This window comes from Lonchura striata, chromosome 26 (assembly GCF_050655825.1).
Source record: "Lonchura striata isolate lonStrDom1 chromosome 26, ASM5065582v1, whole genome shotgun sequence".
Lineage (NCBI taxonomy): Eukaryota > Metazoa > Chordata > Aves > Passeriformes > Estrildidae > Lonchura > Lonchura striata.
This window is the reverse complement of record NC_140728.1, coordinates 6,695,207-6,957,933: the sequence shown is the minus strand read 5'-3', so window position 1 is coordinate 6,957,933 and position 262,727 is coordinate 6,695,207. Positions and strand designations below refer to the sequence as shown.

The window sequence follows — 262,727 nt, the reverse complement described above, 5'->3', positions numbered from 1 at the left end:
CTCTGAGGACATCCGACCCCAAACCCTGCCCAGACCACGTCCAGGACCAGCCTTTTCTCTTGTCACATTTTGGGAGAACGCGTTTGCCCACGGGCCTCCGTTTCAGCACAGAATTTAGGGCAGCATTTGCTGCCCCGCTGTTTCTTGGGGACCTGCCACTGTCAGAAGTTTGGGGGAGGTGGGGTAAAAGCACACGGATGGCTTCTGAAAGCACACAAATGGCTTTTGAAGAACACGCTCTCCTTCCTGGAGCGATCTTCTTGGCAAAGACAAAAGCTGTTTCCTAAAGGTTCAGCGCTACACCCACGGCCCCCGGACACTCTTTAGGAAAAGGTGTTTTCTTCATTCATGAATCTTGCTGTAGTAGTGCAGCCACCGCCTTTCCACAGCGCTCAGCAGGGCTGAGTCACAGCGAAACTGCACCGTCAAGATCTCTGACGGGCCAGAGGAAACGCAGGTAAACACAGCACAGAATCGCCCTGCGCACGCCAGAGTTTCCTCTGCGGAACGGGCACGGCTGCCTGACGCTGCTGCCAGCCCCAAAACACAGCCCAGGCTTCCACAGCGGGCTGGAGGGAATTGAACCAGAGCCAGAGCGCGCTCAGCATGTCAGCTGTGACTTCATGGAGAGCCAGGGTGGCTCGAAACCAGAGAAGTTTGGAAACGAGCGCTCAGCTGCTGGGCAGGATGGGAGGAGGCTCCCAACGCCGTGGGGCTGCTCCATCTCCTGTTGCTGCCTAGGCTGGATGTTAGGGGAAAGTTTTTTACAGAAAGAGTGATAAAGTTCTGGAATGGTCTGCCCCGAGGGGTGGTGGAGTCCCCATCCCTGGGTGTGTTTAAAAAAACTGGATGTGGCTCTGGGTGCCAGGGTTGAGTTGAGGTGTTGGGGCTGGGTTGGACTCAATTATTTTAAAGGTTTATTCCAACTTGGTGATTCTCTTCTCTTCTCTTCTCTTCTCTTCTCTTCTCTTCTCTTCTCTTCTCTTCTCTTCTCTTCTCTTCTCTTCTCTTCTCTTCTCTTCTCTTCTCTTCTCTTCTCTTCTCTTCTCTTCTCTTCTCCTGTTCAAAACCCCTCTGCCACGTACCCCATAAAAACACCAGCTCCTAAACCCACAGCTGAGGCTGAGCAGCCCTTCAGCTGCAGGGGAGAGCCTGGGGCTGCATCCTTCCCAAAGGGATTGGGATTAGCTCCAGGATTTGGGGATCCAGGAGCACATAAACCAACCTCGCACATCAGCTTCCATGCCCTGGTGAAGCCTCAGCAGCCATCCAGGTCTTGGCACTGCAGATTTATTGATCCCTGGCAGGTTCAAATTAATGCAAAAGAAGCAAAAATATGTGTGGGATCCTAGGGAAAGGTGGGATTTTGCCTGTGGGAACTGAGATGAAGACTAATTTTGTCCAAGCTTTCAGCCCTTCTCCTTTCAGATGGATTCTGCTGACAGTCAAGGAGAAAATCCCCATGGCTGATTTAGAGCAGAGGAACAAAAATGGGTCACCAAAAACATGACCCAGGCCATGAGTCAGCTGCACTGATGTCCCTGCAATGATTCCCCAGGAGCAGCTTCCCCATCACCTCTGCAAGAGGCAACCCCAACAGAAAAAAGGAAAACAAATCACAAAATCCCACACTTCCCCTGCCTCAGACTCTCCAGTGGCTGATGTTTCCTCCCTTTGCTCTTACACACGTGCATGCCAACCATTCCTCTGTCCTGCTCCTAAAATAAACTGGAAGAACTCACAGTATGCAGGAACAAACAATACTTTGCATTTTTCCAGCAATAAATGCCCCTCTCAGAGGTTCACAAATTCAACTTCAAAGAAGATCAGTGTGATGAAGGAGATGAGAATTTAAGGGATTTGTTCCCTAATGGAGGAATGCTTTCCTACTGGGAAGAATGAGCTCTTGTGAAATAACATGAGGGATTTCAAAGAAAATCCCCTGATTTCAGAAAAGCCAAATTTATCTTCGCTCTCACTTTCTTGGATACCAAATTCCTGAATAAATAAGTGAAATCTTTATCCCAAGGAAGCAGGGGGCGTGGGCTAAAATAGATACAGAAAGAGAGGAGAAAAGAGAGGGAAACGGAAAATGGGGACACGTCACAGGAATTGTCTGTGGCTCTGAAGGGACAATTTTATCACAGCTGGGACAATAAGTCCCAGCTAAGACAGGACATTCTGCTGCTTGGATGGGGCTGCTGTCCATTTCTAGGAAACAAAAAAAGATTTAAAAGCCTGGGAAATGAATTTTTATGACCCGCTCATGCACTTTAACACCAGGCATCAAAGCAGTGGCACAAATCCTGATCGTGCCCTGGAGGATCCACAAGGGACCAGAGCAGGGCTGGGATCCTCCCCTGGGATCCACTTGGCATCCAGCTGATATCTGGGAGCACAAACTGAGCTTGCTGAGCAGTGAAAATTCACATTGGCTTCAGCTGACATGTGTGCTAACTGAAAAACAAAACAAAACAAAACAAAACAAAACAAAAAAAAACACCCAATGAATTAAAAATGAAGATTTCAGGTGATGATGTGTATTTGCAGATTAGAATGCCAAAGGAAGAGACAGAATTTGTACAGTTCATGAAAAGGAATTCTGCTGAGTGATGCTCTCTGCAGGTTTGATACTGAGATTTAAAAGTAGCAACACCTTTTTTTTCCCCCTAACAATACAACACTGATCCAAAAATAAAAAATGGAACTGTGAGAGTAAATTAACATCACGCAGGACCTTGGCTTCTTTGTGTGTCTCTGCAGCTTTCCTCCTCAGCCACAGCTAAATTTACAAGAAACAAGCAATGTAAAAAAAAAAAAAAAATGCAGAGTCTAAGCACAAAAAAATTGATGGGGTGTGAGGAGAGGACAGGAAACCCAAGTTGACGGGAAACCCAAGTGACATTTGGGCTTAATACTGACTTAAAACCCCAATATTGCTCGTCAGGAAATGGGGAGAGGAAATGGAGTGATGTATAAATTAGGGGCTCCATCAAGGTGAAAGCTGCAGATCTGCCTGGCGGCCTCCGGTGGGATCCAGCCCAGAGCTGCAGCAGAGGGGAGCAGCCCTGCCCAGGCATGAGGACCACGGGCACAGCCGTGCCCATCCTGCTGCTGCTGCTGGGCATCGTGCCCACCCGTGCCCAGCCCTCCTGCCTGCACTTCCCCGAGCTCCTGCCCGCCAAGCTCAAAGAGCTGCGGCTCAAGTTTGAGGAAATTAAGGATTATTTTGTAAGTATGGTCATTTTGCCTTTCTGGTTTTTTACCTTTCTGGCGAGGCTCCGGGATCTGGAGGAGGGGGAAGAGTTTCCTCCCAGCAGAAATGATTTGGCTGCGTTGTGTTAAGGGCAGCTCGGTTTCGTTGCTCGCCGAGAGGAAATCTGCCAGGCTTTTCTTCCTAGTTTTTTCATTAACAATGAGCTCGAGGTTTCATAAGGAACCTCTGCAAACCTCTCTAGCCAAGCTTCCCCCAAAATATTGCAAACCAAGTTAATCACTGAATTAATAGGAAGGAAATAATTTTTTTCTTCGGGGCAACCAGGTCCAACCCTGCTGAAGTCGGTGCCAGGTGAAAAGGGAAATCTTTTGCTGCAGATTTTTTTTTTCTTTGAAAGAGCCACAAAACCTGCACAAGGTGTTTTATCAGGGGAGGAGCACAACACCTGCACTGGTGCCCATGCAAGGTCCCTGCTCTGCATCTCAGGAGCTTCAGGGCTGCTGAGCACACAGCACACGATGCCCTCAGAGCATCTGCTGTGGCTGACAGAGGTGCTTGGTCACAGCCCCGTTGCTGTTTTAGTCCATAGCAATGTGTTTTAGCAATAAAACAATATAATTCTCCAGATCAAATCTCAAGCTTTAGCTTGAGAAATCTCATGGCTGGTGTTTGTCATCAAACAAACACAGGCAAGATTTTAGATGTTCAGCTGGCTGTGAATCTCCCAGATAATGCTGGGGAGGAATATTTTTAACCTCTCAGGACAGCTTTTAAGGCTTTAATGCTTTGGGTGGTGCCAGCCCACCCCACTGCAGCCGGAGGCACAGGGCACCAGGAGAACAAACCCCTTCTCCCCATGAACAGGAGGCTCCCAGGGGTGACCAGAGCAGGGGGATTGAGTTCTCCTGCCCTGGCAGAGGCTGGGCTGGCTCCCAGGGGTGACCAGAGCAGGGGGATTGAGCTCTCCTGCCCTGGCAGACCCCGGGCTGGCTCCCAGGGGTGACCAGAGCAGGGGGACTGAGCCCTCCTGCCCTGGCAGACCCCAGGCTGGCTCCCAGGGGTGACCAGAGCAGGGGGACTGAGCTCTCCTGCCCTGGCAGACCCCGGGCTGGCTCCCAGGGGTGACCAGAGCAGGGGGATTGAGCTCTCCTGCCCTGGCAGACCCCAGGCTGGCTCCCAGGGGTGACCAGAGCAGGGGGACTGAGCTCTCCTGCCCTGGCAGACCCCGGGCTGGCTCCCAGGGGCTGCCAGGGCTCTGGCACCTCTCTGGAGAGCTTTGCTGTGTGCAGAGGCACCCTCAGAGGCACCGCAGTGCAGCTGAGCAGAGAGAGCGGCTCCAGCTCAGCCCCAGCAGTTTCACATTGACAAATTCGATGGCACCAAAGGCTGTGATTTCGTTTTCTTGCTGGCCCAACCGAACAGTCCTTGTGCTGCCAGGCTGAGGAGCAGTGACCCCTCTGCCTGGTGGCACCGTGCTCTGCTCACACGTGCAGCGGGTGCCCTCTGCCTCTGCTGCAGGGAGACCCTAAATGCAAAAAGGGAAGGATCACTTGTCAGGGCAAATGGGGAGACTTGACTGCGTGCCTGCAAAAGCTCATTTTTCAATTCCATCCTCCCCCAGCAATCCAAAGATGATGACCTCAGCATCCAGCTGCTCAGCTCTGACCTCCTGGAGGAAATCAAGGTAAAAATCTCATTCTCTTGCGAGCTCCTCCTCCTTCCCCATCCTTGGGCAGGCGTTTCATAAGAAGGGGGAAGCCGGCTGGAAACGGGGGCGTGTGCTGCTGTCACGCCAGGCTGCCCGTGCCACCCTGCAGGGACACGTGTGGCTGTGGCGGGGCTGGCACGAGGTTGCCCCGTGGCCAGCGTGGCTCCCAGCCCAGCTGTGGTCTGGCCAGTCCCACCCCCGTGCTGGTGGCCATCCCCAAGCAGGCTTCCCTGCGGGGACGCTGGACTCCAGGATGGTTTGGGTGGATGGAGATGAGAGATCTCTGAAGGCTGCTCTTAGAATTTATGGATTATTAGAGAGGGTGGAAGTCACCAGATGAGACCCGTGGCAGACCCTAGGGCATGGGGGAAGGGAGAGGCAAGGGGTAGAGGGAGATAAGAGAGGATGCCAAGAGGGAGAGGATGCTCCAGGAGAGGGGGGAAGTTCCAAGAGAGCGAAGGTTCCCAGAGAGTGGGAATTCCAAGAGAACAGAAATTCCAAGAGAGCATCTGGCTCCTCAGGGACCCCTTATCAGGGGGTTCAAGGTGGGCTGGAACAAGATTTAGGCCAATGGGGTCACTGGTACTTGGGCCAGTGGGGTCAGAGACTCCTGATGCTTCAGGGGAGGTTACAAATGTGGGATGAACCGTACATTTTGGGGGTGAGATTGAACATTCCATTTAACCTTTGGGCATATCTGTAGGTAAGGGCATTGTCCAACCAGAAGGGGGGATTGTCTTCATCCTGGCTGTACTATTGTTTTCTACTTGTTCAGTAACTAAGGTTTGGTATCTCAAAACTTCTTACCACCTCAATCTCTGTATTTCCTAAATCTTTTGCCAGGCAATCATATTTATATGAGGCTTTCTTGTTTCATCTTCCCCACCACCTCCCCCTCCTGTCCCCCAGGGCAGGATCGGCTGCCAGTCAGTGTCGGAGATGATGGGGTTCTACATGGAGAAGGTGCTGCCCAGCGCCATCAGGACCAGCACTGAGCACCAGCACAGCATGGGCGACCTGGGCAACCTCCTGCTGAGCCTGAGAGCCATGATGAGGCGCTGTGTGAGTGGCGCTCCCAGCACGGGGACGCTGCCCCGGAGCAGGGCAGGCCCGGCGGTGGGATGGGGTGGAGGAGCGGGGTCCTGGCAGGCAGGGTTTGGGGTGCGGGGATCCGGGGTGGGGTTAGTGCTGGCAGCAGCTCAGGGATGGAGGTGCAGGAGTGCTCGGTGCAGCCAGCCCTGGCTGGACAGACAAAGGGCGGGCAGGAGGAGATCTGTCCCTTACCTGGATGCTGGAGCTGCTGAAATCACACCTGGAGTGGCCATGAGCCCACCAGTGGGGCCAGGGGAACAAACCCTGTCCCACACATGGAGCTGCTGTCCCCAGGGACTGGCAGCAGGGACACAGGGCTGGGGACAGGCTGGGAGCTCTGGTCCCTTCTGCAAACCAGCTGGAATTGCTGCGGGCACACGGGGAAGGTGGGGAGCAGCAGTGACAAGGGACAGGAGGAGGGGACAGCCACCACCAGAGCCCTGGGGAGGACCCCCGGGGCTGAGGCCGTGCTGGTGTCCCTTTGCAGCACAGATTCTTCACCTGTGAGGAGAGGAGCAGGAGCATGGAGCACATCAAGGAGACCTTCAGCAGGGTAAGGACCAGGGTTGGGCAGGGAGGAACCTGGGCAGGGCAGGGAGCTCAGAGGGGACAGCAGAGCACAAAAATCTCCTTAATCACACAAATTCTTGCAGCAGAGAAAGGCAGAGAGGGATGATTGAAGGGTGGGAATTCTGAAATTCCCAGGGCATTGGGCTGAGGAATCCAGAGAGGGATGGTTGAAGGTGGGAATTCTGAAATTCCCAAGGGATTGGGCTGAGGAATCCAGAGAGGGATGGTTGAAGGTGGGAATTCTGAAATTCCCAAGGGATTGGGCTGAGGAATCCAGAGAGGGATGGTTGAAGGTGGGAATTCTGAAATTCCCAAGGGATTGGGCTGAGGAATCCAGAGAGGGATGATTGAAGGTGGGAATTCCGGAATTCCCAGGGGATTGGGCAGAGGAGCTGGAGGTGTCCATGGGAGGAGGATTTGTGCAGGCACTGTGCATCACATTCAATGATGTGACAGCCACTAAACACACCTGGCTTTCCCCTGCAGATGGACAAGAACGGAATCTACAAGGCCATGGGAGAGTTTGATATCTTCATCAACTACATCGAAAAATATTTAACAATGAGGAGAAAGAACTGAGAGCAGCCCTGAGTCTGCATTTTCCACACCAAATCCTCTGTTAAAAATCACTCTGGGCTGCAAGAGCTCAAATTACATTATCTCAAGGTTCAGGTTAAGAGTTACAATAACTTCCAGCTTAATATTGTATTTAAGAGCTGATTTTTTTAAGAGATGAATTTATTATTTATTATTTCTAATACCTCAGTGTTGATGTTTACAATATGTTTTGAAGGAAGGAGTGATGAGCTTGTAAATTACTATTTATTGTTTAATATTTTAATATTGTTTATCACAGTGCTATTTTATTCATAGCTTCAAAACGTCCAAAGCAGTGTTTTTCTTGAGGGCAGACAATAATCTGAGTTTATCCCAAGTGATTTAGGAGCAAGGCCAGCTCTGAGCTCAACAAAATTTAATTTTAGGCAAATGACCCTCTCCTCATATCTAAATTTATTTATGCAATCAGGTGGTTTTATATCTAGGAGGAGAAAAAACCACAGCAACAGTTTGGCTGACTCCCCTTTAGACTTCAGCCTGTAGATTAAATTTTAAAAATTAATAATAGGAACAAAATGTTTGGTTCTAATAGAACTTGGCTTAAATATCGCTCAGTATCTGCCTTCCAGAGCTGCAGGGTCGGCCACCCTGCACTTTCTAAAGTTAACCTTAGTATTTTCCAGTCTCTGGTTGGGTTTTACTCACTGTTTTACTGCTGTTCATTTTCTTTTAGAAGTTAGAGGATGTTTAATTAACCACCATTTTAAGGTGGCTCGGGTAATTTGCATTCAAATCCGTGGGGCTGCTCCCAGCACTGCCAAGGGTGGGATTGGATTTTTAATCCCCACGAGCAGTGGGAGCAGCTTCAAAAAGCCTCCAAAAGTGGCTGATTTTAGGGCTCAGCTTCCTCCTCACCCCGGTGGACCCCGAGCCAGAGGAAAATGCCACAACCCCAAGAGAGGCTTTTACTTCTAATATTTAGAAGTTTAAGGGCCCCCAGCTGATGAAACACTGCCGGTTTGGTGTTTGCTGTGCAAGTCCCAGCTGAGGAAATGTTATTTATGCCGGATTTATTCTTTGTGGACATTTCTGGTGGCAGCAGGGGATTCCTGCTGGCAGCCTGCCCACACGGGAATTGGATATTCCAGAGCAGGGCAGGAATGCTGCTCCATGGGTCGCTCCTCCTGCTGAAAGCTCGGGCTCAAGGGCAGCCAAAGACTGTAAAACTTAAATTAAGCCTCTTACAAAGCACATTAATCTCCCACTGAGCCAATTCTGAGCTTGTTTTCCCCTCCAAACACCTTCGATGCTGTGGGAGAAACAAGGACAGCCCTGGAGGCAAGGACAACATCAGCACAGCTTCTGTCACGGGGTGAACTTTCACTTATTTATCTGAAATGATATGACAAGAAATCCTTTATTTTTGCTAATAAAGAGTCCCTAATGAATGCAGCCTCTGTCGTGTTCTCGCGGGCTGGTAGCAGGGCTGTAAATCAGCTCCAGCCGGGGATGCTGTGCCCGGAGTCCCCGGGCTGGGAGAGAGCCCAGCGGGCACCGAGCCAGCTGGGAGGGACCCCCAGGGACACCTCGCTGTGTTAACGACCAGGGAAGTGAAAAAACCTGAGGTCATCACGTTTAAAAATTGTCAGAATCCAGAGCTTCCCCCTGGCTGCCCTGGGACCCTGGCAGGGGTCAGGAACCTCCTGGACAGAGCCCCCAGAGACACTGGCTGTGATCTCTGCCCATGGAAAAGAGTTTTCAATCTTACAGGATCAATTACCAGCTCTGAGTGTTTGATATAAGCCATAATTAAGTGTGGCACGGGTGCAAAAGTAAAATTTTAGGATTCTAGATGAGGGGTCCAAAGGGGACAAGATGGAGGAAATTGGGTGTGCCTTGTCCTTTTTCTCCTTCTTCATGCCCTCCATGTCTCACTGTGGTGTTGGCATTTTTCTGTTGGTTCAGGCTGGGGACACACTGTCCAACGTAGGTGACAGATATTGGCACGTTCTTGTAAATGCAGCCCAGGGAGTTTCTGGTATTTAATGTTTGTCACATCCCACTGAGGGCAGAGCCCCACACGCTGCCCTGCAGGACAGAGCTGGGCAGGGCAGCAGAACATGTGAGAGATAAACAGAATAAACAACCTGGAAACCAGCACAGACCAATTATGGCTTCTGCTTTGGCAGGGGGCTGACAGACAGAGACTTTTACAATCTCAGAGTCATCCATGCCACAGATTCTGACAAAAAGCAAATTTCTCACCGAGCACCTGGCGTTGATCCCTCAGAGCAGGGGAGGAGCAGAGGCACGAACCGTGCACACCGTGTGCTCCAGCAGCATTTTCTCATTGCTGGAGCTCTGCCCACAGCAGGGCCAGGATGCACTGCTTAAAAAATATCAGGGAGAGCAGCCCAAAGGGCAGCCTGGAGAGCTGGCAGACCCAGGGCACCATCACAAGTCATCCAGGTGACCCAATTCCAGCCAGAATCCCAGCACCAGCATCACCCAGTGTCCCTGCTGGGTGTGGGCAGCACCTCTGCAGGTCCCTCAGGTCCCAGCATCAACTAAACTCAAAATATCAATATTTGGGGGAAAAAACCCACCACAACCCAAAACGTGGATGAAAAATTAAACTCTACAATTCTAATAAAGGTTTGTAGGGCATGGGTGTGTTTATTCACAGCACTGTGGACCCATATAGGGACTTATTGCCTTTTAATGGGCATGTGTACCTCTGAGAACACCTGATCCTTTTTTATTACCCTTACTAATTTCCTTATGCATCGAATTTCACAATAGGTTAATGCATATTCATTCTGTTGATTTTACATTGCACTTACAGCTAGTTACACTTGTACTCGGTTTTTGTCAGAAAATAAGAAAGAACTCTGGGGCTACTCTGCTCTGTCTGTTTTAATGTCTGAGGAGTCTTTCTTATCTCTTATATTTTAGTGTGAAAATTTGCATTCATTTTTCTTAGCTGGGGTAGTTTTGCTAGGGCTGCAGTCACCAGACTAAACAGCACATTTAGCAAACCCAAAGGAGCACATTTCACCTAAATCTAAATAGATTCCTACCCTGTTGAATTTTCACTCTGCTCAAACCCCCAGCCTTTGCTCCTCCTGCCTCCCCAGAAGCTGCTGCGAGCCCTGGCAGGGCTCAGCCCCCGGTGCTGAGGTAGTTCCTGCCAATCTCAGTGGCAGTCTGGGTGTTACAGTAAGAGCACGAAGCCGTGGCCGAGATCAAAGGTGGTGGTTTCTGGTTTTGTTATCCCACAGAAGTTGGGTTTCCTTGCTGGGTATCCTCCCCCTGAGAGCGCTGCCTGCTCAGCAGCCCCAGTCCTGAGAACCAAAATCTCCTCCAGACCTCGGCTGCTCCTGCTCTGCCCCAGGGCTGAGCTTCCCCCCAGCCCAAATTCTGCATCTCCACCTGGGGTTGACTCTTCTGCGCTTTTGTTTTTCTCTCTTTACAAACTTCCTTCATCATCTGCTGTTGGCCAACATGAGGAGGGCAAATCCCAGCTGAACACCAGGGTGGAAGTGTCTCCTGAGCACAGTAGGACAGACAGACAGACAGACAGACACCTCCTGTCATGTGCTGGGACAGAGGAACCAAACCTCACCGGCCTCTTTCTTGGGGCAGGAAAAAAATCTGTCTCTTGTCACGAGGAAGATGAGCACACCTCCTCCGTGACCCTTCAGCCTCCCAGGGTGCCACAAAGACCAGGGACAAGCCTTGAGGTGATAGGAGGGACCTTAAGCACAAAAGGGGTAAGATTAAAACAACTCTGCTGTAACTTCATTTGATGCAGAAGCTTTCAGAACTTTCCTCATTTTGTTTTGGTTGCAGTTAACACTTGTTATTTAACTCGAACTGGCTGCACCACTCAGGCCCACGCAGCTCCTGCCTCTCTGTGTCCTAGATTTCAGCAGCATGTGACTGAAATTGGGGCTTTTGCCGTGAAAGAGGCCAGGGGGAGCAATAAAAACAGGGCTGAGAACCCCAGCTGGGCACGAGATCACAGAGGACACAGCCCCGACTTTGCAGAGCTGGCAAATCCTTCGCTCAGGCGGTGAGAGGCTGAGTAATCACCAGAGCTGGGGATTGCTGAAGATGCCACAGCTGCAGTGATGCTCACCTCCAGGACAGCATCACCTCCAGGACAGCATCACCTCCAGGATAGCATCACCTCCAGGACAGCATCACCTCCAGGATAGCATCACCTCCAGGACAGCATCACCTCCAGGACAGCATCACCTCCAGGATAGCATCACCTCCAGGACAGCATCACCTCCAGGACAGCATCACCTCCAGGATAGCATCACCTCCAGGACAGCATCACCTCCAGGATAGCATCACCTCCAGGACCAGCATCACCTCCAGGACCAGCATCACCTCCACCCCAGGGCCAGCAGCCCTCAGGGCCAGGATCCCAGTGCAGGGCTCTGCAGCCCCCCAGCAGCTCCAGGGCCATGGAGAGGAGCAGCTGGAGCTGAGCAGCCCCAGGACTGCACCCAGAGCTGCCCAGGGGCTGCACCCCCAGTTCCCCATCACCGAAACCCCCGGGCTACCCCAGCAGCAGTGGGGGTTCATCCCAGCAGGAGCATCCCGAGGAGGAAAGGGATCCAGCCTGCCACACCAAGCTGGCAGAAGCCTGGCTGTCACAGGGACATTTCTCTCCCTCTCAGGATTTTCATAGAGGTGCACAGAGAAATGAAAGAGAAAACAATTTCTTTTTCTGCTCCTTGTTTTTCCCATGTGGAATGTGTTTGGAAAATTGTTTACCTGGGGTGAGTGGTGGGTTGGATTCTGGTGAGGATTGTTTGAGCCTGGTGGCAAATCCAATCCAATCCAATCCAATCCAATCCAATCCAATCCAATCCAATCCAATCCAATCCAACCCAATCCAATCCAATCCAATCCAATCCAATCCAATCCAACCCAATCCAGGCAGGCTGGGAGAGAAGCTCCACAGCAGCTGGCACTGCTCACTGTCCCTCTGTGCTGAATTCCTGTGTCCTCTGGGGCTCTGCAGAGGTCTCAGATCCAGCACTGAACCCCAGGGAAGCTCCTGATCACAGAGTGGATCGGGTTGGAAGGGATTTTATTGATCACATTGTTCCCACCTCATGCCATGGATTGGGACACCTTCCACTACCCCAGACTGTTCCAGGCCACATCCAACCTGGCCTTGAATGTCTCCAGGGATAGGGCAGCCACCACCTCTCCCAGCAGCCTATTTCAGTGCTTTACCACCTTCCTTTTAAAATTTTCTCCCTTATATCTAATCTAAATCTACCCTATTTTAATTAAAAACCATTCTCCCCTGCCATGTCACAACAAGCTCCTCTGAGGTGTTCTGAGGTTGGATATTAGGGAAAAAAAATTCACTGAAAGAATAATAAAATACTGGAATTGTCTTCCCAGGGAGGCGGTGGAATCACCATCTCTGGATGTGTTTAAAAAAAGACTGGACTTGGCACTTGGTGCTATGGTCTGGTTGTGGTGTTGGGGCATGGGTTGGACTTGATGATCTTAGAGGTCTCTTCCAACCTCATTATTCTGGGATTCTGGGATTCTGGGATTCTGGGATTCTGGGATTCTGGGATTCTGTTCATCCCCACCTCGATTAAAAGCCCCCTTTAGGTGCCCAGAGCCCAGGCAGCAGCAGCAGCAGTGACAAGGTGAGGGCACAGAGCTGGCACCCTGTGCCATTCCCGAGTGCCATCCCAGCCAGCAGCACGCTCATTAATTAATATGGCATTAATTAACATTGATGTGGGACATTGGCACTCCTGGCGCTGTTGGGTGGTGGTGCAGAGCGAGGAAGGGAGTGGAACTGCTCCCCATCCCTGCCAGACCTTCAGGTGCTTCAGTCAGAGACTTCTCGGGGCTTTCCAATGGAAAAGGAGCTGGAGGTTCCAGCCACGGTGCAGGGAGAACACCTCAGCTGCTCAGAGGTGGAAACTCAGAGGTTTAACACCAGCAGTTCTCATTTTCTGCCTTGTGACCTGCTGCCTTTGGCCTCTTGACAGGGTCTCTCCACCATTTCATCACACCCTGAAGCAACCAAACCATCTCCTTTGCTCCCGAGCTGGACTACAAAGTTCCTTTCCTGGCAGCAGCACCAAATTTACTTTTTTCTCAGCTGAAATTTGGTTTCCTGACTCTTTTGCAATGCTGAGCCCAGCTGCTGTGACTGGCACATCTCACACAGCCTCTCCACAACCTGCTGGGGCTGATTTTCAGAGCAGCTTTCTTTGCCTTTCCTGGTTGGAAAAGGCACTGCAAAAGCCCAGAGCAGGATTCGTGTGGGCCTGTTACACTCTGATGGTGCAATTTCGGAAGAGAACCTCACACTGAGCAAAAATCACATCTTCTTCTGCTCTCACAGCCAGATTTCCATCACCACCTGTCCTTTTCCAGCCAGCCCTCAGCAGGATCCCTGCAGCCCCAGGGCTGAGCGAGCTGATGCCAGTGGATCTTTCAGAAATCCAACATTTTCTGAGCATTAAGCAATTTAGCCGTGTGCAGGCCAAGCCTCGCACCAGGAAATCCTGACATTCCCCTGATGTGCCTGGTCTGATCCTCAGAAAAATACAACCATCAGATGATTTTGCACAGAATTTTCTGCCTTTTTGAGTTGTCCAGGGCATTCCTAGGGTCCAAACCAACCCAACGCAGAAAGGCAACCAAGCCGAAGTCTCCTTGGCCAACAGGAGGAGGCTGCAGAATTTTTTTTTTTTTTCACCGAATTTTTGCCTTTTTGAGTTGTCCAGCTTACAAGAGGCATTTACAGGGTCCAAACCAACCCAGGGCAGAAAGGCAACAAGCCAAAGCCTCCTTGGCCAACAGGAGGAGGCTGCAGAGCAGTTCTGCAAGTCCTGAGAGCCCAGGCATGGAGAAACAACCACTCTCAGTGGAAAATTAGGGCAAGAAAGAATAAATAATTCCCATCATCACCAAACAAAGGGCATCAGTGAAACAGCAACCAGCTGAGGGCTCCTGGGAGCCCTTGCACAACGCTCCTTCCTCCTGCACATCCACATGAGCCTCAGGACATTTTGTCCTCCTGGGGCTGTCCAGAGTTGACCAAGACCATGGGAGCACAGCAAACCACGGCTGGAGGAAGGGGCTTCACCCCCATCCTTGCAAGAGCAGCAGACACTTCTTGAGTTGACAGATAAGAGCAGAGATCTTCGTGATTCATCCCTCCCCAGTGATCGACCTGGAGCCCAGCCAGATTTTTGATCAAAATCATTTCAAAAGCAAGAAAAATATTTTTTAAATTTATTTTTTTTTTCCTTAACAGGAAGCTTGCTGCTAAAAATAAAGCAGGTGGGGTGAGGAGAGAGGGGTTATTTTTCTACTAGCTACTAAAAATTTCAAATGTTGCACTGAATCTTTCACAAATTCCTTTGGAGTCAGCAGGTCACGGGTCCCCCCAGGTTTCCATGCTCTGCTCCCACAGCAGCTGCCTCCTGCAAATAATTGTGGCCACCACCTCCCACAGGTCCCAGCACCTCAATCCAAGGTTTTACATCCTGGGTTGTTTTTCCCAGAGGTGATGGAACCCCAGAATGATTCTGGAAGGGACCTTGAATCTCATCTCCTCCCAGCTGAGATGTGGGAATCCATCTCAGCTTCCCCAGCACAAAACTGGATTCCTTCCTGCTGCTTCTCCCATCCTTACCTGATCCCACAGAGCCCCCAGAATTCCAGCACCTCTCCTCTGCCCTCTCCGCTGCTCTCCAGCCAATTTATTTACAGCAGATCTGCCCCAAAATTTGGGTTTCAAATCGAAAAGCACCAAAACACCGTGGGAGTGAGCCCGTTCTCACCCCCACCCACGCTGCCCCAGCGATTCCTTTTAGTCCCAGCAGCTTCACAGAAAACAGCCCCGGGTTTCACCCACCCAGGCACTGAAAGCAGTGACAGAGACAGAGCCTGGGGGCCAAAACCCCTCCAGAGGGACAATCCTGCTGGGGAGGGACAGTGGAGGGGGTGACACCATGGACAGCCTTCTTCTCCAGGGGTTGGGATGTTCAGGAAAGCCTGGGGAGCTTCAGGACCACCTTGGGAAGGTTCAGGACCACCTTGGGAAGGTTCAGAACCACCTTGGGAAGGTTCAGAACCACCTTGGGAAGGTTCAGGGCCACCTTGGGAAGGTTCAGAGGCAACATTGGAAGGTTCAGGGACACCCTGGGAAGGTTCAGGACCACCTTGGGAAGGTTCAGAACCACCTTGGGAAGGTTCAGGGTCACCCTGGGAAGGTTCAGAGCCATCTTGGGAAGGTTCAGGACCACCCAGGGAAGGTTCAGGACCACCCTGGGAAGGTTCAGGACCACCTTGGGAAGGTTCAGAACCACCTTGGGAAGGTTCAGGACCACCTTGGGAAGGTTCAGAACCACCTTGGGAAGGTTCAGGGTCACCCTGGGAAGGTTCAGAGCCATCTTGGGAAGGTTCAGGGTCACCCTGGGGAGCTTCAGGGCCACACTGAGAAGCTTCAGGGCCACCCAGGGAAGGTTCAGGGCCAGCTTGGGAAGGAGAGGAGAGGGAGAGGGCACCTGGGCATGGCAGTGGCAGTCCTGTGTGCCACAGCATCACCCACAGCACCATCCACAGCATCCACAGCACCCCACAGCATCATCCACAGCATCCCACAACATTCTACAACACCCCACAGCATCCACAGCATCATCCAGAGCATGCAATCATCCACAGCATCATCCCACAGCACCATCCACATCAGCCCACAGCACCCCACAGCACCCCACAGCACCCCACATCATCTGGAGCACCCACAGCACCCCACACCATCACATCACCCACAGCCCCAGGCCAGGGGGTCACCCGTGCTGGGAAGGGAAGTCCCTGTGCAGGCCCCAGAGCTCGAGCAGCTGTCCCCAGGGATGTTGTGTCCCCAGGAACCTCCAGCGGAGCTCAGCCTTTCCGCTGGAAAAAAGAGCAATTCTAGGACACGGGGAGAGCACTGGGGGGGTTCTTCACAGCCACACAAGCAACAGGAGAGACTGGGTGACTCTTTAAGTGTCTTTAATCCAAAGGACTGAAGAGGAGACTAGGAAGATTAGTATAAGCCAACAGACAAAAATAATTAAAAAAATTAAAAAAAAAAAAAGGGGGGAGGATAAAAACCAGTTTTCAAAACAAATTAAAATTCCATACAGTGTCTAAAAAGATCACCTAAAAACTAAACATCGCCTTAAAAAATTGTTTTTCCCCATTCAAACACATTTAACGAAGTGAAACATCGTGACAAATAATAATAATAATAATAATTATTATAACAATCCATGGACTAAAGACTTCAGAGCAGCTGCAGGAGCCACACTGGGGGGACGGCAGCACCCCCAGCCCCGGCCAGGGAGGGTCAGTGCTGCCATCCTGGCTCAAGCTGTGCCACCCCCTGTCCCCAGGGACATCCCTGCAGAGTGGGGGACACATCCCTGCAGACTGGGGGACACATCCCTGCAGACTGGGGGACACATCCCCGCAGAGTGGGGGACACATCCCCGCAGAGTGGGGGACACATCCCCGCAGAGTGGGGGACACATCCCCGCAGAGTGGGGGGACAGGCCAGCCCCAGCCCCCCTGAGCTCAGAGCTGTGCTCCAGGCCACGCAGGGAGAGCAGAGCAGCTGCAGGCCCACGGACAGACACACACCCCACACGGACAGACAGACAGCACTGCCAGGCAGGCCCCCAGCGAGGGCTGGGCGCTGCTTTTTGCCTCCTGGGCTCGATTTGGTGGCCACAGGGACCCCCCACCCCAGGGCAGCAGGACAGGGGGGAGGGCAGCTCTCCTTCCCTGGAGCCCAGCATCCACACAGGGAACACGCTGTCTGGGTTTCAGCTCTACAGTAGTTTTTAAAAAATATTTATATGTTATATACCCTAAAAAGGTCACCACAGGAGATTCCATGTCTTTGGAAGGAAGGAGGAGGAAAAGGGAAAAAAAAAATATATATATATAAATCAAAACCGTTTCACAAAAGAAAAATAAAAATCCAATTATTGGCGGCGTTCACCTAGAGGACAAAAAAATCCCTGGCTGCAGGTGTGGATCTGAGAGGGGATCTCAGCACCTGCTCCAGAAAGGCCAGAAACACAGGTGAGTAGCTAAAAATAACTAGTCTGGTATAAATGTCTGAATTTCCATGCGCTCGATAGAACAGTCTGTTTCTTTTTGTCTTTTTTTTTCCTTAAAAAATATATATATATATGTATATATATATAGTTATTGCTTTCTGGGGGGCCGGCGGGCGGGGCCCTCAGTGGGGCAGCGCGGCGGGCTCGGGGGCGTTGGCTTTCTTCCTCCTCTTCATCAGCAGAGGGTTGGAGGAATCCTCGATTTTCTTGATCTTGATTTGTTCATAGTCCACTCGCATGGTGGCCAGGGCACTGGTCATCTCCTCCTGCGGGCAGGGGGCACAGAGCCATCAGCCAAGTCCCCCCAGGGTCCCCAGAGCAGCTGGGAATGAACTGCAGCAGGGCCTGAGTGTGCCACTGCCAAACCTGCCAGCTCGCTCCCAAGCCCCAGCACGCCCACCACTGAACTGGAATTACAGAATTGTTCAAGCTGGAAAAGCTCTCCCCAAGGTGATTGAGGCCAACCACGCTGTGCCCTGGGATGGGGTTCCCAGAGCAGCTGTGGCTGCCCCATCCCCGGCAGTGCTGGAGCAGCTTGGGACACTGGCAGGTGTCCCTGCCCTGGCATTTGAGGTCCCTTCCAAGCCAAACCATTCTGTGATTCCATGGTTAACCCAACACAGCCACCCCACACCCCACCATGTCCCCAAGTGCCACACCTATGCAGGTTTTGAACACTCCCAGGGACAGTGAACGAGCCTGGTCTGCAGTACCACAGCAGAGGACACTCCCCAGGTGACAGAGGGGACAGAGCTTTGCAGGCAGGGACAGAGAGAGGTTTTACCTTCACATCCTCCCACAGGTCCTTCTCCTCCTTCAGCACACGGCTGGTGTGCAGCGGGGTCTGGGGCACCTGCATGGATTGCTGCCAGGAGGGGGGAGGAGCATGAGCTGGGAGCCACAGGCATCCACGCCATCCCATGCCATCCCATGCCATGCCACTCCATAGATCCCACCCATTCCATGGATGACATCCCATCCCATCTCATAGACCCCATCTCATCCTATCCCATCCCATGCTATGGATCCCATCCCATACATCCCATCGCATACATCCCATGTATTCCATCCCATCCCATCCCATGGACCCCATCCTATCTCATCCCATCCCATCCCATCCCATGGATTCTATCCCATCTGATCCCATCCCATGGATCCCATCCCATCCCATGAATCCATCCCATCCCATCCTATGCCATGGATCCCATCCCATCCCATCCCATCCATCCCATGGATCCCATCCTATGCCATGGATCCCATCCCATCAATCCCATCCCATGTCATCCCATTATCCTATCCCATGCCATGGATCCCACCCCATCCCATCCCATGATCCCATTATCATACCCCATTATTCTATCCCATTATATCATTATCCCATCACATCCCCCGATCCCTGATCCCCTGATGCCCTGATCCCAGCCCCTGATCCCCTGATGCCCTGATCCTCTGATCCCCTGATCCTCTGATGCCCTGATCCTCTGATCCCAGCCCCTGATCCCCTGATCTCCGATCCCCTGATCCCTGATCCCATCCCCTGATCCCCGATCTCCGATCCCCCGATCTCCGATCCCCTGATCCCCGATCCCCGATCCCCGATCCCCGATGCCAGCCCAGCTCACCATGATCCAGGGGTGGTTCATGAACTCCGTTATGGTCATGCGCTGGGTCGGGTCTGTCTTCAGCAGGTTTCGGATCAGCTGCTTCACTGCCGGGGTTGGGGCAGCCTCAGGGGCCAGCAGCTCCAGGGGGGCTCTGCTGAGCCCCACCCCAGCCCCAAAACCCCACGGTGCCCTCCTGAGTGCATTCCTGTGCCCTCCTGTGTGCCATCCTCTGTTCCCTCCTGTGCCCTCCTGAGTGCATTCCTGTGCCCTCCTGTGCCTTCCTGTGCCCTCCTGAGTGCATTCCTGTGCCCTCCTGTTCCCTCCTGAGTGCATTCCTGTGCCTTCCTGTGCCCTCCTGGTGCCATCCTCTGTTCCCTCCCCTGTGCCATCCTCTGTGCCCTTTTCTGTGACATCCTCTGTGTCCTCCTGTGCCATCCTCTGTGCCCTCCTGTTCCCCCCTGAGTACCCCTCTCTGTGCCCTCCTGAGTTCCCTCCTCTGTGCCATCCTCTGTTCCCCCTGCATTCCCTCCTCTGTGCCCTCCTCTGTTCCCCCTGCATTCCCTCCTCTGTGCCATCCTCTGTGCCATCCTCTGTTCCCCCTGCGTTCCCTCCTCTGTGCCCTCCTCTGTGCCATCCTCTGTTCCCCCTGCGTTCCCTCCTCTGTGCCCTCCTCTGTGCCATCCTCTGTTCCCCCTGCATTCCCTCCTCTGTGCCATCCTCTGTTCCCCCTGCGTTCCCTCCTCTGTGCCCTCCTGTGCCGCACTCCCAGCCCTGCACAAACCCTCCAGCTGAGGTGCAGATGCTGGGAGGTGACCCCTGGCACTGCCAGGCTCTGCCAGCCCTCACCAGGAGAGCCCAGCCTGGGCACGGGCACCACGGGCACCAGGTTTACCTTCCTCCGACACCTCGGACCACTCGGGGTTGGGGAACTCGTACTGGCCCATGCGGATTCGCTTCTTCATGCCCGGAGAGATGGCCAGGCCGTGGTTGGAGTAGAAGGGGGGGTACCCGCACAGCCTGCACCAGGAGGGGGACAGAGTCAATGTGCCACCCCAAAAACCTCCCCAGGAGCTCCCAGAGGGCACAAGGCAGTGCCAGGAGCAGGAGGAGCCCGGCAGGAGGAGCCCTGAGGTTCCCTGAGGAACCCTCAGACTTACAGAATATACATGATGACACCGAGGGACCACATGTCACAGGACTTGTCGTACTTCTCTGGGCCCAGCACTTCTGGGGCTGGTAAAAACAGAAAGAAAAACAGAAAGAAAATCCTAAATCTGAGTGTCAGCATTGGTGAGAGGGCTCTGACACCCTATGCGTCAGAATCTGAGGTATTGATGATCCCGAGATTGTAGAAAGTCTCTGTCAGCCCCCTGCCAAAGCAGAAGCCATCATTGGTCTGTGCTGGTTTCCAGGTTGTTTATTCTGTTTATCTCTCACATGTTCTGCTGCCCTGCCCAGCTCTGTCCTGCAGGGCAGCGTGTGGGGCTCTGCCCTCAGTGGGATGTGACAAACATTCAATACCAGAAACTCCCTGGGCTGCATTTACAAGAACGTGCCAATATCTGTCACCTACGTTGGACAGTGTGTCCCCAGCCTGAACCAACAGAAAAATGCCAACACCACAGTGAGACATGGAGGGCATGAAGAAGGAGAAAAAGGACAAGGCACACCCAATTTCCTCCAGCTTGTCCCCTTTGGACCCCTCATCTAGAATCCTAAAATTTCACTTTTGCACCCGTGCCACACTTAATTATTACTCATATCAAACACTCAGAGCTGGTAATTCATGCTGTAAGATTGAAAACTCTTTTCCATGGGCAGAGATCACAGCCAGTGTCTCTGGGGGCTCTGTCCAGGGGGGTTCCTGACCCCTGCCAAGGTCCCAGACCTGCTAGGGCAGCCAGAGCAAAGCTCTGCATTCCCACACCTATGGAAGCACCAAGAGGCACCTGCAGCTCCCACCGGGGACTGTGGGAAGAGCTGCCTGCAGTTGCCCTGAGTTTTAGAAGTGTTACATTTTCTTTTACAGTTATTTTGAAAGTTTTAAAGTTATTTTAAAAGTTTTCTATGCCTTCTGATATTTACATATTTCTACTGGTGTTCTCAAGCACTGCTCATGTAAATAATGATTGTTTTGCATTGTTCTTTGTAGAAAGAGAGAACTGATGGACTGTTGGTTTGACCAGTGTGGTTGGAGAGGTGGGAATTTCATCCTCCAACCCACTGCCACTTTTGGAATTCTATCTATTACAAAGTCAGAAATAAAATCAGCTCTTTTTCTCTTTTGAACTTACCAAACTTCCATGTACTCATTTCATGTCCAATAGCAGCCCCCAGCTCCCTGCTGCAGCTCAGCACTCCAGGCTGGCTGCAGAGGTGATGAGCTGCACGGGGCACCCCCAAACCCCCCCAGCTCTGCCCCCCAACCCTCCAAACTCCCCAGCTCTGCTCCCCAACACTCTAAACCCCCCAGCTCTGCTCCCCAACCCTCCAAACCCCCCAGCTCTGCTCCCCAACCCTCCAAACCCCCCAGCTCTGCTCCCCAACCCTCCAAACCCCCCAGCTCTGCCCTCCAACACTCCAAACTCCCCAGCTCTGCTCCCCAACACTCTAAACCCCCCAGCTCTGCTCCCCAACCCTCCAAACCCCCCAGCTCTGCCCTCCAACCCTCCAAACCCCCCACCTCTGCCCCCCAACCCTCCAAACCCCCCAGCTCTGCTCCCCAACCCTTGAAAACCCCCAGCTCTGCCCCCCAACCCTCCAAACCCCCCAGCTCTGCTCCCCAACCCTTGAAACCCCCCAGCTCTGCTCCCCAACCCTTGAAACCCCCCAGCTCTGCCCCCCAACCCTCCAAACCCCCCAGCTCTGCCCTCCAACCCTCCAAACCCCCCAGCTCTGCTCCCCGACCCTTGAAACCCCCCAGCTCTGCCCCCCAACCCTCCAAACACCCCAGCTCTGCCCCCCAACCCTCCAAACCCCCCAGCTCTGCCCTCCAACCCTCCAAACCCCCCAGCTCTGCCCCCAACCCTCCAAACCCCCCAGCTCTGCTCCCAACCCTCCAAACCCCCCAGCTCTGCCCTCCAACCCTCCAAACCCCCCAGCTCTGCCCCCCAACCCTCCAAACCCCCCAGCCCAGCCCCCCAGGCACTCACCCACGTAGTAGGGCGTGTAGCACGGCGTGGCCAGGGAGTTGTGCGTGGTGGTCTCCTTGGCGAAGCCGAAGTCGGTGAGTTTGAGCACAGCGTTGGGCCTTTTGGAGGTGTACAGGAGGTTCTCCGGCTGGGAACACGCAGGGGCAGGGAGTGAGCAGCAGGGCTGGGCCAGCCTGGCCCTGGCACTGCCAAGGAGGGCTCAGCACCACCAGGGGAGGACTCAGCACCGCCAGGGGAGGGCTCAGGGCGGTACCTTCACATCCCGGTGCGCGATGTTGATCGAGTGCAGGTACTGGATGGCTTCCCCAATGCTCTTCATGATCTCCGAGGCCTCTGAAGCAGCAAAGAAATCACCAGAAGCCTTCAGAAGCAAGTTAAAAAGGGCACTTCTCCCTGGGGGACTCTACAGACCGAGAGTCAAAGAGCCTGGCTGAGGTCAAAGGGCTTTTCTCTGCTGGGAGTTCCCCTTTCCATGGGGTCTCTGCCACTGCCCATCCCTGGTAAGGAGCCTGCAACTCCCAGAAACTCCAGGGGAAGGCATGGGGCAGTCCAGCCCCCAACCCTAATACCAAGGAGGGGCTTGCACCCCCAAGGTGCAAACTTGGGTGTTCAGGACACCAAGCAGCAAGGAATCGAGCTGGGAAAGGTTTCCCTTTAGGATGGGAAGTCAAGGGGGCAAGGGGCTCAGATTTTGGGTTGTGTAGCTGCTTTTCCCGGCCAGAGGAGTAGAGGGAATGAGATTAATGAGATCTATGGACTTAATTTTTGGAGAGAGGTGGGTGTTTCTGACCGGAGTGGGATGGACAGAATGTGGGAGCAGCTGAGAAAATACCCCCTAAGCCTATTCCACGTGAACATGGAAAGCAGGGCCCCTTGCACCCACATCCCTCATTCCCCGGGTGCAGAGCTCTGCTGGGGATTCAGAGGAGTCACTGAGGGGGTGGACTGGCCTGAAAGCCCAGCAGGGCGTGGGCTCCGTACCCCGTTCAGTGAAGGCCTGGTCTCCCCTGTCCTGAATGCGGCTGAAGAGCTCCCCGCCGTCCAAGCTGGAAGAGAAGCAGCTGCTGTCACACCTCCCACTGCCAGCACCAAACCCTGCTGCTGAGCAGGGAACAATCCCTGTCACAGTGAGCTCGTGGGCACTCTGTGCCCCATTCCTGGGACCCTGTGACTCTGATCTGATAACCCTGGACCCTCCTTCCTGCCCCAACGGGGCTGGGGGAGAGCCAGGGAAGCCCACCCTGTCCAAAGTCTCTACAGACCCCTGACATTTCCTGTTTGTCCTCCTTTGCTCTCCCCTTGGACACCACTAAAGAGAGCTGAACCAACATATCTGGGGTAAGAGCCTCTTTTGGCAATCTTTGCCATCTCCTGATATTCCTCCCCTCAAAGCCTCAGACCTCTGGGCTAGCCTGATAATTTAGGGAGCTGGGTGGGGGGGAATGTCAAATCCCCTTCTTGGGTCGGTGCTTCCTGGGGCGTTTCCTTCCCAAAACCAGCAGGGCAGAGGCTCTGTGCTGGCAGAGGCGCAGGCAGGCGTGGTCACCCCAGCAGCCCACAGAAACACATTTACAGTAAAGGCAGCAAATGTGGCTTGAAGTCGGTGAGAGCACTCCCAGCACATGTGGCCTCCTTTTGCTCACGAGCCAACTGCCTCAGCAGCACCACGACCCAGCACAGGAGTGCTGAGCAAAGCTCAGGGCACGGCTGAGACATCAGCAGTGTCACAACGGGCTCCCCAAGCTGGGACACAGAGGCTGCACCCCACTGCAGCACAGCCAGGTCCCATGGGAGGTGCTGGAGAACCATTGGTGGGGTTCCCTCCCCAAGTACTCCCCAGGCTCCCTGTGGTTTTACCCCAGGGAAAACACAGCTCCCACAGAGATCAGGACTGAGGTATGGGGGAATTCTCCATGAGAGCAGGGATAATGACACTTCCTGCCCCTGCCTTATCTGCCTAAAACAGGAACAGTTTGGCTTTCCCAGTGCTGATAGCATCTCCTTGACATGCAATGACATCTGCAGTAGCAATAGCCTGCAGCCCTCGGGGCCCTCTGCTGCACAGAGCCTGGGAGGAGGGATCCAGAGCCTGGGAGGAGGGATCCAGAGCCTGCCAGGAGGGATCCAGAGCCTGTCAGGAGGGATCCAGAGCCTGTCAGGAGGGATCCAGAGCCTGTCAGGAGGGATCCAGAGCCTGTCAGGAGGAATCCAGAGCCTGCTCCTGCTGGAAGTCAAATCCTGCCTGGTGATGGTTGTTACCCCCAGAGCATCCCTCGGTCACACAGACAGTCCTGGGGACTCTCCTACCCCTCAGCCATTCTTGCTTTCCCCACTGCCACTCCTTCCCCATCCCTGGCTGCCCAGAGTGCCAGGGTGGGTCTCAGGTGCCTGCTTCCCCACAAGACCTGCTCTGGGGGCTGCTGTGCCACGTGCCCTGGCACCACTCCTGCACCCGCTGCCCCCCCGGGCGATCTACCAGCTTGCCAGAGGAGAGGTTTTGGCAAGGAAGCGGCATCAAATCACAGCTGCGGTTGGGATGTGGTTTCAATACTTTCCCCTTCATCCCTCCTCCTCGTCCCCAGCTTCATACCAAGCTCCTACCCAAACCAGAGCTGCTCAGCTGCTGCTGCAGCGGTGCCAGGGCAGCACCAGCGGTGCCAGCTCGGCTTGCCCCACCGCAGGCTGCCAGGAACCCGCTGCCTACCCCGGCTTTTGCTGGCCAAAGGCAGTTTGGTTATGACCCACCAGTGAGAACCACAGGCCCCGAGCCGAGCTGTTTCAGGATGACTCAGAGCCAGCAGCCCTCGCTGTCCCCGTCCCTCCAACGCCAGCCGTGCCGCTCCTCTGCCCGGGCTGCCAACCCTGCAGCTCACGCTGCGTCCCCCCGGTGTCCCCAGGGCTGGAAGGTGCCCACCCCGCTCCTGGCAGCGCCCCAGCCCCTGCAGTGCCCCCGGCCGGGCGCTCACCACTCCATGACGATGAGCAGACACTTCCTCCCCTGGTAGAGGTTCTCGTAGACGTCCATGATGCGCACGATGTGCGCGCACTGCGACGCTCGCCAGTGCAGCTCCACTTCCCTGCGGGCCTTGGGGCAGTCCTGCAGCATCTGCGGGAGAAAGGACACCCCGTCAGCCCCGAGACACCCCGGGAACCGGGCCGTGACCCCCGGCTGGCACCGTGGCCAGCGGAGGGGACGCGGGGCGAGGGCCGGGTGCTGCCTGCGGGCGCAGTGAGCGCTCTGACAATGCCTCCATCCCCATCTAGTGGGAACACTGAGAAGCCGTTTGCCCTCGGCTTGCCCTCCCTCCCGAGGTTCATAAAAGCTTATTCGGGCTGCCTGCCACCTCCCAGTGCCCCACCAGCAAGATCTACTGCATTTATGAGCCATTCTGCACGCTGATACCTCCACTGCTGCACCCCTGGGTGCCACCGAGCATCCTCATTCTCACCTTTGCTTTGCTGTCCCCCATCATTTCCCATCCATCAGCCTGCTGCTCCCTGACCACAAAAACTCCCTCACCACAAATTCAGAGCCTGTGCCTGGGGAGGGGGCAAAGCAAACATCCAGATGTTCCCTAAATTACAGCTCTTTAATGAGCCCCCTGCCCTTCCCAAAGACAACTCAGAGTTCCCAGGTGCAGGAAGGAGTTGCTTGTCTGCCATAGACAATTAGTTATGATGTTTGTCAGGATAAACAAGCAGCCTTAATTATTGTGCTCCTAAATATAGAACAACAAACGTGTCTATCTTGAGCACAGTTCATTTTCCTTCCTGTCTCCAGCAGCTTTGGGGCCGGGCTGGGCCTCTGGAGCAGCAGTGAGCAGGGGAATGTGGAAGCACACCCCCACCCTGCAGGAAACAGCAGGTTTGGCCATTTCACCGAGATTTAGACAGAAAAGCCCTTCTGACCCCTCTGAGCTCTCCCCAGCACGCTCCAGGAGCAGAGGAGCATCAGCCCTGGGATGTTTGCAGGACCCAGGGTGGTTCTTGGCGCAGTGGGGATCTCACAGGAACAAGGATTAACTCCCAAAATCCACACAGCGCCCGTTTCCAGATGCAGCACTCGGTGATGGTGCCACCCTGGCAGAGTAACCCTGGAGATCTGCATTCCTGCCCAGGGATGGATCTGCCATCCTTCGGGAAAGGCACAGACAGGATGTGCCCTGCAGCACCCACCCGAAACACACAGCACCCACCCAAACACACAGCACCCACCCGAAACACACAGCACCCATCTGAAACACAAAGCACCCACCTGAAACACACAGCACCCAACCCAAACACACAGCACCCACCCCAAACACACAGCACCCACCTGAAACACACAGCACCCACCCAAACACACAGCACCCACCTGAAACACACAACACCCACCCCAAACACACAGCACCCACCCAAACACACAGCACCCACCTGAAACACACAGCACCCAACCCAAACACACAGCACCCACCCCAAACACACAGCACCCACCCCAAACACACAGCACCCACCCAAAACACACAGCACCCACCCCAAACACACAGCACCCACCCGAAACACACAGCACCCATCTGAAACACACAGCACCCACCTGAAACACACAGCACCCACCCGAATCACACAGCACCCACCTGAAACACACAGCACCCAACCCAAACACACAGCACCCACCCAAACACACAGCACCCACCTGAAACACACAGCACCCACCCCAAACACACAGCACCCACCCCAAACACACAGCACCCACTTGAAACACACAGCACCCACCCCAAACACACAGCACCCACCCAAAACACCATCCCCAGCTCTGGTCACACCTCCCCAGCTCTCCTGCCTCCCCAGGCAGAGGAAACCTGTGGGAACTGTGGGAGGCTGCTGGCACCAAACCTGCAGAAGCTCTGCAAGGACCAAAGTGGCCAAAGCCAACCTTTGCACAACTCCTGGACATCGCTCACACGCTCAGGGCAAAAGGAAGGCAGGGCAGGAGGTTGGACAGCCCCTCCTTGCTCCTCCATTGCTTAATTACCCTAAAAACTGCACCCTGCAGAAGCCAAAACCATAAGCAAGAGTAACAGCAGCCCCCCGAGGAGCCAGGCAGAGGGGACTGGAGAAAAGCCTGGCTATTTGCAGCCCCACTCTGAAGAGCCTGGCGTGGGGAGCCAGGAAGCTGAAGAGAAAAGAGAAAAACAAAACAATTTGTAATTATGCGCCGGGAAAATGGACCAGCAGGAAGCAGCTAGTTAACATCATTCTGCACAAGACAAACAGCAGAGGTACAGCAAAATACATCCCATTTTTAGAGGTCACTCCAAGTGCTTTTATAGGAGATTAATTGGATTTCTAATGAAGTAGAAGGCAGCAGCTTCCATTACCTGCACCGGCAGGGCCCTGACGTTTGTTTTTGTACCCAGACAAGCTCCGGGAGCAAAGAGCTGCCCCGGTGCTCTCGGAACACCCAGCTATGATCCAGCTGCTCCCTCTGCTCCCCTGCTGGCTTTGCATGGACAGGTGATGGAGAGGCTTAGAGAGGAGCAGATTAGTCCTCATTAAGGCAATGATTTGGTTAATTTAGGAAATGTTCCCATGAGGGGGGAGCTGAAGGCCAGATGCACTTCCCGCTGCTGCTGCAGGAAGGACATGAAAAGTGTATTTGACTCTTATGACCTGCCACTGTCAGGTTGTAAGAATATTTCCTCTATGATTTTAATGAACTCTCAGTATATTTTATGATATTAAGAAAGCTGATGGGCCAAGAAACGCTTACAATGTATTGTAATTAGGGAACAGTCAACTTCTGATTGTGATGGCGTGAATTGTAACACTGCATTGTCTCACCCTTCACATGAGACTGAAAATGGAATAAAAGTTGTTTAAAACACCTCTCAGTTGCCCCATCTTTGGGTCAGGAAAATATCATAATCCAACAGGCAAGCCATGGCAGCCCCAGCAGCACCCCAAAACTCAGCACAGGCACCTCCCTGTGCCCTGGGACACCGGGAACGTGCCAAGCATGACCCAGCGGTGGGGCAGGAGCAGCACTGCCTCCAGTCTGTCCTCTTCAGGGGAGAGCCAGCAGCTCCCACAGCTGCCAAGCTTCCCTGCCACTCCCCAGCCAGCACTGAAACCTGGGGTGGGTGACATCCTGGCACCCCACATCCATTCTGGGGGTGTGACAATGCTGCCCAGGCGCTCACTCAGCTCCGCTGCCCCGGCAGCCTCAGGCTGCGGCAGCGTTCGGATTTCTTGGCTCCCAACAAGGAGGCTGGGATGGGAAAATCACCTCGTGTTTCCCCTGAGGTTCAGCAAGGATGAATGCCCCTGTGCCACCCGGGATGATTTTGCAAGCCAGTAATCTGGAACACAAGCAGAGTTAACCCTTCGATGGCAGCAGCCGGGACGAGCTGCTGAGCTCCCGACAGTTGCTCTCAGTTCAGCTTGTCCAGCTCTTAGCTCCAGCTCCCCTTCCAAAGAAGGGAGACCAAACTCTTCATTATTTCAGGCAGAAAACGCTGCAGTTCCTGCCTGCTCCTGCTGGAGAGGAGGGCTGGGGCTGAGCAGGGCAGTAATCAGATCCCTGTGTTACACAAGTGTCCCCGGGCAGGGCACAAGGGCAGCGCTGCGAGGAAGCTCTGCCACCACCTCGGAGCAAATCCGGGCAGGAGTCACACGGGAGGAGCTGCAGCCCTTTCCCATGACGGCTGTTGGGTGCTGCAGGTGTCCAGGTTTGCAGCCTCTGCACATCTCCAGACATCAGCTCATCACCACAGAGCACCCCAGTGTCCCTTCAGCATCACGGGGGACAGGGCAGCTGTGCCAGCCCAGAGCTCTGCCCCATCCCATCTCTGATCCCCACTGGGGCACCTCCCTGCAGGAAAGGAGGGAGAACAGGGAAAGAGCCACTCCACCCTGCTGGCAATTAGGGAGGAAATTCAGCTTTCAGCCGTATTCCAGCTCCCCTTCCAGCAGGCTGGCACCTCTGAGATTTGGGCAGTGTTTGCTGCCATCCTGTGCCTTGGCTTAGCCCAGCTCCCCCAGGAGCTTTCCATGCTGCGAGAGAAATGAGTTCTGTGTTCCTCTAAGCACCCTCATTAGCTTCATTAGAGCCCTCGAGCCCAGGGCTCCCACACTGCTGCCATCAGAGGATGGCACAGCCCAGCAAAGGCTCCTCACAAGCTCCAGCAGCACCTCTGGGCTTTTCCCCACCTTGGAAAGACAAACCCTGGAAGCAGCTCCTGAAAACAAAAACAGCTCATCAGGGCTTCTGCAGGAGAACAGCACCTCTCTGAGCAAACCCAAACCCAAACCCAAACCCAATCCCAAACCCAGGCTCCAGCCTGGCCCTGCAGGCACCAGAAATGAGCTTCAGCTCCAGGGAAGAGCTCAGCACCACATGGAGCTGAATTTCCCCTCCCATCCCCTCAGGACAAGCACAGCACAGGTGGGTGGGCATGAGGAAGGGAGGAAGGAAGGAAGGAAGGAAGGAAAGCTCTGGAGCAAAGCAGGGGGCTGGAGCTGCCCACGCTCACGTTCCCTCTCCCAGCGTGTCCTCAGGCAGCACTGATTCAGTCTCGCCGCCTCCTCCTGGGATGATGTTCCATGAGTCACGACAGGTTGGAAAAGGAAGCTCCCTCCTCCCCTGGCACGGCAGGAGGTCGATGAGGACACTGTCCCACTGTTCCTCCTGTCCCACTGTCCCTCCTGGCTGTGCTGCTGCCCCTCGGAGAGCCAAGCACACTCAGATGGGCAAGACAACCCTGTCCAAGAGGAAAAATTCACCTGCCATGGGCAATTTCCATGGAAAGTGAGGATGAGGCTCACACCGGGGTGTTGAGCTGTCCATTTTCCAGGGCTGCCCCATGCTCACCTCAGGCTCTCCAGCTGCTCCAGCAGGCAGGGTGGTTTTATTTCCGTGTGTATTTTGAGCCCACCCAATTCTCCTTAGCTCCCAGCAGAACAGCACAGGCCATGCAGCACCCACCCCTCCAACAGGGTGCTGTACCCAGGCCCCAAACCACCCCCAGGAGCTCCGCTCAGGACCTGTCTGCACCACAGGGGTTAAAATAAACTCTTCTTGAATTGCTATAAGAATAAACCTACAGCGAAGAGAGGCAGGCTGTCATCCCCCAAATTATCAGCAGGGAAGCAAAGCAGAGCTTCCCCCTGCCTGGATCACACACGCAGGCTTTGGATTCCCCTGACCCGGCTAGCACAGGGCAAGGAGCATTTTTTCCTAATAAAGCAAAAGGGTTTCTCTTCAAAGGATTTTCCTCTTCTAATCTTCCCCTGCAAACTCGCTGCCAACTGGCGTCAGCTGCTTTACACATTTCTAGGGCCAGTGCTGGAAGATTTGCACAGGCTGTTCCCACCTCTCCTTGCATTGAACTGAGCCTGTAATGCCAGAATATTTGGGGAGCCCACAGGTAATGAGCCCAAAGACCCCCAGTCCCTGCCAGACATGGCTGGGAGGGAGAGGGCAGCAGAAGGACGTGGAAGCAGCAAAGCTTAGTTCCGCTTTTGGTGCTTATGAGCTACAAAAGAGAAATAAAATCACGAGTCCCAGAGCCCCTGAGAGGAATTGTGTTACCAAACAGAGGGAAATTCATGGTTGAACCACAAGGCAGTAACAATTAAAGGTGCAGCTCAGGAAGCCTCCCCCACATCATCGTGGCTCTTACATAAATCTTTACATTAACCCCATCCCCGCTGCTCTACACCCACCACAACCTGCCCTGCTGCCCTGGTGACGGGACTTTCCCAAGCTGGGGTTCATTTCTGCTCTGCCCACACCCAGAGAGCCACAGACAAGAGTTTGAAGCCCTAACAGAAGAGGCGAAAGCCTCATCCTCACGTTCGTTTTGCCCGGGGAAAGCCAGGGAGCAGAGGTGACGTGCCCGGAGGAGGAGCCGCGCCTGGGTCCGGCAGCATCGTGCCCGCAGCGTGCCCGGTCCTGCCGGCCCAGCACGGCTTGGAGGGCTGGCTCTGCTCCCTGGCAGAGGTGGCTTCATCCAAGGTGGTTTGCAAGGCAGGACAGCAGCGGGCATCAGCTGCAAGGCAGGACAGCAGCGGGCATCAGCTGCAGCCCTGCAGTGCCACCACAGCCGGGTGGCACTGAGGCTCCGAGCCACGCGAGCACCATCGGCTCCATCCTCCACGTCCTCCTGCCTCGAGGAGAAGGGAAAGGCTGGAGAAAGGATCCCAGGCAGAGAGGATTGTTTAGATTAGACAGAGCAAGGCAGGAGAGGCAAGCGAGGCCGAGCAAACGCGAGCTGACACACACGCACACGCTCGGGCTGCTCGGCCGCATTCTCCCGGCCTGAATGATCGCAGCGCCCCGAGGAACACCCGAGCTCTGGAGAGCCTCCCGAGCTCACAGCCCGAGCCAGCCAGGCATGGAGAGGCTGCGAGGGCCAGGGGAGAGCTGAGAGCCCTGGCAGGAGCAGCACGGAGGAAGGCAGATGTCGCAGAGGAAGGCAGATGCCGCAGCGGCGGTGTCGCAACGTGGCGGAGGATGGAGATGGGGTGAAGGAGAGGCAGCTCTTACACGGGGCTTTCACAAGAGGCCTGGCTCGCCCGCCGGTGTTGCACAAGCCCCGGGTCCCCTGTGCTCCCCTGCTCGTGGGGGTCCCTGCCCGGTGGGCGATGCTCAGACCCCCCACCCCACAGCCCCCCCTGCCCGGGGCATCTGCTGAGCATTTCTGTCCCCCTGCGACAGATGCAGCAGCCATTCAGCCTTTTCAGGAGGCAACAAAAGCCTCTCGAGGCACACAAAGGCGAGGAGCAGAAGAGAGGCCTGGGTTTAAATAAGAGCCACCTGCCAGGGGCCCGTGTCCCCCGTGCTGCAGAGCCCATTTCCCAGCAGCAGAAACGTTCTCGGCACATCCCGGAGATCAAGTGTCCAAGCGGGTACCCAGGAGCAGCACCCTGGATGATGAGGGGAGGGTCCCAGCGTGGCGGAGGCTTTGGGGATGAGGCTGCAGGGAGGAGGTGGAGGTGGGTGGGAAGGGGCTGTAAAACTCACAGGAAAAAGTCAGAGCAGGTAAATGGCAACAAGGCAGCAGCACAAAGCATCCCTGCTGACTCACACCCAGCAACAGGCTGGGGCTGGTGTTTAAAGGAGACAAATAAAGAGTGTTGGCTTCATTTATCCGAGAAAAACAAAATTAGGAGCCTATTCAGTCCCATGTTTTTGTTTTAGGGACCTCCTCTTCCTTCCAGCCCTCAGCAGCAGCCAATGCTGGGTTTGGCTGACTCACCCCATGCTCATCTCTCCAGGAGGCTCCGGGTGAGGAGCAGGAGCAGCCCAGGCACGAGCCACGGTCACCAGGTCCCGTGTCCTGCTGTGCCACATCTGGCTGGAGTGACAGAGCCACCACGCTGCCAGGACTCCCCGTGAATCCCACAGGGACAAACAGGGTCACACTGCCAAAATGCTCTGACCCAGCCCATCCCATCCCTGTCTAGAGACATCCAAGATGTCACTGCCCACCAGGAGCCACCCCAGCACTGGGCTTGAGCAGGGAAGGGACCCATTGCCTTGGGGCCAGAAGAAGCCACAGCCCAGCTCTGAATGGAGCCATTCTGGGCAGGGATGCTCAGATGCTCTCTTCAAACCAAACCCCTGATCCCACACACCTCTTCTGCCTCTGCTGGGACCCTGCATCCACGAGAAAGGGAAATACGGAGCCATGGGAAGGGCAGAGATCTTCCCAGCCACACACATCTTCACTTTCCACCTCTCTGCAGAGCTGAGGGCCGGGCTCAGCTCCTCCTTCCCACCCCTCTCCTTGCCAGATTTGCTGTCGGAGCTGACAAGGGAAGGGAAAAGCACACATGTGCTTTTATGATAGGAAGTGGTTGATATTTGCAGGTGTGATTAATACCGAAGTAAACACTGACGTAAACCATTAACTCAGGGCTGACCTATGGCCTTTGTGCTTCCCTCCCACAGGCAGAGATTGAAAAAGCCCCTTATGACCAGCACTGCACGGTGCTGCCTCCAACAGCCCTGCACCCACAGCCAGGGGCTTCCCCTCAGCATCAGAGCACCCAGAGCATCTCTTTGGGTGCTGGCTCCACCAGCCTGCCACCAACCCTGGGGACAGCCCTGCCTGACCTTCCCGCCCCCTCTGACCCCAGGGACAGCCCTGGATGCCCCACACCTACATCCCAGAACTGCTTTTATTTTTGGACGTGTCCACCCATTCCCCGAACATTTCAGCTGGAAGTGATTTTGGGGAGAGGCCCAGACCCACGCCTGCAGCAGAGCAGCCGTGAGGCCCTGCCAGAAGAAACCCCACAACACTCACAGCTTCCCAGCAGCTCCTGGGCTTGAGCTCTGCCCAAAAATGAAATTTCTCAGGGCTCAGCCCATGGGCAGGACAGAAGAGGCTGCCACACCCTCCCCCCCAGCACAGGGATCCTGCCTGTGGCCCTTCCACACAGATCTTAGTGCAGCATAAATAAATGCTGTATAATATAATAAATACATGTATATTTAAAGCAAGGAAAAAAAAAACCAAACTGAAACGCAAAGCTGCATCAAGGCCAGTCCCTCCTGAAGTGCCACTCGCCCCTGGCACTGGGAGCAGGGTGGCCTGGGGATGTGTTTCCTCCAGCAGTGCCAAGCCTGAGGAGGGTTCCATTTACGCACCCCAAAGCTCGGTGACGACAGCCCCGTTTTGCATCATCCCATCTTCCCCAGCTGTTTGTTTAACACAGTTTCACCCTGCCACGGGCTCTGTCAACACCAGGGCGGAGATAAGCGCAGCTGGTGCAGCCCAGCTCGGCGGGGATGGCCGGGCTGACCCCTGGGGCCAGCACCACCTTGGCAGCACCGAGCAGTGCCAGGGGGGCTGGAGCCAAGGCAGGCACGGTGCCACAGCAGCCCGAGTGCTGGGAGCAGGAAAAGGCCAGGCAGGAGCAGCTCAGGGGTTTCATAACCAGGTTCTGTCTGCGCAGGTGCTCAGAGAGGCAGGGGCCCCACGGCCCCAAACAGCCCTCCTCCTCCTCCTCTTCCTCCTCCTCCTCTTCTTCCTCCTCTTCTTCCTCCTCCTCTTCTTTCTCCTCCTCTTCCTCCTCCTCCTCTCCTTCTTCTTCCTCTTCCTCCTCCTCCTCTTCTTCCTCCTCCTCTTCCTTCTCCTCTTCCTCTTCCATGGCACAGCAGACACAAACCCCCGTCACCCCCAGCTCCAATGGCCAGGGCAGGGACAGCCACGTGTGTGAGGGGTGGCAATGAAGGGGCAGAGAGACGAGAGGGGACTGCACCCCGCTGGGTGACCCTGAGCTGCTCAGGGACACACGTCCCCCACCAGCCTCTCCTCTGCCAGCTCCCCAGACAGCCCCAAAGCTCTCAGTGCAGCTCCAGGCTGTCCCTGCCCCACAGGCCTCTCTCCTCGTCCTTCTCCCAGCACGCTGAGGCTGCACAAGCCCAGCACCCAGCAGCACAAGAGATGGTGGAAACCCCCGTCTGCCACGAGCCCACGTGGGTGAGGAGCCAAGCAACACCCCAGACTCGAGACCCAGCACTACCTAAGGCTGTGCACTTCCACTTTACCTAGAGCAGCCAGGATTTTAGGGGAAATCCTGTGCTCTGAAGTGATGCAGTGAAAACCTGAGAGCCTCCTGCCAACCCAGGAGCCAAGCAAGGCACTCCTCCTCCAGCAGCCACCCCGAGACTCCTTCAGCCAGCAGGAAAACACAGTTGTGTTTCTATTTTTAAAAAAAGCCCTTCTCTGCATCCTGCTGGCACCACATTAAAGCTCTCAGGACATGGTGGCTATTCTCAGCTCCCTGCAGGCTTTTGGCAGCCCCAGGAGCCTCCACAGCACCTGTTGGCAGCAGCAGCCGTGTGGCCCCGGAGCTGGGGAGGTTTGGTGGAGCTGGGACAGAGCCCAGCAATGTCTCAGTCAGCACCATCACCTCCAAACACCTCGGCCAACAAGTGTGCAAAACTCACCACCAAGTGCCTGGGTACACAAACTTCCAAAATACTTGAGGGGAAATTTCTCCCCTGTTGGTGTTACCAAGGCTGGGCTCAAGATAGAGCAAGGAGTCACTGAATCATGGAGTGGTTTGGGTTAAAAAGAGCCCTAAAGAACATCTCATTTCAACTCCTGCCATGGGCAGGAACACCTTCCACCCAACCAGGCTGCTCAGAGCCCCATCAGACCTGAGCCAGGTTTGTACTCTTACATCTTTTCAATATACATGTAGAAAACTCACAGGAAAGAGTCACTGACCCTCCCATGGATGCTCAGTACCCCACTGCTTGATGGTGTTTTCCAGCAGGCTCCTTGATTTCCTACCAAAATCCCACAGGCACCGAGTGGTTTGGACTCATTTTGCCTGCTAGATTAGAACGGGGATGGGATAAAAGGATAAACGCACGGATATTTAAACAAACCAACAGAAAAATCTCCTCCTGCAGCTACTGCTGCTCCCTTGGCAAACAGCCTGGTCTCCTTGGGCATTCCCATAGCCAGCTTTTAAAAAGAAAAAAAGAAACCTCTGCCCTCAGCCAGCCTTACACACACGCTCACCCCAGGGCAACGTTACCCGGGACCCCGGCTGTGGGGTGAGCAGGGGGCAGCTGCTCCCTCCGGGTCAGCCGGGGGCTCCTGGGCCCTGCTTTGTATGAATTTCAGCTTTTTCAATCCCACTTATTCACCAGAAGAGCTCAGGGCCGGGGGAAGCCAAAGAGCAGACAGGGCAGCCTTTGTGTGGCTCTGCAGCCCCCACGGGAGCCTTGCAGCAGAGCCTGGGGCACTGCGGGGAGCACAGAGCCCGGAGCAGCACCTCGAGGGAGCAGAGCCTCATTTCCTGAGAAAACCAAGCCCTGAAGAGCCCCCACCTCTCACACAGGGCAAGGTTTAAAAAATAAACCAAGCCTGGATGTGGCACTGGGTGCCAGGGTTTAGCTGAACTGGTGGGGCTGGGTTGGACTTGATCCTGAAGGTCCCTTCCAACCTGGTGATTCTGTGAATTCTGTGGATTCTTTTTCCAGGGCTGCTGGGGTTTGTGTTCGAGGTGGGTACAAGACCCAGATGTCCAGTGATGGTCAGCAGTCCAGCCACTAAAACCCTGCAAGCATCAGCACCCAGGCCAACCCTGCTGCAGTGACATTGGCCTGGTTGTTTCAGGGCAATCTTTGAGGAGAAGGAAACACAAAAGGAATGTTTTGGTTAAAGCCAGATGTGCCTGACCTGCTAAGAACACACTGCCCTTACTGCCAGAGCCTGGCAAAACTGAGCAAACAGGATGCCCTGAGCTTCCTAAACCCTCTCCTTGCTCTCATTAGCTGGACCCACAGGGCCATGCCTGACCTGCAGCCCCTCCAGGCGGGGCCCAGAAGTGGGAATATCACCCCAAAGCACTGCACTGAGGCACACAAACATCATCTTCCACAGCCCCCCAAGACTGTGGCAGAGGCAGAACCTCAAAGCTGCTCCACAGCTCCCAGGTAAAAGCAGCTCTGGCTCCCTCCCTGTGGGAATCCAGGGCATCCCTCTGGCTGCCCTGGGACCCTGGCAGGGGTCAGGAACACCCTGGACAGAGCCCCCAGAGACACTGGCTGTGATCTCTGGCCATGGAAAAGAGTTTTCAATCTCACAGGATGAATGACAAACTCTGAGTGTTTGATATAAGTAATAATTAAGTGTGGCACGGGTGCAAAAGTAAAATTTTAGGATTCTAGATGAGGGGGTCCAAAGGGGACAAGATGGAGGAAATTGGGTGTGCCTTGTCCTTTTTCTCCTTCTTCATGCCCTCCATGTCTCATTGTGGTGTTGGCATTTTTCTGTTGGTTCAGGCTGGGGACACACTGTCCAACGTAGGTGACAGATATTGGCACGTTCTTGTAAATCCAGCCCAGGGAGTTTCTGGTATTTAATGTTTGTCACATCCCACTGAGGGCAGAGCCCCACACGCTGCCCTGCAGGACAGAGCTGGGCAGGGCAGCAGAACATGTGAGAGATCAACAGAATAAACAACCTGGAAACCAGCACAGACCAATTATGGCTTCTGCTTTGGCAGGGGGCTGACAGACAGAGACTTTTACAATCTCAGAATCATCAATAGCGCAGATTCTGACACCTCCCAGCCTGAACTGCTGCTCAGTGGTATCCAACCCATTTTAATCCATTCAGAACCTCCTCATCATCTTCCTCACCCAGCTTTCATCAGCCCAGCATCACAGGGCTGGCTGTCTCCTCCAGCAGCTGGGGAATGGGACCACCAGGACACCTCCAAAAACTCCCAGGGACCTGGAGCTGAATCCCACCACCCAGGGAACATCTCATGTATATCCTGGCAGAGTTGCTCTTTACAGCAACTCTTCCTTACCACAGGAGATTGGGAGTCTGAACTCCGAGGTGGCATTAGCAGGGTGGGAGGGGATGGAGGTGTCAGTGTGCTGCTCCACCAGAACTGCACAGCCCCTCACACCAGGAGCAGGGCAACTCCTCATGGGAAACACGGAGGCCAAAAGGCTTCCCAAGCCTCTTCCAAGCTCCCGGGCCAGCAAGGGGAAGATGTTCTCTCCAGGAGCCTGGGCAGGCGCCCAGCAAGGGCTGCAACACCTCCGGGCTCCCCAAAACAGCCCTGTCCCCGTGCCAGCACTGCCCTGCCAGAGGCACGGGAGGTAGGCAGCCGAAAAAGCCAAATTCACAGCTCTGATGACTCCCAGGAGATAACCTGAGTTTAAACTTCCTGGCAAGCCGGCCCTTCCCAGCACCCCAGAGCCTCTTGCGCAAGATCCGCCCGCCCAGGGCTCCTCCAGCAGATCTGCCCAGCACTGCCAGGCTGGGAAATGGCCCAAGAGGAAGAGAGAGCCACCCCAGAGCCCCAGGGGGAGGCTGCTACAGCTGACAGGGACCCTTCAGCCCAGCTCTGGAGTCACATGGAGTCCCAGAGCCATGGTGACACCTCAGTGACAGCCACAGCGGCCTGGTCACTAAAACAAGCGAGAATAGAACAAGTTTGAGTTGTTCCTACAGGTGACAGGGACCCTTCAGCCCAGCTCTGGAGTCACATGGAGTCCCAGAGCCATGGTGACACCTCAGTGACAGCCACAGCGGTCTGGTCACTAAAACAAGTGAGAATAGAACAAGTTTGAGCCGTTCCTAGAGGTGACAGTGGTCATTCAGCCCAGCTCTGGAGTCACATGGAGTCCCAGAGCCATGGTGACACCTCAGCGACAGCAACAGTGGCCTGGTCACTAAAAAAGTGGCAATAGAACAAGCTTGAGCTGTTCCTACAGGTGACAGTGGTCATTCAGCCCGGTTCTAGGAGTCACATGGAGTCCCAAAGCCATGGTGACACCTCAGCGACAGCCACAGTGGCCTGGTCACTAAAACATGTGGCAATAGAACAAGTTTGAGCTGTTTCTACACTGAGCTGAGAGATGCCATAAGGCTCCTTGCTGCTGGAACTGAAAACCATCCCTGCTACCACACACCTCCTCTGCGCTTCGTTTTATTTACTGCTTCTGTTAGACTAAGCTGAGCATAACACGCATACTTTCAGGTTTGTTTGGACCTGATTGCATCTGCTTTTCCCCCAGCCTAGTGGAGATACCCAGGATTCCAGCCCCATTCCCCTGGAGCTGCCGCTACTGGAACTGCAGCCTGAAGGAGACCCGCAGCCAAATTTCCACAGCAGCCCCGGCTGGTGCTCCAGCCACATTTCCCTGAAAACACACACTTGGCAGGACATGCAAGGAGCCTTTGGAGAGGCTGCCCCAGCTCGGTGCAGCGCAGCAGAGGACAGCGGGCAGGGAGAGCGGCTGCTGCAGCCCTGGAAGCTCAGAAGATGCTCCCAGGCCAGGAGAAAGGGGAGCACAGAGTCCAAGGCTGCTGTGACACAGGTTTAGCCCGACCCAGAGTGTGAGGCACACAACGACCCCAAACCTGCCTGACCCCCATCTTCTGGGGCCAGCAGAGCTGGAAAGGTTAAGCTCAAAACGAGCACCCACCTGCAGCCAAGGGCACAAAGCAGCAAATTTAATTATGGTGACAAAGGAAATTAATCCATGCCTCTGCCGATGTCCAGTCTATAGGCCAAACCAGATAAGGACACCAAGAGCAGAGCAGCAAAGCCCCAGCCTGGCTGGGCGCCCCAGGAACATTCAGATCTGGGTTTGCAGTTTGGACTTTATCTCTGCTTTGGGCTACAGCTCGCAGGGCAGCCGGGCACAGAACCACGTGCGGCCCTGACGCCTGTGCCTGAATAATCTCATTACGTGTGACAGCAAAGGCTGTGCCAGCTGCACAACTCCCGAGCCAGAGCGCTCACCTGCCCTCCCCACTGGCACAGGGCACGCGGGCACAGCACCAAGGGAAAGCCTTTACCCACAAGGAGATGCCACCATCCTCCTCGGCAGCACCAGAGTGAAGATGGAGCCACAGGGGAGCTCCCAGAGTAGATCCCGTGTCCCCCCGCCAGTGACGCTTTTCCACGTGACATTTTTGTGGCTCACAGCACCTCCAGCAGAACTTTTTGTTTCAGGTCATCTCAGGTCCAGCAGCACTCAGGGTCTGGAGCCATTAGTCCCCTCCCCAGGCCACAAAGGAGCAGCGACTTAATGCAACCATTAAACCTGCCAGCCACTGCAATCCCACCTCAAACTGGTGGGATCTTAAAAGGCTGAAATCTTTGAAATCACTCAGCCACGGGCTACAGAGGAAGAACAGTTTAAAAGGCTGTTAAAGCTCTCTGCATTCAGACCTGCTCTTGCTCCAGCCCCCTCACTCTGCTCCCCATCCATCCCCTTTGGGGAAGCAGCCACAGAGCTGAGAGCCCTCCCTAAAATGAGCCCCCAAGCTGAAAGACGAGGATATTTTCAGACAGCAAGAGTCACGAAATGGTTTGGCTGGAAGGGACCTTGAGGGTCATCTCCTTGCAACCCCCCCGCCGTGGGCAGGGACACCTTCCACCAGACCTGGCTGGTTTTTTCATCTGGCAGCGATGAGGATGGGACCCAATTTCAGTGGGACACAGACCTCAGGGACATGTTAAATTCAGCACTGTCACCCTCAGATATGACCACGATGCTGATTCAGTGCGACTGCCTGGGCTCCAAACTGGTTTTTTGGGGAGTGGTCAGACCAAGCTGCATTCCCATGCCAGCCTCTGGAGCTGGCGAAGGGATCACCCTGATCCTTCTTGAAACTCTCCCTCCTCCAAAATCAGCCTGCAAGATCAGCCAGGTCCTGAAGACCCTCTTCCAGCTGCTGCCTCACCTCTGCAGCCCACAGAGGAGCTGAACAGCCTGGGGTAGGCATGGGGCTACCTGGGACACCTGGCACAAGCCAGAGCCCTGGAGCAAGCCTGGGGTGGGTTTGGGGCTACCTGGGACACCTGGAACAAGCCAGAGCCCTGGAGCTGGCCCATGCCAGGCTGTGGCAGCCACCCTGGCCCCGCAGCCAGCCCATCAGGGTGCAGGGGAGGCAGCAGGGGAGGCAGCAGGGGAGGCAGCACGTTATTCTTGGAAACCAGGAGGTGAGGTCATGCTGCCTGAATGCTGCAACTTGAGGCCAGACGAGCGGGGCCAGTTGTGCTTGGAGAGGAGCCTGACTTCTGCAGCAAGGGCCGTCTGCAGGTCGGGAGGCTGCCTGTGCTCCGAGCAGGAGAGGGTTTCTGAAGGAAGGAGGGCTCTTCCCGCTCAGTTTCTCAGACCACAGCAAAACCACAGCAAAAGGATGGGTTTGAAAAGAGCCAAGCCCTCGGAGCACCCTGGTGTGGGGCACAGGAGCCCAGCAGGAAGGCTGAGAAGGTGGCAGATCATAAACCTGGAGTGATGCTGCTGCAGTGCCACAGATCAGCCCAAGGGCCACTTCTGAGCCGGCCGCTCCTCCAGATGCCACCCATGTCCCAGCACCACCCCGCAACCCAGCAAGAGTTCTTCCATCTCATCAGGTACCACAGCACATCCCAGAGCTGTCTGCGAGAAGTCACCAACTTGATCCTTCAGGCTTCCTCAGCAGGAATCTACTGGGAGCCTTCATCACCTGTGCCCACCCATCGTGCTCCAAACGTGCCAGGAGACCTGGCTCTCAGGCTGACAGCTTCAGTTACTGCTTCAGTTACTATTTACACGTTGTTTTGGTTGTTTCACAGCATGTGTCTGGCAAAGCCCAGCCTCTGCCCTGCATCACTCCCTACCCGAGGCACAGCCATCACCTCCGCAGCCCCAGGAACCAGCACTGCCCTGCAACGAGGCTTTCCTGCTGTGTGTGTGCAAGTGATGGCACAGGCAGCACTAATCTTGCCAAAAGCCAGCAGGGCTCGGTGTGAATGGCAAAATCATGGCTTTACCTGGTGGTATTTGGCTATTAAATCACACATCCAGGGGCTGATTTCATCCTGCGTGCCACAGGCAGCTCAGCTCCTCAGCCCGGGGCCGCCTGTGACGTTCAGTAAATCACTGCACCTCAGTTCCCCGCCCCTGAAAACATGGGAAACGTCTTTTGCAAGACCCATGGCTGATGGCATTAGATCATTATGGAGAGGAAGAGCCCCACCACTTCCTGAGCACATACCAAAGAGAAAACCCCTGCTCCCGGGCCTTATCAGCCCATCACAGTCGTAGCTCTGACTGCTCAGAACATGTGAAGTGTTCAACAGAGATTATGGCAAATCCTAAATGGTTTAAACAAACTCAAACCCCAAGTCAGTAGACTCCTTTGGTCAATGAGATAATAAACCACAGCTTTGGAAAAGTCCCGGTGATGTCACTGCAGTTTCCACAGCTTTTCAACCACATCTTGCACAGAAGGCCACAGTGAAGACATTTCTGATTATATAAAATACATGGCAGAGCTAATTTAAAAAAACATCTCTCCACTGAGAGAGGGACAGAAGAACAGCAGACACAGCAAGCTGCTTCTCATGAGCACGAACCCAGGATCTCCATTTACTCCCTCACCTGAGGGATGTTTTTCCAGATGGATTTTTGGAGGGACGCAGCATTTGCTCTCAAATGGAGCTGCAGGACATGGGGTGCTTTGGCTGCATGAACTCATCCACAGAGCTGCTCAGCCATCAGCTCTGAGCTGCCTGCCCTAATTCCACACCAGGCACCTTCCCAGAACAGCAAACCACAAGCACCATCCTCCTTCCTCCCTCTCCATCAGGGGAACCATCACTCAGGGGTTATCAGATGAGGCCAAGAGCGAGACTGAGAGTTTCACAAACACGCCCCAAAGCACCAAGGATGCTCCAAAAACAGGAGCAGCCTCCACGGCCCTGAGCTCTTCCAGCCCTTTCAAAGCTCAGCAGTCCAGGTAAGGATCTCCTGCTTTGAAGCTGAAGTCAGCAGCGAAGTCTGTTCAGTTATTTTAAAGGAAACCTGTTCCACAAAGAGCTCCATCACGCAATGCATACAACAGAGAAAAACTCATCACCTGTAACACCAGTCCCCACTCTCCAGCCTGGCTTAGCTGCCATTTCCTTGTGGAATTAAGGCAGCCAGCCCAAAGATTAGTCTTAAAAGTGGAATTTGCAGCAGGCAAAGAGCCCTTGCTCCCAGCCCCACCACTGCAGCCTGACCACAGCCAACCCTGCCAAGTCAGGCCAGCAGTGACCTACATACAGCAGCCTCCACAGAAATTACAAGGCTAATTTTGCCTAATAATAAATCACACCAAGGCACAAGCAAGAACGGGGTAAGGAACCGGGCGTTTCAGCTCCATCCATCACCTCTCCCTTGGCTTTCTGCTCCCACCCTGCAGCAGCTCATCCTGCCTAAAACAGGGTCAGGTCACGGGTGGCTGGGACCATCCGTGGCTGCTTCACACCAGGTAATTCAGGCATGCCACACTTCAGGTACCAAAAGAATACAATAAAATTGGGGGTGGGAAACTGAAAGATGAGTAAGAATCTATAAGAAAAGTAGAGGAATTTCTTTTTTTCACTCAGGTACTACACAGCAAGCAGAACTACCATCCATTAACTCTCACACAGCATAATTTTATTTAATGATGTGTCTCTGCCATGGACTATTGCTCTGGAACGAGAAGAAAATTTCCCTTAATGTTTTCACTGCTGCTAGAACACTTTCCCCAAGCTCAAACTCTCCTGGAACTGAAAAGTTCTCTTCAGCAAAGTGACTCTCAGCAAAACCCTCACCAAAACCATCCTTTGATTTGGGAGGAAGAGCTTTAACAACGCAACAGTTGCTCGTGACCCAAGAGGAAGCACAACATGACCAGAAGACACCATTCACATCAGGGAGGGACACAACTGCACCTCATCCTCCAGTGGAGGATTGAATTGTTATACAAGATTTTGGAACAGCAAACCTAACGAATGACACTCCAAATGGAAAGGTTCACTGCACAACCAAAGCAGGCAGCAGACAGATTTCAGCTGTGGCTCCTGGCGATGGGCCATCAGGATTCTTTTAAGCATCATCTGAAACATGACAACTCGATGCAATCACTTCTGTGGATCCTGCTTTAGGTCATCTTTCCACTCTGCTGCAGCCCATGAGTAATTTGGACCCAAATACCTCTCCACAGGTCTCTAGCAGAGACGTCAGCCCGGCTGTGTACCCGAGGAGGGAATGAAGTCAGCACACATCATGTCTAGGGCAGTCACCCACACCAACTTTGGGCTCTGCAGCTCTGCCCAAATGTCCCAAAGGAGTAAGCCAAGCCTGGAGCTCACACTCATGAGGACAGGACGAGAACCCACGGGCTCGTCCCAGAGCCCAAACTCCCAGCGTAGCAGCCTGGAAGGTGCTGGAGGGAATCACTTACAGTAGCAGCTGTGCTGCTCTTTGAGAAGCCAGGGACACGTCCAACCACTCAGCTGAACTTGTCCCTCCCCGTCAGGGACGCCAGGAGAGGCCAGGACAGGGGACAGGCAAGACAATCCCTTTTCCTAAAAGAGATTCAGTGTCGAATATTCCTCACCCTGCAAGAGCCACACAGACACTGCGTGTCACCCTCCCACATCCCAGTCCTGCACTCCAGGAGGTTTTCAACACGCCAAGGGACCCGTGTGACAGGTGACACAAACCCTGACCCCTCGCTGTGGCACGGGCAGCGTGGCAGCACCAGTCCTGTGCCCCAAGCACGGCGGGCAGAGGAACCTCCGGCCTCAGCCTCCTCCTCCTCCTCCATCCTTCCTCTTTCAGGGCTGCGAGAGAGAAGTGCTGGGATCTGTGCTTTAAATACGTGACTCAACTTCGGAGGCGAGGAGGAGCCCGTCTGTCAAAACAGAAGAGGATTTCGCTAATTTTCAACCCAATGAGATGACAACACAATGTCACCCCGGAGTACAACGCGGCGCAGCTCACGAGCCATGTCTTCTGAAGGAAAAGCCAAACTTCCATCACCTAACTGACCCCACTTCCTTACCCACAGACATTCAGCACCGTACCCTGCCCACCCCACCACCTCAGCAGCACAACTTGTACCCCCAAAGCCCCACGTTCATCCCCTCACTCGGGTCAGGAACCCCAGACACCAACACACGGGCAACTCTAAACACAAAAGAAGTGGGGTTACAGGTTTAGGAGGGAGTTCCAGCTCTAGGTGGGAGTTATGGGTTTAGGTGGGGTGTTTTTAGACTTCCCAGCTCTCGGGGTAACGCCAAGGATTGAACAGCTCATGTGTGGGCGCAAATTGCACGGATGTTGGAGAACACGGCGCTCCCGCCGAGCAGCCAGCCTTGCTCCCGCGTCACCTGGCGTGTCAGGAACCATGCAAACTTCCCGAGCCTGGCTGGCAGGGAGACACGCTCCCCTCTTTGCTCAAAAACCTCCTTTGAAAACAAGGAGAAGGGCCGCATCACCTAGAGCGTGTGCTCAAACACACCTCGTAGCCACTGTTTATCTACGCCTGTCAAAGAGAAGCAAGTTAGGGACAAGGGCTAACACCGCACCGCTGAAATATTCCCGGTGGGAAGCGGGGGAGGACTGTCGCTCGGTGTTAAGAGCCGGGAGGGGACATGGAAGGGGACAGCGAGCAGTTGCACAACACACACCACGGAGGAAACCCCACGGTCCGCGCTGCCCCCCACGCTCGGGGATGCATTCCAAGCTGAGCATCCCCCGCGGGGATCCCAGCCAGGCCGCTCCCCTCCACTCCTGCCTCCCCCCAGCCCCCCTCGGGCTACGAAGATGTCATTTCGCTCCGTTTCCCACTACAAAGCTGCAAAGCCGCGTCTCGCTGCCCGTAACGGGGGGGAAAGACGAGATTAAAGCGCGGCCGGAGGGGCGGGCGGCAGCTCCTTGTCCGGCCGGCCCCGCTGCCGCCCCGGCCCCGCCGGGACCGCGTTCCCCCGGCAGCGGAGCCCTTCCACCGCTGCCGCCGCCGCTCCGGCCCCTCCCGGCCGAGCGCCCGCGCGGTCCCCGCGTCCCCCCGGCCCCCGGCGCGGGGTCCCCGCGCACCTTGAGCGCGAACTTCTCGCCGCTCTTCTTGCTGAAGATCTCCAAAACTTTCCCGTTGATGCCGAGCCCCAGCACTTGCGTGGTGACCTTGTAGTCGTCCGTGATGGCATTCTTCCGGATCTGCAGGCCGCCCTTCCCCGGGAACGGCGGCGGCCCGTGCGGGGGAGCGGCGGGCGGCGGCGGCGGCGGCGGCTGCGGCGGCGGCGGGCTGGGGAAGCCGGCGGGCGGCGGCGGCGCCCCGGAGAGCATGGCGGGCACCGGGCGGGCTCCGGGCGGGCTCGGGGCGGGCTCCGGGGAGGCTCCGGGAAGGCGGGAGGGCGGCGGAGCCCCGCAGGCCGCGCGGGATGGGCCGGGGGTGCGGGGGGTGAAGCAGCAGCGCCGCCGCCGCCGCCCCCCGCCGGTGCGCCCCGGCCCCGACAAGAGCGATGGCTCCGGTGCGCCGGGGCTCCTCCTCCTCCTCCCTCCTCCTCCTCGTCCTCCTCCTCCCGCCGGCCCGGCTCTGATGTCAGCGCCCCGGCCGCCGGGGGAGGGACGGGGCGGGGCGGCCCCGGGGCTGAGCCTGCGCCCGCCGGACCGGCTCCGCCGCTGCCCGAGGGGCGACGGTACCGGAGACCCCCGGGCCCGCCACCGCCGGTGTCCCCGGTCCGCTGCAGCCCCGGCGGGATGGCAACAGGTCGCGGTGTTCCCAGTGACAACGGGAAAGGCTGCGGGCAAAAGCGTGGAGCGACCGGACAGGGGGGAATGGGCTCGGGTTCAAAGAGAGAAGGTTTAGGCTGGATGCTAAGGAAAAAATCTTCCCTGTCAGGGTGAGGAAACCCTGGCACAGATGCCCAGATAAACTGTGGATGCACCATTCCTGGAAGCGTCCCAGGCCAGGCTGGAGTAACCGGGGACAGTGGAAGGTGTCCCTGCCCATGGCAGGGGTGGATTGAGATGATCTTCCACATCCCCTCCAACCCGAAGCATTCTGTGATACTGCACGATTGAGCCAGTGACAGCGTCCCACCCACGCCTGGCGTCTCCTGGCTGCCCCGAGAGCATCCTGAGGTGGCAAAGGGCTGCTCCGAGCACGGCTGGCTGCTCTCATCCTGCCCGAGCACGCTGCCCCAGCCCTCATCCACCATCTCTCGTCTACAAGTGCTTCCCAGCAGACAGGAGGTGTAACCAGCACCAGAGAGCGGCAGGGGATGGGAAGCAAGTCCAGAAACAGTAAAGCCTGTCCTAATGTTAACAAATTAACTCCTATGTCTGTGTTCATCCCAGAATCCAACAAAGATGAGGCTAAAAGAGAAGAGATCCACACTGAGGTGCAACCTGCCCTTGAACATCCACTAAAATCCTGCAATCATTCCTTCTGCTAGAGTGCCACAGGAAATCAAGTTATTTCATTTAGGGATGTAAAAGGCACTCTTATGATCCCTGTTTTCTAAGTAAAGAATGTGTTTTTTGACATCCATCCCTCTTACCCAGCTGTCCCACAAAAGGGAGGGAGTGTGCCCTGGAGAAGGGATGAAGGAACATCATGGTACACAGGACCTACACCACGTCCTCCACAAGCAGCTGCTAACACAAGAAAGAATCCTAAAAAGGTCCTAAAAGGTCCAAAAAAGGGACAGGACAGTGAAAGGAAGAACAGATAAGGGCACACTGTGGCCTCTGTGTGTGCCTACACAAAGGCAAACCACCCCGCAGCAGGAGCCATCTGCTCCACCTCTGCCACCTCAGCACCTTCTGAGATCAATAAAATCCTCTCAGGTTTTTTAATCAAGCCAATAAAACGGCTCCTAGTTTTCCAGAGGCAGTTCTTACCCCGTGGCTGATCAATAGCTGGGTGAAGCAGCGGATCCAGCTAATCAAAGTTTATGTCATTAGCAGCAAGAGACTGAGCTGAGCGTCTGTCAGGAGGTGGCAGTGACAGTCACCAGATGGGAGAGTGAGTAAACCTACACCGGCGCTGGCAGCTTTATAAATAAAACTCTTGTCGAGCTCCCCGTGCCTCTCACTGAGTCCTGAGTTTCCCTGAGAAACCTGGAGAGCAGCAGAGGCCTTTCCCTGCTCCTGGCTAAGCGTTGGCTGCGAGATTTCCCACTTGGAAAAGGGATTCATTCAGCATCTCCCAGAATCTGCTCCTGCACCCTTCACCCCAGCTAACAAGGGGTTTTGGGGGTGGGAATTAAATCCATCAGGCCCTGTAAGCACAGATCAAAGCTGCTTCAAAGCTGCTGCTCTGTGGGGTTTTCCCAGCTTCGGCGTCCCCTTGCTTGGGCTCGTCTCAGCACGTCTGGGGAAAGGAGCCTTTTAAGCCAAGTTTTTCTCCACAGAGGAATTTGGTCAAAGGAAAATGACTGACCCATTTCGTTGCTCCGTTTCCTTTAGTTTCATTCATATTTGCTTTGTAACCCGAGCCTTCAGCTATTTCAAAGATAAACACCAGTCCAGAGGAGGCACAGTTTGGGAGCCTCGGGTCCCGGGTTTCCCATGGAATCCTCCTTGGTTACTCACCCCAGGCGAGGGCCGGGCTGGTTCCTCCTCACAGCCTGGGCCCCCTGGAGCTGGGACAGCAGAGCCCCCCTGCAGGCTTGGGGGGGGTCAGGAAACCACATCAATTAATCATAAAATCATTGCAAGGTTTGGGTTGGAGGGGACTTTAAAGCTCATCCAGTCCCACCCCTGCCATGGCAGGGACAGCTTCCACTATCCCAGATGGCTCCAGCCTGGCCTGGGACACCCTCAGGGATGGGGCAGCCACAGCTGCTCTGTGCCAGGGCCTCCCCAGCCTCACAGGGAACAATTTCTTCCCAATACCCGATCTAAACAGCGCACCTTTTAATTTAAAACCATTCCCCCTTGTCCTGTCACCAAGCCTCTTCAGCACCTTTTAATTTACTTTGATTTCTAAGGTACTGATGCCTGCAGGGAGTTTGTCCTTGCTATGTTTTAAGTCGTGCTTGTTGATAAACTGAAGCTTTCTCCTATAAAATTCATGTCATGGGGACAGATGTTTCTCTCCATCACTGCACCTTTCACAAGGTAATTGCAATGACAATCTTCTGCTGGAGCCAGTGGGAAGCAATGAGCCCTTCGGTGTGAATTTTTTAAGAAATAAAGAATTTATTAAAGAAATAACTGTGGAGAAGAAAGGAAGAGAAGGCCCAGTGTGATAAATATAAATATTTGATTTGCAGTTCTGTAAACTGCAACAGTTCAGCAAACCTGAGCAGTGGAACCTCGGTGAGGCAGAATGAGAGAGATTCCCCAAAAATGCTCCAGTCTATGCTAGAGGGGGGCCAGGTCCGTGTCGGGGGTCCCGGGGGTCCGTGCCCGGCTCGGAGCCGATCGCCACCCGCCGCCACGAGGTGGCCCCCGGGCCCCGCTGCGATGGGCAGGGTCTGCGCCTTTATTGATGCTCGGCTCTTTATTTAAAAGATCAGCCGGGCAGGGGGCTCGACACGGAGCTCGCCCCCGCTGTTGGAGCTTTTTCCCGGTAGCCGAAGGGGGAGAAGGCTGCAGAGTCTGTCCCTGGAGTCTCCGTGGCACACTGGTAGCCGGAGGTGTGCAGTCTGTAGCTGAATTCCCAATCTCCAGACCATCCTCTCTCCTTTCCTCCTGGCACTCTGGTAGCCGCAGGGTGAGGGGATGTGCAGAGCCTGCTGCCGAGTCCAGCAGCATCTATCCCTCTCCTGCCCTCCTGGTAACACCAGGAAGAGTTTGTGTTCCTTTGTTCCTGCTTCCCACAGCCCAGTGCAGTCCCCTGCAGGCTCTGGTGACAGGTCAGACACAGAGCAGGGATGTGGTTCCCTTTTCCCAACCAGCACACCCATCCAGCCCCCTCCACTGTGCCCATCTTTTCCATTTAGGGGTGTTTTCAATCCCAAAACCCCCTCCCATGATTCCACTGGATTATTTTGCATCCCGATCCTAGTGTGGGTGGGGTTGTAGGTGATTCCCAGGAGCAATTAGCTAATTAAAATTTCAATGTCAGTACTTAGTTCGAGCCAAGTGTCCCAGCCAGGCTGTTTTGTTCATAACACCAGGAAGAGTTGTTCCTTTGTTCCTGCTTCCCACAGTCCAGTCTGGTCCTCTGCAGGCTCTGCTGACAGGTCAGACACAGAGCAGGGATGTGGTTCCCTTTTCCCCAACCTGCACACCCATCCAGCCCCCTCCACTGTGCCCAGCCTTCCATTTAGGGGTGTTTTCATCCCCAAAACCCCCTCCCACGATTCCACTGGTCTCCCTATTTTGCATCCCAGTCCTAGAATGGTACTGGAGGCTCCGGGGTGCCCGGCCCCGCTCAGGGTGTGACCCTGATGTGCCACCTCTGCCCTGGCTCAAAGGGACCCGGCCTGGTTCACCCCTCAGCACGCATTCCCCAGGGAGCTGGTCAGAGGAGGGTTAGGCTGAACTTTTGGAACCCTCTGAATATCTGAAAGTTCTTCCTCCGGAGGGTGGTGGGGGTCACATCCACCCCCTGCCCTTCCCACACGCCCCACAGCTTTAACAGCAGAGGAAGAACCACCATATGGGGTCCAGCATGGGAACAACACCAGATTTTGATCCCTTTTTATCAAAAAAAAAAAAAAAAAAAAAAAACCACCCAAGCAAACCAACTCAAAATAAAAAACAAACCCTCTTTGAGCACCAAACCCAGCAGCGGTGACCTCCAATCCTCAGCCAGGAGAAGAATCATCCAGGTGAGACTAGAAACTGATTTTTCCCTGCTTCCACTCCCGTTTCCTCTAGGGAACAATCACTGGCTGGCAGCGGGCTCAGCCTTGACGTGACAGAAGTGGCTGATCCATGAACGTGCTCTCCATGGCAAGTAATAAACCAGATTGTTATTTGATTTTAGCAGAGTTACCAGGAAAAAGTAGACCACGAAGATGAGGGTAATGATCATTAAGGCTCTGTGCATGCTGTTCTTCTCCTTGGGTGGATGTGTGGGAGCAGGATGCCAGTGAAAACTATCCCACCTAAAAAATGATAATTCCTTTAAATAATCTTTTTAGGAGAGTTGGAAAGATGCTGTTAATCACCATTACAACTATCAGTGCCACTCGTAAAACAACAGAAGGACTGAAATAAGGATGGGAGGTAGCACTGGAAGTTGCACCGAGGTTTTTCCCAGTGTTCCTGGAACCCCAGCTCAGCTCCCGGCAGCTGCTCTGCTCCCCCAGGAAGTGGCTGCATCCCAGTGCCTGGAAGTGATCCTCGTGCATGGCTTGCAAATCTATTTATAAAGCACTGTGGGATCCTTCAGGATGAAAAGAGCTATTCTAACTCGCGTTTATGTCCCAAAAATGCAACCACAGACTTTCTCATGCTGTGTGGGAGTCCAGGGCTTCCCTCTGGCTGCCCTGGGAGCCTGGCAGGGGTCAGGAACCCCCTGGACAGAGCCCCAGAGACACTGGCTGTGATCTCTGCCCATGGAAAAGAGTTTTCAATCTTACAGGATCAATTACCAGCTCTGAGGGTTTGATACGAGTAATAATTAAGTGTGGCACGGGTGCAAAAGTAAAATTTTAGGATTCTAGATCAGGGTCCAAAGGGGACAAGAGGGAGGAAATTTGGTGTGCCTTGTCCTTTTTCTCCTTCTTCATGCCCTCCATGTCTCACTGTGGTGTTGGCATTTTTCTGTTGGTTCAGGCTGGGGACACACTGTCCAACGGAGGTGACAGATATTGGCACGTTCTTGTAAATGCAGCCCAGGGAGTTTCTGGTATTTAATGTTTGTCACATCCCACTGAGGGCAGAGCCCCACACGCTGCCCTGCAGGACAGAGCTGGGCAGGGCAGCAGAACATGTGAGAGATCAACAGAATAAACAACCTGGAAACCAGCACAGACCAATGATGGCTTCTGCTTTGGCAGGGGGCTGACAGACAGAGACTTTTACAATCTCAGAATCATCAATACCTCAGATTCTGACAACGCTGCTCCACTCAGGACCAGTCTGAGAAATGGCATTTTTATGGAGACTCTCTCTCTCCCAGCCGTGGGGGCTGGCTGGCAGCACCAGCTCCTTGCCAGGGATATTTGCCACGGGCACCAGCCTTCAGCAGCAGCAGGAGATGGAGCGATGCCCCTTGGCACACGGTGGGCAGAGGCAGCAGCTCCAGGGCTGGGATCCCGTCGGGGATTATCACCCGCGGGCTCCAGCGTTGCTGACATTCCCGGGCGGGACGGGACCCTTCCCGCTGGGCATTCCCGAGCTGACACACCGAGCCCATGATTGCGAGACATGTCAGGAAATCCTGCCCGGGATTAGAGCCTCTGCCTGCCGGGCATGAGGATTTTCCTGCCCCTTTCCCAGCCAGCTGGGTGCCAGGCACAGGGGCACGGTCCCTGCACTCAACAGGGGGACAAACCAGCGTGTCCACCTCAGGCAGTGACCCCCCATCCAGGGAGGCTTTAGCACAAGGCAGGAGAACACTAAAAGCACACAAAATCCCCCAGAACTGACCCTGTCAGAACTCAAAACATCCCTCAGACATTTTTGGAGGTTCCGGGCCCAGCTCAGAAGCATTTGAGACCCTGGCACAGCTGGAAACAGCTGTGATTTTGGGTTTGAGCCATGGAATCATTTACCAACCTTGAAGGTGGAACAAGAAGTCACAAAAGTTTAGATATTAGAGTAGAAGTAGTCACAAAGTAGAGGGAAGAATTTTTGAGTGCTCTACAGGGGGCTCTTGGTTTTGTACATGGGGGTCAGAGGGTTTAAGATGGATTTGGGATCTGGGCCTGCCCTGTCCTCCCTCTTTCTCCTTCCTCACCTCCATGTTCTTGGTGATGTTGGCACTCACAGATTGGTTTAGAGTAGAAAAGCACCATTTAATATAGGTAATAGGCATTGGGAAAAACTGTAACCATGTAACACGTAATGTACCATATAAAAGATAGAAAATCACCATTTAATATAGGTAATAGGCATTGGGGAAAACTGTAACCATGTCACACGTAATGTACCATATAAAAGACAGCAGCAGCCCTGGGCAGGAGAGAAGAAGCAGTCGGGGTCAGAGAGGATGTCAGGGTGTGTGTGTGCCTCTGCCTGAGCTGTGAGCAATCCACAGCAGCTCCAGGAGAAAATCTTTTAGATAACTTGCAATAAACTGCCTTGAGACCCAACAACAGAGACTGCTGAGCCTTTCTTGGGAAGCTCGGCTTGGAGGAGAGACATTTCCACCACATAGAGCCACCTCCGACCTAGGGGTGAGCTCTGGCATGACCCCTTACTCTGCTTTTCCCAACAGAAAGATTTTTCCACCTGGAAACTGGGACCTGATTCATTGCCCAGCAGATGATGCCAAATGTACTTCCCCAAGTCACAGTCACAAAAACCACCACGCACAAGTACAGAAATGTACAGGCCCTGAGATAATCAGCCTTTAAAGGGATGGAGTCGATCTGACAGGTGAAAGTATAGACCTCGCACCAGGAAAAACCCAAGGCACAGCTTGGGGCAAAGGTTTTAGGCCAGCACTGCTGTCCCTGGATGGCAGGTTGTCGGAATCTGAGGTATTGATGATTCTGAGATTGTAAAAGTCTCTGTCTGTCAGCCCCCTGCCAAAGCAGAAGCCATCATTGGTCTGTGCTGGTTTCCAGGTTGTTTATTCTGTTGATCTCTCACATGTTCTGCTGCCCTGCCCAGCTCTGTCCTGCAGGGCAGCGTGTGGGGCTCTGCCCTCAGTGGGATGTGACAAACATTAAATACCAGAAACTCCCTGGGCTGCATTTACAAGAACGTGCCAATATCTGTCACCTACGTTGGACAGTGTGTCCCCAGCCTGAACCAACAGAAAAATGCCAACACCACAGTGAGACATGGAGGGCATGAAGAAGGAGAAAAAGGACAAGGCACACCAAATTTCCTCCATCTTGTCCCCTTTGGACCCCTTATCTAGAATCCTAAAATTTTACTTTTGCACCCATGCCACACTTAATTATGACTTATATCAAACACTCATAGCTGGTAATTGATCCTGTAAGATTGAAAACTCTTTTCCATGGCCAGAGATCACAGCCAGTGTCTCTGGGGGCTCTGTCCAGGGGGTTCCTGACCCCTCCAGGGTCCCAGGGCAGCCACAGGGATGCCCTGGATTCCCAGAGCAGGTCACCCCCTGCTGCAGAGGGGTGACAAGGTAAGACCCTGGAGCAGGAGGAGGCTCTTCCCACCAGCTGAACCCAGTCTGGCACAGCCCCATGAGCCCTGCATGTGCCTCCTGTCCGTGCCACCTCCCAGAACCCTCCCATCTGCTGGCACCCACACAGAACCCAGATCCCCCTGCTCTGCTGGCAGAGGAGGCATTTGTGCCACAAGATTATGGAGATCAGCCCCATCAGCATCATCGGCTCCTGGGCTGGCCCTAATCCAGAGGGACACATGCAGCCCCTGCTGCTGCTGCTGCCCTGCCTGTCCCCAAGGACCTGCGGCGGCTGGGGGACACGACTGTCATCTGTGTCCCCGTGTCAGGGTGGGCACCGGGCGCCAGCAGGGACCCACAGACCCTCCCAGCCCAGCCCAGCCCCTGCAGTGGGCTGGGCACAGGGAGGCAGGGGTTGGGGACAGTCCGAGGGGTGGCAGTGACCCCACCCCAGCAGTGCAGCCCTGGTGAGGGGTTGGGGACAATCCCAGGCTGGGGACAATCCCAGTTTGGGGATAATCCCAGTTTGGGGACAATCCAAGGGTGGCAGTGACCCCACCAGTACAGCCCTGGCTGAGGTGCTGGGGACAATTGGGGTTTGGGGACAATTTGGGCTTGGGGACAATCCCAGGGGTGGCAGTGACCCCACCCCAGCAGCACAGCCCTGGGAAACCCAGTTTGGGGACAATCCCAGTTTGGAGACAATCCCAGTTTGGGGACAATCTGAGGGTGACAGTGACCAGCACAGCCCTGGGTGAGGGGTTGGGGACAGTCCCGGTTTGGGGACAATCCCAGTTTGGGGACAACCCCAGTTTGGGGACAACCCCAGTTTGGGGACAATCCCAGGCTGGGGACAATCCCAGTTTGGGGACAGCCCCAGTTTGGGGACAGTCCCGGTTTGAGGACAATCCGAGGGCGGCGGTGACCCCACCCCAGAAGTGCAGCCCTGGGTCAGGATTTGGGGACAATCCCAGTTTGGAGACAATCCCAGTTTGGGGACAATCTGAGGGTGACAGTGACCAGCACAGCCCTAGGTGAGGGGTTGGGGACAATCCCAATTTGGGGACAATCCCAGTTTGGGGACAACCCCAGTTTGGCGACAATCCCAGGTCGGGGACAATCCAAAGGTGGCAGTACCCCACCCCAACAGCGCAGCCCTGGGTTGGGATTTGGGGACAATCGCAGGCTGGGGACAATCCCAGTTTGGGGACAACCCCAGTTTGGGGACAGTCCCGGTTTGGGGACAGTCCTGGTTTGGGGACAATCGGAGGTTGGGGACAATCCCCGTTTGGGGACAATCGCAGGTCGGGGACAGTCCCAATTTGGGGACAGTCCCAGTTTGAGGACAGTCCCGGGCTGGGGACAATCGGAGGTTGGGGACAATCCTGGCTTGGGGACAGTCCCTGTTTGGGGACAATTGCAGGTCGGGGACAGTCTCGGTTTGGGGACAGGTGGAGGTCGGGAAGAATCCCGGTTTGGGGACAATCACAGGTCGGGGAGAATCCCAGGTTGGGGACAGTCCCAGTTTGGGGACAATCGGAGGTTGGGGACAATCCCGGTTTGGGGACAATCACAGGTCGGGGAGAATCCCAGGTTGGGGACAGTCCCAGTTTGGGGACAATCGCAGGCTGGGGACAGTCCCGGTTTGGGGACAATCGCAGGCTGGGGACAGTCCCGGTTTGGGGACAATCGGAGGTTGGGAACAATCGGAGGTTGGGGACAATCCCGGTTTGGGGACAATCGCAGGCTGGGGACAGTCCCGGCTTGGGGACAGTCGCGGGGCTGGCTGTGCAGCGGCTGGCAGGGCTCTGCGGTGGAATCCCTGGGGCCGAAAGCGGCCGGAGCCGCCGCGGCTGCCGGGGCCGCGCTGCACGGCCCGAGCTGGCATGTGGGGCGGCCAGAAATAAACCTGTTTGTTAGCAACCACAACACAGCAACGGCAGGAGGTGAGCCGGGACTCTCTTTTTGGGGTGTTTGGTTTGGGTTTTTGTTGTTGTTGTTGTTGTTGTTGTTGGTTGGTTGGTTTGTTGTTGTTGTTTGTTTGTTTTTTTCTTTTTTTTTTTTGTGTGTGTGTGTGTGTTGGTTTTTTTTTGGGGGGTGGGGTGGGAAGTCTTTGTTGTAAAGTGTTTTTTGTTTGGTTGGGAGCTCCCCGGAGCATCCACAGGATGCAGGTGGCAGCAGGATGGTTCCCTGGAGGTCTGGGGCTCCCAGCAGCATCCTCGCTGCCCTTTCAGGTGTGGGTCTCAGATTCAGTCAAAGAAAGAAACTGAGAGTTTCTCGCCAGGCAAAAAGCCTGGGAAAGAATGTAAATAATTCTTTATCTCTCTTGTTGTTCACATTGTTTATAGTTAAGTTCTATCACTGTGCATCAAGCACTGTACACCAACGGAATAAGTTGTTTTCACTTCAGGACAAATGGAGTTGGCCCTCACAAAGCTCTGTATAAAGAGCGGTGTATTTTGAATAATTCAGAGTTTTACTCTCAGCAGCCTTCTGAGTCAAGTCTCTTCATTCCCGTCCTGCCTCGACAGCGACATTCAGGTACCACAGGCTTTGGGATGCTGGGGTGCATGGAGAATGCTGGGTCCAGCACAAAGCAGGGCCAACAGGATGCAGGCACAGGCTGGAACCAGGTGTATCCCAATATTTGGGAGACACCACTGTGTTCTAGTCCCTTTCCAGCTGTTATTGCACCTTGTGGACAGGGGAATGGAGTCAGGGGTGATTTGGGCTGCTTCAGATGGACCCTGAGGAGCCAGGACCCACAGACCCCTGGAGCAGCACGATGCAGGAGGACAGAGCAAGCTCCAAGGTCAGCAGACAGAAAACAGGGAAGATGGCCTGGCTGAAGTGCCCAATGTATAAAATATCCTTCCTGCAAGCACAGGATCAAGCACAAGGTCACCCCGTGGCTGGGACAGAGCCGTGACAAAGCTCCCACCTCCCACACCCGCCAGCCCTGCTGCTGGTGGCACTTAATCCCCTGGCAGTGCCATGTGGGAAGAGCTCTGCAAATGGCATCAGGGAGGTTGGAGACAGGGAAAGGAGTGAAATTGGGCCCACCAAAAGCTGTGTTTGTTGTGGCCTCGTGGGAAGGTGAAACATCTTTCTGTAACGTTGCCAGAAAGGGCTGTGGAACGAGACCAGAACCTGGGAAAGCAGCTCATAAAGGCCAATTTCTCCACCTGGTGTAACTAGACCCAGCAGTGTAGGTGATGCATGAAGCTCTGGGTTTAGCTTAATAGGGGGGAAAAAAATCATCAAAGACTATTTAGAAAGGTTTGTGTCACTCTGATGCCTTTCCCATCACATGGGGATGTGTCAAAGGACCACGCTTAGTCCTGCCAGGGCTGAAGAGGGGCCTGGAAATGCTTATAGCAAAGCATGTGATCCATTAGACAGGGGAAAAGAAGAAGAAAATCCAGCTTGGAGATTCTGGCTCTCTCTTGCCTCTCCTGTCACCGAATTTCTCCTCCTGGAAGCAGAGTCAGTGCCCCTGATGAGGAGTGACATGGCCAGGGAGGCGAAACGCTGCGGCCGGGCCATGTCACCAGGGCCCCATCAGCTCAGCCCCACGCAGCTGGCACTGCTAAAACCTCCTGAATCAGCACCAGCTGGCTGGAAAATGAAAGCTGGGCTGTTTGCTCCACTCCTGCACCTCCCAAAATAACCAGCAGCTTCCCTCTCCTCGCCCTCTCCGACCACACACCCCCAGCTCCCCCAGCTGGCACTGCCAGCGTGTCCAGCCTCCTGCTCCTGTGCCCCACCAGCCACCACGTTAAAGTGGCATTTTTGAAGATCACCAGGCTGCAAATGTCTGAGAAGTGTTGGAGAGCACAGCTCCCCCCTCCCAGTGCCCTGGCTCCCGTGGGGAGGTGGTGAGGTGCTGTGGGGCACGTCCAGCAAGGAGGAAAATCAGCTCAAACCACCCTCATTGTTTCCACTTTTATCTCGTCCAAAGAACAAACAGAGCATGAAAAGGTGGGCAGCACATTTCTCCAGGCTCCTCCAGAAGTCTGAGGAGCTGCAGGAGCTGCTCAGCTCCCGCCTCTTTCTGTCCTGGGTCAGGCAGGACTCGACAGCATCCAAACCATGGAGAGGCTGAGCTCCACATGGGAGAACAACAACGAAGGGAATTGATCCATGGGGGATCTGCAGCTCTTGTCTCAGAGTCAGCCTCAGACAAAAAAAAAAATCATCCCTCTCTGCTTGCTTGCCTGCATTTATTCGTGCTCGTGGCTTTGGGAGCAGAGGAGCTCCGGTGTAAATTACTTGCACGACCTTTCCTGTTTGATGACTTTACAGCTGGCTGCTCACACCTCACATATAATTCCATTTATGCCATCCATCATTAGCACCTGCTGGAGAGCCTGGCAGCTCCTGTGGCTGCTGCTGCTGTCACCGGGGGCTGTGGCAGTGGCAGGACACAGGACGGGGTCACAGGGAGGTGGCACTGCCCTGCCCAGGCCATGGCCACGGACCTCGGGCATTCTTGGTCAGACCTGGCACAGGATTGAGTTAAATCCTTCTTTTGTCTCCTCACTTTCCACCACTTTGAACTCCGAGACTGCTGCTGAGTGTGGCAGGGTGGAAATCATTTTCCCAATTCTTTTCCCTGCCCTACGAGATCATCCTCCCGTGGGTGCCCACCACAAAGCCCTTGAAGGCCACGGCAGCTGAACTCCGCTCTGCCAGCAGCTTCTTGGTTGCGGCTTCTTGCATTTCCACGTCCTCAGCAGCTGCCTCACGGCCAAAAAACCACCCAGGGCAAGACCTGGCTGGGTCATTTCTCATCTGGAGAGCCCCTCGCTCACATCCCCCCTACCCAACACACTGCAGGTGATGTGTCCCCACAATTAAAACGCAATAAATTCCTATTAAATCCAGCGTGGTTTGTGGCACCGCTCCGTACCTCCAGGAGTCCCTAATCAGGTGTGTGCTTTATTGCTCTCAATCCCTTCTCGGCTATGCTTAATTACACTTAATTATTGTCATCCCGCTCTCTTTCTTCCAACCTCCAACCCACTAGCCCAGCAAAGCAATCCTGGGCGATACTGCTGTGCTTGTAGAGCCGAATTCCAGAGCTCCAAGGAAGGAATGCAAACCCTTACATGGCTCTGCTCCTCTGCCAGCGGCTGGGGCTGCCTCTGCCTCGGCTTTGGAAAGCTCCTCTCAGCCTCTAAGAATGGACAGACTTAATTCGGGCAGCTATTCCATCCCCGCAGACAAAGGAAACAAGCCGGAGCACACTTAAGGAGCAATTATTTAAATCCCCCTGTCTGCGAGAGGCGGGGGAAAGATGCTGGTGCCAAAAATCCCCTCTCCCTGCGGCTCCCGACAGCCGCATCCCAAACCCTCCTGCCACTCCTTATAAGTTCAGCTTTCCCCTGATGTCTGTGTCTGCATCTGCACCCAGGAAATCGCATTTATCATTCTCTATAAACACCCGAGACAGAGGGATGGGACCACAGGAAAAAAAAACGGTCAAGAAATACGTGTTCATTCCTGGGTTTTACACCCAAAATCCAAGCGAAGAGAGGGAAATGTTCCCCTCAGAGGGAAAGGCGTTTGGCTGCCCCAAAAAGTGTTTGCAAAGCTCATTAAGAGTAATTTGACAAGGGGAGAGGAAAGAAACCCCGAGCTGCCACCACTCGCCCCTCACCTGTGCCACGAGGAGCTGAGCTTACAAAACCCATCAGACAAATCATCCCAGCACCAGCACTCCGAGCCGGCTCGCTGATGTTTAAAGGAAATATAATTAGGGCCAGAATTCTCCTCTTTGGTTCACACAGCCCCTGCCATGGCAGGGACACCTTCCACTGTCCCAGGTGGCTCCAAGCCTGGCCTTGGGCACTTCCAGGGATCCAGGGGCAGCCACAGCTGGGCCAGGGACTCCCCATCCTCAGTGAAGAATTTTTCCCTAATATCCAATCTAACCCTTCTCCCTTCCACTTTGAAGCTCTTCCCTCCTGTCCTATCACTATAACAATTAATAATTAATAATTATTGGAATACACCACGGGAGTAACAAACTCCAGGCTCCCCATCATGAGGGGCTGGGAACACAAACCCTGTGAGGAACCCCTGAGGGAGCTGGGGGTGCTCAGCCTGGAGAAAAGGAGACTCAGGGGTGACCTTGTCACTCTGCACAGCTCCTGAAAGGTGCCTGTGCCCAGCTGGGGCTGGGCTCTTTTTTTTCAAATTCAAAAATGAATTTGTAGAGAATCGGGCATTTACAGCACGGTGTGGCTAGAGCTGATAGGCCAAGAAGCACTTACAATGTATTGAATTAGGAAATAGTTGGCTTCTGATTGTGATGTGTGAATTATAACATCTGTATTGTCTCACCTTTCACATGAGACTGAAAATGGAATAAAAGTTTTTAAAACACCTCTCAGCTGCCGCATCTCTGGGTCAGGAAAGGACTGAATCCAACAATAAAGTTCTGGAATGTTCTGCCCGGGGAGGTGGTGCAGTCCCCATCCCTGGGTGTGTTTAACAAAGCCTGGCTGTGGCTCTGGGTGCCAGGGTGGAGTTGAGGGGCTGGGGCTGGGCTGACTCAGTGATCTCTCAGGTCTCTCCCAAGCTGGTGATTCTGTGAATTCTGTGAATTCTGTGAATTCTGTGAATCCTCGTGCAGATTCAGGTTTTTACCAACATCCCTCAGCACAATTTTGCCAGGCAGAAAGACACAGGCTCAGCTTTGGTGTTGGACTCCCCAGCCCTCCACTGGCACCAAACATTATTTCCCCTCACAGCTGCTGGAGCAGCTCAGACAGCAGAATCTGGGAGACAATCCCTTATCATGTTACATCAACAAGCATTACAGAAGGGCAGATAAGCTTATTGTTTTAATCTGAGGTGCTGTGCTTGAGAAAATGTCACTCAGAGAGTGTCTCATGGACTCACAGCAGGCTGAACACAGAGCTACACATTTATATACATATGCCACAAAGACATCTAAATCTCTGCATATATTTTTTTTTTACTGTTTTCAGCTTGCAAACTTTTAAACAATCAGATATTTGTTGTTCACCCGCATTAAAACTAGGTAAACAATTCACTGTGCTGTCTGCACACTCTGTGTGTGTAACACACATGGTTTAATCACCCAGGTTGTAGCTGGAGACTTTTTATTGGAGCATGATTTCATCTTCAAACCATCCCAATATCCACTTGTGTACAGTAAGTTGCCCATTTATAGGTTTCTAATAAAAGCAAATCTTCCCTAAGTGGCTATTACTGGATTTCTCCTTTCAGCCTGGGGATAAGCAGGATTCTGGGCTTTAAAAAGCTCTCCAGAGGGCTGAATAAGAAAGTGACAACTGAAGAATGTCATGGCAAAACTCTGGCGTGTTCTAATTACAGCACTGTTAACGAGGGGAACATTTGTCAGAGCAGAGCTTCATCACGTTTAGCACAGACACAGAAACCTCCCACTCACACAGTGACAATTTTCTCTCCTCTCCAGGCAGATGCCACAGGAGGTGATGTCTGCCAGCACAAGGTAAGTTCCACCATCTGGAAATATAATTATTACTTTTTCTTTTTAATCAAGGACTTCAAAGACTTTGCACACTCGATTGCTAAAGAAAATGGTGCATTTATTTTAAAAATGATCCAAAGTACAACTTCAAGAAATCTGCTCATTACATTTAGATACATAGTTTGAGGCTGACTGATTTCCAGAATGTTCCTCCACACTTACATCCACATGCACCTCCAGTATTTTCCACATTCCCCACCCTGTCACACCTCATCACAATATTCATAATAAAAAGGCAAACCTGCAGATTCTGAGCACGCTGACATTTAGCTGGAACATCTGCAATGTGTAAGAAGCCCTGAACAGGAACGTGCCTGCAGCCAGGCAGATGGAGGCTGGAAAAACCCTGAGTGCTGCATGTGGGAGCTCTGGGACAGCACAGGCTGCCCAACCCTGCCAACCCCTCTGATTTGGAATAAAAAAAATCCAGAAAAATGTTCTGGAACCACAGATTTCTCCTGGTACAGAGAGAGTTACAGAGCTGGAGGCATCGGTGGTGTTTTGGAACATGAGAGCTCTCTAATGAGATGTAGGAGGTGCATTTATTTCCACAAACTGCTGTTAAATTAATAAAAAAATTAAAATCAAGTGGTGTCTGTGGTTTTCAGGCTCTGCACAACTTCCTGACAGGAGGGGACAGCCGGGGGGATTTGGGATCTCATCCCAGGGAACAGGGACAGGAGGAGAGGGAACGGCCTCAGGCTGTGCTGGGGAGGCTCAGGTTGGACAGCAGCAGGAATTTCCTCATGGGAAGGGTTGGAAGGGGCTGCCAGGGGGGTTTGGAGTGCCCATCCCTGGGGTTTGGAGTGCCCATCCCTGGGGTTTGGAGTGCCCATCCCTGGGGTTTGGAGTGCCCATCCCTGGAGGTGTCCCATGACTGGACACTGGTCTGGGTGACAAGGTGGGGATCAGGCACAGGTTGGAATTGCTGATCCTGGAGGGCTTTTCCAGCCTCACCATTCCAGGATCCTGTGAAGCACCAAATATAAAATCCCACTGCCCAACAGCCAAAGCTGCCAGGTGCCCACAGCTCAGAGCTTTCAGCACGTGCAGCAGCCCCAGGATTTTTCATTAAAGTCTCTGAGCAGGGTTTGTTTCCAGTCTCAGCTGCTGCTGCACCCAAGTCCCACAGATCTTTCCATATTATTTCAGCTCTCCACTTCCACAAGAGAATTAAACTTTGGCAGGCAGGGGATTTGTAGCGTTTCAGCAGAGATCTCTGGGTGCAGCATCAGCCTTTTGCTTGTGTGCCTGGGATTAGCAAGACATTGCTGAGATCATCATATATACATTTCACAGCCAGGACAGCTTTTGGTATTAAACAAGTAAAAACCCAGGAGAGCTGCAGCCTGCAGCCCTTTAGAAGGGACCCTGTGTTTGTTTGAGAGGTAGTTCTGAAGATGATCATCATTGCCAAAAAGTTCTGCAACTGCTTAAAAAGTTTTCAACTGCACAAAAACCCTAAGAGGTAAAAAAAAAATTCTAAGCAATCACTCACTTTTCCACAAACATTGTATTAAATCTGTGTCATTAATCTGCTGTGAATTCTTGGTCACTGGTCAACCAGGATTGCCATTCCAGCAGGCTGGGAGGATAAAAAACACCAGTGAGGAGTGTCTGTGCTACCCAGAAAATCTCTAGATTTAGGTTTGGGTCTTTCAGATGTGCTGCTCATGCACTGTCATTGATTTATATAAAAATATTGCTGAGCCAAGGAGCTGGAACTGCAGGCAATGAACAGTTGTTATTTGCACCTCTCACAGGGCAGTAAAACACTCTAAGGAGCATTTTACAACAAGTGTGGGTGACTTTTAGAAATGCAGAAATGCCTGATTTGCTGCAAACACAAGAGATTTGCATGTGTTCCGAGGAGAATACGACTGAGGTGCCAGAGCTGGCAGCTCAACAAAGCAAAGCTGCCTCAAAAATAAAAACTGCTCTTTATCCATTCACTGTTAATTTTAGGCTACTTCCAACATCCTCAGCAGTAGCACAGCTGATGATGTGATGGTTTCTGGTGATTTCAGAGCTCACCAGGGTCTGGCTTTCCCAAAAACAAGCGTGACTTTGAGGTTTGGCCATATCTGGCGAGCACAGCCAGCGAGGCCATGACCGCCCCTGATAAATGACAGTGACACAGCCCAGGGTCCCCACGCGGGGCTTGGACAACTCCTGCTCCAATTCCCAGGGAACTCAACCACTCCAGGGGCTGCAGGGATGATTCCTCAGAGGATATTTATTGCCTCACCTGGAGGGCTCTCCCATTTTGGGAATTCTGCATCAAACAATTCACCAAAAGCAAATGTTTTATGAAGAAATTGGGGATTAGTGATTGGAAACAAGACCCCAATATTCTCAGCTGTGTTTCCTGGGTTAGGAAGAAATTTCCAGCCCAGTAAATATTTGCTGAGGCTGCTTTTCCTTCTCACCCAAATTCGCAATTCACTTAACTACATATTTGATTTTCAAATATGGCAGTACCAAGTAAGTAAAAGCAAGTCTTAAACAAACACCTCGTGCAGTCAGGACAGTCAGGGCATGCTGAACACATTTTCTAGATGAAAAGCCATGGGTTTGCCAGTTAATTGGTTTATCTGCAGCTTCACAGCCCCAGCCTTAAGCAAAATTACTCACTGTGCACCAAAGGTTGCCACAGGGGGAGTTCCCTCACAGTCATTTCTTCCCACAAGTCACAGAATTATCAGCATTATTCTACACTTTTCGTAGACAAAATGGTTTTGAACACCTGCTGTGTGTTCCTGAGCCCTGCTTGTGAGCTCCCAGCACACCACCACTGCTCCTTCTGCCAGGCTCCAGCACATCATCACCTTATCTTCTCTATAAAATCCTTTTCTATGCATCATTCCTACCAAGCTATTGCTCCTGAAAGGTTCCTTTCTGCTCTCTCACCTGGTGTGCTTTGTTAAAAAGAAATGTAAAGGGCAGAAGATTTCTGGCTTCAGAAAACGTGCCAGATCTCTTAGAGATTGGAAATCAGTGGTATCTTCTGCTGCTTCCCTCCAGAATCCACTTTCCTGGTTCTTCATTTCAATAAAACTTCACTCAGCCTAGCAGAATAAAACCTACCAGCCCTGTGTTGTTGTAAGTGACCCATGGCAGCCCATCCATGCTGGATAAGGGACAGAATGTTATTTTATTATCATTACTAAGCTCACTGAATTGACACAAAACAAAACAACTCAGAAAAGCTCCACACACGAGAATCTGGAAACCTCAGCTTGAAGTCTTTTGGAGCTTTGTCTGAGTCTCTTTGAGGTTTTCTGCAGACCCAGTGCTATAATGACCCCGAGGGGCCAGAGCAGCTCCATCTCCTCAGGGGAAGGGTCTCCTCATCTTTAAAATCACCCTGGTGACTCCTCTGTTTACATATTGAGTCTCCTTCCTTTAGCATTCAAAACCTGCTGCAGAGAAAGTCCTCACATTTAAAACCTTCCGTTCATAAAAGCTCCAAATTGCATTTAAAGTCCTGTTCAGGCACCTGGCAAGGGATCAGATGGTTTTGGAGATGGACTCAGGCCATGAGGCTGCAAGAAGGAACAACCCCAACAAGCTGTGCTGTGGCTGTGACAGCTCACACCACCCTGGCATGTTCTGGGAAGATAAAGGAAGAGGAAATACAAGCTCAAGGAGTTCAAAAATGAGAACATGTAGGCACCCAAAGGCCTGAAGGAAGGCAATTAGAAACAAAGCAGCTCTTCCCAGAAAATATTTCCATTTGGATCCGCCAGTTCTTGCACCTTATCAGTCTTTCCTGGTTATGTTTCCAGAGATTTTGTTGAGATTTCAGAGCACACTCCCAATTATTAATGTGTGTTTCCCCCCCTCCCTCATTTTCCAGTCACAGCCCTTAGCCTGAAAAAGTTCTACTTGTCTGACAGGGGTGGCATGTTTGCATTTTTATTAAAAGAGCTTCATGTAATTCAACTGAATTCACTCTACACAAAGAGATAATTTTTTGCAATTACCAGAATCTCAAACATGGATATAAACCAGCTCTTGAAGTTCAACATTTTTGTTTTAGAAACACAGAAAAAACAAAGACACACATCTGGCAGAACTGATGATGGAAATCCGAGCTCCAAAGAAACAGATAATTTAATCATTACCTGAACAAACTGGCTCACACTTGTGATGGACCAGGCCTGATCCCAAATTCCCCTACAAGCTTTCCATAGATTTTTAGGGGGAAATAGCAAGTGTTACAGAAATTAGTAGCTTCATTTACACATATCCTGTGTTTCATGGCATTTCTATGCTGCTTTGAAATCTTACCATCTGAGTATTTTCTTTTCCAATAACAAATTCCTTTGGTGTCTACATCCCATCACAGTTTTTAATATCCAGGATAGTTAAGGGAAAAGCAATGCAGAGGAATAAAATTCTTCAAACTTAAGCAATTTGCAAGTAAGTTCCTAATGCATTACGTTAATGCATTTGTGCTTTTGACAAGAGATTTAAAAACTTTCCCCTGGAACAGAAAGAATTCAGCTAGAGATAACAGAAAACACAGAGTTTAAATCAAGTTCCTTTCCTGCCTTAAGCAAAAGAACCTGTTGAACCATGATAAATGGTTTGATTTCTAAATGAGAGTTTTTAAACAGCACATCAGCCAAACTGTCTCTGTACTCCCCAGCTGAGCTGAACCCTCAGCAGTGGAATATGCACCAGGTGTGAGTGAAGTAACTGGATAAAATCAGCCCTTTAATGTGCACGTGTGTGACTGATCTTCCAATATTCCAGGCTGAGCCCCTACCAAAAAGTAAATCCATTAAAACCCCCTGCATTTAATTTCCTCCCACAGCATGAGCAGACAGCTAACACACACAGGGTGTATCCTGGGAACCCACCACTGCCCACTCCCCACTAGCTGACCAGTTTGGGGAGCACAGTACACAGAGGGATGTTGCCACTGGGCTCAGTGGCCAGACTGGCCCTCAGCTTGTTGGGAACTGCAGCCACGGGAGGCAATTTGTTAGCAATTCCTTGGAAGGAACCTGAATAGCTGGAGATCCTCCTGCTGGAGCTTTTCTCCAAGCCGGCCGCTTTGGACACCCGTTTGCAGATCCAGGGGTGCCGCAGGGCCTGGCTGGGAATCATTCGTGTGGAAGGATCCCAGCTGAGGCAGTTCTTCAGGAAACCAGTGAACAAGGGGTCGTCACAGCCCTTCAGAGCTGTCACCCAGTCCTTGTTCCCCGGGGCACCCCGGAGCTTGCCCCGGCGCGAGCGGCTCCCGCTCAGGGTCACCTTCCCGTCCGGCTGCGTCACCACCGTGCAGTAACGCGGGTGACCCTTGGAGTTGATGAAGTTCTTGGCTCGCTTGGATTGTTCCAAAAGCTTCTGAGGTGGCATTCCAAGAAGTTCCATGATACAGGCCAGTTGGTCTGCCTCGTCCTCTCCAGGAAAAAGGGGGTAGCCAGTCAAAAGCTCCACCAGAATACAGCCAAAACTCCACATGTCTATGGGCATCCCATAGCGGCTGCCCAGGATCACCTCTGGCGCCCGATAAAACCGGGACTGGATGTAGGTGTAGACTCTTTGGTGCTCAAAACAGCTGGACCCAAAATCTATAACCTTGATTCCACTCCTCCCTTGCTGTTTTAGGAGGATATTTTCTGGCTTCAAGTCACAGTGGATGATTTTGTTTCTATAAAGGGCATCCAAACATTGCAGGATGGAGTGAGCGAACTTCCGAACCAGCTGGAGGCTGAAGCCCTGGAACTTATTCCTTTTAATCAGCTCATACAGGTTCATACTCAAGAGTTCAAAGGTCATGCAGATGTGGTTCCGAAAGGTGAAGCTTTCCAGCATGTGGATCACATTCATGCTGTCTGTTTTATCCTGCTTCTTCAGGTGCTCCAGGATCCTGATCTCCTCGGCAGCTTGCCGGTGGAACCTCTTCTCATTGCGAACCATCTTTAAGGCCAGGTGTTGGTGGAGTTTGTGATCGTAGACTTTAGCAACTTGTCCAAAACTGCCCTTGCCAATGATTTTGAGCACCTCATACCTGTAAGCCAGGTGGTCGTGGGGCACGTGGATGTAGCTGCCTTGGTCGTCGTCGTAGCCGCTGTTGTTGGGGCCGCCGACCACCCCCTGCCTCTTTTTGGCAGATGGCCCCACAAAGTAAATCTCAGAGAAACTAAAGATCTCCTGCTGCTCGTAAGCTGACAGCAGATGTTTGAACTGTTTGACAGCTTCCTCTGGAGCTTGGGAGATGGCTTTATGTGATTTCAAGGAGCTTCCACTGCCTCTAGCACCCAGGCTCTCTAGGGTTTTCTCTTTTGTCAGGGAAGGGAGAGATCTTTCTGGAGTAAGGCCTGCAGACTGGAGAGTGCTGCTCCTTCTGTTGCCAGAATCCTCAAATAACTGCTCCACTTTGACCTGATTTCCAGCCAGAGGGTGATCCTTCATTATAAGTTTGTTGATAGAAACCTACGAGGGAAAAAGAAGCTTAGTTTATCTTTTAAAGCACAGGTTAAAAATAAAATCACTACCAACAGAAAATCAGTAACACGGATGAGTTTGGCATTTATTAGGAACAAATATAAAATGCTGAGCTAAATTAAGTTACAAGCATGGTTATAGAAGGGTACACAAAGAGAAAGCAACTCCCTGAAACAGCACATGTGCTTTTAAATCCAGAAGGGGAAACCCTAGACAGCCAAAGACTCAAACAACCACAAAATACCTAACTCCAGCCTGTGAAGGGCCAGGGAACAGCTATGTTTAGCTTCAAACGTGGGTGCAGCAGCACAACCATCAACAGATGCAACTTGCACCTGTCTGCAGCACGGAAAGGAACGTGGATGTGCAGAGAAGTGGCAGGAAGATTGCCCAGCCAGGCTGCCAAAGGAAGACAAAGCAACACCAGCAGGTGACATATGGCTGGTGTGAGGCAGCTGCACAAGGAACAGAAGGAGGACAGGGCAAAGCAAGGTAAACCATCCTGCAGAAAAAATTAACTGTGGTTTTAATTTCAAGGGGAAAACATCATCAAATTATCCGCACCTCTCTTTGATATCATGGTGGAATTATAAATATCCTGAGCTGGAAGGGACCCACAAAAATCATCAAGTCCAACTCCTGGCCCTGCACAGGACACCCCAAAATCCCTCCCAGTCCCTGAGAGCTGTTCTGGAGCTCTGGCAGCCCTGGGGCTGTGCCCATGCCCTGGGCAGCCTGTTCTGTGCCCACCACCCTCTCGGGGAAGAACTTTTATCCAACCTAAGCCCCTCTGACACAGCTCCAGCCATTCCCTTGGACCCTGGCACTGCCACAGAGGGAAGAGAGAGCTGCACAACTCTCTTAACACAGACTTGAATAACCAGGAACAACTCCCACTCCAACTCAGCTGAGAGCAGTCTGCAAGCACTCCCTCTTACCACCATGTGCTAAAATATTTACATCTGAAACAAACCCCGACAAGGTGAGAAAAACACTGTGAAGTTTTCCAGGCTTGTCATTTTTACTATTTAGTAAATGCTGAACGCCCCGGAGGTCAGTTCCCCACCAACACAGCAGTTTTTCCTTTTCCTGCTTGCTGGCACTCCTTGCTGAGAGGCAGCACAGAGGTGTTGTCCCATCCCAGGCAGAACTGAAGAAGCCCTGACTGAAGCAGCAACATCTGTTTTCCATTTTGTCCTTTAATCTAAAAATAAAGATCTCAGACACATGCCAAACCAAATCCCTGAAAACCAAAATAACTACACAGGAATCAAACAAAAAAAATATATATAAATAAATCTGCTGCCCCAGGGCAATAAAACCAAATTCCTTTTTAGTTACATCCAGTCCAACATCTCAGCAGGGTCAGCAAATAAGGGAAGTGAATGTTCTCCCCAAAGCCAACTACACACAGCTTATAAAAGACTCTGCTTGTTGGTGCTGCCCTGAAACGTCAGTTCTTGCTCACAAGCCCCAAAAAAAAGGCATTTCCCTTCAGAAGCCAGTTCTTATCAACATGGAGAGATCCTACCAAGCTCTACTCCTCCTATCAACCCCAAAACGCAGCGTACTGGGAAGGACACGCCTAGCCAGAGTCTGAAATAAAAACAACAGAGCCCAGCCCTGGTAACTGGGAATAAACGCCTTTTTTTTGGAGCCTGGCTGAACCTCTGAGATAAGAATGACATTTTTTCAGAGCTGCCTCAAAGACTCTTCAGTCCAGCAGACCCAAACAGAAAGTTTACAAATAAACAGAAGAATATAAACACAGAATTAGGGTCACACTTGTTCAAATATTCTCTACCCAAGAGCAGTAGCAGCTCTGCTTGTGCTGCTGTTTGTTCATAGCAAACATTTTGTCCCTCTGAATCCCTAAATAAACCAGCAATTCATGATTCCATTTATCCTGGAATGATTTCTTAATGAAGGAATTACGGCTTTGGATTTCAAACCTGACTCAACGGTAGTAAGGTCTCAATTTTCATTCTTAGAGGACTCCCAAAATCAGTTGCCACATGATGGTGAGACACAAATATAGCTCCATCTTCACTTGAACTCAGAAGAGCTGCACTCAGATGACTCCTGGGTAACACCAGCTTTCTTTTAACAGCTTTATTTCACAAATCCCAGCCTCCACAGTGTTTTGGTTTTACTGCTGAAGCGCAGGCAAGAAATGAGGCTGACAACACCAGTGGCACCCCGTTGAAAAGTCTCCCTGACAAAACTTCATTTTCATTGACAAGGAAACAGTTACTGCAAATTCTTACACAAACTGGTTTGAAGAGATGCTCTGAACACTGAATTAAACAGATTGAATTCAGCCCATGTGTTCTCAAAGCAGACAGACTCTGTTCTCCTTCAGGCTCAGATGAAGGAATGGGCAGCTGCAGTCACCAAGACTCCTCAATTCTCATGTAACATTACATAATAATAAAACATCTTCCAAAAAAACCCTAAAACTCCAGGTATTTTCCCATTAAAACTCAGCACCACCATTTTCAGCCTCAGCTCCTGTTTGCCTGATACCATTGAAGTTGGATTTTATTGACACATCACCACGCAAACTGGGCATGCTGTAAATCCTTAATCTTGCCCTAAGAAGTTAACAGGCTTCAAGAAAAAAAAAAAACAAACAAAAAAAAACCACAGATGAAGACAAGTCAAACAAAATATTCATATATTCACGGGTTTATATTTGTATTTCACTGGATAGTTCCACTCTACTGACTTGCATTCAGCTATGAACAAATGAAGTCACACTACAGCTTAAAACACTGCAGCTGCAAACAAAAAAACCCAACCTAACACTCTTCAATTCTTCTGCTCAACAAAACTCCAAATTCCTTCTGTTCCCCCTCAACATTTCCAAAAAGGGAAAAAAAACAGACTCTGAGTTTGCACAGACTGAATCTGTTACAACAAAATCCCACAAGGTGATGATTTTCAAATGCATCTTAGGGCAATGTCTATTTTCGCTTTTTAGAAAGTGAGAGGTGTTTTTTTTAAGCTTAAGCTCCTTCCCTTCTGTCAGAACTCAACAAGAGCCAGAACACATTTAAAACCCGTCTAAAGGACAGATCAGTGTACAAAAGTACAGCTGAACATGAGCACTACTGAACCAATTAAAGGGAAAAAAAATCTCCCAACTGCACATCTGCTGAGGGAACAGAGCCATGATGAAAGAGTCCAGCAACACCTTCAGGTCCTAAGGACTATTTTGGTAGCAAAAGAAGTGACAGATAATGCCCCAAGTTTTCAGAGCAGAAAGATACTTTTGTGAGATGTTTGGCAGCCACACAGACTCACACTGCTCCTTCTGCTGCTCCTACATACTTACCTGTCAGAATTTTCATCAGGGAAACTAAAATGGAAACGTGCAGGAGGAGGCAGAGCAAAGCATGTGTAGATTGACTTATCAGAGTACAAGGTGACATGGCAGAACGCTTCAACCCTTTGTAAAGTATTTTTTTTTTATTAAAACACAAGCTGAGGGCAGCAAGATGAGACTCCTGAGGCTGCCAGCAAGTTCTGCACTGAACGCAGCACATCATTTTCGTGCTCAGAACAAACAATTATGTTAAGAAGCCACTACAAAGCTGCAAAATCCCACTTTTAAAATCTATTCTCTGTAGGGAGATATCAGACTCCTGCACAGTTCTCACTCCCACACAGCACAACGTGAAGACACAGATCACTTTAAAATACTCACATGAGGTCTCGAAAGGGAAGGAAGTCCCGAAGGGCTCCGTTCTTCATTTGTAGGCTCTGGGTATCTACACTCATCTATCCTCATATAGGAGTCGTATAATCCATCTGCAATCCTGGCTGGAATGGTCCCACACACAAACCAGTTATTCACAACAACTCACACTGAGAGAGACAGAGCCAAAAGCTTAAATGCACATTTTAGTCTGTAAAATCATTGACTCTCCTTCATTCATTAAACGATCTTTGGAATTTAACTGAATTTTCAAACCGCAGGACTGCAATGCTTCTGGGAAATCTTAATTCGAGATACTTTTAATTTAGAGGTTCCTTTTTGTTAATCAACTTCTGCACTGCAAAAAAATACATCCCTAAGAATCATTCACCACATTCTCCTCGCTTCCCCTTTATCAGGATAATCCCAAACGAGCAGAAAACGAGCAAACACTTAAACCCTTGATAGGACTAGCCTTTAAAGCAGGTTATCCCTTAAAAATGAGATGCGGGAATTACAGCTGCAACAGCGTGGGGATAAAAAAGAAAAGGCGGCGTCTCTCGCTGTCGGCTGCTCAAGAACTTCAAATCGCGACGCCTGTCGCGACAGACCCGACGGACGGCTGGGACCACGGGGGGGCTCCGACCCAAACCGCATCCCCCCTTCTCCCTCCAGCCCCGCGGGACCCCCGGCCGCCACCTCCTCCTGCTCACCGGCTGCGAGAGGCCCGTCCGGCTTCCTGCCGAGCAGCATCGTGGCGGGGGGGCCCCGGCGCGGGCCCCATTCCCGGCGGGTGCCGCTGCCCAGCGCGGCCGCTCGGCCCCGGCCCGGCCCGGCCGTTGCCCCGGGAACGGCCCCCGCCCGCCGCCCGCCCGCCCGCGCCTGCGCAGCGCCGCCGGGGCGGGATCGCGCCCGGGGCCGCGGAGCTCCGCGCTCGCCCCGCTGCTCCCCTCGGCGGAGCCCGCCCCGCGGGGTCCCCTCATCAGGGGGTGCGGAGCTGCCCCGCTGCTCCCCTCGGCCGAGCCCGCCCCGCGGGGTCCCCTCATCAGGGGGTGCGGAGCTCCGCGCTCGCCCCGCTGCTCCCCTCAGCCGAGCCCGCCCCGCGGGGTCCCCTCATCAGGGGGTGCGGAGCTCCGCGCTCGCCCCGCTGCTCCCCTCAGCCAAACCCGGCCCGCGGGGTCCCCTCCTCAGGGGGTGCGGAGCTGCCCCGCTTCTCCCCTCAGCCAAACCCGCCCCGCGGGGTCCCCTCATCAGGGGGTGCGGAGCTGCCCCGCTGCTCCCCTCGGCGGAGCCCGCCCCGCGGGGTCCCCTCATCAGGGGGTGCGGAGCTGCCCCGCTGCTCCCCTCAGCCAAACCCGCCCTACAGGACCCCGCACCCGGGGCTGTGGAGCTCCAGGGCTCCCCCCGCTTCTCCCCTCAGCCGAGCCCGCCCCGCGGGGTCCCCTCATCAGGGGGTGCGGAGCTCCGGGCTCACCCCGCTTCTCCCCTCAGCCGAGCCCGCCCCGCGGGGTCCCCTCATCAGGGGGTGCGGAGCTGCCCCGCTGCTCCCCTCAGCCAAACCCGCCCCGCGGGGTCCTCTCATCAGGGGGTGCGGAGCTGCCCCGCTGCTCCCCTCAGCCAAACCCGCCCTACAGGACCCCGCACCCGGGGCTGTGGAGCTCCGCGCTCGCCCCGCTGCTCTCCTCAGCCGAGCCCGCCCTGCGGGACTCCGCACATCGCGGAGTGCTCGGCCTGGGGGAGAGGAGGCCGCCAGGGCGGGATCGCGCCTGGGGCTGCGGAGCCTCGGTTCTCCCCTCTTCCAAACCCGCCCCGTGGGTTCCCCTCATCAGGGGGTTGGGAGATCCAGCGCTCCCCCGCTTCTCCCCTCAGCCAAACCCGCCCTACGAGACCCCCGCACCCGGGGCTGCGGAGCTCCAACGCTCCCCCCGCTTCTCCCCTGAGCCGAACCCGCCCCGCGGGCCCCCGCACACCGCCGAGTGCTCGGCATGCAGGAAAGGAGGCTCCCCACACCGAGCTGTGGAAGGAGCGCTGAGCAGTAACGTGGTTGCGGAGAGATGGATGGAGGCAAAACGCTGAGTGCTGCATGAGGGAGGCTCTGGGACAGCACAGGCTGCCCGACCCTGCCAGCCGCTCTGCAGGAATTGATTCGGTGTAAAAAGTCCAGGACAACGTTCGGCTCCCCACGAGCAGCCATGGATTTCACCTGGTACAGAGGGAGTTACAGAGCTGGAGGCATCCGTGGTGTTTCGGAACATGAGACCTCTCTAATGAGATGTAGGAGGTGCATTTATTTCCACAAACTGCTGATAAATAAAAATAAATAAAATATAAAAAATAAATAAAAATATATTAAAAAAAAAGTGGTGTCTGTGATCTTCAGGCTCTGTACAACTCTCTGACAGGAGGGGACAGCCGGGGGGATTTGGGATCTCATCCCAGGGAACAGGGACAGGAGGAGAGGGAACGGCCTCAGGCTGTGCTGGGGAGGCTCAGGTTGGACATCAGCAGGAATTTCCTCATGGGAAGGGTTGGAAGGGGCTGCCAGGGGGGTTTGGAGTGCCCATCCCTGGAGGTGGCACTGTGTGCTCAGGGTGGGGATCGGACACAGATTGGACATGATGATCCTGGAGGGATTTTTTAATCTCCATAACTGTGATCCTGGGAAGGCTGCAATTACTACAGTACTTCTGTAATACTCCTACCAATTCCACACTGCTCAATCTCCAGCTAGAAATCGATCAGGAACACTCAAGCAAATGTACAAATCTCAGCAATAATGCCCAGCTGCCAGGGCACGTTAACCAAAAAACAGCTGAGAAGTTTAAGCAGAAAAGAAACCCCACATTTCTGAGAACCCCTCGTGTGGAGGAGCCCAGGGGTGCCGTGGGAGGACCCCAGAGCCTGGCGAGGAGCCCAAAACTCCCTCAGGAATCTGGTGTTTGGGAGGCTGGGACCCCCTCATAGAACTGGGGCAGGGGAGACTGAGACCCCCTCAAGGAGCTGGGGCAGGGGTCTCCAATGCAGGCAAGGGGGACAGGGACCCCCTCAAGGAGTCAGGGCAGGGGAGACCGAGACCCCCCCCCAAGGAGCTGGGGTGGGGAGATGGAGACTGCCTCAAGGAGTTGGGGCAGGGGAGACCGAGACCCCCCCCCAAGGAGCTGGGGTGGGGAGATGGAGACTGCCTCAAGGAGCTGGGGTGGGGAGACCGAGACCCCCTCAAAGAGCTGGGGTGGGAGTCTCCACCTCGGGCAAGGGGGACAGAGACCCCCCTCAAGGAGTCGGGGCAGGGGAGACCGAGACGCCCTCAAGGAGTGAGATGGGGCAGGGAGACAGCACTGGGCGGCAGGGACCCCCTCAAGGAGCCAGGGCTGGGGAGAATAAGATCCCCTCAAGGAGCTGGCGTGGGGAGACTGAGACCCCCACAAGGAGCTGGGGCAGGGGACCAGGACCCTCTCAAGGAGTTAGGGTGGGGAGATGGAGACCTCCTCAAGGAGCTGGGGTGGGGGGACTGAGATCCCCTCAAAGAGCTGGAGCGGGGGTCTCCAACGCAGGCAAGGGGGACAGGGACCCCCTCAAGGAGTCAGGGCAGGGGAGACCAGGACCCCTCAGGAAGCCAGCATTGAGGGGCAGGGACCTCCCTCAAGGAACCAGGGCAGGGGAGACCGAGACCCCCACAAGAAGCTGGGGTGGGGGACCAGGACCTCCTCAAGGAGCTGGGGTGGGGAGACCGAGATCCCCTCAAAGTGCTGGGGCAGGGGTCTGCAACTCGGGCAAGGGGGACCGGGACTCCCTCAAGGAGTCGGGGCAGGGAGACCAGGACCCCCACAAGGAACTGGGGTGGGGGACCAGGACCTCCTCAAGGAGCTGGGGCAGGATGATGGAGACCCCCTGAAGGAGCTGGGGCGGGGATCTCCAACGCAGGCATGGGGGACAGAGATCCCCTCAAGGAGTCAGGGCAGGGGAGACCGGGACCCCTCAGGAAGCCAGCATTGAGGGGCAGGGACCCCCCTCAAGGAACCGGGGCAGGGGAGACCGAGACCCGCACAAGGAGCCGGGGCAGGGGGACCGGTGCCCCTGAGGGAGCTGGGGCGGGGGTCCCCAGCGCGGGCGAGGGGGCCGGGAGCGCTGCGGGCGGCGGGGCGGGGGTCGCGGCGGCTCGGCGCGGCCGGGCGCCGTTTCCAGCCGGACGGGTTACGGGCGCGGACGGCGCCATGGCGGCCGCGGCGGGCTGAGGGACGACGCGGGCCCGCCATGTTCGCCAGGGCGTTCCGCGTGAGGGCCAACTCAGGCATCAAGGGCTCGGACCGGTGAGTGCCGCGCCGGGACCCGCGGGGAGCCCCGCCGGGAGCCCCGCCGGGCCGGGGGGACGCGCGGGGCTCGGCCCCGGGGCCGCGGCGGCGGCCGGCGGTGCCCCCTCAGCAGCTGCTTTCACCCCCTGCTTGTGATGCGCTCCCGAGCACGGAGTGTGCGTTTCGCTGGAAGGTGCTGCCGTGATCAAGCCAAGGTTCATTGAAATGTTATGCCGAGGCCTGGATGAGGCCTTCTGTGCTTATTTATAGCAGCGTTCAGTGTCTAAAGGGGCTGTAAGGGAGCTGAACAGGGGTTTAGGATAAGGACGTGGAGTGACAGGATTAGGGGGAATTGCTTTAAACTGCAGGAGGGTAGGTTTATATTTGATATTAGGAAGAAATTGTTCCCGGTGAGGGTGGGGAGGTGCTGGCACAGGGTGCCCAGAGCAGCTGTGGCTGCCCCTGGATCCCTGGAAGTGTCCAAGGCCAGGCTGGATGGGGCTTGGAAGGTGTCCCTGCCATGGCAGGGGTGGGACTGGATCGAATTTAAAGTCTCTTTTAACCCAAACCATCTGCAATTCTCTAATTCTTTATGTTCCTGAGCAGCAGTGCTGGGCTGACCTCCTGATTGTTCAGGTTCACTGGACAGTGCTGTGAATAACCACCAACCCCCCTGTGCTGGTCACTGGGGTTTAAATTTCAATTAAAACTGGGGGACAGGGAAATCTGGCTGTCCCCTGCTCCAGCTGTGGATGACAGGCTGGGCAGAGCAAGTGTGGCACTCCCAGGTTGAAATCACAGCACAAAACAGAGGCACAGGCAGCAAACAGAAGCTGAAAGCAGATGTTTAGAGCAGATAGGAGCAGAGCAAGTATATTTGGCCTTTTTGTGATATTCTTACATCATTTGTAAACCCATACACAAATACTTCAAATTATCTCCTGTGAAAAGGTGGGAATCTCAGGAACAGCTGGCAAAACAGAATAGCAGATGTAGGAATTAATTTGAGGGATGGCCTAGACAGCTTTGTTACCCATTTGGGATTTTGTCATTGCAGGAGGAAGCTACGAAGTGATGTGGCAGCAGCTTTTCCCACCCTGAGCACTGAACAACTGGCTGAGTTGGTTCCAAACAAGGAAGAGCTCAATGTCATCAAAATATACTCTCACAAAGGGGAGGCCATCACTGTTTACATGAACCACAGGAACCCAATACTGTTTGAAGCTGAGAAAATCCTGTATCCAACAGGTAAGGGAAAGGGAGTGGAATAATCCTCCCTCTTTGCTTACCTTCCCAATTAATTATTGTGGCATTGCTTTGATGTCACATTTCTTTATTATCCAATTAAGTGTTTTATTATCTAATTAAGTTTAATCTCCTTGATTATCCAATGAGAGTTTATTCTTAAAGATGAAAAGAATCAGCATCTAGAAATGTTCTTAATGATGCATTTTTTAATTTACTTCTCTTTCGGGACAGTGTACACTCTGTGGGTCTACCCAGACCTTCTCCCTGCCTTTGCAACATGGCCCCCAGTGCTACAGAAACTTGCAGGAGGTGCAGGTAAGAGCACCAGAACTCTGTCCCTTTGCACTGCAAAAAGGAGTTGCCTTCAGGACTTTTTAGGTGTTTTCCTTCACAGTAGTAAGAATGTACCTGAAACAAGTAGAAGGAATGAGTACTCAAAAAAAAAAAAAAAAATCGTGGTGGTGGTGTCCTAGAAAGGAAATAAATTAGCTGTAAAAGGAGTTTGTGAAAGAAGGAAAGTAGGTGAAGGTGTTTAAGTGCAGTAACCTGCTCTGTGTGGGAAGCTCAGATTGGGAAATCCCTTCTCAGGGTGATGAGCAGCCCTGAACTGGGACACAGAAGTGCCTGTGCTGTTGGTCTGTCCCTTCTGAAAGTTCCTTTGCTGCCACCCTGCTTCCTGTCAGTGCCCAGGTGAACAACCTCGTCCTGTGGATTAGAAGGAAATTTCTTTTGGAAGCTAGGATGCAATCACTGGCAGCCAAACTGTGCATGTGGGTTGGAGCTGAATTCCCGGGTTACTGGCTCTACCACCTCATTATGGATCAAGACTAACAGGAAAAGAGGCTGTTTTCTGGAACCTGCTTTGGATGCACTTCAGACTCAGGAGAATCAGCCCATTATAAACTTTAAACTACTGAGCTGCTCAAGCAGAAAAAGATTAAATTTGAGCTGCTGCAGCCTTGGTCTCTACCTGGAAGTGCTCACGTAGGAAAGGATGTCTTTTTTCCATGACACAGCATCTAAAGTGGAACTCGGGTCTCTCTGCTTTGATTATTCTTGGGGAAAATAAAGTGCTCGAGTGTGTAGCTGTGATAGATATCTGAGCAGGAGCCTCTCTGCTGACTTGTAATGACCCAGTTTCTGGGGAGAAAGACTTGCTAATGGGGAAGGACATTGATGAAAGAGGCCTGCGGGTCATTCATTGCCCTGGCAACCAGGCTACCTCTGTGCAGGATCCAAAGATAAGGAGCTGGCCAGGAGACAATAGCCACAAAGGCAGGGGAGAGGTAGAGCCAGTCCTCAGAAGGGAGAGGAAAGGCACCAGGCTCTCCAGTGCTGCAGACTGGTCCCTAAAAGCAGCGTGTTTTGGGATATCTCTTCCATAAATTCAAATACCTGCTGTCTGCCCTGGTAATTTACATAATTTAATGCTGCTTATGTGGTCACATTAAGGCCTTGATGTGGTTTCTGTCCCCAGCCATGTGGAGCTCTGGTGGCAGCTGCAGAGTTCATTCTAGACTTGATAAAAATGTTTGTGATAATGAACAGGGGGAAGAATCTTGGCTTCTTCAGCCTCCACATTAAATCAGGGATGCTGGGAAAAATGTGAGTGAGATACCTGCAAAACCAAGCCATGGAACAGCTCAGACTGGAGACTGCAGAGAGCTGCAGTGAGGGAGAGCAGCTGCTTTTCCCATCTTTTGGTGGTGACATCCCACACCTGCAGCATGGAATACTCTGCTTTGCTCACATCCCAGTATGGTCATCCCAGGTGTGGGGAGCAGAAGGAAGCAGGGGTGTAGTTTCTGGCCAAAACAGCAAGGAGAGAGAATTCCCTGAGAATTCCCAGCTGGCTGCAGCTCATGTGGCAGATTTGGGAGGGATGGAGTATGGCAACTTTTCGGCAATTCTCTGTCCAGGGTAAAAGCTGCTGGGATAACCTTCCCTTGGGAAAGGTAAATGGATAATTCCTGAAACTTCTCCTCATTCCTTTCCCTTTCCATGCCATTAATGCAGAGCCATGCTGGGAGCTCGTTAAAAACAGTCCCTCAGGTCTGACAGGGCTGAGCAAGCTTCACTCTGCAGTTTTTTGGGATGTGCCCAGCAGCCTGATGGATTGCATCCCGCACTCCACGGGGAAAAAGCGATGCTTTAGGAGGAGAAACAGAGAATCCTGTTCTCCCTGGCGTGTGCTCAGCTGGTGTTTTTGCTGAGTAACGGGAGGGAGGGGGGCGGAGGAGGCGGTGCCTGAGCGTTTCATTGAGAAAGGGACGCGCTTCGTTCTTCCCGCAGACCTGATGCTGCCAGGAGTTGTGGTGCCACCTTCTGGCCTCCCTCAAGTGCAACGGGGCACGCTCTGTGCCGTCACCCTGCTGGGAAACAGGTACAGCCCGTCCAGAAACTAAAAATTAAGTGAAGGGTTTGGAGGAAATCAAAGCAGAAATGGTGTTGTGCATTTGATGCGCTGGGAACCTCAGCAGTGGAAGATACAGCAAGGAAAAAACCTTAATTTTTCGGGTTAGGATATATTTGAACTGAAATGGGAAGCTTTGTAAATTGGTTCCTTTGGACCAATTTGAACCAATGTTTTTAACAAAATATTGTATTATTCCCTATTGTGTCTATGTGGGTAATCTGAGATGAGTGAGTTCTAAAGCCATTGGTTTTCTCTCACTGCTGGTCTCTTCTGGCAGTGCGTATGCTTCTTGTAATTTATTAAAAGCAAGAATGTGTCAGTGCACAACCTTCACTTCATCCAGGCTGCACTTATCCTGGGATTCTTTGGAAAACCTTATATACCAGAAGGATAACCAGAAAATTATGTAGGTGCTTGAAAAAAACCCACTTGGTAAAGAACAGGGACGTTGTAAAATAAATTCAGTCTAACACATTAGCACAGCCTGTGTGCAGTATTTGTGTTGTCCTGCTCCAACATTCCCTTCTTTTCCCAGAGCTCCTGTGGCAGTTGGAGTTGCCACCATGTCCACGGAGGAGATGCTGGCTGCTGGAATGAAAGGGAAGGGCTTTGCTGTGCTGCACACTCACCTGGATCACCTCTGGTGGGTAACTGCCAGGCCTTGGGGAAAATGTGCAACAGGTCTCATGTGTTTACTGAAATCCAAATCTGTGCCCCACTAGCATTAATCTGTCAGGCCAACTTGGTGAATTATTTGGGTACAACTTAGATAGGTCCTTTATTTAGAATTTATGGAGGAAGATGAGTTCAAAGTAAATTTTACAGTTCAGAGATTGCAGAAAAAGACCCGTGCAGGTACCAGTGTCTTTATTCAGGGTGACATCTGTTCACTGTCCTGTGGTTCAAAGCAGCAAAAGGAAAGCTGTGTTCTGCTTTTTCTTCCTGTTGTAGGGAGTATGGTGACAAATCTTCTCCTCCCACCTTAGCTCCCTTGGTGACAGATTCTGCTGCAATGGAGAGTGCTGGAGACGAGGAGGAGCTGCAGGGGAAGGAGCCTGGCAGCAGCTGCTCCCCTGAGCCAGAGCAGCACGTGGACATCAGGGATTTGAGCCTCAGGGACAGAGACACTTGTGCAGAAGTGCTGGGGAAGGAGGAGCTCCATGAGAACAGAGCTGCAGAGCCAGCTGAGGATGCCAGCACAGAGGACCAGCAGGAGGCTGAGGACAGCAGGACCCCACAAGGTATTTTTGGCTCCCAGTGAAACCAAACCATGCCCCTTTGGTTTGCTAAAGCCCACGGACAACTCACTGCCTACCTGTCCTTTTTTCTCCCTGCAGAGCAAATGGATGCATTGTTTAATCAGTGCTTTTTCCATGCCTTAAAATGCAAAGTAAAGAAGTCGGATCTCCCTCTGCTCACCAGCACATTTCTAGGCAGCCACATGGTCTCCTGCTGGTACGTGGGAAGGAGATGGAATTGGGATTTGCATGCTGGGATTTGGTCTTTAAAATGTGGAGATTTGTGTGGGATATTTAGGAAGAATGAGTTGTGAGTAAAAAATAAAATCCACTTCCTAAATAAGGTTATGCTCTCTTCTGCCATCAAGTACTTGGATCAAATACAATCCTTATATTAAATACTTGGGTGTAAGGATTTTTCAGACCTGGATTTGCACTTGGGAGCCAACTTGACTTGGCTGACATTGGTTTCACCATGGTTTAGTCACCTGAGGGGCTGCTTGCCTGCCCACAAAAACATCAGCACTAATTTCACTCATCACATTCTCTTTATCAGCTTCTTTGGAGTAATTCTTTCTCTGTGTGATTTGTATTCCTGCTGTTAAGAAACTTGTAGCATAAGTAGCAAGATTTAAGAAGAAATGAAGGGTAACTTATAACTAAAGAACTTTAAAAAATCCATTTTTAGCCCTGCTGGAAAACAACTGGACATAAAGAAATCAAGCTATAAGAAGGTGAGATTTTTCTGTTGGTTTGGGTGGATTTTTTAAAATTAATTTTAATAAGTATGAATAGAGAAAAAGCTTGAAACACAAGAGCAGGAGTTGAAAATGCTTGACTCCACATTTCTGATTGTTGCTTCCATCAGTTCTCTAAATTCCTGCAATGCATGCAGCACCAGAGGATCTTACAAGTGAAGGAGCTGAGCAGAGGTGTGGAGAGCATCGTGGACGTGGACTGGAAACACCCAGAGTACGTAGAATATCACAGTCTTTTTTAAAAAAGAGTTGGGAGTCTCTGAAAGAAGGGAGTGGAATCTGCTCCCTCCAGCTGTTTCCATCCCTTCTACTCACACCAAACAATTCTTGTGGCAGCATTAAAGCATTTGCAGTGCCTGAAGGATTTGCCTCAGCCTCTGCTGGCCAAGACAGCAAAAGTGAAGACAGAGAACAAGTGTACCATGCTCCTGAAATCATTCCACTCTATGGGGTCTCCACAAAAATGATCCCACTCTTTCAGGAATCTGGACACAGGTAAGCACAAAAAACAAAAAAGAAGAGAGAGACCAACAAAACTGGTGTTTCTCTCTTACTGCCAGAACCCAGCACCCAAATATTTAAGTTAAAAATTCTTTAACTTGAGTTAGAATTTTTAACTTTAGTTAAAAATTCCCTTCAGAAAAGGCAGCATCCTCTCAAGCAGTGAGGTGAGAAACATCATCATTAACTACGTGAAGAGTAATGAGTTGGTTGATGAAACAAACAAAAAGTGAGTACAATTGGAAATTTTCCTTTCCTGCTTCCACAGGAGAAGCTGAAATTTGAGGGAAAAAAGTGACCTGGTTTGCACCTTCTGTGTGCTTTTGTTTTGCAGCTTTGTAAAGGTGAATGCCATTCTGTGTGACTGCCTGTTGGATAAATCAGAACAGGATGAGATCTCACACCTTAAATGGGATGAACTCTTGAGCAGGTGATTGTTCTCTCAACATCCCTCCCCAGAGCTGCACAGATTTATTGCCTGCAGCTCAAACCCCGTGGTGGCAGCTGCCCGAGTTGTAATTTCCTGGAGATAAATGGGAACAAGATGAGATCTCACACCTCAAATGGGACAAGCTTTTGAGCAGATGCTTGTTCTCAATATCCCTTCCCAGAATGACACAGATTATTGCTTTGTCCAGGTGCCTGGAACGACTGCAGCCCTTACACCAGGTGACATTTTCTGGACAAGAACCCGTGGTGAGGAAAGGAAACATTGAGCCCATCGACATCAGCGTAGCACAGAGATCATCAAACAAGAAGGTGAAAAAAGACAATTAAATCATGGGGGTTGAGCAGATGAGATCCCAGATCCAGAGGGCAGCTTTGGCAATTGTTATTAAACCCTCAGCAGTGATATTTCCCGTCCTTACTAAACCCTTTATCAGTGATGTTTCCAATCACTATTAACCCTTCAGCAGTGATGTTTCTAATAATTATTTAACCCTATAGCAGTGATGTTTCCAATCGTTATTTAACCCTTTATCAGTGAAGGGTTTCCAATCACTATTAACCCTTTAGCAGTGATGTTTCTAATCACTATTTAACCCCTCAGCAGTGATGTTTCCAATCATTATTAACCCTTTACCAATGATGTTCCCAATCACTATTAAACCCCACAGGTGACAATTATCAAGAACCTTGAGCTCTATGGTCTGGACCCACAGTGTGTGGCCAACACTCTCCAGCAGAAGGTCCAAGCCAGTGCCACCATCAGCCCAGCACCAGGAACAAAGGACAGAGTCCAGGTCCAGATCCAAGGCAACCAAATCCATCATCTGGCCAAGATGCTGCTCGGTAAGAAGATTCTAGAACTGGGCTGGGTGCAGCAAAACTGAGATTTTAATTCTTATTTAATTCTTCCTTATCTGAAGTGAGCTCTTGGTTGTGTTGCAGAAGAATATCAGCTACCTCGGAAATACATCCAAGGCCTGGAGAAGGCTCCAAAGCTTGGCCGCAAGAAGTAGGAGAAAAATCAGCTCTAAGGATTGCTCAGCTCTCATTATTTATAAAAGTGTTTGCTGCCAGCAAATCAAGGATCATGCACAGGCCCTGCTCATTCCAAAATGGGTCCTGGATGTTTACAAGGTCTGGAATTCACCCAAATAATAATATTGCTCCAGGTGTTCATTTTTCATAAAAATAAAAAGCTCAATAAACCCCTTGGCATAATCCTTGTGTGATTTTTTTAAATGGAATTTGATACTGAAGCACTGGATGCTACAGTGGCTTTTGGGTAGTTGAACATTCTTGTTTTGCATCTTTGATCAAGGATGTGGAATAAACTTCCACTGAAATATGAGAAAAATACATTCCAACACAATCCTGGGACAGTGCAGTGTGTTCTGCCACTGAGTAAAACCCACTGTGGCTTAGATTTTATCCTTTTAAACATTTCCAGGTATTGAAATCAGACATTTCAGCACTGAGAATTAATGTATTAGCTGGACTTCTGTAGTTTATATTATTTTTTAAATATAAAAATACATTTTAATGCATGACATGAGCTGTGATTTATCACAGGTAACAGTTCTGTCAGCCCCAGCTAAAAGATTAAATGAATGGAACACTTTGGTCAGGTCTTACAGGGATGGATGTTCTTTAGCTCTTTAACAGTAGGTTAGGAAATTTAAATTCACTTCTAGGAAGATTTCCTGTATTTCCCTTTAGACAAAATCCATTGAAGTTCCATAGGAGGGCACCAGAAAAAAAAGGTCAAGAAATTTCTTTAATTACTGACAGTTTTATTATCATTGTCTCTTACACTGTCTGCATATGAACAAATAGTTCCAGAACCTTCAAAAAAAGCTGAGAGTGAGACATTTTGTAAAAATGCCATAGAATCACTAGGGAGTAGTAAAAATAAATTACAGCATTGCAAAAATGCATTTCACTTTGCCATAGAAGCTCTACTATTCCATCCTATACACATTATTTTACAGGTTTTACAGTAGCCATGGAAAATAAACTCACACGACCTAGGCGAGACAATTGCTAACCAAAGGCACTGCCAACAGGATTTGCGCTTAAAGAAGGGGCAAATACTTCTAAAAACAGCTCAACTGACCCATGAGAATTTGAATTTCAGCACCCACCAACTCTTCAAATGCCCCTCGTTTTTAAAAAAAGCAACCAAACGAACGAGCCCTGCTGGTGGCAGGAGGATTTCAGCAGCATCCACAGTGATTGCATACGAAGCCATGCCTTCTACAAACTGTCAAAGACATGCTGGGGCCAGGAAGGGAGAGGGGACACTCACCAAAACAACAACAAAAAACCAAACCAAAAAGGAAACCTGCACAACTTTCAGCCAGAAAGAAAAGGGATTTCAAACCAAGCGTGTGGCTCTTCCCTCTGAGAGCCACCGGCAGTTTTTACAGCGCTCTTCCCCGCGGTGGAAATGAAGTATTTATAGGGTGCTGTCAAGGCTCAAAGCACCAGAAAAACGGCATTGAAGTGACTCCACAAGGGAATAGTGAAGTGCTAAATCTGCTTGTAGCTGGACAAGCAGCCCCAGAGCACGGCAAGGGCTGCTCTGGGCTGCCAGCAGCTGTTAAAGGTCGTTGGGTGTCGAGTACAGTACAGCTGGAGGCTCCTGTGCACAGAGCCCTGCCAGCAAAGCCTCGCTGCTGACAGAACAGGAGCTTGGCAGAAAGTGGCTTTCACACCAGCCGAGGGCTCCAAGTAATGCAGTTACTCTAGAAACAAACAAAATCTGGGGGGGAAAAAAAAAAATCAAATCCCAAGCAGTCACCTTCCAGAAAGAAACAAAGCAGTTCCTCATCCCTCCCCGGCCACCAGGGCCTCGTCACACCAGTGCTGTGGGGACAGGAGGGACAAGGGCTCTGCACAGCTTCCTCCTTAGAATGCAAAGTTTTCACACTTAAGGGAAAAAAAAAAGGCACTGAGGTAAATTTGAGACTTTTCCCCGTTCCCTTACAACCTGCTGCCTCCTCTCGCAGGGGCTCAGGTGGGGTCCCAGCAGCCACAGTGAGCCCCAGCTGTTCATGGAGCCACACAAACCCTGCTCCATCCCCATCCAGCAGTGCCGTTCCCCGTTCCTGGGCTGTGAGCAGAGGGAGGGCTGGCCCTGGCTGTGTGCAGCGTGCTCGGTACGGAGCACTGAGGGTAAACACGGGGCCCAAACTCTCCCCCGGGATCCCTGGAGCATTCCCAGCCCGGGTGCGATCCCTGCACGGCCCCAGCACCACGGAGCCAGCCTGCAGCTCGGGGACCTTGCTGAGGGATGCTCAGCATGGTGTGCTGGGAGCCCTGAGACAGGCAGAGAGAGACTTGCTGTCCTCTCCTGGCTCCACGGAGAGAGCAAATCCTGGGAAGCTTCCTGGACGTGCAGGACAGCACCAGTTAGAGTGGGGAGGGAGGACAGGGCACAGGGACAGCACTGCGAGGAGCAGGGGCAGGAGGAAGCACAGGTGAGGTGAGCAGAAAGCATCCAAGGACAGCAATTCCCTTACTTGGTGCCACCTCCACACCCCAGCCCTGGATGGGGCTCCTCTCCCTCGGGGCCAGGCACGTTCACAGCTCAAAATCTGATTTGTGAAGGGGTTTTGAGCTTTCCTGGGTTCCTCTGATGGACACGTATTGCTAAACCTTCAACACCGAACCCTCAGCCTGTGCCCCAACCATCACCTTTACACTTTTCAAACAGAATTTCTGGAAATACAGGTCCCAGTTCCTACAGAGTAGAGAACTGGAGAAACACTAGCTAACTTGGCTAAGCATCAGGGACAGTTACTGTAATTCTGCTCTTTCCAAAATTAGAAGACAAATAGAATCAAAATGAATGATTTTCCTGGGAATTACTATTACCAAGTTGCAATAATATTTACTAACAGAGCGTTGGGGTGTTGCAGCTGCCTTGGTGTCCTAACCTGGCATTTCCCTGGCTGCCTGAGCCCTGAACGAGTCCAGGGCTTGGCTAGATCTGCAACACCCACATGGTTTGGTGCAACCACCTCCTCCCCTTTTCCTGCTGCTTCCTGTGCTCCTTACGAAACCAAAACTGGGCCACGAGGGCACTGTGGGCCACAGCACCTCCAAACAGGAACAAGCAGCTCGCTGGGAGGAGCAGGAACAGCAGAGCTGCCCTGCTCCAAACTTCAGCCAGCAGATGGGTCCTGTCGGGTGTCACACCAAGAATTTTCCATGCAGCATCTCCAGCGGATGGCACGGCTGGAAAGCCAACCAGCAGCTGTGTTTGTTTTGTTGAAGCTGTTTTAAAAACAGGCTTCCTGTCCTTGGACTGGTTGTGGTCCTGGGAGAAGAGGTTTCTGAAGAGGAAAATGCAATAGGATCATTTTAGGGGTGCTGGGAGCCAGTCCTTATGGAAGGCTGAAGAGGGAAAATGACTACTAAGGTGTCCTGAGAAGTCTTTTTGTTAAAAACAGTCTCTAGCTTAGTCTGATGCCCAGTGCCTCCTGAAGGTTATCCAGGTTTGCCTCTGGCCTCTTTCAGGGTCTGTTGCAGTCTCTGTTTGAACCTCTCGTACTTCCTGTGCACCTGCTGGATTTTGTCCTTCTCCTCTTTGTCCAGGATCATCAGGAAGTTCTGCAGCTCGGGGATGGAGAAGGCGTCCCACTGCAAAAGCAGCAAGAGGCAAAGTGAGCACACACCTGCTGGGCCTTGGGGGTTCTTACCTCTGAATCTGTGAGGAGGAGCAATAAAATACATTTAAACGTATCTGATCTCCAGGAATTTAACCTCCTGTGCTCAGAGGGATGGGATAAGGGGCTATGGCATGAAGGACCATCCCAATCCTCCCACCCCAACATGGGAAACAGAATCCTGCAGGATGCAGCAGCTCCCAGCATTTGCTTCACTGTGGTGGGGAGCAAGATTTTAATCAAAAAATGCAAACTTATTACCTGAGTGTCCCTGGCTTTTACTTAAATTAGTGAATTACTTATAACAGTGCTCATCTAATCTAATTAGTGAGGATTGACCCTGGGGCTGCACTGCCGGGTTCCATGAACAGATTATGGACTGGCCATCAAAACTGGCCTCAGCATTTTCACAGCTCAAGTTTGAATTGTTTTAAAAACCCAGATCATTTAGGAGCAATAAAAGACCTCTCAGAGGGAAACAGCCCTTTTTTTTTCTGCCTCTGCCACGCACCTCCCAGCTCTGCCACGTGCTCCACATTTGTGTGAAAACCAAGAAGTCACAACGTACCTCAACTTCCCCTGTTTCGTTTTCCTTCAGCACAAAGCTGAGCACATCGGTGTCAGGGCCCGCCAGCAGCCGCAGGTACAGGGGGTACTCGGTGAGAGGGAGCTTCTGGAAGAGCACTGCAAGGACAGCACACACCCCCAGTGAGGCCAGGGCTGCCAGGGCACAGGGGAGCTCAGGGGATCAGCTGGAGCATGGAAAAGGATGCTCAGAATCACAGGGCTGAGTCTCTATCACAGATTCATAACGATCCCTGTAAGGTCTCAGGTGGTTTCAGACCCTCCTGAAATCCTAATTCCCAGACAGCATCGCCTCCTGTGGGGGTCTGGCTGTTGATTCATGGATCAGGGCTGCCAGGGCACAAGGGATCAGCTGGAGCATGGAAAAGGATGCGCAGGATCACAGGGCTGAGTCTCTATCACAGATTCATAAGGATCCCTGTAAGGTCTCAGGTGGTTTCAGCCCCTTCTGAAATCATAATTCCCTGTTAACCTAAGCAGCATCACCTCCTGTGATGCTGTTGATTCACCTGGATTTAGGCTTTGCCTGCCTGACACCCCAGTGACTCCTCCAGGACACCAACCAGAAGCCAAAACCCCCACCCCAGGCAGAGCTGCCAGGCCCTGAACTCACCTTGCCCGTCTTTCCTCATCTCCTTGAAAAGTGCAAACTTCTGGGGGTTATCCACCACCATGAACTTCTTCAGGAGCCCCTGGATCACCTCGCTCACCGTGGTGGTGCTGCTGATGTGCAGCTGCTTGATGGCATCCAGGGGCAGGTAGAAGGAGGTTCTCCTGTGCGTCATCTCGGCCAGGTTCACCTCCCTGAGGGCATCGTAGATGGACGGGGGCCGGATCCCGGCCGGCACCGTCACGGGCCGCCGCAGCTTCAGGTGCACCTTGATGAACCCCGTGTACGTGCCGTCGTCGTTCTGGGGCAAAGCACACGGGGATCAGGCTCCAGGCAGCTCTTCCATCCCTTTTCCACCACAAGAAGTTGGTGTGCAGCGTGGGGTGACAGCAGGAGCTGCCCCCGCTCCGGGAGTTCCAGCGTTCCTCATTAATCATGTCAAAAATACCCAGTAATTTCGGGACAAGCACTGCTGATTTTCTCTTGGTAATGACTCATCCCTTCCTGTCGCCTGTGGGATCTTGTCTGATTTCAAACCGGCCCTGCTACGAGGCAGTTATGGAAATTCCACTGCATGGAATTTGTAGTTGCACTTAACATGGATTTGAAACCTCTGGTTCTGCAGGATGTCCCAACTTATTCCTGATATTATTCCTTATTCCTTACGTTATTCCTTATTCCTTATGTTATTCCTTATTCCTTATGTTATTCCTTATTCCTGATGTTATTCCTTATTCCTTATTTCTTATTCCTTATTCCTTATGTTTTATTCCCCATTTAAGGGATTCTCACATCTCTGTGTAAAAAATCACCCCTGGACATCAGCTGATCCCACCACAGGTCTCTTACCCCACCCTCAGCTCCACAAAAATGCAGGAATCAGAAGATGACACACTGCACAGTGCCCCCAGGAAGCCTGGCAGTGGTGAGGGCACAGCATCTCTCTCGAGAAAGGTTTTGTGATCCTAAAGCCCTTTCCAACAGCTCACAGGCCTGGTTCCACCCTGACTCATCCCCTCTGGGGCTCATCCACCTGGGACAAGGCTTTGTGGCAACTCCTGGCCAGAGATCCGTGGCAGCAGGAAGGGATGGAGGCAGGGAAGGGTTACCTGGGAAGCCCAGCAGGAGGAAAAGCAGCTTGGCAGCCACCCTGACCCCAGTGACACCTTCCCCACAGGCTGGCCTCGTGCAGCGCCCACAGGAACCAGCACCAGCCCCTGTGTGTGAGGGGAAACCATCCCAGTACGCACCAGTTTCATCAGCAGGCAGTTGGTGACCTTTGCATTGTACTTTTCGATCCTCTGTTTGATCTCCTGGACGGTTGGAGGCTCAGGTTTTTCTTCTTCTACCGTTGGTGCCACATTCTGCAATCAGAACAGAGGGGCTTTAGCTGCTCTGTGTGTTGGGTAATGCTCCATCTGTTCAGGAGCGGATCCTGCTCAGATCCTGAGCAGTGATGACACAGGTGGGGACGGTCCCAAATGTGCAGGATGCCACACCCCAACCCCAAACCACCTCTGACACCAGTGACAGGCAGTGGAGGGCAACACAAAATGCACCAGTTGGTGGCACGGAGCAGTAAAGCATCCCAGTACAAATCCAACCTTTAAAACCCACTTTCAAAGCAAAGCCACCTGTACCTGCAAGCATCTATTTCTTTTTTGCAATGCACGAAAGAAAATCCCATCCTATTTCCAGTATTCACAGCTCTGACTCCCCAAAACTCAAGAAGCTTCCAGTGGGTTCACCCAGGCAGAACCTGGAGTTAAATCTCTCACTGCTTTTGTGCAAACCTTGGGAAATTACAGCTCAGAGCAATAAAAACACACGAGCAGCAGGCTGGCTGTGTGACTGAAAACAAATCAGGCACTGCAGGACCAGTCCAGGCATCCCAGCCTGTGTCAGGAACTGCTCAGTGTCTGCCTGGGCTCCCCCAGAGGGGGACAGAGGCTGCTGCTAGCCCAGGTTTGGGGGAATTTCCTCCAAAACCAACAGATCTGACCTGTAGGTGGGCTCTACCTGAAGACCAGCCATGGAAATATCACTAATGAATAATCACAGAATCATTAAGGTCAGAAATGATCTCTGAGATCGAGTCCAGCTCTCAACACAGCACCATTAACCATGTCCCCAAGTGTCACATCCACAGCCTTTTGAACACTTCCAGGGATGCTGATTCCACCATTTCCCCCTTTCATGAAGAAATTTTCACTCTTATCCAGCCCAAACCTCCCCTGGCTCCCCTCCAGCCAGGAGGGCAGGTCTCCTCTACAGCACTGCCTGCTTTATCTGCTCCATCTGCAGCAAACAAGCCTCTGTGTGTCTTGGGCAATGCTCAGGGGGCTGCATCTCCCTGCTCAGAGCTCTGCTGCCTTCCCAGAACTCACCACCTTCCCTGGCCACAGCCTGGGAACGCATTCTGCCCAGATTTTCTGTGGGCTTGCTCAGAAGTTGGCATGAGCAGGGAGCAGGAAGCGTGAAGGGATGTGCCATCAAGGCTGGCAAGGCTCAGAATGAAAACTGTAACCTCGGAAAAAAAAAAAGGGGAAAAAAGGCAACTTGGGGAGCAGAGCTTGTCTCTTCCCAGGCAGCCCCAGAGCACACAGGACAAGGACACAGCAGAGCTGTAAATAAGCCAGTATTGCCCAAGGCTACCCCTGGTATTTCTTTCAGGAGGAGAATCAAGCAGAGGACAAGCTGAAGCCCTGCCTGCAATCTGGCAAGGCAGCAGTGCTGGGCAGCCCTGGGCTCATCGAGGCCGTTCCCAGGCACAGCTCAGGATTTCTCCACTTCCACCCCAGAGCAGCAAACAGCTCCAGACCCCTGGGACCCCCCCGTGGAGCAGGCACCCAGGGGACAGCAGTGACACCGGGTGCAGCCTCCTCGGTCACTCCAAGAGAGGGAGAGGGGCTCCAAACAGGGGCATGAGTGACAGGACAAGGGTGATGGCTTTGAACCAGAAGAGAGGAGATTTAGATGAGATATCAGGGAGAAATCCTTCCCTGGGGGGTGGGTGCCCAGAGCAGCTGGGGCTGCCCCATCGCTGGAAGTGTCCAAGGCCAGGCTGGAGCAGCCTGGGACAGTGGAAGGTGTCCCTGCCCATGGCAGGGGTGGGAGTGGATGAGGTTCCCTCACCCGAAGCGTTTTAGGTTCCTTCCAACCCAAAGCATTCTATGGCAATAAAAGCAGAGCTTGCCTGGGTTATTCAGAACTCCTCAATCTGTCAGAGCCCTTTGGCTCACCCTGCATCAAGTCTTGGCCACACACAGGTGCTGGACTGGCAGGGGGGTCTTTAAAAATCACCTTTAGAAACCATGCTGTGGGTTGAGATTTTGAAAGCAGCATGATGGAAAAAGGAAAAAAAAAAAAACAGAAAAACAACAAGAAACCCACATCCCTTCCCTATAAGTTAACAGAAAATGAACTCTCAGAACCATGCACTTCCTCATGTCACCCATGTCACAGCACTGAGACAGGCACAGCTGTGCTGCCCCTCACCAGGGCTGGCCCCAGCCCAGCCACCCAGTGAGGGAGGGCAGGGAACCCTCGGGACTGTCCCCTCCTGCACACAGAGAGCTGAGGGCACCACCACATCATCCATGGCACAAACACAGCCCAGACAGAGAGAGCCTGTCCATCCATACATACCTACATCATCATCCATCTATTCCATCCATCATCCATCCATTCCATCCGTCATCCATCATCCATCATCCATCCAGCCATCTATCCCTCCATGTTGGAACTCAAAATGTCTCTCAGACATTTTTGGAGGTTCCAGGCCTTGGTCAGAGGCATTTTAGACCCTGGCAGGCAGCTGCAAACAGCTGTGATTTTGGGTTTGAGCCATGGAATGAGTTACCAACTTTGGAGGTGGAACAAGCAGTCACAAAAGGTTAGATAGGATAGTAAAAGTAGTTACAAAACAGAGGGGAAATTTTTTTAATATTGTACAGGGGGGTTTTAACACTTGTACGGGGGTTTTTTACTTTGTACATGGGGGTCAGAAGTTCTAAGATGGAGGAAAGTGGGCTGATCCTGTCCTTCCTCCTTCTTCTTCCTTGCCTCCATGTTCTTGGTGATCTTGGCACTCACAGATTGGTTTAGAGTAGAAAAGCACTTTGTAATATAGATAGTAGGTATTGGGGGAAAACTATAAACATGTAACATGCAATATATCATATAAAATACAGCAGCAGCCCTGGGCGGGGAGAGAGAAGAAGAAGACAGCAGACAGGGAGGATGTCAGGGTGTGTGTGTGCCTCTGCCCAGGCCGCTGACCAAGCAGCTGCAGCCCGAGAAGAAAATCTTTTAGATAACTCACAATAAACTGCCTTGAGACCGAACAGCGAGACCCTGCGCAGTTTTTCTTTGGAAGCACGGGTTGGAGGAGAAATTTCACCACCACATGAGACCTCAGAGCAAGCCTGGGGTTCCCACACATCCATTCATCCATGCCTCCATCCATGCATCCATCATCCATCCATGGATCCATGGATCCATCCATCATCCATCATCCACCCATCCCTCCACGAATCCATGGATCCATCCATCTACCTCTCCATCCCTCCATGGCAAAAGCAAACCCAGCAGCTCTGCCTGTCCCTGTCACTGCAGTTGGCCTGTCCCCAGGAGGGCAGGTGCTCCCCTGGTGTGACACGGTGACATTCCCAGCCCAGGGGCAGAGCCTGGGAGCAGCTGGGTTTCCAGGCAGGAACAGGGCACAGCAGGGCAGCAGGAGCCCCAGCGCCTCTCCGCACACACGCAGCACGTGAGGAGGGTTTTGGCTTCCCAGAAACCCAAAGCAGTCCCAGCAGGAGGGGCCTGGCTCAGGAGCACGTCACCAATGTCACACGATGTCACCAATGTCACACGATGTCATAAATGTCACATGATGTCACCAATGTCACCGATGTCACTGATGTCACACGATGTCACCAATGTCACACGATGTCACACAATGTCACCAATGTCACATCATGTCACCGATGTCACCAATGTCACACGATGTCACTGATGTCACACAATGTCACCAATGTCACACGATGTCACACAATGTCACCAATGTCACACGATGTCACTGATGTCACACAATGTCACCAATGTCACCAATGTCACACGCCAGCACTGCCCCACTGTGGGTCCTGCCTTCCCCACACTGGGCAGCTCAGGGGTACCCGCAGCCTGCCCAGCCCCTGCCAGCTCCCCTTCCCCCTGCTCCAGGGAAAGGAAGTTTGGATGATTTTCCTCCCGCTCCAGGGAAAGGAAGTTTGGATGATTTTCCTCCTGCTCCAGGGAAAGGAAGTTTGGATGATTTCTTTCCCGCATCCATCCCACCACGGGCACGGTGCCAGCACAGTGTCCTGATGGAACCTGGGGACACACGGTGAACTCACGGGAGGAAAATGGAGGCAAACCCCAGCCAGCTGTCCCAGAGGATCCAGAGTGGGGCCACCCCAGCTCCAGGAGCTGTTTAGGGATGGGGGAGCCCAAAAGGGCACTGGGGATCTGAGGGCTCAACCCTTCACCTCTTCTTGCCACTCAAGCCAGGCAACAGCACGAGCCCCCCGAGCAGAAACCACCCATCCATCCCAATCCTGAACATGTAAATATTCTGCTTTTCTGCTTCCAGACCCAAACCAGCCCAGCAGCACCAGTCCTGTGGTGCAGGAGCCCTGGGAAGAGCAGCCACAGCCTGGGAAGAGAAGCCCTGCTCCTCCTGCAGTGCACAACCAGATCAGCCACTTCTTGCTCCTCACAAATCAACCCCAACCTCTGGTTGTGCAAAGTTTCTGGTGCAAAATCTGCAATTCTGCCTAAAGGAAGAAAAACAGAAGCTTTTAACCATAAACCGTTGCCACATTTCCTGTTGTACAGGGACAGGATGAAACGAGCTGGTAACAAAACCTCATCTCTGCTCTGCACCTCAGCCCTGCTGGGCCTGCAGCTTTCCTGCATGGAAATCAGGGGTGGGACAGCTCAGGCAGCCTCAGGACCACCGGGACAGTGGCCTCGGCTCAGGACACTGGTGTGGCAGCCAGAGGAGGGCACAGGACACTGGTGGGCACCCAGAGGAACCAGCACAGGACATTTCCAGAAGAACCAGCACAGGACATTGGTGTGGCAGTCAGAGGATGGGCACAGGACACTGGTGTGGCAGTCAGAGGAGGGCACAGGACATTGGTGTGGCACCCAGAGGAACCAGCACAGGACATTGGTGTGGCACCCAGAGGAGGGCACAGGACATTGGTGTGACACCCAGAGGAGGGCACAGGACACTGGTGTGGCACCCAGAGGAGGGCACAGGACATTGGTGTGGCACCCAGAGGAGGGCACAGGACACTGGTGTGGCACCCAGAGGATGGGCACAGGACATTGGTGTGGCACCCAGAGGAACCAGCACAGGACATTGGTGTGACACCCAGAGGAGGGCACAGGACATTGGTGTGGCACCCAGAGGATGGGCACAGGACACTGGTGTGGCACCCAGAGGATGGGCACAGGACATTGGTGTGGCAGCCAGAGGAGGGCACAGGACACTGGTGGGCACCCAGAGGAGGGCACATTCCCCGTGCCACCCTCCTTGTGGCCAGCAGAAGCCCAGGGCCAGCAGAGCTGCCAGGAGGGCTCCCTGCCCGCCTGCCCCTGGCGATCCTGCACACAGCCCTGGCACAGAAGAGGAACACGCTGGCAGCTCGCCGGTCTCGCCCAGGCTGGCAGGTGGAGGCTTTGCCAGCCCTGGGCCTCTGCCACGAGCCAGCTGGCGGGCAGTGGTGGCTGCAGTGACACAGGGACAGCCAGGCTGCCAGGACAGTCTGGAGATGGGGATGTAAGGAGTGACTGGAGCCACCGCTGGCACCTGGGCTGATGCCCAGGAGCGGGGCAGGACCGGGGCACACAGAGCCCACACAGAGCCCACGGCCCGGGGCTGGGCAGGGCTCACCACCCTCTGTGCAAGCCAGCACTCAGCTAATGAGCTGTGAGCTCCTGCCAGGCTTTTGTGGACAACCCAGGGGCCATCGAGATGATGGTGACAGCTCTCAAAGCACTTCCAAGCCAAGAGAGGCAACAAGGAAACCTCCTGTGACAGATATTGTCATTTACAAGGATGCCAGGAGAAACACACCCCACATTCAAAGAGCACCCTCCCTACAGCCTCTCACCTTCTTCAAGTCAACTCCCAACTTAAAAACCTTGTCAAAGCAGCTGAGGCAGCAGCTCTGCACCAAGCTGGGCGCCTGGTTTTGGGAATAACAGCTCCAGGTGGGACCCAGGAGCTGGTGTGACCACAGGAGCTGCTGTGTGGTCACAGCCTGGAGGACCAGCAGCTCAGGACCTGTGGCTTCACCAGCAAACCAGGCATGGGAAAAAGCAGCACAGGCAGAAAGTCTGAGTGTGGTGGACACTCCCTGCAGCCCCAAGGCCACCATCCCTGCATCTCTGGGGCCACCATCCCTGCCCCTCTCCCCCAGCCAGTTCTCCTCCCCAGCTCTGTCATTGATGAATTTGAAGAGCAGAGCTCTGGGGGTGGATCTGGCCCAGCATCACCACATTCTTGGCACTCTGATCTCAGGCAGGAGTGGCCAAGTCCTCCCTGGTGTGATCGGGCTCAGCTCCATCCCCGTTTCCATCAGCCAGGCTGGGACAATTCACATTCCCAAACCCACAGGCCAAGCTCTCCCTTTGGCTCCTTGTTCAGACTGCAGGAGCATTTCAGAGACCTCCTCTGAAGGGATTTTATGAGCTGAGCCATCAATCATCAATTTTTCTGCTTATTAAGGAAAGATTTGTCTTAAAACACCAAAAAACAAAGCCTGGAGAAGCACATCTGAGTGTCCCTGGCTGTGGAGCTGCAGCTCAGAGCAGCATCACCTGTGACCACAAACACAGCCCAGCACAAAGGACTGGAAATAAATGTGAATGCTCCAGATTTGAGTCAGAAATGTGAGAACCGACAGCTCAGATCTGTAAATCCAGCTGCAGCAGGGAGTGGTGGCAGCTTGGGGACACTGGGGACAGGGCTGTCACCAGAGCTGGGACATCTCTGCTCTCAGAGAGCTCTCCATCCCTGCACGACACCCAACACTTCCCCTTCAACACCCACTCCCAGGGTTCACAGCACTAAACTGGGAAAGGATCCACTGCTCCAGCACAGACAGGCAGGGGGGAGAATCATACAAGAGATCTGGACTGAAAAAAACCTCAAAAAACCTTAAATACCCCCAACATTTCCCTCCCTTTGAGGAATTCAGATGAGGTGCTGTGGTTTATTTTGGGGTTCAGAGGAAAAGGCAGCAGACAGGAGAGCAGGGGATGGCTGCTGCATTTCAGAGAGGTTAGAGCAACTGAAGATGGGCTCAGTGTTTTGATTGCCATGGAGATTCCACTTAGAAACTGATTTTCCTGCCACAGCTGAGCACTGAGAGCTGACAAGGTCCTCACAAGGAGCTGCATCTCAGAGGGGTCCAGGCTGGAGCTGCTCTGCATTGCAGCAGGCTGGCCATGCCCAGGCTGCCCACCCAGCCCCAGCTGCTTCCCTGCACCCCAAAAACCTGCCCTGAGCACCAGCCAGCTCTGGGATTAGGGGGCAAGGCTGGCTGGGATCTTGGAGATGCCTTCATCCAGCCTTGCTTGGGTTCTGCCCCTCCTGTGCTTCCCATCCCTGGACATTCCCTTGCCCCCTTCCCTCTCTCTCATCAGCCTCTGATGCAGAACTCCAAGAATAATTTTGCAGAGTTTTAAGCAATCAGGCTTCGGGCAGAAGCCACTGAAGCCATTCAGCTGGAGAGGCCCAAAAATGCAAAGTAATGGATCTCCAGGGAAGGGGTCACATCTGAGATCTGAACCAGCTCTTTGCTAATGAAGAGTGATTTCACTGATGGTTCTGAAAATAAAAAGGAATTACAGCATTCCTAGAAAGAGGCTCTTCAGACTAATACAGTAGTTTCAATCAGAAAAATGGTTTCTGTAATCCTGCAGATCAAATCCCACTCCAGTAAGTGCCATGCCTGTATGTCCCCTCCTACCCACCCACACCTCATTTCCTCCCCAGAGATGTTTCCTGTGTCCCTCAGGACATAAATCCCTAAGTTATCCACATTTCTCTTCCTCCTGCCCAGAGCAGGCCCTGCCACACTGCCAGCCCTGCCCTGGGCAGCCCAGGATGGACAACCAGCACCATCCCAAACACATCCACCAGCACAGCTCACGCTGGGGTCTCAGCTGATGTTTTCCCCCTGTGCCCAGGTGGTGAAAAACAGAGCTGTTGTCCCACACAGCTCTTGCAGGGCTGGGAATGTTCCACATTCAAAAATTACCACTTTAATAAGGTGCCAAGTTAAAAACAGAGGACAGGGATTGAATCAAAATCCAAGAGAGATGTCAACCACCTCCTCAGTGTCCACCACCACCTCTTCCTCCTGCAGGACCTGCACCACCACCAACCCCAAACAAGCCATGAACCCCCCCCAAAATCTTCCTCCACCAAGGCCTGAGCGTGGTTTCCACCTCTGTGAGAATCCACCTCCTCACACAGCCCCATTACACAACACCAGTTGGGCTCAGCAGCACATTTGGTGCATGTGGGGTTTTTTTTTTTCATGCACAGGAACCATTTCCTCCCCACACCACCAAACCCCTGAAAGGCTCCATCTTCTCTGGCAGCCTGAGCTCTGCCACCCACGCTGGCCACATCCAGGTGAGGAGCTGGGCAAAAAGGGGCTGCAGCAGCCCCTGAGCCCTCTGAGAGGGAGAAATCCCAATCAGCAACAGCTCCAGCTGATTTCCAGAGATGCCCCAGGATCTGCAGTGCCCTGGCTCAAACAGAGCAGCTCTGGCTGTACCAGCACCCCAATCTCCTCCATCTCCTACACAAATGAATCATCAAATGACATTTAAAAACCAGCACTACGTGTCGGTTAATCATAATGAGAGGGAGCTGCTGGCTAGCAGGGAATATCCCACCTTAAACCATTTCTGCAGGGAAATTCAATAAAATTCCCAGCTCCCAGAGCAGCCCCCCCTGCCCAGGGAGAGCCCTTGGAGGTGCTGCAAGAAGCTGAACCCCAAAGCACGTGCAGCTCTGCAGCCTCAGGTGCAAATACAACAGAGCTGAACAGAGGCACGTCAGTGCTGGTGGTTTACAGGAAGATTTTAAGTGAAAAAGCTGCTTCCTGGGCCAGATTTGATCTCTGGGTGCTGCAGGGCTCTCGTTCCCATGTGAAACTCCCACTTCTGCAGCAGCACCTTCTCCTTTTATGCTCAGCTCTAGCTGGGGCCCCAAAGTTCATGACAGGGATTTTTAATTTTGGGGTTTTTTTTTTAAACAGACATTGAAAAACTGTGAAGCAGCGTTGTCAACGTTGCTGAGACACAAATCTCATGCTGGTGAAACACTGCCCAGCCAAACCCTCTGCCCTTCTCCAAGGCAGGCACACACACAGCCCCAGGCTCCCAGAAAAGGATCACGTTCATCACCGTGTTGATCAGCTCACGGATTAATTCTGCCCTGAACTTCCCCATCCACCCCAGAGGTGCAATTTTCACCCACGGCACAGATTCTACAAGGCCAAACCCCATCTCCCCGCCGGGAGCCTGCCCCGTGGCTGCCAGCTGCCTAGAAAGGATTGCACCTAAAGCTAAAAAACACACCGAGAGCCGCGGATCCCCGGGCGAGGGGGAAACCCGGCGTGGAGAAGGCTGAGAAAAACCCGCAGAGCAGAGGGCAGAACCCCTCGTGGCCGGCAGCTGTGCCCCGGCTCATTTTTGGCATCACCCGCAGCCAAACGTGCGGCAGCGCCGGCATCCCCCAGCCCCGCGTTACCTTGGCAGGGACCTTGCTCTGCGCGCTGCGGAAGAACGAGGTTTTGGCCGTGAAAAAGCAATCCTCGAGGTCTTCATCCAAGCTGCAGTAGCCGCTGCTCATGCTGCTGCCGATGGTTCATGGGAGCCGGGCAGAGGCGAGGGGCTGCGGGCGAGCCGGGGGGCTCGGGGGGCCGGCGAGCATCGGGGTCCCCGCTGCGCTCACATCCCCGGCTCGCCGCTTATCTGCGGCAGCTCCTTCTGCTCATCCCGCCGAGCTATTCCTGCTTCGCAGGCAGCCGTGCCGGGTAACCCTTCCCTCGCCTCGCCTCCCGCACCCGCCTCCCTGCGCAGCATGGAAGGGGCAGAGCTCCCGGTTCGCTCCCGGGGCTCCCCGGTTCTCTCCCGGTTCGCCCCGGTTCTCTCCCGGTTCTCTCCCGGTTCGCCCCCGGTGCGCTCCGGTTCGCCCCCGGTGCGCTCCCGGTTCGCCCCCGGTGCGCCCCGGTTCGCGCCCGGTATGTCCCGGTTCTCTCCCGGTGCGCCCCGGTTCGCCCCCGGTGCGCTCCCGGTTCGCCCCCGGTGCGCTCCGCTCGCCGCTCCCGGGGCTGCCCGCGCAGCAGCGGCGGCAGCATCGCCTCCCCTTCCTGCCCTGGCCCCGCTCTGCCGCAGCCCGGCCACTTCCCCTCGTCTCAGAGTTCTCGCCCCGCTCGCAGCCGAGCCGCTGGGCTCGGCCCTGGCCCCCGGGGCAGCGCCTTGGAGAGGCGAAAGGCGCTGCCAAGGAGGGCTGCGGGCTGCTCCGTGCCTGCCACGGCATCCCCGGGAGCTCCGTGGAACCAGCTGAGGGATTCGGGCTGCTGGGGAAATTGGGGAAAGGGGGAGGCAGGTGGGGATGCGGCTCAGACCCTCCCGCGGTGCTAGGAACCCTCAGCCATCACAAGTGGGTGCCTCTTCGTGCTGCACATGATTTCAGAGCACCAGGAACAATTTCAGCTGCCAGACTGAGGCAGCTTCGACTGCAGCCCAGGGAAAAAGCTCCTGGGTGCTGCTTTTAGAGCAGCCATGACCTTCCTGCTTGGTGGAGATCACAGGGATTTGTGGGGCTGGGCAGGGGAAGGGCTCTGCTCCGCACAGGATGCCACAGGCAGGGACACTTTCCACTGTCCCAAGGTTCTCCCAGCCCCATCCAGCCTGGCCTTGGACATGCCAGGGATCCAGCCACAGCTGCTCTGTGCCAGGGCCTCTCACCCTCACAGGGAAGAATTTCTTCCCAATATCTCAACTTGCTCCTCCAGGGCTCCGAGAGCTCCCCACAAGCCACCAGCCAGCACCAAAACTTCTCCTCCTGACAGATTGCAGATGTTGCTCCAAACCCTTCCAGCTGTATCTGCTGAAGAACTTCAATTGCTACAAAGCTTTGCGAGCTCCGTGCCCAGCACAGCAGCAACCCGTGAATACAAATGGGGATGTAGATAGAAAGGCTGGCAACATCTGCCCCTCAGAAAGAGGAAGGCAAGGGTCCAAGTGCCTTTTTTACAGAGGGAATAAATGAGCCACGTTCTTATGGCAGCAGCGCGTTCCTGCAGCAGCACAGCCCCCTCTGCTCCACAGGGATAAATTTAGAGGAGAAAGAGCCTTAAATTGAGCGTGTGCAACACCAGCAGAAAGTGAGGGTTGGGAGCAGCAGCACTGGGGTCTTCTATGAAGCCTTAGCCCAGAAGTTTCCCAGTGGAACGAGGGTGCAACCTCTGGATTCTCCAAGAATCCCTCATTTATTCCCTGCAGCCCACCTGCATGGGACATAGGCTCCATAAAAAATACAACAAAGCCAAATAAACCAAATAGCTTTGACCCCTTTGTTAGCAGCAGCTCCACATTGGTTTACCTGCACATCAGCCCCCCAAATCCCCACTGAGCCCATGCCCAGCAGCAGTTCCTGGCACACAACCAGCCCTGCCAGGTCCAGGGAGCAGCTCCTGGTGCTGTGAGACCAGCAGAGGTTTTTGGCAGCTTCAGCAGGGTCTGGATGTCACCCTGGGAGGCTGATCTGGGACCCAAGTGTAAAACACTCCTAAACACTTAACTGGATCAAAGCCCAAATTATTAACGCTTGGTATTACATGGTAACAGTCCTTAAATAGCTGATATTAAAATAGTTATTTCTCTAATGCTTCCACTTTGCTTAATTTGGATAATATGATTTAATGACTTCCAATTATGCCAGCTGTTTCGTTTTTTGTTCTGTGTTTTCAGGCCTCTTCCCCTCCTGCCAGTGTGTTCAGGCATCCTGTTAATCTCCTACTGGAATATTGACATTATTTTCCCTCCATCCTCCTCCTTTCCAGCAGGAACCCTCCAGGAACGTGGCTGCGTGCTCAGCTCAAGCAAACCTGGCGATGATTTTCCCCTGATTATCCATAAGGAATTAAGGAGCTTTCCTGCAGCCATTTACCCTCATTAACCCTCGAATGAGCCCCCACAGCCCCAGCAGAGTGACCCCAGCCAGGGCTTTGCTGCCCTGAGGATTCCCAGGTGCAATCCCCAGCCGAGCCTTTGGGATGGGCTGATGGATTTCTGTCTGCTGCAGGAATTGCAGAGACACTTTTTGTTTCCTTGGCACAGGATGCCTCCCCCTCCCCAGGGTGACGCCAGGGCTGTGGCAGGGTGATGGATGGCCACAAAACACAAGCTCCCTGTTTGTTATTAGGCCCATCAATAACCCTGGCTGGGGTGATGGCTCTGAAGATGAAACAAGCCTTTCCCATTTTTTTCCAAGAGCCCAGAATTGCTGGGGGAAGCCTAGTGGCACCCAAAGGAGAAGTAACCACACACAAATTTAGCTTCTAACACCTGGAGTGGAGAACCCGCTCTGAGCCCTTTTGTAATGCATTATTTAAGATGATTTAAGAAGATCGATCCCATCCCACTTCAGATCCCTCCTGATCATTTTATTCTGAGCAGCAGCTGCCCAGCAAAGGATGGATGAAAACCAAACCCCACACACCAAACAGAAACCCTATGTTTGCCTTTGGAAAAGTGCAAATTGTTCCCATCTCCAGTTCTGCACGAGCACATCAGGGTCCTCCACAAAGGGGGGTATAAACGGGGGGTTGTAATGAGGGGGAGAACACAAAACACGGAATCATCAAGGCTGGAAAAGCCCTTTGACTGAATCCTGTGGGAGTCCAGGGCATTTCTACAATCCCAGAATCATCTCAATACTACAGATTCCAACACAACCCCACCACACCCACCAAGCCAGATCATGAAGAGCCACATCCACTCATGTTCTGAACACTTGGAGGCATTGGTGACTCCACCACTTCCCTGCAGAGCTATTCCAAACATTTCCAAAAAGCCCAGAGAGCCTGAAAAGGCTCCATCCCAGCCAGATGCACTCCGGGCAGGTCTCCCAGCCCATCTCACCCTGCTTGGCCCTGCAGCCCGTGCCACCCACGCAGGAGCCCCAGACACTGCAGGGCTGTGGGGGGATTAAAGCAAAGCTGAGCCTTCCGGACTGAGCCTGGGATTACTGCAGCTCCTAGCAGGGATTGAAGAGTCTCCATCTCCCGGGACCACTGAAACTCTCAAACCAAGGCTGGCAGCCAGAACTCCTTGGAGATCCACGCTCGTGCCCTGGGAGATTAATCTCAGCTGCCAATGGCCAGGCACCGTGCAGCCCATGCTCCACACACACCTCTGCAGGGAGGGAGGGAGGGAACAGTCCTTAAATAGCTGATATTAAAATAGTTATTTCTCTAATGCTTCCACTTTGCTTAATTTGGATAATATGATTTAATGACTTCCAATTATGCCAGCTGTTTTGTTTTTTGTTCTGTGTTTTCAGGCCTCTTCCCCTCCTGCCAGTGTGTTCAGGCATCCTGTTGATCTCCTACTGGAATATTGACATTATTTTCCCTCCATCCTCCTCCTTTCCAGCAGGAACCCTCCAGGAACGTGGCTGCGTGCTCAGATCAAGCAAACCTGGCGATGATTTTTCCCTGAACGTGGCTGTGTGCTCAGCTCAAGCAAACCTGGCGATGATTTTTCCCTGATTATCCATAAGGAATAAGGGAGCTTTCCTGCAGCCATTTACCCCCATTAACCCTCGAATGAGCCCCCACGCTCCCGGGCTGCAAGTGGCACCTCAGTGACACTCGGTGACCTCGGTGCCACTCAGCTGAGCTCTGAGGAGCGTTCCCAGCTGGAAAACCCCTTGGGAGCAGGAGCTCAGCTCCCTGCGGGGAGCTGTGCCCCCCCAGACCCCTCCCCACGTACCTGGCTGCAGGGTGGCACCAGGCTGCTCTCCGGGGACAGCTGGCCCTGGCGACAGTCCAGCTGGACGAGGCTGCGGCACTCCTGGTGGCACGTGTACCTGCAGTCTGCAGGACAGGAAGGGACAGGAAGGGACAGAAAGGGACAGGTCAGCTCCGGGGCTGGGGGACACGCGGCAGCACGGCAGGGACAGGAGTGCAGCAGAGGGGTTCCAGCAGGGTCAGAGCCGCAGCGGCCACGCGGCCCCTTTAACGCACGTGTCCTTTTTAACACGTGTCCCTTTTAACACACGTGTCCCTTTTAACACATGTGTCCCCTTTAACCACATATCCCCTTTAACACGTGTCCCCTTTAACACATGTGTCCTCTTTAACACATGTGTCCCCTTTAACGCACGTGTCCTTTTTAACACGTGTCCCTTTTAACACGCGTGTCCCTTTTAACACGTGTCCCCTTTAGCCACATATCCCCTTTAACACGTGTCCCCTTTAACACATGTGTCCTCTTTAACACATGTGTCCCCTTTAACACGTGTCCCTTTAAACACATGTGTCCTCTTTAACACATGTGTGCCTTTTGACACGTGTCTCCATTAACACATGTGTGCCTTTTAACCCAAATGTCCCTTTTAACACACGCGTCCGCTTTAACACATGTGTCCCCTTTAACACGTGTCCCTTTAAACACATGTGTCCTCTTTAACACGTGTGCCTTTTGACACGTGTCCCCATTAACACATGTGCCTCTTAACCCAAATGTCCCTTTTAACACACGTGTCCCCTTTAACCACGTATCTCTTTAACCCACATGTCCCTTTTAACCCAAATGTCCCCTTTAACCACGTGTCCCTTTTAACACATGTGCACCCTTTAACCATGTACCCCCTTTAACACGTGTCCCCTTTAACACACGTGTCCCCTTTAACACGTGACCCCTTTAACACATGTGTGCCTTTTAACCAAAATGTCCCCTTTAACATACATGTCCCTGTTCAGGCACATGTCCCCTTTAACACAGGTGTCCCTTTTAACACAGGTGTCCCCTTTAACACACAGGTTCCCATTCACCCACATGTCCCTTTTAACCCAAATGTCCCCTTTAACACATATGTCCCTTTTAACACACATCTCCCCTTTAACACACATGTCCCTTTTAACACACCTCCTGGGAGGTGCCACCTGCAGCAAGGCTCTGCCAGGGCACGGGGAAAGGATCCTGCACCTCCTGTGGGGCTGCAGCCTTTCCTGACCCAGAGATGGGGCCGCTGAGAGGTGTTTTAAAAACTTTTCTTCCATTCTCAGCCTCATGAGAAGGTGAGACAATGCAGGTGTCATAATTCACACCATCACAAGCAGAAGCCAACTATTTCCTGATTACAAAACACTAGAAACATTTCTTGGCCTATCAGCTTTTACACTATGTTATAAATACCTTAAAATAATCATCTAAAATTACTCCTCTTAAGTCTTACTAAAGTCTTACTTATGATATGGTAAGGCTGTAACTGTCATAGTTCTATTTCTCTAAAACATCTAGCTCTATTTGCAAAGCTAGCATTTGAAACTTATTTCTAGTTCAATTTCTCTCTCATCAATGTTTGTCTTACTCTATAACATTTCTAAGCCAACATTTTTTAACTCAAGAGTCTACATACAGACACACACTATGTGAACTTTTTGCTCAACTTTAAAAATCTCCTAGAAATCCATTTCCTACAGCCTCCCACCATTGGGAAGTACCTTTGTACTGGACAGACATCCGACTACTGAAGGTCACCAAATGCCACAGAAGGGTTTGGGTTGGAAGGGACATTAAGGATCACCCAGTTCCACCACCCCAGGGTGCTCCAAGCCCCGTCCAGCCTGGCCTTGGGCACTTCAGGGATCCAGGGGCAGCCACGGCTGCTCGGGGCCAGGGTCTAAACATGAGAATTTCGGGGCCAGCTGTGGGGACAGAGGCGTGGACGTGCCACCAGCAGCCCCAAATCCAGCCCTGGAGAGCCCAGGGACACATCCCAGCCCAGCAGAGCCCATCGTGTCCCAGGTGCAGCAAGGAATTTCTGTCACTGCTTTCTCTGCATGCTGCCCCAATGCCAGACGTTAACCCCTTCAGGCACAGGGCCCTGCTCACCCCCAGCTGTTGTGGGGGCACGTTTGGCACCACCAGCTCCAGTTATCCCAAACTCGTGCCCGTCACTCCTGCAACCCCCAACTCCTCCAAACCCTCCTGACTGCAGTGAACGACCTGCTTCCATTTTAACGGCCCACCTGAGCCTTTTAATTTTTAACTGCCGTACAAACAGCCTTAAATTTACGTTCTACACTGCCCAAAATTCCAGAGCGGTCACTAACCTGGAAAAAAAATAATTATATCCAAAAAGCAAGGCCAAGAGAGTTGGTTCCACAGAGGGGTGTGAGTGCCTGTCCCTGCACCAACCCCATGGCCTTGCAAAGAGCCACTGAACTTTTATTTTAAATACACATCTTTCTTTTTCCTTTTTCTTCCTTTTCCTTTTTTTTTTTTTTTCTTTAGCAATTGGGTCATTGGTTTTCAATGTCTGGGGCTTGCAGGAAAGCAAAGGAATATCTCATGTTTGCTCTGGAAACTGATTTCTGCTCAGCTCTGCTGAATTCTCCAGGGCCTGAGAATGAAGGAGAGGAGCTGAACCACTGCTGGGAGCTGGTGCTGAGGGGGGAAACATCAATCTCCAGGGGAAACAGGGAAATCATTTATTTATCATTTAACATTCATCTGGCGTGAGCTGTCTGTCATTCTGCTCTTCCAAATCAGTTGTCTCAAGTAAGCCTGGGGGAAAAGCAGGGAGATTTGGCTTTTTTTTTTTTTTTTTTTTTTTTTTTTAATTAGAGATAAGCTGCAGTTACACAGTAATTTAATGCGTGACCTTTCCAGCAACTGGAACAGCCTTTTAATGGGGAACATTGGCCAAGTCTTTGCTGGAGCTGCCAGCTGGAGAATGCTCCAGCTGTGGCTTCACCTGAACATCTGCCACCACCACAAGGTCCCCTCTGCCCAGATTTTCACATTTGGGCAGCTCCAGCACGAAGGGCAAAGGCAGCTGAAGGTCTGACACAGATAATTTGCACCACAGAAATGCCAACTCCCAAAGCACTTCCTCCAGATCGGGCCCACTGTGGCATTTCTCTGTGGGATTAAAGTGTGACACCTCCTTAGTCACCATCACCTATTAACAGACCTAATCACTGGGGATCCGGTGGGGAACACTAATTTTAGAAAGCCTGCACAGCTTTAGGAAGCAGCCACGTGACCAGTTTGCCAAGAGGAGCAGGATGCCTCCACTTAGGCTTTAAGATAATTTCCATTCCAGTCAAAGAATGGAGCACTTGGAAATGGAGTTTCTTTAAAAAAAAAAAAAAAAAGAAAGAGAGAAAGGTCATGATGCTGTGAAAAGCTTTGGTGGCTGAAGGGATTTTCCCTTTCTCCACAGGTAAAGTCACTCAGGGGGATAAAATGGGCAAACCAGTCCCACAGAAATCCCATCTCAGTGCCTAAACACAGGGCTGCAGTCCCAGAATGGTTTGGGTTGGAAGGGACCTGAAAGCTCCTCTGCCGTGGGCAGCAACTCCTTCACCCATCCCAGGTGGCTCCAGCCTGGCCTGGGACACTTCCAGGGATGTGCCAGGTCCTCCCACCCTCCAGGGAAGAGCTCCTCCAGTCATTCTGCCCACCCCAGAGCTGCCATTCCCACCCCAGGGTACCCAGACCCCACGGGCACCCTCCAGCTCCACCTGACACCCGTGGGGACGGGGACAGGAGGAGGAGGAGGCTCCACACGTGTCTGAGAGCTGGGACAGCAAGGCAAACGGGAGATTTCCCCCATCCAAACTCCAGAATCCTCCTCAGGCTGCACCTCAGGCTGGGTTTTGCAAGCCTGAGGCGCTCCTCCCGTGCCTGGCGTCACCGGGGTGACCTCAGGGGTGGCAGCAGGATGTGGCCCTGTGGCACCAGAGGCTCTGAAGGGACAGGGCAGGACCTGTGGCACCAGGGAAGGGTCTCAGTCCTCCTGCAACCCCCCTGGACACTGCTCCAGCCCTGCAGCTCCATCAGTGCAGTCTCACCTCGGCAGTTTTGGGTCTAAACCAGGTGGTTTGGGCTCATTTGTTAGCAAGCACTGGGCAGCCCCAGGGGCTGTTTCTGTTTGTCCAGAGCAGCCCAGGCCACCCCTCTGCGAGGTCCCCGTGTCACTGCAGCCTCTGGCAGTGACACATGTGTCACCCCAGCTGCTGGCAGGTGCTCTGGAGCCATGACTGAACAAACCAAACCTCCTTTTGGAGTGGCAGCACCGATGCCCTCTGCTCCTGCCGGGGCAGGGCTGCAGGGGAGGAGGTGAAGCCACCTGGTGCCCCAGGTGTGGTGTCCCAGGTGTGGTGCCCCAGGTGTGATGCCTCAGGTGTGATGCCTCAGGTGTGATGTCCCAGGTGTGGTGCCCCAGGTGTGATGCCTCAGGTGTGATGCCCCAGGTGTGGTGCCCCAGGTGTGGTGCCCCAGGTGTGATGCCCCAGGTGTGATGCCCCAGGTGTGGTGCCCCAGGTGTGGTGCCAGCCCCGTGCCCACCCAGGCAGGATCTCTGCGGCCAGGCCGTGCTTGAGACAAGCAGGCTTAAACTTGAGACAACTGGCTTGGAAGAGAAGAATGACAGCTCACGCCAGATGAATGTTAAATGATAAATAAATTATTTCCCCGTTTCCCCTGGAGATTGATGTTTCCCCCCTCAGCACCAGCTCCCAGAAGTGGTTCAACTCCTCTCCTTCATTCTCAGGCCCTGGAGAATTCAGCAGAGCTGAGCAGAAATCAGTTTCCAGAGCAAACATGAGATATTCCTTTGCTTTCCTGCAAGCCCCAGACATTGAAAACCAATGACCCAATTGCTAAAGAAAAAAAAAAGGAAAAGGATGAAAAAGGAAAAAGAAAGATGTGTATTTAAACTAAAAGTTCAGTGGCTCTTTGCAAGGTCGTGGGGCTGGTGCAGGGACAGGCACTCACACCCCTCTGTGGAACCAACTCTCTTGCCTTGCTTTTAGGATAAGCAGCAAACCCCACACCCCAAAAACCCAACCCAAGCCCCCAAAGCCCAGCAGCACCTACCTGGAAGCAGCAGCACCTCCCTGCTGGGCCTCCTGGGCGGGCGCAGTCCCGCGAAGCAGGGCTTGGCCTTGGGGAAATGCCTGAAGATTTGACGGATTCTCTTTGTTAGGAGCCCGAAACAAGCGGCTGCTCCTGCCTCCCTGCCCGTCATCCTCGGGAAAGGAGGCCAGGAGCTCTCCAGGCGCCTTCCAGCCCCTCTGGATTCAATGGTGCTTGGGGATGCAGCGAGTTGTGTCTGCTCCCACCAGAGGCCTTTTCCCCCACGCAGATAAAGCCCTGACACTGTCCATTTCCAACCTGCTGCCATCTGACAGGTTGGGTTCTTTATTTATTTTTCTGAGCAAGGGAACGCAGCTCGGGGCTCGTGCATCTCCTGTAAGCCATGGAAAACTTTCTATTTCTGGGGCTTTTTGCTTGATAAGATAAAACAACCCAACGGAAGAGATTAGAGAGAGAAAGAGCAGGACTCGGCCGTGTGCTGGGAGGTCTCTTCCCGGCATCCTCCCTTCCCTCTTTGCTGCTTTTCTCCACAGTCTTTTAAAGTTTGAGGCATAAAAAAGTCCCCAGTGTTTAATCAGAGGCTGAAGGAATACACTGAGATTAACTATATTTATAATACTGATTTAAACTCTGCACATAGTTAAGAGAGGCTTGGAGAGACTTTCACAGCATCCGTGAAAATCAGGATCAGTGTTTTAAAGAGGGAGAGTGACTTTTTAGTGATTGGACAAGGGACATGGTTTTAAACTAAAAGAGGAGAGATTTAGATAAAATATTGGGTAGAAATTGTTCCTTGTGAGGGTGGGCAGGCCCTGGCACAGGTGCCCAGAGCAGCTGGGGCTGCCCCTGGATCCTTGGAAGTGTCCAAGGCCAGGCTGGACAGGGCTGGGAGCAGCCTGGGACAGTGGAAGGTGTCCCTGCCATGGCAGGGGTGAGATGGGATGAATTTTGAGCTCCTTCCCACCCAACCATCCCATGGTGGATCATCTACAGCTGTACCAGGTGTAAAGTGACAGGGTGGGACACAAAAACCAGTTTAACACTGCCCCTGAGATCAGCCACTTTGTACCACTCCCCGTGCCCTCCCTGCTCAGGACCCCTGTCACAAAGAGCATCCAGCACCCTGCAATCCCAGGGAGTGACACCGATGGAATTCAGCCATCCAAACCCCACCCCGAGCAGCAAAAGCTCCCAGTTCTCTCAGGGGGTTTTCCCAGACAGCCCCTGTGCACCTCCCTCCATCCCACAGCCAAACCAGCAAACTTCACCGACATGAAGCAGAGGGAGAAGCCCAAAAACCAACCTGCAAGGTGAGAGCTGGAGCCTCGCCCGGCGTCTCTCTCCATAAACCCTTCCCAAGGCACCCAACTGGAAGGCAGCAGGAAACATGACCCTGGGAAACCCGAGGCACCCCAGGAGCCTGTCCCGCAGCTCTGGGCAGGTCCCCGTCCCTGCCCACAGCTCCATCTCCTGCCAGGGGAGCACGCCCTGCTGGGTGGGTGGGTGGGAGGCACCCCTGGACCCCACCCCGTCCTCAGCCAAGCCCAGCAGTGTCAGAACTCAAAATGTCCCTCAGACATTTTTGGATGTTCCAGGCCCTGGGTAGAAGCATTTGAGACCCTGGCACAGCTGGAAACAGCTGTGATTTTGGGTTTGAGCCATGGAATCATTTACCAACCTTGCAGGAAGAACAAGAAGTCACAAAAGTTTAGATATTAGAGTAGAAGTAGTCACAAAGTAGAGGGAAGAATTTTTGAGTGCTGTACAGGGGGTTTTGGTTTTGTATATGGGGGTCAGAGGTTTAAGATGGATTTGGGATCTGGGCCTGCTCTGTCCTCCCTCTTTCTTCTTCCTCACCTCCCTGTTCTTGGTGATGTTGGCACTCACAGATTGGTTTAGAGTAGAAAAGCACCATTTAATATAGGTAATAGGCATTGGGGAAAAACTGTAACCATGTAACACGTAATGTACCATATAAATATAGGAAATCACAATTTAATATAGGTAATAGGCATTGGGGAAAACTGTAAACATGTAACACGTAATGTACCATATAAAAGATAGAAAATCACCATTCAATATAGGTAATAGGCATTGGGAAAAACTGTAACCATGTAACACGTAATGTACCATATAAAAGATAGAAAATCACCATTTAATATAGGTAACAGGTATTGGGAAAAACTGTAACCATGTCACACGTAATGTACCATATAAAAGATAGAAAATCACCATTTAATATAGGTAATAGGCATTGGGGAAAACTGTAACCATGTCACACGTAATGTACCATATAAAAGACAGCAGCAGCCCTGGCGGGGGGAGAAGAAGCAGTCGGGGTCAGAGAGGATGTCGGGGTGTGTGTGTGCCTCTGCCTGAGCTGTGAGCAAACCACAGCAGCCCCAGAAGAAAATCTTTTAGATAACTCACAATAAACTGCCTTGAGACCAGACAACAGAAGAATACTGAGCCTTTCTTTGGAAGCTCGGGTTGGAGAAGAGACTTTTCCACCACACGGAGCCACCCTGACCTAGGGGTGAGCTCCGGCACGGCAGCACCGCCTGGCAAACGCCATCCCCACCTGGCCCCGTCACCTGGCAGCAGGAAAAGCTTCAGGAATCTGCCTGGCTCAGCAAATGGGACAGAGATGCAAAGCGTGTGGGTCCTGTCGGCGATTATTGCTCTGAGTGGTGCCACTGAGTGTGGGAGGAGAGACGCACCGAGCGCCGCGCTCCGCGGGCGAGCAGAGCCTCGTCCAGGCGAGGCTGGGCTCGGTAAAGAACTCGGTAAAGAACTCGGTAAAGAACTTGGTAAAGAACTCGATATCTTGAGCAAACGGCTCCTTGAGAACCGGCAGCATTAGAGCTGAAGTTTGCTCTACAAACTAGAAAGGAAATGGTGTTTGACCAGGTGCCTCCTTAAGGAAGCAGCGGCTGATTCAGCGCAGAGCCCGAGTGCAGAACAAGCCTGGGGAGATGCGGGCGGCTCCGGAGACTGGCACGAAGCCCGGCTGGATGCTCGGGTGCTTTGCTGAGCTGGCTCTGGGTGTCGCAAGACCTGCAGATCCAAAGCTGGCTCCAGGAGCCACTGACAGCTGGACACGCTCTGAGGTTTCCCAGGGCAGCACGGGCAGCCAGGGTGCTTCCCTCGCAAAGAAACCCTTCAGCCAGTAATTGTTGGAACTCAAAATGTCTCTCAGACATTTTTAGAGGTTCCAGGCCTTGGTCAGAAGCATTTGAGACCCTGGCAGGCAGCTGGAAACAGCTGTGATTTTGGGTTTGAGCCATGGAATGAGTTACCAGCTTTGGAGGTGGAACAAGCAGTCACAAAAGGTTAGATAGGATAGTAAAAGTAGTTACAAAACAGAGGGAAAATTTTTTTTAGTATTGTACAGGGGGGTTTTAGCACCTGTACAGGGGGTTTTTTACTTTGTACATGGGGGTCAGAAGTTCTAAGATGGAGGAAAGTGGGCTGATCCTGTTCTTCCTCTTTCTTCTTCCTTGCTTCAATGTTCTTGGTGATGTTGGCACTCACAGATTGGTTTAGAGTAGAAAAGCACTTTGTAATATAGGTAGTAAATATTGGGGGAAAACTATAAACATGTAATACGTAATATATCATATAAAAGATAGCAGCAGCCCTGGGTGGGGGGAGAAGAAGACAGCAGAGAGGATGTCAGGGTGTGTGTGAGCCTCTGCCCAGGCCGCTGACCAAGCAGCTGCAGCCCGAGAAGAAAATCTTTTAGATAACTTGGAATAAACTGCCTTGAGACAGAACAGCAAGAGCCTGCGCAGAAGCTTGGGTTGGAGGAGGAATTTCACCACCACATGGGACCCCAGAGCAAGCCTGGGGTTCTCACAAGTAATGTGCTATTTTATCAACAGAAACATCAAAATGCTTGGTTTTTGGTTATCAGACACACCAAGAGCCAGGGAAGCACTTGAGCCATTCCCACCCGGTGTCCACCCCACCCTTCCCATCAGGAAGCTGCCCCAGCTCCGAGCCCAGCCTGGCTTCGGTGCTGTCCCAAAGGACACTCAGAGGGATTTGGAGCTGCAGTGAGTCACCAGGACACCCCAAAACTGCACCCAAACACCCCACAACTGCCCCCAAACACCCCAACTGCACCCAACACCCCACAACTGCACCCAAACACCCCACAACTCAAACACCCCACAACCACACCCAAACACCCCAACTGCACCCAAACATCCAACAACTGCACCCAAACACCCCACAACTCCAACACCCCACAACTGCACCTAAACACCCCACAACTCAAACACCCCATAACTGCACCCAAACACCCCACAACTGCACCCAAACACCCCACAACTCAAACACCCCACAGCCACACCCAAACAAGCACCCCACAACTGCACCTCTGCCCCCTGCTCCTCGCTGCTGGGAAACGCTGGCAGGAAAAGCTGTGTCCCAGCAGCAGGACAGACAGCCATTTCCACCCCACACGGAGATGATTTATTTCCCTGCAGACAGCTCCAGCACCACACGCATTAATCAGGAGCTATTCAAGACACAGCTACTCCTCCTGCCCAAACGCATTCCCTCCAAGGCTGGAAGCCAGGATTTTCAGGGAATTTCGCTCCAGAATCTCCCCATCCTTTCACGCTGACACCACAGGATGCTGGATGTCTGTCCTGCACAGAGCCTGGAACATTCCAAATAAAAGCAGAGGGAAAAAAAGGCTCCTGTGTCTCAGGCAACATCTGCATCAGCCCCAGGTGCAGCTCCTGTGGGCAGGACTTGGGTTAAAATCAGGGTTAAAATCCCCCTGAGCCTCCTTTTCTCCAGAGTGAATTGTAAATAAGGAAAAGAAGGAAAGAGGAAAGAGGAAAGAGGAAAGAGGAAAGAGGAAAGAGGAAAGAGGAAAGAGGAAAGAGGAAAGAGGAAAGAGGAAAGAGGAAAGAGGAAAGAGGAAAGAGGAAAGAGGAAAGAGGAAAGGAAAGGAAAGGAAAGGAAAGGAAAGGAAAGGAAAGGAAAGGAAAGGAAAGGAAAGGAAAGGAAAGGAAAGGAAAGGAAAGGAAAGGAAAGGAAAGGAAAGGAAAGGAAAGGAAAGGAAAGGAAAGGAGGAAAAGGAAAAAGGAAAAAGAGGAGGAAAAGAAATAAAATGTCACTTTCCCATTTTACTAAGTACAGTAAATAAAAATAGGCCAGAATTGTACAAACAAAAACCCTGAGTATCCTCAGGCTGCGAGTCAAAAGTAAACAAGCAGCAGCTCTGCATCAGAAAGAAAAAATAAATGTTCACCGAAGGGGGAGAGCACGCCCTGTCTGCAGCTCTCAGGCATTTTTAATGGGAATCACTATTGGGATGACTGGGAATTCAGATATGAGTGTCCCTCCCCCCCCATCCCGGTTGTTTGGGGAGTTTTTGAGGCAGAACTACTCCCACAGTCTGCATAATTCTCTGAAATGAAAAGGGAAATGGAGTTATTTAAAATCTGTTTCAATATAAGTATGGAAAACATCCTGCCAGAGGAGAAGTCCCTCAAAACAGCTATTTATACAGTATTTCACAACACCAGAAAATTCTGAGTTTCTACTTAAAGTGAGGATTTCAAAGCACACAAACCAGGACCTCACCTCGCACCTGACCCCAGTTTCCAGGGGCTGGTGAAAAAGCCTCGACAAAGTTTTTTTCCCCCCCAAATAAACCTTATTTCTCCTAAATTCGGTATTTTTTTTTAAAGCACGCTCATTCACACACTCCTTGCTGTATGCCAGGAGCAACCAGCCCCGTGGAATTAATCAGGAATGCCAGGCAGAAAGCAGAGATGCACCTTAGAAATCCGATTTACATCCCCCTCCTTCCGCCAAGGTGCCAGCCCCGGCGTGTCCCCGCGTCACGTTGTGCTGGCGGCGGGGTTACTTTTAATTAACAGCAGTCATTAGGGCTAAACCCTAATGCGCTGCAGCAGGGCCAGATGGTGCTGCCGCCTCTCCCGATCTCACTCCATCCCAAACGGCACCGGGAGGCACCGGCGGGAGCCCTGCCCGCCCCGCAGAACCCCAGCAGAAACATTTCATGGGTTCCTCACCTAAGGAGAGCCCAGCTGGGCACCAGAACTGGCTGAGCCAGCCGCTAATTGCCCCGGTGAGGCTGGTGCCTGGCACAGGCCTCCCAAACAACCCCAAAAATGAGCAGCGACGCGTCCCCCCACCCGCAGCCCGCGGTGGGACGCGGCTCAGTCCCAAATTAGCGCCGGCAGCACCTCCCTGCCCTCCACACCCACAGCCAGGGCACCCCCACGGGTACAGGTGATGTTGTGGGCACAAACCTGCAGGGAACGGCCTCAGCATCAACACCTTCTGCCAAAAACCTCAGGCTCCGCTGACCCCGGCCGGGAAATTTTCAAGCCCCAGCAGCTGCATCCCAAAAGTTTCCCCCAGCCTGAGGGACTGAGCGGGGCAGGGGAGGTTTCACAGCCAGCGGGGCTCAAATCCCAGAGTTAGCAGTGACACAGGTTTGCTAAAACCTCTTCGTTTCCCCTCCCGCAACTCCTAACACGGGGCACTCCTCGCCAGGGAGTGCGAGCAGCAGCCGGGACAGGGGACACGGCGCGGGTGTCACCGCACAGCCCCAGCGGGTCCCCTCGGCCCTTCCCGCACAGGGGACGGGTGAATCCGTCCCGCAGAGCACGGCCCTCATCAGGAACATCGGCACAGGCGCCCGCACCCAGGGGATTGGGCAGAGCTTCAGGCAAAATGACAAATTCTGGAGGACTTTAGCCCTCGCTGTAAAGCTTTACATGCACCAACCCTCCCTGCTCGCCGCCAGCTGCTGATGCCAACCCCGCCCATGAGCCGATCAGCTCCTCTTTCCTGGAAAAGCTTCATCTTCCAAAGCCGCCCGGCAGCACCGCACCCACACCGGAGACCCCGGCCCTGCCCCCGGGACCCCCCCCAGGGCAGCAGTTTGGGGTCCCAAACCGCACCCAAACCGGACCCGAGGGGTGCAGAGCTGGTGGAAGGAGTGGGAGAGGGTCCGGGGGGGCAGAGTCCGGGCAGGGTAAGGGATGCGGGCAGGGCAGGGGTGTGGGGCAGCGAGGGACAGACAGGGGACAGAGAGGGGACAGCGAGGGGCAGGCAGGGGACAGAGAGGGGACAGAGAGGGGACAGCGAGGGGCAGGCAGGGGACAGAGAGGGGACAGAGAGGGGACAGAGGGGGCAGACAGGGGACAGCGAGGGGACAGCGAGGGGCAGGCAGGGGACAGCGAGGGACGGGCAGGGGACAGCGAGGGGCCGGCACTCACAGTCGCAGCGCAGGGCGCGCTCCCGCACCGCCTCCCCGCACAGGTCGCACCATCCCCGGCGCGGCAGCCGCGGGGCGAAGCGGTGGCCGCGGCCGCGCTCGGGGGGCTCCCGCGGGGCCGCGAAGATGCTCCGCACGTCGGGCAGCAGCCGCGGGGCTGTCCCGCGCCGCCGCAGCCGCCGCGCAGCCCGGGCCCCGCCGGGGCTGCCCGGGGAGCGGCCGCCCGGCGGCGCCGGGACACACGGCGGGCCCGGCGGCCGGCGGCGCATGGAGCCGGGCGCGGGGGGCGGCAGCGGGCGGGGGCACGGCCCCACGGCCGGCGATGCCATGGGCTCGGAGCGGGGCAGCGCAGGCGCCTTGCACCGGCCGGGAGGGAGGAGACACGGCGGGGGTGGCACCGGCGGCGGCCCCGCGGGGCGCCCCTCCCGTGGGGACCCCCCCGAGGGTCGGGGCGCTTGGCGCTCGCAGCCCCCGCGCGATGTTTGCCCGTGGACGAGCGCCCCCCAATTTCCGCGGCATTCCCCGCCCGCGCCACGGGAATGTCCCCGCGGCTCCCTCGCCGGGAATCCCCGCTCGCCCGCGGGCTGTCCCCGCCGGACCGGCACCCCCGCGGGTCTGGGGTTCCCCGGGGGGGGTCCGTGCAACCCTCGTGGGGTTCCCACGAAGCACAACCAGCGGTTCTCCCCAGCGTCTTCTGCGGGAGCGCAGCCGCTGTGTCGCGGCTCTGTCCCCGTGTGAGCAGGACGGTCACGCGTGGGGCAGCTGGGGAAAAGCCCGTGTCCCCTCTGCAGGGACAGCAGGGCTCTGCGGGGACACGCAGGAATTCCCTCGAGCTCGTGGGAAAGGAAAGGGAAAACATCGCGGCCAAAGCGCAGCAGCAGCTCGGGGGCAGCGGTGCCCCGGGCCCGCCGTGTGTCCCCTGCCACTGGCAGCGATCGCGGTGTCACCGCGCAGGGGACACCCTGTCACCCCTGTCACCCCTGCCACCCCCTCCCTGCTGGCCGGAGGGCGATTGCTCCTTTGGGGTGCGGGGCTGGAGGGTGACACAGCCCTGAGTCACGCAGGACACCGCTGCTCTGCTGCTCTCGCTCCTTCTGGCCGGAGCACGTTCACTCACACAGAATTATCCCCCGTTTCTGCGGTTTTTGGAGGAGAGGGGAGGCGAGAGGCGGCTGCAGGGAGGGCAGAGCTGGGTTGCTGAATCCGGGCTTGTGGGAAGCGGAATTTGACGTCTCCCGTGTACTCCTGAGGACAGGATAAGCTGCGGCTATCTAAATCCTTTTCAAGGATTCTAATTCGAAGGATGGATTAAAACACTGGCTCTGAATCACAGCAGCCTAGAGCCATAAGCAGCCCCTAATAACAGCTTCAAACCGAAGGAGGAATAATGCAGCTGGGAAAATTGGGGTTTTGTTCTGTGCTAAGCAGCAAGATTAATTTTTGGAAGGTCTTTTCCTTCCCAATTCAGGATCCTGATTTGCTTTCATACCTCCTCTGCTTCTGCTTGGAAACAGCAGCAGATTTATTCCTCAGTAAATCGTTCCACAAAAGTTTGGTGGTTTGTCCTATGTCCTCCACAAACTGTTAATTGTATCAGGAATCACCTACAATGAAGGGAATTTCTGAGGGTGACCTGGCACCTGTCTGGGAACTTCTTAAAACCATTCTGGACTTTCATTTTCCCAATATCATCCCAGAGGCATCTCCAGTCTCCGTTCTGCAGCCTCAGGGCATAAAAACACTAAATAAATGTAATATTTTCTGTCCCCACAGCAAGCCCTGGCTCAGCCTGCGCAAGAGGCTCCTGACAGTCATTGTCCTTCCCAGCTGTCCCTTCAGGTACTCCGAGCTGACAGCACAGGGAGCTCTTTTAGGCCACAGGTTAAAATATATAAACCCTAAGTAATTAACATTGGCAGGAAAACTCTTGTTTCATTTGGATTCCAGAAGTCCCCTCTGCAGCTGCTGTGCTACAGCAGTTAAAGCACGACAAGGGCTATTAGCAAAAACTCTTTTTTCCGTTTGCCAAGAAATAAATCCCTTTTAGTTGAAGCCAAACATGTTCCAGGTCAAACGCTCAGCTGGTGCGAGTCAGTGCAGCTCCACTGAATGCAGGAGGTGCAGCAGGGACCCTGCCTGGGCTCCGTGCCCTGCTGCTGCAGAACATCAGTGAATCCTGCCTGCATTCAAAATAACTCCCATTAAAAAAACCCAGGAGAATCCCAGAAAATAATTCGTAGGAGAAAGGCTTTTAAGCGATGGATTAGCTCCACCTCTGCACAGCAAACAGTTGGGTTTGACATTCAGGATGTTGGTTTTTAGAGTTCAAACGAATGGGGAGCTCTGGTGCCAAATTCCACCGGGGAAAGGTTTCCTGGGCGGGGGAGGCTCCTGGGCACCCTTGGCGTGTTCCTACAGGAAAGTCAGGCTGGGCAGAGCCGTGCAGCTGCTGCTCCTCCTCCCTTTGCTGCCTCTGCAGGGATGGATGGATGTGTCCCGGCTCTGGGATGTGCCAGGATGGGTGGGATGGGCTCAGCAGGGTGGGATCTGTCACCCTGCCCGGCTTTGGATGCTGCTCCCTGGGATGGGGGTGTGGGGTGGGGGTACAACCCATAAATCACGCTGGGGACAGGCTGAGGGGCAGCGTGGCTGAGCCTTCCCACAAATATCTCCTGCTCCCATCTCCCACTCCCAGATCCCGGCAATCCCTGTGGCTGCTCTGCACTGATACCACTGATATCACTGATAGCAGCTGCCCTGGCTGATAAGCAGGGAATTAGGGCTCCTCATCGACCTCCAGATCAAAAAGCAGTGGGGAAACCAGAATGATTGTCCCATGATTGTCCCTAACAAAGGGCTGGCTCAGCAGGGCCACTCCCGAGGGACAACAAGGTGGGAGGGAAGTGTTCCCCCTCCATCCTCTTCCTCTGGAGCAGGGAAGGCTTGGGAATGTCTTCCCAGGGCAGCTCCAAGCACTCACAGCCACCAGCACTCCCCTGCCCCACTCCAGCACATTAAAAGTGGGAATAATTCCTAAATAAATAAGAGGATGAAAGGTTAAAGCTCTTCTTCCTTATCACACAGTGATGCAGAGAAACCATGAAAACACCAAGTCCTTCAAGTATTTTTTTTTTTTTTTAAAGAAAACATAGAACCCCACTGGATTTTTTGGCCAAACTTCCAGAGGCTCAGGGCACTTCGGGGTGATGGGGGAGAAGGTGCAAAGTGCTGGAGCACAGAGGTAGGACACGGAGAGCTCCCAGGGCACGGAAATCCGACAGCTCCGTCGTAGGAAACGCTTTTGCTTCAGCAGCTGCACCTTCACCACGTCCCTCAAACGTTGGGAGTGGGAGCAGCCCCACCCAACCTGCAGGGACAAGAGGATTTAGGCCAGATGTGATCCTAAAAACAGGGCGGAATTCCCGATTCCTTGGGTTTTGTCATTTAAAACTCCTGGCCGTGCTGCTGGACATATTCCCATTGTCCATTTGCATTCAGAGCCTCGAGGAAAGGACGCAGAGGAGGAAAAGCACGGGGGTGATTCCCAGATTTTCTCAGTCTGAATAAATGGACAACCACATCAACACCTCTCCTGTCTGCTTTAATTTGGAGGCTGGAAAATTTGTCCTGTGAGAAGCAACTGAAGGAGCTGGAGGTGTTTACCCTGGAGAAAAGGAGGATCAGTGGGACCTTATTGCTCCCTACAGCTCCCTGGAAGGAGGCTCTGGTGAGGTGGGGGTTGGTCTCTTCTCCCAGGTAACAAGTGACAGGATATTTTTAGGAAAAAGAAAAAATTTAGGAAAAAATTTTGTTTTAAAAAAAAATTTTGGCTTTAAAATTTTTTTTTGGGAAAAAATTTTTCACCGAAAGAATAATAAAGTACTGGAATTGTCTTCCCAGGGAGGTGGTGGAATCTCCATCTCTGGATGTGTTTAAAAAAAAGACTGGACTTGGCACTTGGTGCTGTAGTCTTGTTGAGGTGTTAGGACATAGGTTGGACTTGATGATCTTAGAGGTCTCTTCCAACCTCATTATTCTGGGATTCTGGGATTAGAGGCCTCAAGTTGCACCTGGGGAGATTTAAATTGGATATTAGAGTGGGGAAAAAAAAATCATAGACTGGGTTTTGCAGAGATTTTCATAGAGAAAAATCTGTATCAAGTTCCCATGGCAGTGAACAGCCATCAGTGCTGGCCAGCACAGGGACAAGGCTGGAAAGAGGGGGAAGAAATGATGGAGAAATTCTTGGCTACAGCTCCAAGAAAGAGAAACTCTTGCTGCTGCCAGGCCACGATGGGGCAGGGAAAAAGCCCTGGAGGCTCCCAGGCTGCAGCACGTCCCCGGGGGCAGGAGCAGTGGTCCCTGCTGGAGCAGAGCTCGGGATGCTCTCACTCACCGCTCGATGATGCTGTTGTTGAACTGCAGATCGCAGGCCACCGACCTCATCTGCTCCAGCAGCTCCTGCATCCTGCAGGGACACAGGCAGCCCTGATTCCTGCATTTTAGGGGAAAATCCAGCCCTGATCCCTGCAGGGACACAGGCAGCCCTGATTCCTGCATTTTAGGGGAAAATCCAGCCCTGATCCCTGCAGGGACACAGGGAGCCCTGATTCCTGCATTTTAGGGGAAAATCCAGCCCTGATCCCTGCAGGGACACAGGCAGCCCTGATTCCTGCATTTTAGGGGAAAATCCAGCCCTAATTCCTGCATTTCATGGGAAAATCTAGCCTTAATTCCTGCAGGGACACAGGCAGCCCTAATCCCTGAATTTTAGGGGAAAATCCAGCCCTAATCCCTGCATTTTATGGGAAAATCCAGCCCTAATTCCTGCAGGGACACAGGCAGCCCTAATGCCTGCATTTTAGGGGAAAATCCAGCCCTAATTCCTACATTTTATGGGGGTAAATCCAGCCCTAATTCCTGCATTTTATGGGGGCAAATCCAGCCCTAATTCCCGCACCTTTAGGGGCAAATCAAGCCCTAATTCCTGCATCCTGTAGGGCAGATCCAGCCCTAATTCCTGCATCCTGCAGGGCAGATCCAGCCCTAATTCCTGCATTTTACAGGGCAGATCCAGCCCTAATTCCTGCATCCTGCAGGGCAGATCCAGCTCTAATTCCTGCATCCTGCAGGGCAGATCCAACCCTAATTCCTGCATCTTGCAGGGCAGATCCAGCCCTAATTCCTGCATTTTACAGGGCAGATTCAGCCCTAATTCCTGCACTGTCAGTCCCTGCTGCCCTGGGAGCAGCTCCTGTGCAGGGCTGGGATGCTCTGCAGGGCACGGAGCAGGGGTCACACCCAGCAGGGTCCCAGTTTCCAGCCCTGCAGACACAGAACCCACAGAACCTGAGGGAGTTCTGTCCCCAGCCCCCGTTCCCAAGTGTGGGGAGTGGGTTTGTGGAGAGTTCTCAGGGTCTGATGCACAGCATGCAAACTTTGAGGTAAAAATACTGATTTAGAAACGTTATGGGTATTGTTGAGAGAGAAATGGAGCTAGAAAAACGTTCCAACAGATGGCCTTGCAAATAGGACTAGATTGGAGAAATAGAGCTGTGAAAGATGCATTCTAGTGGGACTCACAAGGGGTAGTTTTGATGATTGGCTTTAAGGCACTTACAGCATGGTGTGACAAAAAGTTAATAAGCTAAGAAACTCTTACAGTGCTTTGTAATTAGGAAATAGTCAGCTTCTGGTTGTGATGGTGTGAACTGTGACATCTGTATTGTCTCAACCTTCAAATGAGACTGAAAGTGGAATAAAAATTATCTCTGACTCCAAAAAAAAGTGTTATCCAACAGCAAGGACTCACCGCAGAGCCATCTCCTGGCCAGCCTGGCTCAGGGGGACGGGGGAAGGAGGTGCAGGAGGAGCCAAATTCCATTTCTCCACCTGGAGAAGCCTGTCCAGAGCCTGTGGAGATGGGATAGAGATGGAGATGAGATGGAGATGAGATGGAGATAGATGGAGATGGAGATGAGATGGAGATGGAGATGAGATGGAGATAGATGGAGATGAGAGGGAGATGAGAGGGAGATGGATGGAGATGGAGATGGAGATAGATGGAGATGGACGGAGATGGAGATGGAGATGGATGGAATGGAGATGAGATGGAGATGGAGATAGATGGAGATGGATGGAGATGGATGTAGATAGATGGAGATGGAGATGGATGGAGATGGAGTGTCCTGGCAGTGCCCAACCAGCCCGTGGGGCTGACCTGGGCCCAAACGCTCAGAGGCACCCACAGAGTGACACAGCACTGCTCCGGGACAAACGATTAATGAAAATAACCCAGGAGCAGCTCACTACCAGGGGCTGTGGCCCAGCCCAGCAGCTTTGCTGTGGCAGCTGGAGCCAAAGCAGCATTTCCTCCTGTTACAATTCTCATTTATTGGGCGCAGACCCCCCGTGCCAGCAGCGCCTTTGCCAAAGGTTTGCCCACTCCCTGCTGACACAAAGCACCACCTCCAGCTTGGATCACCCACCAAAAGCTACAGCAAGGGGTTGAAAAGGCCCAGATGAGCCCAGGGGCTCCGGGAGGAGGGCAGGGAGCAGGAGGAGCTGTGACACCTACGCCCTGCAGGCAGTCCTGGCACTCCATCATCTCCACGCTGCAGGCACTGATGTGGTTGCTGAGCCTCTTCAGCTGCTTCCTGATCTCACAAACTTTCCTGGAAAGAGAAAATTATGTCAAAGCTCCCAGACAACACGTGGCAGCGTTAATTTTATTTTTTTTTAACGTGTGTGTGTGTTTTAATTGCACGCTGCTTTTTGCAGACCTGGCTGGGTTCAGAATCTTGAAGGGGAGCAAATGAGTCAGGGCATGTTGGAATTGCAGCTGCAGCAGCCACCATCGGCCAGGTTATCCAAACAGCACTAAGAGCTAATTAATCAGGGAAAGTTGATTGCAAATGAGGCACCTCAGGCCTATCACTTCACGAAGCACAGGCTGGGCCTCTTGTTCCTACCCAAAAAAAGGCTGCTCACACCCAGCAGGCACATTTTAACACCCAGTTGTGTTAAAAAAAATAAAAATATTTGGTTTGGGTTTAAAAAAAAATGAAGGAAAGAATATTTCAGGTGAATGATCCACCTCAAGCCCCCAGAAAAACAACCACAAACAAACCCTGGCAGGAAACAAAACAGGACAATTAAAATTGAAGTAACAAGAAATTAAAAATATCCAGCTGTGACTCATGGGGACAGGAAAACAGGTACAAAAATACCCCAGGAAAACATGGAGAAGGATTTTTCCTCCCTGTGAGCAGAGGAAAAACCCTGCTTTAGTGTCCTGCACTGCATGGATTTTGAGGGGCTTCACATCCAGGGAGGAATCCCAATCCAAAACAGAATTCAAACAGAAACGTGGGCGAGTCCAGGGCTTCCCTCTGGCTGCCCTGGGACCCTGGAGGGGTCAGGAACCCCCTGGACAGAGCCCCCAGAGACACTGGCTGTGATCTCTGGCCATGGAAAAGAGTTTGCAATCTTACAGGATCAATTACCAGCTCTGGGTGTTTGATATAAGTCATAATTAAGTGTGGCACGGGTGCAAAAGTAAAATTTTAGGATTCTAGATCAGGGTCCAAAGGGGACAAGCTGGAGGAAATTGGGTGTGCCTTGTCCTTTTTCTCCTTCTCCATGCCCTCCATGTCTCACTGTGGTGTTGGCATTTTTCTGTTGGTTCAGGCTGGGGACACACTGTCCAACGTAGGTGACAGATATTGGCACGTTATTGTAAATCCAGCCCAGGGAGTTTCTGGTATTTAATGTTTGTCACATCCCACTGAGGGCAGAGCCCCACACGCTGCCCTGCAGGACAGAGCTGGGCAGGGCAGCAGAACATGTGAGAGATCAACAGAATAAACAACCTGGAAACCAGCACAGACCAATTCTGGCTTCTGCTTTGGCAGGGGGCTGACAGACAGAGACTTTTACAATCTCAGAATCATCAATACCTCAGATTCTGACAAATCTGAGAAATTTAATTGCCTGTGGTGTGATGAGGAGACTGGGACACAGCTCCTGTCCCAGAGTGAAACCTGCCTTTAGTGAGGGTTGGCAGCACAGAAAGCCCTGCTGGGACAAGCTGGGACTGGGAATGGGAAAAGGATGAGGAAAGATTGGGAAAAAAATTGGGGAAAAAAACTGGGGAAAAAAAACTGGGGAAAAAAATGGAGAAAAAGAACTGGGAAAAAGAACTGGGGGAAAAAAACTGGGAAAAAGAACTGGGAAAAAAAAATGGGAAAAAACTGGGGAAAAAAAACTGGGGAAAAAGAACTGGGGAAAAAGAACTGGGGGAAAAAAACTGTGGAAAAAACCTGGGAAAAAGAACTGGGAAAAAGAACTGGGGAAAAAGAACTGGGAAAAAAACAGGGAAAAAAACTGGGATAGTGCAGGGAAAAGGCCAGGAGGAGGCTGGGAGAGCACAGGGACAGGGCAGCCCCTGCCCGCAGCTCCTGGAGAAATTCTGAACATCCAAATCCAACTCCCAGCCTAAAAATCCCTCTGCTTGTAAATCTGCTCCCCCAGAAATGGGATGGGGTCAAAAACGGGTTTAATTGTAAAGTATTCCAGAAACTCCTCCTCCCTCCACCCACCCCGGCAGCCCAGGGGAGGCTGCTCCTCTCCAGAGCAACCTTGCCATGAAAATCCAATTTTTCCAACATCCTCTCCTCACCTGCCGCCCCCTCCCTGCTGCCCCAGGCTGGGGATTGCTCTCAATTACCGCGGGGTAATTTGCTTTTTGCATTATTCCCCAAGCACCGTTTAGCAGAAAATCATTCCCAGGGAGTGGATCTCTCTGTCTCAATAGCGATTCTGTCCTGCTGAAATAACCTCTCCCCCCCACGCCAGAGCAGCTTGAACTCCAGCTGCAAGTTTAGGGTTAGGCTTTTTAAAATAGAAAAACTTAAAGATAAACTTTTAAAAATAGAATATTTGTATAATTTAATAAAATATTATATTTTATATGAAAATGTGTATAAATGTTAATATTAAAATACTACATATTAAATGATACGTTATTATAATTATAAATTGTTTAAATATTTAATATTAAAATTATATTATATTATATTATATTATATTATATTATATTATGTTATGTTATGTTATGTTATATTATATTATATTATATTATATTATTTAACATTAAAATTCTATTGTATTAAAATATAATATTTTTAAATATGAGCTTTTTAAAATATAAACTTCAAATAGCAGGGCAGAACTACGGGACAGGAGCCAGCCCACACAGTGGGACTTCACAGAGCTTTTTGAGGGTTTTTCACCCCTGTGCAGTCCCTCAGCATTTCCCAAAATCCCCATTTCCAAGCAGATCCTTGGCGGGTTCCTACAAAATCCCAAATCCCTGGGTGGGGCTGGTACCTCATCCTGCTGCTGTGCAGGGCCAGGGCCTCCTGGTACTGCTGCACACATTCGTTCTGGAAAATGGACAGAACCCTCCTGGCCAGGCTCCCCAAATTCAGCCTAAACCCAGGAATAAAAGAGAGAAAAAACACCATTATTTCCTCCAAGATGTAAAAAGGAACATCAGAGGAGGCCGAAAGCTCCTACAGCGTGGAGAAAGAGGGGCTGGGTGCTGAGAAAGGAGTGACAGGGGAGACCAAGCCTGGCTGTGATGGAGAGGGAGGTTTTGGGGGATTCAGGGCCCTGCTGAGGAGTCTCTGCCTCGGAATTTGAGGTAAATGCTCGAGGTTAGACTGAGCATGAAGTGGGACAAAGGAGTTTGTGGGGTTCCACCTCCCTGCTGCACGCCGAGGTGAGAATTGTATTTCTTCCTTGCCTAAATTCCCCTGGTTTTGGTAAAAAACCCAAAGGAGGATTCTTAAAGGTACAAAATCCATCAGGCGCTTCGCTGCCACGGGAAGTGAAGCAGACAGGGAAGCAGGGACACTTCCAAAATCAGCATCTCCGTGGGAAAAAAAGGCTTCAGGGCAAGTCCTGGTGAGCAGCAGCCTGCCACGGGGCTGTCCCCTCCTCCGGCACAGGGATGTCCCCAGAGCAGCTCCCTGTCCCCTCCTTGTACAGCTGCTCCCACAGCTTCACCTCCAGGGCTTCAGGGCTTGAAACCTTCCCTGGAAGAGCTCCCGAAGGAAGAGCCAGCACAGGAACCACCTCCAGCTGCCTCCCACAGCTCCAGGGACAATTTTGACCCTGTGGGACCCAGCCAGAGCCACCCAGCACTGGAGAGCCCCACAAGGGGCAGCTCCTGGGGAGGGGACAGGGCTGGGACTCACTTATCCAGCTTGTGGATTTGTTCCTCGTTGTAGCTCAGCCCTGGGGAGGAAAAACACGGTCACCACACATTTCCTGCTGGCAGCCCCAGGAATGGGCAATGCCACGAGGCACAGGGGTGGCTCAAGGGGATTTTCCTGGCTCAGGACACAGAAACAGAAGCTCTGCAAGGTCCTCTCAGCCCAAACCGTTCTGTGGTTTGAGGGTTCCATCAGGCAGCTGCTGGTGCCCCAAAACCATCCATTTCCCCACGGGGACAGTGCAGGGACATCCCTGCCCCGTGCCCCCAGCCCAGCACTCACTCAGACACGTCCTGGCCTTCTTGAACTGCCTGTAGATCACCTGCATCTTCTCCAGGCAGCATTCCATCTGCTGGATGCTGCAATGGACAGGGAAGGGGGCGTGAGGCCCCTCGGGAGGGAGGGAGGGCTGAGGCTGGGGTGGAATCATCATTTTGGAGTGAAGTTATCACTCAGGGCTGGAATGTGACCCTGCTGCAGGGACATCACCCCGTGGGTGGCTGTGCCTGGCAGGGGACCTGCTCCATCCCCTGCCTGGGGACAGCCAAGGGGCACCAGGGGTTGCACCACACACCTTTTGTCTTCGTGCATTTGCTGCCTGTCCTTCAGCAGCTCGGCCAAAATCCCATCCAGGGCCCCCTGGAAGTCGAAGATGCCGTGGGAGCACTGGGAGAGCTCCTCATCCACCTGCAGAGGAGGGGACAGGCTGGGACCAGCTGCTCTGCGAGCCCTGGGGGCTCCTGGGCTGGGGATGCTCCTCACCCTCTGCAGCCTCATCTTCACCACATCCAGCCCTGCTGGGCCCCTGCCGGCCTCGTACCTGAGGGAAGGCAGAGAATGAATATTCCTGGAGGAGGATTTGAGGGAAGGCAGAAAATGAATATTCCTGGAGGAGGATTTGAGGGAAGGCAGAGAATGAATATTCCTGAAGGAGGAAACAATCCAGCTGTCACTGGGGCTCAGGAATCCACCTCGTGCTGGGGTCCTGGGGGGCTGCAGCCCAGATTTCAGAGTGCCAGATCTGAGCCAGGAGATGCAAAGTGCTGATCTGCTAAAACCTCGCCCCGTTGCGTCCGATTTGTCCCAAAATTGTGGGTTTTACACCCGCCGGCTCCAGGCCAGCCGGGATCTGTCTGTGTGCCCGCAGCTGGCACCGGAGCTCTGGGTGAGCGTGGCACAGGGGCCAAGTCAGCAGAAATCTTCCTGATGCAGAGCTGGAAGGGATGGGAGAGCCAGAGCAGGCAGCTGCAGCACGGCTGCTCCTGGCACTCCAGCCCCGAGGCTGCACTCAATGGCAAGCCATGTGTCCCTGGTTTTTTTTGTTTTTTTTGTTTTTTTTTTTTTTTTAAATTTTTTTTTTTTTCAGATGAAATGGAAATTAAGAGACTTTGCTAAACGGCACAGAATGAAAGAACAGCAACCCAGCGGCAAAGAATTTTCCACTACAACAGCAACAAGAAAAAAAGCAGCAGAAAAGCAAAATTTCTGTGGGTTGCTGGAGATAAAATGGGTTCAGCTTGGCCCAGGGCAGCTGGGTGGGAAGGAGGGTGTGGGGAAGGGGAAAGTTGAGGGCAGCCCAGGGTTTCTCCATAAACAAATAAAAATAAAAATAAAAATATATAGAAATAAGAAATAGAAATAGAAATAGAAATAGAAATAGAAATAGAAATAGAAATAGAAATAGAAATAGAAATAGAAATAGAAATAGAAAGTGGGGATTCCTGGAAGGAAATGGGACCTCTCCCCATGGCTGGTGGGATGTTGGATCTCTGGGAATGCAGCCCAGCTCTCCAGGGCTGGGGTTGGTGATAGGGGCCAGACCCCCATGGGGTCCTGGAGCTGGTACCATCCTGCTCTTTATTTTATCCCAATTGTCTCCATTTTCCTTTCCCTGGAGCTGGCAGCAGCCCTGGCTCCCCCCTGCTCGAGGGCCGCAGCAGTCAGAAAACCCCAGAGCAGGAGCCAGTCAGGACTAACTCTGGCCTCCTGTGAAATCATCAAAAACTGAAGCAAAGAGGGAGAAACAGCCAGAGTGGCTCATTCCCCAGGCAGCAAAAAAGCCTCCTACCTCCAAAAAATCAGCTTATTCCTGCTTTTTCCTTATTCCTGACTATCCAGGCACCTTTGAGAGCCCCATGCCTCAGCAGGCAGAGGCCAGAGGCTGCAAAGCTCACTTACAGCACGTGTGTCTTCCCCTGGGTGAGCTGCAGGCAGGCGAGCACGGAGTGAGCCCCTCTCCTCTGCTCCAAAATCCTGCAGCACTCCGTCCTCAGGTTCCCTCTGCCACGAGAGAAAACACCCTGGAATGACAGATCCATCCGGGCAAGGGCATGGGCATGGGGCTGGTGGCTTCTCTCAGGCTGCTCGGGGACAGTGGGGGCTGGATGAGCCTAAAGTCGGGTGTGGCTGCTGGTTGGAGGGGCTCTCACCCTCTGTGCACTGTCCTGCCCCAGCAGGAGCAGGCAGGGCAGTGACATTCATCAGGGATTCATGGAATGGTTTGGGTGGGAAGGGACCCAACAGGAGCAGGCAGGGCAGTGACATTCATCAGGGATTCATGAAATGGTTTGGGTGGGAAGGGACCCGACAGGAGCAGGCAGGGCAGTGACATTCATCAGGGAATCATGGAATGGTTTGGGTGGGAAGGGACCCAGCAGGAGCAGGCAGGGCAGTGACATTCATCAGGGATTCATGGAATGGTTTGGGTGGGAAGGGACCCTAAAGGTCATCTCATCCCAACCTCTGTCCCGGGCAGGAACAGCTCAACAGATGCACGCAGTGATGGCAACAACAATAACGACAACAACAACAACAACAACACAACAACATACCAACAGCAACACACCAACAGCACAACAACAACACACCATCAACAACACACCAACACCAACACGCCACCAACAACACATCACCAACAACACACCACCAACAACACACCACCAACACACCACCACCACCAACATGCCACCAACATACCAACAACACACCACCAACACCACCAACACCAACACCACCACCACCAATAATACTTCTGTTCTTTTCCTCAGCCTCTCCTAAACTGAAAAAAGCGACCCAAAAGGAACAAAAAGAGGACAGGAGCATCCTCACAACACTGAGGAGTGTTTCCTCCCGGTGCAGCCCCATGGGGGCACAGTGCCCCTCGTGCCCTGCTCCCTCCAAGTCCCCCAGGACTCTACCCCACCGTCCCCCTGGTCTGCAGTAGCTGGGAGAGGCTGGGACGCCCTAACTGGACCCAGCCCAGCGCCGTGGGCAGGCTGTGTCCCCTGCCTGCCCGCAGGGGCTCTGTCACTCACATCACCCAGTGGAGGCCCCTGGCCAGCAGCTCCCGGCCCCGGCGCAGAGCCCGGCCCAGGCGCAGCGTCTGGTGAGCGGCACCCACGGCACTCTGCAAGGCAAAGGGCACTGCCAGGGCCTGTGCCGGGCACAGGGCACTGCCAGCACACTGCCACACACACCCACCTTGGCTGCACTGCAGTCGGCCACCACGTCCATCCTGGGCACGAACTTTGGGAATTCCAGCGCCGCTGCAAAGACAGGCAGGGTCGGGGGGTTTGGTCCCCAGCTGGTGGTGTGGGCAGCCCCCACCCACCAAATAAACCCTGAGGCCGCTCAGGATTTCAGCCTCAGTGCAGCCCTCCAAGATATTTTGGGAGCATGGATGAAGGCAGGAATTCCCTGCAAAGGCCAGAGTGGTGCGTGGTCATGGAGTGGCAGCACATGGCAGGGGAAAACTGACCCTGAAATCCCCTAATCCTGCTCCAGGGACCAGAAACAGGACTGGGAGGTGGCACTGGGAACTGGAATCAGGGTTGGGAATTGGCACTGGGAACCTGCTGCTGGTACTGGGGTCACTGCTGGGAATGGGGACTGGCACAACCTGGCAGTGGGAAAAGCAACCAGTCTGGAGAACTGGGAACCCCAGCGGGAACTGGGATCCAGGTCAAACGCTGCCCAAGCCCCAGGAGCTGGGATCACACAGTAAATGGGCCCATCAGCCAGCTGGGAAATGGGAAATCTCTCAGGATAATAACTGGAACAAATCCCTCTTCCAGCAGCCACTCTCCAACCAGCCACACTCACGGTCTCGGTACCGGACCCCCACCACGTCCTCGGGCTGCTCCGAGGTGCTCAGCAAAGTCAGGGGGCTGCTCTCTGTGGTTTTGCAGAAATTGTGAGCTTGTAGATTGGGATCCAGCTCATACAGGTGTCCTTCAAAAAAATATTCTTGGTGGTGAGGGACTATATTTGTCTGTTTGTAGACGGCATCTAAAAACTTGGTGGTACTGAAATGGAGAAAGAAGGGAAAGGATGGGGATAAGCAATGAGGTGAGCACACAGATACCCATCCCTTTAGCAGCCTGCTGCCCTCAAAATACCAAGATGTTGATATTTTCTCTTAGCAAAGTATCAGACAAGGTGAGCAGAGCACGCTGGACCTCTCTGTGTGCTCACAGCTCTGTTAGTGCTCTCCCAGCAAAAGCTGATTTGAGCCTGCTGTGTTTTAACCTGGCTTGGGAGCAGTGCAAAAGGAATGGTGCTGCCCCCAGGTTCCCCTATTGAAGTGAGGTGAAATCACAGCTCCACTCCCAAATTTACCTCCAAGCCAGCCTTACGTGTTGTAGGAGTGGATGTAGATGCGATGGGAGGACGCCTGCTGCAAGGAGAACACGTCCACCACGATCCTGTGCAAAATGTCGTTGGTTCCTGCAAAAAACTGGTCAAATCCCCAGCATTTCTCCTGGTCCACCTCCAGGATATTCGCCAGGATGGGGATCAGCTGGTCCTTCAGCCCCCTGCAAAGGGAGAAGAGAGGTTGGCATGGGCTGGTGTAACCCCGAGTCACAAACACTGCCCTGCACTCCCTTCTCCTGTCTGGAAAGCAGAGATCTGGTCTGAAAGCTGTGACAGCTGGAGATGAAAGGTTGCTCTGCCTTGTTAACCCCCCCTGGGCTGTCTGAGGGCACGGGAGCTGCAGCCCCAGCAGGGTCACTCACGTGGAGAGGCGGCAGGTGATGGGCAGCTCGTAGCTCCACTCGATGGTCCCGTTCTCCTGCCTCTGGATCCCTGCGATGGCCCCAGGAGGCTTCTCCGTGGTGATTCTGTACCTGTGGGGAGGGAATTGTTGCTGCTGACTCCAGCCAAGCGGGCTCTGTTTGGGCACTGAGTCCCTCGGGTGGAGGGAAAGGGCAGAGCCTGGAAGTGCTGGGAAAGACATGATTCACTGAGGGAAAAAAAGTGCCCAGAGGGAAAATACTGCAAGGAGCAGTCCAAACCTTCCAAGTGAGCACTAACCCTGCCTCCCCTTCTGTGGGAATGCAGAGCTTCCCTCTGGCTGCCCTGGGACCTTGGCAGGGGTCAGGAACCCCCTGGACAGAGCCCCCTGAGACACTGGCTGTGATCTCTGCCCATGGAAAAGAGTTTTCAATCTCACAGGATCAATTACCAGCTATGAGTGTTTGATATAAGGAATAATTAAGTGTGGCACGAGTGCAAAAGTAAAATTTTAGGATTCTAGATGAGGGGTCCAAAGGGCACAAGACGGAGGAAATTGGGTGTGCCTTGTCCTTTTTCTCCTTCTTCATGCCCTCCATGTCTCACTGTGGTGTTGGCATTTTTCTGTTGGTTCGGGCTGGGGACACACTGTCCAACGTAGGTGACAGATATTGGCACGTTCTTGTAAATGCAGCCCAGGGAGTTTCTGGTATTTAATGTTTGTCACATCCCACTGAGGGCAGAGCCCCACACGCTGCCCTGCAGGACAGAGCTGGGCAGGGCAGCAGAACATGTGAGAGATAAACAGAATAAACAACCTGGAAACCAGCACAGACCAATTATGGCTTCTGCTTTGGCAGTGGGGCTGACAGACAGAGACTTTAACAATCTCAGAATCATCAACACCTCAGATTCTGACACCCTTCCAGCTGTTTAGCCTGGAGGTCATGGGAATGCATTTTACAGAATCCTGGGATTATCTGGCTTGGAAGGGACCTGGTTCCAACCCCCTGCTATGGGCAGGGATGCCACCTACTCTCAGTGCCCCATCCAAGCATCCCATTTGGAGGGAAAACATGGCAAATATGACATGGATTCTTCCCCACGCTGCACACACACCACCCCCAGCACAGCCCCACTCCCAGCCACAGCTGGGCACGGCACCTACATGATCTCCTTGTTCCTGCGGGGTCCCCCGAAGGGCACGAAGGGCAGGCTGCCCGTGGCAGCGTGGTAGAAGGTGACACCAATGCTCCAGAGGTCCACGGTGACACCAAAGGCCTTCTGCTGCGGCTTGCGCAGCACGGCGCGCTCGTACACGTCGGGGTGCTGGGGGGAAGCGCAGAGAAATAGGTCCTACCCAAAAAATATCACCTGGAACAGCTCTGGGTCATCCCCAAAAAACATCAGCTGCAACACAGCTCTGGGTCCTCCCAAAAACCTGTAACACAGCTCAGGGTCCTACCCAAAATCCTGTAACAGAGCTCTGGGTCCTGCCCAAAAACCATCACCTGGAACAAAGCTCTGGGTCCTACCCAAAAAACCATCACCTCTAACAGAGCTCTAACCCAAAATCTTGTAACAGAGCTCTGGGTCCAACCCAATAACCATAAACTGCAACATCTCTGGGTCCTCCCAAAAACCATCACCTGCAACCCTGCCACAAAGCACTGAGCCCCTCCCCTTCCAAAAACACGGGTCAGGCTCTCCAAGTCCCTGCTGCTCCCAAGCCACTCAGCTGCAGGATGGAGGGACAGGGACCAGCCTCCCCCAGGACCACCAGCCTGGGATATGCCCTACTCACGAGATACTCCTCTGTCCCATAGACAGACACAAACTTTTCATCGTCCTCCAGCTCCCGGGCGGCTCCGAAATCCGTCAGTTTGTAGATGCTCTGCCCGTCCTCTCCCACCAGCCTCATGATGTTGCCGGGTTTGATGTCTCTGTGCACGACGCCGTTCTCACGGAGGTGGTTCATCCCTGCCACTGGCACACGGGGGAAGCAGCATTTGTGTGGGGGGCTCCAGGGGGCTCAGTTGGAGTTTAGGCATGAGAAAAGGGCTGGAGAGGGGGTAAATCCCACGGTGGTTTGATTTAGATGGGGATCTGTTACATCGCGCTTGGACACACCTTTCCCCATTCCCTGGGACCCCTGTGACTCTGATCAGATAACCCCGGACCCTCCTTCCTGCCCTGACAGGGTTGGTGGAGAGCCAAGGAGCCCTCCCTGCCCAAAGCCTGGATAAACCCCTGACATTTCCTGTTTGTTCTCTTTTTGCCCCGCTCTTTCCCTTGGACATCACAGAATAAAGAGAGCTGAACAACTACATCGGGGTAAGAGCCTCTTTTGGCAATCTTTGCCATCTCCTGATATTCCTCCCCTCAAAGCCTCAGATCTCTGGGCTAGCTTGATAATTTAGGGGCTGAGAGGGGAGAACCATCAGGGATCAGTGTGACTGGGGGGATGGAGAGATGAGGACATGGGCACAGCCCTTTGCCACAGCAGCTTCCCAGAGCAAGGAGAAACCCTCAAGACAGCTCAACCCCACCCTGTTCAGGGCTGCAGCTCCTGACCCCTCACTCCATTGCAGGGCTGGTACCTGCAGGGTCCCCAGCACTGCAGGGTCCCCAGCTGGAGGGTCTCGGTCCCTGCTGGTGGCCCCTGACCCCCACACTCACCCACACACTGCAGCACGATGAGGAACTCGGACTCTGCCAGGCCAAAGGCATTGGCTGGGTCTTCCAGCACGTTCAGCAGGCTGCCACTGGAGCAATATTCCATCACCAGCACCTTCTGCTTGCTGCTGCCCTGCGGGGGGAGAGGCCAGGAGGGCTCAGCCAGCCCCATGTCCCAGCACTGGCCTGTCCCCCCAGCCAGGCAGGACCAGGTCCCCTCCCGTGGCTGGGGAGCCCCAGGGTGTCCCAGAGGGGTTCCCACTCACTGTCTCCTCCACGGCAAATAATTTGACAATGTTTTTGTGGTTCAGCTTCCGCAGCATCTCGAACTCTCTCATCTGCACCTCCTGGGGCCGCAGGTAGCTGGCATTGTTAAACACCTTCACTGCAACCAGCTCCCCCGATTTCTGGGAGAAGAACAAAAAGAGGCAATGAAAACACGATGCCGTGGATGTGCAAAGCAGCTCCAGGAGCTCCGTCCCGGCTCCCACGCCCCGCTCGGGATGTAAATGCTGCCTCTGCAGCAGGTCCGCTCCGCTGCACAAACAAACCGCTGCTATTCACCTCCCTGCTCTTCCTGTCCCTGCGCCCACGTGCTGCGTGTCGCTGCGTTTGTTTATGCGGCCCCACGGAAAATTCCCGTGTGGAGCCGGGGCCGGCAGCTCCCCGAGCGATGCGGATGTTCACAGCCCAATCTCGCAGCCTTTTGCTCAATACACTTCAAAGGCTGCTGAGGAGGAGAGCCCGCTCCAAGCCCGACAAGTGTTTGCATGAAGTATGCAAATGGCCAAGGATGGGGTTTTCAAAACCTCTGGGCATTCCCCGGAAAACAGCAGCTTCTTCCCCCTGGAGCCGCCTGTGAGCGCCCCAAAATCCGCCCTCGACCCGCCGGGCAGGGGAAGGAGCCCCGTGGAAAATGAAAATAAAACGCAAAGCAGCGCCTGAGCTGCTCCGCAAGCAAGGATCTCCGGCAGGGCGAGCGGAGCGGAGCTCGGGCATCCCCCGGCGCGGCAGGGACGGGGCCAGCGGGGCTCGGGAGGTTTGGGGTCCCGCTCACCTTGTTGCGGGCTTTGTAGACCGAGGCCGTGGCCCCCTGGCCCAGGAGGTCCTCGGTGCTCCACAGGTAGTTGGGGGTGCTCTGCATGTCCGGCGGGAAGCGGGGGGCTCACCCCGGGGAGTCTGACCCCCCGAGCCCGAGCCTTTCCCCCGCGGGAGCCGCCGCTGCCCCGGGCAGCCCCGGGGCCGAGGCTGGGCTCGGAGCGAGCCCCGGCGCTGCCGGCAGCCGCCGGCCGGGACGTGCCGGGGCCGGGAGCGGAGCGGGGCGAGCGGCGCCTCCCCGGCCGGGAACCGAAACCCGCGGATTGCAAAACCCGCCCGGCGAGCACGGCCCCGCTGCAGGAGGAAACGCCTCAGCTTCCTGCTCGAGAAAAGACTTCCCAGCCGGGCTGAGTCCCCGGCACACCGGAATGGATCCCCGGCACGCCGGGCTGGTATCCCCCAACACACCGGGCTGAATCCCCGGCACACCGGGCTGTATCCCCAACACACCGGGCTGTATCCCCGGCACACCGGGCTGTATCCCCCGACACACCGGGCTGTATCCCCAACACACCGGGCTGTATCCCCGGCACACCGGGCTGTATCCCCCAACACACCGGAATGGATCCCCGGCACACCGGGCTATATCCCCCAACACACCGGAATGGGTCCCCGGCACACCGGGCTGTATCCCCAACACACCAGGCTGTATCCCCGGCACACCGGGCTGTATCCCCGGCACACCGGGCTGTATCCCCCAACACACCGGGCTGTATCCCCGGCACACCGGAATGGGTCCCCGGCACACCGGGCTGTATCCCCCGACACACCGGGCTGTATCCCCGGCACACCGGGCTGGTATCCCCCAACACACCGGGCTGTATCCCCAGCACACCGGAATGGATCCCCGGCACACCGGGCTGTATCCCCGGCACACCGGGCTGTATCCCCGGCACAACGGGCTGTATCCCCAACACACCGGGCTGTATCCCCCGACTCACTGTGGGGGATGTGGGATGCAGGATCCAGGTGACACACAGGGTGCAGAGCTGGATGTGGGGTGAAAAGTGGAATGTAGGACAGGGTGGGATGTAGGATGCTGGATCCAGGTGACACACAGGGTGCAGAGCTGGATGTGGGGTGAAAAGTGGGATGCAGGATGCAGAGGAGGGTGCAGGGTGAAGAGCAGGACAGAATTGGATGTGGGATGCAGGATACAGGGTGCAGAGCAGGATGTGGGATGCCGGACAGGGTGGGATGCAGGATGCAGGGTGGAATATGTAATGTGGGACAGGGTGGGATGCAGGATGTGGGGTTCAGGGTGGGATGCAGGGCAGGATGTGGGGTTCAGGGTGGGATGCAGGGCAGGATGTGGGGTTCAGGCCACTCTGCTGCCTCCACAGGGCAAAGGGGGCTCTCCTGTCCCTGCTCACTCTGGCTTCACCGTGACCAGCTCAGCATCAGGGTCCCACTGTCAGGAATCATTCCAGGCTGGCGTGGGTGTATCTAAGGGCTCCAAAGGTCTGAGAGTTCATCAGCCTGTGGGGCATCCAAACACTGGCACCACTTCACCAGCATGCACACAAACCCCACCCGTAATTAGTTCCTTAATTCCTGCTGAGTTTCATTTTCCCAGCCGCGGGTGAGGGTGCCTGGCACAGCCCCCGGAGCTGGCCGGGGCACTGCCCCTTTCCTGGGCTTATCCAGGGATGCCCGGGGCTGGGAGGGGGTGCCAGTCTCGGCAGCTGCAGGGGTGTGGTGACGTCGGTTTAACCACACGAAACCTGAAATCCCTTTGATTGGAGTCATTTTTGCTGCAGCTCGGCTGACAGGAAGAGAAAGGGCCGGGGTGACTTCTTGAAATTGTGTCTGGTTTTATTTTCTGTTCGTGTGAAACAGAACCATTAGTCGGTCCCCACGGTGCTGGCCAGGCTGGGAGTGCAGGGAACTCACCCCCAACACCTGCCTGCCTTCTTCCAGCCCCCTTATGCATTCTTCTGCTGTCCTTTTAAAATTCCCAGCTCATTTCCTCTCCCTGGTCGCTCCATCAGCAGGTTTTTCCTCCCAGCTGACTCCCCAGTCCCATCTGAACCCCAGGACTGGATGTGCCCACAGGGGATAACCCCTGGTGTGGTGGGACAGCGCAACTGGCAGGGACTGGGAGAGAAAAAATCCCGGCCTCGAAAGCAATTTGTGATGAGAATTCATTGTTCCAGCCGGTGGCAGCAAAGCCTGGAGAATGAAGAAGCAGCAGCGAGCTCTGTGTGCAGCAGGGACCTCGTCCTTGGGTCTGAGAATCGAGCCCAGGGGTGTCCCCAGGGTGTCACTGTGCCAAGCCTGAACCCTCCCAGCACTTCCCCCCCGCGTTTCTTTGTTAAAAACCACCAGAATGGGGTTTGTGGGGCAGGCTTGGACCCACCTGTGGTTTGATGAGGGTTTAAGAGATAATCACAGCCTCTTCTGCTGGACGGTGACCAAGGGAAAATCAAAAATCCCTTGTTATCTGTGCCACCCCGTTGCTCCCTGACCCCCAGTGACACCCCATTGCAGGGACATTGCTCTCTGACTCCTATTTCATGTTTTAAAAACAAAAAGGCACCAGCAGCGTGCCCAGCTGGCTCTAGGGTGGTGCCACAGAGGCTGCTGTGATTTTGGAATAAAAACACCCCGGATTTCCAGCTGATCCCTACAAGAGGAGATGTGGGACAGGGAGCACAGGGATGCTCACCCCAGGGACAGGGGGGACAAAATGCCTCAGTTAATCATCAAACCTCACTGAAATAAGTAATTCCTTTGAATCTGAAGAAAAGGAAGCCAAAATGACACAGCCCTGCCACGTTCCCCCTCCACATTCTGAAAAAGGCCCGTGGAAAAACCGAGATGGGGGAAAGCTGGTAATGATAAAATAACGATCCAATCCATAATCTCAATCTTAAATCCTCTTTCCTGAGACAGTTGGGGGTCCATCCTCCACAGGAAAATGATGAAGATTAAGCATTTTTAAATCAGGTCACTGCCAGGGAAGCGTTTGCCCTGGGGAATCCTGCTGTGGTGGCTGCGTGCGAGCCCAGGGTGGGGGAATCAGCAATCAGGGGGTCACAGAAAGAATGGTTTGGTTGGAAGAAACCTTTAAAGTCTTATCATTCCACAGCAGGGACACTTTTCACTATCTCAGGCTGCTCCAGCCTGGCCTGGGACACTCCCAGGGATCCAGGGGCAGCCACAGCTGCTCTGGGTACCCTCTGCCAGCACCTGCCCACCCTCCCAGGGAACAATTCTTTCCCCAAATCCCATCTAAACCTGCTCTCCTTCATCTTCAGGCCATTCCCTTGTCCTGTCACCACATCCTTGGTGTCCCCTGTCTCTGTGCCACCACGCTGCTCCCTGGAGTGTCCCCGTGTCCAGGGTGGCACCAGGTGCTCCAGGCTCCTGCAGATCCTTCCTCTCCCTCACCAGAACCTCCAGCAGCATTCCTGAGCGCTCCAGCAGCCCCCCAGGCCATGCTCTCCCTCTCTCCCACTCAACCCCAGGACATCACACACCAGCACCCTCAGGTCAGTGTTTCCACCATACCCAAAACATTTATTTCTCCAAAACTATTGCTAATGACAATGGATACATTTTGTTGCCCCAGTATGGATTTAACACTTCCAACACATCGACTCCTAATACTGTACAAGACTGTACCAAAAAGGGGAGGGGGAAGGAAAAAAAAAAAAACCAAAACAAAAAAAGGCTGTACCTCCATATTGTACAGAGTTCTATGTACAAAGTACAATTTTACACAGTTTAATATATACACCATATATATATTGGTGTAGAAGACATGAAACAGTGGAAACTTGTTTTAGCAAGAACATTCCATCCCACCACGAAACAACTGCTGCTGACAACCCCAGGTTCAGAGAGAAAAAACACAATTCCTACACTTTGCAACCCGGCTCTCCTGCCTTGCAGCAGGAATCAGAGATGGATTTCAGCAGTCGCCCTCTCCGAGCTACATCGAGCTGGGCTTTCAGAGAAGCTGCTGCTCACAAGTATTGCTCCAGCAGTTTGGCACACTCACAGTCCAACCCCTGGGCTTGGGCTGTTCCTCACACCTCAGGGCTGGTGAAGTCCACTTCAGAGGAAGGTTACTCAGTGCCTCAGAAAGGACAGGCCCACCTACGATTCCCACTGCAAACTGCTGGATGTTCACCCCGAGTGAAGCTTGGCAGATCAAGTATTGGCACGGCAGGACGCTGCCTTCCCTCTCCACCTTCCCCTCTTTTTGGCCCATGGCTGAAAAAACACTTTCATCCCAAACTACGTTAGAGGAAGCACAAAATTTAACAAAAAAAAAAAAAAAAAACAAACCAACCCCAAATCAACGAAACCCTTGCATTTTCCAGGCCTTGAAGTGCTGTTTTGGCATCTCTAGAGCCACCCAAATAGATGGTTTGCTGCTAGAACAGCCTGGAGAAGAATTCATCTGCCTTCTGGTGGGCGGGCGGCGGAACCGCTTGTGCGCGACACAGCCGGGGCCATCCCGGCCCCGCAGGCACCAGGCAGAGGGTCAAGTATTTCTGGTTTTATTTCTTATTTTCAAGTACCAGGTTGTCACACAGACACAGAGACATGCAGAGAGCCGATGTGGAAGGAGCTCAAACCCCAGAGTTCAGTCCATGAAGTGCTTGGTGTTTCCCCAGAGCGTCCCTGGGGGAAGGACGTTCCCTCCTTTCCACCTCTGGTGCTACCAGCCCACTAAGGGAACACCTTTGTGTCCCCAGCTGCATTTGTGGGGCGTTAGCCAAGGCCAGGTATGCCCAAAAAAGGGCTGGGTTTTTTAATGTGAAAGCTAAGAATATCAAAATAAATAAATCCCCAGCTTGTTAAACTCCATTTCCTGTTCTGGACAGGCCCATAAGCGATGGAAATGCCCCAGTGCTCCTGTTCTCCCCTGGTTTTGAAGCAGGTTTTGAAGCAGTTCCACACCCAGGGGAGTTCAGTGTGTTTGCACTTTGGGGCACATCCCTCAGCACCCAGGGCTTGGTCCTGCCAAGCACAGGTGCCCCTCACCTGGCCACCAGAGCAGTGCCACACCTGGGGGGACAGGGGCACCTCCTTCCCCTCCCTACTGTGCTCAGCCTCTCATGGAATCGATCCAGCTGTCTCAGCAGGGATTTTTGGGGCGTTTTTCCATCGTTCCTGATTCCTCACTGAGAGCATCACCTCCTGGAAGTGTCCCCTCCACACACAAGGGAACGTTCCCACACCCCGGCAAGGATCCGAAGTGCCGAGAACCAGAGACGTCGGTTTTTGCAGAAGAACATCTCCCAAAAGCTCCATAAATCCACAAACCTACGCCTTGCTCCACTGAATTTGAGGTTTTTGACACAGAGAAGAAGAGAAATAAGGCAGCAAGCTCCACCTGCAATGAACTTCTCCTGTCCCAGTATTGCTGGAGCTCTTCCAAGCGCGCCGGGCCGGCCCCGTACCAAGTGCAAGGTGGGGAGCTACAACAGATGGGATTTCTTGCCAAGCTGAAGTGTTTTGATTCAGTAAATAAATTTATGAGAACTTGGTTATCTTAACCTACTTTTGTGCAAGAACAATCTTGCCTTAAAAAAGAAGAAGAAAAAAAAAAAAAGAAAAAGAAAAAAATCAACAATACTCCCAAAACCCAACACATGAGGTATTCAGCACAGGAAACCCAAAGACTCCTTTTGAACAGGTATCAAAATACAGACATATACAACAACATTTTTTTTTTTCTTCTGCTGTCACAGTGCACTCTAATTATTTACTCATTTTTGTTGCAATAAAATACCCAGTACAGATAAAATGAGAGGGTTTGATCGTGTCCCACTGCTTGGACATGAAGGACAAATTTATAGTCCATAAACTTTGGACGACCTCAGAGAGGCAGAAATTAAGCAATGGTTTAAGCACACTGCTCCATTCCCAACTAGGGAAATAACCTAGAAAAGGTCTAAGCTTCAGAAACCATTCAGATTGATCACCTAAAACCATGTTTTAAAGTTTGTTTTTGTTTGTTTGTTTTTTTTTTTTTTTTTTTTTTTGCTTTGGATTATTTCAATCCAACACCTGATGAACAAGGTTCATACAAAGCACTACTGAACAGACAGACGTCATTCCAGTTATCAAACACTTCTTTTGTCTTTATATTCGACACAAACCTTACAGGAAAAGTCATGAGAAGAGGATTTCCTTGGAAGAGCTAAAATTTCTTCAGGATATGAAGGTGTGGAGTGGCATTGGTACCTCCCCAAGCAAACCACCGTGTCAGACCTGTCCACGGGGAGGGAACATTTCCAGTTCCTCCTTCCCACCTTTCCGGCAGCGACTGCTCCTAAAACACTCGTGGCAAACGCCCTCCCAGCCTCGTGTGTTCACAGAGTGAGGAGGACAAGCTGAAAATCTCCTTTTTCCCCCAGGATTTCGTGTGTGATTTTCTTGTTTCATCCCCCCCGAGGAAGAGGAAGGACGAGCTTCAGCCTGTCCTATTGCTTGTGTCAATCACAGTGCACACCAGAATTCCAGTTGAGATGCTCCGTATCCAGGTGATCCTGCCAAGCACCTTGCCCTTGGCAGCAGGATTGTCCCAGAGCTGTGGATGCCAGAGAAGCACAGTAATAATTCAGATACAGACAGTTGCTGTTACAGTAACCTGAAGTCTTTTTTAAAATTTATTTTTTTGTTTTTTATTTTCCATCTAATTCCACACTTCAGACCTTGAAGCTGGAAAAGAGCAGCTCCTCCAATGTGCTGTGCGTGGCTGAACACTTATTCTTAGGAATACTGAATGCTAGGCATAAAAATAGAAAAAGAAAATAAGGCATTAAAATGAGGCAAAGTCAATTTACAGAGATCCTGCTCTTGACACAGATTAACTTGGTCATTCTTGACCAAAAAAAAAAAAAAAAACAGAAGAGAAATAAAAAAACCCAAAAATTCTTACTAAAAAGGAAATGCCAGAAAGTTCTGCCTGAGCAAAAGAATTACAAGTTTAACCATTCTATTTATTTTCTTTTTCCCCAAAAGAACAAGTGATTCCTTGGTGGTAGAAGTCCATCAGAACCTGAGAGCGAAGGTCGCTGGTGGCACCGGTGGCATCTCCTGGAGGGGCAGGGACAGTCAGGCTCGTACCGTGGGGCTTCCCCAGGGAAGCTCAGGAGAAAAGGGAAACGAGGAATGTTCTCACCAAAACCTTCCCAGTTCCTGCACGTCCTCAGTTCAGGGCCCAGAGGAAGCTGGCTTTTTGGGAAGTCATTAATTATGGATTGATTGCTTCTGTAGAAAGGAGGTTGTGCGTGTGGGGATGGACAGGGGTGCAGGAAGACCCTGTTCCATTTTTCCAAGTATCACCCTAAATGCACGAGAAAAGGACATTTCAGCAACTCTTCTTCGTTTCTTCTTTTTTAAGTGCCAATTAAACTGACTTTGCAGTCACCAGGAACTCACACACTGAAAGGAAACTCGGCTTAAATGGGTGAGAAAAATGACTTTTCTTATCCTGTCCTGAATTCATTATTTAATGGAAGCCTAAGATGTGCAGCTTGTTTGACATCCTCGAAAAGCTGAGGAATGAGGCGAGCTCAGGGTCAGCCAGTCTCCACTCCTAAGTGGCACAGATTATTACATTAAATAAACGTGGGCACTGCAGAGGATTCCCAGGGGAGTACAAAAGAGTCCGTGGGTGCTGCTGGCTATGGATAAATACAAATAATACCAAAGGATTCATTCACAGGTCAGCCCTGCACGGTGCTGTCACATCCCTGTCCCCAGCAGCGTCCCCTGCACTGCTCTATAAGAGCAGCCAGGGATGAGGCAGGGAGCTGGGAACTCCTGAGCGAAGTTTTTACAGTGCTTGGCGCTGGGATGGGGTCAGGATCTGTCCTGAGAACGGGCAAACCAGCAGAGTGTGTCCTGGGGATGGGCTCCCAGCAGAGGATGCTTGCTTTCAAAATTATATATATTTTTTTTTTTTTTTTTTTTTTACATTCAGTCTCCCGAGAGCCAACACCACATCAGAGCCCATGGGCTGAAAATGCCACTGGAAACAATAAAGCTGCTTTTAAATATGGGAGAGCAAAGGGGGGAACCAGTGAAGATTGTCCATAAGCAACAGCTGGGCTCTTTGTTGTGCTCCCAGAGCTCAGGAACATGTTTGTTTGTATTTGCACAGACACGCCTTACGTAGAACTCCACAAAATCTACCAGTGTTCCAGAGTAAACTGATTTTTCCATGACAAATAAAGCATGAAGCTGGATGGCCAAAGGCTTTTGGCCCTGAGGAGGAGGAATGGGGAGCAAACAAACAAAACCAGAGGATGTGATGGAAGTTGAGACAGACCCTTAACCACCGTGGCACCAGCAGGCGACGGAATAATAATAATAATTATAATTATAATAATAATAATGCACAAGAAACAGGCATGTCCAAGCTCCACGTAACCAGTGGCACCAAAACATGCAATAGACTAAAATCTATCCTATTGTTTCCCTGTGATAAATGAAACACAGAATACAGAAGTCACTACACCGGTATCCCAAAACTGGACACCACCAAACGTTCCTTCCAGCGGCCCAGCACTTGAACAAGGCATGGAAACCCAAATCCAACTCATCCCTTGGTGTTTTCCTGCTCAGCTTCACAGTGGAGCGTGGATTGTGGATTTCCCAAGCGTGGCAGGAGCTGTCCTGGGGGACGTGGGACGAGGCCGTGGCCGCTCGGGAGCTCCCGGCAGCTCCCCTTCAGTCCAAGGACTCGTTCAATAGGAATTGGAAAGTCTCGGCCAGAGCGTGTCCATGTGGAACAGCAGCAGTGGCACCCGGGGCGGGTCAGACAGTACAGGACTTGTCGGGGGGCTGCTGAGGGGCGGAGGAGGCCACGCCGGGGCTGCTGGCGCTGGTTTTGGGGAACAGGGCGGGCTTGGGCCGCGTGGCCGGCGGCTTCACCTGCGTGGCCACCTTGACAGACTTGACGGGCCGGAAGGCGCAGGGGATGTCCCCAGCGGTGCTGGCACTGCGCTGGAACGGCGGCTCCGAGTCCTTGAGGAGCTGGGTGTGCAGGGGGCTGGAGGGCTCCGAGGTGGGGGCCACCACCGGCGACGTCTTCAGGGGCTCCAGCGTGTCCAGGACGACGTCGGGCGCGTGCTTGGCGCTGCTCTGCCGCTCCAGCTCCCGCAGCTCGTTCAGGGCCGAGTTCATGGTGGCTTCGATGTCCTGCAAGCACAGCAGAGGGGCACAGTGAAGCACAGCCCAACACACAAACAATCAGAGAAAAGCCACTTTATGGTGGCTTCGATGTCCTGCAAGCACAGCAGAGGGGCACAGTGAAGCACAGCCCAACACACAAACAATCAGAGAAAAGCCACTTTATGGTGGCTTCGATGTCCTGCAAGCACAGCAGAGGGGCACAGTGAAGCACAGCCCAACACAGAAATAACCACAGAAAAGCCAGTTCATGGTGGCTTCAATGTCCTGCAAGCACAGCAGAGGGACACAGCCCAACACACAAACAACCAGAGAAAAGGCAGTTCATGGTGGCTTCAATGTCCTGCTATTACAGCAGAGGGACACAGCCCAACACACAAACAACCAGAGAAAAGGCAGTTCATGGTGGCTTCAATGTCCTGCAAGCACAGCAGAGGGGCACAGTCCAACACACAAATAACCAGAGAAAAGCCACTTCATGGTGGCTTCAATGTCCTGCAAGCACAGCAGAGGGGCACAGTCCAACACACAACCAGAGAAAATCCACTTCATGGTGGCTTCAATGTCCTGCTATTACAGCAGAGGGGCACAGTCCAACACACAAATAACCAGAGAAAAGCCACTTCATGGTGGCTTCAATGTCCTGCAAACATGGCAAAAGAGCCCAGTGAAGGCACAGCCCAGACACACAAATAACCTTATAGATAAAAGCCACTTCATGGTGGCTTCAATGTCCTGCAAGCACAGCAGAGGAGCACAGCCCAACACAGAAATAACCAGAGAAAAGGCAGTTCATGGTGGCTTCGATGTCCTGCAAGCACAGCAGAGCATGCCAGTGAAGGCACAGCCCAACACACAAATAACCAGATAAAAGCCAGGTTTTGAGCATATTTTTTGTTTTCTCAACACCACCCATGGGTCAAGGACTGAACCGTGCAGCACCAGATCCTGCAGCCAATATCCCTAAAATTTTCCAGCAACAGGGAGCAAAATAACTGCTAGCACTAGCTTGATGCTAATCTGGCCCTTCACTGCTCCTGATGCTGCCCAGACTTCAAAGCAAAGCCCCAGATGTCACCAATGAACAGAAACCAAAGCACTTTTGCCCTTTCTTGAGGATTATTTGGCACATGAGATTTGGGAGAGTAAATTCCTGAAGGGAGCACTGAGAGCTTTGGTACTGGCTGATGGGCCACCCACTGAACGCTGAAATCCTCCTGGGCTCCTGCTGCCTCACTGGTTTTCCTGCTGAGCTGCTCCCAGAGATGTGTTCCACAGGACTCAGGATTTTAGAGGACACAGAAGATGTCTGAAACACGTGTAGCAACCAAAACTGGCCTTTCTCCTCCCTCTAAAAAACTCTTTCAGTTATTAACAAATAAATATAAAGAGAACTTTTGAACTAAAACCAGGGGTTTTTTTGTCTCAGGAGCTATCCATTGCCTGTTGGAGAGTCCAGTGGTGCACAGAAGTCCCTGGGGAGCAGGAGAGCTCAGCCTGGCTCTGACTCACACTTTTGGCTGCAGCTTTCCAGCTTCCTCAGAGCTTTTTCAGGGGGTGGGGAAGGTAAATCAGTCAAGGAATGGTGGAAGAAAGCAGAGGCAGAAATCTGATGCCTCCCACTCTATCTTGAGGCCAGGCAGATTTTCCTTATGAAGCTGGGAAAATGTGCAAGGTGGTTATTGGGTGGTGTTTGAGCTGATACTACAGAGAAAAACACTGATTTAACACAGCCTGGGGTTTTCTCCCTCCTCTTTTTTATTTATTTTCCCCTCCTCTTTCCTTTCTGTCCCCAGACTCTTCTCCAGTGAAACAATGGAATGAAGGTTCTGGCAGGGAAAGGAGACAGAACAACTTCAGTCAGAGTCTAATTGAAAAAACAAAGAATCTGATTTATATCAACCAAAGCCTCAGAAGGATGGGGAAACACGAAGACAACAGGAGCTGTACACTACATTTCCACTTTAACAAGTGGGCTCAAGGCACTCAAAATGGCAAAACACAAATTCCCACCAGCATTAAACCCACTGAGTTTTAATGTGCTCCTTATTTATTATGCGGAGCTGCTGTTTTGTCAATAAAAATTCCCTTTATTTCTCACGTCTAAAGCTCCTCAGGAACCTGCAGAGCCCCGAGCCAGGCAGAGCAGTCAGGTCTCCAGGGCTGGCTTTGTAACCTGAGCCTGGAGCATTCCTTGGCTCCAGGCAGAGCCATCCCTCCCACCCTGCAAGCAGTGGGTACAGAGAGCTGCAAGTGCAGGCACATCCCCTCTCTGGAAGAGGGAAATGTGTAACTTCACATCCTTTGTAGCCAGCCCTGTGTAAATAACTCCTGAGAACAGCAGGGTTATGCTCGGGTCTGGCTGCTGATCACACTCTGAGCCCTGCAAGATGATGAGGATGCCACTGGAGCCCTGACAAGGCAGCAGCCTCCTTTTATTTGGGCTGTGCTGCTCCACGTGCTTCCCGTGTCACACCACTGACAGGAGAGTGTTAAAGCCACAATAAATACTTCATTTCTCTCATGTTTTGAAGTGATGATTGTTTCATTCCCTGCTGGCAGCTTTGGGATCTGTGTCACTTTCTGAAATGGGTGTTTTTAGTGTTGAGATTAAATTCTGGGTAATGAACAGGGCCAAGTTTTTATGGAGGAAGGACCTGAGTGTTTCTCTTCCCTCAGGAAAGCAGCTTTGCACACAGGGAGGATGAAAGCCCAGATGGGGGCTGTGTCCTAAGCCAATATTGCACTGAGAGAATCACAGAATTTTTGGGGCTGGAAGGGACCTCTGGAGTCCAACCCACTGTCCAGGCAGGGTCACCTGGAGGTGGCACAGGAACTCTTCCAGGTGGGTCTGGGGTGTCTGCAGGGAGGGAGACTCCACTTCCTCCCCGGGCAGTTCAGGGCTCTGCCACCCTCACGGACAGAAACTCTTCCTCATGTTGAGGGTGAACTTTTTGTTTTAATCTATGACTCCTTGTGCTGTTGCTGAACAGAGCCTGGCACCATCCTGACACTCCTTGGGGAGATTCATATGGATTAGAGATCCCCTCTCAGTCTTCTCCTCTCCAGAATGAGCAGGCTCTGCTCCAGAGTCTCTCCTCACCCAGAGCTGCCCTGCAGGGCTGCCCTTCCCTCCTGGGGCATGGACAGGAAATGAAATCCCACCTTGCACTCTAACACCTCCTCCATCCTGTTGTAAATGCAGGTGGACCCGGTGGGCAAAATGCTGATGTCTGACTCCAGTTCAGCAGGCTGAATGATTTCTTTATAATAACTGTATTATAATACATTAATATACTAGTTAAATGAGATACTAAAACTACAAACCTACTTGTTCTAACTTCCATATTTAACTCACTGACAACTCCTGGCCCTCTCTGGAGAGTGCAGCCCCAGGTGGGTTGGATTGGATTGGATTGGATTGGATTGGATTGGATTGGGTTGAGTTGGGTTGGATTGGGTTGGATTGGGTTGGGTTGGATTGGATTGGGTTGGATTGGATTGGATGGATTGGATTGGATGGATTGGATTGGATTGGGTTGGATTGGATTGGATTGGGTTGGATTGGATTGGCCACCAGGCTCAAACAATCCTCACCAGAATCCAACCAAGAAACCACCCCAGGTAAACAATTCTCCACACACATTCCACATGGGAAAAACAAGGAGCAGAAACAGAAACTGTTCTCTCTTTCCTCCTGCTCTATGAAATAACCCTGGGAGAGGGAAGGATGTGCTGGGAACAGCATCCCAGCTGCCCCAGGCCAAGCCCTGCAGCAGGAGCTGCTCTCACCTCACCTGTGCGATGACCTCGGGGTCCATGGGCCGGTGGTTGTTGAAGCTCTTGGACCTGCCAGCAGTGACGGCCTTGCGGAGCTGCGGGCTGTCCACGCGGCTCTTGAGCGACGAGTGCCGGCTGATGGAATTGAGGCTGCCGTGGCCACTGATGGAGCATTTGTCTGGAACCTCCTTGGGAAGACTTTGGCTCATAATGGGCTGAGATGAGGGCCTGGAAGCGCCTATGGCCCCGGGGGAGGCTGGTTCTGCCAGGGAACTACCTAGGCCGTGGCCGTCACTTTGGCGGAACGCTCTTCTGATGCTGCCTGACTCTGGTTTCTTTCTTTGCCTTCAGTCACAAAAGCAAAACAAGTCAATACAAGCAGGTACAGGGCTGTCATTTGAAGATATCCCCCCAAAACAACACACAGGACAACGGGGAGAGACACAGAGGTACCCAGATTACAAACAGACCCAGGGGTTGAGGAGTGATTGCGGTACAGTGAAATAATTATAAATTATAAATAATTCCAGTTTCACGCTTCTAACAACAAGGCTGAGTCCTGGCAGCTGTGCACATTCAGAGCAAAACCAGAAAACTTGGGTGGAACATGATTAACTTGGTCAAGAGGAGAAGAATTTATACTGGAACAAAAAAAAAAAAAAAAAACCCTCTGTGCCATCAACAGGTTTTGATGATGTGTTTTTATTACATTCCAAGAGCAGAGCTACAATCTTTGACTGGAGGACACAGTATAAGTCTACTAAGCTCCTGGCCCAAGGCATCAAGTTATTATTTTCAGAGATCAGCAAGCAAAGACCCCCAGTTTGGGGTTAATGATCATTTCCAATGTTTGCTGGTGGTAGGAGATGGTTCTTTCTCATGGCTTTGGCAGGACCACAAGGCATGGGCTACACATAAACCAAAGGGATGATGTCAAATGGATGAACTGGTCCAAAGAATTTAGTTTCTACCCCAGCACCATGAGGTCTGACAGCACGATTCCACTCAAATCATGGGAAGGCCAATGCAGCAGAATACTTTATGCCATAGGTCTGAAGCTTGGCATCCATTATACAGGGAAGGATCCGTTTATATATAGCACCAGCCCCATGAGTAACTGCAAGAAAGTGTTAACTCCAGTAGGATTTTGGCATCCAAATAATAATTCAGTGGGTGGCACAATTGTCATTGCGAAACCATCTGATTTAATTTTGCTCAAGTCTGTTCACACATAGGTCAGAAGATTCATTCCTAAAGAAAAAACAACAAAATGAGTCTTATGCTACTTATTGCTAAATATCAGGTTCCCTAGTAAAGGGAAAAAAAAAAATAAAAAACCAAACCCAAAAACTAGGGTGGACATTCCCCAGGCTTCTAAAAACCACTCCACACAACTCTACCAAAGCCAGCAGATGGTGAAGCTCCAGCACAGGTCTGTTATTACACAAATCTCTCCATAACTGGCAGAATGGCCACTCCACTGGCTCAGACAGCAAATATCATACAAGAAAGCCCAGATCCCAAGCTGATGCAGATTATCACGGCTTCCCAGATATCACTGGAGCTCTGCTGAATCCCATAAGGAAGGCCCAGGCTCTCTAGGCCATGAGCAGGGTCCAAATCTTTTAAAAGGATGCATTTGTGCTAATGCCTTTATAGACTACATTGTGTTAAATTAACTGAAGGCTAAGAACATCCCCTCCCATCAAACTGTAATTATCACATAAAACCTTCACTGCACAATGGAGAGAGGCGGGGGTTTTTAACATAAAGGAAATAATCAGCAATATACGGGGGATAAATCTGTCTAGAAAAAAATATTTAGCAGGTCATGGAATTTAGTCTGCCACTAGCTAGATTTTCCAGCTTTTTATTATGTTCAGTGTTGGCTAAAGCAACGATTTCTGGTGGAGGAGGCAAGGTTAGAGCAACAGGAGGTTGTGCTGTTCCACTGCAAGCATATGGTTAGTAACGCGAGGTGAGGAGTGCTGCAGGAGCAAAGGAGGGCTGCAGGCAGTGCCAGGTGGTGGGACTGCAGGTATGGCATTTATCACAAACTGGGACATGGCTTCCTGCAGGAACTGTCCCCCCACCCCATCCAACAGCACGTGGCAAACGGGGAGGAGACGTGACAGGTGACAGACCACGAGGAGGGATGGGGACAACGACACCAGATCTCAGCCCAGCACTCCCCTCCCTTCCTCTGTCTGCTCAAGGCATAAAACAGGGCATATCTGGGAAAACAGGACCAGATGGCACCTTGGAGACAGGGAAGAGAAGCCAGTGGGGTTTCAAATGAATGATGGCCACGCTGGAGACACAGAGGGGACAGCAAAACGTGAGTGAGTTAAAAGAGGGGGAAGCAGAGAAAAAGGGTGGCAGTGCTTGTTAATGTATTTTTGCAGGGAAGGAAGCATTTCACTGGACTCATCACCAAGCTCTTGACAGGCAGGGAAAACAAGCAAGGCTGCTCTTACTTGTTGATGTTTGCAAGGTAAATATCTGCGACGTGGCCCCCGCTCGGGCAGCTGGCACCAGCTCTGGCTGTCACCTTCTCCTCTGGTGGCTCCGAGTTGATCTCTATTTCCGACTTCGGGCTGGACCTTTCTGACAGCCCATCCTCACTAGGAAGGAGGAGGGGAGGGTGTCACAACCACAGCAGGAGCAGAAGTGCTGCGTTTTCAGTCCAGCAGTGTGCAAGTGTACAGCAGCACGGTGTGAGAATCACCAGTGTCCTTCAAATCACCGAATGGTTTGGCTGGAAGTGATCTGGATCATCTTCTCCCACCCCCCTGCCATGGGCAGGGACATCTTCTGCCACCCCAGGCTGCTCCAAGCCCTGTCCAGCCTGGCCTTGGGCACTGCCAGGGATGCAGGGGCAGCCCCAGCTCTGTGCCAGGGCATCCCACCCTCCCAGGGAACAATCCCTTTCAGTACACCCAGCCTAACCCTGCATCCTAAAGCTGTTCCCCCTCCTCCTGAGCGCCCGTGAGCACCCTGGAGATCCCAGCTGTGCCAGACACCAGAACAATTCCTTCACCTCCCCTCCACCCCTGGGTGACAATCTGAACTCTGCCGGGGCGTGTGGCCACCAAGGCCCACCCCAGGGTGTTTTTGGGGGGCGGCCTGGCTGCAGGGAGGGTGGCACCTACGTGTCCTGCACCACGATGTACTGGTGGGGGATGAGGCCGTCGATGCCGTTGTGCCGTCCCTCCCACCAGTCGTCCGAGGCGCGCTGGTAGAGCAGCAGGGAGGCTCCTTTCTTGAAGGACAGCTCCCGTGCAGTCCTGCCCAGGTAGTCAAACTTGGCTATGGCCTCGATGGGCTCACACTCTAGGAGACAGAAGGGAATAAACTGAGTTTCACTGAACACCTGGGCTCGGGTGAGCAGGCAGCAGTTTAAACCTGCCACAGAGCAGAGACGGAGAGAAGCAAGTGTTCCCTCCTCAGGCAGCAGAGGGTTGGAAGCAGAAGATTCACAGGGGAACCCCAAAACTCAAGGATGCAGCCCTTTCATCCTTTGATACCTCAGATTTTGGCTTTTCTGTTTTTCAGATTCTGTGCTGCTTCAGTGTGTGGGTCTGAGGCCCATATTAGGGGATGGTGAGCTCCCTTCACAGAGCAGGGAGACAAAACAATTCCTGCTCTAGGTGGGGACCAAGGACAAATATTCCAAATCTCAGGCCCTCTCTATGATCCAGATTTCAAATGATCCAAATCTCAGGCCCAGCAGCACAAATAACGTGGGATGAAGAGAGAAAAACAAGGATGGGACTGGAGGGGCTAAAGCTGGAATTGGACAATGAACTCCAAGGTGCAAATGGAGCAGAACTGATCCCAGTGACAGACCCTGTGACCTGTTGTGCATTTTGTGACCATTTTGGGTTGTGCTGCCCAAGGTGGATCCACTGAGGCCTCTTAATAAATCCCTGCTTTACTCTTTAGCTCTGTCCAGTCTCTGCTCCAGCTCAGCTTCACAAAGCATCAACCTCATCCCTACACAGAGGGCACATTTGTATTTTTCAATCCCTAAACCCCCTCACAGCAATTCAAGGCAACAATGCTGGAAGTGGCAAGGGCAGAATTAGGGTTTTATTAAAATAAAAAGGGTTTCATTCAAATCAAAGGCTCACACTCCAGGAGATAGAAGGGAATAAACAGTTCACTAAATAGCTGGGCTCAGGTGAGCAGTCAGCAGTTTGAATCTGCCACAAAACAGAGCATGAAGAGGATAAATTGTTCCTTCCCTCTCAAGGCAACAAAATTCAGAGGGGAGCCCCTAAACTTCAGGATGTTTCCCTTTCATCCTTTACCTCATCCCTACACAGAGGGCACATTTGGATTCTCCAAGCCCTAAACCCCCTCAGAGCAATCCAAACCAACAGTGATGGAAGTGGTAAGGGCAGAATTAGTGTTTCACTAAAATCAAAAGGGTTTCAGAGGTGGGAAGCAATCAGGCACATTCCAGACAAAAATCTGCCTCTGGTTCTCCTCCTGAAAAGCAGCTGAAGTGAATCCCCTGGGCAGGCAGGGGAGGGAAACATCCTCTCATTCCAGGCTGCTTCAGAAATAAAGCATCAATTCAGAAGGAAATTTCTGCTGCCTGTGAGGCTCACCTGAGCCAGGAGAGAGGAATTCTGGCACGGTGGGAGGCCCTGCTCTTCATCCAAGTGTCATGGAAGCAAAGGAAAACACGCAGTGCCTCCAGAGCCAGGGCTGAGGCCACAGAGCTGCTCCCTGGCATGCTCTGTGCCCACTCCTGCAAAGCTCCCACAGCAGCTCCAGCCATGCCCTGCCACTAATCCAGCTCCCTGCAGGATTCTGGTATGATACAGAGGCACAATAAGGGCATTTAAGACACTCAGGAAAATCAATGTGGGGCTCCCGTGGATTATTTTTAAGGCTCTGAAAAAAATCTGCCACTGTTTGAGTGTAAATGTGTATTCAGGCAGCTCCTGGTGCTGGGCAGGGATCAGGGGAATGAGATGAGCTCAACCACACAGCCCCAGTGGGCTCCCTCTAATTACTTTAAAGGAGCTTTAATGCAGCCAAGCAATCCATGGAAATTGAGTTCTTTCCTGAAGAAAGAGATTTGTGGTTCCTCTCCCCTGATCAAAGAGAGATCTGCCACTCCACACAGAGATCTCTGCACCACAGGAAGCTTCTGCAGTGCAGGAGGAAACTAAAATGGGCTGCAAGGCCAAACATGAGGCACAGCTCCTCCAGTTGTTCCTTGGGAGAGGAGATGCTCCAGAACTGGGTCTGGAGCTGCCTCTAGGCTGCAAGGTGGTAGCAGGGCTTGAGCAAATAACGGTGTAAATCCATTCAAATCCCATTTATCAGTCCTGGAGCTCTCCAGCCAGACTGAGCAAGCAGAGCAGAAGCATCTCCCCCCAGAAAGCCCCAGCAGCACCTGAAACGACCCAGCACCAAGTGACTGAGAGCAGCCAGCACCAGATCTGTGAGATCCACCCCAAAAACCCCTCCACTGCCATGCCTGCCAGCTCAGGACTCTCTCAAAGCACCCACCCCAGGTGAGCCTGTGGTCAGACTCACACAGGTCCCATTTAGCAGTCCTCAGCAAGCAGCCAGGGATTGGGGAGGGTGGGAAAGCCTGGCCCATGCTGGCAGAGTCCCCAGAGCACGTGGTGATCTGGGTTTGGCTCCTTCCTCCCTCTTGCTCGCTCTGCCAGCTTGTCCTGACAGTAAGAAACCCCAACAATGCTGATTTTTGGTGTCCCCCTCCATTTAGGAAGGGGATGGGAGTGTGGTTTGGTAAATTCCATCTGCTTCATTAAGAAGTGTTTATTGTTCCAGATGAGCGTGGCACTCAGGTTTCTTATGTTTCCAATTTGCTTTTTAGGACTCTGGCTTTTCTCCAGAGGACTGATTTCAGACTTTAATTTCCAGTAGCTTTTTCCTACTTACACTTATGCTCAGAGAAGAAAACTGTGTGAATGAAGAGCAATAAGGCTAAGCCAAACAATTCCCCCTGCCAGTCTGACAGCTTGGGCAGACAAGCAGCAGATTAAACCATTTCCACTCGTATTTATAATATAACAAACACACAGTCTGCTTGTCTTTCAGCAGCTCTGACCTCTCATACCTGTCTCAAATCAGTTCAGGGAGGCTGATGAACTGCACAGATGCTCTGCCAAACAGAGCCTCTCCCCTCGCCCCAAAATTCCTTCCTGCAGTGGAGGGGGCTGGGATGACAGCTTCACTTTGGGAAGGGCAATCCCAGCCTCCCCAGAGAGTTTTGGGAGGTTTGGTCCCATCTGAAGACAGAAGGAGGGGAAAAGCCCAGGAAGATCTGTGGTGGAGCTGTACCTGCACTGCTGAGAGGTGAGAGAAGGGTGTGACGCTGAACAGCTCAATTAGCACGAGACCCCTTAATTAACCACACGAGACCCCTTAATTAACCACACGCTGCTGCTGCTGCCTCAAAGAGACCCAGCCCCAGCTGCTCAGTGCCAAGTGCTGCCTCCCAAAAGCTTCCTATGGAATATTCCATGGAGGCTGCAGGACTCCATCCAAAACACCTCCCAGCCTCACCTTGCTCAGGGGCCCCAGCTCCAGAGGCTGCAGAGCAGTGTCCTTCTCTGATCTCTGCTCCTTTCTCACCTTTGTGCCCTCCCAGTCATTAAAAAAATCTAAAAATCCCAGCCACAAACGGCACAAGCTGGCAGCAGGCTCGGGCTCGGGGGGGTCCTGTCCTTCCTTACAGCCATTAAATTGCTTTTCCTCAGAGCCCCAAGGACACATCCTCACACATCTTCAGAGCTCCCACTTGTCAGACAGAGCACTCTGACCACAGGGAAGGATCCTGTGCTTCGTTCCCCTCAGGGGGTGCCAGTGCCAGTGCCAGGGTGCCAGTGCCTGGGTGCCAGTGCCCACTGCTGAGGCAGAATCGATTTCTCTTTCCCTTCTCACCGGTGTGTGAACACCAGAGGGTCACAGGATGGACAGAGCTGTAAGAGCAAAGCCACTGGGAGAGCCAGGGATGCCCGGGGAGGGTTTGGAGGCAGCTGCTGGAGCAGAGGGCAGCACAGGAGCACCTGGCAGGGCCACTGAGCCAATTCACAGAATCCCAGAATAATGAGGTTGGAAGAGACTCTAAGATCATCAAGTCCAACCTATGCCCCGACACCACAACCAGACCATAGCACCACGTGCCAAGTCCAGTCTTTTTTTAAACACATCCAGAGATGGTGATTCCACCACCTCCCTGGGAAGACAATTCCAGCATTTTATTATTCTTCCAGTGAAAAACTTTTTTCCTAATATCCAACCTAAACCTTCCCTGCCATAGCTGAGGCTGTGTCCTCCTGTTCCGTCAGTGCTGCCTGGTGGGAGAGACCGACCCCACCTGTCTGCAGTCTCCATTCAGGAATTCCTGAAGGCCAGCTCAAATAGGACACCTAATTTTAAGGGAATGCTGCTTCCCACCCCTGCAACTGAGGCCATGCAAGGAAAACCAGCCCAGAACTCCCAGAGCTGCCAAGGGTCTGAAGACAAGAACAAAACCATGTCCTGCCCTGGTGGCCAGCCTGCTCAGCATGCCAGGCAGCATCGGTTCACAGCAGTCACTTCATCCTTCCTCTGCTCTGGAGGGGCCCACAGGATGTTCCCCATCCCAGGAGGAGCCTCTGGAAGTATCCAGGATGCCCACAACTGCAGATTCGAACTCAGGGTGACAATGCAGAGGTGAAGATCATTTAAATATCACAGATTCCAACACAAAAGTTGCCACTGCTTCTTCGAGCGAGCACTGACTCAAACCCCACTTTGGATCTTTAAACAAGCACAGCCTCCCCTGCCTCCCCCAGGGCAGAAACTGCACCAGTTTCCCCAGTAAACCCAGACTGGCCATACCATCATCACTGGTGTGGTGTTCAGCTGTGACATCCTGCACTGAATCCTCTGTCAGGGCTCGCTCCCCGTGAGGGCTTTCACTGCAAAAAGGAAACAGGGACAGCTGTAACTGCTGGGAGCTGAGATCCTTCGTGGCCAACACTCAGACAGAGCTGGGAACATCCTGGAAAGTAATCACACAGAACTGGGAACATCCTGCAGAGCAACCAGACACAACTGGGAATCCCCACCAGGAGTCAATATTTAGGTTTTGCTGCTACAGACACTTTGTGGATGCATGTGCTGAAGTGGCTGTGGGTAAAAATCAAGCTGGATTCTTTGTTGATCAGCCAAACCAAACATCTTGGTGACCCATTCTGAGTGCTGTCAGCAAAGTCCAACTCTACATCTTACAGCCTGGACCTCTGGAGACGTTGAGCACTCACACAGCAGTGCCAGGCTGGGTCCAGCTCCTCCCTGCCATGCCAGGATTATTCCCCTGGCTGCATTCTCCATTGCTCTAATTAGCTCATTAGATGGCTGATGAGAAAGCTGCAACTTCCTGGGGGAAATCACTCCTCGATTTATAATGATATTTCCAGGTCTGTGTTTGTCATCTCCCTCCATCCCTTTTATCACCACCTTAAATGTCCCATTCATCTCCCTCAACAACTCCCACAGCCCAATTAGTTGCCTGTAAATAAAGATTGCAGAGTACCTAAACTACCAAGAGGACTCATTTATGTTTGACATGAAGAAAAGCTTTGAAAGGATCAACAGACAACAAGTGGCAAGCAAAGGTTGTGTTTTTGTAAGAAGCTCCACGAGCAGTTCCCTCTGGACAGGAGCAGAAAGGAAACTGGAAGAGGATCCACTGCCTCTCCCAGGCAGCTCCAGAGAGCTGCTGCCAGCTGGCAGCCCTGCCTGCTCCTCTCAGGAGAAAAAAAAAGGGCTAAAAACCAGTGCTGGCTCTTCATCTTACACCAGAAAACTCCTCTGCTGCCTTCTCTGACTCCTTAAAGGTGGTTTTTTAAATCTTCTTCACACAGGAATGACTTCATCCCTCATTTTGGCCCCGCAATGGTTAAAATAAGTGATGATGGTTGGACAGTGCTCTCCTCCTGGCAGTCTACCTCCTGTGCTCTTTGGAATACGAGGAAAACAGAAAAAGGAGAAGAGGTGAAATGTCTGAATAATTCTGGCGCCTCGCTCTGCTTAATCCGCAGGACACCAGGCTGCCCAACATCTCCTGAGCCAGCACCTCAGCAACCAGTCCTTCCCATCCTTTGCAAAGCCTTTCTGCTCTTTAATAAAGTTTACAGAAGCCTCTGAAGCCAGCTGGAGGCCCCAGGAGGAAGCAGCACTGAGGGCTAAAGTTTCACCCAGACTGTGAAGTCATGTCGAGCACAGCTGCGCCTCCGAACCCTGCACAGGAGCCACGTGCCTCTGCCCAGCCATGCCTCCTAAAAAGCAGCATTTTCCACCTCAAATCCTGTCCTTGCTGCTGGCTGAGCCCTGGGTGCTGCTTTGGGCAGCAGTGGTGTCACCCTGCGAGCCCCGAAGGTGACAGCAGGAAATCCTGCCAAAGGAATCCCCAGCAGGGAATGGAGGGGCAGCTCCTGTCTCTGCTGCTGTGACAGTGGCAGGACTGAGGGAAGGGCTGGAGCCGTGCCACGGGAGCTTTGGGGGGAGATCAGGGAAAGGTTTTTTCTCTCCAGGCTCCCCAGGGAATGGGCACAACCCCCAGGCTGGCACAGCTGCAGGGCAACGCTCCCAGGGGTGCTCAGGGTGGGATTTTGGGGTGTTTGTGCAGGGCCAGGGCTGCATCAGTGACCCCTCTGGGTCCCACCCATCCCTTATCTCCTTCCTGATATCAGCCCCAGGACATTCTGCCCCTACACCCCCCTGTGCACTGACACCCACACCCAGGGCACTCAGCACACTTTTATTCCTTCACCTCATGGCACAAAACCTCTTGTCCAAATTAATGTGTTTCCTGAAGGCCATAAATATTATTAAGCTGTTTTTTTTTTTTTCCCTGCAATTCCTTCATATATAACATCAGCTAAAAACATCAGAGAGAGAGGTGAAATTAAGAGAATTTCCAAAAGGTTTTGGCAAGTCCTCTGCACACAGCAGCGAGTTTGGAGGAGCCTCTGAATGAGGAGTGATCCCACAGCTCTGAGACAAGCCAGGGAAACGAGGCTTGCTCTGTCCCCACAGTGCCTGCATTTAAAAAAAAACTATTTATTTTAGTCCACGAAAATAATCATTCACATTGCTGTGAGGCTGAAGGAGAGCAGGAGCAATGGGGGGAGAAGTGGGACACAAATGAACATTCCTGATGCTCGGAGGGAGGGATCAGGAGGAAAGCAAAGCCCTCCTTTCCTTCCCCCACTGCCCAACTTCCACCCCAGATGACAGGAGCCGCTCTGCCTGAATTGCTTCCAGATGTGCTCTCAGCCTGAGCACGTGGCTGGGCCTCTGGAGCTCCAGGCTGCATGGAAATGGTGATTTTGCATTCCTGCCTCTTCCCTTCCCCCTGGAAATTCAACTGTGCCACAGCCCTGGAGGTTCAGCTGCAAGTCACCCCTGTGTCTGAAGCAAAGGCAGAGAGAAAAGGCAAAAGCAGGAGAGAAAAAAAAAAAAAAAAAAAAAGAGATTGATTTTGGCAGCTACCAAACCAGAACAACCAAGAAAATCCCTCCACAACCCTGCCCTTCAAGATAAGTGAGTGAGGTTTGACAACTGAATAGCTACTTTATACCAGCTTATTTCTTTTAAGCTGATGACTCCCCAGAGAGACCAGAACCATCTTTGCTGCTATAAAACAGATTTTTGAAAGGCTGGACCAGATGCTGCAATCCTGAATTAGCCAACACTGCTGCAGCATCCTAATCCATGGATGAACATCCAGCCATGGCTCTGCTGAGAGCATCCATCATACCAGTAATCCTCTGTGTTTCCACCTCTGCTGTAGACGGGGCCCTCCAGCTCCCTGGGCCCTGGGAAGATGTTCTCATGCTGGATGATGATGGTTTTGATCAATTCATTGACGTGAGCCTGGCAAGAGACCTGGTCGTGCCCCTCGGGCACAGACATCAGCGTGGGCCCAAAGCAGATGGCCAGGTTGTAGGGATCCATCATGTTTTCTTCACTGAACTGAGACAAACTGCAAAAAAAACAGAGGTGGGAAGGAGGGTGAGCAGCAGAAATCACCATCACCACCACCATCCTCTGCTCAGAACACACAGCTGAGCTCGGAAGGTTTGGTTTGGGCTTGGTGGGATACAAATGTGCTGGATCCAGGTAAGGAATGAGCCACTGGTGGTATTTACTGAGAAATGAAACAGGAACTGCAAGGGGAGTTTGAAAGCTCTGGATGCTGATTTTAATATTTGGCTTTATTTCTTCACTGTTATTGTTGTTCAGAGCCCACCTGCAGCCCAACTCAAAATCAGGGTTACAGCAGGACCCCCCCTGCCATGGATTTACACTGAAAAAGTGGAGGCTAAATGAGATATTGGGAGGAATTCCTCCCTGTGAGGGTGGGCAGGCCCTGGCACAGGTGCCCAGAGCAGCTGGGGCTGCCCCTGGATCCCTGGCAGTGCCCAAGGCCAGGCTGGACGGGGCTGGGAGCAGCCTGGGATGGAGGAAAGTCCCTGCCCTGTCCACCCTCAATAATTCCATGTCCATCCCAGGCCCTGCAGCAGAGCCCTGCTGCTCCCAGGGGTACTCACTGGTTGAGGAATGCAAAGAGGTATCTCATGACAATCAGGGTGGTTTTGGGCAGGTTCAGCAGCACCTTCCGGACGTGCAGCGCTCGCTCCTGCAAATTATCCATGGCTGGAAGAGAGAGAGAGCCCAGAGTCACCCCAGCTGCTGGAGCTCACCCTAGGTCTGGGGTGGCTCTATGTGGTGGAAAAGTCTCTCCTCCAACCCGAGCTTCCAGAGAAAGGCTCAGCAGTCTCTGTTGTTGGGTCTCAAGGCAGTTTATTGCAAATTATCTAAAAGATTTTCTCCTCAGGCTGCTGTGGTTTGCTCACAGCTCAGGCAGAGGCACACACACACCCTGACATCCTCTCTGACCCCGACTGCTTCTTCTCTCCCTGCCAGGGCTGCTGCTGTCTTTTATATGGTACATTACGTGTGACATGGTTACAGTTTTCCCCAATGCCTATTGCCTATATTAAATGGTGATTTTCTATCTTTTATATGGGACATTACGTGTTACATGGTTACAGTTTTCCCCAATGCCTATTACCTATATTAAATTATGATTTCCTATCTTTTATATGGTACATTACGTGTTACATGGTTACAGTTTTTCCCCAATGCCTATTACCTATATTAAATGGTGATTTTCTACTCTAAACCAATCTGTGAGTGCCAACATCACCAAGAACATGGAGGTGAGGAAGGAGAAAGAGGAAGGACAGGGCAGGCCCAGATCCCAAATCCATCTTAAACCCTCTGACCCCCATGTACAAAACCAAAACCCCCTGTACAGCACTCAAAAATTCTTCCCTCTACTTTGTGACTACTTCTACTCTAATATCTAAATTTTTGTGACTTCTTGTTCTTCCTGCAAGGTTGGTAACTCATTCCATGGCTCAAACCCAAAATCACAGCTGTTTCCAGCTGTGCCAGGGTCTCAAATGCTTCTGACCTGGGCCTGGAACATCCAGAAATGTCTGAGGGATGTTTTGAGTTCCCACACCCTCCAGGGGCTCTGGCACAAGGGCTCCTTCAGGGCAGCAGGGAAAAGTGGGTGTTTGAAAAGGAGAAGCTGAACACTCCAATTAACACAGTTACAGGGTGAGGCAAAGGGCTCTGTGTGCTGCAACCCGCTGAGAAAGAAGTGGGCAGCAAAAATCAGCTGAGAAGGGAGAGCTCCTTCGGGGGAGAGCACAAATCCAAGTCTGGAAATGCATTTATCAGGAGCAGAAAAGCACAGGGCATTTCTGATGCTGTCTCCTCAGTGATCTGCCTCTCTTCAGAGGCTGCAAAGGCCATTTCTCTGCTTGGACAATGGAATCTTTCTTCAATTCTGGGGGATGTAGCAAGAGCCAGGCCACTTAAAAACAACACAGAAACCACAAACAACCCTCTGCTGGCAGAAACACCTTTAGTAACCATGAAAGATGTTAACAGTGAGTGCCCTGATGATTGATATGCTGGAGCAGGAGGCAGTGGATGGTCCCTTGTGGGTATGAAGCTAAAAGGAGTATGAATAAAAACTACCTTGTCAGCTGAGGCCAGCACACAGGAGCATGGCAGCAGATATCCAGGGAAAGCAGATATCCAGGGAACCCTGCTGGTGATCCCTGCCTCGGAGAGGGCATTTCTGACATCCTCTGATGACAGCTCTTCAAGATTATTTTACACAAGTGAGGGTTTTTTTGCTTTATTCTTTTTTAAAAGAATCCTGTCACCAAACCCAGGCTCATAAAACCTCATCACACAGCCCTTAAAATCTGTGAATTTCTGTCTCTTTGTTCATTCATGTCAGAGCAAGGGTGGCTGTGACAAGGTGACTGCTCAGACTGGGTAACAGATCAGCCCAAGAATCCCCAAAAACTCAGCCTGGAGTCAGGAAAAAAAGGGGAAGGGGAGGGAAGACAAGTGGGGGGATGAGGAAAACGAATCCAATTTCTTTGCAGCTCTTCATGTACTTACTGACACAGGCAATCAGGTCATGGAAGATGTCCTTGGGGAAGAGGGGGTGCTCCAAGCCTCGGAAGTAGAGCTTGAGGACTCCTGCTATGGAATCCATGTCGTGGTCATTCTGGTCCCCAGCCAAGGGATCTTCCCCTGAGCAGCAAGGAGATAAAAATCACAATATTGGAGGAAATAAAACACTGGAAGAAAAGGATTTGTGTTCATCCCACCGAGGCACAGAGAGATCCCTGGGTGGGAAGCTCTGCCAGGAATGCCAGGACACCTGGGACAGCTCCTGTCACCCAAGTGTCACCCTGTCACTGAGCTGGCACCCACGGGGGTGTGGTGGTGCTCCCGCAGCAGAGACACCCCAGGTGTTTGGGCAGGTGGGAACATCACAGCTCCAGCACCTGGCTGGAGGCTTTGGGCACACCCAAAACTGCAGCCCAGGTGACCCAGGGGCACTGAGCATCACACACCTGGCCCAGGGGACACAGGGACACACAAACATCACACACCTGGCTCAGGGGACACACAAACATCACACACCTGGCCCAGGGGACACACAAACATCACACACCTGGCCCAGGGGACACAGGGACACACAAACATCACACACCTGGCCCAGGGGACACACAAACATCACACACCTGGCCCAGGGGACACAGGGACACACAAACATCACACACCTGGCTCAGGTGACACACAAACATCACACACCTGGCCCAGGGGACCCTGGAGCATCACATACTTGGCCCAGGTGACACAGGAGACACATTAACATTACACACCTGGCTCAGGTGACACAGGAGACACATTAACATTACACACCTGGCTCAGGTGACACAGGGACACAGGAGCATCACACACCTGGCCCAGGTGACACACAAACATCCCACACCTGGCCCAGGTGACACACACACATCCCACACCTGGCCCAGGTGACACACACAAACACCACACACCTGGCCCAGGTGGGTGCAGACACAGGGAATGGGGTGGGGGAATGTTGCTGGGACAATTTGCTGCCGCAGATCCACCACGGTTTGTCTGCATTACCAAAGGGAAGATGCTCACTCAAGGAGTTGTTCCCTGGGGAAAACTCCCTATCAGACATAATTAGATTTAATGATGGGGCAATCCTCAAATTGAAGCTATATATATCCATTATGTGACTGAAATTACCAAAGCTTGCCTATTATCTTAATAACACACGGGATAATAAATGGGCCACTCCAAACCTGAGCATTATCCCTGATATTAACTGCCACCAAGGGCTCTGGATGAAGTAATAAACTGCAGGGACCTTATTGTTAACTTTGGCAGTCCCCTATATCACAGATTTTACAGAGACAAGTGAGATGAAGAGGGGGAAAAATCCTCTTTTTTATTCCAGCATGGAACAAGTGGCTATTTCCCCAAGCTGGTATTTCTTTATATAGAAGTTTTTTTATATGAAAATTATGCTTTTCCTGCCTGTGACACACATTCCTGCTTGCCCTGCTGCTGAGGGTTTTCACTCCCAGGTAGATGGAGCTGAGGACAGGTGACATCACCCAGCACACGTTGCTCATTCAACTTCTCTCTCCCCCAGCAGCAAAATCAACTCGCTGTGCCTAATTAATGACTGCCCGTCTCCCGCAGCAGCCAGCAGAGAAAAACACTGATCCTATTCTTTGGGAACACGGATTCCAGGGATTAACAGAAGCCCTGTTGTTGCCAGTGACCCAGGGACTGCCTGAGGAGCAGCTCCTCTGAACCTGCTCTGCCAGGGAGAAGAGCCCAGCAAGGAGCTGATGAGTCAGGAGGCTCCCAACTGCTCCTGCCTTTGTGTGGAATGGCTCTTCCCAGAGGAAAAAAACCCAATCTATTAAAAGCTACCTCAAATTAACACTCTCTTGAAATTTCCCTCTCTCCCTCGCTGGTATTTGGAATAAATGTAGCCAAGCTGTGCCTCAACAACACGAAAAAAAAACCCCATGGAAATTCATCCTGCAGCACACAAAGAGCTGGGGGAGAGGGGAGGAAACTGCAGTTACACCTCATAATGAAATCCTCTGCGTCCTTTAGTGTTGCAAACAATCAATAAGCTATCAGACACGAGAGGAGATTGAATTCAGAATATTTATTATACAGGCACTCCACAGGGTACAAAGCACAACAGCAAACAAGTGAGAACTCAAGGTTAATGAGCAGCAGGGAGGTGTTTGGGAGAGCCTCACTCAGGAAACACAAAAAAATCAAAGGGACAAAACGAAGTGAGCTGCATTCAGGGCAGTTCTGAGCATTCACACAAATTCCCACCCTTGGCAGTAATTTCTGGGATATTGAAGAGCCCTTCCTTACCTCTCTCAAATGCATTTTTGATGTCATTTACTTCAACCTGCGACCCAGACACTCTGAATATTCCCTCGTGCTGCAAACCTGCAGGAAAACAAGAGATGCTGATAACAAGATAAGATAGATTAGATAAAAGAAGATGGCACCTTCAGCAGCTACAGCTCCTGTAATAAAGATAAAATAAGAACAAAGGCAGAGGATGCTGGTTTAATCCACCTTTCCCTGAGATGTCCAGAATATGAAACAACAGAACTCAGCACAGGCAGAAAAATTATTAACCCTTCTAAAGTGCCAGAATAACAGGGCTCTGACAGCCATTCATGTTGTCTCTCACCCTGGAGAATCCCCAGAGGATTTTACAACCTGGAGGAAGTCATAAACCAGCAGTGGAGCAGCAGGAGTAAAATATGACCCATGTCAGGAGGAAAATGTTTAAAAAATGTTTAAAAAGGACTCAGCTGAGTCTGTTGGAAAATCAAAGCCAATTCTGGAATCTGAGTGAAATCAGCATCTCCTGCTGGCCACGATTTATCCCCCATCAGTTCTCATTCCAATGTGGCCTTGAGGATTTTTCCAGCAAATATCCAAATGTGGCCTTAAAGAAAGATTCCAGAACCTGATTTTAGAGCTGTAATTTGGTTATTCTGAGTGCTGCTGAGAATGGGACTCCAGATTATGGTTTCTAAAATAGTAATGGAACAAGGGAAACAAACAGGACCTGCTACCTGCCCTGCACCTTGGTTAATGAAGATGGATTCCACCTCCCTCCACACGTGTTAATTAACAGCTGCTTCGCACGCTACTAACAAATGAAATCAATTAAAAATGAAAACAAATTGCAATAAATGTACAGCATTCAAGGCTGGCAGAGGTCAACCTTCCAAACAGGCATAAATCATCTCTCTGTGGCAGTAAGTGAACAATTAATTCACTGCTTGACCTCCTACATTCAAACCCTCAGAGTGCTCCTCCTCCTCCTCCTCGTGAAGAGGGGGATTGTCCCTGGTGAAGGCCACATTTCAGGCCTCAAAGGAAGGTGAGGGATGGGAAGCTTATTTTGCAAGGAATAAAGGGATATTGTTGGCAAAACAACGTCCACAAGGTCAGTTATTGGGAGAAGTCACTGCACACACAGCACCAGCAATGCAGGCAAAAAATCAGTCATTTGCCTTCTGGGGCAGCTTCTGCACAAGCACCAGGTCCTGAGCCACTCTGAACATCCCCTATGAGGTTTATTTTACAGTTTAACCTGTAAAATATAGGTGATTTTATTTTATTTTATTTTATTTTATTTTATTTATTTTATTTTTTATTTTATTTCCTAGGAATGTCACACAAACTCACCGTGCCTGCTGATGAATCGGATGCAGCTCTCCACCACCAGGGGAATGGCCTGCGAGGAATCCTGCCCAGAGAGGAATTCCAGCAAGAGCAGGCAGAATATAGAGTGAAAAAAAAAAAAAAAAAGAATAAAAAATGAGAAAGGTTTGACTGTGCACACCAAGATCCCACCTTGCTCTCTTCATTCCAAAACTCCAAAGCAGCTCAAGACTGTGTGAATTGGAATTCCCAAACTTTAACCTTACAGTACCAACAAGAGATACTTTGGGTCTTCCTTATCTCAAAGAATCACATTTTAGCTCAACTGGCTACCAAAAAGCAACATTTAATCAACATAAACAAGTTATATATATAAAATTAAAAATCTAATTTATAATAAATTATTACATTTAATTAAATTTATTAAATTTATCCCCAAAACCTGGCTTTGGAAGTCTTTATTACAGGAAGGCACAACAAGAGGGCAGCTAAAGGTTTAACAGGGAAAATAAAGGGAGTGGAGACAAAGGAACCACAGCGTGGATCCCATAAACCAGGGCTGTCTGGGATTTTGATTCCAAATCTCTCAAAACACAGAGAAAAAGCAATTTTAAATTTTATCATGACAATTTAAATGAGCGAGGTTCTGGATCCAGCTTTGAGGGATTTCTTCAACAAGACTGAAAAGGTCCACGGAAATCTGTTTTCCACCACTCCTCCTCTTCCCACACCACATCCCTGCCTCGTTACTGGGGGAATTGTTAATTACCTGCTTCCTCACGGTGGAGCTGCGCCGGCCACTGGTCCGGGGGTGCAGGAGGGAAAAACAGGAGAGAAGAGAAGAGAAGAATTATGAAAATTCTCCAACATCACCAGCTCATCCCTCCAGTGCCCCAACCATGCACTGGAGCAGGGAAGGAGCCACATCTCCCAGTCAATCCTCATTGCCAGAGCCTCCTCCCATTTCTGGGACCCCCAGGAAAAGACTGGAAGTGATTTTAAATCAGGCAGAGCCTGCGGGAGGCACAGGGGAGCCCTGAGAGAAGATTACCCCTGACATTTCCATCCCGTGATCCAGGGCTGCTGGCTGGAGATGAAGTTTGGTATAAATTGCAGAGGGAAGAGCAGGTGGGAGCAGGTTCCTTCCCCCTGTGCTGTTCCCAGCTGCCACTGTGGAGTTTTATGATGGTTTGGATAAGATTTCAATTAAATAAATAACACAAACCCCCCTGGAACAGCAGCACGCGCCAGCCAGGCTCAGCCTTGTCTGTCTGCTCTCATTTGCTGATGGTGGTAGACATTAATGGCAGGAAAATAGGAAAAAGGCCTTGCTCTGCCAGGGTTTTCCCCTCAAAATTTATTACTGGGGTTTAAAATTCCTTTAGTTTCTTGTAAAAATGAAGCAAGGGAGATAATAGCAGAGAGGCCCTAATGTATCATTCCAGCCAATTCCCTGCCAGGGCAGATGGCTGCTGAATTATAAATAAGGGGATTAGAAGTGTGATTTTTTTTTTTTTTTTAAACCTGTACAATGTGTTAATTTGGAGGAAATTCCTTTTGTAAAAAAAAATTAAAAGCACAGAATGAAAAATAAAAAAATTTTTAAAAAATCCAATTCCACGGGCTGTCACAGACAATGAGGTGGGTTTTAAACTGTTAGCGGGCATGATTCTTTGATATTTAAAATTGTTTCAAGATGAATAATATTTTATTATTACAGATGTCAGGGTCTAATTAGGACCTGTCAGTTTTGCTTTGCTGTGAGGAATGGGAACAGCACTAATGAGTCCACGCTGGTGGTAATCACCTTCCTTTTGTTAACGAGGCAGGATGAGACCCAGCCCCTGGTGCCCAGCACAGCCCCTGCATCCATCACTTTGGAGATGGGATTTGTAATGTTTCACCAAATCCAGCAGTTTGGAGATGGGATTTGTAATGTTTTACCAAATCCAGCAGTTTGGAGATGGGATTTGTTATGTTTCACCAAATCCATCACTTTGGAGATGGGATTTGTAATGTTTTACCAAATCCAGCAGTTTGGAGATGGGATTTGTAATGTTTTACCAAATCCATCACTTTGGAGATGGGATTTGTAATGTTTTACCAAATCCAGCAGTTTGGAGGTGGGATTTGTTATGTTTTACCAAATCCAGCAGTTTGGAGATGGGATTTGTTATGTTTCACCAAATCCAGCAGTTTGGAGATGGGATTTGTAATGTTTTACTAAAGCCCCACCAGAAGCTTAGTGCTGGTTCTAGGATTGGTCCTAATTAAATTCCAAAGTTTCCTCTCTGTGCTCTCCATCCTGCTGGAATCCAGGCACAGCACAGCAGCACTGGGATCCAAAGTTTCCCAATTTATGGTCCTCAACCCTGGGGATAAGTCCTGCACAGTCCCTGGGCACACCTCTCTCCCAGGACCAGGAATTTGCTTATAAAAACCTAAATCTGGAGAATATTTCTCTGGCTGACAGCACCAAATGAACAAGTTTCTCTCACTTCTCCATCCTGATCCTGATCTGCTCTAAATACACCAGGGCAAGAAAAGGAATTTGTTTATATTAATTAATTATATAAATTATCATTATATTATAGGTAATATTTTTAAAATTAAATTTATTATAAATTTAATCAACAGAAACACATTACACACACACACATATATATAAATATATTAAAATATATAAAATCTAATTTATAATAAATTATTACATTTAATTAGATTATTAAATTCCTGCCCCATCTCTAGAAGTGTTCCAGGCCAGGTTGGATGGATTTGGAGCAGCCTGGCACAGTGGAAGGTGGCACTGGATGAGCTTTAATGTCCCTTCCCACCCAAATCACTCCATGATTCCACTCTGTGACTGTAAATCCATGTATTTTTCTAACAGACACATATCCTGGGCTGGTAACTGATCTGGAATGACCAATTTGCATCAGATTTTCCTTAAAAACACAATTCCCTGAGCCACACCTACCTGGCCAGGGCGCAGTCTGTCCTCTGACCTGGGGAGGAGACACAGAAATCAGCGTGAGGAGGGAGCAGTGGGAAAATGCTTTCAATATTTCTGTACAGAGAATTTTGGAAGGAGATGGAAGAAAGCAGAGGAGGGGAAGCTCCAAGGACAGCACCAAACCCACCCCTGGCAGCTCAGCTCCACCAAATCCCACCTCAGGCTGTCCAAGCGCTCCTAACTCTGCAAATTCTTGTTTTTAAATAGAAATTACCTCCCTGAGCATTCTAACTGTTGACTTCTGCCAAAAAACTGGGCTTGTCAGTCCCTCCCTCCCTCTTCCCAGGGGAACTGGTGGGGCAAGAGATTCTACTTCACACAGCCCCTCAGGAAGAGTGCAAACATTCCCAGATTTGTCAGCCCACAGCCTGAACGTGCTGGCACCCAAGTTATTTTGAGAGACAGACGTTCAGTGGTGTTTTTTATAAACATATTTATAAAAACACTCCATTAACTTGTGCTGAGTTTTCGAGGAAGCAGCAGCCAAGCCAGGGACTTGCTAATTCAGCATCACCGAAAACATCACGACAGAAGAGGCAGGAGAAAGGAGGATGTGCTGCTGGGAATGGGACAGGCCCATTTTATTTTTGGTGTTAAAAATAAAAATCAGTGAAAGCACACTGATTCCCAGCAGCTGAAAATTCACCTTCCCTCCTGCTGCCTTCCTGCTCCTGGGGAGATGGAAGGAGGAGTGAGGGAAGCAACTAATTGCTGATGGGCTGACAATTAGTCGAGCACATCTTGATAGCCACTTTTGCTCTCCCCACGTAAAGCCAAAACAGTGCATAATTGACATGAAAATGTTATTCTGCAGCAGAATTTCCAGCCATCTGTCCCGTTTTCATCATGGAATATTCATACAGAGAAATTACACGGCTGTGGCAGCATCAAGGGGCTCCTGCAGCAGGGTGACAAATGGGGACAGGAGGCAGGGACATAATTACTTGAAGAGAGGAGGACTTGCTGCTACTTTTATTACTGGAACTTGTCATCTTCAGATTAAGGCAATTTGCACCACGACTAAAAAATGTCACCTGAGGAGGGGCAGGGAGGAGAATAAAAAATAACAACCCCTGAACCTCCCAGGCACTGAAGACACACAGCTGGAGGCACATTTTCCTGCAAAGCTCCTAACTGTGCTCTGGGGATGTGTGGAGGGAATTTTATTTGCCCATTTCCCAATTAAGTGACATTTTATGGATAAATCTAGGCATGGTCCCCAGTTTGTACCATTAACCTGCTCCTGTGGGTTGGGAAAAGGATGTTCCTGCCTTTCCCAGCTCCTTCTGATCTCACAGATGACAGGAGGAGTTTTTTTGGGGCTCACCCTGACACTGCATCCCTTCCCAGAGCCACTAAGAAAGCTCTGGTTTGCAAAAAGCAAATGAAGAAAACAGAAGCAGCCTTTAAATCCTCAGAGCAATACAGAAATCACATTTCATTTCCTCTCCTTTCCCCCTAGCACAGCTTGGGCTGGGTGTAGGGGGCAGGCAGGTTAAGAGGAAACAGGGCTGGAATGCAGAGGCCAGCCACGAGCCAGGAATGTCACCAGCCACAGGGGCAGCCACTGCCACTCAGACATTCAGAGGCACAAGAAAAATGCCCTGAGGACACAAAACTTTGCCTTCAGCCACCCTTGCTTACAGGAGAGCTGAAGAGATGAGCAGCTTCAACCAACCCAACCCACACCAAGCCACATCCTCCCCTCGTCTCTGATAAACACAAAACTCTTAATCACTGCAGCATGAAATATTTCAGTATTTCACTCACAGACATTCAGAAGCACAAGAAAAACACCCTGAGGACACAAAACTTTGCCTTCAGCCACCCTTGCTTACAGGAGAGCTGAAGAGATGAGCAGCTTCAACCAACCCAACCCACACCAAGGCACATCCTCCCCTCGTCTCTGATAAACACAAAACTCTTAATTAGTGCAGCGTGAAGTATTTCAGTTTGACAGTGCACTTTCAAACTGAAAACAAAGCACTTCAAAGCCCACATGCTGGCTGAGTTTTTATCCAGCAGATTTGCACACCACGAGCTGTGGGGAGCTCAGATCAGCCCAGACACAAGCCAGGACTGAGCTGAGCCAGTTTTTGACCTGACATTTAGACTGTTCAAACCTTCTCCTCTGCAAACGCAAGGCAGGCAGGTTTCTATGGAAACTTGGATGCATAGTTGGAGTGGTTTTGGCCAACAGAATTTGCCCATACCATGAAGGGAAAGAAATCTGCCTTTGTTCTAACAGCAAATGAATATTCAGTTCTGGCTGCTGCCCCCTGACTGATGCCCTCTAGACAGGCAACATATTTCACATGCTCTGAAATTTGTTTGTGCTTCTCCTAATAAAACACTGGGTGGAACCCACAGAGGTGAGGAGCAGCCAACCTGCCACACAAATGAAGGCAAATAATTCTGAATTGATGGGTGAATCACCAGAGAGAGAGATCATGAAGAGCTTCCCAGGATGGGCGTGCAGGAGGGCAGCACACAGCTCAGTGATGCACATCACTGCCTCGTTAAACATTTTGGTGCTCACCATTCATCTCCCTCATGCAAATCAGAGGAATTAATTCATAAAACACCAGCATGGCCACTGCATCACTAATGCAGGGCTGCCACCCTCAGCTGAGGAGCTCAGCAAACGTCCCAGCCTGGCTGGAGCTCTGCTGGGGACAGATTAATTAATTATCCTGAATTACACTCACTTTCTCCCAGGGTCTTCTGCAGGAGGTCATGCTTGGCCTGCAGCTTGGTGATCAGGTTCCTGCCCTCCAGGTACTCCTTCATTTTCTGTGGAAAAAACAGCACGGTGAGGGGACAGTTCATCACTCTGAACAAGGCTTGGGGCTGCTGGATTGTGAGCACGAGGCAGAGTGACACTGAATTTATAGAGTGGCATTGAATTTAGAGTGACACTGAATTTACAGAGTGACACTGAATTTATAGAGTGACATTGAAATTAGTGTGACACTGAATTTAGAGTGACACTGAATTTAGTGTGACACTAAAATTAGTCACAGAACGACACTAAATTTACAGAGTGACACTGAATTTGCAGTTATAGAATGACACTGAATTTACAGAATGACACTGAATTTAGTGTGACAATGAATTTATGGTGACACTGAATTTACAGTTATTGAATGACACTGAATTTAGAGTGACACTGAATTTAGAGTGACACTGAATTTAGTGTGACACTAAAATTATTCATAGAATGACACTAAATTTACAGAGTGACACTGAATTTGGAGTGACACTGAATTTACAGTTATTGAATGACACTGAATTTACAGTCACACTGAATTTAGTGTGACACTGAATTTAGAGTGACACTGAATTTACAGTTATAGAATGACACTGAATTTACAGAGTGACACTGAATTTACAGTTATAGAGTGACACCAAATTTAGTTATAGAGTGACACTGAATTTGCAGTGACACTGAATTTAGTGTGACACTAAAATTAGTCATAGAATGACACTGAATTTACAGAGTGACACTGAATTTACAGTCACAGAGTGACACTGGATTTACAGTGACACTGAATTTGCAGTTACAGAGTGACACTGAATTTAGTGTGACACTGAATTTGCAGTTATAGAATGACACTGAATCTAGAGTGACACTGAGTTTACAGTGTGACACTGAATTTGCAGTTAAAGAGTGACACAATTTATAGAGTGACACTGAATTTACAGTTAGAGTGACACTGAATTTAGAGTGCCACTGAATTTAGTGTGACACTGAATTTATAGCTATTGAATGACACTGAACTTGCAGACTGACACTGAATTTACAGTTACAGAGTGACACTGAATTTACAGTTACAGAATGACACTGAATTTAGTGTGACACTGAATTTACAGTTATAGAATGACACTGAATTTACAGAGTGACACTGAATTTACAATTAGAGGGACACTAAATTTACAGTTATAGAGTGACACTGGATTTGCAGTTGCAGAGTGACACTGAATTTACAGAGTGACCCTGAAATTACAGAGTGACCCTGAATTTACAGTGACAATAACTCTGAAATTTTATGGATAAAAGCACAAACTAAACCTGGCTTTAGTATCTGGGCAAGTCTAAAGCTCAGGCCACTCCTATTTTGAGCCCAGCCAAGCTTGGATCAGTGATCTCAGAGGCCTTTTCCAACCTGAACAATTCTGAAATTCTGCAAATTCTCCATCTGCAGGGCCATTTCCATTGCTGCACTGTGGGATCAGCTGAATGTTTGGCATCTTTGGAGCCGTCAGAGGAGCTGTCATCCATCCCTGGGCACTGAATGAGCAATCTGTCTGAACCAGCTAAAAGGCTGCTACTGTGCTTATTCTCTCACTTAACCTCTCTCACCCCACTTTACTTGTCAAACCCTGCGTGCTGGATGAGCCACAGGACAAAACAAATAAAGATATTATTGAGGTTCAGATTTACCCTGGCAGTGGAATATTGTACAGCCACGCAGGCGGTTTTCCCACTGCTCCCTGATTTTCCACAGCTTTGCAAATGCTGGGTTTTTTTGGTTTTTTTTTGGTTTTTTTTTTTTTTGGTTTTTGCTGTTCTTTCATCTCTTATCTTGCAGTTCAGAGCAGTTTTATTTATCTCCACTGAGCTGCAGCATGTGAAATACTCTGCTGTACAGGGGTTGTCCACATCATAAATGGGACGTGCTTCATTCCAAAGCACAAACTCTGCAAATATCACAGAGCACTCTCTGGAATCCTGAGAGATCTTCAAAATTCGGCAGCAGGATGAGCACAGAGAGAGGATTCTTATCCAATAATGAAATATTCTCGTTATAATCAAATCCTCAGCTGGTTTAGGTGGGAAGGGACCTCAAAGCTCATCCAGTTCCAAGGGCAGGGACATTTTTCACCATCCCAGGGTGCTCCAAGCCTTGTCCAGCCTGGCCTTGGACACTTCCAGATGTCCCCAATTCAATCCACCTCCCTTCAGGGCTGATCTGCACAATAAAACTGCAAATCCTTGAGGGAAAAATGGATATTTTTAACAACAGGAGAGCCTGGACCCTGCCTGGCCTTTGCAGGGGCAGCTTCTGTGCAGGAATGAAAGAGTCAAGTAGAATTATGTACATAAATAAATAAAGAATTATATCTACAGAAATATATAATATATAGTAAGAATATCTAAATATATGCAATCTTCATATGATATTTATATATAATATACTACATATAATATATAATATATAATATATAATATATTATATATTATATATAATATATAATGTAGTATATTTATATAATATTTATATAAAAATCTATGACTATAATATCCTAATAGAATATATAAAGAAATGTACACACTGAAGCAGTAGCAGGGTGAGGGAAAACCTTCCAGGAACTAACAAAGCTTCCCCTGAGGGCTCCCCAGCCCTGGTGTGCACTGACACAACAAACAAAAATGGCTTTAATTAACTGCCAAAATCCTGTGTTTTATGTCCCCTCGCTTGACAACATTGAAACAAACATTTCACAAGAATTAAGTCCCTTTGGAAAGTCTCAGCATTTCCTGCTTCCTTTATTGATATTTCAATTTTTTTGTTGTTTTGGAAGAAAACAGGAAGCACCCTCAAAAAAGGAATTACTTTTTTTTTTTTTTTTGGGAATTTCCCCATAGAATTTGTTTGCCAAGCCCTAACTATATTTTGCTCAATCAGTTCAATTTCTGGAAAAGAAAATATGATGAAAATAAAAAAAATAAAACTGTAATAAATATAATATAACATAACTATATATATAATAAACCTATTATATTTCTGTATTTATAGACTATATATTTATATACTATTATATTTATATATTTATATACTATAAATATGTTATATTATATTATATTAATAATATATCTATTACTCTATAATTATATTTATATACTATGAATATATACTATATATAAATATAAATATATATAGAAATATATACTATATTTATATATATATAACTATAATATATAACTATATATATATATAACTATAATATATAACTATATATATAACTATAATAAATATAACTATACTAATATAATATAAACTTTATAAACATAAACTACAATAATATAAAGTATATAAAATAATACTAAAACAAAACTGCAAAAATAACCAGTCTGAAGGGGGGGAAGTTGAGGATAAATCTGGTTTTGGGGGGTGTCGGAGCCCCAGGTGAAAGGACAGGAGGGTTGGAAGGCTCAGCTGCAAACAGAAGCTTCAAGAAGAGCAGATCAGCTCCTCCTGGCAGAGTTAAATCCCCTTTTTGAAGCTGATTTAAACACTTAAGCCCAGCCTAAGGTGGGTCAGGCAGGGCAGGGCAGAGGCACTCGCTGGGTCTTGCAAAACTCTGGATTTGAGGTCATTAAAAAAATCAACAGGTACCAGTGGTTGCTTTAAAGGAGAAAAAGATGTTCCCATCCACTGCAGAATCTCTTTTTTTATTACTATTTCCTCATGCCTAACATTCTGTTCCCTGCCTGTTGCAAGGATACTGATGAAAAAAAAATTAATTTCAAAATAAAGCTTCAGGCTTTTGTCTGTGAATTTCAAAGATCCATTAGCCTTGGATTTCTGGTGTAATAAAAACAGACAAAGGGGAAAAAAAATCCTCAAACTACAGGTGAACTCCTGAGGATTTTATTTGGGGCAGAGCACAGCCAGAAAAAAGCAGCAGAAATGTCTGAGTCCCGTGATGGGTGCAGGGTTGTGGGAGTCCAGGGCAACCCTGTGGGACCCTGGAGGGGTCAGGAACCCCCTGGCAGAGCCCCCAGAGACACTGGCTGTGATCTCTGTCCATGGAAAAGAGTTTTCAATCTTACAGGATCAATTACCAGCTCTGAGTGTTTGATATGAGTCATAATTAAGTGTGGCATGGGTGCAAAAGTAAAATTTTAGGATTCTAGATGAGGGGTGCAAAGGGGACAAGATGGAGGAAATTGGGTGTGCCTTGTCCTTTTTCTCCTTCTTCATGCCCTCCATGTCTCACTGTGGTGTTGGCATTTTTCTGTTGGTTCAGGCTGGGGACACACTGTCCAACGTAGGTGACAGATATTGGCACGTTCTTGTAAATGCAGCCCAGGGAGTTTCTGGTATTTAATGTTTGTCACATCCCACTGAGGGCAGAGCCCCACACGCTGCCCTGCAGGACAGAGCTGGGCAGGGCAGCAGAACATGTGAGAGATCAACAGAATAAACAACCTGGAAACCAGCACAGACCAATTCTGGCTTCTGCTTTGGCAGGGGGCTGACAGACAGAGACTTTTACAATCTCAGAATAATTTAAATATCACAGATTCCAACTCAGGGTGACAACGCAGAGGTGAAGATCAGCTGGCAGTCAGGGCCAGGAGCATTTTGCACCTGCAAACCCCACCAAGTCTGGCATTTCTGAGCCCAAATCCTGTTCCCAGGCAGAGCCACCTGCACAAGGGAGGAACAGAACCCAAGCAGCCCTCCCCGTTTGGGACATAAGAAAAAATAAAATTCTGCCACTGCTCCGTCTCCAGTCAGGAAAACAGTGATTTTCCACTCAGCCCTCCAAGAATAATTCCAAACCAAGCACTCAACTGAGGTGGGGGAACTGGATCCACTTCCCACAGGATCAGCACCACCAGGACCCTCCCAGCTGCAGCAGGATTTTATCCCCCATTTCCCCATATCTTAAAACCTTGGCAAAAATAACCCCCCATTAATCCTAAAGCACTTCACCCAAGCAGCATGGCTCTGCTTCCTCCTCTTCCCAGAGATAAACACCCAACATTTTGCCTAAGAACTCCAATTATGCTGGTTTAGGGTGAAAGAATGACACCATTCCCCCTCTCCCAGTGCCCAGGTGGGGCTGGTGCCAGCTGTGCCCTGCTGGGCAGCTGTGCCAGGATGCCTGGTGGGGAAGCAGGGCTGTAACCATGGCAGCAGCAGCACATCCCTGGATTTTGGCTCCCTCAAGTCATTTCTGCTTCCCTGCCTCAGCCACCTGCAGCAGCTCAGGGCTGGGGCCGTCCTCCCCTGCACACTGGGAGCCTTAAATTACCCTGAATGCAAATTAAATAGCACTGAATTCAGATCTCCCTTCAAGGCCCAACGAGATCCAGCAGCACTGGGATGTGCTTCCAGTGGAAATACAGATTATTCCAGTCTGGAGACACTCCTTCTACTAAATTCCCATCACTGCATTTACCCAAGGGCTCTGCCTAGGAATGCAGCACATGGAATTTCCTCCTTGAGTCACATTCATATGGAATATTCTTTAAAATCAGCCTTTTTCTTCAAGTTCCTATCCCCCAGCACTCAGCACATTGTGAGGTAAAAGGGAATTAAATCTCAATTCTGCACTGTACTTTGTTTTTTATCCCCTACACAAAGCTCTGCCCTCAAGCCTCATTAATACCCATCAGATGGTTTTTCTGAGACACAGAAAAAGCTGCTCCTGGGAGATTCAGAGCTGGAAATCCTTATCCAGGCTGTTTATAAGCCTGGTCAATAGCAGATCAATCCAGCATCTGATCAGGCTGCTTAAAGAGTTTCTCTCTCTAACACCACAGCAACAACATGAAACGGAGAAATATCCCATCCAAACTGAGCCCTGCATTCCTCCTTCTCCTATCTGAACTCAAAAATCTCTCTCTAGAGAGGAAATGCTCAGAGTTCAATTAAAAATCACTTTTCTAGTTCCATAACCCTGGGCAGGGTGGTCAATCCTGTCGTAATTGAAGCAGCTTCTCCACCCACTTCTCTCAAGGTGAATCTTCCCAGATTCACCTTCAGTGGAGGATTTTGGATTTTTTAAGTCAAGGCCTAATGATCCATCATGCCAAATTAGTGCCATCTGCACTGAAAATTCAGATTTTTAACAAGCAACACCATTCTGGGAAGAAGAAAGTGAAGGTTGCCCAAAGGAATGACAAATTAACCAGGGTAAGATCCATGATTTTCATCTGCTACTCTGAAATATTTTGAAACTGGAAACAAATTTCAATGGTTTAACATAAATCTGATGTAGGAAAAAGACACCCAGTCTGGCATGAAATTCAATAGCAAAAAGCTTTTAGCATCTTGTAAAAAACACTGACTCAATGAAAAGCTTATGCAGGCTGAAATTGTAAGATGATAACAAAAAATGAAAGAGCTAAACATTCTTTTTCAGTTTGCTCTAGTTTTGAAATTTCATGCTTACAAGCTATTAAGTTCTCAGAAAACTCCTTTTCAGATGCAGAAGAAATCAAATTTGACATGATTTAGCCACAGACTATGTTTGAATCAACAGATATCCCAAAATATTTCCAGAGAATTGGGAGAATTTCTAAACCCCAACTCGCTCCCTCTGCTTGCCCAAAATCAGTGAGAGAAGCGTTTTTTGTTGGACAAAGCATCACTTTGCACTCTGTTGTGAGGATAAATCTGAGTAGATCACATTAAAAATTACAGAATCATGCAATGGGATGGGTTGGGAAGGATCCTAAAGATCATCCAGGGATGGGCAGGGTGGGAAGGATCCTAAAGATCATCCAGGGATGGGCAGGGTATCCCAGCTTCCTAAAGATCATCCAGGGATGGGCAGGATGGGAAGGATCCCAAAGATCACCCAGGGATGGGCAGGGTATCCCAGCCTCCTAAAGATCACCCAGGGATGGGCAGGGTATCCCAGCCTCCTAAAGATCACCCAGGGATGGGCAGGGTATCCCAAGCTCCCAAAGATCACCCAGGGATGGGCAGGGTATCCCAGCCTCCTCTCCTGGTCTTGGACACTTCCAGGGATGGGGCAGCCACAGCTGTACCAGGGCCTCACCACCCTCACAGGGGAGAATTTCCCAAAAGAGAAAAGAAAAAAACCTCCTCAATCCCTCCAAATCAGCCCCTTACAGTGAAGTAGAACTGCTCAGTCTCCTGCTGGTTTGCCCTTCTCTTGGCAATGCTGGGTTTGCTCATGAACGTTTCCGACACTGTGGATTTCACAGACTCCATGGAGTTGCTGTACTGGAAGCAGTCAGAGACATCGAAGTCCTCGATGGTGACAATGTCCTGGATTGTCTGCAGCGTGGCCTCCATCGTCTTCTTAACCTGCCCAGCAAGAAGGAGAGAGCTCAAAACCTCAAGGTTTTATGTTGTGAGTAAACAACAGAGGCGGTGAAGTCCCCTGGAGCACTTTGCTAATAAACAGATATTACTGGTTTCACACCCTGGGTGCTGTAATTAATTCTGGCTCATTAACAGCTCAGGCCACGCAAGCACAGAGCTGGCAGCACCCTGAACCTGCCAGGACTCTGTGCCAGGATCTCAGTTGTGATCTCAGGGGCTGGGATCAGGAGGAGATGGAAAGAAATTTAACCTCAAAGCAAAGAAAGCTGGAACCGAGATTCTCTAATTGTCTTCTGCAACTGCATCTACTGGGCATTAAACATTAATTACAAACAGGACTCTGCTGCACTGTGCATTTTCACTGAAGGCAAGAATCAACTTTCTAGACATAAAAGGGGTTGCAAATTTTGCTTCAAAGTTCCTGAACACAGAGGTGCAGAGATCAGATCCCCACTCCTGTCATTTTCCTCTCATCTTGGATAGCCACTTAAACAAAAATCACTTTAAATCAGGTTATGCAAACTCACTTCAAAACATTAAATTCCTCCTTTTCCCTTTGCTATCCAAATTCAACGTTGGCAACACAGCCAGTCTTATCAGGGTAGGGACGTGTGGGAATCCAGGGCTTCCCTCTGGCTGCCCTGGGACCCTGTCAGGGGTCAGAACCCCCCTGGAAAGAGCCCCCAGAGACACTGGCTGTGATCTCTGGCCATGGAAAAGAGTTTTCAATCTTACAGGATCAATTACAAGCTCTGAGTGTTTGATATAAGTCATAATCAAGTGTGGCACGGGTGCAAAAGTAAAATTTTAGGATTCTAGATAAGGGGTCCAAAGGGGACAAGATGGAGGAAATTGGGTGTGCCTTGTCCTTTTTCTCCTTCTTCATGCCCTCCATGTCTCACTGTGGTGTTGGCATTTTTCTATTAGTTTAGGCTAGAGACACACTGTTCAACATAAATGATAGATATTAGCACATTATTATAAATATAACACACGTAGTTTCTAATATATAACATTTATAACATCCCACTAAGGGGCAGAGCCCCACACACTGCCCTGCAGGACAGACCTGCGGCGAGACAACAAAACATGGCAAAAATAAACAACCTTAAAAACCAACACAGACAAATTGTAACTTCTTCTTTAACCATAAGGGAAAAAACCAAACACTTTCTACAATCTCAGAATCATCAATACCACAAATTCCAACAGGGATGGGAAGAGAGATGTGGGGGGTGTTTTAAAGGATTCTCTCCACACACCCAACTTTCCTGTGAGATCACACTACAATGAATGCACAAGATGCTTTGGCTTTGAATTTTACCACAAGTGTTAATAGAAAAGGATCACAACCACCAGATTCTTCCATCATCAGCGCCCAAAAAGCACTGGAAGTGGCTAAGAGGGGTTGCTGAGTTTTGGTTATTAACTGACCTCTTCATTTTCAATCTTCAGCGTCGACAAGCGGGACTGCAGCTGCTGACACCTCTGCACCAACTCACTCTGGACTGGCTGCTGGGCACAGAGCTGAGACTCCTGCAGGAGGAACAGCACAGCAGAGCATTGCAATTACTCATTTATTTGTCAGACACAAACATTCTCTAGAGTGCTGAAGTTTAAAGCTGCATCCAGTTTGAAAAGCCAGGTTGAAACCTGGATTTCGAGCAGAGGAGAAGGTTCTGCTGCTCCCTCCCTGAGGGGACAAACAGTAAGCAGATGATGGCAACATCAAAGAAGAGCTAGGAAACATCAGCTGCTTTCAGTGATGTCAGCTCCAAGTGTGTGCTGGAAGTCTGGAGGTGCTTGATCCCATGTATATGGATAAATCACATCAAAAATCAAGAATTGGGTTCAGTGCTTCAGCCAAGCATCCTGGGGTAGGGGCACAAGGGGCTGGGATTGCTCAGCTGAACCACCTGCACAGCACAACAGCAGGCACAGGTCACTCCTGAATGAATCCAGGGCAGCTGAAATCAAAAAGCTCAGCCTGGGGACCTGCCACCAAAACACTGAGGCTCCCTGAGCTGCTCAGAATAACTCTGATTCCACAGCATGAGGCAGCTTTTCCCTCTCGTTTTGTTCTGGGTTTTGTGTGGCTTTTCTACAAGAAAACACTGACCTCACTGCCTGAGGCTGTTTCTTCAGAGGCAGAATTGAAATCGGGAGTTTTATCCCACCCATGCACACACAGGATGACATATTCTGATTTAATCTGCTGTGTGCAGCACCATTGCAACAAGACCATCATTTCTAAACACTCCTCCAGCCTTGAGAAGCAGCAAGATAAATGATTCAGTGAATGGGAGCTGCTCCTGAATGAGACTCTGCAGGTAATTCCTTTTCTTCCCACGATCTTACAGCATCAGCAGCACAGAAAAATCCAAGGAAGGCCATTTGCAGTCTGAAGGTTTCACTTAAAAAGAGAGAAGACAAAGAAGAGCCTGGAGCAGAGGCTGTAATTCCTTTTTTCCCAAAAGAAGAGACCATCCTGCAGTCTGTGCTCGAGGGATAATCTGGAAATCCAACCAACTGACCTCAATTGTCACACTGTGCATGTGCTCCCTTTCAGAAGCACTTTCAGCCTGTGTGACTTCCAACAGCTCCCAGCTGAGCAACCACATCTTGATAAACCCATAAATCAGAGGGGTCTGCCCTGCCAAAAATGAAGAGTCCTCTGACAGCCCCAGCTCACAAGGAGGGTGCAAAAAGCAGCATTTTTGCTCTCACTTGCACACTTGGATGCTGCAAAAAACCAGAATTTAGGTTGCTTATATTGGCACTTCCAACCTCAAAATTCAGAGGTTGTCTTGGGGTTAACCTGTAGTTGAAGGAAACCCAGCAGGTTTCCTACTCACATTTTGGAAACCTATCAAGTCTCCTACTCATATTTAATATTAAACCTAATTAAGCATTTTCACCTCCAGTGAAGGGCCAATGATCAGGATCAGTTTGGGTTTAACAGCAGCACTTGCTCCTTTTCACAAAATCTTTGGGGCTGCAAGGGAGCTCTGGAGATCATCCAGCTTTGATAGCCAAGAGAGTAAAATTCAGATATCTCTGCCATGAGCCTCTGCCTAATCTTCACATCATCTCCCACCTCTCAGGCTCCCAAAAGACAGGCAGCCCTGGGAGGAGCTGAGGAGCAGCTTTTTCAGTGTCTCAGAAAAACCATCTGATGGGTATTAATGAGGCTTGAGGGCAGAGCTTTGTGTAGGGGATAAAAAACAAAGTACAGTGCAGAATTGAGATTTAATTCCCTTTTACCTCACAATGTGTTGAGTGCTGGGGGATAGGAACTTGAAGAAAAAGGCTGATTTTAAAGAATATTCCATATGAATGTGACTCAAGGAGGAAATTCCATGTGCTGCATTCCTAGGCAGAGCCCTTGGGTAAATGCAGTGATGGGAATTCAGTGGAAGGAGTGTCTCCAGACTGGAATAATCTGTATTTCCACTGGAAGCACATCCCAGTGCTGCTGGATCCCTTGTTGGGCCTTGAAGGGAGATTTGAATTCAGGGCAATTTAATTTGTATTCAGGGTAATTTAAGGCTCCCAGTGTGCAGGGGAGGCAGCCCTGGAGGGGGTCAAAGAACCAAAACCGAGGGCGACAAACAGGCAGAGCTGCAGGAAGGAGCCACACTGACCATGTCCCCCATGTGTGGCTGGAACTCAAACTTCATGGGGGGGCAGAAGACGTTGTTGTACATCTCCATCAGCCTCTGCTTGTCACTGTTGGCATCCAGGTTCTCCACAGCGTTCTCGATGGCATCCAGCCCCTCGTGCTTGGACTGCTCCAGGTTCAGCTCGGCCGACAGGAACGTCCTCAGCGCCCGGTTCAGGCTGGCGTGGTAGCCCAGGTCACAGCACTGCTGGAAAAACACACACAATTCCAGGTGAGTGAAGCTCCAGAAAGGGAATCTGAACCCTTCCAAGAGGCAGGAGTTGTGTAAATGGGGAATGAGTTGCGGGTTTTTTGTCCTCTGCTGGGTGGCAGGGAGGTGCCACGTCTCTCACTGTGTGCACAGAGCACCTCAGCCTGCAACCCCGTGGGAATTTTATCACCAGGTTGTAATTATATAGCTTAAATTATAAGCTATAATAGAAGCTTAAATTATTATAACAGTTTGTGGAGTTTTCTTGGGGATTTAGAGACTCATTTTTCATGGAGTACTAGAGACTCGTTTCATCCAAAAATGAAGTGGCAAGTTCAATAGCAGGGCAGTGGATTTCCTTAAATTCTAACCCGACTTTTAGGGGTCTTGTTCATATGAAAACACTCCAAAATCCTTAAATAAAATCATTCAAAGGAAGAGGAAAGCAAGGCACTGAAGTGCAACTGGAGAGACAAGACACAGGGTTTGGATCATCTATAAAGGCCAATCTGCACCCAAATAATTCCGTAATTCCAGCAAACTGCTTCATCCCGTGTACTTTAGGGACGAGGAGCATGAGCTGGACATGAAAAGGGAGTCATCCAAAACCCAGCAGCCACCACTTGGGATGATTTCATTGCTGGGCTGAAACAGAGGAGCAAAAATCTTTGAAGCAAGAAGTGGTTATGGTCAAGAATTTCCTGGCTATGGCTGACACTGGGATGATGTCACTGGGAGACAATCAAGCAGCTTCATTTCCACCACGGCTGCAGAGCCAAGTTTTCATGTTTCAGAAGGGGGGGAAAAAAAGGAGCTTTTCATTAGCATGAGATCAGAACCAGCCTGGAATTTTCAGCCATCTCATAAAGTGAGCAAGAAGGGAGCCCACCTTCTTGGAATTACAAGCAAGATCCCATCCACTAGGAGAATATCCAAAAAGGGAAGAAAGAGACCATCTGCTTGATTGCTGTGCTGCTCTGTAAGCAAAATTCACATGGAAACTCCTCCTCGCCCATCATTTGGGTCTCATCACTGTCATTGTTTGCAAACGCAGAGGGGAAAAAGGGGGGAAAAAGGAGGAGGGGTGGGGGGGAGAGGGAAGAGAAACTGCTGGACCATTCCCTGCTCCCACAGAATTCCTGCCACCGAGTGCTGCAAGCCTGGCTCTTGTGCCAAACAAGCTGTGGCAGGTGTGAAGCCTTGGAAAAAGAGCTGCAGTTGCTGCTTGGGCTGCAGGCAGAGATTTAAGTGACTTTACATTCAATCAGAAAAGAGCAAAACCAGCCAAGCAAAAAAAAAAAACACACAAAACAACAAAACAAAACCAAAACCAACCCAAAAGCAAAACAAAAGAGGCTTGATTGAGAATCTGCATGTGTGGAGGCACTCACAGCTCCTGCTCACTCTGCAGGAAAGATGGGATTGGGACAAGGATCAGGATCAATTCAGATTGAACAGCTGAACTCCCTCCTTTTCACTGAATTTTTGGGGTTGCAGGCCAAGGCAGGGTCACCTGGAGGTGGCACAGGGACAGGTCCAGGTGGGTTTGGGGTGTCTGCAAAGAGGGAAACTCCAGGAGCTCCCAGGGCAGCAGTTCCAGGGCTCTGCCACCCTCCTGGCCAGAAGCTCTTCCTGATGTTGAGGTGGCAGTTCTTGGGTTGTAGTTTATTACCCCTTGTCCTGTGGCTGAACAGAGCCTGGCACCATCCTGACATCCCTGGGGAGATTGGTGTGGGCTGATGGAGACTGGCATGGACTGATGGAGATTGGCATGGATTGATGGGAGATTGGCATGGATTGATGGGAGATTGGCATGGATTGATGGGAGATTGGTATGAATTAATGGGAGATTGGTATGAATTAATGAGATATTTTATGGATTGATGGGAGATTGGCATGGACTGATGGGAGATTGGCATGGATTGGTGGGATATTTTATGTATTGATATTTTATGGACTGATGGGAGATTGGCATGGACTGATGGGATATTTTATGGATTGATGGGATATTTTATGGATTGATGAGACATTTTGTGGATTGATGGGACCCCCTCTCAGCCTTCCCCTCTCCAGCCTGAGCAGCCCCAGCCCTCCCAGTCTCTCCTCACCAGGGAGATGCTCCAGACCCCAAATAATCTTTGTGGGTTCTGCTGGACCCTCTCCAGCAGCTCCTGGTCATTCCCCAACTGCAGAGCCCAGCACTGGAGACAATTCCTGCTTTGGGACAGGCGCTTGTGCTGCCTCCCAGTGTGACCAGTTTGTCCTCCCAGTGTCCCCAGAAATGCACTGGGAGGACTGGGAATCCACAGGGGAGTTGATGTGTCACAGCCCACCTCGCTCAGGCAGAATTTGCTATTGAAGCCACTGACAGAAAACATTTCCCAGTCCACTCCCCCACTTTAAAGGGTTTTTTTTAAAGTCCAGTGTTCCATGTTTATAAATGCACCAGTCCTTGCCATCCCTTTTCTGGGTTGTATAAATGTTTGATGGAACCGTGCTCAAAGGAAATCAATTTTTTATAAGAATTTAATGATAAGTCATTCAAATTCACTTCCCAACATGACAGCTGATTAACCCTTTGCCAGTTAGCTTTCAAACAGGCCTCAAAAGTGGAAGATTTAAGGGAAAGAGCTCTTTGTTTTAAAATGCAATTCACACATGGAAGGGGAAGGATGAGATCCTGAGTAAGCAGCCATGGAACACCTTCTCCTGGAGGAGCAAAGCAGGCTCTGAGACTCACACACACTTTTTATCTTTTTTTTTTTTCTTTTTTCCAATCCTGTCCCAGTGACCCTTTTATAAATATGAGTTAATGCAAACTTCCCCATTACTGTAATATTTCATTAGCATCAAAGAGCTGTCTGAGTCCCCAAAGTCAGGAAATTCAAAACTACTGAGCTATGGCAGAAACAATTTATTGCTCTTAACTCTCAACAAAGAATTAATTCCCTGTTATCCTTCCCTGCACACTGCAGAGGGAACAATGTGCTGGATAAACATGACATTAAACATAAACTTTAATGCTGTCTGGCCTAACACAATCTCCTTGTAAGTAACTTTGAAGATTACTTTTATATTATATTTCAAAATTCAATATCACCAAATGATTAGATCGAGGGAAGGCATTACAGCCTGGCTTAAAAATCACATTTTTATTCAAGTGAGATGGCTCAGATAACCATCACTGGTTATAATTGTTAATTTTCAACCCTTCAGGATCAAAGGCATTAATAAATCTATTTTCTCTGTGTCTTAACAATGAGATAACTGAACTCCATCCCATGCTCCCAGACGAGTCCCACATTTTTCCATGCCTGAGCACAGAGCAGATAACACTTTTATTTTGAAGATGATGGGAGCCTGAAGAGTTAAATTGAATGCTCCAAGGGCAGGGACTCACCCAGAGCCACCAGGGCTCCTCTCTAGGAACAGACAAATCCCTGGAATTCAGAATTTGGGTTCTTGCTCTGCCATGCCCCAGACACAGCTGGGACTGCCCAGGGAGAGCAGCCCTTCCTTCCCAGGCTGGGTAGCCCAGATTTGTCCTGTCCTGCTGAAAACACCTCAGCTCTGTGCTTACAAATTATTCTGGGCTTGTGAAACCCAAATGGACTCTTTGCTCCCTGTGATTAATTAAAATACACCAAAAACGGGCAACTGGGCCAGGCAGCATTTGGGGGAAGACTTGAGAGACAGGGCTTTAGGTGAAAAAAAATCAAAACAATTAAATCAAGCTGATGCTGGTGAAATTAACCCGAATTTTGTAGCTTTGATATAAATATATACAGAGTTCTAATTTGTTAAAAACCCAGAGCCACGCAATTAAGGCTTAGCAAATGTTAACCAAAACAGGGCTCCCAAAAAGGCAGCAGGGATAAACAAACCAGGCCTTGCAGAGCAGCAATCCTGCACACCACGACATTTGGGAATAACAGCATTTTTCAAGCCCACTCTCAGTGACAGCCCTGACCTCCAAAGGACAGGTTTAAATCAACACCTGGCACAAGAGCACTCCATGCGAGTTTATCATCAGCTGAATAAATGTATCCTAAAGAGTGCTGGTTATTCTAATAGCTGGGTAATTAATAGAGATCTGAGTGCTCTTTATTGCCTGTGTCTAGAGACTCTTGTGCTCATCACTCCCTGCTCCTCCTCAGCAGCTCCCTCCAGGCTCTGCAGCTTCCAGCAGGGATGGCCTTGGGAGGGGACAGGATCCAGCAGAGCCACTGCCCCACCCTCAGCCTGGCCAGGCTGAAGGGGTGGCTCCATCCTTGGCAACAACCTCAGGGTTCCTGACTGGCTTTGCCAAGTTTCCAAAAGTCAGAATTTTGGGGTTTTTGATTTTTTTTTTTTTTTTTTTTTATGGTAAATTTTACCAAAAGCAGAATTGCTGCCCCCTGAACGGTGGGGAGACTCAAATATGGCCTGGTGGGTTAGGGAAAAGATCTGAGGGAAGGGCTGGAGCTGTGTCAGGGAGGTTTGGGATGGAGATCAGGGAAAGGTTCTTCCCCCAAGAGGGTGCTGGGCACTGCCCAGGGAATGGGCACTGCTCCAAACCTTCCAGAGCTCCAGCAGTGCTTGGACAGCACCCTCAGGCACAGGCTGGGCTTTTGGGGTGCCTGGGCAGGGCCAGGAGCTGGACTGGATGTTCCCTGTGGGATCCAGCTCAGAATATTCCATAATTCAATGACTTTTCCAAAACCAGTTAAAAGCAGCTTTAGGAAACACCTCTGAACTCCCTCTCTCCCACCAAATTCCTTCTACTGTTTCTGCAGTTAAAAATCTTTTTTTTCAAACACGCTGCCGAGTTAAAATCTTGTGGGTTTGCTTAAAACAGTCCAATGAAAATGTCATTGGCAGCAGTGTGACACTGAAGCTGAGTTTCACTTTAAGCAGCTCCTCCTTTTCCCTCCCAGTGAGAGAAAAGCTGGTTTGTAACAGACGTGGCCACCTGAGACAAGCTCTTGTGACAGCTTCAGGACCAATGATCAGGCCACTGCCACCCCCGAGCTGCCCAGCCCAGCTGTGCAGAGGTTTCCAGCTGTGCAGAGGTTTCCAGCTGTGCAGAGGGAGGGAGCAGAGGGGTGTGGGAGGCTCCTGGCCCCAGCAGCAGCACTTACATCAATGAGATCAGACAGGTCATGGATGTAGTACTTGAACACCGAGGCATTGGTGGCTTCCAGGGCCAGCAGATACTCATTCCTTGCCTTAATCGCCTTCAGTCTGTTCTCTGTGTACTTTGCTTGGCGCTGAAAGGCAACAAAAACCAGAATATAGCATCAAAAGTGGTGAGCAGCACTCTGAGTAACACCAGAGAACACTGGGCAAATCTTACTCTGCTCGCACAGATTTTGCCCCTTTGAATTCCAGTTTTGCCAGGACTCCAAGACTTGAAATGCAGATGAATTATTTAGATGTGTTTGAGCATTGCTACACAGGATTGAAAGGCTTGAGGCTGTGGGATGGGGAAGATTAAAGGGGGAATGAAGGGACAAGGGGCTTTAGGAAGTTATGGCCCAGCTCCAGCAGCAGAGGGTCTGAGGGTTGCTGCAGACATCCCATCTCTTCCAATGCCTGAACTTGGTCCTTCCAGAGCCTAAATCCATCAAAAAATAACTCCTTCCCTTCCATGGGCTTGAACCTTAGAGCTGAACTGGAGTCACCAGTGAGGCCACTGGCTCTGCCCTCAAAGCCAGTCTGGGGCTGCTGGGCTCCCTGGAGCACAGGCCTGCTGCTCTGGAGAACAAAAATAATCACATGAACCACGAATTCCAGCAGGCAGCTGCTGCTTTCCCACTCTAACCTGGTTTCAGCTTTCTGGGCTGTACACATCCCATTTTTCTGCATAATCCATTTTTCTGCATACTCCATTTTTCTGCATACTCCATTTTTGTGCACATCCCATTTTTCTGCATATCCCATTTTTCTGCATACCCCATATTTGTGCATATCCCATTTCTGTGTACATCCCATTTTTTGTGCATATCCCATTTTTGTGCAAATCCCACTTTTCTGCACATCCCATTTTTGTACACACCCCATTTTTGTGCACGCCCCATTTCTGTGCACATCCCATTTTTGCACATATCTCATTTTCCTGTATATCCCTTTTTCCTGCATATCCCATTTTTGTGCCTATCCCATTTTTGTGCACACCCCATTTTTCTGCACATCCCATTCCCTGGGATAACACCAACTGCACCCTCCTTTCCTAGAGGAAACTGCTGCTGGCTTTCCCTTCCCTTCAGCTGCCTGTTAACAAAACCTTTCAATAAAAAGAGTGAGCTTGTCTCTGAGGAGGGACCCAGTGGCTCCTTGTGCACCCTGCCTGTACCTTCTCCTTCATCTTCTCGATTTTTTTGACCGAGCTCCTCCGGACGTGCTTCTCCTCAAACTTGACGTTGGAGGTGGAGTCGGGGGAACGTGGGGTCTGTTTGTCCTCCTGCTTCACTGACTTCCCAATCTGCTTCTCCTCCTGCTTCTCCGCCTCCTTCAGCTTGCTCTGGGCACTGATGCTGTCGGCGTTGTACATGTGGTAGGTTTTCATCACCTGCAGACAATAAAATCCAACACTCAGCGCCCCAGCTGCTGCTCTGGAATACCTGAACCAGAAAAAAAGAAGGGCTCAGGGGAGTTTGCCACGTCAGAAAAGCAGGGCAGGAGGTGCCCGAGCCAGTGTGGCTCTGAAAATGAGTCTGAAATCAGAGTGGGGGATTCTGCAGCTGCTGCTGGGTTTGATTTCGACGCGTGCCTTATTGCACAAGGCAGTAAAGGAGGCACAAAACCAAAGAAAAGCAGGCTGCAGACTAATGCAGCCTCCTTGACTGCTCAAAGGAAATGATATGGCAGGAAAATGAGAGCTTTTCATCAGCAGGTAAGGTTTGTGAAGGGAGCCCGAGCAGCTTTTCATCTGGGTGAATCAGAGCTTTGAACAGCACAGCATGGAAATCCAGTCCCAGCACAGGGGCTGCAAGAGCCACTCAGGTGCCATTTGTTCAAATCAAATTTGGGACATAAAAGTACTTCTGGGATCTCATGTCATCCAAAAAAATTAAAAATTATAAATTATAAACAAATTATAAAAGTATAAATTAAAAAAATTAATAAATTAATACACAAGTGTGGTTCTTGGCTTTAGGGAGACCTGGACCCCGTGCTGTATGGAGAACTTCTATTATAGCACATTTTTATTAGTAAATATAGATAATATAGATAAATTACAAGAATTACTATAGATTTTATTAGTAAATATCTATATAAATATAGATAGTAAATACAGATATATATTTATTAGTAAATATAGATACATTCACAAAAATCCATTTGTTTCACATGATATTAATGTCTAGATTTGTGTTAAGCAAACAGAACCGAAGGACATGAGATCTAAACTGGTTTTTCCATAAATGCAAAGCAATCTGAATCCCTCACCAAAACAAACAAGATACAACACTCACAGGGGGCAAAAAAAAAAAAAAAGAAAGTACAATTGCATGAAGTCAACCATTCCAGCAGCAATAAAGGCTCCACTAGTGAATAATCTGATTTATTTCAGATGAAAACCCGTTTACAGCTATTTTGCAGCAGAACATAACACAATTTTACCTAAGTGGGCTGCGTGCTCCCCCTCTGCAGTGATCAGCAGAGGTCCCACATTCAAAGAGACTCTGGATTTAAACATGAAAGGGAATGTGGCTGCAGCCAGTGCTAAAGAACATCCTGAATAATTCACACACCCGCACTCCCGGCCCCTGCAGATGCTCAGACTGTGAAGCAGGCGTTTATAATTATAATAATGGATGCAAAGGAGTTGCCTTTCCTCTCCTGCTCACAGCAGAGCTGGCAGAGAGCAAAAGCAGAGGGAGAAATCCCAGTTTGGATGGGTTTTTCATGGTTTTGTGCCACGCTGGCAGCCACAGGCTCTGGTGTGGGGACATTGGTGACTGCTGAGGGCAAGATGGCACAAAAAAAATGACAGGGGCAACATTCTGGGTTTTATTTGTGTAGAGAAAGTAAAGATTTCACCATTTTGCCTAAAAGCAGGGATGCTGCCAATCCTCTGGATATGGAATTAAGGAATCATTGAGAAAGACCTCCAGGATCATCCAACCTTTGGTTAATCCCCACTTTGTCACCAGAGCCCTGAGGGCCACATCCAACAAAACAAAATAGGTGGAATTATTTCTAAAAGTGCCACAAAATTTAATCACTGGTGGGGTGGCTTTAATTGCAGCAAAAAACCCCATCTTTTAGCACCATCAGAAGTGGCTTTTTGCAAAGGAAAAGCTTTTCTGGTGAAGGGACAATTTAGAGCTCTGCAGCAGGAGGAATGAATAGATTGCAAATTCCCAGCATTGCCATTAAAAATATCAATACCTTACATCACTTTGTTCAGCAAATTCTGGAAGCTCTTTCTTCCAGGGGTAGAGGAATTAGCAGAATTCACAATTTGGCTCCAAAAATGACCTGTCAGAACCTGGCACCCAGAAATGATCCCCAGTCCATGAAACTCCACTCCAGAGCCAGCTGAACTTGGATCAGAAATTGTTCCTAAAATCTGTTTCTACAAGCAGATTCATGACCTTCCTTAGGATCCCATCCATGACAGGACTCAAAAGTTGAACCAATTGTGCCCTCAAATAGGAAACCATTTCTGGAGTGCTGATTTGCCTGAATATTTGGCTTTGAGGCTCTAATTGTAACAAATTGCAATGAAACAATTCCCTATATAGATTTTACTGATACAGGAAAATTCAGGGAACCACTTGAAACTCTGTAAAAACTGATTTTTACCCCCAATTTCACCACAGGGTCAACATGCCACAGCCTGAGAAACAACCCTGGGTCACCTTTTGGAAGGAGGAAGGCCAGAAAATGCAAATCTCAGTGTCATGACCCAACAAATCACTAAGGAAGGACAAAATAAAAGGCATTTTGAGCCACTGAACACCGAGTTCTGCTTTTAAAGAAGAGAGAACTTGCTCAGTAACAGCAACATTTTCATCAAGCAAGAGGTTTTTCCATTAATCTGTGTGAGGAGAAGAAAAATCCCCACGCAGCACATGAGCCCTTGGGGACACATCCCTCCTCCTCCTCCTCCTCCTCTTTGGTGTCTCCAGTGGATTTAGTGAGGAGCAAAAAGCACAGGTGGGAAAATCTCCTTCTAAAAGGGAAAATCTCCCTCTAACAGGGAAAACCTGCCTCTAAAAGAGAAAATCTACCTCTAAAAGGGAAAACCTCCCTCTAAAAGGGAAAATCTCTTTCTAACAGGGAAAATCTCCTTCTAAAAGGGAAAACCTCCTTTTAACAGGGAAAATCTCCCTCTAAAAGAGAAAATATCCTTCTAAAAGGGAAAATTTCCCTCTAAAAAGGAAAACCTCCCTCTAAAAAGGAAAATCTCCCTCTAAAAAGGAAAACCTCCTTCTAAAAGGGAAAATCTCCCTCTAAAAGGGAAAACCTCCTTCTAAAAGGGAAAATCTCCCTCTAAAAGGGAAAACCTCCTTCTAAAAGGGAAAATCTCCCCCTAAAAGGAGCTGTTCTGCTGGGAGCTGAGGGACAAATAAACTCAGTGGATGCCTCTGAAGGCTCACACCACACAAACCCCAAGATCTGTGGCATATTTGGAAATAATTCTCCTATCTCTGGCTCTTTTTAAAGCCATCACTGCAGCAAAGCAACAAATGGTGAGATCTGGGGGGAGACAACACTTAGAGAGCTGAAACAACACGAGCACAGAGGGGAAAAAATGGGATTTATGGAGCTTTAGAGCAGGGATTGCAGCCTTTTCTCAGCCTGGGTGGGAGAAATGAAACACTTCTCCTTTCTGCCAAGAAATCAGTTTGATTTACCGTGTAGAGTTCATTCAAAACTTTCATCAAGTCCTCCTGGAGCTGCAGTCCCACTTCCTTGCTCTGCAACAGAACAGAGAAATGAAAGTTAATTGAGGAAGACGCTGCAGAGGAAGTGAGCACGGGGCATCCACAAATAATTTAGGCCCAATTAAGCATCACTGGTAAATCCAATCAGTGCCCAGCCCAGAAGTGTTAATAAACTGAAATCTCAAATGGGCACAGTCAGGGAAAAGAACAATAAAAAAGAAAAGAAAAAAGAATTTAAAAAAAGGGGGGGGGGAAGGGAAAAAAGTCAGAAAAAAAAAAGGAAAAGAAAAAAAAGGGGGGGAAGGGAAAAAAGAGAAAAAGTCAGGAAAAAAATAAAAATGAAAAGAAAAAAAATGAAAAAATGGGAGAAAGGGAGGAAAAGGAAAAAAGTCTGAAAAAATAAAAAATAAAAGAAAAAAGAAAAAAGAGGGAAAAGGAAAAAAAGGGAAAAAATGGGGGGAAAGTAAGAAAAAAGAAAAAAAACCAAAAATGGACGAAAAAGGAAAAAGTCAGGAAAAAAATAAAATAGAAAATAAAAAAGAAAAAAGGGGGGAAAAGAAAAGTAAAAAAATAAAGAAAGCTTGATTGAACACAGATGGAAATTTCCAGAGATTTTCAATTTTCAAGCCTGAAAATACAGAATTTTCCCATTTTTATGGGATCAAGGAAGACTGTGGATGCAGGACAGCTTGGTGTGGAAGCTGAAGAAAAGCAGGATAAGGAAACCACCACATAACATGAAAAACATAATTCAGTTTATAGACTTTACTCACTCACTGCCCACTAAGGCAGCATTTGCATGCTCGAAGCCTCATGTTAGAAGTGTTTAATATCTACTGGGGCAAGCAAATTTGATAAATTCAAGATTATTTATGCCTACAACACTCAGGAAAAGAAACAGATAAAGAGGCACTGCAGCCAAACCCACGACTGAACCAACATTTCTGCCCAGGAAGTCAAGATAGTGCTAAACCAGGAGGAAAAAACCCAATGACACACTGCTAAATTGAAAAGCCAGAAAAGAAAGATTATCTGATTTAAATTTAAATTATTCTTTGCTCCACACTGTCCAGTTCAGTATGCTCAAACTTTCTGAGATTAAAAAATTGATTTATTAGAGACTTTTTTTTATTATTTTGGGTGTCAGAACTCAAAACATCCCTCAGACATTTTTGGAGGTTCCAGGCCCAGGTCAGAAGCATTTGAGACCCTGGCACAGCTGGAAACAGCTGTGATTTTGGGTTTGAGCCATGGAATGAGTTACCAACCTTGCAGGAAGAACAAGAAGTCACAAAAGTTTAGATATTAGAGTAGAAGTAGTCACAAAGTAGAGGGAAGAATTTTTGAGTGCAGCACAGGGGGTTTTGGTTTTGTACATGGGGGTCAGAGGGTTTAAGATGGATTTGGGATCTGGGCCTGCCTTGTCCTCCCTCTTTCTCCTTCCTCACCTCCATGTTCTTGGTGATGTTGGCACTCACAGATTGGTTTAGAGTAGAAAAGCACCATTTAATATAGGTAATAGGCATTGGGGAAAACTGTAAACATGTAACACGTAATGTACATATAAAAGATAGAAAAGCACCATTTAATATAGGTAATAGGCATTGGGGAAAACTGTAACCATGTCACACGTAATGTACCATATAAAAGATAGAAAATCACCATTTAATATAGGTAATAGGCATTGGGGAAAACTGTAACCATGTAACATGTAATGTACCATATAAAAGATAGAAACTCACCATTTAATATAGGTAATAGGCATTGGGGAAAAACTGTAACTATGTAACACGTAATGTACCATATAAAAGATAGAAAATCACCATTTAATATAGGTAATAGGCATTGGGGAAAACTGTAACCATGTAACACGTAATGTACATATCAAAGACAGCAGCAGCCCTGGGCGGGGAGAGAAGAAGCAGTCGGGGTCAGAGAGGATGTCAGGGTGTGTGTGTGCCTCTGCCTGAGCTGTGAGCAAACCACAGCAGCCCCAGAAGAAAATCTTTTAGAAAACTTGCAATAAACTGCCTTGAGACCAAACAACAGAGACTGCTGAGCCTTTCTTGGGAAGCTCGGGCTGGAGGAGAAGTTTTTCCACCACACGGAGCCACCCCAGACCTAGGGGTGAGCTCTGGCATTTGGGGTGCTGGGGTTCACAGAAAAGCAGAGCTGGTGATTCCCAGTCTCCAGGGGAGCAGGCAGAACAAACCCACGGGATTTCAGCTCTGGAAGCAGAAGGAGCTGAGGCTGCTGCTCAGCCCTGCAGTGATCTGCATCACTGGGGTGTTCTGGTGTTGGAGTCCAGGAATCCCTCTGGCTGTCCTGACCTTAACATGAAGTCCAATCCACCTGTGCCTTCCATTTTAGCCCGTGGAAAAAGCTGCCAGCTCTGTATGAGGAATTACAAGCCACAAGGGTTTGAGTAGTGTGGTAGCTGAGCTAACACAGGGTGAAAAAGTAGAATTTTGGGGCTTTTTAGAATGGGGTTTAGGGTGACAAAATGAAGGGATCTGGGCGTGTCCTGATCTCCTTCTCCTTGCCCTCCATGTCTTGCTGTGGTGGTGACACTTTTCTGTTGGTTTAAGGTAGAGACACACTGTCCAACATAAATGATCAATATTGGCACAAAATTGTAAATATAGTACACATAGTTTTTGGTATAAAATGTAAACACCGCCCTGAGGGCAGACAGATGCCATGGCCGAGCTGCTGGACAGAGCCCAGCAGGTCAGAGAAAGAATGTTCTAGAAAAGGGAAAATAAACAACCTTGAGAAGCCGACCCTACACATCCTCCTTTGGCTGCATGGGTTGGGAAATGAGGATTTTTACACTCTGGCTGCCCGTGGAGGTGATCAGTGGAAGGGACTGCCTGCAATGCCCTGAGCACTGAACTTTTCTCCAGAGCTGCTGCAGCTGCCTGGCCCCATCACCTTCCTCTCACCCCTGCTCCTTCCAGCCCATTTTGCTCATTTCTTGCACTGAAAAATGGCTCATTTGCTGCACAAATTACTGAAGCGTCAATTATACGACAGATTAAAATGATTTTAATGGAGATTGGGGTTGAAGGGGTAAAGACGATGCCGAATTGTCAAAACACAAAACTCTCTGTGCTTCCAAATGAGCTCTCAAGAAAGGAGCTGCTGGATTGCTGGGCTGGAAAAGACCCTTCCATTAGGATGAAGGTAAGACAGATCACAGGGGACATCAGAACAAGAGCTGTGCAATGAGCACTGTTAATGTAAAACTGTTCCCTGCACTGATTCCACAAAAAAAAAAAAAAAAAAAAACATGTCTAGGAGAAAAAAAGCTGAGCTGGCTGACCTTGATAAATGAAAATATATTGGAGGAAGCAGAAGGGTTTGCTTGGAAAAGTCAGAGGAAAATGGATTGGATGTCAGGGAGAAGTTGTTGCTTGAGTGCAGTGGAGGGAGGTGGAGCTGATGCACAAAGAGAATTTCCCTGAATTCCCAAGGAATTCAAAGTGCAGGTTAAAGGCTGCTGCCCCCATTGCCATACAGGCACAAGTGATTCCAGCATCATGCCAGAAAGTGCCACGGAATTATGAATAAAATCCATGCCAAGGAAAGACAACAAAGTGCTGGCAGTTGTGAATGTCTCGATATCAACTGCTATTACAGCAGCCAATTCTGAATTGTTCTGTATTTTCTCTATTATTCTGTGTGTTGTGCAAAGGCAGAACAATTCATTTTGTAAACAAGGCAATAAATAAAAGATATTCTCATCAGCTTTACTGTGATCTACTCCTGGCTGTCCCAGCAACCAAGTCGATATGTACCTTCCTTAACATGAGGAAGAGCTTGTGCAATAAAAAATTAACTGGCTCTGCTAATGAGCAGGAGGTGTGTGTATCCCCACGAACAGTGTGTCCTCCTTATCTGACCAGGTTAAACCCTTCTCCTGCAGATCTGGGAGATGCTGTGCCTGGAAGAGCATCCTTGGGACACGGCCCAGGAGCTCCCTGCTCACCTGAGGATGCGGGAGTGGGGCAGCTCCTCAGCTGTGCTGGCAGCGAGGGCTCAAACAGCCCTTCCACAGAACCTCCAGCCTGGCAGAGACCTGGGAGATCATCGAGTCCAGCCCAGCCCAGCCCCTCAACTCCACCCTGGCACCCAGAGCCACAGCCAGGCTTTGTTAAACACACCCAGGGATGGGGACTGCACCACCTCCCCAGGCAGAACATTCCAGAACTTTATTGTTGGATTCAGTCCTTTCCTGACCCAGAGATGGGGCAGCTGAAAGGTGTTTTAAAAACTTTTATTCCATTTTCAGTCTCATGTGAAAGGTGAGACAATACAGATGTTATAATTCACACATCACAATCAGAAGCCAACTATTTCCTAATTAAATACATTGTAAGTGCTTCTTGGCCTATCAGCTCGAGCCACACCATGCTGTAAATGCCCGATTCTCTACAAATTAATTTCCCACACTTTATCACTCTTTCTGTGAAAAACTTTTTCCTGATATCCAACCTAAATTTCCCTTGGTGCAGCTGAGGCTGTGTGCTCTGGTTCTGTCAGCTCCTGGAGAAGGAGCCCAGCCCCAGCTGGGCACAGGCACCTTTCAGGAGCTGTGCAGAGTGACAAGGTCACCCCTGAGTCTCCTTTTCTCCAGGCTGAGCACCCCCAGCTCCCTCAGGGGCTCCTCACAGGGTTTGTGCTCCAAACCCATCACCAGCATCGCTGCCTCCTCTGGATGAGGAGAAGGAGGAGGAGGAGGAGAAGGAGGAGGAGGAGGAGGATTTCCCATCCTCTGCACACCAGGGAGGTGATGAGCATCCATTCCCTTCCCTTCCCTCCAAACCAGGCAGGTGATGAGCACCCCTTCCCTTCCCCTGCATGCCAGGAAAGCAGCAGCAGCACCCAGGGAAGCCCAGCAGGATGTGGCAGGATTGCCAGGCTGGGGATGCAGGTTTTTCCCAGCCCAGGAGGCTGCTGTGAGCACACACACATACTCCTTTGTTACTCCAGGGTGTATCTGCACCATGTGCAGGGCTGGAGGTTCTGCCACCCCTGGCTGGAACATAAATTCCCAGCACGGGCCGTGCCAGCTCCTCAACAGCCTCTTTGTTCCAGCCCTCCTCCCCTCCACCTCCCCTCTAATTTAATCAAGATGTTTTTGGGATCTACTGCGGGGCTGTTCCGCATTCCACCCAACATTAACGACTTCAGCTTCCAAATATTTGGGGGGGATAACAGAGAGGAGAGCTCAGGAATGCTGTCAACATTTTCTGCCCTGCATCTCCAGCCCCAGCAAGGTCCTCCCAAGCCTGACAGAAAGATGGGATGGCTTCAAAATCAACATTTCCTGAGGTGCTTTCCCCATAAACCCAACGACAGCCAGCAAGGGCTGGAGCCATGGGAGGGTGAATGTGGAACACAGCAAGATAAGAGATTTTTATCTAATTTGCTGCCTCAAATTATGTCAGAGGGTGACAGCTGGTGCTGGAGCCCAAATCTGCTGATTCTGGAACCGCTCTGGAACAATATCAGGTCTCTGCATCTTTTTCAAGGTAATAATTAGACATGCCTAGGTGGAGAATAAACATTAAATATTGCCATGTTTTTTGAGTGAGGGTAAGGATGCCAGGAGGGGAGCAGGGATGTAGCACAGAGGTACCAACTCTGCACCTCAGTGAGAGTTTTACTCATGCCATTTGCACATTTACAAATTTACACCCTGATGGGAATGTATTTTTACAAATGCCCAGCTTTTTAACCATTATTCTTGTGTCGTGTGGTGGCTTTTCCATGTGCGGGGTGCTTTAAGATTTGTCATTTTCTGGTACCAGAGCAGCAGGAGCCACAGTGCAGCTGTAAAGTAGGTCATGACAGACCCCTTCAGAGAATTAATAATTCCTTTTCCTTGATTACTGCAAGGCTTTTAACCAACTCATTGTGGATTTTCCATTTCACATCAAACACCCTGCAGTGCACCAGGAGATAAACTGGGGGTTTTCCCCACCATCAAAGGTGCTAAACAGGAGGAGAATTTCAAATCCTCAGGTTGGTTTTCTTGATTCCAAACAGGGTTTTCTCCCCATAAATATCCTCAATTAAGTGGATGCTCCAGCAGCCCATCTCCCAGCTAAAATCAGAGCAGAAAATGTGTTTGGAGCCCAGCAGGGCAGGCAGATGCTGAGCTGGTACCTGGTTCAGCTCGGGGGCACAACCTGTCCTGAGGCCCCTCTGCCCATAGAATAAATCTGCTTTTCTGCCCATTAACATTTAGAAATCACTTCACAATATCCATATGTAAAAATCTGTCAAATAATCAGTTTGTTCAGACACTGCTCAAAGTGAGACTTACACAGTCCGTTCTTTTAAAAAAGGTAATTTTCTTTTTTTTTTTTTTCCCTTCAATTTGAACAAGATTATCAGGCTGCTTCTAGGAAAATTTCAAAGAGACAACACAGAAAGAGTGATTAAAGAGACCAAATTAAAGAGACTGCTGCTCAAAGGTCTATACATGTACAAATAATCCCAAGGGATCCCACTCAAAAGATATGTCTAGAGGCAAGAAAACCTGATAACCATGCAAGAAACAGGAAGGCTGTTCCATGCAGAGAAATGAAGGGTCACATTAAATAGAGAGGGTGACAGGGGGATAGAGGGAAAAAGGAAAATCAAAGCAGGAATCAGCTCAAATAGAAGAATATTTTGTGTGGAAAAAAAAACATATATAAATATAAAAACAGAGAAGGTGACAGGGCAATAGAGGGGAAAAAGGAAATCTAAGCAGGAGTCAGCTCAAATAAAAGAGTATTTGGTCTGGAAAAAATACAGATATATAAATATAAAAACATACATAGAGAAGATATAGAAATAAATAAATAAATGGGCTGTGCTGAAGGAGGACGAGCAGGAGAAATCAAAGGGAGATGAAGGAATGAAAAGGAGCAGACATCAAAGCAGGATGATTTTCCAGGAGAGGGAGAGGTGACCCGAATAGCAACGCTGGTGGCACCAGGGCTGGGAACTCCAACCCTGTACCACAGCCAGCCCTAAATCATTAACTCTGCCCAAAAACAAAAACATCACCTCCTCCCCAAGGTGGAACTATTTGTCACTAGGACAATTCACCCCCCCACACCCCTACAGTTTTATTTGCTGGAAATGTGGTTATTTCACCATTTATCTTCCACAGAATTGCACTGACACAATCCCTGAGGGCAGACAAATCCCAGATTCCCACTGACAGCACCAGGATTCATTTTCAGGACTGTCAGAGCAGCCAGACCCTGAGCAGCAACACCTCAAAGTGTTTCCTGAGGAGAAACCAAAACAAGGGCATGGAAAACACAGTGCTCCAAGAATTCCTGTAGCTCAGCTGAGAGCTTCCAAGCCAAAGCCACATTTGGGGCACACAGCTCAGACATGGCAAGGCTCTGCAGGAAAAGGGACCCAGGGAAGCAAACAAAGCCCAAAGGCAGGGGAAAAGGGGCTGACACACAGTGTTCATCCAGCAGCACGCCAGGGCTGGCTCTGGCAAAAAGCACAGCTGCTCTTATCAGCACTGATAGCTGGGAAGTGGCTGGCAGGCTCCCATCCATCCAGGCATGCACCTATGCATCCATCCACCATCCAATCCCTCCCTCCATCCATCCATCCTCTTATCCATCCATCTCTCCTTTCATCCCCTCTTCCATTCCCCATCCAATCCCTCCCTCCATCATCCATCTCTCCTTTCATCCCCTCTTCCATCCCCCATCCAATCCCTCCTTCCATCCACCCTCTTATCCGTCCATCTCTCCTTTCTTCCTCTAATCCATCACCCATCATTCATCCATCCATCATCCATCCCTCCATCATCCATCCATCATCCATCCCTCCATCCATCATCATCCATCCACCCATCCATCAATCAATCATCCATCATCCATCCCTCCATCAATCCATCCATCCATCCATCCATCCATCCATCCATCCATCCATCCATCCATCCATCCACCATCCATCCCTCCATCAATCCATCCATCATCCATCCATCCATCATCCATCCCTCCCCTCCCTCTGTCCCACAGCCCTGGGGTGGGGTGGGGTCTGTAATGGGCCCTGTATCTCCTCGTCCCAGCACACGCACGCTGTGAAGCACAGCCAGGATTCCCAGGGTGCTGGGATCCATCATCCACTCAGGATTCCCAGCACAGCCAGGATTCCCAGGGTGCTGGGATCCATCATCCAGCCAGGATTCCCAGGGTGCTGGGATCCATCATCCACTCAGGATTCCCAGCACAGCCAGGATTCCCAGCACAGCCAGGATTCCCAGGGTGCTGGGATCCATCATCCACCCAGGATTCCCAGCACAGCCAGGATTCCCAGGGTGCTGGGATCCATCATCCACTCAGGATTCCCAGCACAGCCAGGATTCCCAGCACAGCCAGGATTCCCAGGGTGCTGGGATCCATCATCCACCCAGGATTCCCAGCACAGCCAGGATTCCCAGGGTGCTGGGATCCATCATCCACTCAGGATTCCCAGCACAGCCAGGATTCCCAGGGTGCTGGGATCCATCATCCAGCCAGGATTCCCAGGGTGCTGGGAGCCCAAGAAGTGCCACCACAAACCCTCCCAAAGCCCGTGTGCAGCGCAGGCAGCCCCTGCTGGAGTTCACTGCTGAATTCACTGATTTCACACTGACACAAACCCCTCCCTGCTCCACCAGCACACTTTGCAGAGTCCGAGGGTCCAAGAGTGACCACGTGAGAACCTCACCCTGAGCATTCTCCACCCCAGCCTGAGGAGACAAAACCCACGCTGCCACCACTGCAGGTGATGCTCTGGGTGCAGCAGGAGCTGCTGGCCTCACCTCAGGCTCTCTGCTGCTCCAGCTCTCTCTGCCTTCCCCTCCTTGCTGCCACAAGGACACGTTTCAATCACAGAACCACCATTTTGTAAACAAGGCAATAAATAAAAGATATTCTCATCAGCTTTACTGTGATCTACTCCTGGCTGTCCCAGTAATCAAGTTGATATCTACCTCCCTTAACATGAGGAAGGGCTTGTGCAACAAAATATTAATTAATTGGCTCTGCTAATGAGCAGGAGGTGTGTGTATCCCCACAAACAGTGTGTCCTCCTTATCTGACCAGGTTAAACCCTTCTCCTGCAGATCTGGGAGATGCTGTGCCTGGAAGAGCATCCTTGGGACACGGCCCAGGAGCTCCCTGCTCACCTGAGGATGCGGGAGTGGGGCAGCTCCTCAGCTGTGCTGGCAGCGAGGGCTCAAACAGCCCTTCCACAGAACCTCCAGCCTGGCAGAGACCTGGGAGATCATCGAGTCCAGCCCAGCCCAGCCCCTCAACTCCACCCTGGCACCCAGAGCCACATCCAGGCTTTGTTAAACACACCCAGGGATGGGGACTGCACCATCTCCCTGGGCAGAACATTCCAGAACTTTATGGTCGAATTAAGCCCTTTCCTGACCCAGAGATGGGGCAGCTGAGAGGTGTTTTAAAAACTTTTATTCCATTCTCAGTCTCATGTGAAGGGTGAGACAATACAGATGTTATAATTCATGCCATCGCAATCAGAAGCCAACTATTTCCTAATTCAATACATTGTAAGTGCTTCTTGGCCTATCAGCTCGAGCCACACTGTGCTGTAAATGCCCGATTCTCTACAAATTAATTTCCCACACTTTATCACTCTTTCTGTAGAAAACTTTTCCCTAACATCCAAGCTAAATTTCCCTTGGTGCAGCTGAGGCTGTGTGCTTTGGTTCTGCCAGTTTCTGGAGAAAGAGCCCAACCCCACCTGGCCACAGGCACCATTCTTTTCCTTTTCCTCTTCATTTTCCTTTTCCTTTTCCTTCCCTTCCCAGGCCTTATCTCAGGCAGCCAGCCCTGCTGCCTGCAGCCCTGATCACAGCTGCACCGTGTCCTTTGAGAAGCTCTCCACACACTCAGAGATGCAGCAGCTCAAGAGCTCGGTGACAAAAGGGACCTCAAGCACCTCCTTTTTTCCCTGCCTGTCCTCCCCACCTCACCTGCTCCATCCCAGCAGGACACAAAGCACTGATTTGAGAAAAACAGTCCAAGGAAAAGATTTTCTGCCTCAGGATCTGCTTTTCCCTCAGCAGATGAGGGAAAATGTGTCACCATCCTCTCCACATTTCATGGCGTTATTTGCAACCTAAATAGCTCCCAAATTTAATGAATGGAAGAATTTATTAATATTTATTAATTTGTTAATTAATGGTAGTTTCCCCATCAACACCTACAGCATAGCAGCCTGGCTTTGCCAGCAGCCTGTCCCTGTTTTTAACCTAGGAAAAGGTGAAAAAGGTGGAAAAGGCCCCATTTCCCTGAAGTTCAGAGATACTCTGCCATCCTCTGTGCTGCTTTGGGGATATTTTATAAATGTGTCACTGAGGGGGGGGTTATAAATGGGTAACATTTCTTTAAATCCACAGACTGAAAAGCTGCTTTGCAATATTTTAATCACAGCCCTCATCTGTTTTCTAGCCTGCAGTACCTTTTGTACCTTCTTGCAGCTCGGGAAGGGAAGAGACTCAAGTGAAAAAGCACAAGTAGGTCCACGTCAGCCAAATTTCTCTATTTATCAGCTGCTACCAGATAACAGAGGATGCAATTTTTGGTTTCAACCACCCAGCACAAGTGGAGTTGTAATCAAACACCTGATTTGATCTTCAGCCAAGCTGGTATTCCTGGCAAACAGCCAAAGAAGTAGTTGGGATTTAGCAACAAGTGCCTTTTGTTTGCACAAATTAATGTGGAGTTTGCCCTTGGCCTGTGAGAAACAAACCAGAGATGGTATTTTGCTGTTAATTGGTTATTTATTTGTTTTTATTCTAGTCCTGCTGCCCAAAATGAACTATAAACATGGGTCTGCCCTGCTTTGTAAGGGGCTGAAGAGAAAGTTGCCATTTCCAGCCAAACTGGGATAATATCCATTTCCAAGTAATGCTTTGCCAAGGCATTTTCCAGGCCACCTTGCTGCAGCACAGGCCTTGTTGAAATTCAACAGGGAGATTACTCCTCCTTTGGAGGGATTAGAGGAATTGAAGAGTAACTGCCATTCAATAATCCCATGTAAGTATCTAATCAACCATAATGTAATTACCAGAAAGTTTTAAAAGGTCAAAAAGGCCTCAGTGTGACGTTACTTGAAAAGGAGAAGATTCCTCCTCTGCTCAGACAGTGACTTAGAAAAAAGAAGTTGAAGAGAAACAGAATGTAAAAGTGGAATGTATTTTTCATCCTCCATTAAAAACTCAAGAGACAGGCAGGAGAGAGGGAACAGCACAGGTTTTGTTCTGCTGGTGCCTCAGGTTTTAGTTTTTCTATTTTTCAGATTCTGTGCTGCTTTAGTGTTGTGGGTCTGAGATTCACATTAGGGAATCTCCTGCTCTTAAAACAGAGCAGGGAGACAAAATAATTCCTTCTCCAGCTGGGGACCAAGGACAAATGATCCAAATCTCAGGCCCAAGAGCACAAACACTGTGGGCTGGAGAGAGAAAAAGAAGCAGGATGGGACTGCCTGGGCTAAAGCTGGAATTGGACAATGAACTCCAATGTGCAAATGGAGCAGAACTTAGAAAACTGAGATATCCCATGACCTGTTGTGCATTTTGTGACCATTTTGGGTTGTGCTGCCCAAGGTGGATCCATTGAGGCCTCTTAATAAATCCCTGCTTTACTCTTTAGCTCTGCTCCAGCTCAGCCTTCCCAAGGCACCACTCCCAGAGAAATCACAGCCACAAAACCCTGCTGGAGCAGGGAACCTGCTCTCCAGGTAACACACACATGCTGCTCCTTCAAGTGCATCTTGACATGAAACTTCACAACACCGAGCATTGCTCATCTTCCAACAGCCTAAACAAGCTGGTTTTTACAGGGATTTTTTAACACTTAAAGCAACAGACAGAAAATGAGAAATATGTGAACAATCCCACCTTTCTCCAGGCCTTGCAAGAGCAGAAATAACTCCCCAAGCTCAGGGCAGGTTGCAGGGGGTGGGAGAGGGGGGAAGAGGAATAAATGGCTTTTTAAAGTGAAGACTTGCAGCACATGAGGCAGCAGATGTTACAGCCATTGGCAAATCTCTGCAGGGACCAGGCATCACCCCTGAACAGCACTTTCAAAGCCTCCAGATCATGTTTCTTTAACTGCAAGAACAGATTCCTAATAGGAAAACCCTCCCACATTATCCCACCTTCCTTCCCAGGTGGAAATCAAGGGGACAAGGCAAGCAAGAGACCTCAGCTGCATTTTCTCCTTTTCCCAGATAAGGACAATACAACTTTTTATTATCTAGCATAGTAGGAATTCTCCCTAATTTTCCTTTTAACAGCAATTTCTCCATAGCAGATAAAATTCTGTCTTTAAAGAGTTGTTCTTGACTAATGTTTGGACTTGAAGAACTGGAAGGTTTCTGCTTGTTTAATGAAATTTTCAACACCTATTCAAAACTGTGGAGCGGGCTAAGAGGAGAAAAAACACAGCCTTAATTTAGACCAACAAATCTCAACCAGCCACATTGGGGAAAATGCCTGAAAAAACCAAAGGCAAGTCAAGCACAAAGAGGAAAAAAACCCCAATAAGTGGATCCACCACGAGTGACAGGTGGAGTGGTATTTTAGAAGAACCAAAGTGAAGTTCTGTGCTGGAGCACTCAGTTACCTTCTTGAAGAGGCGTCCTGAGTCCTCGCTGACCTGGACAAAGCGTGGGATGATGTTGTTGAGATAAATGTCACTGAGGGTGGTGTGGTCCCTGCTCTCCCTCTTCACCTGGTTGAGCAGCAGGTTCCAGCAGTTCACTGGTGACAGCACGTTCTGATCCTTCCTGCAAGGACACAAAACAGGAACAGCTGGACAGGATCCTACCACAGCTGTGGGTCTGTAAACGAAGCTGTGGGGTGGGTGGGATGCTGAGGAGCAGAGGAGAATACACAAAATTCAGTTCTATTTCCACACATTGCCCCATGAGCTTTTGTCCCCCAACAAACAGATCCTGTAAATGCAAGCTGCAGTGTGCCAAGTGCAGGTTTTAGTTCTTCCTTTTGAATTCAGGATTTTGTGCATAAATCAGAGCCTGAGGGAGGAGGGAGGGCGATGGCTCCAGTGTCTGACAGAAAGGTTTCACAGCCCTGTCTCAAGCATTTGGGTCTTAACCACAATAAAAAAGATTTCAAGCACCCAATGAGCCAAACAGCATCTGCATAGGAAAGAAAATGCAGTTTCTCCTGTGCAAAGCCCATTATGTGAAGGCTTCTCTATCTGTCCCCAGCCACAGACAGCAGCACTCATAAAAGCTGCTTGATTTTCTCATCTTTGAACTTTCCCCACCTTCTTTCAGCTGGAGCACCCAGCAAATGAGCAGTGCAAAGGGCAGCAGGGGAGAGGAGAGGAACCTCAGTTTATTTGGGTCAGCATTTCATTTATTGGAATTAATAAGTTGTCTCTCAGAGCAGCATTTCACCCCAGATGGAAGCTGGGGGTGCTCCAGCAGCAGATCCAGGTGGAGCCTTAACAACAGCATTTGCTTCTTATTTACTATTCACCCACAGCATAATAATATTTATCTAGAAAAGAGTAAAACCTGTGGTGCAAAGCCCTGATTATTGTAAAATACTCTATCAGATTTCTTTCCTCCTAGAAGAACTATAGTTTAATTTCCATTGAAAAGGGAATATTCTGCACTTGAAAGGACAGCAATCTCTGCTGCAAGAAACATTGGGAAAATGGGAAAAGTGACCCAGGGCCGAGTTTCATTACACTTCTCGTGACACCAGCAGCTGGATTTGTGCTGCAATATGGATAATTTTAGATAAATAGCTTCAGAACAGCTGATCTTGATTTTCTTTTTTCCTTTTCTTAAAAAAAAAAAAAAAAATTGGAAAGCTCAGGACTGACTGCAGCTTGTGATCCAGACTGCTTCACCCACTGACTCCATCCATCTCTGCCCTCTAAAGCTGGCAGAGCTACAAGTGAAAATTACCCAGCCACCAAGAAGAGTTTGGGAACGAAACACAGGAACAAAAAATCCCCACCAGCTGACCAAAATGCTGCCTCAAAGCCCCTCAGAGCCCCATTCCTGCTCCATCAGCACCAGGAGCAGCCTGGAGGAGCACCAGGAGCTCTGGGGAAGGAGCAGGGAGCCCTGATTCCCCAGGAAAGGGAAGCAGGAGAGCTGCAGGGGTTAAAAAGGAGTTCAAGCCCAGCTGTCCCAGCCACAGCAGCCCTGCCTATTCCAAGGCAGCAAATAGCAGGGATAGCAGGAGCCTGTGGAAAGGCTGGGGAGGGAAATCCCTGGAGTTTGCTGGCGCCAGATGGGTGTTGACACGCTCGGTGTGGTTACACATGAAAGGCCACCCTGCAGGGAAAATCACCCCAAACCCCACAGCTCCCAGTGCACGGCTGGGATTGTCACCTTCAGGAGGATGCTCAAGCCACACTGTCATTTTAAATTCCTTTAATTTCTTGCTGTCTCTTGGTTTTAATAACTCCTTCAGTGCCTTGTTGGAATGGGCTCTTGGTTTTGTACAAAAAGGAAAGAGTTGCTTCAAACCTCCCAAGTATCCTTTAAAACTCCACACACATTAACTTTTAAAGCACCTCTGGAGCTGCAGCTTCCCCTGGGGTGGGACACGGGTGCAGTTTTCCCAACAGGGAGCAGGAATTCTACAGCTGCTCCCAACAGAACCTCTTCATCCTCACCACAGCAGATGGCAGGGAGCAAACTGGGACTCCCATCAACCATTTAACCCTCAAAGGAGCTGGCAAAGGCACTCTGCCCCGAGTTCCATGTCACCTCAGAGGAGGGATGGAAAAAGGAAGGGAAATATCACTAGGGCCTGGTGGGTGTAACCACCCCCAGCTCCATCCCCACACTTTCTGCAGAGTGACAGGGTCCCCCCCTTCACCATGGAGAGGTAAAACTGATGGGATCAACCCAAAACCTTCAGGATGTGAATATGAACTTTCCCACAGTGCTGGTGCCTTCACACTGAGGACGACTTTTTGATTCAAACCTCCCCCATAAGAAGGAGGAGGAAGAGGATGCCAAGATCCAGGTTTATTTCAATCACTGCTTCTCCTGTAAAGATGGTGTGGTGATAGTGAGTGTGGAGAGTTTATTTAGGTTAGCCTAAATTACAGCAGATCACAGCCATGGGGGCTGGCTGGGAGCAGGAAAAGGAAGCTGTGCACAGATTTTCAGGGAACCACAAACGATGAAGCCCTGTGGTTTCTCGAGTGTTATCTTGATCAGGTCCTGCGCAACTTCCACTTCAAAGGTTTCAGCTGGGTCTCAAAAAGATCATAAGGGAAGATTGAGTCTCAAGTATCTTAATTAAATTACTCATTCATACAAGGGACTTGCAGGCAATCCAAGATTGATCTGCTTCGAGGCAAGCAGGGGAGAGACAGACACCAGCGACATTGAGTTGGGCATTGCAAGGAAATAGGAGAGAAGTCATCTTACAAAACAGATCAAATAAAAAATAACCAGTAACAAAATAAATAATAAATTTTAAAAAAGAACCTAAAGCCACACCCACAAACCAGGAATAGGAACCCTGTGTTTCTATAAGGAGCACAAGGTGAAGGAATGAATCGGATGATAATGAAAATATTAATGCAGAGATAGACTCTGTCCAACCTGGCCTTGGATACCTCCAGGGGTTCAGGGGCAGCCACAGCTGCTCTGGGCACCCTGTGCCAGGCCCTCCCCACCCTCACAGGGAGGAATTCCTTCCCAGTATCTCACCTCAATTTCCCTCTCAGTTTAAACCCATCACTCCTTGTCCTGTCCTGATGAAGGGCCCTCCTCCAAGGGACGTCCCACTGTCCATGGCAGCAGAAAACTCCCTGACCATCCTTGCTGTGTTTAACACAACACCTGAAGTCTCCTGTTCCACCTCCTGATCATCCCCAAATACTCGGATTTTCCCTGGATGTGTCTTACAGGCTTTTCCAAAGCTGGTGCATCCCAGGACAGCCAACTCTGCAAACCCCCAGAGGTGGAGCAGGGCCAAGTGTGAGAGCAGAGATTTCATTGTTCCTCCAAACACTCCTGCAACCCTCTCTGAATTCTGTCCTCTGCACTGTGCTCTGGCAAGGCACGCCACGATCACAGCAACGTGGTGTGAGGCTGGCATCACTGAGATGATGAAAAACAGCACAAAAATCCTCCCTGAGGTTTTCACATCCATTTCTGCTGGTCGTGTATCCCTGGCTCTCTGCAGTCAGGGAGGTTACTGAATCAATGAATGTTTAATGCTTACAAAAAGCTTACAAATGGGGCTATTTGACAGGCTCAGAATAAAGTGTGCAGGACTCGGTTTCAGCAAAAAGAGCCACAAAAATAGCCTATGGCAATGTTTATTATTATTATTAATAATAATAATGTAAGTGAAGCCCACGGCACCCAAATGCTTTTGTCAATTCCTCCCTCGCAACCTGTATCAACCCTGCTTTACAGAAATCATTTTGCTTCCAGGGAAATTAAAGCTGAACTTCTCTCCAAGCTGCTCATTCAAATCCACTTTTGATTTTCCCTGACACAGCTTAGTGTTGACTGCAAATTTTGAGAATTACAAGCATGGACATCCATGCTGCTCCCTGCCCTTCTCTTCCAAAAGATTCCAGTTATGAACATCTGTTGTTTACAAGTGCTCAGCCTGAAGGTTGCCAGACTTATTCTTCATCCTCTACTTCAAGGCAAAGGCTGCCAGAAAGGCATCTGAATTTCATGCTGGGATACCCTGGACATTCAGCTCTCCAGCTGACAATTGCTACTCAGGATCCTGCTTCCAAAGATTATCTTGATTTAAAACGTGGCCTTAAAATAGCGTTGTCTTTTTTTTTTTGTTGTTGTTGTTGTTTTTTTCTTTTTCCATTTTCTCCCTCAAAAGCAATCACTCAAGATTTGCCATGGTTTTCATATTGTTGACTGATGATCTGAATAGGCAAATGTCTCCAGGACAAAAATTACATGAAATAAAGAGAACTGAAGGCTGGGGTTGGAGGTCCCAGGGTCTGAGTGCAGGGGAACAAAGCCTTTTTTTTGGGGTTAGAAGTCACCCCCAGACCCAAGAGCCTGTGAGATGGATGCTCCGATTTACACCTCAGGTACCAAACCTGGGACAAACAAGCTCCTGTAGCAACCACAGTTACAAGACTTGGGTTTTGAAAGGGTATCATCGGATGCTGAAGAATTTATGTAATATATTCACCAAATACTGTGTAAGACTATGAGACTATTCCCTTTAATAGCCTAATTGAAAAAAACAACCCATTTTTAACAGAGAAGAGGCACAGTGAGGTCTAACAGCCATGGCAAAACAGTTAAATGCAAGTAAAACCTGGGCTTTATCCAACTGCCATCAACTCCTGTGTCACCCTGGCTAAAGCAATCTGTTCCCCTTCGTCAGACATCAGATGAGGATAACACACACCTACCCCTGTAAATCATTTTAAGATGTTCCAGTGAAGCTTCAAACTGAGCAGTGTAGGGCACCCTTTCAGCCCAGATCCAGCCACCTCCAGCTCAAAACCCACGTGGAAAATTCTCCTGCAGGAAAGGCTGAGAGAAATGGATTTGCAGAGCTGAGAGATCTGGGTTTGTAGGCGATGAGAGATCTGGGTTTGTATAGGATGAGAGATCTGGGTTTATAGAGGATGAGAGATTCAGGTTTGCAGAGAAACCCAGAGATCTGGGTTTGCAGAGGCTGAAGAATATAAGCTTTGGGATGACCTAACTGTGCCCTTCCAGCAGCTGAAGGAGCTGATGAAAGATGGAGAGAGGGGACTGGAGGGACAGGACAAGAGGAATGGCTTCAGACTGACAGAGGGCAGGTTTAGAAGGGAAATTGGGAATAAATTCTTTCCTGTGAGGAATTGGCACGGGATGCCCAGGGAAACTGAGGCTGCCTCATCCCTGGAAGGGTCCAAGGCTGGTTTGGAGCAACCTGGGATGGTGGAAGATGTCCTGGGTGAGCTTTAAGGTCCCTTCCAACTCAAACCATCCTGAGATTCAATGCAAACGTGGCCACCTGATCAACTCTTCGCTATCTGGCTGGCATCTGATGGCTTTGTCCATCAAATCTGGCACACAGCTTTGCCCACCTTTCCCAAGAAAATTACTCCTTTTCTGCACATTCCAGTTCTTACATCCCATTCCCCATTAACAACACACAACCTACCAGGAATTACTGACATGAATAAGAACCCAGAAACAGGGAATGGCTTCTGTGTCCAACACAAACTTGGGGAATGTTTTGGCTCTGGAATTGAGAGCAGTGCTGGTGCCTACATTCACTCTAACAACTCTCTTTTCCATTCCTGCCCTTGCAATCAAATCTACAGCGGGGGGACAGGGAATAAAGAGAAAAAATAAAATAAATAAAGAACAATAAACCTCACTGGGCTCTGGGAAGCCCCACAGCAGCCTGCACCTCCCACTCTGCTCTCTCCTTGAAGCCTGTGCTCTTCCCAGTGTGGAGGAATCCACACACTCCAGTTCCAGGAATGCTGGGGAGCATTCCCTTGGAGGAACACACTGGGAGCAAGTGGGCAATCCCACAATAGCTGCAGAGCAGGAAAATGCAAATTACAGGGTGGCTGCCTGACAGATTTCCATGTCAGGAGATCTAAAAACGGGATGTGCCATGGGGAGCAGGCAGGCAATGATACGGTACCTTCCGACATAATTACCAGGTTGTGGGGAGAGCAGGCTATTATGGGGTATTTATAGGGTCAGAGCCAGGCAATTACAGAGCAGGCTCCTCTCCCAGACGTGTAATCCTGAGGAGCAGGGAGCTGATGGCTGGCTTTGATCAAATGGGGGGCTCCCAATGGGATTCCAGCCCCAGCAGCTCCACAAGAGATGCCAGCCAGGATATTCGCTGTGATTCAGGCAGAGCAGCACTGGGGACAGGTGGTTACAGTGGAATTGCTTCCCTATGGATCCCTGTGGCATTCTGGCACTCTCCTGACTGGCACAGCCAGCACACAAGTGCTGCATGGCCAGCCTGACCTGTGCCACTGCTGGCCAACACTGCCCACACACCCAGCAGCCTTAGACATCATGCTATTTTTCTCTTCTTCCAACTCTTGACCAAATTAATTTGTGTCTTTGTGACTCAGACCTTGCAGGGATACCATATTCCAAGAGCAAGGCATTATTCTGGCAGGAGCAATCTGTTGCTAAAGCAAGAGAAATCAGGAGCCCAATCAGCACCAGCCCTCTCCCTGCAAATCCTGCAGGATTCTGTTCAACTCTGGTCAAAACTTCACATTATAAATTCATTCTAAATCCCCAAGCAGAAGTTCTATGCAACCTTCTCAAGCTGAATACAAAAGTGTTTCTGATGGGTCGTTTCATATCATGTAATATAAAGAAAATCACCTCAATAACAACAAAATCAACTGAAAACAGCCATCATATTGCAGAGGAAAATTGTAATTCGAGACATCATCTCTTTAGTGCCATCTTAAAGGCACCTGCAGGATGTGCAGAGTTTATAGTTATAACAACACTTCCACTCTAAAGGAAAAGAAAAAATCCTTTGGATTCTGACAGGTCCATGGCTATGCAGAATAACTCTTCCCCTGTGTGTCAAAGAGCTCTGCTCTGGAGCCAGGCTTTCCTGAGAACACAGCACAACATGTGCTCTAAATGACAACTGAAGTGAACGACATCAAAGCTGTGCAGACAGGAAACTCAAATGGTGCCTCCTTAATGGCTTCCACACAAAGAGAGCTGCTGCTGGAAACGGGAAGCTGCTGTGTCCCCACATCCCTCCAAACACAGCAACAACACAGCACAAACACAGCCAGAACGTCCCGACCCAAACAATGCGAAAAGTGACGCTGCACTTTGGGCGGGAGCGGGCCCAGATGGATCCTCTCAGCCCAAAATGTCCAAAGCAGAAATGATTCAGGTCCCAAGGCTGCTGCTGCTGCTGCTCCGTGTTTTCCTCAGCTGCTGCCCTGACAACACAACCCAACAAGGCTGAGCGCTGCCCAGCTGGGCTCACCATGCAGCCCCTTCCTCACCCCCACACCCTCTCCTGCAGGTGCTTCTCCTGGGAAAAGCACCTCAGAAGAACCAGGAGGATGTGAGCCCATGAAATCAGGTTCCATCTGCATCAGTCACCCCATCTTAGAGAAGTGGGGAAGAACCAACATCCAACAGCACAGCCAGACCCACCTGCAAATGATGTTTTCAGCAGCAGAGGCAAGAGACTGTCAGTAAGGACGTGTTTAGATTTTAATTGAGTCCCCCCACCTCGGTATCCAGGGATTCCCTCACCCACAGCAGCACAGCTCTCTCTGCAAGTGCTACTGGCCTTATTTCCCTGCTGTTTGAAGTGATAGTAGCAGAGCTGCAACGCAACTCCCACACAGAGCGTGTGTGGGATCCCAAAAACGGAGAACTGACAGCAGGGAACAGACTGGGAACAGCTTCCCTCCAGAAAACCAAAGCCATTGATGCTGAAGGAAATCCTGGCTTTGTCCATCAAACCTGGCACACAGCTTTGCTCACCTTTCCCAAGAAAATTACTCCTTTTCTGCACATTCCAGTTCTTACATTCCCCATTAACAACACACAAACTACCAGGAATTACTGACATGAATAAGAACCCAGAAACAGGGAATGGCTTCTGTGTCCAACACAAACTTGAGGAATATTTTGGCTCTGAAATTGAGAGCAGTGCTGGTGCCTACATTCACTCTAACAACTCTCTTTTCCATTCCTGCCCTTGCAATCAAATCTACAGCAGGGAGAAAAAAATAAAAAAGGCAGAAACAAAAGGCAAATACTCTACTTGAATTGCTGGTCTTTGGTGCTCCTAGTTTTAGCCAGGAATCTCTCAGCCAACTTCTCCAAATTCCTGGAGTAATCCATCTCAATCTCTGCCTTCTTGCGGAAGAAATCCTGCAAGTCCTGCAGTAACTGGACCCGAAGCTCACACTGCTGGTCAAGGCATTTCAGCTGCTCTACCAATTGGGCACGGATCTCTGCAACAAATAAAAGCACTGCAGATTAAACACAGTCCCATCACAGAAAACACCATCACAATTCTGCAGCAAAACATTGTTAAAAAGTAAGTTCCTTTATTGGTGTCAGCCAGGCTCCCCAGGCAGAAAATGACTGGGGGTGCATTTTGGATACACCACTTGCAGGAAATCCATCCCAAACCCTGCAGTCTGGTGTACAGCAAAGCTTTGTTGCTGAAAAGTGCATCAGTTACAAGTGTCAAGTGCATTTTTGGCATGGGGAACCAGTGGTCACTGCCTAAAAATGTACTGAATCTCAGTCTGGAAAAAGGACTGAATGCTGTAATCCCCCACGTCAGCTCAGCAAACCACTTCAGGGAATTTCTATCAAATTCCTCTGCAAACTACTCCTGATGCAGAAACAAGACATTGCACATTCTGGGGCACTCCCCAAAGGCACTGAATTCAGATTATTCGGTTTGTTCCCGAGTCTCCAGCTGTGCAGCTCATTATAAACCAAGCCATGAAAGAGATGAAGAAACCCCTCTGGAGAGCCAACACCAGAGCACTTCCCATTAGGGAATCATCTCCAGGAAGGCTCCTTTTCCTTTTAAAATATCTGCAAGTAACATATTTCCATCTAAGGACCCCATAAAGCACACAGATATAGGTGTTAATATTATAATTAATTATTAATGCACATTCAAAATAATCACAGGGTAATTATTATGAATGTCTCTATGTTAACATAATATTTTACAGTTTTCAAGCATTTTACAAATATGAAAGCTTCTCCCATTAGCCACGTGTTCTCCTTATCCCACTAATCCTGAATTTGAGGGACAGAATAGTAAAATCACTCACTCAGTCAAACAGGGCAAGCAAAACACAGCAGAAGTGTGTCAGCTGCAGCCTAAAAACACAGAAATATTCAGTGATGCAGCCAGCAAAGGCTATTTGGCTTTTACTCAGGCAATAAACTCAACATGAAATCAATAAAATATGCCCTTTCATCTAAAGGTCTTTGAGCAGTGAAACTGTAGAGATTTGCCACGGCCTGACTGCGAGCTCTGCTCCCTCCCAAGGTTTTCCAAGATGTGCTGTTCCAGGCTGAACCCTGAACCAGCAAGGAAATTTCAGGTTTCACAGCTTTCCTCACACCTCCACACTGTGACTGCAGGCGCCCACAACTCCACCACTGCAAGGGAAGGCAGGGAGGGAGTATTTCCCAAATCCAATTTTTTTTAGAAATCAACGACTTCGCCACTGATTCCTGAAATACGGAAAATCAAGGAGAGCAGCTTGGCTCCTCTGTGAGTTTGTCCCTTTGCCCAGGGAAAAAAAAAACAAAAACAAAAACAAAAAAAGCCATCTGGACCTCCATGGTTTCATTCCTGCCATGCACTCCCAGGATCAGTTGCCTCGGATCGTGCTCACATCTGCGGGAACAGTTTTAAGGAATCTGGGATTTGCCGTGAACAAAACCCCAAATCTTTATTTTAGGGACTCCAAAACCCAAACCACATGTATGAAAACACAGCTCCCAGTCAGGCTTGCCAAAAAAAAAAAAAAAAAAAAATTTAAAAAAAAAAAATTAATCTGCACAAATGTGGAGTTTTCAAGCTTGAAGATGACCTTGATTAGCACTGAATTTGGTCATCCCAAACTTCTCAGCCTGTGGTACCCAGGGGCTTTTGCTGCAAGGAGGAAATACAGCCAGCAAGGGTGTTGAAAGGGAGCAGTCAACACTGTAATGGGGGGGCAAAACTGGTCAGCTTTATTTTCCCACCCACAGAAGAGAATCTTAAGAACCAGAAAACTTGTGTTTCTTCATCAGGAAACACAGCTACAGGCAAATCCATCAACCTGAGCTGTGTGTGCACTTCTTTAACCAAAACCACTCCAGCTCTGCTGCTTCCCCGGGCTCAGGGATGCTCCAGCTCAGGTGGGGTCACCCCAGGAAGGGCTCAGCACCGTCTGAGGGTGCTGAGGAGACAAATCCACAAGGAACCCAACCCTAGATGTGCAGGGAAGCACGAGCCACAGCAGGTGCAATCTGCACGCTGCATTTATTTACCCCAACGCTGGAGATCCCTTTGCTTTTGAGCTGCCTTTGTTGTTTGCCCCATCCCAGCTGGTGTTTCAGGACTGGAAGGGCCACGGGGAAAGCTGGGATGCTCACACACATCAGACCTGCCAGCACTTCTGTAAAACTTTGCTGCTGATGCTCAGCATGTGCTGCACACACTCAGCTCGAGCCCCAGCCACAAACCCTCTCAAGGATTTGCAAGGCTCTGCGTGAGTGACAGGTTTAAGCAGGGAAATGCAAACCAGACACCCCCATCCCACCTGGGCTTTGCCATTTAGACTTTTTAAAGCAAAGGAAGTGATAACAGCACCAGAACTGCCAGGGAGGTGGTGTTTCCTTGCTCCAATCACTCAGTTCTCCTGATCCTTAACCTGACACTCACCTGCAGGTCTGACACCCAAAAAGAAACAGCCTTCTACACAAGAAGCATTAGAAAGCTCTTCCTCCCTTTGTGTTTTCCCCTGCACCCTTTCCTCACCAAAACAGATGCCCCCAACACAGAAACAACTCTGTGACCTTTCCAGCAGCTACTGGACAAAAGACACTAATTTTAGTAAGTTGAGGACTCATTGAAAGGGATCCCACAAAGAAAACACCTGAGCAGATCTCATTTTTTCTGCTTAGCACATTAAGAAACAGAGTCAGGATTCAAATGCAGCAAATTTTGCCTGTGATGTTTTTATTTGTGCATGTAGAGATTGCCCAGCTGCAATTTTTTGGAAGTCAGCAACCTTCTTAGCATGGATGAGCAGCAGACACCTTGTTAGAGAAGAGGATTGGGGTAGGGATGGCAAACACCAGATTCAGGCAGATCAAAGTATGACCACCCACCCTCCTTGGCGCCTCAATTGATGGATTTTTTTATGAGGCCAACAACCCAGCAAAACGGGGCATTCTCCATAATGTTCTGAATCAGAAAACCACCTCCTGGAGCAAAAGTAGAACTACAAAGGACCACTTCCAAAAAACCAGCAGCTCTCAAATGTGGGAATCCAGAGCTTCCCTCTGGCTGCCCTGGCAAGTCTGGGACCCTGGCAGGGGTCAGGAACCCCCCTGGACAGAGCACCCAGAAACACTGTCTGTGATCTCTGGCCATGGAAAAGAGTTTGCAATCTTACAGGATGAATTACCAGCTGTGAGGGTTAGATATAAGTCATAATTAAGTGTGGCACGGGTGCAAAAGTAAAATTTTAGGATTCTAGATGAGGGGTCCAAAGGGGACAAGATGGAGGAAATTGGGTGTGCCTTGTCCTTTTTCTCCTTCTTCATGCCCTCCATGTCTCACTGTGGTGTTGGCATTTTTCTGTTGGTTCAGGCTGGGGACACACTGTCCAACGTAGGTGACAGATATTGGCACGTTCTTGTAAATGCAGCCCAGGGAGTTTCTGGTATTTAATGTTTGTCACATCCCACTGAGGGCAGAGCCCCACACGCTGCCCTGCAGGACAGAGCTGGGCAGGGCAGCAGAACATGTGAGAGATCAACAGAATAAACAACCTGGAAACCAGCACAGACCAATTATGGCTTCTGCTTTGGCAGCAGGGCTGAAAGAGACTTTTTACAATCTCGGAATCATCAATACTTCAGATTCTGACACTCAAAGACAAGAAGACCACCAGAAAATCACAAGGCAGCTCAAGCTCTTGGCTCTCGAGGTGGGACACTCCACACACAGCTCCGCCCCTGAACAGCACGGAGAACCAGCAACTTCTCCTGCAGTGTGAAATGCGATATCAGCATTTTTCTTTATAAATAAAGGCAGTGTTTTGGAGGGGAGCAGCGACAGCTGATCGGGCTCCCACAGGGAACAATGCGCCATTCAGCCCCGGCTTATCGAGGCCGCGGCGCTGGGCCCGAGCGAGGCAACCTTGCTCATCTTTCAAACACACACCCGCAGCCCTCTGCCACAAAATCAAATCAAGAATGCAGGAATTTCCTGAGGCTTACTGGGCTTTCCAGAGTATAAAGTGTCTGCTTGTTTTCCCACTGCTTACACAAGCAGAAGGTATTTTTTTCGGCCCCGCTCCGAGCACATCCCTCGGCGGAGTCGGGGCCATGCGTGCTCTAACCCAAGGGTCACCGAATTACACGGGACCTTTTCATGTCTCCAGTCACAACAACCACTCCAGTCCTGAATCCGCTGCTCCTGCATCTTTTAATTTGCACAGGTTATTAGGTTAACAGCCACTTTAAACACCAAAAAAGCCTTTCCCCCTCTTTTCCTTTAGAGCTCGGCAATCCCACCCACTGTGACTGCTGAAGGCAAGGAACAACCTCCTGAAGACTCTGTTCAAGGGCCTAAAGGTGGATAAGCACATGTTGAATTTAAGGTCAAGATGCCAGTGGCAAAATTAGGAATAAACACCAGGTATTCTTATTGTAAGCCTTGCCCCGTGTTGCTGAATTCTGTCCATTGTATTTCAAATGTGGCTGACAACTACATAATGCAAACATCCTCAGTGGCCAGAGAAAGTTTTCCATCCACTTCAAACAAACCATTTATTCATTTCCATCACCAGATCATAAAGTAACCTGGGTCACCAAGGGACAGACCGTTGCATAATCCTGGGCAGTTGCATGACTTGCATTCTGCAAGCACCTTCTCAACATTCCATGCAGCACGCAGGAGGCAGGTCCAGTTTACAATGAATTCAGAGGGTAAAGAAGGATCTTCTGCCTTCTGTATTTTATTCCCATTTGCCATTCCCCACCCAGAGGCTGTGGCTAGCCCATCCCTGGAAGTGATCAAGACCAGGTCGGATGGAGCTTGGAGCAACCTGGAAGGTGCCCTTGTACAGGGGAATGAGAAGAGTTTTAAGGTCCCCTCCATCCCAAAGCATTCCATGATCCTCAGCATCCTCAAACTCCACCAAACATAGCAGAGTTTTGCAGAGCTCCTGGCCAGAATTTGTGTTTTCATCAAACAATTCCACCAGGAGCAGGGGGATATCCACAGTGCCCAGGACTACACCTTGATCTGTTACAGCACCTAACCTCCACTTTCTGAAAAAGAATTTCCCAAATTTAACTTTAAGGCTTAAGCATCCTATAAAGTTGGAATATGGAACCAGATCTTCTGTACCAACTTGTTCATTCTCCCATTGGTCACGCAGTGACCCAAGAAAGGGCAACCTCAGAGCCTGGTGCTCTCCTTCATGGACTCCAAGCAACATTCCTGCTCTGAGCAGGATCATGAAACCCTAGGAAGGGTTTCAGCTCTCCCCAGGGATAAGCTGGAACTGCTCTAGCGGGATGGCAGCAGGGTGAATCACAGGCTGGCAGCACAGGGCACCAGGAGGAGGCAGGAGCAGCCCCAGCTGCTGCTCAGTATCTCACCCATCTCCTGCATCCGTGGCTTTCCCAAGGATCCCCGCCCCATCCCGAGCGCCACGCTGCATCAAGAGATGACAAGCTTGGGAAAGGAGTGGGATGGCAGCGAAACAGAACCACGGAGAGTGGGATGGCAGCGAAACAGAAGCACCAACCCCAGCTCCCGCCCAGATGAAAGAGCAAGGCTCTCACCCACACAGATCCGCTGCAGCGGGCAGAGCCCAGCTCCAAAGCCAGCTGTGCCTGGTGGCCCCACGGCTGTCCCCATCCCACGGCACTGTTAGAGCTGTCCCCATCCCGCGGCACTGTTAGAGCTGTCCCCATCCCGTGGCACTGCCACGCTGTCCCCATCCCACAACCCTGCCACGGCTGTCTCCATCCCGTGGCACTGCCACGCTGTCCCCATCCCACAACCCTGCCACGCTGTCCCCATCCCATGGCCCTGCCACGCTGTCCCCATCCCACAACCCTGCCACACTGTCCCCATCCCGTGGCCCTGCCATGCTGTCCCCATCCCACAGCCCTGCCACAGCTGTCCCCATCCCATGGCACTACCACGCTGTCCCCATCCCATGGCACTACCACGCTGTCCCCATCCCATGGCCCTGCCACGCTGTCCCCATCCCACAGCCCTGCCACAGCTGTCCCTATCCCGTGGCACTGCCACGCTATCCCCATCCCGTGGCACTGCCACGCTATCCCCATCCCACGGCCCTGCCACAGCTGTCCCTATCCTGTGGCCCTGCCATGCTGTCCCCATCCCATGGCACTGCCACAGCTGTCCCTATCCCGTAGCACTGCTACGCTGTCCCCATCCCACAGCCCTGCCACACTGTCCCCATCCAGTGGCCCTGCCATGGCTGTCCCCATCCTGTGACACGGCTGTCCCCATCCCACAGCCCTGCCACACTGTCCCCATCCCGTGGCCCTGCCACGCTGTCCCCATCCCGTGGCCCTGCCACGCTGTCCCCATCCCATGGCACTGCCACAGCACCTCAGGACGGGCAGGAGCCAAGGGGCAGCCCAGGGCCAGCAGGATTCAGCCAGGAATGGGAAGGTGGCAGCCAGCACAGCTCAGTTAGCCCTGACTAAGAAAAAACCACACTAAACTGCACACCCAGCCTAACACAAGCTTATCTTGCAGGCTCCCCACAGCACAGGAAAGGCAAGAAAAGCCAAAATGAATTAAATCTCCACTTCAAAGCTGGAGCTGTGATTTTAGATCTTGTGCCTCATCCTTTTTCAGCTGCCACACACTCGGGTGCTGAACATCAGAATGAGATGTCTGGGCATCCACTTTTGGAGATGCCACAGAAGTCAAATTAAAAACGGAGTTTGAAGCCAATGCTCCATTCAGTTTCCAAAAGTTAAAACCATCCAACACAACAACTTGTGAGTAAAAGCAATAACTGTTTAAATATACAAGTAACTTTCAGAGAATGCACTGAATCACATATTTTGACATGTTCTTACCACATCACTAAATTATTCACATTTCTCCTGCCATCACATATGAGAAGCTGTACTCCAAGAGTGAAGGACTTGATACTCCTGACTATTTTTATTGGTACATGATTACAAACAGGGCTGTGACTAATGACAGACCCAGCCCAGCAACCCCAACGTGGCTGGGAGGTTTAATGACTTCGAAAAGCCTTTATATATTAACAGCCAGAATTCCAGGGAACAAGCTGTGCCACCAGCCAAAAGCTGTTGATCATCACAGCCTTAAAAAATCTCCCTGGTAATCTAAAAGCTCGGCTTTGAAGTGAAAATGATATAAGAGGAGGAAATACAACCTTTTGTTTAAGACCAGAGCCAGGAGGGAGATTCAGGTTCACAGGCACTGTAAGCCCTGGAAAAGGTAAATATTCTTTCTACAGCCAGATATTCCATTTGAGAAATAAGAGCAACGGGTAACACAAACTGACAAGAATCCCTTTGTAGTTATAAATATATAAACAGAGCTGGAGGTGTTGGGAGCTGAAATTCTTTCCAACAGAGATTGATGAAATTGTTTTGAGGTGCAAGACGAGCGCTTGGAGATTTGCATTAATGAAGTGAAAGGAGAGGATGCCAGACGTGCTTAAAAGCAAAAATTAAAGCTGGTCTCGGTCTCAGGGAAGAACTGAATATATTCAGCTTTTATTTCCTCACCTACACCCTAATATATGTGCATCACTAATTACCTGGGGCTCCCAGCTTCTCCAGGCACCACACAAGTGCCACTTGCAGGAGCGTGGCAGGCGCTGCTTCTGCCCTGGGTGATGCCTCCAGCACAGCTGGCCCCTGGAAAATGTGTAACTCTAAATAATCCCACTGAGCACAGCCAGCCTGGACATGGGGTTTCCATATCCACACCGAAAAACCCCAAACACAGCACTCATCTGTTATTCCCAGACTGCAAAGTGATGTGAGGCTTCAGACCTGCAAAGCTTTTAAAAGACGCTCAAAATTCTGCAATTAACCATGTTGACAAAGTTGCCAAGGTATTTAATCCTTCCAGTACTCAAATATTTAATTTTTTTTTTTCTGTGTAATGAAGGTCCCTTTTGCTATCATCAAAACACAGCCCGTGCTGTTGACTTTTGGGGAGGATGTTTAAAACCAGAACTCAGATTAAATTCCCCTGGGCAAGGATTCATGGCCCTAATTCCAACAGCAGAACGTGAGCAACTCCTCAAAACAAGCCTGATAAGGGTAATGTGTTTGAGTACATGGGGTAATAATAATCTATTTTTAGGTTCTACAACTGTTTATTCAAAAGAAATATAAGTTTATCAATACATTTCAAATACCCACGTGCAAACAGCAGGAGGATTGCAGCTCCTCCTCTCCAGGAAGTTTCACAGCTATTTTAGGATTGCCTGTATTCAGTTAAAGGTTTTCCCGCGACAAACACCAAGCCAAAATACAAAAACCTCAGGCAAAGCTTTGCTTATGCTCTGAATGCTGGAAAAAACACCATGGGCAAGTCATAAAACTACATTTTATCACTGTTTTGCAGCATGGAATTACAGAATAAACAATTTAAAAGTCATTTTGACACATGGACTATTTACTGCAATCAAAGACAACACACACACACGCATCACCCGGTTCATATTTTCAAGATTCAGAGAATAATTTGAATTAAAAAACTCTTTGTAACTCTTTGCTCCTGTAATGAGCACCCTGAGTGTTGTGTGGCCCTGGGAGGCAGGAATTGCTTTGGGCCCACTAAACAACTTGGAATAATATTTTCTCCAAATAACTTTTTCATAGTTATTTCAATGGTTTCCTCTCCTGCAGGGTAACAGTGTCAACACTGCAGAGATGGGCAAAAATTTGGTGAATATTTTTAATATAAAGGTTTTGTTTGTTTTTTTTTTCCCTACTTTAGTTCCCTTTCTGCTTCTGGCCAGGGCAAATCAAGTCTACCTGAAGCACCAAACTCAAATGGCATTCTCCATCACACTTTCCTAGTGCCGAGAAAGAAAAGATTCTTCCCTCAAACCCTGTGTTAATCACAAAAAAAAAACAAACCCAAAAGTGTTATCAGTGCAAGGAGCTGGAGATGTGCTCCCCGTTATTCACAACAACAGGGAGTAAACACAGCAAGGAGTGAAGCTAAGCATGTGCTGGACACATTTTCAATCAAATTCCTCCTGATTTCTCACAAAACCAAGGCTGGTTATGACTAAAATGTAGAAATGTAAAATGTTTCTGGATCCTTTCTGGCAGGGAGGGCAGGACTGGGGATTTCCAGCGGGCGTTGCACAAGGGTCACACCAAGGAAGGGAAGTTTAACTCCTGCTCCTCCACCAGCCCCTGGACCACCCCAACCCCACCACCCTCCACTTCCAACCCCACTGACACCACTCTTTAACACCTTAAACGCCACCAAAAAGACAAAAAAAAAAAAAATTATGAAGGAATAATAAAAAGTTCTCCAGTTTGGGGAAGGTTCCTGAGCACTGATCAATCCTGGGCCTCCCCATGGAGCATCAGAGTGCAAGAATGAATCCGAGTGCCCCAAAAGTGTGGGAAATGCACAGAAACACCCTGCAGGAACCACGGGAAGAATTCATTTGCAAGCCATGAGCTGCCTGGGCGTGGGGAGGGAGGGAGCCAGGGCTCTTCCCTTCAGAACAGGAGGAGATTTGAATGAAGAATGTGGTGCTGCCCTGCTCACAAAGCACCTCAGGTTCCTCTGTGCAGGGAGAGGCTGCACTCACTCTCGACAGAAAAATCTGTTTGTTCTAGAATAAACCCAGCAGGAAGAGGCAGCAGAACAGGTCCAGGAGACAAAAGCTGAGGGAAGAAGATGCTGCTGAGTTTTGCAGCTCCAGCTCCTCTGCTGGAGCATCCCAGGGGACAGCTCTGTGCAGGAGCTGCTGCATCCCTCTGCAGTGGGGTTTGCATGGGAGCAGGACAAGGTTCTCCCCCCCCAGGGTGCTCAGGCACTTCCCTCTCCCCAAAACACAGCCAAAACTCTTTGCAAAACAGCCCAGAAATATTTGGCTGCCGTTTATTTTTGCCCCAAATCTCTGCTGCAGAAAGGTGGATTTTAGGGTTAAAAGAAAGGAAAAAACACAATTCTTTCTTATTTTAAAAACAATTCTGGCACTTTCCTCCCAACTCCTGCTTCCAGCAGCTTCTGCTGTGCTTTCCTAGCTTATTTTAGAGAGAGTTTCTGTCTGCAGCCCTTCATCTTCCCATCCTTCCCTCTGCTCCACAGTGTAGTAGCTGTTTAGTAGCCACAGCTCCATCCTAAAACCTTACGTATGTCTTCCTCCTAAGTGTTAAGATTTCCTCTGCTGCTGCTGATTAAAACAGAAGTTAAACAAGGGCTCCTTTCGCCTTCCAAAATTTCCACTCCAAGTGTTTCAGCTGCACAGTGTCAAATATTGTGAGAGGTTTATTTGAATGGTGAAACAAGCCCTAAACTGAAGTGAATTATTCATCAGAATCGTGTAATGTGATCATTATTTCTGGCATTTCCCATATGCTCCCTCTCAGTGCCTCAGTTGACTGCAGGAATCCCGATTTCAGCTCCCTGCACATCCCCAGAGTGCCACATTCCAGTGCTGCACACACAGACATGTCCAGAGGTGAGCAGGCAGCACCCACACACACACAGATTCAATCCTCCACAGTCCTAATTATTTCTTCAGAAAATCAGTCCAGGGATGGATCAAATTCCCCAGACCCAATTCCCAGCTGCCTCTGCAAAAACGTAGTTAATTTGATATTGCAATTTTTTATTTATCTGTCAAGGGTACTCAAAGTTTGGAAGTGCTAAAGAATCTGGGATGCAAGAACCCAGAAACAGCATTCATATGAAAAATCACTATTTCTTCCCAATTCACAAGACCTGAAGAGTTACTCTCCTACACACGATTATTTCATGCAAAGTAACATCAAGTATATTTGTCAAATGAATAAAATTGCTAGAACAGAAGTGGCAATTTACAACTTACATGCCTTAATCTCTCAATTAAAGGAAAATCCTTTGGTGAATTATGTCAGATATTTAGAGATACAAACAGAATGATTAATGCCGGTGTCTAATTGAATTTCACCTCAGGATTTCTCTGCCTCCCTCTCCCCTCTGGTACCTAACACGTTAACATGAATAAATGATTGAGAAAGAAATGAAGAGAGGAACAAAAGGGGACATGTAAACACTCCTCAAGCACAGCACAGCAAACTCAATTTCAAAATCACTTCCAGCAGGCTGCCAAATTCCAGGGCTGTCTCAGGCAGAGAGGGGAAAGTCAGACACACGTGGGATTGGTTTTTTAATCACATGGACAATTTTCACCGTTGCTTTGTGCTAAAAAGAACCAACACTAACTTACCTGGTGTTGAAAAATAAAATTACCAATTAAAAAAAATTACCAATTTATTCTTTAGAAATATTTCCTAAAGATGCAGGGGAAAAAAAAAAAAGGAGAATAGGATGAGGCTCCATTTTAAAATCCAGTGATTATGTAAGAGTGGATGATAACCTTGGATTAGTCCCATTATTCTAGAGGCATCCTGCAGTGAAATCTTGGTAATGAAGCCCCTTCCCTTGTGCCACCTGGCTCCTGTTCAGGTAAACCCACCTGGTCTGTCCTGAGCAGCCCCTGGACCATTTTAAAATAAAATAATTATCAAAGAGCGGATGATAACCTTGGGTTAGTCCCACTATTCCAGAGGCATCCTGCAGTGAAACATTGGGAATGAAGCCCCTTCCCTGGGTCCCTTCCAGGTAAACCCACCTGGTCTGTCCCGAGCAGCCCCTGGACCATTTTAAAATAAATAATAATTTTAGAATAATTATCTAAAGCCGATGATAACCCTGGGTTAGTCCCACTATTCCAGAGGCATCCTGCAGTGAAACGTTGGGAATGAAGCCCCTTCCCTGGGTCCCTTCCAGGTAAACCCACCTCGTCTGTCCCGAGCAGCCCCTGGACCATTTTAAAATAAATAATAATTTTAGAATAATTATCTAAAGCTGATGATAACCCTGGGTTAGTCCCACTATTCCAGAGGCATCCTGCAGTGAAACGTTGGGAATGAAGCCCCTTCCCTGGGTCCCTTCCAGGTAAACCCACCTGGTCTGTCCCGAGCAGCCCCTGGACCATTTTAAAATAAATAATAATTTTAGAATAATTATCTAAAGCCGATGATAACCCTGGGTTAGTCCCACTATTCCAGAGGCATCCTGCAGTGAAACGTTGGGAATGAAGCCCCTTCCCTGGGTCCCTTCCAGGTAAACCCACCTGGTCTGTCCCGAGCAGCCCAGCCTGGGGCAGGCCAGCAGCCCCTGGCCCTGGACAGCTGAACCATGGAGGATTCCTGGGGCTCCTCCTTCCCTTCCTTCCCTCTGCAGCAGCAGGAAAAGCTCTCAGCCCATGGAGGAGCAGGACAGCGACTGTCCCCAGGAGTCAGCGAGGTGAGTCAAATATACACAGCCTCCCTGCCTGGCCCTGGGTTCGTTTCTGGGAGGATTTCAGGGCTATTAATTAACCCTGAGCATTCCAGGAGAGGTGAATAATGAGCATCATTACAGACACTTCACAGCTGACTTGAACATCAAAAAGGGCCAGGCTGTTTGCCCAGGGTACCAGTGGACAATGATGACAGAGCTGGTTTCCTCCAGAGCAGCCTCTCATTTTCCCCACCAACACCTGCCATTAAAACACCCCATAAAATCAAAGTAATGCCTCTTTCAGCTGGCAGGAGAGTCCCTGATAAATCAGTCTTAACTGTTTGCATAAGAAATCAAATTGGAGCATTGTTTTAATTCAGATGGAACACACCTAAAAGCCAGACAGGAGCCTAATTGAAAACCACAGAACACATTTATGTTTTAAAAAAAAAAAAAAAAAAAAGTGCTCCAGTCTCCCTGTTGCTCCCTGGCTCAGTCTGTTCACATTCCAAAGGAGTTGACACCAGGAATACTCAATGAAAGCAAAGCTGTCCCAAGCAGGATTTTCCAATCTAATCCACAGCACTAATTCCTTCAGGTATAAATATTCAGCTGTGTAAGTGCAGCACTGCTGTCTTGAAAGGAACTCACATTTTACTCCCCAGCACCTCTTGTAAAGGAAGAAATGAATATTTGACAGAGCCTGCAAAGCTCAAATTATGTGAATCATCATTTTTCTATCAGTTCATTGTCAGCTACAGCAACACCCATTAATCAGCACAGCTTAGACCAAGGAGATGCTTATTTTTCATAAGCCTTTGTCAGAGAACTGACATTAAAATTCAGGTCCTCCTTTTTACACACACACACACACATGTGCTTTATCATTTAGAAACCATTTCTATTGCTCCAGCATTTACAATAAATGACTCAAGGTTCAATAAAAGACTTTACTACACACACAGTTTGGAAGATACTACTGTAAAAAGACTGGGCAGAACCCTGTGTAACTTCTACAATAAAATTAAAGTCTTCATCTGATTTTTTTTTTTTTCCTCTCTGATACCATCCTATCCCCTGGGGAAAAAAATAATCTAGTTTCCAAAAAAAGCTTTTCCCAAAGAAACTCAGGTGCAACCCGCCACACCAATTGCAGCCATGCACTAGGTAAGAAAAAGAAAAAAATCCCTATATTTTACACATATTTGTATAAATAAAAGCTAGAATAATTTGGAGCCAGAGTACAAGACACAGATGCAGGCATTAATCTGGATTCCCAGCATCAGCTGGATAACAGAGTTAACACAGTTACCCCTGAAATTAAGCCCCATGTACTGCATTTCCAAGCAGGCTGAGCCTGGCAGGAAAAGAGCTGGTTTGGGTGTCCTCTGCACAGCTCAAGCTTGACCTGAGCCCTGATTAACTCACTTTACTTTTCACTGCTTGGTGCCACTCCACCAGAACAGTTCAGTCCCTAGAAAACACCACTAAAAAGAAATAAAAATCCAAAATTCACAGAGTCCTAGAAGCCCAGGCTGGTTTGGGTTGGAAGGGACCATCTTGTTCATGGGCAGGGAACACCTTCAGGTTGAAATTGAGATTTTTCCAAGCTACTGGGACAGGAGGAAATGCAAACACAAGTAACCCACTGCCTGCAAAGGGTGTGCCTTATTTACCCTGAGCGCTGGAAGCCCCAGCCATGTGGCAGAGGAGCCCCTGAACCAGCTGGGGACAACCCCAGCCAAAATCAACACAAACAGCAGCACAGGCTCCTCCACAGGCAGCGGGAATGTTTGTGCTGGTTCACTGAGCAGGGACTGAGAACAACACACCCAAACCAGGGCAGCAGCCCCAGAGCCCAGCACAGAGAGAGCAGAAATCACCAGGAGCCTCCCCAGAGCCCAGGGATCCCTGAGCAGCCAGGGCAGCTTCACTGCAAAGGCAGGGTCAGCTCATTTGGGCAAGTTTCTCCATCCTCCTTGAGAAAACAACACCGAGGTAAAGAAAGGAAATTTCCTCTGTGGGAATCCAGAGCATCCCCCGGCTGCCCTGGGACCCTGGAGGGGTCAGGAACCCCCTGGACAGAGCCCCCAGAGACACTGGCTGTGATCTCTGCCCATGGAAAAGAATTTTCAATCTTACAGGATCAATTACCAGCTCTGAGTATTTGATATAAGCCATAATTAAGTGTGGTACGGGTGCAAAAGTAAAATTTTAGGATTCTAGATGAGGGGTCCAAAGGGGACAAGATGGAGGAAATTAAATGTGTCTTGTCCTTTTTCTCCTTCTTCATGCCCTCCATGTCTCACTGTGGTGTTGGCATTTTTCTGTTGGTTCAGGCTGGGGACACACTGTCCAACGTAGGTGACAGATATTGGCACGTTCTTGTAAATGCAGCCCAGGGAGTTTCTGGTATTTAATGTTTGTCACATCCCACTGAGGGCAGAGCCCCACACGCTGCCCTGCAGGACAGAGCTGGGCAGGGCAGCAGAACATGTGAGAGATCAACAGAATAAACAACCTGGAAACCAGCACAGACCAATTATGGCTTCTGCTTTGGCAGGGGGCTGACAGACAGAGACTTTTACAATCTCAGAATCATCAACACCTCAGATTCTGACATTCCTCCAGAGATCCAACCAACCCTGGAATATCCGTGTTTCTCAGTCTTATTAATACACCAAAAATAATGGAGCATTTTGTTTGGGTTTAGAGGTTCTGCTGGAAATATCTATGCTTGGCAAAAGCCTGTGCCAGGAAGGTCTACAAATATTATCTTAACAATACTGAACACACAAATAAATGGTGTAGTAAAACCTCCATTGATAAAGTTACACGTGTAACTTTCAATAAAATTTACTTAAATTTGATTTATATGCTGACAACATCTCAGATAACTTAGGAAATCCAGTTATTGGCATGGCTGAATTATGAATTATCAATACACAGCATTTCATTAGCTCTTACTGCTCGTTAGGTGTATAAATCATTGATGCCATTAAGCTGTGACTGACATTTGTAAATTCTCATGGTGGTGGACCTTTGCTGTGGGAGACATTCCTGTGAAGAGCCAGGACAGATGGATTTGTTATCACCATTTAAAATCCAACACTTTCACAGGAACATCAGAATAACTTACAGAAGGGAAATGAGCAGTGAAAGCTTCAGCTGCTCTGGTCCTATTTTTGTTTTTTAAAAGCCTGAATGGTAATTTCCCATTAACATGAGAGATCTGGTTTTTCACTCCTATAAAGCCATCAACTCTCCAAACAGAGCGAGTAACCTTATCAAAGCAAGCCACTGCACCTTCCAGTCTGACTCACACTGAGACCATCTGGACAAAACATTCAGACAAGAGCTTTAAAAAAATAAAATTAAAAAAAAAAACCCAACATCTTGAAACAAATTGCCAGACAGGATTACACAAAATGATCTGTCGAACGTGTTAGAGACAGCCAGAAAAATCTTTAAAAGCAGACAGAGGGGAGGAAACGTGGATCCTTCTGGGATCCACTTATGGCTTATCTTTTCACCTTGCAGCTTTTCCAGCTCTAAAACCCAAGGGCAGAGCGGGCGCTGGGGGCTCCAGGCAGCCTGGAGTGTCTCCAGAGGTACCAAAGGAGCACTGGGAGCTCTGAGAGCTGCTCCTGTCCAGTTCACCAGCTGCTTTTCCCAGTTACACCAGCAACCCCCAGCACCAACACCGTGCCACTGTTCCCTCCTACCAACCAGAAAGAGAAGAATACTCAGATCTGGATATTCTTGCTCACTTCTGCCTCAATTTGCAATAGCTCCAGCTATGAAATAACCCCCCAAATCTTGGACTTGATGATGCAGGGTAGTTTTTATCCTTTATCTGCCAGAGCAGACACGCTGATCCAGCCAAGGCACTGGATCCAGCTCATTGCACATTTGCCTTTTCCATTAACGAGCCCAGAGGTCATTTGCCAAAGGACACACAGATAAAGCAGACAAACTTTCCACTACTCCCCGACAGCTTAATTACTACCCAGAATCTGGAGCAAGCCATGACAACTCTGCATTCATTTCCACGTTTCATTTTTATGACACTCCAACATCTGCAGAGGATGCTGTAATTAAATAGGAATAAAATTATGGTTAAAAAAAAAAAAATACTAACAAAGCCCGGACACAGTCATCTGCTCAAAGAACATGGATTACACAGCGAGTACAGATGCTCTGCAGCAAGACAGAGTCGGTGTGCAAGCTTTCAAGTCCTGAGTTACACACCCTGCAGCAGCCAGGGGAGACTAAAATGAGTTTTAAGGAAAGCCCTTGCATTTCAGAGCACACTGCTGACGTTACACTTGGCTGTCCCACAGCGTGGCTGAAGTGTGCTGGACTGGGAATTAATGAGATAAGCATAAGGCATCCATCCTTGCAGCATTCCTGCATCCAAGTAACCCAGACTGCAAGCCAGAGGGGTAAAACCTCCCCAGAACAGGATGTCCAGCTTTTAATCTCCTGAAGCATAGCTAAGGAACCACTGTATGGGAAGGAAGTCAAGCCAATCAATCTGAAGACAGCCTGATCCTCTCCAGTTCCCCACCTCAGCCCAACTTGAAAATCTTCATTTTTAGGCACGGTGACACTGAGCAGCCTTGCAGATGATGGACAGAAGGACTGGGCTCACACAAACAGCTCCACACTTGCAGTTTGCATCAGCCACACCACTCAGCAATGCAAATTATCTTCCTCAAACTCGAGAGGCTGCAGAGGAAGGAGTGGAGGTGCCTGGTGACAGCAGCTGCTTCCCCTGTGGCAGCCGCTGGAAGCAGAAGCATGTGGCAGCTTCCTTGCAAAAAACTCTGCCCTTAAAAATAAAGTTGGAAGAGAAACTGCTTCTCCCACCTGTCCTTTGTAGAGAGTTCCAGACACCATCCTCCAAGAGGAGGGCTCCAAGCCAAAGTGCCCGATGGACACACTCCCAGACCACCACACACTTTGAGCACCAACTCCTGCTGCAGCATCTGCAACCACCTCAATTTACATTTAACACCAGCTTGTCCTTTCCTTGATTTCACAACACACTCAAAATAGAACGAACAGAAAATTGGAACAGAAAATTCTTTCCCCGGGAGGTTTCAGTTCCCTCTTTTCAAAACTGCGTCGACGGCAGACGAGGCTGCTCCTCGTGTGGCACGCTGGGGTCTCCTCTCAGGAGCCATTTCCCTTCAGAACCTCCACTCTCCCCAGGAAAGAAAAACAGTGAGAGGTGTCCAGTAAGAGGAGAAGATCCTGAAGGACCCAGAATTAAAAACATCACAGCACACAATGGCCCCAGCGTGCTGCAGCGGCCGTGGCTTCTCATTCCGGCCATTGTCCGCTAAGAATAGCCCAGAACCCACGGCCACATTATGTGCTCCTGTCCACCTCCCTGCCAGAGCTATTTAAAGCCTCAAACAGCTTCTCCTCAGATGTCAGCTCCAGCTGGGAAGTAAGAGCCAAGGCAGTCTTGAGATTGTGGATTTGGAAGCGCTGCCCGCCCAGTGCGGGGTGGAGTTTGTGATTAAAAACAACAGGAGAGGAAAACTTGCGGAGAGAGAACAGCAGGGTAGGTGTGGAGAGCTGCACAGGACAGCAGCACATCCATGAGCCAGCTCCCCCTCAGCATCACACAACACTCAGCTTGGAAAAGACCACCGGGGTCATGGAGTCCAGGCTGTGACCAATGCACAGCCCATGAAGTGCCACCTTCCCAACAGGACCTCCAGGACACCTCCGTTTCCAGCCTGAGTCAAGGTTTTAAAGACAACCCCTGCTACACAAAGGCACAGAGATTCACAGGACAGAGATGCACAGTGAAGTTATCCTCTCACATTAAATACATCCCAGTTATGCTGTTCCACGTGTGCCTGCACTGAGCCACAATGCAATGATTTTCCACTGAATTACCTGAATTTTCCATTGAATTACCTGGCCAGGGGCTGTACAGAGCTCATTCAGGTGCTCCTCTGGCACGCTGCTGGGGTTTGAAATAATGAGGGGTCAATTTTCCACTGAATTTCCTGAATTACCTGGAATTATTAAAATCCCACAGATCCAGCATCATTCCTACACTGATACAGACAATAGGTACTGTGTGAATCACAAAAACACACAGCAAATTTCACAGAAGCTGAAATCAGCAGCCACTCTGCTTTCCAAGAACAAAACAACACCAGCTAACCCCTATGACTTGCAAAGAAATCCAAATATCTCAAAACCCAGGCACTTGCTGGGAATAAATGCCAATGCCCAGGGACGCTGCTTATCTCGGTTCGACTTCTTAATTCTTGGTGAATGATACCCCATTGACAAAAATAAATCCACAGGCTCAGGCTATGCCTATAAACATGAATTGTTGTGATGTGTAATTGTCACACAAATATCTGCCTTTAAAAAAACCCACGTTACTCAAGGCCCAGGAGCCCCATCAGCACCTTGGTGCTCCCAAGACAAATCCAAGGCAGGATTTCTCCTCCTATCTGCAGCTGTGCAGAGCCCAAAGCTCCTCTCCAGCTCCAGTTTGGGTCCAAAAGGAGCAGACAAGTGATTCATCCTCCCACTCTGCATCCAGGCTCCCATTTTTCTGCCAGAGCCCACCACCTTTGGCAGCTTGGAGCACTCCAGCACCGAGGCAAGAGTCACTCCCAGCCCTCCCAACAGGGGGAACATTTGGTGACATTTCCACTGCTACAAACAGGGAATGAATTTGAATCAGGACCTATAAAAGATGAAGGTTGAGTCATCCACGCTGACTTCTCGTGCTTCAAGTTGGGTTTTTGCTTCTTCCCTGTTTGCTGCATGTGAACAGTGTATTAAAGAAAATATAATCATGGAAGCTCTTAGTGAGCAAAGGGAGAAAAACAGCCTCAAAAATTAACTCACTGATGAATTCTTTTCTACTTGCTGCGTTCACTGGACTTCTGACTTCATCTACAACAACCCTGCTAACAGGAGAAAACTGAAAATAACCTCTACCCAAATCAAAATTACAGCAATTAAAGCATTAACAAGTGGCTTGATGAGTTCAAGCCATGAGCCTGGAGTATTAAATGGCATTTTAAGCCTTTCTAGGGAAGTACCACTGCTTGCTGTTACAACTCCCCAAAGGCTTGAATGGATGGTTACAGAACTGATGCTCAAAAAAGCTGCATCTGGCTGAGCAAGAGAACTAAAATTAACCCAAAAATAAAACCCCCACACCAGCAAGTTAATAGTAAGTGTAGAAAAAATATTAAGCCAGCCAGTATGCAGTATTAGTTTATTTAGACTAACCCCATTATTAACCAATTTGCCATTAGTAATAGAAGCCATCCTCAGTGTCACCACTAACAGGATTCCCAGTCTGCAGAAAACGCTGGGATGAACAGCCTGACCTCAACACAGAAAATAAAATCACCACGGAACCAGGCACTCGCTGAATTTCAAGTCCAGCCTAATTACTGCCAGGGCAAAGCTGATTTCTCTCTGCTCCTGACACACTTTTCCCTTTCCTCCAACACATCTGATCACTGTGCAGCATTTTCCTGGCGTGGGATGGAACAAAAGCCAGGTTAGCACCTTCAGCTGGGTTCCCAGCCTGTGGGAGCACTGAGACAGCAGCAGAGCAGCCTCCTGCCCCTCCTCTTGCTGGGCTGAACAGGGCAGGAAGCAGGAGGGAATTCCCAGAACCAGGCACTAAAAATAAGGAGAAGGTCTCTGCAGCACAGGGAATTTTGTTTGCTCTTCCCCACACACACCCCAAAAATCCATCCGCCAGCAATGAGGGAGCCCACTTCAAGGAAACTATTCTCCACAAGGAAAGGACAAGGAATCAGCCCACAAAAAAAAATACATTTATCATTCCCAAACTTCCTCCTGTTTAAATGAAAAAGCTTCCCAAGGCTCAAGCTCAGTGGGAACAGGGAAGGTTGGCTTCAATACTAAGGGTTCCTCTCAGATGTGGGGAAGTAGCAACACAATCCCAGTACAGGAGGTGGCAAAATGAGCATCCTTCACATTCTCACCTGGCCTCTCTCCTTGGCAGCTTGGAAGATTTCAAGATTTTAAAGATAAATTCGACATCCAGGACTGGCAAACCAGTATCTCTGCCAGCACTGAACTTCACACAAGCCTCCCACTCCTAAAAATAAAACTTAAAGAAAACAGCCATTCAAACTCAATCCCAGTGGAGCAAAAAGAACTTTGGGAGAATCACAAAAAAAAAAAACTGGCGCTTAAAAATAGCAAACCTGATTGTTTGTGTTGGGAGATTTCAGGGGAGTGTTTATTTCCTTCTTAATCCCCAAAACAGCGGGAATCAGAGAGAGGAAAAAAGTGAAGGGAGAAAGGAATGAAAGCAAGGGATAACTGCAGACACATTTCAGCTTCCTGACAATCTGATTCCAGACTATACAAAGTTCTGACTCATTCCTGGAGTTGTTTTTTGATTGTTCTTTGTAGTTCAGTTTTATTTCAGGGATGAGCTGCATCCCCCTCTCCCAGCTGATCCAGGGAGCCCCCCTGGCTGGACAGACACCTCATTCAGCATCACCCTGGGATTTGTCCTTCTGTCTCCTCCAAAAAAACCAAAAAGAACAAAAAAGCCACAAAGTAAAAGCACTGTGCAGTTATCTCCTCTGTCCAAGTAATTTTCTTGAAAAGAAGAGGCACATCCTGTCCAGCCACGCAGGCTGCACTGCCAGACAAAAAACAAGATATAAAAAAGTTCAGTGTTCTCTCAACATGTTTCAAGATGTGTAACTGAATCCCATAAATCTCACCAGAGACCTTGATTTAGGTCATTTCGAGTAATTCACTACCATTTAATCTCCTCACCCACTTCTGGGCTGCTTGGAACACAATGGCTGAGCAAGATGTGCTGAAAGCCCCAGTTCAGGGACCCAGGGAACACAGACTCCCAAAAAAAGATCTGGATCAAGGGCAGGAGGATCCCTGTCCTCAGCCAGGGCAAAGAGCAGCCCTGACACTGTCACACCAGAAACAAAGGCTGGTTTCAACTGGATGCTCTTTCAATGATCCTAAAGAAACTTTCCAAAATGAAAATGGATTTAATTTTAAAAGAAAAAAGCAAATTTTTATTGCATCCATGTTATAGTACACATGCAGTTTATACTTGATTTGCCAATAAATCGAATAATATAAATTTTAATGATTTGATTATTTAGCTTTAAGGCAGCTGAGAAATAACGTTTATAGTATTTAAAATGTGCTACAGTAAGTTTCAGAATCAGAATTCTCTGAAAGACAACCCTGGCTTTGGGGTTTCTTGGGTTTTTCAGGCATCAAAGAGGCAAGAGTTCTCAATTATAATTATTATATATGATGTATAAACTCCATCATTTACACTAAGAGGCAAGGGAGACCAAAATCTAAGCAGAGATAAGATGCTGAATGAAATTTAGAAAGTGATGCAGTAATAAAATATAAACTTCAAGAAATCTGTGATACAGCTGAAGAGCTCTTTATTGTATTGAAAAGAACACTGTGCTTGGGCTACTTCAAACAAACCCAGACAAATAAATACTTCATGCACTTTTTGATAAAAACACAAAACCAAAAGTGCTTTCCTATCATCTGAAAAAAAAAAAAAAAACACTCTCTGTAAGAGAAATTAAGACTTGTAATCTAAAAAACCTGAATGGTCAACAGGCTTTGGTGTTATTGCCATAAGCAATGAGACTTCAGGGGGATATTTGCTTTATTGACAAAATCAGCTTTTAGAGAGGCACACGACAAGAAGCAGTGAAAACAAAAAAGGAGGTGGGAAGGAAAAGGAACCTGTTTTCCTTGTACTCCTCAGAGCTGGATTTGTCCTTCCTATCGCTGCCAGAGACTCCAAGTCATTCTGCAAACACAGCACAAGCTCCCCACAAGACAGCCCAGGCAGGGCTGGCTGGATGCTGATGGCTTTCATTAAAAATAATAATAAATAAATAAATAAATAAATAAATAAATATCTACTTACTCTTCCCATCCCCTGCACACACACCTTCCCATGCAGGATCTCAAAGCAACCTCCTCCTTGCAAGGAGAGGCATCGATCTTTTGGGACTGATAAATGTGTTTCAACAGTCAACATATAAATAACTTCTCACAGCAAGATGCAGAATCCTTAAATTAAAGGTAACAGCAAATTAGCAGCACTTTCATCCCAACCATAGCAGCTGGTGGAGCTGGGTTTGGGACAGGGTGGGGTGCAATGGGAATTATTTGCATGAAGCCTGATCCTAAAACCACTGCAAACCATCTGAGGGAGCTGGAAAAGGCAACAGAGCTGGGAGAAAATTATAGCTGCTCCTCCAGCTCCCAGCCAGTGCTTATTGTGGAATTCACAATTCAAGGAACCTCCAGCAGCACAAAAACAACATCAATTCTTGTCATTCCACATGGGAAATTGAGTACTGTGGAATTTCCTAAACCTCCAAATGGGTTTGTCTCGTTCTTCCCCAAAATGGTGATGGGAGCCTCGAATCTGGGTCCAGTTGTGAGCCCCTCACTTCAAGGAAGGAGAAGAAAATCAGGGAGTCAGGAGCAGCCAAGCAGCAAATGGATAAATCACAGCACGAATGCCCAACTGTTCCAGGGTGTTTACCAGAAAATAGCTTGGAGTTCCAGAATAAAATAAAACAAAAACCCCCAACAAAACCAAACCAAAACACCGCCTTCACTGCCAGAAGCTCTCACTAATTTCAAGGCATAAAAGAAAGCTCTACCTGCAGGGATTTTCCAGAGGGGGCAGTGCCAGAATTTTTTCCCAATTTAAAACTGAAACCAAAGTACCACCTGAATTTCCATGGACAGGTTTGGTGGGAAGCGTTTTTAGCCAAGATTTTCAGGGAGAAAGTGTGAAAAGTGGAAATTAATGGATGCAAGGAACCCTTCCCAGCTATATTGTATGAAGTTCACTGTGATGGGGGAAATGATCTAACATAAAGCCTAAATTAAAATTAATTCCTTAAGTATGAAGACAATGGTTATAAATGTGTTTGGCATTAGGCAACTGGCCTTAATAAAAGGACTTCTCTTATACTTTTGTGTAAATTAATTTATCGTCACAGTCAGAAATTAATCATCTCATGGAAGGTAACACCAGCATATGGACTGATAAAAGTTCAAACCAACCTCAGAGCAAACACAAGCAATCTGGATGGCATAAGGAGGGAGAAAAGGCAATTTAGCAACCAGCACCGAGCCTTCACACACACACAGGAAATAAAATCAACACTCGAGGGCTCCAAAAGTTGACTCCAAGGGGTGCTCAGCCCTGAGTTTATCCAACACCCCTGGTCAGCAGAGCTGAAATCTTTGCCAACACAAGTTCCCTGCTAAGGAACCTCACACATTTAGCACAGACAAAATTTTGCCTTGCAAATAAGCAGAAGCCAATAATGTCACAGCTCTGATGAACCTGGCAGAACTCCGACTATTTAAGCCTCTCCCAGCCTGTCTGTGGGTGCTGTCCATCCTCCCTTTTTCCTTTTTTTTTTTTTTTTCCATTTCTACAGCACAACTTACAAGCTCCGAAAAAAGTCAAAAAAAGGAAACAGAACAAGGAGTATCCAGAGTTTTCAGACATTCAGCTCCAGGGGGAAAACACGAGAGCACAATTTCATTCATAGCAAGCTGAGTTTCCATCCAAACATCATCAGTGTATCCTGTGACCTTTGTAGTGCTGCATTTCTCCCTTGTCTCCCCCTCCCTTTTCCAGCTGCACACTTTAAAAATCCTTTATTGCCAAAGCCTTTTGTTCCTATTTCAGCATCTCTCTGCAGCTCTGGGCTGCTCCCCGAGGAGCTGGGACACACAGCCCTCTCTGCAGCACAAATACTGGTGGTTCCTGCTGGTTTTTAAAAGGGTAACTGGGATGAAGCCTCTTCCTCCTTCACCAGATGGAGAGAAGACAGAAAAGTTAAGTTAGGAAGGGTTCCATCCATGAAAGAGACCAAAGCAAAGCCAGGCTCCTTTCCAAAACCACTTCACAGGGATGTTCATTTATTAAATTTCTCAGTGACTGCTTATCGAACACCGAGGAAAATCCTCCACAGCCTGCACCTCCACACTCTTTGTCACCGTCACTCCTTCATTCATCCCCTGCACAGATTAAGGAAAATTGAGAATTTTTTCCCCCTCACAGCAATAATGGCTGCTTCTTATCAATGTGCTTTTCTATCCTCAGATTTTGATGCATTTGAAGATCATCAGACTTAACACACCCATGATAATTTGCTTTATGAGTCACAGGTCTGAATTTACATTTGCCAATAACCCAAAATAATACACAGATAAATAAATTAACAGATAATTAGGGAGCTAAATAGGACTTTGACAGAGGATTTGCCTAATGCTCCAGCCAAGGAAACAGCCCTGCTAGAGGGAAGGGATGTCAGCATCTTGGCACATCCAAACAATTCCCTGATTCTGCTTTACAGGCACTTGGCTTGCCGGGAGGGTGGAAGAGCATCAGCTTTGCAGCAAGCTTCATTTCCACTCGGGGATGGTTATTCACAGTGCCACCCATTGCCTCGGGAGGAGCTCACTGCTCACAGTTGTCATTTCCCAGGAAAACGCTGCAGACAGCCTCCTGCAGCCCTTCCCAGAGGAACTGGGGTGGAAGAAGCAGAATTGTCACAGCCCAGCAGCCACCAGAGCCCAGCCCAGACTGAGGAATTACACCTGGTGCATGAGTGGAAGTTCCCTGAATACATAATCCTATCCCAAAAAAAATCCCCCATATTTTACCACAAACAACGCTAATGAAATACGTGAATAGCTCCCATTTTTATTTTTACTAGAAGCAGCAGAACTGTGTAAAATGTATTTTAGAACCACACACTCAAAGCAGCAGAACAGCAAGACCCCTGCTCCAGGGTACAATAAAGGATTTATTGCATAAAGAAAAGGATGTTGTGGAATTTCTTAATTTTCCCACCTAAACTCACAAACTTAGAGCATGTCCTGCAGTGGGACTGGACTGCTGGCCCAAGACACACTCAAGGACTCATTCCCAGGCAACAACTGTTGTAATTTTAAGTCGATTCAATTTGCAAGCACACCCTGCAGGAAAACCATCGTCCAATGACAGCAATATAAAAACAAACCAAAAATCCTTCCCTACTTGCAAGAAGCCAAGAAGCTCTTCCTGGAAAGTCCTATGATTTAAGAAAAAAAAAAAAATTTACAAAACCAACGTCAGATGTAGCAGGACCAACCAACTCACCCTGCTGCAGCAGCTCAGGGCTGGAGACTGAAATCCATGCTGGGTTTGGAGTTAATCTGGTTATTTGGCTCCTTCTCAAAGAGTCAAAAAGCCAGGAGCTGCTCATGTGCCACAGGATAAGGCAGCTCCCCTGGCCTAATTCAGCCCATTTCACACAAATCAATGTGAAGCATTGCTGGAAACCCTTAAAGAATAAGAATTTCCCTAAGAATTCATTAATTAATTAAGAAAACCCTAAGAATTTCTGCAGCACATTTAGCAACACCTTTAGAGAAGCTGTGATTAACTCTAAACTCCAAAACAAAACAACTGGGTCAGAAGACCTCCAGTTTAACAACAGAAATAGTTACTTTGATGGCAAAAAAATTACAATTTTTTTAAATGGTTCAATCCATTTACAGCATCTTCTTGGAAAAACACCAGTTGAGCTTCCTCACATTACATCCATATGGTTTCTGACTTCAAACACATCGAGAGTTTCAATGACCATTACCCAGGGATTTCACAGAAAGAAGTTTTGTCTACTGGAGCATTGCAATTTGGGAAGAGAAGGGGAGAGGGAAAGTAAAAATGGAGACTGGTCTCTACTGATGGAATTACTGCAAGGTCAAGACCTTTTCTCCCATTTTCTTCCACACTTTTATCCCACAATAAATCCCATAACTGCATTTACTTCCATCGCCTACAAAGCACTGACAGCGTTCCAAGAGCAGGACACCCGTGATGTTGCAGGAATTCTCAGAGAGAAACCATGAAATCTGTGAAAGTCATACCAAAAAATGAACTAAATAAAGTTGTGAGTAATGAATATCAACTGTGCATGGCACAGCAAAATCCATTCAGGGGAACATGTGTTTGAACATACTTTCCATCTCAACAAAGGTTCAGATTTTTCGCTCTTCATAACGACAGCTGAAAAAAAAATTGACCAGGCAAAAAAAGTCTTCCAAGTAAATCCCCAAAATGGCCAAAAAAAATTAGTAAGGATTTAAAAAAAGAATAAAAGAGGAGTCGAGGCTTTTTAACTGGCAGGAAAAGGGAAAGATACTAATTTGTAACCTCACCACGAAAGGAAATCATTTAGAGCTAAGGAAAAATGTCCTGTCCCTTAGCTGGGAGTCAGGGAAAACTGGCTATTACCAGTAAACTTTTTATAGAATCCTACTGGAGTTACACTGGCAATTCCTTCTGCTTTTGGAGGGAACTGCAGCACTTAAAAAGATGGAGTGGTTTGGTCAGCTTTGCTCTCCAGCCTTCCAACACCTGATGAAACTGCAAAAAAAAAACTGAAAAAAAAAAAAAAAAAAAAAAGGGGGGGGGATTTTGGAGCTGGAGAGGAAAGAAGGCAGACTCTGCATTCCTTCACCTCTTTCCATCCTCATTAATAATCCATTAGCAGGAGTTGGACACAAAAACACAAACTATTGCTGGAAGATCAAGGCAGTCTCCCAACGCCCCCTTCCCCCTTTTTGGCACCAAGGCTGCTTGGCCCAATCCAGCTCCAAAACTCAAGGGATTAGCACTATCAGGAACTGCAGAAAACCAGATGATTCCACAGCAATTCCAGAGCCCCGAGTTTGGAGCAAGTCATTGTTGCAAACAAATGGAATCACTTATAGGCACAGAGCCGTGATTAACTGCAAAAACCCCTTAAAAGGTAGTTTTACATTTTGAATGGGAACATTAATCCAATGCATGCAGAGTTAAAATATCAGAATTCAGGATTGTTTCACTCAACCACACCAGGGTGAGTGGCTGAAAAGTCTCTTTACAGGGTGCATTAAAACTCTAGGAATCCCACCCAAGGATCAGTCACACCAGCATGGTGACCCGCACAGGTGGTGAACACAAAAGAGAAATCAGCATTTATGTGTCGCATCAACACCACTGAAAAATCCCAAAGAGGTTCAGCAGTAAAATAAATGACAGTGATTTCAGCTCATTGATGTAAAAATCTGAAGGCTATTCTGTAAAAAACCCTGCAACCATTGAGAGAAATGCCCATTTTTGGTTCAAATCCTCACCACAAGCATCACACTTCCCTTCCAGCCCCCAAATTACAGCTTCTGACCCCATCACAGCTATTTTTGCCATCTTTCACACCCAGAAGGGCTGGACCAGTTGGGAGAGTTCACCAGGATTAAAAACTGCCGAGCATCCCTCAGAAAGATGGACCATACAAATGAGATTTCCACACAGCATTTAAGGCAAAAAATCACAATCAGATCAGACACACTCTCATACATTCAACACAGAGAGGGAAAAGGGACTTATCCGAAATTTATCAGCCATTTTGGGGAGGTTTAAGGGAAAGTTTGAGACATTTCAGTAGCCTGAGTGTGATGGTAGCAGGGAGGTTGCCTGAAGTTGTTCTTATCAGGAATCTTCCCTTAGCAAAGGCAAACTCAGCTCAGCAACCACGCAGCCACCTCTGGGCTCTGCTTGCTCCTGCTGTAAATTACCTCATCCATTTGTCATATTTTTAGCACTTTTTGGGCTGGGCTGCAAGATCTGCAGGAGATGCATTTTAACCTTTGGTAGCGACTACTCAAGGACAGAAGTGGTTTATGAGCCCTCGCTGTGTAAAAAAATGTCAGTATTAAATGTCTGCAGCTCAAACCATGGAGCTATTTACTGAAGCTTTATACAAACTAATTAAATATAAGGCTCTCATGGGACACGAGGAGAAAGAAAAGGAGAATTAAGAGATAAATCACTGGCTTTTCTTTCCTCAGCAAGTGTACACTCCAATTTAATATATTAAACCGAAAAACACCCTGACAGTCCTTGCTTGGGCACAGAGAGGCAGCATCCCAATCTCACATGGAACGCACTGCACAGCATAAATTAATTATCTCTGCCTCACCACAACTTGCACAAAGGAATTGGGAGAGACAATCCAGACAAGGGGATGAGCTTGAGATATCAAAGGCTCCATATGGAGTGAGGGAAGCTCAGTTTGCAGCTTCCCAGGGCTCCCAGGCTTTGTGAGCACATGGCATAGGGAGGTATCAAAGGAGCGCCTCCCTCCCCTGCCGGCCCCGGGTCATCCTGGCAGGAGAACCCCGATTGCTTGACACGGATCCGTGCTGGAGTTTCCTCAAAAAAAGCACTCCAAGGAGTCCCTCTCCATCAGCAGAGAGGACAAGCCATGGAACCAACAGAAGAAGGCTGGAGGTCAGCGCAGGCGCTGGGGAAAATCAGCGTTCTGTGGGTTAATTCCCTTCTGCAGAAGAGTGGGTTTGGAGCCCAACCTGCAGATGCTGGAGACCACGGGGTCGCTGGGCAATGCAGCACATCCTCTGGTGGTCACTTAGAGGGTCAGACCGAGAACTCAAGGCTGTGCCCAGCCTGGTTCCAGCCACCTGCACAGCCAGCATGGACAGGTCACCAGGAAGGAGCTCCTCGTTCCTTCCACGCCCCCTGACCGCTGCGTGGTAACTCTAGGTAAAGAAATCTTCAGCTTCAGGAATTAATTTCATTCAAATGCCTACCTCCCCACACACACCAACCATGGGAAGAGCCAGCTACAACCCAAAAAAAGCAGAGACATGGCTGTGGGCAGACAACAAATACCTACAGCTCATGGTTACAGGAGCACAGAAAGTGTCACTCATCCACAGCCCATCCCTGGAAGTGTCCAAGGCCAGGCTGGACAGGGCTTGGAGCAGCCTGGGATAGTGGAAGGTGTCCCTGCCCATGAGATGAGCTTTGAGGTCCTTCCCAACCCAAACCATTCCATGATCCTTTGCCTTGCTGCCCCTTTTTCAATAAAAACCACCGAGCTCATTCAGCAACAGAAAATCAAAAATTTTGCCTCGCGATGATCTATTAATCAAGCCATTCTTTAAATGGTTTCTGATTAACCACTTAAGGCTATTAAATTTTTAAACAAAGCTCCATCATTGCATTAGCAATCATTTAAAGTGCTTAAGGAGGTGTTTGTGGATTAAGGGCTTTAAAAAGGAAGCCTCTAAACACGGCTCTCAGCGCGGGGCAGAGCACAAGAAATGCCATAAGTTTCTAAATGCCAGCACAAAATATCCGAGTTTTCTCATCAGAGGAGCAGATGCCACCTCACAATTCGTGTGGCACGCCAACACGTGATTCATCTCACCCCCACAGCCACTGCTCCACTTCCCAACTCGGGGAAAGCATTTTGGAGTTAACATTTCCATGCTGCTCCCACAGCTGAGGGCAGAATTTGATCAGGACACCAAAGTCATGCTGTGAGAACCTCGCTGTGTTTGGTGACGAGGCAGCACCACCACACTTGCGGGTTTCAGTGGATTCAGCACCATCTCATCTTGCCACTGGGGTGGAGAGAACCTGCACATGCCTGGAATTCGAGCTGAGAGATTCCCTGAGGAATCAGCAGTATCCAGCTCAGAACTGAGCTATCTGTGGGACTGTCATGGTTTTGCATTTAGGGAAGCGATGTAAAGCACAAAACAAGCAAAGGTTTGTGGTGTTTTGAAAGGAGCAAAGTCTCCCTCCAAAGCTGGTACCTAAAGGCAGGGAGACAAGGATCCCCTTTGTCCAAACAGCTCCTGCAAGGTCAGTGCTGGGTGGAAAAGGGAAAGGAAAAGCTCTAAAATAAAGCAGGGGATGTAGGACAGGGCTGCTACAGGACTGTCCTGTGCATTTTTGAGCTGCCTGGTCCCTTTACACCTCGCTCCGAGGAGGGGCAGGAGATGGAGCAGCACCTCCTTCCCCAGAGCCAGACTGGGAGAGGGACAGGATGAGCATCCCGAGGTGAACACTTCCCTGCCCTCACCCTAATTCAGGAAGGAAATCCCTTCTCCCAGCTCCTCCTGATCCCCTCACACGCTTCCGGCCTCCTTAACCTCCTTCATCTAAGAGAGCAATGCTTTATAAGGCCAAAAAGCAAAAAAACAAAAAAACAAAAAAAAAAAAAAAACAAACAAACAAAAAAAAAAAAAAAAAAAAACAAAAAAAAAAATCAGTGTGCCACTACTGCAGTCCACTTTTGGGAGCACACTTCCAGGTTAATTGACAGCCCCAGAGATGAGCTGAGTTCTGGCAGCAACAAGAAGGCTCCTTCCCATTTTCCTGGTCTCTTGTGTGAAAAGGAAGGGAAGGATTTCTAATTCATGCAAGAGCTGAGAGGTGAGAGGATGCGCTTTGCTAATTCTAAAGCCTCCTTTCCGTGTTATTCCCAAATATTGTGACTGCGAGCTCGGATCCATCATGCACATTTTGATGGGGTAAATAATGAAAGAGCCTACAAGCCTCTAATTTGACGCTGACTGCAATTCCCAGTTCCAAAGACAGCTTGAAAACAGGAATAGAAACTAAACCAGTAAAAGAGAAGCACGCCCTTCTCCATTCCTAACTTTAAGAACATCAATATTAAAAAAAAAAAAAATCAAAATAAACTCTCAACACAGCTTCCTATTTGCTCAAATAAGCATTTTTCAACATAAGTACCCAAAGTGCTTCTAGGTGGAGGGCACTGGGGTCAGGGTAGGACATGTCTTGTAGAACAACACATTTTAATGATTTGCAGCCAACAAGCAGATATCCCCCTTCCTCAGCAGGAAAAATAACTGAGCACCTAATTGCAAAACAATATCTTAATTGTCAATTTTAATCTAGGTTTCCTACTCAGATTTAAATCTGGCTTTTTTTTTTTTTTCAAATTGCATTGATTTAACTCAATCAACCCTGCCCGAAGGCCATCTTTCCTGCATGCTCTGAGCATACCAAGCAAGTTTTAACCAATTAGATAAATCACTGAATCTCAAAACTTCCTAGCACCAACATATCAAGCGATACACAAGCCCTAATTATTCTTTTAAATACGTCTTATCCTGAAAACTTCACAAAAATAAGCAGCTCGGGGAGGGGAATTTCACCATTTTTATTTTTATTTTTTTTTAACCTAGGGCACATGATGGCCTGAAACCCAGCCAGCTGAATTCTGCAGGAGACTTGCACGGTCATTGCAAAGCCCAGTGTTTAAATCTGTTTATTATTCCCTGTGATGATGGGAATAACGCTGCTGCACGAGTTTTATTCATTTCTCTGTGTGTGTGTGTACACCCACACCCACACTGCAGCCTCGAGGTGTTACACTCCAGCACGGCAAGGAAAAGCAGGAATTATGATGGACTCACCCCGAGGAAAATCCTGAATAATGGAAGTTTCTAGCACAAACAGCTTCCCAGGGACCCTGGAGCACAGTCCCCCATCAGCAGCAGTGGAAATATGCTCCTGTGACACTGCACAGATTGTTCAAAGATTCCCATGACAGGCAGAGGATTAAAAAGCAATTCCCTGCCTCTCATATTTCACATGCAAAGCCGTCTCTGGGAAAGGCAGGCAGGAAAAGATGGATCTCCCCGAACTCAAAAATGTGGGTATTCCATTAAAAAAAAAAAAAAAGAAACAAACCAAAAAAACCAACCTCGCTGTGGTACCTTAAAAACGGCAACAGCAAAGCAGGAACTGCCCCATGGGGACAGACACAGCACTGCAAACCCGACCCAGCTTTGTATTCCCAAAAAAAGCCCTGCAAATTCCAGGCAATCTGCAAATGATTTCCCTCTTCCCCACCCAAACATCCACTGCGAACTCCTACAATCGCCAGGCAGGCTTGCAGTGAAGGGATGGAAATAAAACCATTCCTTACCTTTCACTTGAGTGTCATATTCAGCTATGATCTCCTTATCCTTTTTGAATTTTGCTGGCGACGTCATGTTTTCTTTTCCAAAAAGCTGAATAACCTCGAAAGAGATCCACCAGAACACGAGATATAAAGGCAATTTTCGCTCCTCTCAGCACGATGCCTTGGCTTTCTGCTCGTCCTTCCCTCCCCCCCCCCCGCAAAAAGGGAAAAAAATCAAAAAATCAGTCCATGGAGAGAGGGTGTGAGAGGGAGCACAGCAGCAGGAAAATGCAGATGTTGAGATCAGCGGATGGAAGAGGCAGCAGTTTTGTCTCCCTGCACCAAATCCTTGAGCAGCAGCATCAGCCTAGCGAGATCCTGCAGCCCCAAAGGCTCTTCCTGATCCTCAACAGCACAGCCAGGGAGTGGAAGTCCTTCCGCACATGTTTTGTGTGGGTTTGGTTTGCCCTTTTTTATTTTTTTTTTCCCTCTTCTTCTCTTTTTATTTATTTATTTCTTTTAATGGGCTCGGAGATGATGCAAATCAAATCCCAAACGAGAGCAGCAGCAGAGGGGAAGCAGCTTTGGTCTGCTTGCCTGCAAATACAAAAAAATAACAGCAATAATATATATATATATATGTATATATATTTAGAAAATGCCTGCTCGCAGCCCAAATTTGTGACGGGAAGCAAAGCTGCGCTGACACCCTGACATTGCAAATCGTCCTTTGAGCAGCAGCAGCGTGAGATTCCAACCGCAGCCCGGCCAGGTGACCGAGGGAAGGGAACACGCCTACCGGGGGACCGGGGATGGCTCGGGGACAGCGGCTCCTCCGGGACATCCCGGCCAGAATCCGGGCAGCGGCTCCCGGGGAACCGGGGGTGATCCGAGCAGGGGCTCCTTTGGGATGCGGCTCCCATGGGAGCTGGGGTTCATTTGGGGTGCAAGGTCCCGGCGGAGAATTTGGGGTTGATTTGGAGTGCAGGTCCCGGGGGAGATTTTGGGGGTCATTTAGGGTGCAGGTCCCGGGAGAGAACTTGGGGTTTATTTGGGGTGCAGGTCCCGGGGGAACGGGGCTCCTTTGGGGATGCAGCTCCCGTGGCAATTAGGGTTCATTCAGGGTACAGGTCCCGGGGAAGAATTTGAGGTTCATTCAGGGCGCAGGTCCCGGGGCAGATTTTGAGGTTCATTTAGGGCGCAGGTCCCGGGGGTTCATTTGAGGAGCGGCTCCTGGGGGAACGGGGCTCCCTTTGGGATGCGGCTCCCATGGGAGCTGGGGTTCATTTGGGGTGCAGGTCTCGGGGGAGAATTTGGGACTGATTTGGGGTGCAGGTCCCGGGGAAGAATTTGGGACTGATTTGGGGTGCAGGTCCCGGGGGAGAATTTGGGACTGATTTGGGGTGCAGGTCCCCGGGCCGGGGAGAATCTGGGGAGCAGCTCCGGGGGAACGGGGCTCCTCTGGGAGCGGCTCCCCCGGGCCCCGCAGCATCCCCCGCTGACCGCGGGCTCGGCCCCACCGGCGGCAGCCCCGGGCACACCGGGCGCGCCTCCGCCGGGCGGCTCCGCCCGCGGCTTCTCCCTCTTCGGGTTTTTTTTTTAAGGGAGGGTGATTTAGGGTTTCTTCCAGCGCCCGCTGCGCTGTGCAGGGCGGGACACAACTTTTCCCCCGTCTTTTCTTTCCAATTTGGATTTCTTCCCCCTTTTTTTTTGGGAGGGGGGGGAGGAGGGCGGGCGCGCGGCCGCAGCCCCCCGCGGGAGATGCGCGTACCGGAGGAAGAAATAAATAAACGCGGCACCCGCCGGATCCGCATCCCGCCCGGGAAGAACAATGCGGGCGGCGGGGAGAGGAAGCGTGGGGGGGTCCCGAAGGGGGGGCCGGGGCTGGGGGGACGCGGCTCGGGGCACCGGGGAGGCGGCGGGGCCGGCGGCGGAGGGCTGCCCGCGGCCCGGCGGGGGGTGGCACGGGAGGCCCGGGGGCCGGGCGGCCCGGCGGGGCGATTACCTGGGCACTGCGGAGCCGCCTCCCGCAGCCGGGCGTCCTCCGGCCGCTGGCGCCCGCCGCCCGGTCCCCCGCACCGGCCCGCCGCCGCCCGCCCCGCCCAGCGCCTCGGCCAATGGGCGCGCAGCGCTGGGTATGAGCGACGGGCGTCGCAACCAATCAGACATGGCTGTCCCCAAGATGAGCCCGCCCCCTCTTCCCGCCGCTGGCACTCGTGGCACCGCCCCTCCGGCCGAGCGTGTGATTGACTGAAATAGTGACCAATAGAAATGAGGCAGGGCGCTCCTTTCCACCAATAGACAGGCAGGATGGGTGGTGCCACCGGGTTTTTCAATGGGGTGGGCGTGGCCTGCGGCGCCCAATGGGCGGGCGCGGTCGGGAATTCAAACTGACAGGTGGGAGCGTGGCCGTTGGTGCTGCAGCGGGACGGGACCGGGACCGGGACCGGGACCGGGACCAGAACCAGAACCAGAACCAGGACCGGGACTGAGACTGAAACCGGGACCGAGACCGGGATAGGGACCGGGACCGGGACTGAGACCGGGATAGGGACAGGGATCGGGACAGGACCGAGACCGGGACCGAGACCGGGACCGGGACCAGAACCAGAACCAGGACCGGGACCAGAACCAGGACCGGGACCGAGACTGAAACCGGGACCGAGACCAGGATAGGGACCGGGACCGGGATAGGGACAGGGATCGGGACCGGACCGAGACAGGACCGAGACCGGGACCAGGACCGGGATCGGTACCGGGATTGGGACCGGGACCGAGACCAGGACCGGGATCGGAACGGGGACCGGGACTAGGACTGAGACCGGGATCAGGACTGGGACCAAAACCAGGACCGGAACCTAGACCAGGACCGGGACCAAGACCAGGACCGGAACAGGGATTGGCACCGGAGCCGGGACCGGGACCGGGTCCCAGCCGCCATGTCCTCCGGCGGCTGCAGCTTCGAGGAGCGGAGCGTGCGGGTGCTGTGCTGCCGGTTCTGCCGGCAGGTGCTGAGCTCGCGGGGGATGCAGGCGGTGCTGCTGGCGGACACCGACACCGCCCTCTACTCCACCGACGTCCCGCCCGCGGGGTAAGCGCCGGGAAGGGGAAGGGTGGGTCCCACCGGGGGACGCAGCAGCATCCCCCCAAAATCCGCTGTCACCGGGAGAACGGCCCTGCAGAACACGGATCATCCCACCCCTACCTCTCCAGCCCCGGGAATCCACGGCAGGAGAGCAAAAAGCGAGGATGTCAAATCCAAACTCCAATTTAATCCATCCGTAGGGATGCCACAGGCTCGGCAGCCACGGGAGGCTCCTCCCGCTCCGACCAAAGCGAAGATGAGAATTTGGAATAAAGAGCCGCAAACAGCACAAACCTGATCTGTCACTGCTGCCAGGACTCTCCCCCGGTTCGGCTCAGGGCTGCTTTCCCATAGCCAGATTTGAATAGTAAGGAAATCAGGTTGTGAAATGACATGGTAATCAGAAAGTATGGGTTGGAGAGGAGATAAGGAATCAAAGGTTTGGGTTGAAACATCCCAGCCTCTGAGGTATTGTTCTGTTTCTGAGCTGGGGTTTGGCAGCAATGCCCCTGTTCAGGGCTCTGGCTGGCAGTGCCACACTGAGCCCGAGAGCCCCTGAGCACCCAGGCAAACCCTGCTTTTCTGGGCTATTTTAAGAGGATTTTTGATACTCATGCAATGTCATGTGGTTCTCATTAAAGTTTCCATATGAGCGGGGCTGAGAGTCAAAAGGAAAGCAGAACCTTGCGGTTTAAACCACCCAGGGCCAATGGCAGCATCACTTTGTTGTGACACTGAGGTTGTGATCACCACATCTCCGAGCTTCTGTACGTTTCCTTCCGCCAGAACCGTCGATTTCATCGGAGGCTGCTACTTCACTGAGATCTGCAAGTGCAAGCTGAAGAACATCGCCTGTTTGAAGTGGTGAGCTCCCAACTCGTGGCACTGGCGTGTCCCAGCCCCGTGTCCCCTCCTCGCTGTCCCCTCGGGGAGAAGGAACAGCTCGCCTTCCCTGCTGCTGGGGAGAAACTCAGCCTGGGCAAAGCTGCCAGGGTATTTCTGTGAGTCCCCAGCGGAAATGTGACAACATTGTCAGGAGGCTGAGTCTCCTGAAAGCTTGTGTGCCACCTGCCCGATGAAATGTCTGCCTGAACGTTGAGATTTCTCTGTGAATAAGGCCCCAGCAAGAAGCAGTTACTCATACTCTAATTAATAGAACATCCTCTTGGCAGATCGGGTTGTTGGGAGCAGATGGAACATGCTGTCGCTAAAGTTCTTGGAGTTCTTTTATCCTCCTTATTCATGCCTGATATTTAAGGGTGAAAACAACAACTCTCAAATAGCTCACAGTTATCTGAGAGAATTCTTTCAGCTCCCTAATCAAGATTTTTACATTTCCCAGATTTGAACAACTGGGTGGGGGGTTGTGATAGGGACACCATATTTTGGTTTGTAGACAGAAGTAGAGAAATGGAAATGTCTCATCAGAGAACATGGATAAATTACTGTTATGGTTTCAGTCTAGGAGAGTTGATAAGGGTCAATAATCTGGCTCAGAGAAGCTGTAGCTGCCCCATCCCAGTGCCAGGCTGGAGCACCCTGGGACAATGCAAGGTGTCCCTGCCCATGGCAGGGGGTGGAACTGGATGAGATTTAAGTCTTTTCCAAGCCAAACCATTCCATAATTCTCAGTTTCATCACTGCTGCTGCTGGTAGCCTCCTGTGCACGGTGCTTGTGTCAGGTGGATTTTGGGTGTGAGGAACTTCTCTGCTGGTTGGAATCGTTGGCCTTCCAAAGGAAAACAAATAAATCCACCAGCATTTGTTGGTATGCAAACTAATCTGGGTTACACAATTTAGGTTACTAAACGCTTCTCTGTGTGCCAAAGATCTAAAACTCAGATATTCTGTAACTCCCAACAGATGTTCCCTAAATATTTAAGATACTTGTTCACCCCGTTCCCTTAACTCTATCAAAACACGAGCGTTACATAATGCTCTGGCACTGGGGCTGTTTAATTGGAGCTGGAAAAAGCCACCAAGATCCACCTTTTCCCCAGGCTCACTCTTTCCCTTGTCTTTCCAGTGGGAATGTTGTTGGCTACCATGTGATTTGTCCCTGCAAGCCCTGCCTGCTGTCCTGCAACAACGGCCACCTCTGGATGTTCCACAGCCAGGCAGTGTTTGGCATCAACAGGCTGGACCCTTCTGGTGAGGACACTTTGGTTTCCTTCCCTTCCCCTAAAACCCTCATCCCCCATCACAGAATCCACAGAATCACCAGCTTGGGAGAGACCTGAGAGATCAAGTCCAGCCTACCTCCAGCACCTCCACCCTGGCACCCAGAGCCACATCCAGGCTTTGTTAAACACACCCAGGGATGGGGACTGCACCACCTCCCCGGGCAGAACATTCCAGAACTTTATGGTCGGATTAAGCCCTTTCCTGACCCAGAGATGGGGCAGCTGAGAGGTGTTTTAAAAACTTTTATTCCATTCTCAGTCTCATGTGAAAGGTGAGACAATACAGATGTTATAATTCACATATCACAATCAGAAGCCAACTATTTCCTAATTCAATACATTGTAAGTGCTTCTTGGCCTATCAGCTCTAGCCACACCATGCTGTAAATGCCCGATTCTCTACAAATTCATTTCCCACACTTTATCACTCTTTCTGTAAAAAACTTTCCTAACATCCAAGCTAAATTTCCCTTGGTGCAGCTGAGGCTGTGTGCTCTGGTTCTGTCAGCTCCTGGAGAAGGAGCCCAACCCCAGCTGGGCACAGGCACCTTTCAGGAGCTGTGCAGAGTGACAAGGTCACCCCTGAGTCTCCTTTTCTCCAGGCTGAGCACCCCCAGCTCCCTCAGGGGTTCCTCACAGGGTTTGTGTTCCAAACCCATCACCAGCATCACTGCCTCCTCTGGATGAGGAGAAGGAGGAAGATGAGGATTTCCCTTCCTCCCAAACCAGGGAGGTGATGGACACCCCTTCCTCACCCTAACCAGGCACCCCAGTTTAGCCCAAGCATGAGGACGAAGCGTTGCTGATCTAGAAAACCTCTCGGGGGGAGGCAGCTGTGGATGAAAATTTCAGTGTCAGTCACTCTGCACCCCCCTCCCTGTGGACACGTCAGGGTTTTCTGCAGCAAGGCCACCACCAGTACAATAACAGATTTATTTGTAGTTTATTTACTGGGGTATGGGGATTTTTGAAGGAGTTAGAGATGGGACTTTGGAGTTTTTTAGATGATGCAATTTCATTTCCTTATTTTTTACATAGACAGAAAAGGTAAGTTTGGTTTACATCTTTACTGCATGCTTCAGAAGGTTACAATATCCTTAATTACAAGATTTTTAAAAGACTTATTAAATAATAAAACACTGCTAACAATAATATTTATGTTTTTAACTTAGTTTTTAAATATTTTTTCTTCTAGACCTGTGCTACAGTCTAAGTTTTCTTAGCTAATCATGTTATGACACAAACTTACAGTACTGCATTCATACTGTTTACCTTTGCAACTACTTTTATTTTTTCTGTATCTTAAACTCTAAAACCTTAAACTTTCTTCTTTTTAACATGTTAACAGAAATTATATTTCTGTTATATTATATTTATATAATTGGTTATATAAATATTTATCCTCTGAATTGGGCTGAAAAAAATAAACAACACTTCCAAGATCACTTTGAATAAAGATAGAAAATAGATTTATTCGCCATGAACGTGACTTCCTGGGTTTTGCAGGGATTATTTTCTCTTAAAATAGACAGTTGTGCAATTTAAAAATAAGGTCACAATCCATAAATATCTCATTTTTTTCCCCTCCTTTGTCTCCTTTCCACCAGGTGTGAATGTATTGCTGTGGGGCAACCTGCCAGATCTGGAGGAAAGTGCAGAGGACACGTCCTGCACCTCTGAGGAGGAGTGCATCAGATAAATGTTACCTGCAGCATCTTCCCTCCACCTCTGGCCTGGCTGCCTGCTTTGGATTTATTTCATTTCACCTGGTGGCCCATCAGAGCTTAAAACAGCAGGAATAAAACAGGAAATCTGGAAAAAAAAATCCAAAAAAAAAAGGGAATTCTTCTGGCTGTAAGCTTCCCTGGACTCCCGAATCTGCCTGAGCAGAGACACACCTTAGAAATGCCAACACAAAGTGCATTTACTGAGCTCCATTTTGCTTTTTATTCCTAACCCTCTACAGCTGATAATCCTTCTTTCCTAAAGCACTTTTCAGAGAGCAAAACCCCTCAGCTGCTTGCAGTTCAAAGGAATTTTCAGGAATAATCAGGCAGGTCTGGCAGAGCTCAGAACTGCCTCAAAGCTCTGCTGCTCTGGCTCTGGGATCTCCTGCTCTTTGCACCCCAGGATGCTCCTAAACGTGCCCTGGAAAGCCTCTTGGAGCCTTTCCAGCTTTATTTTTCAATACTTTTAGGGTTCTGTCTCCACAGAGATCAAATTCATGCTTTTTCTCCCCGACAAAACCTAAATTCTGCAGTTTCTTAGTAGAACTTCAAGGCTGCACTGGAGTTTTTCTTCAGGGCAGCACTAAAACCCATCCACTTTCATATATATATATATATTTTCCCCTCTCCAAGCAAATCTCAGTCATGAAATTGGATCTTTTTAGAGAAAGAAAAAAAAAAAGTTAAATATTTGGTGTTCATGCCTAATTTTCTCATCCTGAGGTGCACAGACAATCTGGTTCCTGTAGGTAATGAATTCAAAACTCATTTTCTGAGTTGTTAACAAACCATGATATTTTATTTCATTTATTTCAGAACTAAGTGCTGTCCCCTTCAGCTAATCACCTGAAGGCCAGCAATAAAAAAATTCCAGATAAAATCATATCAGAGAACAGAGGACACTTTTAAATTTGGATTGATGCTAAATAAATCACTCTGTAGCCTCTTGTGATACTTGAAAGGGGTGCAATGAAGACACATCTGAATTCTCTCAGTATTTTTACTGCTCATTATGTATTTCTTAATTAATGGTACTACCTCTTTGCACTGTTTAAATGTATGTTGGTGTGTATTTTTATGTGTGTGTCTTGTTTTGAATTCCTGTGTTGTGTCTGCCCAGGCAATAAAAGCTTTGGACTGGAGTCTTCAGGGCTGTCATAAATATGGATGTGTGATGATATCAGATCATCAAAACAATGAAAAAGCATCTTGGATTAAAAGTAGAATAATTAAGGTTTTAGTATTATGAATTGGTTTTAGACAACCCAAAAATAGAATCACTTTAGGCTGACAAACCTGACAGTTTCTCAGTCTCAGTTAACCCTTCTAAAACTCAATATCCCAATTTTTGCCAGGTTTTTGTGATCACTACAGCATCAAGCTGCCAAGGTGACACCTCAGTTTTTTTTTTCCCAGCAGAATTCATGAGCTAAAAATAAATCTGATTGTTTTTACATAAGCACCACAATAGTTCAAACAGAATTGTGCCTGTTGCCACTCCAGCACTTGTTGTTTGTAACCTTCACCATTCTGAGTCAGCAGCTCCTCTCCCACAGGGAAGCAGAGGGTGAATTCCTCCCCATCAAATCCATAATTCTGGTTTTTGTTTTTTTGCTCCCCATCTGTACACACAGAACTGGAAGTTCTACCATGAACTCGCTCAAACAGGCCTGTGTAATTAAAGCAGTTCTCCTCATCAGCTGGAAATTAAGAACCAGGCAGCTTTTGAAGGAGTTCAGGCCTTTCTTGTTGACAACAAAGAAGTTGTAGGTATTATACACAAAGTATGCAAACATCCCCTATTGCCTCAGCTGTCATGAATGTCACCAAGGTAATCAATCATGCCCAGGGCTGCTCCTTTCTGCCAGAAATTAAAAAAAGAACTTACTGAGCAGTTTGTGTTAAAGCCACAGCAGCTCATTCACAGAGCCCCAAAGTCTGGGGTTCACTTTCCAAGGATCACCACGGTTATGGACAGATTTTACCCCAAACTGGCACAAAACCAGATCAACACTTCTAGAAGCACTCCTAGGTCCTTCACTCCACCCAAAGCTGTGTTTGTAATAAACAGCTCAGGTCTCTGCTTTGCTTTCTCTCTGGTTTTTGGCACATCAAAGGTGTCGGTGCTGTGGCACAGCCCTGGATGTGCTGTGATCACCTGGAGGGGGTGGCTGTGTGTAAAAACACAGCAGCACAGATGGTGGAGACACCCAGGACGGACAGACCAGCAGGATTCTGTGGCAGATCTGTGATCCAGGAGGTGCTGCTCCTTTTGGTGAGGATTTCCAGGGACATTGGATGTGATCTTTGCTGAAACACGAGGCTGAAAAACAAGAGCTGCATCCCAAGGCCTTTCCTTCTGCTCATCCAGGCACCCGAGGCACAGAGCAATTAAAGTGTCTCTAATCACATGTGGGCTCGTTAAGGAGCCACCACCAGGCAAAAGGTCCCAAATTTTAGACTCCAAGTCAGGGTTTCTGCAAGGCTCCAGCTGGCACCGAGGGCTCTGCTGGAGCTCTGTGCCCATGGGCTGCATCTCCTGGGCCACCCCAGACCTCAGCCCGGCAGTTTGGAACATCTTGTGCAACACAGACTTGTAGGTTCAGGGTCACAGACTTGTTTGGATGAGAATATTTGGAGCTGGGATTCCAAAAGGTGCTGGTGATTGTCAGAATCTGAGGTATTGATGATTCTGAGATTGTAAAAGTCTCTGTCTGTCAGCCCCCTGCCAAAGCAGAAGCCATAATTGGTCTGTGCTGGTTTCCAGGTTGTTTATTCTGTTTATCTCTAACATGTTCTGCTGCCCTGCCCAGCTCTGTCCTGCAGGGCAGCGTGTGGGGCTCTGCCCTCAGTGGGATGTGACAAACATTAAATACCAGAAACTCCCTGGGCTGCATTTACAAGAACGTGCCAATATCTGTCACCTACGTTGGACAGTGTGTCCCCAGCCTGAACCAACAGAAAAATGCCAACACCACAGTGAGACATGGAGGGCATGAAGAAGGAGAAAAAGGACAAGGCACACCCAATTTCCTCCAGCTTGTCCTTTTTGGACCCCTCATCTAGAATCCTAAAATTTTACTTTTGCACCTGTTTCACACTTAATTATTCCTTATATCAAACACTCATAGCTGGTAATTGATCCTGTAAGATTGCAAACTCTTTTCCATGGACAGAGATCACAGACAGTGTCTCTGGGGGCTCTGTCCAGGGGGGTTCCTGACCCCTCCAGCGTCCCAGGGCAGCCAGAGGGAAGCCCTGCACTCCCACAGGTGATCACTAACCTCAGTTTGATTTTTGAGTCACAGGGAGCTGTGTGATTACTGTTATTGATAGCCAACCATTTTCCTCCCTGCAGAGCACAAAATCAGCTGGAGGGGCAGGGGAAACCCTGAGGAAGACAGTGACAAACTGATACCCCTCCATATTAAATAAGACTTAGTGAGAGAAAAAGCCCATTTAAATCTTCTTCCTTATCCCAGCATAGCCTAAAGCCTCATCACAGGCTCACATTTATGTACCACCGTTCATCCCAGAGTGCTTTACCATGACAAACAGCAAGGAATTCTCCTGCCACTGAACTGCAGCCAAGTGCAGGCTGCAGAGCAGCTGCCAAGCAGGCAGAGAGTGGCCAGGCAGTGCTGAGGCATCACTGTGGCATGAAATTCAGAGTGTGATCTCCATCAGTCAGCACAAACCCATGTGTGATCACCCTGGGGTGAAGGTCAGAGTGTGATCTCCACCAGCACAAACTGATCTGGTGATCATCCTGGGGTGAAATTGAGAGTATGGTCTCCATTACCACAAACCCCTCAGTGATCACCTGGGATGAAGATCACCACAAACCCCTCAGTGATCACCCTGGGGTGAAGATCACAGGGCAGTGTGATCTCCATCACCACAAACCCCTCAGTGATCACCTGGGATGAAACTCACAGTGTGATCTCCATCAATCACCACAAACCCCTCAGTGATCACCCTGGGGTGGAGCTCACAGTGTGATCTCCATCCCCACAAACCCCTCAGTGATCACCCTGGGGTGAAGCTCACAGTGTGATCTCCATCAATCACCACAAACCCATTTTGATCACCCTGGGGTGGAGCTCACAGTGTGATCTCCATCCCCACAAACCCCTCAGTGATCACCCTGGGGTGGAGCTCACAGTGTGATCTCCATCCCCACAAACCCCTCAGTGATCTCCTGGCCAGGCTCAGCTGGGGTCACCCTCTTCTCCCCCAGCCTGGAACGCAGCTCAGCCACTTCCAGCAGGTGACAGATGGGTCCCCACTCCTGGCACAGAACCTGCACTCCCAGGCTTTGAATCTGAGGAGGAGCCCTGCATGAGAGACAGAAACCACCAAGTTATCTTTAATTTTCTGCTCCTTCTCTCTTTGGAGAGAGGGGTGAAATTGCATTTATTCCAAAGCAGCCGGTGAGTTTGTGATGAGAGGGGCTTGTTGCACGTTTGGTTACGTTTGCAGTGTGTGTGGCTTCTGACAGCAGACCCCAGCAGCAGCCTGGGTGCCAAGGAAATAACTTTGGGGTGCTGTTCTTTGGGTTTAGGGGGTGTCCCAGGCCAGCCCAGCACAGCCACCACAGTGCTGCTGTGCAAGGAACTGAGCACGGGGCCTTGGAGGAGCTGCTGTGGAAACAAGGCAGCCAAGAGGAGCAAGGAAAGGCACCGGGGACTGTCAGAAATCAGAGGTGACACCCCAAGGGGAGACTCCTGAGCTCCAACACCCCGGAGACAGCGGGGCCGTGCCTGTTCCTGCAGCTGTGGATCCCTTCTCTCTGTTCCAGCAGGAATTCCTGTGAGAAGTCAGCTCTTCCAGCACACAGCCACAGACTCACACCAAGGTTTGGAAGGCACTTTAGAGATCATCTCAAGCTCAAACCTTCTCATGCCAAATCGAGGATCCTTCCATTTGCCAGAACTTTTGGCTCTCCACTGCATTATGAGTTTTCCTCTTGCTCTGGCACGCACAAAGGATACAGCCTCTAGCAAAATATCCACTAAAAAACTACAACAAACCCAGGTTATTCCAAACCTGAGCAGAGGGAGCACTTCCAGAGCTGAGCTGTGATTTCAGTTCATGCAGGATGCAGGAACAGCCGGAGAGCAAAGCTGCCCTGAGCATCTCCACTGGAATTAGCTCCAAGCTGCTGGTGCACCACCCAAAATTCCATCTTCTCAACAGAGGAAACATCAACCACACTGCTGTCCCAAGGAGCAGCAGCATTTCCAGGCTGCGTTTAGCCAGAGGGACATTCCAGCTGCTCTGCTGTCTGCAGTGTCCCTTGTCACCTCACCCGTGTGACACCAGCTCAGCCCAGAGAGCTGCACGACTGATTTCTCATTAGAAAGCAGGAATCACATCTTGGACAGCAGCAAGGAGGTGAAAAAAAAAACAACAAAAAAAAACCCCAAAAAAAACCCCAAAAAACCCCATAAAACCATGAGGGAGCAAAGCTGGTCAAGCACAAGCCAACTCAAATCTCTGGTGCCTCACTTGTGATGCCACCTGAACGCTGCCAGCTCGAAGGCTCGGGGTGGTGGCACACTGGGGAAAGGAGCCCCAGAGCACCCTGCAGCGCTGCCATCTGCGTGGCAGCCTGGGGCCAGCTCTGTGCAGCCTCACGGGGAGCCAGGCTGAGTTTAAAAAGTCCTGATCTCTTGCATTTCTGTGCCTGCACGTCTTTCCTGGAGGGAAGTGCTAATTAAAACGGAGCCGGCCACGCTGGGATCCCTCCCTGCTGTGCCATGGCAGAAGCTGATTAGTTCATCCCTCTCCAGCATATGGCCTGCTTTGGAAGGGGAAATTTCCACCAGAACAGGAGAAAACAGCAGAAATGCAGGTGTTAGAGAGGTGTTCTGAGGTCCTCACCCCAATTTCCCCAAAGAAAAGCTGCTCCTGCTTGTGCTGTGCACGTCCGACAGCTCCTGACATAAAAGCAAGTTAAGGAGAGATGAATTTTAAAAGAGATTCATGAACTCAGGGTCCTCATAAAACAGGAAGGCTGGACAGGACAGAACGCACATCCAACCAATATGATTAATGCAATGTTCTCCGTTTATTCGAGAGAAGATGGCAGTTTTTATACACTTCTATATAGTTTACAATTTACAAAGGCACTCTCATTGGCAAGCTAACATTGTTTGTCTTTTCTTTAAGGTGGTCAGGCTTTTCACACTACAGCTCTAATTTACACTCGTATAGCTCATTACTTTGTAATTACCTTAACATAATTTCTAACTGCGCCACAATTAATTTCTCACTGCACCAAAGGCTCCTAGGCCCCACCAAGGCCGTTCGTCAGGGCCTGTCTGAGGGGCAGCTCAATTCTCACTCCAGACATAAATCATGCCCCCTCTCTCTCAAAAATTCTACAAATTCACCTGATTTTGCCTCATCATCTGTCTTGCTCTCTGAGCCAACACCATGCCCCAGCCTGGCCAGGCAGCAGAGAGGTTTTAGGACCAAACCACAATTTACAAAGCTCCCACCCTTTTTGTTCTGGGGCTTTCACCAGAGCTGTTCTCTCACCACCAATTCATTTCACTTTAAAAAGCACAGATTTAATTCTGGGGCTGGCCAGGCTTCGACAAGTCTGCTCTGGGATTCCTGCTGTGCTTGCAGAACGCACCCAAAAAGCTCCTTCAGCAGGGCTGGCAAGGGGAGAGCGAGGAGCTCGAGTGCCACGAGCTGCCTGGGATGGGAGCGGTGCCAGCCCTCCTTGGGCACGGTAAAAACGGCAGAAAAAACCCCAAAGCACTTGGAGACAGCACAGAAGGGTCTTCTCCCAATCCAGGGCTAAGGATGCACCTCCAAACCCCAGATATTCATTCAAAAGTGCGTGTCCAGCCACTCTGCTAAACACAAAATTATTAAATTTTTTTTAGCAGAGTGTCCAGCCACTCTGCTAAACACAAAATTATTAAATTTTTTTTAGCAGAGTGTCCAGCCACTCTCCTAAACACAAAATTATTAAACTTTAAATTATTAATTTCCAATTGTTAAAAATTTAGAGCTTTGAGCAATTCATTGATTCTCTTGCAGGTGGGCACAGAGCAGTGGATGGTTTTGAACCCCCAAAGCTGCAATGATTTTTCTCCCAAAACCAACAGGATCAGAGAACTATTTGGTTAAAAATGCAGATGGAATGGCACAGTCACAGCTGAGGGGAGGTTGTGAAAGCTCCTGCAGATTCAGTCTCAAGTTTGATGAGAGCCTAAAATGTTGGGGAAAAAAAATGAAGCAATCTGCTCTTGTGCAAAGCCCACCGCAAGACTTTCCACAATGTTGCTCCATTCTTTCTTGGACCCAAGGTTGGATGTGAATTTTACTCTGTAAAGTGGATTTTACCCTGCTTCAAATTTTACCCAGAGTCCAAATTGCTTTCTTTGTAGCTGAGAATTTAAAATTCAGATGAACACATTTTTCCCCTCTCTCCTGCTAGCAGAAGGCAGCACTCCTAAGTGGCAGGAAGTCTTTATTCAGCAGAATACATCCAATTTTTAAATTCCAGTCCTTATGGGAAATCAAAATTTAAAAACTGCTTAAAAGCAGCTGGCACTGGCCTTGATAAGAACCCTTTTTTCTTTATTAACTGGATCGAATTTTGATTTGATACAAACATGCCAGTGATGTATGAGCCTGAATTGCTGCTTTCCTTTGCACCCCCCTGACAGCACAAACCCCTTCGCAGCGAGCTGAGCTGCAAGGCAGCCCCAAACCCCCAGGATTTCATAACCAGCAGCTTCTGGAGAGCATCAGGAGCTCTATAACCCCTCCTGCAGCCCTGGAGCCTCCCCCTGCTCCTGCCAGGGGCTCAGAGCTGGGCACGGATGGCTTTGGCATTAATTGCAGTGGGCACTGATGGCTTTGGCATTGGAGGTGTCCCTGGCCATGGCACGGGTGGGATGAGATGATTTTTAAGGTCTTTTCCAACCCAAAACCATTCTGCAGCTGGTGGTGCCACAGTCTGAGCAGGGCACCTCCACCTGTCCAAGGCAGGAGGAGGGGGAAGCTCCCAAAAAAGGGGCTGGGGGTGCAGCACCCCCACACCTCTGCACATCCCATGGGGGTCCTGCACCTGCCAGCTCCAGGTCTCAGCACAGGATTTGCCACGGAGATACAGCAGGATACAGCAAAATATCCATGAAAAAGCTACAACAAAGCCAGGATCTCCCAAAACTGTGCAGGGAGAGCAATTCCAGAGCTGAGCTGAACCCACGGAGAGAGAGACACCAGCAGGATAGAGCAAAATATCCATGAAAAACCTACAACAAAGCCAGGTTCTCCCAAAACTGTTCAGGGAGAGCAATTCCAGAGCTGAGCTGAACCCACGGAGAGACACCAGCACCGTGCTCAAGAAATCTGCATCAGGAATGACAACAGGAAACCCAGCTGGATTTAGAACCTCAGCCAAGGGTGAGGACACAAAGGCTCCCCAGCAGAACACAGAAGATTTAAGGATTTAATTCTCTGAATCAGAGAAATGCAGGTGGCAGGGGGAAGCAGGAGCTCGCTATCCACAGCGAGAGAGAAAGGGACACTGATATTTTAAGGCATTCACCTTTAGGTTATAAGCAGCTTATCTCAGGCTGCTCCATATGTGGTCTCCTTGGGAACGCAGTCAGACAATAAATCAGATGTGCCAGCGTTTATCAGAAGTTCCAACCAGCCAAAAAACCATCAGCCCCCCTCCGAATGCCAAACGGGCCCTGCCAAGCCTGGAGTCAGTGCTGAGGCACGCACTGGGGTCACACACACCCGAGTCAATCCACATGGGAAACACCACTGGAAAGCTCCAAATAATGCTCACATTGCTGCTCCTCGCTGCTCTGCCCTCCTGCAGCCACGGGCTCTGTCAGAGCCTTGAGAAAAAGGGAAAAAAAACCCAAATCAACCTGGCATCTTGTGGGCATGGCCGCTGCACACATCAGGGCAGCATATGCATATCGTGCCCAGTCAGCCACAAAAAATAAGCCAACACACTCTCTTCATAGTCTGGGGCATGGAAGAGATTATTCTTGTCTTAGTCTGAGCAGGGAGGGGGGAAAAAAGCAATATATGGGTAGAGGGGTGGTAGGAATCAAAACAGCTTGAGGAAAGTCAGCAAGATCGGTGCATGAATATTCTCAAAGTGCAGAAATCCTGCCAGACACAGGGGGAAAAAATGCAGACATTTCACATGTCAGGAATAAAAGCATCCCCACCAAAAAAAAAAAAAAAAAGTCATAAAAACCTTGTTTTTAAACTGGTGAAAATTTCCCAACCGATTCCAAAATGTCTCGCTGGTTTTGCATGACCAGAAGAATGTCAGGGCAGGATTGGTGGGGACAAAGACCTGGCTCACTCACAGGGGGTCTGGCCAGGAGAAGCACCAGTAGAGACATCCGTGAGTCCCATTTATCCCAAAATCCCCACTCTGGGGGCACCAGACACAGGTGGGTGTTGGGAGTTGGGCTGGGAGCAGATGGGGGCATGGCTGGGGCAGTGCCACTCTGGGCACAGCTTTGCTGGTGGCCCCACAGAGGGAAATGTCCCCTTTTCCCAAGAGGAAAAATCACCCTTTCCTCTGAAGGCTGAGAATGGCTCAGTCGATAAAAAACCCCAAAATAAATCCATTTACAGATTGCTGGCCCCTGTCAGAGGGGCAGCAGTGACAGTCACTGCCCCCCATGTGGCACCCCTGGCTGGCACAGAGCCCTCGGGCAGCGAGCTCTGGAGCCACCTCAGCGTGACCCCAGGCAGAAGTGGGACCCCCTCCCCATCCCTGCTGTCCCCCAAAACTGCCCGTGCCCCCCTCCAAACACTGCCAGACCCCAAAAACTGCCCCAATCCCATCAGTGCCCCCAAACTGCCTGTGCCCCCCTCCAAACACTGCCAGACCCCAAACACTGCCCCAATCCTGTCAGTGCCCCCAAACTGCCCATGCCCCCCTCCAAACACTGCCAGACCCCAAACACTGCCCCAGTCCTGTCAGTGCCCCCCAAACTGCCTGTGCCCTCCTCCAAACACTGCCAGACCCCAAACACTGCCCCAATCCCATCAGTGCCCCCAAACTGCCCGTGCCCCCCTCCAAACACTGCCAGACTCCAAACACTGCCCCAGTCCTGTCAGTGCCCCCAAACTTCCCGTGCCCCCCACCCTATTCACTGCCAGACCCCCAAACTGCCTGTGCCCTCCTCCAAACACTGCCTGAACCCCCAAAGTGCCCCAATCCTGTCAATACCCCCAAACTGCCCGTGCCCCCCACCCTATTCACTGCCAGACCCCAACACTGCCCGTGCCCCCCTCCTCACCCACTGCCAGACCCCCAAACTGCCCCAATCCCATCAGTGCCCCCAAACTGCCCGTGCCCTCCTCCAAACACTGCCTGAACCCCCAAAGTGCCCCAATCCTGTCAGTACCCCCAAACTGCCCCAGGCCCCCTCCCCAAGCACTCCCGGACCCCAACTCTGCCTGCGCCCCCCTCCCCTCTCACCAGCAGCCCCCAACACTGCCCGAGCCCCTTCCCCACTCCCTGCCAGACCCCAGTACTGCCTGTGCCCCCCAGTCCCTGTGCCCCCCAGTTTTCCCCTCTGCCCCCCAGTTGTCCCCGTGTCCCCAGTTGTCCCTGTGCCTCCAATTCTCGCTGTGTCCCCCAGCTGTCCCTGTCCCCCCAAATTTTTCCTGTGCCCCCCAGTTTTCCTCATTACCCCAGCTGTCCCCGTCCCACCCAGACGTCCCTGCCCCCCCCAGTTTTCCCCTGTGCTCCCAATTCTCGCCGTGTCCCCCCAGTTGTCCCCATGCCCCCCAGGTGTCCCCATGCCCCCCAGATGTCCCTGTCCCTCCAGTTGTCCCGGTGTCCCCCCCAGTTTTCCCCCATGTTCCCCCCAGCTGTCCTTGTCCCCCCAGTTGCCCGGTCCCCCCGATTTTCCCGTCCCCACAATTTTCCCCTGTCCCCCCAATTTTCCCCATGCCCCCAGCTGTCCCCGTGTCCCCC

At 50.3% G+C, this 262,727-nt stretch overlaps 8 protein-coding genes and 2 long non-coding RNA genes across 26 annotated transcripts; 4 read left to right on the top strand and 6 right to left on the bottom strand.

The window, feature by feature from the left end:
• Nucleotides 1-3,027: 3,027 nt before the first annotated feature.
• On the top strand, nucleotides 3,028-8,591 carry IL10 (interleukin 10). 2 transcript variants are annotated; one of them, XM_021535346.2, is made up of 5 exons: nucleotides 3,028-3,231; nucleotides 4,839-4,901; nucleotides 5,835-5,987; nucleotides 6,505-6,570; nucleotides 7,074-8,591. In XM_021535346.2, the coding sequence occupies exons 1-5, from the start codon at nucleotides 3,079-3,081 to the stop codon at nucleotides 7,164-7,166; spliced, it is 528 nt and encodes a 175-aa protein (XP_021391021.2). In that variant the 5' UTR covers nucleotides 3,028-3,078; the 3' UTR covers nucleotides 7,167-8,591. The 2 variants fall into 2 exon arrangements, with proteins under 2 accessions (XP_021391021.2, XP_085417499.1); XM_085561373.1 differs by lacking the exon at nucleotides 7,074-8,591 and having other exon boundaries at nucleotides 3,068-3,231; nucleotides 6,505-6,798.
• A 7,594-nt stretch (nucleotides 8,592-16,185) lies between these two features.
• Nucleotides 16,186-45,782, bottom strand: MAPKAPK2 (MAPK activated protein kinase 2). Its single transcript, XM_021535347.3, has 10 exons — nucleotides 45,451-45,782; nucleotides 25,040-25,179; nucleotides 23,055-23,119; nucleotides 22,327-22,406; nucleotides 22,074-22,200; nucleotides 20,079-20,154; nucleotides 19,814-19,938; nucleotides 18,940-19,025; nucleotides 18,102-18,182; nucleotides 16,186-17,583 (listed from the first exon to the last, which is right to left on the bottom strand). The coding sequence occupies exons 1-10, from the start codon at nucleotides 45,697-45,699 to the stop codon at nucleotides 17,440-17,442; spliced, it is 1,173 nt and encodes a 390-aa protein (XP_021391022.1). The 5' UTR covers nucleotides 45,700-45,782; the 3' UTR covers nucleotides 16,186-17,439.
• A 9,719-nt stretch (nucleotides 45,783-55,501) lies between these two features.
• On the top strand, nucleotides 55,502-59,982 carry LOC146765286 (uncharacterized). Its single transcript, XR_014950170.1, has 2 exons — nucleotides 55,502-55,536; nucleotides 55,939-59,982. It is a non-coding gene; the product is annotated as an uncharacterized LOC146765286 (long non-coding RNA).
• A 1,191-nt stretch (nucleotides 59,983-61,173) lies between these two features.
• DYRK3 (dual specificity tyrosine phosphorylation regulated kinase 3) lies at nucleotides 61,174-72,122 on the bottom strand. Of its 3 annotated transcripts, none has more exons than XM_021535308.3 (3): nucleotides 72,012-72,122; nucleotides 71,308-71,423; nucleotides 61,174-67,586 (listed from the first exon to the last, which is right to left on the bottom strand). In XM_021535308.3, the coding sequence occupies exons 1-3, from the start codon at nucleotides 72,049-72,051 to the stop codon at nucleotides 66,021-66,023; spliced, it is 1,722 nt and encodes a 573-aa protein (XP_021390983.2). In that variant the 5' UTR covers nucleotides 72,052-72,122; the 3' UTR covers nucleotides 61,174-66,020. The 3 variants fall into 3 exon arrangements, with proteins under 3 accessions (XP_021390983.2, XP_085417498.1, XP_085417497.1); XM_085561372.1 differs by having other exon boundaries at nucleotides 71,308-71,419; XM_085561371.1 differs by lacking the exons at nucleotides 71,308-71,423; nucleotides 72,012-72,122 and adding an exon at nucleotides 69,011-70,131.
• Nucleotides 72,123-75,482: 3,360 nt separating this feature from the next.
• On the top strand, nucleotides 75,483-83,407 carry EIF2D (eukaryotic translation initiation factor 2D). Of its 3 annotated transcripts, none has more exons than XM_021535334.4 (15): nucleotides 75,483-75,605; nucleotides 76,645-76,835; nucleotides 77,067-77,150; nucleotides 79,128-79,218; nucleotides 79,787-79,894; nucleotides 80,203-80,492; nucleotides 80,589-80,706; nucleotides 81,178-81,223; nucleotides 81,358-81,461; nucleotides 81,584-81,742; nucleotides 81,888-81,977; nucleotides 82,083-82,178; nucleotides 82,387-82,507; nucleotides 82,867-83,041; nucleotides 83,141-83,407. In XM_021535334.4, the coding sequence occupies exons 1-15, from the start codon at nucleotides 75,550-75,552 to the stop codon at nucleotides 83,209-83,211; spliced, it is 1,800 nt and encodes a 599-aa protein (XP_021391009.3). In that variant the 5' UTR covers nucleotides 75,483-75,549; the 3' UTR covers nucleotides 83,212-83,407. The 3 variants fall into 3 exon arrangements, with proteins under 3 accessions (XP_021391009.3, XP_085417495.1, XP_085417496.1); XM_085561369.1 differs by having other exon boundaries at nucleotides 83,119-83,407; XM_085561370.1 differs by lacking the exon at nucleotides 75,483-75,605 and adding an exon at nucleotides 75,700-75,802.
• A 560-nt stretch (nucleotides 83,408-83,967) lies between these two features.
• Nucleotides 83,968-115,876, bottom strand: RASSF5 (Ras association domain family member 5). Of its 2 annotated transcripts, XM_077789059.2 has the most exons (6): nucleotides 115,534-115,876; nucleotides 103,139-103,242; nucleotides 89,314-89,427; nucleotides 88,067-88,364; nucleotides 87,437-87,552; nucleotides 83,968-86,842 (listed from the first exon to the last, which is right to left on the bottom strand). In XM_077789059.2, the coding sequence occupies exons 1-6, from the start codon at nucleotides 115,859-115,861 to the stop codon at nucleotides 86,690-86,692; spliced, it is 1,113 nt and encodes a 370-aa protein (XP_077645185.2). In that variant the 5' UTR covers nucleotides 115,862-115,876; the 3' UTR covers nucleotides 83,968-86,689. The 2 variants fall into 2 exon arrangements, with proteins under 2 accessions (XP_077645185.2, XP_021390984.1); XM_021535309.4 differs by lacking the exons at nucleotides 103,139-103,242; nucleotides 115,534-115,876 and adding an exon at nucleotides 98,886-99,554.
• A 2,769-nt stretch (nucleotides 115,877-118,645) lies between these two features.
• IKBKE (inhibitor of nuclear factor kappa B kinase subunit epsilon) lies at nucleotides 118,646-134,824 on the bottom strand. Of its 3 annotated transcripts, none has more exons than XM_085561368.1 (20): nucleotides 134,559-134,824; nucleotides 133,768-133,908; nucleotides 133,505-133,634; nucleotides 132,630-132,811; nucleotides 131,994-132,154; nucleotides 130,828-130,938; nucleotides 130,447-130,626; nucleotides 129,914-130,116; nucleotides 129,293-129,357; nucleotides 129,127-129,218; nucleotides 127,991-128,092; nucleotides 126,575-126,632; nucleotides 126,387-126,499; nucleotides 126,095-126,171; nucleotides 125,795-125,834; nucleotides 124,923-125,024; nucleotides 122,110-122,206; nucleotides 121,345-121,445; nucleotides 119,929-120,027; nucleotides 118,646-118,899 (listed from the first exon to the last, which is right to left on the bottom strand). In XM_085561368.1, exons 1-20 carry the CDS (start codon nucleotides 134,643-134,645, stop codon nucleotides 118,866-118,868), a joined length of 2,175 nt encoding a protein of 724 aa, XP_085417494.1. In that variant the 5' UTR covers nucleotides 134,646-134,824; the 3' UTR covers nucleotides 118,646-118,865. The 3 variants fall into 3 exon arrangements, with proteins under 3 accessions (XP_085417494.1, XP_077645186.1, XP_085417493.1); XM_077789060.2 differs by having other exon boundaries at nucleotides 119,929-120,000; XM_085561367.1 differs by lacking the exon at nucleotides 118,646-118,899 and adding an exon at nucleotides 119,403-119,602.
• A 3,270-nt stretch (nucleotides 134,825-138,094) lies between these two features.
• On the bottom strand, nucleotides 138,095-244,903 carry SRGAP2 (SLIT-ROBO Rho GTPase activating protein 2). Of its 7 annotated transcripts, none has more exons than XM_077789064.2 (22): nucleotides 244,764-244,900; nucleotides 212,392-212,584; nucleotides 204,239-204,401; nucleotides 191,541-191,603; nucleotides 188,027-188,242; nucleotides 186,813-186,941; nucleotides 181,465-181,689; nucleotides 179,255-179,356; nucleotides 177,605-177,802; nucleotides 170,435-170,519; nucleotides 167,691-167,718; nucleotides 165,483-165,513; nucleotides 164,738-164,798; nucleotides 163,400-163,477; nucleotides 161,072-161,206; nucleotides 159,133-159,238; nucleotides 158,340-158,564; nucleotides 155,414-155,493; nucleotides 150,691-150,871; nucleotides 150,016-150,162; nucleotides 147,556-147,883; nucleotides 138,095-143,767 (listed from the first exon to the last, which is right to left on the bottom strand). In XM_077789064.2, exons 1-22 carry the CDS (start codon nucleotides 244,828-244,830, stop codon nucleotides 143,384-143,386), a joined length of 3,225 nt encoding a protein of 1,074 aa, XP_077645190.2. In that variant the 5' UTR covers nucleotides 244,831-244,900; the 3' UTR covers nucleotides 138,095-143,383. The 7 variants fall into 7 exon arrangements, with proteins under 7 accessions (XP_077645190.2, XP_077645191.2, XP_085417488.1 ...); XM_077789065.2 differs by having other exon boundaries at nucleotides 181,465-181,686; XM_085561362.1 differs by lacking the exon at nucleotides 244,764-244,900 and adding an exon at nucleotides 244,249-244,503.
• Nucleotides 222,563-224,428, bottom strand: LOC146765285 (uncharacterized). Its single transcript, XR_014950169.1, has 2 exons — nucleotides 224,142-224,428; nucleotides 222,563-223,975 (listed from the first exon to the last, which is right to left on the bottom strand). It is a non-coding gene; the product is annotated as an uncharacterized LOC146765285 (long non-coding RNA).
• Nucleotides 244,904-245,308: 405 nt separating the features above from the next.
• Nucleotides 245,309-252,874, top strand: FAM72A (family with sequence similarity 72 member A). Of its 3 annotated transcripts, none has more exons than XM_085561366.1 (4): nucleotides 245,309-245,511; nucleotides 248,466-248,688; nucleotides 249,851-249,975; nucleotides 251,615-252,874. In XM_085561366.1, exons 2-4 carry the CDS (start codon nucleotides 248,534-248,536, stop codon nucleotides 251,704-251,706), a joined length of 372 nt encoding a protein of 123 aa, XP_085417492.1. In that variant the 5' UTR covers nucleotides 245,309-245,511; nucleotides 248,466-248,533; the 3' UTR covers nucleotides 251,707-252,874. The 3 variants fall into 3 exon arrangements, with proteins under 3 accessions (XP_085417492.1, XP_021390992.2, XP_085417491.1); XM_021535317.4 differs by lacking the exon at nucleotides 245,309-245,511 and adding an exon at nucleotides 247,330-247,830 and having other exon boundaries at nucleotides 248,611-248,688; XM_085561365.1 differs by lacking the exon at nucleotides 245,309-245,511 and adding an exon at nucleotides 247,690-247,830.
• The last annotated feature ends 9,853 nt before the right edge of the window (nucleotides 252,875-262,727 follow it).

Bases quoted from the DNA above. Each gene is read 5' to 3' on its own strand.
- RASSF5 (XM_077789059.2), bottom strand. From the start codon at position 115,861: ATGGCATCGCCGGCCGTGGGGCCGTGCCCCCGCCCGCTGCCGCCCCCC. The intron at 88,365-89,313 runs GTGCGTACTGGG...GCTTTGCCCCAG, and splicing joins ACTGCCTGCTGATGAAACTG to AACGACGACGGCACGTACAC. The intron at 86,843-87,436 runs GTACGTTGTGAC...CTGCTTTTGCAG, and splicing joins ACGAAACAGGGGAAGTTGAG to TGGGACGCCTTCTCCATCCC.
- MAPKAPK2 (XM_021535347.3), bottom strand. From the start codon at position 45,699: ATGCTCTCCGGGGCGCCGCCGCCGCCCGCCGGCTTCCCCAGCCCGCCG. The intron at 22,201-22,326 runs GTACCGCCCTGA...GCGTGTTCCCAG, and splicing joins TCGCGCACCGGGATGTGAAG to CCGGAGAACCTCCTGTACAC. The intron at 17,584-18,101 runs GTAAAACCTCTC...CCCTGCCCGCAG, and splicing joins ACCTGTGGGAGGATGTGAAG to GAGGAGATGACCAGTGCCCT.
- IL10 (XM_085561373.1), top strand. From the start codon at position 3,079: ATGAGGACCACGGGCACAGCCGTGCCCATCCTGCTGCTGCTGCTGGGC. The intron at 4,902-5,834 runs GTAAAAATCTCA...CCTGTCCCCCAG, and splicing joins ACCTCCTGGAGGAAATCAAG to GGCAGGATCGGCTGCCAGTC. The intron at 5,988-6,504 runs GTGAGTGGCGCT...GTCCCTTTGCAG, and splicing joins GAGCCATGATGAGGCGCTGT to CACAGATTCTTCACCTGTGA.
- SRGAP2 (XM_077789064.2), bottom strand. From the start codon at position 244,830: ATGACGTCGCCAGCAAAATTCAAAAAGGATAAGGAGATCATAGCTGAA. The intron at 170,520-177,604 runs GTAAGGGGCTGA...TTTTTTCCACAG, and splicing joins CTGAGCAGTTCTACTTCACT to AAAATGAAGGAGTACCTGGA. The intron at 150,163-150,690 runs GTAGGTGCCACC...CCTCCTTCCTAG, and splicing joins TACATCGTGGTGCAGGACAC to TGAGGATGGGCTGTCAGAAA.
- FAM72A (XM_021535317.4), top strand. From the start codon at position 247,679: ATGTCCTCCGGCGGCTGCAGCTTCGAGGAGCGGAGCGTGCGGGTGCTG. The intron at 247,831-248,610 runs GTAAGCGCCGGG...TCCTTCCGCCAG, and splicing joins ACCGACGTCCCGCCCGCGGG to AACCGTCGATTTCATCGGAG. The intron at 249,976-251,614 runs GTGAGGACACTT...CCTTTCCACCAG, and splicing joins CAACAGGCTGGACCCTTCTG to GTGTGAATGTATTGCTGTGG.
- EIF2D (XM_085561369.1), top strand. From the start codon at position 75,550: ATGTTCGCCAGGGCGTTCCGCGTGAGGGCCAACTCAGGCATCAAGGGC. The intron at 77,151-79,127 runs GTAAGAGCACCA...TTCTTCCCGCAG, and splicing joins GAAACTTGCAGGAGGTGCAG to ACCTGATGCTGCCAGGAGTT. The intron at 81,743-81,887 runs GTAAGCACAAAA...AATTCCCTTCAG, and splicing joins TTTCAGGAATCTGGACACAG to AAAAGGCAGCATCCTCTCAA.
- DYRK3 (XM_085561372.1), bottom strand. From the start codon at position 72,082: ATGGGGCCCGCGCCGGGGCCCCCCCGCCACGATGCTGCTCGGCAGGAA. The intron at 71,420-72,011 runs GTGAGCAGGAGG...CATTCCAGCCAG, and splicing joins GGACGGGCCTCTCGCAGCCG to GATTGCAGATGGATTATACG. The intron at 67,587-71,307 runs GTGAGTATTTTA...TTTCCCTCGTAG, and splicing joins CTTCCCTTTCGAGACCTCAT to GTTTCTATCAACAAACTTAT.
- IKBKE (XM_085561367.1), bottom strand. From the start codon at position 134,645: ATGCAGAGCACCCCCAACTACCTGTGGAGCACCGAGGACCTCCTGGGC. The intron at 132,155-132,629 runs GTGAGTAGGGCA...GCTTCCCCCCAG, and splicing joins ATGGGACAGAGGAGTATCTC to CACCCCGACGTGTACGAGCG. The intron at 121,446-122,109 runs GTAGGTGTCACA...CCATCTCCACAG, and splicing joins GCCAGGACTGCCTGCAGGGC to GCTCTGGACAGGCTTCTCCA.